Raw genomic sequence first — 279,026 nt, 5'->3', positions numbered from 1 at the left:
TCCTCCTACAGTGTTTATCCGATCATCTTCAAACTTGGTGTGATTCATCTTAAGATGTTGAAGATGAAAAGTTATTGAAAGCTTTGTATTTCGTCGCACACTGTTGTCATGGCATGCACTGTTTTTAAAGGAAAAAAAATATCCTTAAAGAAGCATTCCCATTTGTACGAAGCAGCTAGAGCTACGAAAATTTGTAGACATAATGTAACAGCCCAAGATGAACAAAAAAGTCTCTTGGTGCCCTGTGCTAAACCCAACAGGAAGTCCCCCAGGGGCCGGGCATCACATTTTGAGCTAAAAAACTCCTCTTTAACAAAGCATACCCGGCTGTATGTTTCACATAGAGTTACCAAAATGTGTAGAGGTATATAACAGACCTCGAGGTACAAAAAACTCTTTTTGAACCATATGCTAAACCTAACAGGACGTCCGCCATTTTGATTTACTTTGGAATGTGTTGCCATTTTTTTTGGCCATTTCATAGGGGTCATATTTTAACAAACTCCTCCTACAGAGTTTATCCGATCATCTTCAAACTTGGTGTGATTCATCTTAAGATGTTGAAAATGAAAAGTTATTGAAAGTTTTTTATTTCGTCACACGCTGTTGTCGTGGCATGCACTTTTTGCAAAGGAAAAAAAATCTTATTAATGAAGCATTCCCAGTTGTACGAAGCAGCTAGAGCGACGAAAAATTGTAGACATATGTAACAGTCCAGGATGTACAAAAAAGTCTCTTGGTGCCATGTGCTTAACCTAACAGGAAGTCCCCCAGGGGCCGGGCATCACATTTTGAGCTAAAAAACTCCTCTTTAACGAAGCATTCCCGGTTGTACGTTTCACCTAGCGCTATGATAATTTGCAGGCATACATAAGAGCCCATGATGTACAAAAAAGTCTCTTGGAACCATGTGCTAAACCAAACAGGAAGTCTGCCATTTTGATTTATGATGGGATTTGTTGCCATTTTTTGTGGCCTTTTTCAGGGGTCATATTTTAACGAACCCCTCCTACAAAATTTATCCGACTGTCTTCAAACTTGGTGTGTTTCATCTTAAGATGTTTAAGATGCAAAGTAATCGAAAGTTTTTTATTTTGTAACACGCTGTTGCCATAGCAATGCATTGTTTGTCAAGTGCTGCTTTTTTTTTTTTTTATACACATGAAAACTCATGAAACTTTGCAAACACATCAGACTTGTCATGAACATGAATTTTCAGAGATTTATTGTGCAATTTGCAATAAATAGCGCCCTCTAGACATTTTTATGAAGCATTTCCGATTGTATGATTATGCTAGACCTACAAAAAAGTATTATGTAGCCATTTGCCAAACCAAAGAGGAAGTCCGCTATTTTGATTTTATTTTGGGAATTATACATCATTTTTGGCCTTTTTCATTAAACTTTGCACAGACAAGGCATGGAAAAAACTAACATTTTAAATGGTCCTTGTTCCATGTAACAGTACCCCAACGTGCCAGTACCCTGACGTGCAAGTAACCCAACGTTGTGCTCAATAGCGCCCTCTATGCATTTTTATGGAGCATTTCCAATTGTATGATTCAAGCGATACACAACTAAAGATGACTTGACCTAGATTTGTGAAAACTGGGAGGCATACCTATTAGCTTAAGACCTACAAAAAGTATTCTGTAGCCGTATGCTAAACCTAAAAGGAAGTCCGCCATTTTGAATTTATTTTGGGAATTGCGCACCATATTTTGCGTTTTGATTAAACTTTGCACACACAAGGCTTGTCAAAAACATTTTATTCTTCTTCTTTTTATTTGTTATTATTCTTTTCCGCAAACAATCACATTTTTGAGACACTAAACGTGAACAAAAACTCACCAAACTTTACACACACGTCAGGCCTGGCGAAAAATTTGATATTTTAAAGTCGCCATAGGTGATAACAGAAAAATGGCTCCATAGCGCCACCTACATAGGTTAAACAGATCCCTGGCCCGCTACGATTGTCCGACGGCTATGAAAATTGTGTGGCACCTGTAGCACATCCAGATGAACAAAAACCTCTTTGATGTGTGTACCCTAAAATAGACAGGAAGTGAGATATGAGTATTTAAATGTCCAATTTTGGCCAATTTTTGCACATTTACAGGGGTCATACTTTTGCCTGCTTCTCCTACACGGTTAATCCAATTGACTTCAAACTTGGGATGTACCATCTCAAGACCTGGGACAACACCATGGTAAAAAATCTAAAGTTTTCGACATACTATATGACGGCGGTGGGGCATCAAATTTAGAGTTTCAAAACTCTTACTAAATGTAGTATTGCCCGTTGTATGTTTAACCTAGAGCTACGAAAATTGGTACACATATGTAACAGACTATGACCTACAAAAAAGTCTGTTGGTGCCATATGCTAAACCCAACAGGAAGTCCGCCAGAGGCGGGGCATCAAATTTGGAGTTTCAAAATTCTTACTTAATGAAGCATTCCCGGCTGTACGTTTCACCTAGAGTTACCAAAATTTAAAGACATATGTAACAGCCCTCAAGGTACAAAAAACTCTTTTTGAACCATATGCTAAACCTAACAGAAAGTCCACCATTTTGATTTACTTTGGAACGTGTTCCCATTTTTTTGGCCATTTCATAGGGGTCCTATTTTAACGAACTCCTCTTACAGAGTTTATCCGATCATCTTCAAACTTGGTGTGATTCATCTTAAGATGTTGAAGATGAAAAGTTATTGAAAGCTTTTTATTTCGCTGCACGCTGTTGTCGTGGCATGCACTTGTTTGCAAAGGAAAAAAATTCTTCTTAATGAAGAATTCTCAGTTGTACGAAGCAGCTAGAGCTACGAAAATTTGTAGACATATGTAACAGCCCACGATGTACAAAAAAAGTCTCTTGCTGCTTTGTGCTAAACCCAACAGGAAGTCCCGCAAGGGCCGGGCATCACTTTTTGAGCTAAAAAACTCCTCTTTAACGAAGCATTCCCGGTTGTACCTTTCACCTAGCGCTATGATAATTTGGAGGCATACATAAGAGCCCACGATGTAAAAAAAAGTCTTTTAGAACCATATGCTAAGCCAAACAGGAAGTCCGGCATTTTGATTTACTTTGCTATTTGTAGCCATTTTTTGGGGGCCTTTTATAGGCCTCATATTTTCTACAAAACTTATCAGATTGTCTTCATTCTTTGGCATGTTTCATCTGAAGTATTGCCGGTTATACGTTTAATCTAGAGCTACGAAAATTGGTACACATATGTAACAGACTATGATCTACAAAAAAGCCTGTTGGTGCCATATGCTAAACCTAACAGGAAGTCCGCCAGAGGCAGGGCATCAAATTTTGCATTTCAAAATTTTTACTTAATGAAGCATTTCCGGCTGTACGTTTCACCTAGAGTGACCAAAATTTGAAGACATATGTAACAGCCCTCGAGGTACAAAAAACTCTTTTTGAACCATATGCTAAACCTAACAGGAAGTCTGCCATTTTGATTTACTTTGGAACATGTTGCCATTTTTTTGGCCATTTCATAGGGGTCTTATTTTAACGAACTCCTCCTACAGAGTTTATCCGATCATCTTCAAACTTGGTGTGATTCATCTTAAGATGTTGACGATGAAAAGTTATTGAAAGCTTTTTATTTCGTCGCACGCTGTTGTCGTGGCATGCACTGTTGGCAAAGGGAAAAAAAATCCTTCTTAATGCAGCGTTCCCAGTTGGACGAAGCAGCTCGAGCTACAAAAATTTGTAGACATATGTACACATTTGTCCACATATATATATTTACATATGCATGTAAAAAAATTATGTCAGGCTAAACTAAATGGTTGATTAGGCCCCACACATTCTCACCTTACCATACCCGGCCCTCTTTGCAAAAGGTTTGAACACTCCTGGCCTAAACCTAGGTGTATACTCAAACTATGCACGCACATAAAGCCTGGAACAAAATGTGTAATTTAGAGGGTTCTTGTTTTGTTTTTTGTATTCCTTATATTTCATGTCATTATACTTGACACACTATTTTTACTACTCACTGAATCAGTTATAAGAACATTTAATTGATACAATCCAATCACATCCTAGAGAATTGAAAACACATTCAATCATGAGGTTGTTAAGACACATTTACTTCTGTAGCACTTAACCACAAACAAGTTGCGACATCCCCTGATCTAACCCCTCCAACCGGGCAAGGAAAAACTTTCAGGGGTCATATTTTAACGAACCCCTCCTACAAAATTTATCCGACTGTCTTCAAACTTGGTGTGTTTCATCTTAAGATGTTTAAGATGCAAAGTAATCGAAAGTTTTTTATTTTGTAACACGCTGTTGCCATAGCAATGCATTGTTTGTCAAGTGCTGCTTTTTTTTTTTATACACATGAAAACTCATGGAACTTTGCAAACACATCAGACTTGTCATGAACATGAATTTTCAGAGATTTATTGTGCAATTTGAAATAAATAGCGCCCTCTAGACCTTTTTATGAAGCATTTCCGATTGTATGATTATGCTAGACCTACAAAAAAGTATTATGTAGCCATTTGCCAAACCAAAGAGGAAGTCCGCTATTTTGATTTTATTTTGGGAATTATACATAATTTTTGGCCTTCTTCATTAAACTTTGCACAGACAAGGCATGGAAAAAACTAACATTTTAAATGGTCCTTGTTCCATGTAACAGTACCCCAACGTGCCAGTACCCTGACGTGCAAGTAACCCAACGTTGTGCTCAATAGCGCCCTCTATGCATTTTTATGGAGCATTTCCAATTGTATGATTCAAGCGATACACAACTAAAGATGACTTGACCTAGATTTGTGAAAACTGGGAGGCATACCTATTAGCTTAAGACCTACAAAAAGTATTCTGTAGCCGTATGCTAAACCTAAAAGGAAGTCCGCCATTTTGAATTTATTTTGGGAATTGCGCACCATATTTTGCGTTTTGATTAAACTTTGCACACACAAGGCTTGTCAAAAACATTTTAGATGGTCCTTGTCCTATTTGACAGTACCCCAACGTGCCAGTACCCCGACGTGCAAGTACCCCAACGTGGCACGCCTTTGCTGTAGCGATGCATTGTTTGCAAAGAATTTTTTTTTTTTATATGATTCAGCTAGATGTGTGAATATTGGGAGGCATACCTATCAGCCGAATACCTCGACAAAGCATTCCATAGCAATGTGAACAAACACAAAAAGCATGGCAAAACATTTACAATTTAGACGGTTTCTTATGAAACAGTACCCTAACGTGCCAGTACCCCGACGTGCAAATACCCCAACGTGGCACGGGTTGCGAGGGCCCTTTATAGCTGCTCGCAGCTCTAGTTCTTATTATTCTTCTCCGCAAACAATCGCATTTTTGAGACACTAAACGTGACCGAAAACTCACCAAACTTTACACGCACATCAGCCTGGCGAAAAATTTGATATTTTAAAGTCGCCATACATGATAACAGAAAAATGGCTCCTTAGCGCCCCCTACATAGGTTAAACGGATCCCTGTCCCGCTACGATTGTCCGACGGCTATGAAAATTGTGTGGCACCTGTAGCACATCCCAATGAACAAAAACCTCTTTGAAGTGTGTACCCTAAAATAGACAGAAAGTGAGGTATGAGTATTTAAATGTCCAATTTTTGCCAATTTTTGCACATTTACAGGGGTCATACTTTTGCCCGCTTCTCCTACACGGTTAACCCGATTGACTTCAAACTTGGGATGTACCATCTCAACACCTGGGACAACATCATTGTGAAAAATGAAAAGTTTTTGATATACTATATGACGGCGGCGGCGCATCAAATTTAGAGTTTAAAAATTCTTACTTCACGAAGCATTGCCGGTTGTACGTTTAATCTAGAGCTACGAAAATTGGTACACATATGTAACAGGCTATGACCTACAAAAAACTCTTTTTGAACCATATGCTAAACCTAACAGGAAGTCCACCATTTTGATTTATTTTGGAACGTGTTGCCATTTTTTTGGCCATTTCATTGGGGTCTTATTTTAACGAACTCCTCCTACAGTGTTTATCCGATCATCTTCAAACTTGGTGTGATTCATCTTAAGATGTTGAAGATGAAAAGTTATTGAAAGCTTTGTATTTCGTCGCACGCTGTTGTCATGGCATGCACTGTTTTTAAAGGAAAAAAAATATCCTTAAAGAAGCATTCCCATTTGTACGAAGCAGCTAGAGCTACGAAAATTTGTAGACATATGTAACAGCCCAAGATGTACAAAAAAGTCTCATGGTGCCCTGTGCTAAACCCAACAGGAAGTCCCCCAGGGGCCGGGCATCACATTTTGAGCTAAAAAACTCCTCTTTAACAAAGCATACCCGGCTGTACGTTTCACCTAGAGTTACCAACATTTGTAGAGGTATATAACAGCCCTCGAGGTACAAAAAACTCTTTTTGAACCATATGCTAAACCTAACAGGGCGTCCGCCATTTTGATTTACTTTGGAATGTGTTGCCATTTTTTTTGGCCATTTCATAGGGGTCATATTTTAACAAACTCCTCCTACAGAGTTTATCCGATCATCTTCAAACTTGGTGTGATTCATCTTAAGATGTTGAAAATGAAAAGTTATTGAAAGTTTTTTATTTCATCACACGCTGTTGTCGTGGCATGCACTTTTTGCAAAGGAAAAAAATCCTTCTTAATGAAGCATTCCCAGTTGTACGAAGCAGCTAGAGCGACGAAAAATTGTAGACATATGTAACAGCCCAGGATGTACAAAAAAGTCTCTTGGTGCCATGTGCTAAACCCAACAGGAAGTCCCCCAGGGGCCGGGCATCACATTTTGAGCTAAAAAACTCCTCTTTAACGAAGCATTCCCGGTTGTACGTTTCACCTAGCGCTATGATAATTTGCAGGCATACATAAGAGCCCATGATGTACAAAAAAAAGTCTCTTGGAACCATGTGCTAAACCAAACAGGAAGTCTGCCATTTTGATTTATGATGGGATTTGTTGCCATTTTTTGTGGCCTTTTTCAGGGGTCATATTTTAACGAACCCCTCCTACAAAATTTATCCGACTGTCTTCAAACTTGGTGTGTTTCATCTTAAGATGTTTAAGATGCAAAGTAATCGAAAGTTTTTTATTTTGTAACACGCTGTTGCCATAGCAATGCATTGTTTGTCAAGTGCTGCTTTTTTTTTTTATACACATGAAAACTCATGAAACTTTGCAAACACATCAGACTCGTCATGAACATGAATTTTCAGAGATTTATTGTGCAATTTGCAATAAATAGCGCCCTCTAGACATTTTTATGAAGCCTTTCCGATTGTATGATTATGCTAGACCTACAAAAAAGTATTATGTAGCCATTTGCCAAACCAAAGAGGAAGTCCGCTATTTTGATTTTATTTTGGGAATTATACATCATTTTTGGCCTTTTTCATTAAACTTTGCACAGACAAGGCATGGAAAAAACTAACATTTTAAATGGTCCTTGTTCCATGTAACAGTTGTCAAGTGCTGCTTTTTTTTTTTTTTTTTATACACATGAAAACTCATGAAACTTTGCAAACACATCAGACTTGTCATGAACATGAATTTTTAGAGATTTATTGTGCAATTTGCAATAAATAGCGCCCTCTAGACATTTTTATGAAGCATTTCCGATTGTATGATTATGCTAGACCTACAAAAAAGTATTATGTAGCCATTTGCCAAACCAAAGAGGAAGTCCGCTATTTTGATTTTATTTTGGGAATTATACATCATTTTTGGCCTTTCTCATTAAACTTTGCACAGACAAGCCATGGAAAAAAATAACATTTTAAATGGTCCTTGTTCCATGTAACAGTACCCCAACGTGCCAGTACCCTGACGTGCAAGTAACCCAACGTTGTGCTCAATAGCGCCCTCTATGCATTTTTATGGAGCATTTCCAATTGTATGATTCAAGCGATACACAACTAAAGATGACTTGACCAAGATTTATGAAAACTGGGAGGCATACCTATTAGCTTAAGACCTACAAAAGGTATTCTGTAGCCGTATGCTAAACCTAAAAGGAAGTCCACCATTTTGAATTTATTTTGGGAATTGCACACCATATTTTGCGTTTTGATTATACTTTGCACACACAAGGCTTGTCAAAAACATTTTAGATGGTCTTGTCCTATTTGACAGTACCCCAACGTGCCAGTACCCCGACGTGCAAGTACCCCAACTTGGCCCGGGTTGCGAGGGCCCTTTATAGCTGCTCGCAGCTCTAGTTCTTCTTCTTTTTCTTCTCCGCAAACAATCGCATTTTTGAGACACTAAACGTGAACGAAAACTCACCAAACTTTACACGCACATCAGGCCTGGCGAAAAATTTGATATTTTAAAGTCGCCATACATGATAACAGAAAAATGGCTCTGTAGCGCCACCTACATAGGTTTAACGGATCCCTGTCCCGCTACGATTGTCCTATGGCTACGAAAATTGTGTGGCACCTGTAGCACATCCAGATGAACAAAAACCTCTTTGATATGTGTACCCTAAAATAGACAGGAAGTGAGGTATGAGTATTTGAATGTCCAATTTTGGCCCATTTTTGCACATTTACAGGGGTCATACTTTTGCCCGCTTCTCCTACACGGTTAACCCGATTGACTTCAAACTTGGGCTGTACCATCTCAACACCTGGGACAACATCATGGTAAAAAATCTAAAGTTTTTGACATACTATATGACGGTGGCGGGGCATCAAATTTACAGTTTCAAAATTCTTACTTAACGAAGCATTGCCGGTGGTACGTTTAATCTAGAGCTACGAAAATTGGTCCACATATGTAACAGACTATGATCTACAAAAAAGCCTGTTGGTGCCATATGCTAAACCTAACAGGAAGTCCGCCAGAGGCGAGGCATCAAATTTTGTGTTTCAAAATTCTAACTTAATGAAGCATTCCCGGCTGTACATTTCACCTAGAGTTACCAATATTTGAAGACATATGTAACAGCCCTCAAGGTACAAAAAACTCTTTTTGAACCATATGCTAAACCGAACAGGAAGTCCGCCATTTTGATTTACTTTGGAACGTGTTGCCATTTTTTGGGCCATTTCATAAGGGTCTTATTTTAACGAACTCCTCCTACAGAGTTTATCCGATCATCTCCAAACTTGGTGTGATTCATCTTAAGATGTTGAAGATGAAAAGTTATTGAAAGCTTTTTATTTTGTCGCACGCTGTTGCCGTGGCATGCACAGTTTGCAAAGGAAAAAATTACTTCTTAATGAAGCATTCCCAGTTGTACGAAGCAGCTAGAGCTACGAAAATTTGGAGACAAATGTAACAGCCCACGATGTACAAAAAAGTCTCTTGGTGCCATGTGCTAAACCCAACAGGAAGTCCCGTAGGGGCCGGGCATCACATTTTGAGCTAATTACTCCTCTTTAACGAAGCATTCCCGGTTGTACGTTTCACCTAGCGCTATGATAATTTAGAGGCATACATAAGAGCCCACGATGTACAAAAAAGTCTCTTGGAACCATGTGCTAAACCAAACAGGAAGTCCGCCATTTTGATTTATGATGGGATTTGTAGCCTTTTTTTGTGGCCTTTTTTAGGGGTCATATTTTAACTCCTCCTACAAAATTCATCCGACCGTGTTCAAACTTGGTGTGTTTCATCTTAAGATGTTTAAGATGCAAATTTATCGAAAGTTTTTTATTTTGTCGCACGCTGCTGCTATAGCGATGCATTGGTTGCCAAGTAAAGTGCTGCTTTGTTTTTTTTTATCTATACATGTGTGAAAACTCGTGAAACTTTGCACACACATCAGACTTGTCATTAACATGAATTTTTAGAGATTTCTTGTGCAATTTGCAATAAATCGCACCCTCTATACATTTTTTATGGAGCATTTCCGATTGGATGATTCAAGCGCGAAATAACTAAAGATGACTTGACTTGACCTAGATTTGTGAAAACTCAGAGGCATACCTATTATATTATTATTATTTTTTGTACCTTACAAGATTATCTCTTGTGCCACATTAAACCCCTTTGCAGGCCTGAGCCAAACCATCCATACATTTGATACCACTGCTTTATTTCAATGGTCAAGAACTTCATAACCACACCTACTTATGCTTGTCCTTGCATATATAGTAGACAACAAAGAGCTCTTTCAACAAAAGACATTTCCATCTACAAAGTCATACAAGGTAAGCACTCTATAAATTCTGCAATCACTACACTTCTATTCCTAAATTATCACTTCAAATACCAACAATGGTTAATACAGCTACAAATTTCTTGTATGTTTATGAAGTATGATACTGTATTTATTTCTACTCCTTTGCTTTTCTACAGAACATGAACAAATCACCAAGCAAATTCTCTTTTGATAAAGACCCTCTAATCATCTCCATACGCAAAGATTGCCAACTTTTTTCCGTAAGTATACAATACATAAACTAAACAGGACAACTTTCTCAATCATATACAGTATGCCATACATATATGTATTAAGTTCTCATTTATTAACAGGTTTGTTAAAGGCACCTTTAGTGTGTTTTTCTGTTTGTAATGTTTCTCCACGAGCACGTCTAGCCATTGATATCATGTAGAACACATATGCTAACCTTTTAGAGACAATTGAAGCTTACTTGCACAGTAGCCACTATCTTAACCACTTAATTCACATGTCTACTTGACAACTTATTACATGTAGTGAAATGGTACTTTGTGCGTCTTATGCTTTTTTCTGAATACTGCTTTTCAACTCTTTCCTTAAAACCAATACATGCGGTACTGTTATACTGTATAAATATATATGTCCGTGTGTATATATTTGTATATTCTTTCAAATAAACTCGTTTTGACACACACAGCCATTGAGTAACATGCAACACGACCACAACGTTTTGCACCAACACGTTACCTCTGCTATTTAGAATCATGGAATCTAACATGACTGATTTTCATTGAATGCTTTGTCATTACAGTATGCATGCATTGATCATGCTTCCAGTCGCAATGACTTATACCAGCGCAGCCTTGATCTTCATTCCCAAATGAACCAACTAGTCCATGTGACTCGAGTCAATCGAGCACTTGAAAAACAGATAGACTTCAAAACCAAGCTTGTGAAAGAACTCCAGACTGCATTGGATATAAAGGATGCATGTGATGCATTTGTCCGTGATGGTAAGCTATATGACATGGAAGACACACAAACACTAACACAGCAAGCATCCCCATCCTACACATTGTGTATAATGAATGACATGTTTGACAATGGACATTTTTACATTTTTTTGTTAATGCACGTTCCTTTTTTTCTGTTAGGAATATCTTGAAGGTAACATTGGACTGTTAACTAAAACACTGACTGATTATTGAGCCGCAATTTCTCAATGTATATAATGTGAATACATACTACACTTGATTACTTTCAAATGTGACTGATATCATGTAGCTATGCTGTGATCTTGCCCTCTTTCATCCACTGATAGACACTTCAAAGTTCTTTTTTTTCTGTATCTTCTCAAAATAACTGACATATTCATGGAAAAGATTGTATTTAAATTCTATCATTATTAATTACTATTATTATGTTTATGTCTTTGCCCCTGATTATGATGTTTCTATACCATAGATTTTTTTTAAAACAAATTTTGGACATACTGTGACTTGACCTTTACAATACTAATTTTTACTAAGAAAAAATCAATCACACACCATAATATTTTATACTTATCCTGCATGTATCTGGACACACCATGCCAAATTTTACACTTACATAACCATTTATGTACCTGTCGTATCCTTACTTTTATTCATCATTTCATCACACAATCCTAAAACATTGCTTTTTGACCCAGAGGATTCAACTATACCATTTTTGCGTGTCTTATTACTTACTAGCTATATTATTTATTAACGGGCAAAAACTATGAATATAAGATCACCGTCAAATATTACGTCTGTAATATCCATATACAGTGCATTACATAATATGCATTTGTATTAAGACACTACCATGCTAAAAATATGCACACGACTGTTCTGTAAACTACACCTAAGACAACCAAACTTCACAGATCTAACATGATTCTTCATTCTTTTTTGTTCTACAGATGTATCAAATGCTGCCACACAGACAGAAGAAGCCACTGAGGACATGCACGAAGACGATGATCACAATATAACAGGACAGGTTAACCCCCCTGAAGTTTTAGCCCGCAGGTCAAAGCGTCCTAGGACTAATTCATCCATGGAGGTTACATTATCCTAAGACAGACTATGTGCTAACCCAAACTCTTTGACCCCAAGGGATTCATCTGTCCCAGAAAACTTTTACACTAAAGAGTTTATCTGTCCTAGGGCGCTGTTAACCCCAGGTTAAAGTGTTATTTAATCTGTCCTGTTACAACAGCTATACATAAACAGCTGCATTCCTCTCCTGTTCCATCTCTCGCACTTCTTTCATCTCTTTTTCTCCTCAACTTATACCTATGCTTGCTCATGTGCTTTTTTCCCCTTTAGATGATGTCATTGGTTAGCCTGCTTCAAAGCTACATTTTTTCTTGAATAACTGTCACACATTTACTGTTTGCTGGACCCTACAAAACTGTCACAATACTTCACTATGTCATGAATACATATGTGTTGCACAGCGACACCACATTAAGAGTCATCAAAAAGCTTTTTATTTGATCACACACCATCTCTGTGCCATGCAATGTTTTCAAATAAACAGATGCTGGTTTTGAATATCAAACGAGCGACTTTTCATGAAACTTTGCACACACATCAGAAAGTCCACACTTTTGAATTTATTTTGGGAATTGTGCATCATTTTTGGCCTTTTACTGCACCTTTTTACACACAAGGCACGGCAAATGCATTTCTATTTTCCATGGTCCTTGTCTATTTAACAGTACCCCAACGTGCAAGTCCCCCGACTTGCATATACCCCAACGTGGCCCGGGTTGCGAGGGCCCTTTATAGCTGCTCGCAGCTCTAGTTATTAGGGCCCGAGCAGCGGCGGCGGCGGTGCCGCTGCGAGGCCCTATTGTTTTTGTAGGAATTCTTCTTATTATTAGGGCCCGAGCAGCGACCGCTGCAAGGTCCCTCTTGTTTTTGTAAGAATTATTCTTCTTCTTCTTCTCCGTAAACGATTGCATTTTTGAGGGCCTAAACATTTACGAAAACTCACCAAACTTTGCAGTCTCTTCGGGCCCGGCGAAAAATTTGATATTATGTAGTTGCCATAACAATGCGACTCTATAGCGCCCCCTAGCGTAGAAAAATAAAAACCAATCCCGGCCCGTTTGACCTAGTGCTACGAAAATTGCCAGGCACGTGTAGCACCCCGAGACGCACAAAAAAGTCAGTGGAAGCCATTTCCTAAAATGTACAGGAAGTGAGCTATGAATTTTTGAATGTCCAATTTTGGCCCATTTTGGCACATACACTGTGGTCATACTTTTTCCGCCTTTGCAAATATTTTTCAGCCAGTTGGCTTCAAACTTGCCATGTATCATCTCAAGGCCCAAGACAACAACTGGGCAAAATATCTGAACTTTTTGGAATACTATATGACGGGGGCGGGGCATCAAATATTGCCTTTAAAATTTAATTTGTCCAGAAAGACAAAATGCTGAATAACTCCCATGAACAAGCTCCAAAAAATCTCAAACTTCTCATGCAACTTAATAGTCACGGCCTGAAAACATCTATATGATACAATTCTGTTATATATATAGCGCCACCTAGTGGTGACAATAAATGTCATACTTTACGTTTTTAGCTACTGTGCCAAGCTCTTTGAAGGGATCCAGTTGAAAATTGGTCAGACAAGCCTTAAGATGTTGATCATGCCCCACACTGAATATTGTAACTTTTCGCCAAAGGGCGTGGCCGCTACGGTGCCGCAAAGTCTAAAGATTTTTCGTGACAATAAAAGCTGCATTAACTTGACCGAGATGATCCTATCTTCTCAAAATTTCACACATTTGATGAGAGTCCAGCCCTTAAGACATCTACGAACTTATATTTCATCTTACTGATAGCGCCACCTAGTGGCAAATTTTTTTCTTACGATTTTTCTTCAATGTTTTTCTCCAACCACATTAACTGCACCTACCTCATATTTGCTCAGATGAGGGTTTCGGTCTTCATGATGTCACAATACGAAGTTTGTGAGTTTTCGCGAATCGCTGTGGGCGTGGCTAAGCGCTGTTCGCCAAGAAAACAACACCAATTTTGAGGGCCTAAACCGGCACAGAAACACATGAAACTTTGCACACACATCTGGCCTGGTAAAATGAGCAATATTTTAATGTTGATTGTGCTATTTTTACAAAAATGACTCAATAGCGCCCCCTAGAAAATTTTAATGAAGCAGCCCCGGTTGTACGTTTAAGCAAGATCTACGAAAAATTTTAGGTGTATGAGGGAGCCCAAGACCTACATAAAAGTCTCTTGGACCCATATGCTAAAATGAACAGGAAGTGAACTACGAATTTTTGAATGTCCCATTTTTGATGATTTTTGCACATTTACAGGGGGCATACTTTTGCCCACTTCTTCTCCACGTTTCATCCGACTGAGTTAAGACTTGACCTGGACAATGTCAAGACCTGAGCCAACGACAGGGGGGAAAATCTTGACTTTTCGAAATACTATATGATGAGGGCGTGGCATCAAAATTTGTGTTTCGCAATGAAAAAGGATATGCTTGATAACTCCCCGGTACATGCTCCAAAAAATCCCAAACTTGACATGTATGTTTATCGTCAAGGCCTGAAGTTATCTCTATGACAACATTCAGTTATAAATACAGCGCCACCTAGCCCTTGAGGCATAATGTATATAAAAAAAAATAAAAAAAAACACATACGGTATTTTGTACAAAAAATGTAAACTCATTCTAAGTGTGATAACTAAGTCATTTATGAATATGCTTTTAGTTTCCACCACTCAAAATGTTCACTGGCATCAGACTTATCCAAACATATATATATTTTTATTTATTTTTGATAGCCTCTGTGGACATTAAAAGCAATATCGTGAATGAAGGATATGCTTAATAACTCCACGGTACATGCTCCAAAAAAAATCCCACACTTGACATGTATGCTTATAATCAAGGCCTGAAGGTATCTCGATGACAACATTCAGTTATAAATACAGCGCCACCTAGCCCTTGAGGCTTATATAAAAAAACAAAAAAACACATACGGTATTTTGTACAAAAAATGTAAACTCATTCTAAGTGTGATGACTAAGTCATTTATGAATATTCTTTTAGTTTCCACCACTCAAATTGTTCACTGGCTTCACACCGATCCAAACGTATGTACGTTTCCATTTTGTTTTATTCATTTTTGATTGCCCCTTTGGACAATAAAAGTAACATTGTGCAATGAGTACAACGAGCGATGATGTCTATATACACTTTTACAAAAAATACAAATCAGGGCAACTCATTGCCTAAAAATAAAAAAAGGACGCTGATTTTTGCAGGTCTTAACAATCACCAAAACCCGTTGAGCTTGACACACACTGGCAAAAAAAATATTCTACATGTAAACGTTTATTATGCCATTTTCAAAGAAATTTTGCTTCCAATATGCCAGTACCCCAACGTGCCAGTACCCTAACGTCCAAGTACCCCAACGTGCAAGGACCATAACGTGGCCCGGGCTGCGAGGGCCCTTTATAGCTGCTCGCAGCTCTAGTTATTCTTATTATTATTCTTCTCCGCAAACAATCGCATTTTTGAGACACTAAACGTGACCGAAAACTCACCAAACTTTACACGCACATCAGGCCTGGCGAAAAATTTGATATTTTAAAGTCGCCATACATGATAACAGAAAAATGGCTCCTTAGCGCCCCCTACATAGGTTAAACGGATCCCTGTCCCGCTACGATTGTCCGACGGCTATGAAAATTGTGTGGCACCTGTAGCACATCCCAATGAACAAAAACCTCTTTGAAGTGTGTACCCTAAAATAGACAGAAAGTGAGGTATGAGTATTTAAATGTCCAATTTTTGCCAATTTTTGCACATTTACAGGGGTCATACTTTTGCCCGCTTCTCCTACACGGTTAACCCGATTGACTTCAAACTTGGGATGTACCATCTCAACACCTGGGACAACATCATTGTGAAAAATGAAAAGTTTTTGATATACTATATGACGGCGGCGGCGCATCAAATTTAGAGTTTAAAAATTCTTACTTCACGAGGCATTGCCGGTTGTACGTTTAATCTAGAGCTACGAAAATTGGTACACATATGTAACAGGCTATGACCTACAAAAAACTCTTTTTGAACCATATGCTAAACCTAACAGGAAGTCCACCATTTTGATTTATTTTGGAACGTGTTGCCATTTTTTTGGCCATTTCATTGGAGTCTTATTTTAACGAACTCCTCCTACAGTGTTTATCCGATCATCTTCAAACTTGGTGTGATTCATCTTAAGATGTTGAAGATGAAAAGTTATTGAAAGCTTTGTATTTCGTCGCACGCTGTTGTCATGGCATGCACTGTTTGCAAAGGAAAAAAAATATCCTTAAAGAAGCATTGCCAGTTGTACGAAGCAGCTAGAGCTACGAAAATTTGTAGACATATGTAACAGCCCAAGATGTACAAAAAAAGTCTCCTGGTGCCCTGTGCTAAACCCAACAGGAAGTCCCCCAGGGGCCGGGCATCACATTTTGAGCTAAAAAAAACTCCTCTTTAACAAAGCATACCCGGCTGTACGTTTCACCTAGAGTTACCAAAATTTGTAGAGGTATATAACAGCCCTCGAGGTACAAAAAACTCTTTTTGAACCATATGCTAAACCTAACAGGACGTCCGCCATTTTGATTTACTTTGGAATGTGTTGCCATTTTTTTTGGCTATTTCATAGGGGTCATATTTTAACAAACTCCTCCTACAGAGTTTATCCAATCATCTTCAAACTTGGTGTGATTCATCTTAAGATGTTGAAAATGAAAAGTTATTGAAAGTTTTTTATTTCGTCACACGCTGTTGTCGTGGCATGCACTTTTTGCAAAGGAAAAAAAATCTTATTAATGAAGCATTCCCAGTTGTACGAAGCAGCTAGAGCGACGAAAAATTGTAGACATATGTAACAGTCCAGGATGTACAAAAAAGTCTCTTGGTGCCATGTGCTTAACCTAACAGGAAGTCCCCCAGGGGCCGGGCATCACATTTTGAGCTAAAAAACTCCTCTTTAACGAAGCATTCCCGGTTGTACGTTTCACCTAGCGCTATGATAATTTGCAGGCATACATAAGAGCCCATGATGTACAAAAAAGTCTCTTGGAACCATGTGCTAAACCAAACAGGAAGTCTGCCATTTTGATTTATGATGGGATTTGTTGCCATTTTTTGTGGCCTTTTTCAGGGGTCATATTTTAACGAACCCCTCCTACAAAATTTATCCGACTGTCTTCAAACTTGGTGTGTTTCATCTTAAGATGTTTAAGATGCAAAGTAATCGAAAGTTTTTTATTTTGTAACACGCTGTTGCCATAGCAATGCATTGTTTGTCAAGTGCTGCTTTTTTTTTTTTTTATACACATGAAAACTCATGAAACTTTGCAAACACATCAGACTTGTCATGAACATGAATTTTCAGAGATTTATTGTGCAATTTGCAATAAATAGCACCCCTAGACATTTTTATGAAGCATTTCCGATTGTATGATTATGCTAGACCTACAAAAAAGTATTATGTAGCCATTTGCCAAACCAAAGAGGAAGTCCGCTATTTTGATTTTATTTTGGGAATTATACATCATTTTTGGCCTTTTTCATTAAACTTTGCACAGACAAGGCATGGAAAAAACTAACATTTTAAATGGTCCTTGTTCCATGTAACAGTTGTCAAGTGCTGCTTTTTTTTTTTTTTTTATACACATGAAAACTCATGAAACTTTGCAAACACATCAGACTTGTCATGAACATGAATTTTTAGAGATTTATTGTGCAATTTGCAATAAATAGCGCCCTCTAGACATTTTTATGAAGCATTTCCGATTGTATGATTATGCTAGACCTACAAAAAAGTATTATGTAGCCATTTGCCAAACCAAAGAGGAAGTCCGCTATTTTGATTTTATTTTGGGAATTATACATCATTTTTGGCCTTTTTCATTAAACTTTGCACAGACAAGGCATGGAAAAAACTAACATATTAAATGGTCCTTGTTCCATGTAACAGTACCCCAACGTGCCAGTACCCTGACGTGCAAGTAACCCAACGTTGTGCTCAATAGCGCCTTCTATGCATTTTTATGGAGCATTTCCAATTGTATGATTCAAGCGATACACAACTAAAGATGACTTGACCAAGATTTATGAAAACTGGGAGGCATACCTATTAGCTTAAGACCTACAAAAGGTATTCTGTAGCCGTATGCTAAACCTAAAAGGAAGTCCACCATTTTGAATTTATTTTGGGAATTGCACACCATATTTTGCGTTTTGATTAAACTTTGCACACACAAGGCTTGTCAAAAACATTTTAGATGGTCCTTGTCCTATTTGACAGTACCCCAACGTGCCAGTACCCCGACGTGCAAGTACCCCAACGTGGCCCGGGTTGCGAGGGCCCTTTATAGCTGCTCGCAGCTCTAGTTAGGGCCCGAGCAGCGACCGCTGCGAGGTCCCTATTGTTTTTCAAGGAATTCTTATTATTCTTCTTCTTTTTAGGGCCCGAGCAGCGACCGCTGCGAGGTCCCTATTGTTCCTGAAGGAATTCTTATTATTATTAGGGCCCGAGCAGCGGCGGCGGCGGTGCCGCTGCGAGGCCCTATTGTTTTTGTAGGAATTCTTCTTATTATTATTAGGGCCCGAGCAGCGACCGCTGCGAGGTCCCTATTGTTTTTGTAAAAATTATTATTATTATTATTATTATTATTATTATTATTATTATTATTCTTCTTCTTCTTCTTCTTTATTCTCCGCAAACAATCGCGATTTTGGGTACCTAAATATTCACGAAAACTCACCAAACTTTGCACACTCCTCAGGTCCGGCGAAAAATTTGATATTATGAAGTCGTTATAACAACGCGGCTCTATAGCGCCCCCTAGCGTAGAAAAATAAAAACCAAGCCCGACACGTTTGAGCTAGAGCAACGAAAATTGGCAGGCACGTGGAGCACCCCGAGACGCACAAAAAAGTCTATTGGGACCATGTAGCTAAAATGTACAGGAAGTGAGCTATGAATTTTTTAATGTCCAATTTTGGCCTATTTTGGCACATTCACTGTGGTCATGCTTTTTCCCCCTTTGCAAACATTTTTCATCCAATTGACTTCAAACTTGGCATTTATCATCTCAAGACCTAAGAGAACAGCTGGGCAAAACATCTTGCCTTTTCGAAATACTATACGACGGGGGCGGAGCATCAAATATTGCCTTTAAAATTTCATTTGTCCAGAAAGAGCAAATGCTTAATAACTCCCATGTTGAAGCTCCAAAAAATCTCAAACTTCTCAGGCAACGTAATAGTCACAGCCTGAAAACATCTATATGACAAAATTCAGTTATACATATAGCGCCACCTAGTGGTTACAATAAATGTCATACTTTACGTTTTTAGCTACTGTGCTGAGCTTGTTGAAGGGATCCATTTGAAAATTGGTCAGAAAAGCCTTAAGATGTTGATCATGCCCCACACCGAATATTGTAACTTTTCATCAAAGGGCGTGGCCGCTACGGTGACGCAAAATCTGAAGATTTTTCGTGAAAATAAAAGCTGCATTAACTTGACCGAGATGATCCTATCTTCTCAAAATTTCACACATTTGATGAGAGTCCAGCTCTAAAGACATCTACTAACTTACATTTCATCTAACTGATAGCGCCACCTAGTGGCAATTTTTCTTCTTACGAATTTTCTTCTACGTTTTTCTCCAAACACGTTAACTGGACCTACCTCATATTTGCTCAGAGGAGGGTTTCGGCCTTCATGATGTCACAACACGAAGTTTGTGAGTTTTCGCGAATTGCTGTAGGCGTGGCTAAGCGCTGTTCGCCAAGAAAACAACGCCAGTTTTGAGGGTCTAAACATGCACAGAAACTCCTGAAACTTGGCACACACATCTGGCCTGGTAAAATGAGCAATATTTTATTGTTGATTGTGCTATTTTTACAAAAATGACTCAATAGCGCCCCCTCGAAATTTTTAACGAAGCAGCCCCGGTTGTACGTTTAAGCAAAAACGCCGAATATTTTTAGGTGTATGAGGGAGCCCAAGACCTACAAAAACGTCTCTTGTACCCATATGCTAAAATGAACAGGAAGTGAGCTACGAATTTTTGAATGTCCCATTTTTGACGATTTTTGCACATTCACAGGGGGCAGACTTTTGCCCACTTCTCCTACACGTTTCATCCGACTGAGTTAAGACTTGGCCTGGACCATGTCAAGACCTGAGCCAACGACAGGGGGAAAAATTTTGACTTTTCGAAATACTATATGATGAGGGCGGGGCATCAAAATTTGTGTTTCACAATGAAAAAGGATATGCTTGATAACTCCCCGGTACATGCTCCAAAAAATCCCAAACTTGACATGTATGTTTATCGTCAAGGCCTGAAGTTATCTCTATGACAACATTCAGTTATATATGCAGCGCCACCTAGCCCTTGAGGCATGAAAAAAAAATACCCCACATACGGTATTTTGTACAAAAAATGTACACTCATTCTAAGTGTGATAACTAAGTCATTTATGAATATTTTTTTAGTTTCCACCACTCAAAATGTTCACTGGCATCAGACTTATCCAAACATATATATATTTTTATTTATTTTTGATAGCCTCTATGGACATTAAAAGCAATATCGTGAATGAAGGATATGCTTAATAACTCCACGGTACATGCTCCAAAAAAAAATCCCACACTTGACATGTATGCTTATAATCAAGGCCTGAAGGTATCTCTATGACAACATTCAGTTATAAATACAGCGCCACCTAGCCCTTGAGGCTTATATAAAAAAAAAAAAAAATACCCCACATACGGTATTTTGTACAAAAAATGTACACTCATTCTAAGTGTGATAACTAAGTCATTTATGAATATTCTTTTAGTTTCCACCACTCAAAATGTTCACTGGCATCAGACTTATCCAAACATACATATTTTTGTTATTTAGTTTTATGTATTTTTGATAGCCTCTATGGACATTAAAAGCAATATCGTGAATGAAGGCTATGCTTAATAAATCCACGGTACATGCTCAAAAAAAAAATCCCACACTTGACATGTATGCTTATAATCAAGGCCTGAAGGTATCTCTATGACAACATTCAGTTATAAATACAGCGCCACCTAGCCCTTGAGGCTTATATAAAAAAAAAATAAAAATACCCCACATACGGTATTTTGTACAAAAAATGTACACTCATTCTAAGTGTGATAACTAAGTCATTTATGAATATTCTTTTAGTTTCCACCACTCAAATTGTTCACTGGCTTCACACCGATCCAAACGTATGTACGTTTCCATTTCGTTTTATTCATTTTTGATTGCCCCTTTGGACAATAAAAGTAACATTGTGCAATGAGTACAACGAGCGATGATGTGTATATACACTTTTACAAAAAAATACCAATCAGGGCAACTCATTGCCTAATAATAAAAAAGGACGCTGATTTTTGCAGGTCTTAACAATCACCAAAACCCGTTGAGCTTGATACACACACTGGCAAAAAAATATTCTACATGTAAACGTTTATTATGCCATTTTCAAAGAAATTTTGCTTCCAATATGCCAGTACCCGAATGTGCCAGTACCCCAACGTGCAAGTACCCCAACGTGCAAGGACCCCAACGTGGCCCGGGCTGCGAGGGCCCTTTATAGCTGCTCGCAGCTCTAGTTATTCTTATTATTATTCTTCTCCGCAAACAATCGCATTTTTGAGACGCTAAACGTGAACGAAAACTCACCAAACTTTACACGCACATCAGGCCTGGCGAAAAATTTGATATTTTAAAGTCGCCATACATGATAACAGAAAAATGGCTCCATAGCGCCACCTACATAGGTTAAACGGATCCCTGTCCCGCTACGATTGTCCTATGGCGACGAAAATTGTGTGGCACCCGTAGCACATCCAGATGAACAAAAACCTCTTTGATGTGTGTACCCTAAAATAGACAGAAAGTGAGGTATGATCATCTGACTGTCCAATTTTGGCCCAGTTTTGCACATTTACAGGGGTCATACTTTTGCCCGCTTCTCCTACACGGTTAACCCGATTAACTTCAAACTTGGGATGGACCATCTCAACACCTGGGACAACATCATTGTAAAAAATCTAAAGTTTTTGATATACTATATGACGTCGGCGACGCATCAAATTTAGAGTTTAAAAATTCTTACTTCATGAAGCATTGCCGGTTGTACGTTTAATCTAGAGCTACGAAAATTTGTACACATATGTAACAGGCTATGACCTACAAAAAACTCTTTTTGAACCATATGCTAAACCTCACAGGAAGTCCGCCATTTTGATTTATTTTGGAACGTGTTGCCATTTTTTTGGCCATTTCATTGGGGTCTTATTTTAACGAACTCCTCCTACAGTGTTTATCCGATCATCTTCAAACTTGGTGTGATTCATCTTAAGATGTTGAAGATGAAAAGTTATTGAAAGCTTTGTATTTCGTCGCACGCTGTTGTCATGGCATGCACTGTTTGCAAAGGAAAAAAAATATCCTTAAAGAAGCATTGCCAGTTGTACGAAGCAGCTAGAGCTACGAAAATTTGTAGACATATGTAACAGCCCAAGATGTACAAAAAAGTCTCTTGGTGCCCTGTGCTAAACCCAACAGGAAGTCCCCCAGGGGCCGGGCATCACATTTTAAGCTAAAAAACTCCTCTTTAACAAAGCATACCCGGCTGTACGTTTCACCTAGAGTTACCAAAATTTGTAGAGGTATATAACAGCCCTCGAGGTACAAAAAACTCTTTTTGAACCATATGCTAAACCTAACAGGATGTCCGCCATTTTTATTTACTTTGGAATGTGTTGCCATTTTTTGGGCCATTTCATAGGGGTCATATTTTAACGAACTCCTCCTACAGAGTTTATCCGATCATCTTCAAACTTGGTGTGACTCATCTTAAGATGTTGAGGATGAAAAGTTATTGAAAGCTCTTTATTTCGTCGCACGCTGTTGTCGTGGCATGCACTTTTTGCAAAGGAAAAAAATCCCTCTTAATGAAGCATTCCCAGTTGTACGAAGTAGCTAGAGCTACAAAAAATTGTAGACATATGTAACAGCCCACAGTGTACAAAAAAGTCTCTTGGTGCCATGTGCTAAACCCAACAGGAAGTCCCCCAGGGGCCGGGCATCACATTTTGAGCTAGAAAACTCCTCTTTAACGAAGCATTCCCGGTTGTACGTTTCACCTAGCGCGATGATAATTTGCAGGCATACATAAGAGCCCACGATGTACAAAAAAGTCTCTTGGAACCATGTGATAAACCAAACAGGAAGTCTGCCATTTTGATTTACGATGGGATTTGTTGCCATTTTTTGTGGCCTTTTTCAGTTGTCATATTTTAACGAACTCCTCGTACAAAGTTCATCCAACCGTCTTCAAACTTGGTGTGTTTCATCTTAAGATGTTTAAGATGCAAAGTTATCAAAAGTTTTTTATTTTGTCGCACGCTGCTGCTATAGCGATGCAGTTTGCCAAGTGAAGTGCTGCTTTGTTTTTTTATCTATACATGTGTGAAAACTTATGAAACTTTGCAAACACATCAGACTTGTCATGAACATGAATTTTTAGAGATTTATTGTGCAATGTGTGAAAACTCATGAAACTTTGCAAACACATCAGACTTGTCATGAACATGAATTTTTAGAGATTTATTGTGCAATTTGCAATAAATAGCGCCCTCTAGACATTTTTATGAAGTATTTCCGATTGTATGATTCTGCTAGATTTGTGACAATTAGGACAGACCCCTATCAGCCTAATACCTACAAAAAAGTATTATGTAGCCATTTGCCAAACCAAAGAGGAAGTCCGCTATTTTGATTTTATTTTGGGAATTATACATCATTTTTGGCCTCTTTCATTAAACTTTGCACAGACAAGGCATGGAAAAAACTAACATTTTAAATGGTCCTTGTTCCATGTAACAGTGCCCCAACGTGCCAGTACCCTGACGTGCAAGTAACCCAACGTTGTGCTCAATAGCGCCCTCTATGCATTTTTATGGAGCATTTCCAATTGTATGATTCAAGCGATACACAACTAAAGATGACTTGACCTAGATTTGTGAAAACTGGGAGGCATACCTATTAGCTTAAGACCTACAAAAAGTATTCTGTAGCCGTATGCTAAACCTAAAAGGAAGTCCGCCATTTTGAATTTATTTTGGGAATTGCACACCATCTTTGGACTTTTACACTAACAAAGCTTGTCAAAAACATTTTAGATGGTCCTTGTCCGATTTGACAGTTCCCCAACGTGCCAGTACCCTGACGTGCAAGTACCCCAATGTGGCCCAGGTTGCGAGGGCCCTTTATAGCTGCTCGCAGCTCTAGTTCTTCTTCTTCTTCTTTGTTATTATTCTTTTCCGCAAACAACCACATTTTTGAGGCACTAAACATGAACGAAAACTCACCAAACTTTACACGCAGATCGGGTCTGGCGAAAAATTTGATATTTTAAAGTCGCCATACATGATAACAGAAAAATGGCTCTGTAGCGCCACCTACATAGGTTTAACGGATCCCTGTCCCGCTACGATTGTCCTATGGCTACGAAAATTGTGTGGCACCTGTAGCACATCCAGATGAACAAAAACCTCTTTGATATGTGTACCCTAAAATAGACACGAAGTGAGGTATGAGTATTTGAATGTCCAATTTTGGCCCATTTTTGCACATTTACAGGGGTCATACTTTTGCCCGCTTCTCCTACACGGTTAACCCGATTGACTTCAAACTTGGGCTGTACCATCTCAACACCTGGGACAACATCACGGTAAAAAATCTAAAGTTTTTGACATACTATATGACGGTGGCGGGGCATCAAATTTACAGTTTCAAAATTCTTACTTAACGAAGCATTGCCGGTGGTACGTTTAATCTAGAGCTACGAAAATTGGTACACATATGTAACAGACTATGATCTACAAAAAAGCCTGTTGGTGCCATATGCTAAACCTAACAGGAAGTCCGCCAGAGGCGAGGCATCAAATTTTGTGTTTCAAAATTCTAACTTAATGAAGCATTCCCGGCTGTACATTTCACCTAGAGTTACCAATATTTGAAGACATATGTAACAGCCCTCAAGGTACAAAAAACTCTTTTTGAACCATATGCTAAACCGAACAGGAAGTCCGCCATTTTGATTTACTTTGGAACGTGTTGCCATTTTTTGGGCCATTTCATAGGGGTCTTATTTTAACGAACTCCTCCTACAGAGTTTATCCGATCATCTCCAAACTTGGTGTGATTCATCTTAAGATGTTGAAGATGAAAAGTTATTGAAAGCTTTTTATTTTGTCGCACGCTGTTGCCGTGGCATGCACAGTTTGCAAAGGAAAAAATTACTTCTTAATGAAGCATTCCCAGTTGTACGAAGCAGCTAGAGCTACGAAAATTTGGAGACAAATGTAACAGCCCACGATGTACAAAAAAGTCTCTTGGTGCCATGTGCTAAACCCAACAGGAAGTCCCGTAGGGGCCGGGCATCACATTTTGAGCTAAAAAACTCCTCTTTAACGAAGCATTCCCGGTTGTACGTTTCACCTAGCGCTATGATAATTTAGAGGCATACATAAGAGCCCACGATGTACAAAAAAGTCTCTTGGAACCATGTGCTAAACCAAACAGGAAGTCCGCCATTTTGATTTATGATGGGATTTGTAGACTTTTTTTGTGGCCTTTTTTAGGGGTCATATTTTAACTCCTCCTACAAAATTCATCCGACCGTGTTCAAACTTGGTGTGTTTCATCTTAAGATGTTTAAGATGCAAATTTATCGAAAGTTTTTTATTTTGTCGCACGCTGCTGCTATAGCGATGCATTGGTTGCCAAGTAAAGTGCTGCTTTGTTTTTTTTTATCTATACATGTGTGAAAACTCGTGAAACTTTGCACACACATCAGACTTGTCATTAACATGAATTTTTAGAGATTTCTTGTGCAATTTGCAATAAATCGCACCCTCTATACATTTTTTATGGAGCATTTCCGATTGGATGATTCAAGCGCGAAATAACTAAAGATGACTTGACTTGACCTAGATTTGTGAAAACTCAGAGGCATACCTATTATATTATTATTATTTTTTGTACCTTACAAGATTATCTCTTGTGCCACATTAAACCCCTTTGCAGGCCTGAGCCAAACCACGGTCCATACATTTGATACCACTGCTTTATTTCAATGGTCAAGTACTTCATAACCACACCTACTTATGCTTGTCCTTGCATATATAGTAGACAACAAAGAGCTCTTTCAACAAAAGACATTTCCATCTACAAAGTCATACAAGGTAAGCACTCTATAAATTCTGCAATCACTACACTTCTATTCCTAAATTATCACTTCAAATACCAACAATGGTTAATACAGCTACAAATTTCTTGTATGTTTATGAAGTATGATACTGTATTTATTTCTACTCCTTTGCTTTTCTACAGAACATGAACAAATCAACAAGCAAATTCTCTTTTGATAAAGACCCTCTAATCAACTCCATACGCAAAGATTGCCACCTTTTTTCCGTAAGTATACAATACATAAACTAAACAGGACAACTTTCTCAATCATATACAGTATGCCATACATATATGTATTAAGTTCTCATTTATTAACAGGTTTGTTAAAGGCACCTTTAGTGTGTTTTTCTGTTTGTAATGTTTCTCCACGAGCACATCTAGCCATTGATATCATGTAGAACACATATGCTAACCTTTTAGAGACAATTGAAGCTTACTTGCACAGTAGCCACTATCTTAACCACTTAATTCACATGTCTACTTGACAACTTATTACATGTAGTGAAATGGTACTTTGTGCGTCTTATGCTTTTTTCTGAACACTGCTTTTCAACTCTTTCCTTAAAACCAATACATGCGGCACTGTTATACTGTATAAATATATATGTCCGTGTGTATATATAACCATTTATGTACCTGTCGTATCCTTACTTTTATTCATCATTTCATCACACAATCCTAAAACATTGCTTTTTGACCCAGAGGATTCAACTATACCATTTTTGCGTGTCTTATTACTTACTAGCTATATTATTTATTAACGGGCAAAAACTATGAATATAAGATCACCGTCAAATATTACGTCTGTAATATCCATATACAGTGCATTACATAATATGCATTTGTATTAAGACACTACCATGCTAAAAATATGCACACGACTGTTCTGTAAACTACACCTAAGACAACCAAACTTCACAGATCTAACATGATTCTTCATTCTTTTTTGTTCTACAGATGTATCAAATGCTGCCACACAGACAGAAGAAGCCACTGAGGACATGCACGAAGACGATGATCACAATATAACAGGACAGGTTAACCCCCCTGAAGTTTTAGCCCGCAGGTCAAAGCGTCCTAGGACTAATTCATCCATGGAGGTTACATTATCCTAAGACAGACTATGTGCTAACCCAAACTCTTTGACCCCAAGGGATTCATCTGTCCCAGAAAACTTTTACACTAAAGAGTTTATCTGTCCTAGGGCGCTGTTAACCCCAGGTTAAAGTGTTATTTAATCTGTCCTGTTACAACAGCTATACATAAACAGCTGCATTCCTCTCCTGTTCCATCTCTCGCACTTCTTTCATCTCTTTTTCTCCTCTACTTATACCTATGCTTGCTCATGTGCTTTTTTCCCCTTTAGATGATGTCATTGGTTAGCCTGCTTCAAAGCTACATTTTTTCTTGAATAACTGTCACACATTTACTGTTTGCTGGACCCTACAAAACTGTCACAATACTTCACTATGTCATGAATACATATGTGTTGCACAGCGACACCACATTAAGAGTCATCAAAAAGCTTTTTATTTGATCACACACCATCTCTGTGCCATGCAATGTTTTCAAATAAACAGATGCTGGTTTTGAATATCAAACGAGCGACTTTTCATGAAACTTTGCACACACATCAGAAAGTCCACACTTTTGAATTTATTTTGGGAATTGTGCATCATTTTTGGCCTTTTACTGCACCTTTTTACACACAAGGCACGGCAAATGCATTTCTATTTTCCATGGTCCTTGTCTATTTAACAGTACCCCAACGTGCAAGTCCCCCGACTTGCATATACCCCAACGTGGCCCGGGTTGCGAGGGCCCTTTATAGCTGCTCGCAGCTCTAGTTATTTGTTATTATTCTTTTCCGCAAACAATCACATTTTTGAGACACTAAACGTGAACGAAAACTCACCAAACTTTACACACACGTCAGGCCTGGCGAAAAATTTGATATTTTAAAGTCGCCATAGGTGATAACAGAAAAATGGCTCCATAGCGCCACCTACATAGGTTAAACAGATCCCTGGCCCGCTACGATTGTCCGACGGCTATGAAAATTGTGTGGCACCTGTAGCACATCCAGATGAACAAAAACCTCTTTGATGTGTGTACCCTAAAATAGACAGGAAGTGAGATATGAGTATTTAAATGTCCAATTTTGGCCAATTTTTGCACATTTACAGGGGTCATACTTTTGCCTGCTTCTCCTACACGGGTAATCCAATTGACTTCAAACTTGGGATGTACCATCTCAAGACCTGGGACAACACCATGGTAAAAAATCTAAAGTTTTCGACATACTATATGACGGCGGTGGGGCATCAAATTTAGAGTTTCAAAACTCTTACTAAACGTAGTATTGCCGGTTGTATGTTTAACCTAGAGCTACGAAAATTGGTACACATATGTAACAGACTATGACCTACAAAAAAGTCTGTTGGTGCCATATGCTAAACCCAACAGGAAGTCCGCCAGAGGCGGGGCATCAAATTTTGAGTTTCAAAATTCTTACTTAATGAAGCATTCCCGGCTGTACGTTTCACCTAGAGTTACCAAAATTTAAAGACATATGTAACAGCCCTCAAGGTACAAAAAACTCTTTTTGAACCATATGCTAAACCTAACAGAAAGTCCACCATTTTGATTTACTTTGGAACGTGTTCCCATTTTTTTGGCCATTTCATAGGGGTCCTATTTTAACGAACTCCTCTTACAGAGTTTATCCGATCATCTTCAAACTTGGTGTGATTCATCTTAAGATGTTGAAGATGAAAAGTTATTGAAAGCTTTTTATTTCGCTGCACGCTGTTGTCGTGGCATGCACTTGTTTGCAAAGGAAAAAAATTCTTCTTAATGAAGAATTCTCAGTTGTACGAAGCAGCTAGAGCTACGAAAATTTGTAGACATATGTAACAGCCCACGATGTACAAAAAAGTCTCTTGCTGCTTTGTGCTAAACCCAACAGGAAGTCCCGCAAGGGCCGGGCATCACTTTTTGAGCTAAAAAACTCCTCTTTAACGAAGCATTCCCGGTTGTACCTTTCACCTAGCGCAATGATAATTTGGAGGCATACATAAGAGCCCACGATGTACAAAAAAGTCTTTTAGAACCATATGCTAAGCCAAACAGGAAGTCCGGCATTTTGATTTACTTTGCTATTTGTAGCCATTTTTTGGGGGCCTTTTATAGGCCTCATATTTTCTACAAAACTTATCAGATTGTCTTCATTCTTTGGCATGTTTCATCTGAAGTATTGCCGGTTATACGTTTAATCTAGAGCTACGAAAATTGGTACACATATGTAACAGACTATGATCTACAAAAAAGCCTGTTGGTGCCATATGCTAAACCTAACAGGAAGTCCGCCAGAGGCAGGGCATCAAATTTTGCATTTCAAAATTTTTACTTAATGAAGCATTTCCGGCTGTACGTTTCACCTAGAGTGACCAAAATTTGAAGACATATGTAACAGCCCTCGAGGTACAAAAAACTCTTTTTGAACCATATGCTAAACCTAACAGGAAGTCTGCCATTTTGATTTACTTTGGAACATGTTGCCATTTTTTTGGCCATTTCATAGGGGTCTTATTTTAACGAACTCCTCCTACAGAGTTTATCCGATCATCTTCAAACTTGGTGTGATTCATCTTAAGATGTTGACGATGAAAAGTTATTGAAAGCTTTTTTATTTCGTCGCACGCTGTTGTCATGGCATGCACTGTTGGCAAAGGAAAAAAAAATCCTTCTTAATGCAGCGTTCCCAGTTGGACGAAGCAGCTCGAGCTACAAAAATTTGTAGACATATGTACACATTTGTCCACATATATATATTTACATATGCATGTAAAAAAATTATGTCAGGCTAAACTAAATGGTTGATTAGGCCCCACACATTTTCACCTTACCATACCCGGCCCTCTTTGCAAAAGGTTTGAACACTCCTGGCCTAAACCTAGGTGTATACTCAAACTATGCACGCACATAAAGCCTGGAACAAAATGTGTAATTCTTCCTCTTCTTCTTCTTTATTCTCCGCAAACGATCGCGATTTTGGGTACCTAAACATTCACGAAAACTCACCGAACTTTGCGCACTCTTCGGGCCCGGCGAAAAATTTGATATTATGAAGGCGTCATAACAACGCGACTCTATAGCGCCCCCTAGCGTAGAAAAATAATAACCAAGCCCGGCACGTTTGAGCTAGAGCAACGAAAATTGGCAGGCACGTGTAGCACCCCGAGACGCACAAAAAAATCTATTGGGACCATGTAGCTAAAATGTACAGGAAATGAGCTATGAATTTTTTAATGTCCAATTTTGGCCTATTTTGGCACATTCACTGTGGTCATGCTTTTTCCCCCTTTGCAAACATTTTTCATCCAATTGACTTCAAACTTGGCATTTATCATCTCAAGACCTGAGAGAACAACTGGGCAAAACATCTTGCCTTTTTGAAATACTATATGACGGGGGCGGGGCATCAAATATTGCCTTTAAAATTTCATTTGTCCAGAAAGAGCAAATGCTTAATAACTCCCATGTTCAAGCTCCAAAAAATCTCAAACTTCTCAGGCAACGTAATAGTCACGGCCTGAAAACATCTATATGATAAAATTCAGTTATACATATAGCGCCACCTAGTGGTTACAATAAATGTCATACTTTACGTTTTTAGCTACTGTGCTGAGGTTGTTGAAGGGATCCAGTTGAAAATTGGTCAGAAAAGCCTTAAGATGTTGATCATGCCCCACACCGAATATTGTAACTTTTCGCCAAAGGGCGTGGCCGCTACGGTGACGCAAAGTCTGAAGATTTTTGGTGACAATAAAAGCTGCATTAACTTGACCGAGATGATCCTATCTTCTCAAAATTTCACACATTTGATGAGAGTCCAGCCCTAAAGACATCTACGAACTTATATTTCATCTTACTGATAGCGCCACCTAGTGGCATTTTTTTTTTCTTACGAATTTTCTTCTACGTTTTTGTCCAAACACGTTAACTGGACCTCCCTCAGATTTGCTCAGATGAGGGTTTCGGCCTTCATGATGTCACAACACGAAGTTTGTGAGTTTTCGTGAATTGCTGTGGGCGTGGCTAAGCGCTGTTCGCCAAGAAAACAACGCCGGTTTTGAGGGTCTAAACATGCACAGAAACTCATGAAACTTGGCACACACATCTGGCCTGGTAAAATGAGCAATATTTTAATGTTGATTGTGCTATTTTTACAAAAATGACTCAATAGCGACCCCTAGAAAATTTTAACGAAGCAGCCCCGGTTGTACGTTTAAGCAAGATCTACGAAAAATTTTAGTTGTATGAGGGAGCCCAAGACCTACATAAAAGTCTCTTGGACCCATATGCTAAAATGAACAGGAAGTGAGCTACGCATTTTTGAATGTCCCATTTTTGATGATTTTTGCACATTTACAGGGGGCATACTTTTGCCCACTTCTTCTCCACGTTTCATCCGACTGAGTTAAGACTTGACCTGGACAATGTCAAGACCTGAGCCAACGACAGGGGGGAAAATCTTGACTTTTCGAAATACTATATGATGAGGGCGTGGCATCAAAATTTGTGTTTCGCAATGAAAAAGGATATGCTTGATAACTCCCCGGTACATGCTCCAAAAAATCCCAAACTTGACATGTATGTTTATCGTCAAGGCCTGAAGTTATCTCTATGACAACATTCAGTTATATATGCAGCGCCACCTAGCCCTTGAGGCATGAAAATAAAATACCCCACATACGGTATTTTGTACAAAAAATGTAAACTCATTCTAAGTGTGATAACGAAGTCATTTATGAATATTCTTTTAGTTTCCACCACTCAAAATGTTCACTGGCATCAGACTTATCCAAACATATATATATTTTTATTTATTTTTGATAGCCTCTATGGACATTAAAAGCAATATCGTGAATGAAGGATATGCTTAATAACTCCACGGTACATGCTCCAAAAAAAATCCCACACTTGACATGTATGCTTATAATCAAGGCCTGAAGGTATCTCTATGACAACATTCAGTTATAAATACAGCGCCACCTAGCCCTTGAGGCTTATATAAAAAAAAATAAAAAATACCCCACATACGGTATTTTGTACAAAAAATGTACACTCATTCTAAGTGTGATAACTAAGTCATTTATGAATATTCTTTTAGTTTCCACCACTCAAATTGTTCACTGGCTTCACACCGATCCAAACGTATGTACGTTTCCATTTTGTTTTATTCATTTTTGATTGCCCCTTTGGACAATAAAAGTAACATTGTGCAATGAGTACAACGAGCGATGATGTATATATACACTTTTACAAAAAATACCAATCAGGGCAACTCATTGCCTAAAAATAAATAAGGACGCAGATTTTTGCAGGTCTTAACAATCCCCAAAACCCGTTGAGCTTGATACACACTGGCAAAAAAATATTCTACATGTAAACGTTTATTATGCCATTTTCAAAGAAATTTTGCTTCCAATATGCCAGTACCCCAACGTGCCAGTACCCTAACGTGCAAGTACCCCAACGTGCAAGGACTCCAACGTGGCCCGGGCTGCGAGGGCCCTTTATAGCTGCTCGCAGCTCTAGTTATTATTATTATTCTTATTATTATTCTTCTCCGCAAACGATCACATTTTTGAGACACTAAACGTGACCGAAAACTCACCAAACTTTACACGCACATCAGGCCTGGCGAAAAATTTGATATTTTAAAGTCGCCATACATGATAACAGAAAAATGGCTCCATAGCGCCACCTACATAGGTTAAACGGATCCCTGTCCCGCTACGATTGTCCGACGGCTATGAAAATTGTGTGGCACCTGTAGCACATCCCAATGAACAAAAACCTCTTTGAAGTGTGTACCCTAAAATAGACAGAAAGTGAGGTATGAGTATTTAAATGTCCAATTTTTGCCAATTTTTGCACATTTACAGGGGTCATACTTTTGCCCGCTTCTCCTACACGGTTAACCCGATTGACTTCAAACTTGGGCTGTACCATCTCAACACCTGGGACAACATCATGGTAAAAAATCTAAAGTTTTTGACATACTATATGACGGTGGCGGGGCATCAAATTTACAGTTTCAAAATTCTTACTTAACAAAGCATTGCCGTGGTACGTTTAATTGAGAGCCACGAAAATTGGTACACATATGTAACAGACTATGATCTACAAAAAACTCTTTTTGAACCATATGCTAAACCTAACAGGAAGTCCGCCAGAGGCGAGGCATCAAATTTTGTGTTTCAAAATTCTTATTTAATGAAGCATTCCCGGCTGTACATTTCACCTAGAGTTACCAACATTTGAAGACATATGTAACAGCCCTCAAGGTACAAAAAACTCTTTTTGAACCATATGCTAAACCGAACAGGAAGTCCGCCATTTTGATTTACTTTGGAACGTGTTGCCATTTTTTGGGCCATTTCATAGGGGTCTTATTTTAACGAACTCCTCCTACACAGTTTATCCGATCATCTCCAAACTTGGTGTGATTCATCTTAAAATGTTGAAGATGAAAAGTTATTGAAAGCTTTTTATTTCGTCGCACGCTGTTGCCGTGGCATGCACAGTTTGCAAAGGAAAAAATTCCCTCTTAATGAAGCATTCACAGTTGTACGAAGCAGCTAGAGCTACGAAAATTTGGAGACAAATTTAACAGCCCACAATGTGCAAAAAAGTCTCTTGGTGCCATGTGCTAAACCCAACAGGAAGTCCCGTAAGGGCCGGTCATCACATTTTGAGGTAAAAAACTCCTCTTTAACGAAGCATTCCCGGTTGTACGTTTCACCTAGCGCTATGATAATTTAGAGGCATACATAAGAGCCCACGATGTACAAAATAGTCTCTTGGAACCATCTTCCAAAACAAACAGGAAGTCCGCCATTTTGATTTACGTTGGGATTTGTAGCCATTTTTTGTGGCCTTTTTTAGGGGTCATATTTTAACGAACTCCTCCTACAAAATTTATCCGACTGTCTTCAAACTTGGTGTGCTTCATCTTAAGATGTTTAAGATACAAAGTTATCGAAAGTTATTTATTTTGTCCCACGCCGTTTCATGGCGATGCATTGTTTGCCAAGTAAAATGCTGCTTTTTTTTTTGGTCTAAACATGTGCAAAAACTCATGAAACTTTACACACACATCAGGCTTGTCATAAGCATGAATATTTTAGAGATTTCTTATTAAATTTGCAATAAATGGTTCAATAGCACCCTCTAGACATTTTTATGAAGTCTTTCCGATTATATGATTCAGCTAGATGTGTGAATATTGGCAGGCATGCCTAATATATTCAAAAAGTATTCTATATAGCCATGTGCCAATCCATTTTGATTTTATTTTGTTAATTGTGCATCATTTTTGGCCTTTCCATGAAACTTTACAAACACAAAGCATGGCAAAAATGTTTAAAATTTAGATGGTTTCCTATTTGACAGTACCCCAACATGCCAGTACCCCGACGTGCAAATACCCCAACGTGGCCCGGGTTGCGAGGGCCCTTTATAGCTGCTCGCAGCTCTAGTTAGGGCCCGAGCAGCGACCGCTGCGAGGTCCCTATTGTTTTTCAAGGAATTCTTATTATTCTTCTTCTTTTTATTTGTTATTATTCTTTTCCGCAAACAATCACATTTTTGAGACACTAAACGTGAACGAAAACTCACCAAACTTTACACACACGTCAGGCCTGGCGAAAAATTTGATATTTTAAAGTCGCCATAGGTGATAACAGAAAAATGGCTCCATAGCGCCACCTACATAGGTTAAACAGATCCCTGGCCCGCTACGATTGTCCGACGGCTATGGAAATTGTGTGGCACCTGTAGCACATCCAGATGAACAAAAACCTCTTTGATGTGTGTACCCTAAAATAGACAGGAAGTGAGATATGAGTATTTAAATGTCCAATTTTGGCCAATTTTTGCACATTTACAGGGGTCATACTTTTGCCTGCTTCTCTTACACGGTTAATCCAATTGACTTCAAACTTGGGATGTACCATCTCAAGACCTGGGACAACACCATGGTAAAAAATCTAAAGTTTTCGACATACTATATGACGGCGGTGGGGCATCAAATTTAGAGTTTCAAAACTCTTACTAAACGTAGTATTGCCGGTTGTATGTTTAACCTAGAGCTACGAAAATTGGTACACATATGTAACAGACTATGACCTACAAAAAAGTCTGTTGGTGCCATATGCTAAACCCAACAGGAAGTCAGCCAGAGGCGGGGCATCAAATTTTGAGTTTCAAAATTCTTACTTAATGAAGCATTCCCGGCTGTACGTTTCACCTAGAGTTACCAAAATTTAAAGACATATGTAACAGCCCTCAAGGTACAAAAAACTCTTTTTGAACCATATGCTAAACCTAACAGAAAGTCCACCATTTTGATTTACTTTGGAACGTGTTCCCATTTTTTTGGCCATTTCATAGGGGTCCTATTTTAACGAACTCCTCTTACAGAGTTTATCCGATCATCTTCAAACTTGGTGTGATTCATCTTAAGATGTTGAAGATGAAAAGTTATTGAAAGCTTTTTATTTCGCTGCACGCTGTTGTCGTGGCATGCACTTGTTTGCAAAGGAAAAAAATTCTTCTTAATGAAGAATTCTCAGTTGTACGAAGCAGCTAGAGCTACGAAAATTTGTAGACATATGTAACAGCCCACGATGTACAAAAAAGTCTCTTGCTGCTTTGTGCTAAACCCAACAGGAAGTCCCGCAAGGGCCGGGCATCACTTTTTGAGCTAAAAAACTCCTCTTTAACGAAGCATTCCCGGTTGTACCTTTCACCTAGCGCTATGATAATTTGGAGGCATACATAAGAGCCCACGATGTACAAAAAAGTCTTTTAGAACCATATGCTAAGCCAAACAGGAAGTCCGGCATTTTGATTTACTTTGCTATTTGTAGCCATTTTTTGGGGGCCTTTTATAGGCCTCATATTTTCTACAAAACTTATCAGATTGTCTTCATTCTTTGGCATGTTTCATCTGAAGTATTGCCGGTTATACGTTTAATCTAGAGCTACGAAAATTGGTACACATATGTAACAGACTATGATCTACAAAAAAGCCTGTTGGTGCCATATGCTAAACCTAACAGGAAGTCCGCCAGAGGCAGGGCATCAAATTTTGCATTTCAAAATTTTTACTTAATGAAGCATTTCCGGCTGTACGTTTCACCTAGAGTGACCAAAATTTGAAGACATATGTAACAGCCCTCGAGGTACAAAAAACTCTTTTTGAACCATATGCTAAACCTAACAGGAAGTCTGCCATTTTGATTTACTTTGGAACATGTTGCCATTTTTTTGGCCATTTCATAGGGGTCTTATTTTAACGAACTCCTCCTACAGAGTTTATCCGATCATCTTCAAACTTGGTGTGATTCATCTTAAGATGTTGACGATGAAAAGTTATCGAAAGCTTTTTATTTCGTCGCACGCTGTTGTCGTGGCATGCACTGTTGGCAAAGGGAAAAAAAATCCTTCTTAATGCAGCGTTCCCAGTTGGACGAAGCAGCTCGAGCTACAAAAAATTGTAGACATATGTACACATTTGTCCACATATATATATTTACATATGCATGTAAAAAAATTATGTCAGGCTAAACTAAATGGTTGATTAGGCCCCACACATTTTCACCTTACCACACCCTCTTTGCAAAAGGTTTGAACACTCCTGGCCTAAACCTAGGTGTATACTCAAACTATGCACGCACATAAAGCCTGGAACAAAATGTGTAATTTAGAGGGTTCTTGTTTTGTTTTTTGTATTCCTTATATTTCATGTCATTATACTTGACACACTATTTTTACTACTCATTGAATCAGTTATAAGAACATTTAATTGATACAATCCAATCACATCCTAGAGAATTGAAAACACATTCAATCATGAGGTTGTTAAGACACATTTACTTCTGTAGCACTTAACCACAAACAAGTTGCGACATCCCCTGATCTAACCCTCCAACCGGGCAAGGAAAAACTTTCAGGGGTCATATTTTAACGAACCCCTCCTACAAAATTTATCCGACTGTCTTCAAACTTGGTGTGTTTCATCTTAAGATGTTTAAGATGCAAAGTAATCGAAAGTTTTTTATTTTGTAACACGCTGTTGCCATAGCAATGCATTGTTTGTCAAGTGCTGCTTTTTTTTTTTTATACACATGAAAACTCATGGAACTTTGCAAACACATCAGACTTGTCATGAACATGAATTTTCAGAGATTTATTGTGCAATTTGCAATAAATAGCGCCCTCTAGACCTTTTTATGAAGCATTTCCGATTGTATGATTATGCTAGACCTACAAAAAAGTATTATGTAGCCATTTGCCAAACCAAAGAGGAAGTCCGCTATTTTGATTTTATTTTGGGAATTATACATCATTTTTGGCCTTTTTCATTCAACTTTGCACAGACAAGGCATGGAAAAAACTAACATTTTAAATGGTCCTTGTTCCATGTAACAGTTGTCAAGTGCTGCTTTTTTTTTTTTTTTATACACATGAAAACTCATGAAACTTTGCAAACACATCAGACTTGTCATGAACATGAATTTTCAGAGATTTATTGTGCAATTTGCAATAAATAGCTCCCTCTAGACATTTTTATGAAGCATTTCCGATTGTATGATTATGCTAGACCTACAAAAAAGTATTATGTAGCCATTTGCCAAACCAAAGAGGAAGTCCGCTATTTTGATTTTATTTTGGGAATTATACATCATTTTTGGCCTTCTTCATTAAACTTTGCACAGACAAGGCATGGAAAAAACTAACATTTTAAATGGTCCTTGTTCCATGTAACAGTACCCCAACGTGCCAGTACCCTGACGTGCAAGTAACCCAACGTTGTGCTCAATAGCGCCCTCTATGCATTTTTATGGAGCATTTCCAATTGTATGATTCAAGCGATACACAACTAAAGATGACTTGACCTAGATTTGTGAAAACTGGGAGGCATACCTATTAGCTTAAGACCTACAAAAAGTATTCTGTAGCCGTATGCTAAACCTAAAAGGAAGTCCGCCATTTTGAATTTATTTTGGGAATTGCGCACCATATTTTGCGTTTTGATTAAACTTTGCACACACAAGGCTTGTCAAAAACATTTTAGATGGTCCTTGTCCTATTTGACAGTACCCCAACGTGCCAGTACCCCGACGTGCAAGTACCCCAACGTGGCACGCCTTTGCTGTAGCGATGCATTGTTTGCAAAGAATTATTTTTTTTATATGATTCAGCTAGATGTGTGAATATTGGGAGGCATACCTATCAGCCGAATACCTCGACAAAGCATTCCATAGCAATGTGAACAAACACAAAAAGCATGGCAAAACATTTACAATTTAGACGGTTTCTTATGAAACAGTACCCTAACGTGCCAGTACCCCGACGTGCAAATACCCCAACGTGGCACGGGTTGCGAGGGCCCTTTATAGCTGCTCGCAGCTCTAGTTATTCTTATTATTATTATTCTTATTATTATTCTTCTCCGCAAACAATCGCATTTTTGAGACGCTAAACGTGAACGAAAACTCACCAAACTTTACACGCACATCAGGCCTGGCGAAAAATTTGATATTTTAAAGTCGCCATACATGATAACAGAAAAATGGCTCCATAGCGCCACCTACATAGGTTAAACGGATCCCTGTCCCGCTACGATTGTCCTATGGCGACGAAAATTGTGTGGCACCCGTAGCACATCCAGATGAACAAAAACCTCTTTGATGTGTGTACCCTAAAATAGACAGAAAGTGAGGTATGATCATCTGACTGTCCAATTTTGGCCCAGTTTTGCACATTTACAGGGGTCATACTTTTGCCCGCTTCTCCTACACGGTTAACCCGATTAACTTCAAACTTGGGATGGACCATCTCAACACCTGGGACAACATCATTGTAAAAAATCTAAAGTTTTTGATATACTATATGACGTCGGCGACGCATCAAATTTAGAGTTTAAAAATTCTTACTTCATGAAGCATTGCCGGTTGTACGTTTAATCTAGAGCTACGAAAATTTGTACACATATGTAACAGGCTATGACCTACAAAAAACTCTTTTTGAACCATATGCTAAACCTCACAGGAAGTCCGCCATTTTGATTTATTTTGGAACGTGTTGCCATTTTTTTGGCCATTTCATTGGGGTCTTATTTTAACGAACTCCTCCTACAGTGTTTATCCGATCATCTTCAAACTTGGTGTGATTCATCTTAAGATGTTGAAGATGAAAAGTTATTGAAAGCTTTGTATTTCGTCGCACGCTGTTGTCATGGCATGCACTGTTTGCAAAGGAAAAAAAATATCCTTAAAGAAGCATTGCCAGTTGTACGAAGCAGCTAGAGCTACGAAAATTTGTAGACATATGTAACAGCCCAAGATGTACAAAAAAGTCTCTTGGTGCCCTGTGCTAAACCCAACAGGAAGTCCCCCAGGGGCCGGGCATCACATTTTAAGCTAAAAAACTCCTCTTTAACAAAGCATACCCGGCTGTACGTTTCACGTAGAGTTACCAAAATTTGTAGAGGTATATAACAGCCCTCGAGGTACAAAAAACTCTTTTTGAACCATATGCTAAACCTAACAGGATGTCCGCCATTTTTATTTACTTTGGAATGTGTTGCCATTTTTTGGGCCATTTCATAGGGGTCATATTTTAACGAACTCCTCCTACAGAGTTTATCCGATCATCTTCAAACTTGGTGTGACTCATCTTAAGATGTTGAGGATGAAAAGTTATTGAAAGCTCTTTATTTCGTCGCACGCTGTTGTCGTGGCATGCACTTTTTGCAAAGGAAAAAAATCCCTCTTAATGAAGCATTCCCAGTTGTACGAAGTAGCTAGAGCTACAAAAAATTGTAGACATATGTAACAGCCCACAGTGTACAAAAAAGTCTCTTGGTGCCATGTGCTAAACCCAACAGGAAGTCCCCCAGGGGCCGGGCATCACATTTTGAGCTAGAAAACTCCTCTTTAACGAAGCATTCCCGGTTGTACGTTTCACCTAGCGCGATGATAATTTGCAGGCATACATAAGAGCCCACGATGTACAAAAAAGTCTCTTGGAACCATGTGATAAACCAAACAGGAAGTCTGCCATTTTGATTTACGATGGGATTTGTTGCCATTTTTTGTGGCCTTTTTCAGTTGTCATATTTTAACGAACTCCTCGTACAAAGTTCATCCGACCGTCTTCAAACTTGGTGTGTTTCATCTTAAGATGTTTAAGATGCAAAGTTATCAAAAGTTTTTTATTTTGTCGCACGCTGCTGCTATAGCGATGCAGTTTGCCAAGTGAAGTGCTGCTTTGTTTTTTTATCTATACATGTGTGAAAACTCATGAAACTTTGCAAACACATCAGACTTGTCATGAACATGAATTTTTAGAGATTTATTGTGCAATTTGCAATAAATAGCGCCCTCTAGACATTTTTATGAAGTATTTCCGATTGTATGATTCTGCTAGATTTGTGAAAATTAGGACAGACCCCTATCAGCCTAATACCTACAAAAAAGTATTATGTAGCCATTTGCCAAACCAAAGAGGAAGTCCGCTATTTTGATTTTATTTTGGGAATTATACATCATTTTTGGCCTCTTTCATTAAACTTTGCACAGACAAGGCATGGAAAAAACTAACATTTTAAATGGTCCTTGTTCCATGTAACAGTACCCCAACGTGCCAGTACCCTGACGTGCAAGTAACCCAACGTTGTGCTCAATAGCGCCCTCTATGCATTTTTATGGAGCATTTCCAATTGTATGATTCAAGCGATACACAACTAAAGATGACTTGACCTAGATTTGTGAAAACTGGGAGGCATACCTATTAGCTTAAGACCTACAAAAAGTATTCTGTAGCCGTATGCTAAACCTAAAAGGAAGTCCGCCATTTTGAATTTATTTTGGGAATTGCACACCATATTTTGCGTTTTGATTAAACTTTGCACATACAAGGCTTGTCAAAAACATTTTAGATGGTCCTTGTCCTATTTGACAGTACCCCAACGTGCCAGTACCCCGACGTGCAAGTACCCCAACGTGGTCCGGGTTGCGAGGGCCCTTTATAGCTGCTCGCAGCTCTAGTTATTATTCTTCTTCTTCTTTTTCTTTGTTATTATTCTTTTCCGCAAACAACCACATTTTTGAGGCACTAAACATGAACGAAAACTCACCAAACTTTACACGGAGATCGGGCCTGGCGAAAAATTTGATATTTTAAAGTCGCCATACGTGATAACAGAAAAATGGCTCTGTAGCGCCACCTACATAGGTTTAACGGATCCCTGTCCCGCAACGATTGTCCTATGGCTACGAAAATTGTGTGGCACCTGTAGCACATCCAGATGAACAAAAACCTCTTTGAAATGTGTACCCTAAAATAGACAGGAAGTGAGGTATGAGTATTTGAATGTCCAATTTTGGCCCATTTTTGCACATTTACAGGGGTCATACTTTTGCCCGCTTCTCCTACACGGTTAACCCGATTGACTTCAAACTTGGGCTGTACCATCTCAAGACCTGGGACAACATCATGGTAAAAAATCTAAAGTTTTTGACATACTATATGACGGTGGCGGGGCATCAAATTTACAGTTTCAAAATTCTTACTTAACAAAGCATTGCCGTGGTACGTTTAATTGAGAGCCACGAAAATTGGTACACATATGTAACAGACTATGATCTACAAAAAACTCTTTTTGAACCATATGCTAAACCTAACACGAAGTCCGCCAGAGGCGAGGCATCAAATTTTGTGTTTCAAAATTCTTATTTAATGAAGCATTCCCGGCTGTACATTTCACCTAGAGTTTACCAACATTTGAAGACATATGTAACAGCCCTGAAGGTACAAAAAACTCTTTTTGAACCATATGCTAAACCGAACAGGAAGTCCGCCATTTTGATTTACTTTGGAACGTGTTGCCATTTTTTGGGCCATTTCATAGGGGTCTTATTTTAACGAACTCCTCCTACAGAGTTTATCCGATCATCTCCAAACTTGGTGTGATTCATCTTAAAATGTTGAAGATGAAAAGTTATTGAAAGCTTTTTATTTCGTCGCACGCTGTTGCCGTGGCATGCACAGTTTGCAAAGGAAAAAATTCCCTCTTAATGAAGCATTCACAGTTGTACGAAGCAGCGAGAGCTACGAAAATTTGGAGACAAATTTAACAGCCCACAATGTACAAAAAAGTCTCTTGGTGCCATGTGCTAAACCCAACAGGAAGTCCCGTAAGGGCCGGTCATCACATTTTGAGGTAAAAAACTCCTCTTTAACGAAGCATTCCCGGTTGTACGTTTCACCTAGCGCTATGATAATTTAGAGGCATACATAAGAGCCCACGATGTACAAAATAGTCTCTTGGAACCATCTTCCAAAACAAACAGGAAGTCCGCCATTTTGATTTACGTTGGGATTTGTAGCCATTTTTTGTGGCCTTTTTTAGGGGTCATATTTTAACGAACTCCTCCTACAAAATTTATCCGACTGTCTTCAAACTTGGTGTGCTTCATCTTAAGATGTTTAAGATACAAAGTTATCGAAAGTTATTTATTTTGTCCCACGCCGTTTCATGGCGATGCATTGTTTGCCAAGTAAAATGCTGCTTTTTTTTTTTTTGGTCTAAACATGTGCAAAAACTCATGAAACTTTACACACACATCAGGCTTGTCATAAGCATGAATATTTTAGAGATTTCTTATTAAATTTGCAATAAATGCTTCAATAGCGCCCTCTAGACATTTTTATGAAGTCTTTCCGATTATATGATTCAGCTAGATGTGTGAATATTGGCAGGCATGCCTAATATATTCAAAAAGTATTCTATATAGCCATGTGCCAATCCATTTTGATTTTATTTTGTTAATTGTGCATCATTTTTGGCCTTTCCATGAAACTTTACAAACACAAAGCATGGCAAAAACGTTTAAAATTTAGATGGTTTCCTATTTGACAGTACCCCAACATGCCAGTACCCCGACGTGCAAATACCCCAACGTGGCCCGGGTTGCGAGGGCCCTTTATAGCTGCTCGCAGCTCTAGTTATTATTCTTTTTATTTGTTATTATTCTTTTCCGCAAACAATCACATTTTTGAGACACTAAACGTGAATGAAAACTCACCAAACTTTACACGCAGATCGGGCCTGGCGAAAAATTTGATATTTTAAAGTCGCCATACATGATAACAGAAAAATGGCTCTGTAGCGCCACCTACATAGCTTAAACGGATCCCTGTCCCGCTACGATTGTCCTACAGCTATGAAAATTGTGTGGCACCTGTAGCATATCCAGATGAACAAAAACCTCTTTGATCTGTGTACCCTAAAATAGACAGGAAGTGAGATATGAGTATTTAAATGTCCAATTTTGGCCAATTTTTGCACATTTACAGGGGTCATACTTTTGCCCGCTTCTCCTACACGGTTAACCCGATTGACTTCAAACTTGGGCTGTACCATCTCAACACCTGGGACAACATCATGGTAAAAAATCTAAAGTTTTTGACATACTATATGACGGTGGCGGGGCATCAAATTTACAGTTTCAAAATTCTTACTTAACGAAGCATTGCCGGTTGTACGTTTAACCTAGAGCTACGAAAATTGGTACACATATGTAACAGACTATGATCTACAAAAAAGACTGTTGGTGCCATATGCTAAACCCAACAGGAAGTCCGCCAGAGGCGGGGTATCAAATTTTGAGTTTCAAAATTCTTACTTAATGAGGCATTCCCGGCTGTACGTTTCACCTAGAGTTACCAAAATTTGAAGACATATGTAACAGCCCTCAAGGTACAAAAAACTCTTTTTGAACCATGTGCTAAACCTAACAGGAAGTCCGCCATTTTGATTTACTTTGGAACGTGTTGCCATTTTTTTGGCCATTTCATAGGGGTCCTATTTTAACGAACTCCTCCTACAGAGTTTATCCGATCATCTTCAAACTTGGTGTGATTCATCTTAAGATGTTGAAGATAAAAAGTTATTGAAAGCTTTTTATTTCGCCGCACGCTGTTGTCGTGGCATGCACTTGTTTGCAAAGGAAAAAAATTCTTCTTAATGAAGAATTCTCAGTTGTACGAAGCAGCTAGAGCTACGAAAATTTGTAGACATATGTAACAGCCCACGATGTACAACAAAAATCTCTTGCTGCTTTGTGCTAAACCCAACAGGAAGTCCCGCAGGGGCCGGGCATCACATTTTGAGCTAAAAAACTCCTCTTAACGAAGCATTCCCGGTTGTACGTTTCACCTAGCGCTATGATAATTTGGAGGCATACATAAGAGCCCACGATGTACAAAAAAGTCTCTTAGAACCATATGCTAAACCAAACAGGAAGTCCGGCATTTTGATTTACGCCTTTTTTAGGGGTCACATTTTAACGAACTCCTACGAAATTTATCCGACTGTCTTCCAACTTGGTGTGTTTCATCTTAAGATGTTTAAGATGCAAAGTTATCGAAAGTTTTTTTTATTTTGTCGCAAGCCGTTGCCATAGCGATGCATTATTTTCCAAGTAAAATGCTGCTTTTTTTTTTTTGTCTAAACGAGCGAAAACTCAAAACTTTGCACACAGATCAGACCTCTCAAGAACATGAATATTTTAGAGATTTGTTGTGCAATTTGTAATAAATGGCTCAATAGCGCCCTCTAGACATTTTTATGAAGTATTTCCGATTATATGATTCAGCTAGATGTGTGAATATTTGGAGGCACACCTATCAGTCTAATACCTACAAAAAATATTCTATAGCCATGTGCCAAACCATTTTGATTTTATTTTGTTAATTGTGCATCATTTTTGGCCTTTCCGTGAAACTTTGCAAGCACAAAGCATGGCAAAAACATTTACAATTTAGACGGTTTCCTATGAAACAGTACCCCAACATGTCAGTACCCCGACGTGCAAGTACCCCAACGTGGCCCAGGTTGCGAGGGCCCTTTATAGCTGCTCGCAGCTCTAGTTAGGGCCCGAGCAGCGACCGCTGCGAGGTCCCTATTGTTTTTCAAGGAATTCTTATTATTCTTCTTCTTTTTATTAGGGCCCGAGCAGCGACCGCTGCGAGGTCCCTATTGTTCCTGAAGGAATTCTTATTATTATTCTTCTTCTTCTTCTTTTTCTTTGTTATTATTCTTTTCCGCAAACAACCACATTTTTGAGGCACTAAACATGAACGAAAACTCACCAAACTTTACACGTAGATCGGGTCTGGCGAAAAATTTGATATTTTAAAGTCGCCATACATGATAACAGAAAAATGGCTCTGTAGCGCCACCTACATAGGTTTAACGGATCCCTGTCCCGCTACGATTGTCCTATGGCTACGAAATTTGTGTGGCACCTGTAGCACATCCAGATGAACAAAAACCTCTTTGATATGTGTACCCTAAAATAGACAGGAAGTGAGGTATGAGTATTTGAATGTCCAATTTTGGCCCATTTTTGCACATTTACAGGGGTCATACTTTTGCCCGCTTCTCCTACACGGTTAACCCGATTGACTTCAAACTTGGGCTGTACCATCTCAACACCTGGGACAACATCATGGTAAAAAATCTAAAGTTTTTGACATACTATATGACGGTGGCGGGGCATCAAATTTACAGTTTCAAAATTCTTACTTAACGAAGCATTGCCGGTGGTACGTTTAATCTAGAGCTACGAAAATTGGTACACATATGTAACAGACTATGATCTACAAAAAAGCCTGTTGGTGCCATATGCTAAACCTAACAGGAAGTCCGCCAGAGGCGAGGCATCAAATTTTGTGTTTCAAAATTCTAACTTAATGAAGCATTCCCGGCTGTACATTTCACCTAGAGTTACCAATATTTGAAGACATATGTAACAGCCCTCAAGGTACAAAAAACTCTTTTTGAACCATATGCTAAACCGAACAGGAAGTCCGCCATTTTGATTTACTTTGGAACGTGTTGCCATTTTTTGGGCCATTTCATAGGGGTCTTATTTTAACGAACTCCTCCTACAGAGTTTATCCGATCATCTCCAAACTTGGTGTGATTCATCTTAAGATGTTGAAGATGAAAAGTTATTGAAAGCTTTTTATTTTGTCGCACGCTGTTGCCGTGGCATGCACAGTTTGCAAAGGAAAAAATTCCTTCTTAATGAAGCATTCCCAGTTGTACGAAGCAGCTAGAGCTACGAAAATTTGGAGACAAATGTAACAGCCCACAATGTACAAAAAAGGCTCCTGGTGCCATGTGCTAAACCCAACAGGAAGTCCCGTAGGGGCCGGGCATCACATTTTGAGCTAAAAAACTCCTCTTTAACGAAGCATTCCCGGTTGTACGTTTCACCTAGCGCTATGATAATTTAGAGGCATACATAAGAGCCCACGATGTACAAAAAAGTCTCTTGGAACCATGTGCTAAACCAAACAGGAAGTCCGCCATTTTGATTTATGATGGGATTTGTAGCCTTTTTTTGTGGCCTTTTTTAGGGGTCATATTTTAACTCCTCCTACAAAATTCATCCGACCGTGTTCAAACTTGGTGTGTTTCATCTTAAGATGTTTAAGATGCAAATTTATCGAAAGTTTTTTATTTTGTCGCACGCTGCTGCTATAGCGATGCATTGGTTGCCAAGTAAAGTGCTGCTTTGTTTTTTTTTTTATCTATACATGTGTGAAAACTCGTGAAACTTTGCACACACATCAGACTTGTCATTAACATGAATTTTTAGAGATTTCTTGTGCAATTTGCAATAAATCGCACCCTCTATACATTTTTTATGGAGCATTTCCGATTGGATGATTCAAGCGCGAAATAACTAAAGATGACTTGACTTGACCTAGATTTGTGAAAACTCAGAGGCATACCTATTATATTATTATTATTTTTTGTACCTTACAAGATTATCTCTTGTGCCACATTAAACCCCTTTGCAGGCCTGAGCCAAACCACGGTCCATACATTTGATACCACTGCTTTATTTCAATGGTCAAGTACTTCATAACCACACCTACTTATGCTTGTCCTTGCATATATAGTAGACAACAAAGAGCTCTTTCAACAAAAGACATTTCCATCTACAAAGTCATACAAGGTAAGCACTCTATAAATTCTGCAATCACTACACTTCTATTCCTAAATTATCACTTCAAATACCAACAATGGTTAATACAGCTACAAATTTCTTGTATGTTTATGAAGTATGATACTGTATTTATTTCTACTCCTTTGCTTTTCTACAGAACATGAACAAATCACCAAGCAAATTCTCTTTTGATAAAGACCCTCTAATCATCTCCATACGCAAAGATTGCCAACTTTTTTCCGTAAGTATACAATACATAAACTAAACAGGACAACTTTCTCAATCATATACAGTATGCCATACATATATGTATTAAGTTCTCATTTATTAACAGGTTTGTTAAAGGCACCTTTAGTGTGTTTTTCTGTTTGTAATGTTTCTCCACGAGCACGTCTAGCCATTGATATCATGTAGAACACATATGCTAACCTTTTAGAGACAATTGAAGCTTACTTGCACAGTAGCCACTATCTTAACCACTTAATTCACATGTCTACTTGACAACTTATTACATGTAGTGAAATGGTACTTTGTGCGTCTTATGCTTTTTTCTGAACACTGCTTTTCAACTCTTTCCTTAAAACCAATACATGCGGTACTGTTATACTGTATAAATATATATGTCCGTGTGTATATATTTGTATATTCTTTCAAATAAACTCGTTTTGACACACACAGCCATTGAGTAACATGCAACACGACCACAACGTTTTGCACCAACACGTTACACTTACATAACCATTTATGTACCTGTCGTATCCTTACTTTTATTCATCATTTCATCACACAATCCTAAAACATTGCTTTTTGACCCAGATGATTCAACTATACCATTTTTGCGTGTCTTATTACTTACTAGCTATATTATTTATTAACGGGCAAAAACTATGAATATAAGATCACCGTCAAATATTACGTCTGTAATATCCATATACAGTGCATTACATAATATGCATTTGTATTAAGACACTACCATGCTAAAAATATGCACACGACTGTTCTGTAAACTACACCTAAGACAACCAAACTTCACAGATCTAACATGATTCTTCATTCTTTTTTGTTCTACAGATGTATCAAATGCTGCCACAGAGACAGAAGAAGCCACTGAGGACATGCACGAAGACGATGATCACAATATAACAGGACAGGTTAACCCCCCTGAAGTTTTAGCCCGCAGGTCAAAGCGTCCTAGGACTAATTCATCCATGGAGGTTACATTATCCTAAGACAGACTATGTGCTAACCCAAACTCTTTGACCCCAAGGGATTCATCTGTCCCAGAAAACTTTTACACTAAAGAGTTTATCTGTCCTAGGGCGCTGTTAACCCCAGGTTAAAGTGTTATTTAATCTGTCCTGTTACAACAGCTATACATAAACAGCTGCATTCCTCTCCTGTTCCATCTCTCGCACTTCTTTCATCTCTTTTTCTCCTCTACTTATACCTATGCTTGCTCATGTGCTTTTTTCCCCTTTAGATGATGTCATTGGTTAGCCTGCTTCAAAGCTACATTTTTTCTTGAATAACTGTCACACATTTACTGTTTGCTGGACCCTACAAAACTGTCACAATACTTCACTATGTCATGAATACATATGTGTTGCACAGCGACACCACATTAAGAGTCATCAAAAAGCTTTTTATTTGATCACACACCATCTCTGTGCCATGCAATGTTTTCAAATGCACAGATGCTGGTTTTGAATATCAAACGAGCGACTTTTCATGAAACTTTGCACACACATCAGAAAGTCCACACTTTTGAATTTATTTTGGGAATTGTGCATCATTTTTGGCCTTTTACTGCACCTTTTTACACACAAGGCACGGCAAATGCATTTCTATTTTCCATGGTCCTTGTCTATTTAACAGTACCCCAACGTGCAAGTCCCCCGACTTGCATATACCCCAACGTGGCCCGGGTTGCGAGGGCCCTTTATAGCTGCTCGCAGCTCTAGTTTGTTATTATTCTTTTCCGCAAACAATCACATTTTTGAGACACTAAACGTGAACGAAAACTCACCAAACTTTACACACACGTCAGGCCTGGCGAAAAATTTGATATTTTAAAGTCGCCATAGGTGATAACAGAAAAATGGCTCCATAGCGCCACCTACATAGGTTAAACAGATCCCTGGCCCGCTACGATTGTCCGACGGCTATGAAAATTGTGTGGCACCTGTAGCACATCCAGATGAACAAAAACCTCTTTGATGTGTGTACCCTAAAATAGACAGGAAGTGAGATATGAGTATTTAAATGTCCAATTTTGGCCAATTTTTGCACATTTACAGGGGTCATACTTTTGCCTGCTTCTCCTACACGGGTAATCCAATTGACTTCAAACTTGGGATGTACCATCTCAAGACCTGGGACAACACCATGGTAAAAAATCTAAAGTTTTCGACATACTATATGACGGCGGTGGGGCATCAAATTTAGAGTTTCAAAACTCTTACTAAACGTAGTATTGCCGGTTGTATGTTTAACCTAGAGCTGCGAAAATTGGTACACATATGTAACAGACTATGACCTACAAAAAAGTCTGTTGGTGCCATATGCTAAACCCAACAGGAAGTCCGCCAGAGGCGGGGCATCAAATTTTGAGTTTCAAAATTCTTACTTAATGAAGCATTCCCGGCTGTACGTTTCACCTAGAGTTACCAAAATTTAAAGACATATGTAACAGCCCTCAAGGTACAAAAAACTCTTTTTGAACCATATGCTAAACCTAACAGAAAGTCCACCATTTTGATTTACTTTGGAACGTGTTCCCATTTTTTTGGCCATTTCATAGGGGTCCTATTTTAACGAACTCCTCTTACAGAGTTTATCCGATCATCTTCAAACTTGGTGTGATTCATCTTAAGATGTTGAAGATGAAAAGTTATTGAAAGCTTTTTATTTCGCTGCACGCTGTTGTCGTGGCATGCACTTGTTTGCAAAGGAAAAAAATTCTTCATAATGAAGAATTCTCAGTTGTACGAAGCAGCTAGAGCTACGAAAATTTGTAGACATATGTAACAGCCCACGATGTACAAAAAAGTCTCTTGCTGCTTTGTGCTAAACCCAACAGGAAGTCCCGCAAGGGCCGGGCATCACTTTTTGAGCTAAAAAACTCCTCTTTAACGAAGCATTCCCGGTTGTACCTTTCACCTAGCGCAATGATAATTTGGAGGCATACATAAGAGCCCACGATGTACAAAAAAGTCTTTTAGAACCATATGCTAAGCCAAACAGGAAGTCCGACATTTTGATTTACTTTGCTATTTGTAGCCATTTTTTGGGGGCCTTTTATAGGCCTCATATTTTCTACAAAACTTATCAGATTGTCTTCATTCTTTGGCATGTTTCATCTGAAGTATTGCCGGTTATACGTTTAATCTAGAGCTACGAAAATTGGTACACATATGTAACAGACTATGATCTACAAAAAAGCCTGTTGGTGCCATATGCTAAACCTAACAGGAAGTCCGCCAGAGGCAGGGCATCAAATTTTGCATTTCAAAATTTTTACTTAATGAAGCATTTCCGGCTGTGCGTTTCACCTAGAGTGACCAAAATTTGAAGACATATGTAACAGCCCCCGAGGTACAAAAAACTCTTTTTGAACCATATGCTAAACCTAACAGGAAGTCTGCCATTTTGATTTACTTTGGAACATGTTGCCATTTTTTTGGCCATTTCATAGGGGTCTTATTTTAACGAACTCCTCCTACAGAGTTTATCCGATCATCTTCAAACTTGGTGTGATTCATCTTAAGATGTTGACGATGAAAAGTTATTGAAAGCTTTTTATTTCGTCGCACGCTGTTGTCATGGCATGCACTGTTGGCAAAGGAAAAAAAAATCCTTCTTAATGCAGCGTTCCCAGTTGGACGAAGCAGCTCGAGCTACAAAAATTTGTAGACATATGTACACATTTGTCCACATATATATATTTACATATGCATGTAAAAAAATAATGTCAGGCTAAACTAAATGGTTGATTAGGCCCCACACATTTTCACCTTACCATACCCGGCCCTCTTTGCAAAAGGTTTGAACACTCCTGGCCTAAACCTAGGTGTATACTCAAACTATGCACGCACATAAAGCCTGGAACAAAATGTGTAATTTAGAGGGTTCTTGTTTTGTTTTTTGTATTCCTTATATTTCATGTCATTATACTTGACACACTATTTTTACTACTCACTGAATCAGTTATAAGAACATTTAATTGATACAATCCAATCACATCCTAGAGAATTGAAAACACATTCAATCATGAGGTTGTTAAGACACATTTACTTCTGTAGCACTTAACCACAAACAAGTTGCGACATCCCCTGATCTAACCCTCCAACCGGGCAAGGAAAAACTTTCAGGGGTCATATTTTAACGAACCCCTCCTACAAAATTTATCCGACTGTCTTCAAACTTGGTGTGTTTCATCTTAAGATGTTTAAGATGCAAAGTAATCGAAAGTTTTTTATTTTGTAACACGCTGTTGCCATAGCAATGCATTGTTTGTCAAGTGCTGCTTTTTTTTTTTTTATACACATGAAAACTCATGGAACTTTGCAAACACATCAGACTTGTCATGAACATGAATTTTCAGAGATTTATTGTGCAATTTGCAATAAATAGCGCCCTCTAGACCTTTTTATGAAGCATTTCCGATTGTATGATTATGCTAGACCTACAAAAAAGTATTATGTAGCCATTTGCCAAACCAAAGAGGAAGTCCGCTATTTTGATTTTATTTTGGGAATTATACATCATTTTTGGCCTTTTTCATTCAACTTTGCACAGACAAGGCATGGAAAAAACTAACATTTTAAATGGTCCTTGTTCCATGTAACAGTTGTCAAGTGCTGCTTTTTTTTTTTTTTATACACATGAAAACTCATGAAACTTTGCAAACACATCAGACTTGTCATGAACATGAATTTTCAGAGATTTATTGTGCAATTTGCAATAAATAGCGCCCTCTAGACATTTTTATGAAGCATTTCCGATTGTATGATTATGCTAGACCTACAAAAAAGTATTATGTAGCCATTTGCCAAACCAAAGAGGAAGTCCGCTATTTTGATTTTATTTTGGGAATTATACATCATTTTTGGCCTTTTTCATTCAACTTTGCACAGAAAAGGCATGGAAAAAACTAACATTTTAAATGGTCCTTGTTCCATGTAACAGTTGTCAAGTGCTGCTTTTTTTTTTTTTTATACACATGAAAACTCATGAAACTTTGCAAACACATCAGACTTGTCATGAACATGAATTTTCAGAGATTTATTGTGCAATTTGCAATAAATAGCGCCCTCTAGACATTTTTATGAAGCATTTCCGATTGTATGATTATGCTAGACCTACAAAAAAGTATTATGTAGCCATTTGCCAAACCAAAGAGGAAGTCCGCTATTTTGATTTTATTTTGGGAATTATACATAATTTTTGGCCTTCTTCATTAAACTTTGCACAGACAAGGCATGGAAAAAACTAACATTTTAAATGGTCCTTGTTCCATGAAACAGTACCCCAACGTGCCAGTACCCTGACGTGCAAGTAACCCAACGTTGTGCTCAATAGCGCCCTCTATGCATTTTTATGGAGCATTTCCAATTGTATGATTCAAGCGATACACAACTAAAGATGACTTGACCTAGATTTGTGAAAACTGGGAGGCATACCTATTAGCTTAAGACCTACAAAAAGTATTCTGTAGCCGTATGCTAAACCTAAAAGGAAGTCCGCCATTTTGAATTTATTTTGGGAATTGCGCACCATATTTTGCGTTTTGATTAAACTTTGCACACACAAGGCTTGTCAAAAACATTTTAGATGGTCCTTGTCCTATTTGACAGTACCCCAACGTGCCAGTACCCCGACGTGCAAGTACCCCAACGTGGCACGCCTTTGCTGTAGCGATGCATTGTTTGCAAAGAATTTTTTTTTTTATATGATTCAGCTAGATGTGTGAATATTGGGAGGCATACCTATCAGCCGAATACCTCGATAAAGCATTCCATAGCAATGTGAACAAACACAAAAAGCATGGCAAAACATTTACAATTTAGACGGTTTCTTATGAAACAGTACCCTAACGTGCGAGTACCCCGACGTGCAAATACCCCAACGTGGCACGGGTTGCGAGGGCCCTTTATAGCTGCTCGCAGCTCTAGTTAGGGCCCGAGCAGCGGCGGCGGCGGTGCCGCTGCGAGGCCCTATTGTTTTTGTAGGAATTCTTCTTATTATTATTATTAGGGCCCGAGCAGCGGCGGCGGCGGTGCCGCTGCGAGGCCCTATTGTTTTTGTAGGAATTCTTATTATTATTATTATTATTATTATTATTCTTATTATTATTCTTCTCCGCAAACAATCGCATTTTTGAGACGCTAAACGTGAACGAAAACTCACCAAACTTTACACGCACATCAGGCCTGGCGAAAAATTTGATATTTTAAAGTCGCCATACATGATAACAGAAAAATGGCTCCATAGCGCCACCTACATAGGTTAAACGGATCCCTGTCCCGCTACGATTGTCCTATGGCGACGAAAATTGTGTGGCACCCGTAGCACATCCAGATGAACAAAAACCTCTTTGATGTGTGTACCCTAAAATAGACAGAAAGTGAGGTATGATCATCTGAATGTCCAATTTTGGCCCAGTTTTGCACATTTACAGGGGTCATACTTTTGCCCGCTTCTCCTACACGGTTAACCCGATTGACTTCAAACTTGGGATGGACCATCTCAACACCTGGGACAACATCATTGTAAAAAATCTAAAGTTTTTGATATACTATATGACGGCGGCGACGCATCAAATTTAGAGTTTAAAAATTCTTACTTCACGAAGCATTGCCGGTTGTACGTTTAATGTAGAGCTACGAAAATTTGTACACATATGTAAAAGGCTATGACCTACAAAAAACTCTTTTTGAACCATATGCTAAACCTCACAGGAAGTCCGCCATTTTGATTTATTTTGGAACGTGTTGCCATTTTTTTGGCCATTTCATTGGGGTCTTATTTTAACGAACTCCTCCTACAGTGTTTATCCGATCATCTTCAAACTTGGTGTGATTCATCTTAAGATGTTGAAGATGAAAAGATATTGAAACCTTTGTATTTCGTCGCACGCTGTTGTCATGGCATGCACTGTTTGCAAAGGAAAAAAAATATCCTTAAAGAAGCATTCCCATTTGTACGAAGCAGCGAGAGCTACGAAAATTTGTAGACATATGTAACAGCCCAAGATGTACAAAAAAGTCTCTTGGTGCCCTGTGCTAAACCCAACAGGAAGTCCCCCAGGGGCCGGGCATCACATTTTGAGCTAAAAAACTCCTCTTTAACAAAGCATACCCGGCTGTACGTTTCACCTAGAGTTACCAAAATTTGTAGAGGTATATAACAGCCCTCGAGGTACAAAAAACTCTTTTTGAACCATATGCTAAACCTAACAGGACGTCCGCCATTTTGATTTACTTTGGAATGTGTTGCCATTTTTTGGGCCATTTCGTAGGGGTCTTATTTTAACGAACTCCTCCTACAGAGTTTATCCGATCATCTTCAAACTTGGTGTGACTCATCTTAAGATGTTGAGGATGAAAAGTTATTGAAAGCTCTTTATTTCGTCGCACGCTGTTGTCGTGGCATGCACTTTTTGCAAAGGAAAAAAATCCTTCTTAATGAAGCATTCCCAGTTGTACGAAGTAGCTAGAGCTACAAAAATTTGTAGACATATGTAACAGCCCACAATGTACAAAAAAGTCTCTTGGTGCCATGTGCTAAACCCAACAGGAAGTCCCCCAGGGGCCGGGCATCACATTTTGAGCTAGAAAACTCCTCTTTAACGAAGCATTCCCGGTTGTACGTTTCACCTAGCGCGATGATAATTTGCAGGCATACATAAGAGCCTACGATGTACAAAAAAGTCTCTTGGAACCATGTGCTAAACCAAACAGGAAGTCCGCCATTTTGATTTACGATGGGATTTGTTGCCATTTTTTGTGGCCTTTTTCAGGGGTCATATTTTAACGAACTCCTCGTACAAAGTTCATCCGACCGTCTTCAAACTTGGTGTCTTTCATCGTAAGATGTTTAAGATGCAAAGTTATCGCAAGTTTTATTTTGTCGCACGCTGCTGCTATAGCGATGCATTGTTTGCCAAGTAAAGTGCTGCTTTGTTTTTTTATCTATACATGTGTGAAAACTCATGAAACTTTGCAAACACATCAGACTTGTCATGAACATGAATTTTTAGAGATTTATTGTGCAATTTGCAATAAATAGCGCCCTCTAGACATTTTTATGAAGTATTTCCGATTGTATGATTCTGCTAGATTTGTGAAAATTAGGACAGACCCCTATCAGCAGAATACCTACAAAAAAGTATTATGTAGCCATTTGCCAAACCAAAGAGGAAGTCCGCTATTTTGATTTTATTTTGGGAATTATACATCATTTTTGGCCTCTTTCATTAAACTTTGCACAAACAAGGCATGGAAAAAACTAACATTTTAAATGGTCCTTGTTCCATGTAACAGTACCCCAACGTGCCAGTACCCTGACGTGCAAGTAACCCAACGTTGTGCTCAATAGCGCCCTCTATGCATTTTTATGGAGCATTTCCAATTGTATGATTCAAGCGATACACAACTAAAGATGACTTGACCTAGATTTGTGAAAACTGGGAGGCATACCTATTAGCTTAAGACCTACAAAAAGTATTCTGTAGCCGTATGCTAAACCTAAAAGGAAGTCCGCCATTTTGAATTTATTTTGGGAATTGCACACCATCTTTGGCCTTTTGCACTCACAAAGCTTGTCAAAAACATTTTAGATGGTCCTTGTCCGATTTGACAGTACCCCAACGTGCCAGTACCCCGACGTGCAAGTACCCCAACGTGGCCCAGGTTGCGAGGGCCCTTTATAGCTGCTCGCAGCTCTAGTTATTATTCTTCTTCTTCTTCTTTTTCTTTGTTATTATTCTTTTCCGCAAACAACCACATTTTTGAGGCACTAAACATGAACGAAAACTCACCAAACTTTACACGCAGATCGGGTCTGGCGAAAAATTTGATATTTTAAAGTCGCCATAGGTGATAACAGAAAAATGGCTCCATAGCGCCACCTACATAGGTTAAACAGATCCCTGGCCCGCTACGATTGTCCGACGGCTATGAAAATTGTGTGGCACCTGTAGCACATCCAGATGAACAAAAACCTCTTTGATATGTGTACCCTAAAATAGACAGGAAGTGAGATATGAGTATTTAAATGTCCAATTTTGGCCAATTTTTGCACATTTACAGGGGTCATACTTTTGCCTGCTTCTCCTACACGGTTAATCCAATTGACTTCAAACTTGGGATGTACCATCTCAAGACCTGGGACAACACCATGGTAAAAAATCTAAAGTTTTCGAAATACTATATGACGGCGGTGGGGCATCAAATTTAGAGTTTCAAAACTCTTACTAAACGTAGTATTGCCGGTTGTATGTTTAACCTAGAGCTACGAAAATTGGTACACATATGTAACAGACTATGACCTACAAAAAAGTCTGTTGGTGCCATATGCTAAACCCAACAGGAAGTCCGCCAGAGGCGGGGCATCAAATTTGGAGTTTCAAAATTCTTACTTAATGAAGCATTCCCGGCTGTATGTTTCACCTAGAGTTACCAAAATTTAAAGACATATGTAACAGCCCTCAAGGTACAAAAAACTCTTTTTGAACCATATGCTAAACCTAACAGAAAGTCCACCATTTTGATTTACTTTGGAACGTGTTCCCATTTTTTTGGCCATTTCATAGGGGTCCTATTTTAACGAACTCCTCTTACAGAGTTTATCCGATCATCTTCAAACTTGGTGTGATTCATCTTAAGATGTTGAAGATGAAAAGTTATTGAAAGCTTTTTATTTCGCTGCACGCTGTTGTCGTGGCATGCACTTGTTTGCAAAGGAAAAAAATTCTTCTTAATGAAGAATTCTCAGTTGTACGAAGCAGCTAGAGCTACGAAAATTTGTAGACATATGTAACAGCCCACGATGTACAAAAAAGTCTCTTGCTGCTTTGTGCTAAACCCAACAGGAAGTCCCGCAAGGGCCGGGAATCACTTTTTGAGCTAAAAAACTCCTCTTTAACGAAGCATTCCCGGTTGTACCTTTCACCTAGCGCTATGATAATTTGGAGGCATACATAAGAGCCCACGATGTACAAAAAAGTCTTTTAGAACCATATGCTAAGCCAAACAGGAAGTCCGGCATTTTGATTTACTTTGCTATTTGTAGCCATTTTTTGGGGGCCTTTTATAGGCCTCATATTTTCTACAAAACTTATCAGATTGTCTTCATTCTTTGGCATGTTTCATCTGAAGTATTGCCGGTTATACGTTTAATCTAGAGCTACGAAAATTGGTACACATATGTAACAGACTATGATCTACAAAAAAGCCTGTTGGTGCCATATGCTAAACCTAACAGGAAGTCCGCCAGAGGCAGGGCATCAAATTTTGCATTTCAAAATTTTTACTTAATGAAGCATTTCCGGCTGTACGTTTCACCTAGAGTGACCAAAATTTGAAGACATATGAACAGCCCTCGAGGTACAAAAAACTCTTTTTGAACCATATGCTAAACCTAACAGGAAGTCTGCCATTTTGATTTACTTTGGAACATGTTGCCATTTTTTTGGCCATTTCATAGGGGTCTTATTTTAACGAACTCCTCCTACAGAGTTTATCCGATCATCTTCAAACTTGGTGTGATTCATCTTAAGATGTTGACGATGAAAAGTTATTGAAAGCTTTTTATTTCGTCGCACGCTGTTGTCGTGGCATGCACTGTTGGCAAAGGGAAAAAAAATCCTTCTTAATGCAGCGTTCCCAGTTGGACGAAGCAGCTCGAGCTACAAAAATTTGTAGACATATGTACACATTTGTCCACATATATATATTTACATATGCATGTAAAAAAATTATGTCAGGCTAAACTAAATGGTTGATTAGGCCCCACACATTTTCACCTTACCATACCCGGCCCTCTTTGCAAAAGGTTTGAACACTCCTGGCCTAAACCTAGGTGTATACTCAAACTATGCACGCACATAAAGCCTGGAACAAAATGTGTAATTTAGAGGGTTCTTGTTTTGTTTTTTGTATTCCTTATATTTCATGTCATTATACTTGACACACTATTTTTACTACTCACTGAATCAGTTATAAGAACATTTAATTGATACAATCCAATCACATCCTAGAGAATTGAAAACACATTCAATCATGAGGTTGTTAAGACACATTTACTTCTGTAGCACTTAACCACAAACAAGTTGCGACATCCCCTGATCTAACCCTCCAACCGGGCAAGGAAAAACTTTCAGGGGTCATATTTTAACGAACCCCTCCTACAAAATTTATCCGACTGTCTTCAAACTTGGTGTGTTTCATCTTAAGATGTTTAAGATGCAAAGTAATCGAAAGTTTTTTATTTTGTAACACGCTGTTGCCATAGCAATGCATTGTTTGTCAAATGCTGCTTTTTTTTTTTTATACACATGAAAACTCATGGAACTTTGCAAACACATCAGACTTGTCATGAACATGAATTTTCAGAGATTTATTGTGCAATTTGCAATAAATAGCGCCCTCTAGACCTTTTTATGAAGCATTTCCGATTGTATGATTATGCTAGACCTACAAAAAAGTATTATGTAGCCATTTGCCAAACCAAAGAGGAAGTCCGCTATTTTGATTTTATTTTGGGAATTCTACATCATTTTTGGCCTTTTTCATTCAACTTTGCACAGACAAGGCATGGAAAAAACTAACATTTTAAATGGTCCTTGTTCCATGTAACAGTTGTCAAGTGCTGCTTTTTTTTTTTTTCATACACATGAAAACTCATGAAACTTTGCAAACACATCAGACTTGTCATGAACATGAATTTTCAGAGATTTATTGTGCAATTTGCAATAAATAGCGCCCTCTAGACATTTTTATGAAGCATTTCCGATTGTATGATTATGCTAGACCTACAAAAAAGTATTATGTAGCCATTTGCCAAACCAAAGAGGAAGTCCGCTATTTTGATTTTATTTTGGGAATTATACATAATTTTTGGCCTTCTTCATTAAACTTTGCACAGACAAGGCATGGAAAAAACTAACATTTTAAATGGTCCTTGTTCCATGTAACAGTACCCCAACGTGCCAGTACCCTGACGTGCAAGTAACCCAACGTTGTGCTCAATAGCGCCCTCTATGCATTTTTATGGAGCATTTCCAATTGTATGATTCAAGCGATACACAACTAAAGATGACTTGACTTAGATTTGTGAAAACTGGGAGGCATACCTATTAGCTTAAGACCTACAAAAAGTATTCTGTAGCCGTATGCTAAACCTAAAAGGAAGTCCGCCATTTTGAATTTATTTTGGGAATTGCGCACCATATTTTGCGTTTTGATTAAACTTTGCACACACAAGGCTTGTCAAAAACATTTTAGATGGTCCTTGTCCTATTTGACAGTACCCCAACGTGCCAGTACCCCGACGTGCAAGTACCCCAACGTGGCACGCCTTTGCTGTAGCGATGCATTGTTTGCAAAGAATTTTTTTTTTTATATGATTCAGCTAGATGTGTGAATATTGGGAGGCATACCTATCAGCCGAATACCTCGACAAAGCATTCCATAGCAATGTGAACAAACACAAAAAGCATGGCAAAACATTTACAATTTAGATGGTTTCTTATGAAACAGTACCCTAACGTGCCAGTACCCCGACGTGCAAATACCCCAACGTGGCACGGGTTGCGAGGGCCCTTTATAGCTGCTCGCAGCTCTAGTTCTTATTATTATTCTTCTCCGCAAACAATCGCATTTTTGAGACGCTAAACGTGAACGAAAACTCACCAAACTTTACACGCACATCAGGCCTGGCGAAAAATTTGATATTTTAAAGTCGCCATACATGATAACAGAAAAATGGCTCCATAGCGCCACCTACATAGGTTAAACGGATCCCTGTCCCGCTACGATTGTCCTATGGCGACGAAAATTGTGTGGCACCCGTAGCACATCCAGATGAACAAAAACCTCTTTGATGTGTGTACCCTAAAATAGACAGAAAGTGAGGTATGATCATCTGACTGTCCAATTTTGGCCCAGTTTTGCACATTTACAGGGGTCATACTTTTGCCCGCTTCTCCTACACGGTTAACCCGATTAACTTCAAACTTGGGATGGACCATCTCAACACCTGGGACAACATCATTGTAAAAAATCTAAAGTTTTTGATATACTATATGACGTCGGCGACGCATCAAATTTAGAGTTTAAAAATTCTTACTTCATGAAGCATTGCCGGTTGTACGTTTAATCTAGAGCTACGAAAATTTGTACACATATGTAACAGGCTATGACCTACAAAAAACTCTTTTTGAACCATATGCTAAACCTCACAGGAAGTCCGCCATTTTGATTTATTTTGGAACGTGTTGCCATTTTTTTGGCCATTTCATTGGGGTCTTATTTTAACGAACTCCTCCTACAGTGTTTATCCGATCATCTTCAAACTTGGTGTGATTCATCTTAAGATGTTGAAGATGAAAAGTTATTGAAAGCTTTGTATTTCGTCGCACGCTGTTGTCATGGCATGCACTGTTTGCAAAGGAAAAAAAATATCCTTAAAGAAGCATTGCCAGTTGTACGAAGCAGCTAGAGCTACGAAAATTTGTAGACATATGTAACAGCCCAAGATGTACAAAAAAGTCTCTTGGTGCCCTGTGCTAAACCCAACAGGAAGTCCCCCAGGGGCCGGGCATCACATTTTAAGCTAAAAAACTCCTCTTTAACAAAGCATACCCGGCTGTACGTTTCACCTAGAGTTACCAAAATTTGTAGAGGTATATAACACCCCTCGAGGTACAAAAAACTCTTTTTGAACCATATGCTAAACCTAACAGGATGTCCGCCATTTTTATTTACTTTGGAATGTGTTGCCATGTTTTGGGCCATTTCATAGGGGTCATATTTTAACGAACTCCTCCTACAGAGTTTATCCGATCATCTTCAAACTTGGTGTGACTCATCTTAAGATGTTGAGGATGAAAAGTTATTGAAAGCTCTTTATTTCGTCGCACGCTGTTGTCGTGGCATGCACTTTTTGCAAAGGAAAAAAATCCCTCTTAATGAAGCATTCCCAGTTGTACGAAGTAGCTAGAGCTACAAAAAATTGTAGACATATGTAACAGCCCACAGTGTACAAAAAAGTCTCTTGGTGCCATGTGCTAAACCCAACAGGAAGTCCCCCAGGGGCCGGGCATCACATTTTGAGCTAGAAAACTCCTCTTTAACGAAGCATTCCCGGTTGTACGTTTCACCTAGCGCGATGATAATTTGCAGGCATACATAAGAGCCCACGATGTACAAAAAAGTCTCTTGGAACCATGTGATAAACCAAACAGGAAGTCTGCCATTTTGATTTACGATGGGATTTGTTGCCATTTTTTGTGGCCTTTTTCAGTTGTCATATTTTAACGAACTCCTCGTACAAAGTTCATCCGACCGTCTTCAAACTTGGTGTGTTTCATCTTAAGATGTTTAAGATGCAAAGTTATCAAAAGTTTTTTATTTTGTCGCACGCTGCTGCTATAGCGATGCAGTTTGCCAAGTGAAGTGCTGCTTTGTTTTTTTATCTATACATGTGTGAAAACTTATGAAACTTTGCAAACACATCAGACTTGTCATGAACATGAATTTTTAGAGATTTATTGTGCAATTTGCAATAAATAGCGCCCTCTAGACATTTTTATGAAGTATTTCCGATTGTATGATTCTGCTAGATTTGTGAAAATTAGGACAGACCCCTATCAGCCTAATACCTACAAAAAAGTATTATGTAGCCATTTGCCAAACCAAAGAGGAAGTCCGCTATTTTGATTTTATTTTGGGAATTATACATCATTTTTGGCCTCTTTCATTAAACTTTGCACAGACAAGGCATGGAAAAAAATAACATTTTAAATGGTCCTTGTTCCATGTAACAGTACCCCAACGTGCCAGTACCCTGACGTGCAAGTAACCCAACGTTGTGCTCAATAGCACCCTCTATGCATTTTTATGGAGCATTTCCAATTGTATGATTCAAGCGATACACAACTAAAGATGACTTGACCTAGATTTGTGAAAACTGGGAGGCATACCTATTAGCTTAAGACCTACAAAAAGTATTCTGTAGCCGTATGCTAAACCTAAAAGGAAGTCCGCCATTTTGAATTTATTTTGGGAATTGCACACCATATTTTGCGTTTTGATTAAACTTTGCACATACAAGGCTTGTCAAAAACATTTTAGATGGTCCTTGTCCTATTTGACAGTACCCCAACGTGCCAGTACCCCGACGTGCAAGTACCCCAACGTGGTCCGGGTTGCGAGGGCCCTTTATAGCTGCTCGCAGCTCTAGTTATTCTTATTATTATTATTCTCCGCAAACAATCGCATTTTTGAGACACTAAACGTGACCGAAAACTCACCAAACTTTACACGCACATCAGGCCTGGCGAAAAATTTGATATTTTAAAGTCGCCATACATGATAACAGAAAAATGGCTCCTTAGCGCCCCCTACATAGGTTAAACGGATCCCTGTCCCGCTACGATTGTCCGACGGCTATGAAAATTGTGTGGCACCTGTAGCACATCCCAATGAACAAAAACCTCTTTGAAGTGTGTACCCTAAAATAGACAGAAAGTGAGGTATGAGTATTTAAATGTCCAATTTTTGCCAATTTTTGCACATTTACAGGGGTCATACTTTTGCCCGCTTCTCCTACACGGTTAACCCGATTGACTTCAAACTTGGGATGTACCATCTCAACACCTGGGACAACATCATTGTGAAAAATGAAAAGTTTTTGATATACTATATGACGGCGGCGGCGCATCAAATTTAGAGTTTAAAAATTCTTACTTCACGAGGCATTGCCGGTTGTACGTTTAATCTAGAGCTACGAAAATTGGTACACATATGTAACAGGCTATGATCTACAAAAAACTCTTTTTGAACCATATGCTAAACCTAACAGGAAGTCCACCATTTTGATTTATTTTGGAACGTGTTGCCATTTTTTTGGCCATTTCATTGGAGTCTTATTTTAACGAACTCCTCCTACAGTGTTTATCCGATCATCTTCAAACTTGGTGTGATTCATCTTAAGATGTTGAAGATGAAAAGTTATTGAAAGCTTTGTATTTCGTCGCACGCTGTTGTCATGGCATGCACTGTTTGCAAAGGAAAAAAAATATCCTTAAAGAAGCATTGCCAGTTGTACGAAGCAGCTAGAGCTACGAAAATTTGTAGACATATGTAACAGCCCAAGATGTACAAAAAAGTCTCCTGGTGCCCTGTGCTAAACCCAACAGGAAGTCCCCCAGGGGCCGGGCATCACATTTTGAGCTAAAAAAAACTCCTCTTTAACAAAGCATACCCGGCTGTACGTTTCACCTAGAGTTACCAAAATTTGTAGAGGTATATAACAGCCCTCGATTTACAAAAAACTCTTTTTGAACCATATGCTAAACCTAACAGGACGTCCGCCATTTTGATTTACTTTGGAATGTGTTGCCATTTTTTTTGGCCATTTCATAGGGGTCATATTTTAACAAACTCCTCCTACAGAGTTTATCCGATCATCTTCAAACTTGGTGTGATTCATCTTAAGATGTTGAAAATGAAAAGTTATTGAAAGTTTTTTATTTCGTCACATGCTGTTATCGTGGCATGCACTTTTTGCAAAGGAAAAAAAATCCTTCTTAATGAAGCATTCCCAGTTGTACGAAGCAGCTAGAGTGATGAAAAATTGTAGACATATGTAACAGCCCAGGATCTACAAAAATGTCTCTTGGTGCCATGTGCTAAACGCAACAGGAAGTCCCCCAGGGGCCGGGCATCACATTTTGAGCTAAAAAACTCCTCTTTAACTAAGCATTCCCGGTTGTACGTTTCACCTAGCGCTATGATAATTTGCAGGCATACATAAGAGCCCACGATGTACAAAAAAGTCTCTTGGAACCATGGGCTAAACCAAACAGGAAGTCCGCCATTTTGATTTATGATGGGATTTGTTGCCATTTTTTGTGGCCTTTTTCAGGGGTCATATTTTAACGAACCCCTCCTACAAAATTTATCCGACTGTCTTCAAACTTGGTATGTTTCATCTTAAGATGTTTAAGATGCAAAGTAATCGAAAGTTTTTTATTTTGTCACACGCTGTTGCCATAGCAATGCATGGGAATTGCACACCATATTTTGCGTTTTGATTAAACACCTAAAGCTATGATAATTTGCAGGCAAACATAAGAGCTCAGGATGTACAAAAAAAGTCTCTTGGAGCAATATGCTAAACCAATCAGGAAGTCCACCATTTTGATTTACGTTGGGATTTGTAGCCATTTTTTGTGGCCTTTTTTAGGGGTCATATTTTAACGAACTCCTCCTACAAAATTTATCCGACTGTCTTTAAACTTGGTGTGCTTCATCTTAAGATGTTTAAGATGCAAAGTTATCGAAAGTTATTTATTTTGTCGCACGCCGTTGTCATGGCGATGCATTGTTTGCCAAGTAAAATGTTACTTTTTTTTTTTGGTCTAAACATGTGCAAAAACTCATGAAACTTTACACACACATCAGGCTTGTCATCAGCATGAATATTTTAGAGATTTCTTATTCAATTTGCAATAAATGGTTCAATAGCGCCCTCTAGACATTTTTATGAAGCTTTTGCAAATGTTTTGTGTTTTATGATTCAGCTAGATTTGTAAAAATTGGGATACCTATCAGCCTAAGACTTACAAAAAGGTTTCTAAAGCCATATGCTGAATCAAAAAGGAAGTCTGCCATTTTGATTTACTTTGGTATTTGTAGCCATTTTTTGGGGCCTTTTATAGGGGTCATATTTTCAACAGAACTTATCAGATCGTCTTCATTCTTTGGCGTGTTTCATCTTAAGATATTTAAGATGAAAAGTTATTGAATTTTTTTATTTTGTCACACGCCTTTGCTGTAGCCATGCATTGTTTGTGAAGAAAAATGCTTTTTTGAGAGTCTAAATATGGGTGAAAACTCACAAAACTTTGCACACGCACCAGACCTGTCTAGAACATGAATATTTTATTTAGAGATTTGTTGTGCTATTTGTAATAAATGGCTCAATAGCGCCCTCTAGACATTTTTATGAAGTCTTTCCGATTATATGATTCAGCTAGATGTGTGAATATTGGCAGGCATGCCGAATATATTCAAAAAGTATTCTATATAGCCATGTGCCAATCCATTTTGATTTTATTTTGTTAATTGTGCATCGTTTTTGGCCTTTCCATGAAACTTTAAAAACACAAAGCATGGCAAAAACGTTTACAATTTAGATGGTTTCCTATTTGACAGTACCCCAACATGCCAGTACCCCGACGTGCAAATACCCCAACGTGGCCCGGGTTGCGAGGGCCCTTTATAGCTGCTCGCAGCTCTAGTTCTTCTTCTTCTTCTTCTTCTTCTTCTTTTTCTTTGTTATTATTCTTTTCCGCAAACAACCACATTTTTGAGGCACTAAACATGAACGAAAACTCACCAAACTTTGCACGCAGATCGGGCCTGGCGAAAAATTTGATATTTTAAAGTCGCCATACATGATAACAGAAAAATGGCTCTGTAGCGCCACCTACATAGGTTTAACGGATCCCTGTCCCGCTACGATTGTCCTATGGCTATGAAAATTGTGTGGCACCTGTAGCACATCCAGATGAACAAAAACCTCTTTGATATGTGTCCCCTAAAATAGACAGGAAGTGAGGTATGAGTATTTGAATGTCCAATTTTGGCCCATTTTTGCACATTTACAGGGGTCATACTTTTGCCCGCTTCTCCTACACGGTTAACCCGATTGACTTCAAACTTGGGCTGTACCATCTCAACACCTGGGACAACATCATGGTAAAAAATCTAAAGTTTTTGACATACTATATGACGGTGGCGGGGCATCAAATTTACAGTTTCAAAATTCTTACTTAACTAAGCATTGCCGGTGGTACGTTTAATTGAGAGCCACGAAAATTGGTACACATATGTAACAGACTATGATCTACAAAAAAGCCTGTTGGTGCCATATGCTAAACCTAACAGGAAGTCCGCCAGAGGCGAGGCATCAAATTTTGTGTTTCAAAATTCTTATTTAATGAAGCATTCCCGGCTGTACATTTCACCTAGAGTTACCAACATTTGAAGACATATGTAACAGCCCTCAAGGTACAAAAAACTCTTTTTGAACCATATGCTAAACCGAACAGGAAGTCCGCCATTTTGATTTACTTTGGAACGTGTTGCCATTTTTTGGGCCATTTCATAGGGGTCTTATTTTAACGAACTCCTCCTACAGAGTTTATCCGATCATCTCCAAACTTGGTGTGATTCATCTTAAAGTGTTGAAGATGAAAAGTTATTGAAAGCTTTTTATTTCGTCGCACGCTGTTGCCGTGGCATGCACAGATTGCGAAGGAAAAAATTCCCTCTTAATGAAGCATTCCCAGTTGTACGAAGCAGCTAGAGCTACGAAAATTTGGAGACAAATTTAACAGCCCACGATGTACAAAAAAGTCTCTTGGTGCCATGTGCTAAACCCAACAGGAAGTCCCGTAGGGGCCGGTCATCACATTTTGAGGTAAAAAACTCCTCTTTATCGAAGCATTCCCGGTTGTTCGTTTCACCTAGCGCTATGATAATTTAGAGGCATACATAAGAGCCCACGATGTACAAAAAAGTCTCTTGGAACCATCTGCTAAACCAAACAGGAAGTCCGCCATTTTGATTTACGTTGGGATTTGTAGCCATTTTTTGTGGCCTTTTTTAGGGGTCATATTTTAACGAACTCTTCCTACAAAATTTATCCGACTGTCTTCAAACTTGGTGTGCTTCATCTTAAGATGTTTAAGATACAAAGTTATCGGAAGTTATTTATTTTGTCGCACGCCGTTTCATGGCGATGGATTGTTTGCCAAGTAAAATGCTGCTTTTTTTTTTTTTGTCTAAACATGTGCAAAAACTCATGAAACTTTACACACACATCAGGCTTGTCATAAGCATGAATATTTTAGAGATTTCTTATTAAATTTGCAATAAATGCTTCAATAGCGCCCTCTAGACATTTTTATGAAGTCTTTCCGATTATATGATTCAGCTAGATGTGTGAATATTGGCAGGCATGCCTAATATATTCAAAAAGTATTCTATATAGCCATGTGCCAATCCATTTTGATTTTATTTTGTTAATTGTGCATCATTTTTGGCCTTTCCATGAAACTTTACAAACACAAAGCATGGCAAAAACGTTTAAAATTTAGATGGTTTCCTATTTGACAGTACCCCAACATGCCAGTACCCCGACGTGCAAATACCCCAACGTGGCCCGGGTTGCGAGGGCCCTTTATAGCTGCTCGCAGCTCTAGTTATTAGGGCCCGAGCAGCGACCGCTGCGAGGTCCCTATTGTTCCTGAAGGAATTCTTATTATTATTCTTCTTCTTCTTTTTCTTTGTTATTATTCTTTTCCGCAAACAACCACATTTTTGAGGCACTAAACATGAACGAAAACTCACCAAACTTTACACGCAGATCGGGCCTGGCGAAAAATTTGATATTTTAAAGTCGCCATACATGATAACAGAAAAATGGCTCTGTAGCGCCACCTACATAGGTTAAACGGATCCCTGTCCCGCTACGATTGTCCGACGGCTATGAAAATTGTGTGGCACCTGTAGCACATCCCAATGAACAAAAACCTCTTTGAAGTGTGTACCCTAAAGTAGACAGAAAGTGAGGTATGAGTATTTAAATGTCCAATTTTTGCCAATTTTTGCACATTTACAGGGGTCATACTTTTGCCCGCTTCTCCTACACGGTAAACCCGATTGACTTCAAACTTGGGATGTACCATCTCAACACCTGGGACAACATCATTGTGAAAAATGAAAAGTTTTTGATATACTATATGACGGCGGCGGCGCATCAAATTTAGAGTTTAAAAATTCTTACTTAACGAAGCATTGCCGGTGGTACGTTTAATCTAGAGCTACGAAAATTGGTACACATATGTAACAGGCTATGACCTACAAAAAACTCTTTTTGAACCATATGCTAAACCTAACAGGAAGTCCACCATTTTGATTTATTTTGGAACGTGTTGCCATTTTTTTGGCCATTTCATTGGGGTCTTATTTTAACGAACTCCTCCTACAGTGTTTATCCGATCATCTTCAAACTTGGTGTGATTCATCTTAAGATGTTGAAGATGAAAAGTTATTGAAAGCTTTGTATTTCGTCGCACACTGTTGTCATGGCATGCACTGTTTTTAAAGGAAAAAAAATATCCTTAAAGAAGCATTCCCATTTGTACGAAGCAGCTAGAGCTACGAAAATTTGTAGACATAATGTAACAGCCCAAGATGAACAAAAAAGTCTCTTGGTGCCCTGTGCTAAACCCAACAGGAAGTCCCCCAGGGGCCGGGCATCACATTTTGAGCTAAAAAACTCCTCTTTAACAAAGCATACCCGGCTGTATGTTTCACATAGAGTTACCAAAATGTGTAGAGGTATATAACAGACCTCGAGGTACAAAAAACTCTTTTTGAACCATATGCTAAACCTAACAGGACGTCCGCCATTTTGATTTACTTTGGAATGTGTTGCCATTTTTTTTGGCCATTTCATAGGGGTCATATTTTAACAAACTCCTCCTACAGAGTTTATCCGATCATCTTCAAACTTGGTGTGATTCATCTTAAGATGTTGAAAATGAAAAGTTATTGAAAGTTTTTTATTTCGTCACACGCTGTTGTCGTGGCATGCACTTTTTGCAAAGGAAAAAAAATCTTATTAATGAAGCATTCCCAGTTGTACGAAGCAGCTAGAGCGACGAAAAATTGTAGACATATGTAACAGTCCAGGATGTACAAAAAAGTCTCTTGGTGCCATGTGCTTAACCTAACAGGAAGTCCCCCAGGGGCCGGGCATCACATTTTGAGCTAAAAAACTCCTCTTTAACGAAGCATTCCCGGTTGTACGTTTCACCTAGCGCTATGATAATTTGCAGGCATACATAAGAGCCCATGATGTACAAAAAAGTCTCTTGGAACCATGTGCTAAACCAAACAGGAAGTCTGCCATTTTGATTTATGATGGGATTTGTTGCCATTTTTTGTGGCCTTTTTCAGGGGTCATATTTTAACGAACCCCTCCTACAAAATTTATCCGACTGTCTTCAAACTTGGTGTGTTTCATCTTAAGATGTTTAAGATGCAAAGTAATCGAAAGTTTTTTATTTTGTAACACGCTGTTGCCATAGCAATGCATTGTTTGTCAAGTGCTGCTTTTTTTTTTTTTTATACACATGAAAACTCATGAAACTTTGCAAACACATCAGACTTGTCATGAACATGAATTTTCAGAGATTTATTGTGCAATTTGCAATAAATAGCGCCCTCTAGACATTTTTATGAAGCATTTCCGATTGTATGATTATGCTAGACCTACAAAAAAGTATTATGTAGCCATTTGCCAAACCAAAGAGGAAGTCCGCTATTTTGATTTTATTTTGGGAATTATACATCATTTTTGGCCTTTTTCATTAAACTTTGCACAGACAAGGCATGGAAAAAACTAACATTTTAAATGGTCCTTGTTCCATGTAACAGTACCCCAACGTGCCAGTACCCTGACGTGCAAGTAACCCAACGTTGTGCTCAATAGCGCCCTCTATGCATTTTTATGGAGCATTTCCAATTGTATGATTCAAGCGATACACAACTAAAGATGACTTGACCTAGATTTGTGAAAACTGGGAGGCATACCTATTAGCTTAAGACCTACAAAAAGTATTCTGTAGCCGTATGCTAAACCTAAAAGGAAGTCCGCCATTTTGAATTTATTTTGGGAATTGCGCACCATATTTTGCGTTTTGATTAAACTTTGCACACACAAGGCTTGTCAAAAACATTTTATTCTTCTTCTTTTTATTTGTTATTATTCTTTTCCGCAAACAATCACATTTTTGAGACACTAAACGTGAACAAAAACTCACCAAACTTTACACACACGTCAGGCCTGGCGAAAAATTTGATATTTTAAAGTCGCCATAGGTGATAACAGAAAAATGGCTCCATAGCGCCACCTACATAGGTTAAACAGATCCCTGGCCCGCTACGATTGTCCGACGGCTATGAAAATTGTGTGGCACCTGTAGCACATCCAGATGAACAAAAACCTCTTTGATGTGTGTACCCTAAAATAGACAGGAAGTGAGATATGAGTATTTAAATGTCCAATTTTGGCCAATTTTTGCACATTTACAGGGGTCATACTTTTGCCTGCTTCTCCTACACGGTTAATCCAATTGACTTCAAACTTGGGATGTACCATCTCAAGACCTGGGACAACACCATGGTAAAAAATCTAAAGTTTTCGACATACTATATGACGGCGGTGGGGCATCAAATTTAGAGTTTCAAAACTCTTACTAAATGTAGTATTGCCCGTTGTATGTTTAACCTAGAGCTACGAAAATTGGTACACATATGTAACAGACTATGACCTACAAAAAAGTCTGTTGGTGCCATATGCTAAACCCAACAGGAAGTCCGCCAGAGGCGGGGCATCAAATTTGGAGTTTCAAAATTCTTACTTAATGAAGCATTCCCGGCTGTACGTTTCACCTAGAGTTACCAAAATTTAAAGACATATGTAACAGCCCTCAAGGTACAAAAAACTCTTTTTGAACCATATGCTAAACCTAACAGAAAGTCCACCATTTTGATTTACTTTGGAACGTGTTCCCATTTTTTTGGCCATTTCATAGGGGTCCTATTTTAACGAACTCCTCTTACAGAGTTTATCCGATCATCTTCAAACTTGGTGTGATTCATCTTAAGATGTTGAAGATGAAAAGTTATTGAAAGCTTTTTATTTCGCTGCACGCTGTTGTCGTGGCATGCACTTGTTTGCAAAGGAAAAAAATTCTTCTTAATGAAGAATTCTCAGTTGTACGAAGCAGCTAGAGCTACGAAAATTTGTAGACATATGTAACAGCCCACGATGTACAAAAAAAGTCTCTTGCTGCTTTGTGCTAAACCCAACAGGAAGTCCCGCAAGGGCCGGGCATCACTTTTTGAGCTAAAAAACTCCTCTTTAACGAAGCATTCCCGGTTGTACCTTTCACCTAGCGCTATGATAATTTGGAGGCATACATAAGAGCCCACGATGTAAAAAAAAGTCTTTTAGAACCATATGCTAAGCCAAACAGGAAGTCCGGCATTTTGATTTACTTTGCTATTTGTAGCCATTTTTTGGGGGCCTTTTATAGGCCTCATATTTTCTACAAAACTTATCAGATTGTCTTCATTCTTTGGCATGTTTCATCTGAAGTATTGCCGGTTATACGTTTAATCTAGAGCTACGAAAATTGGTACACATATGTAACAGACTATGATCTACAAAAAAGCCTGTTGGTGCCATATGCTAAACCTAACAGGAAGTCCGCCAGAGGCAGGGCATCAAATTTTGCATTTCAAAATTTTTACTTAATGAAGCATTTCCGGCTGTACGTTTCACCTAGAGTGACCAAAATTTGAAGACATATGTAACAGCCCTCGAGGTACAAAAAACTCTTTTTGAACCATATGCTAAACCTAACAGGAAGTCTGCCATTTTGATTTACTTTGGAACATGTTGCCATTTTTTTGGCCATTTCATAGGGGTCTTATTTTAACGAACTCCTCCTACAGAGTTTATCCGATCATCTTCAAACTTGGTGTGATTCATCTTAAGATGTTGACGATGAAAAGTTATTGAAAGCTTTTTATTTCGTCGCACGCTGTTGTCGTGGCATGCACTGTTGGCAAAGGAAAAAAAAATCCTTCTTAATGCAGCGTTCCCAGTTGGACGAAGCAGCTCGAGCTACAAAAATTTGTAGACATATGTACACATTTGTCCACATATATATATTTACATATGCATGTAAAAAAATTATGTCAGGCTAAACTAAATGGTTGATTAGGCCCCACACATTCTCACCTTACCATACCCGGCCCTCTTTGCAAAAGGTTTGAACACTCCTGGCCTAAACCTAGGTGTATACTCAAACTATGCACGCACATAAAGCCTGGAACAAAATGTGTAATTTAGAGGGTTCTTGTTTTGTTTTTTGTATTCCTTATATTTCATGTCATTATACTTGACACACTATTTTTACTACTCACTGAATCAGTTATAAGAACATTTAATTGATACAATCCAATCACATCCTAGAGAATTGAAAACACATTCAATCATGAGGTTGTTAAGACACATTTACTTCTGTAGCACTTAACCACAAACAAGTTGCGACATCCCCTGATCTAACCCCTCCAACCGGGCAAGGAAAAACTTTCAGGGGTCATATTTTAACGAACCCCTCCTACAAAATTTATCCGACTGTCTTCAAACTTGGTGTGTTTCATCTTAAGATGTTTAAGATGCAAAGTAATCGAAAGTTTTTTATTTTGTAACACGCTGTTGCCATAGCAATGCATTGTTTGTCAAGTGCTGCTTTTTTTTTTTATACACATGAAAACTCATGGAACTTTGCAAACACATCAGACTTGTCATGAACATGAATTTTCAGAGATTTATTGTGCAATTTGAAATAAATAGCGCCCTCTAGACCTTTTTATGAAGCATTTCCGATTGTATGATTATGCTAGACCTACAAAAAAGTATTATGTAGCCATTTGCCAAACCAAAGAGGAAGTCCGCTATTTTGATTTTATTTTGGGAATTATACATAATTTTTGGCCTTCTTCATTAAACTTTGCACAGACAAGGCATGGAAAAAACTAACATTTTAAATGGTCCTTGTTCCATGTAACAGTACCCCAACGTGCCAGTACCCTGACGTGCAAGTAACCCAACGTTGTGCTCAATAGCGCCCTCTATGCATTTTTATGGAGCATTTCCAATTGTATGATTCAAGCGATACACAACTAAAGATGACTTGACCTAGATTTGTGAAAACTGGGAGGCATACCTATTAGCTTAAGACCTACAAAAAGTATTCTGTAGCCGTATGCTAAACCTAAAAGGAAGTCCGCCATTTTGAATTTATTTTGGGAATTGCGCACCATATTTTGCGTTTTGATTAAACTTTGCACACACAAGGCTTGTCAAAAACATTTTAGATGGTCCTTGTCCTATTTGACAGTACCCCAACGTGCCAGTACCCCGACGTGCAAGTACCCCAACGTGGCACGCCTTTGCTGTAGCGATGCATTGTTTGCAAAGAATTTTTTTTTTTTATATGATTCAGCTAGATGTGTGAATATTGGGAGGCATACCTATCAGCCGAATACCTCGACAAAGCATTCCATAGCAATGTGAACAAACACAAAAAGCATGGCAAAACATTTACAATTTAGACGGTTTCTTATGAAACAGTACCCTAACGTGCCAGTACCCCGACGTGCAAATACCCCAACGTGGCACGGGTTGCGAGGGCCCTTTATAGCTGCTCGCAGCTCTAGTTATGCTTAGCTTTGCATGGTCCCAAAGGCCAATTATGCACTGTAAAAAAACAAAAAAAACAAAACAGTTTTTACGGGGAAAAACCGGCAGCTGTGGCTAGCAGGGAAATTCTTTAAAAAAAAATCCAGATGTAAACAACTTGTTTATTTTACTGGTATTGAATGTACAACAAACCGTAACGGCTGCTGAATTTTACTGGGATTCAATATACAATAAACAGAATCTGCGTGTATCTAATCTGTACAGTAAAACCATGTGTATAACGTGTTTACTGTATGGTAAAACCATGTGTAAAAAAAAAAACAAACATGTTTTTTACGGAACAAAACCTAGAAGCTGTGCATGGTTACCAGAATAACTGTAATAAATAAATAAATAAATAAATACTGTGCAAATACAACCTTACGGAACTTGTATTTTTTAAACTTATAGATTCAACAGTCATTTACTGACAGTTTAACAACAAAAGGTCAGCATGGGTTAGTGATAAAGTGGTCGGCTTGCACTCATGAGGGTGTTGGTTGAATCCCAGCGCAGTGTGACAATGTTAAAAATCCATGAGCAAGGTAATATAAGTCCAGTTGTTTCTGATGCTTTGAAATGAGTAGTTAATACGCAAAGCACTTTGAGGGCATTGTAAGGTATTAACCACTTTTCACAAGGGCCGCGGTGGTGCTGGAACCAATGCCAGATTGTGCATTCAATACCAGTAAAAGAAACAAGTTGTTCTGTAAAGTTGTTTACATTCCCCCACTGTATTTTTTTACACAATTTCCCTGGTAACCACAGCTGCTGGTTTTCCCCCGTAAAAACAACAGCATATTTTTAGAGCGTGGCTCTTTACTTGCAAAATGTTCACACAGTGGGCCTTTGTCGTCTGGCAGGGACCATATCTGTATGCTTGGTCTTGCAACATCAGCGTTAACACCACTATCAAATGTAAACATCCATCCATTACCTAAATCTCTCTTTAAAAAAACAAAACAAAAAACAAAACTCTACTCCTGTAGTTGGCTTGTACGCTAGAATGAGCGCAAACAAGGTTCAAGCCGGAAACAAGAGTAGGCCTACTACCTGAATATTTGTCTTTCGGTTCTGATGAACATACAAGACAAGACATGCAATGGAATGCATATTTACTTTACTTAAGGTAAAACCAATCTAAAAAAACACTTTAATGTATAAAGCCGGGTTCACCAATTCCGGTCCTCGTGGTCCGGAATCCTGCAGGTTTTAGATGTTTCCCCCCCTACCAACACAACTTCCGAGCTGTCTTTCTGTCTGTCTGTCTGTCTGTCTGTCTATCGATCTATCGATCCATCCATCCATCCATCCTTATGTTTTGAAAAATCTTGCTACGTACATTAGCAAAGTGGTACACAACTCCCTCTCTGTTTTGAATGTCCAATCCAGTGTCCTCTAGCGCTGCAGCAGCATGACAAGCAGAGCTGTCATCTTGATTCCTGAGGGAAGCCACTTTGAATGTTGACAGCAGTGCATGTGTGTTCTGAACTTCCTGTAGGATCGCTTTCCTCACTATTAGCTGCTCTGACTGGTAGGCAGATTGTTTCATGGCAGGTGTTGGCTGTGCTCTGCAGATCTTTTTTTGTGCTAATAGAGTAGAACCAGCAGCTGACGGCGATTGTCACAACACTTTCTCTGAAGGAGTTAGCTCATGTAAGCACTGTGCTTGTCGGTCTGAGGATGGAAAAAGTGTGTCACTTCATGGCATACATGACTTTATACAGGTGAGATGAATGTATGGGTTGGCTACATGCTACGTTGTAGTCACGGCCATTCCGAGGGCCATTATGTGTTGGATGTTATGCGAAACCAAATAAATAATCATCTAATCGTAATATTACATATACAGTAACAGTACAAATTGATGGATTACTAATTTTGAAATCAAAAGTCAAGCATAATTTGTTCAAGTTACTGTAAAAAGGGGAACAAAATAATTCAAGGAAAATCTCAGTTATAATATTTATTACACATGACAATTAGAAATTTTGGTAAATATTTTAACAAAGATCATGGAAGGTGAAGCACATATTTGGTTTTGCAGGCCACATAAAAGCACGCAGCGGACCCCTGTGGCTTGACTTTAACACCTGTGGTATAGTGGATGAAAAGCAGCGTTGAGAGGAGTCAGGAGAAGTGAAGGTGCCCTGAAACACAAATTGAACTTATTGTTATGTAGGAAAGTGGTATGCACCTCTCTGGCTTTGCTGCTCAGTACAATACAGCAAGACTAAAGTGACAATATGTCAACATAATGAATAAGCAAGCATCAAATGTACACTGCAGTCACCTCAGGATAATGTGAAAGAACTCAACTCTTAGGTTTAAATGAAATGCTACATCATCACTAAAATTGTCAGTATCCATCATACAGCAATCAGTAAAAAAAAAAAAACTCTTAAAAGATTTTACTCAAATAGGCAGTCAAAATAACTTGAAATCAATGGAAGTACAAAACAGTCTGTTATCTAATGCAGTGTTGTACGTAATAAAAGAGTTTATTTTCTCCTGTCACCGATGTACCTGATGCTGTGAAGTAAAAATAACACCACAGAGGAGTGTAGTTAACAAGCCTACCAAATTTTAATGAATAAGAAAAAAATGCCTAATATTTGAAATCAGACTGCAAAATTATTATTATTACATCAAGATGTTCTTTCAGCTCTCAGACACGGTAGAAATGTCCACTGAATGCGCTAAAAACAAGACCTGCTAAACTTTCACTTTTGGGGGGAAGCAATTTTTATTTTTTTTTCTGGCCAAATCATGAAATGTTTACTCATTCTAATTTTATCTATCAAATGGCTTAAGCAAATCTGGTCGACAACTTTCATATTACCTGTTATTTTTATTTATTTAGTTGTTTTATTTTATACTTTAAGACCGCCGGGTGGCACGGTGATTGACTGGTTAGCACGTCCGCTTCCCAGTACTGAGGACTCGGGTTCGAGTCTGGGCTCCGGCCTTCCAGGGTGGAGTTTGCATGTTCTCCTCGTGCCTGCGCGGGTCTTCTCCGGGTTCTCCGGTCTCGTCCCACGTTCCAAAGACATGCATGGCAGGTTAATTGGACGCTCCGAATTGTCCCTAGGTGTGCTTATGAGTGTGGATGGTTCGTTCGTCTCTAAGAAAATGGATGGATGGACTTTGAGAACGCCGATTCACTTATTTCACTGTCAATTCCGCTGGAGACAATTATCCAATCATCATTCAGAAGCAGAGCGTCTGGGCCAGCACACTTTCTCATCGATTCCCAAAGATGCTGAGCGTCCGAGGGATAAAGCCCAGTATCCAATGACCGTTCAGTTACACACAGTGGAACAACACACTCTATGCTTTCTCAGAGAAACAGTTGGAGCTGAGCATCCGACTGTGAAAGTGCCGTGGCGCTGCGGTGATTAACTCATTGGCTCCCAAAAACGTATAAATATGTTCTATTTTAAATATTACCAGTGTCCCAAAGACGTATTTATACGTTTATTTGTTGTTGTTTTTTTTATATGCTAGAGCATACAGAAGGCTTTGATGCAGCCTCTAAACTGAAGAGAACAGTTGAAGCAATGGTAGTTATTACAAAAACAGCCAGCAGGTGGCAGCAGAGTATAAGCGATCAGCCAGGGCAATGTTGCAACAAGCTCTTTTCTTCCAGTGTTTTCACCAGGAATGTGACTATCCATGGCACTTAGCTATATTCGAATGCTAATTGCTGCTAAATGGAAACAGATAGAAATATATTTTTTATTCCTGATGAAAGAAGAGACTAATCTTTCTTTTGGTTGGTTTCATGTTTTTATAGAAATGGAATACAAAATTCTGTGGACCTTGCAAAATCGGTCAAAATGCAGTAAATTATCTGGGAACGAAGGGGGTTGCTTCAGTGAAAATGGCTGGCAGTCAATGAGTTAAGGACGCGTAAGTCTTGTGCCTGTCACTTACCTGTGGTAGCTGATTAGCAACAAAAGATGGTGTTCTAGTGCATATTTAGTCAATGAAATGCATACACAGCAATACATATTTCATCACATTTTTTGGCTGGGGAGAGGTGGGTTGATATTTTAGGCGGGGAAGCTGAGCTTCCCTTGCAGTCTTTGAGAATTGCTACTCTTCATACATCATATGCCTACACATCTCTATATGTTTGTGCAGCAGTGTTAACTAGATCACACAGCGTTGTCGTGGTGCTTTTCCATGGTGTGACAAGAGGCGTTAGCCACAAGATAATGGGCTTTACTTGAGGAATTTGCGGATCGTTGATGGACGCGTCCAAAACGTCACAGCAATGCTTGGTTGTGTGTCGGTGTGAGTCCACGTAACAGAGAGGGGGATTTTAAATATTTATTAAATACAGCAGCTGAAGTTATGTGGCCTGTGGCTCGCAATACATGACAGACATTTGGTCACATTCTTGCTCGTTGTAAACCCCACAATGTCTTGTGTGTCAACACATTGCAGTATGTTGAACAACACAAAACATTTGGGATTTTTGCTGTGGAAGATTTTTTTGTTGTTGTAGGTATAGCTAACTAGCTAGCTAACTAGCTAACTGCATTCTGTAGTTGTAAAAATTGGCCGAATGATTACAACTAAGTAACTTGTACCAGATAACCACTGACTGATGTAGTGCGCTTAATTGTTACGGTATATCAGGAGGCAGGCGACTCAAGGCAGATACACTGTGCACCGTTTTAGCTATGGAAAAAAAAAGTGGGGAAATAGACTAGAAATTGTGAAAATTGCTCTCTCTCTCTCTCTCTCTCTCTCTCTCTCTCTCTCTCTCTCTCTCTCTCTCTCTCTCTCTCTCTCTCTCGACTAAGTGCTATATAGTTATGTCTGACAGCAAACTATATAATAAACATTCTAGGCTCTATTTTCATAGACACAAGGACATGTGCTTCGACTAAAAACCTGCACTTTCTCATTTTCGTGCTTCGGCAAGTCCAGGAAATTTGGCCAACTGTGTTTACTTTTACACATCCCAGAGTACCTGACAATTTGGTGACAGAGAGTAGAATACACTTTTAGACTAGGAAAAAGCAGGTATAAGTTGTGGCGCAGGTGGTGAATTTGATTGAGGCACAGACAGACGGGGGTGGCACGGTGGATGACTGGTTAGCACGTCCTCCCATTTCTGAGGACTTGTGTTCGAGTCCAGGCTCCGGCCTTCCAGGTTGGAGTTTGCATGTTCTCCCCGTGCCCACGTGGATCTGCTCTGGGTTCTCCGGTCTCCTCCCACATTCCAAAGACATGCATGGCAGGTTAATTGGGCGCTCCGAATTGTCCCTAGGTGTGCTTGTGAGCGTGGATGGTTGTTCGTCTCTGTGTGCCCTGCCATTGGCTGGCAACCAGTCCAGGGTGTCCCCTGCCTACTGCCCAGAGCCTGCTGAGATTGGCTGCAGCCCCCCCCCCAAAAAAAAAAAAAAAATGATGGGTTGACGATGACGGACGGTTGCCCAGGGCCCTGACGAATGACGGACCGACAAAATTAATGGAGTCACTTTCATTGGCCAGGAAATAAGTCGACTTTGTTTGCCCCCCCCCAACAAAGGCACAAACTATTCGTTCAAAGATGTAACCACTCTACAATAAAAACCAAATAATGAAAACTAATCACAAGCACACAGTGATGCTGCACTTTGCGCCAGACTTGCGCTGAGCACCAAAATAGGGTCCTTAGATTTCCTTAGAGGTTGGGTGGAGCCCACAAAGCGTTTTAGACATGTCAAACAGGCAAATACATTTCTAATTACATGCTCCATACCATCTTTGTAGGGTGATGTGACACAATGTGGAGACACTGACGTCTTCTGCTGTCATCAACTGGCTGAAAAACTAATCAACACAGCTTTTGCACTTTTTGTTATGTGAAGTCTATTCATCTGTGCAAGAGTTCATAAAAGACCAAAATCATATTCTACGTGCAGACACAGAATTGTATTCATGGTTCTTTTGCATTTTGCCTGCTTCTTTATATTCATAAAACAAGTTAATATATGAAGTGGTCACTGCACATATTTTGTGCACATCAAAGAAAGAAGTTCAGAGTTTATCCAAACTGTTGCAATGCCTTTTAAAAAGAAGGTAGTACTATACAAGTAATGTACAGTACAGACAGTATCTGCTTGGTATATCTTGGTTGTTTGTGCTAATGGCAAGCTGAATTCCTTAAAGATTGATTTTGCATTAAAGAATGATGAAGGATACTTGGATCAATGCTGACTGGTAGTGTTGAATGCAACAAGAGACACAGAAAAGCAGCATGTGAAGCATTACAGTGGTTGAATAATATTTCAAAACACAAAGCATAGTCAGATATAGCACCTTTCTATCCTCACACACACATACGCACACACAAACCAAAACAATCCCACACACAGGCAGATACTCTTAAGGGGGATGAATTACGGAGTGAATGGAATCTGACGTAACCCATAGTGGAAGTGGGACACAAGGGGGAGAGAGGTCATCTGGGAAATAACAGTGCAGTTGCAGCACCTTTTCACCCATCAATAGTTTTTTCTTTCTTACCCGGGTATTCTCTTTTTTATCTTATTTTATACTGCATGTCCTTCCCTTTTGTGTCATATGCACACTTTGTTGCTGCAGCACTAGTCAATCTGCAGTGCCACCCAATACTGAATGGTTAAAGCAACAATAAGTTGAACTGGTGCTCAGGTTGTGGTCCAGAGATAACTCAAGGATACATAAAAAAAAATCGGGGTGACAAAAAACACAAAAATACAGAAATTAAATTTAAATTTGAAAAAAAATAAATAAATAAATAAAATTTATAAATAAATAAATGAAATATATAAAATATCTACTAAATTGTAATACAGAAGTGGATCCACCAACACAGCAAAACAATGTTTGAGAAAATGTTACTGCGTCCATAGCAACAGTCTAGCTCATCAAAGTCCATTGGCCCAGTGAACAGCATTAGAACGAACAAGGTAATTTCAAGTGGAGCATTAAAATCACATGTTAAGTGTACTATAATTACTAATGAGAAGAAAAAAAAACACACCTGAGGACTGTGAAACTAAAACAAAACAGTTGATGTCTCCATTATTGTGTGTGTGAAATGGATTGAGATAAGTGAGTGAGTGAGAAATATTTCTTGTAAATATGACAATTTGATGGCAGAAAGTAGACTAATCTTTAGACGAGCTAATAGCAGGTATAAGTTGTGGCACAGGTGGTGTAACGCTGTTTTGGTGGATTTAATGGGTAGGCAGACTGATGTGTGGTAGATGTGATAATATTTCATTCATAACTGTGAAAACAGCATGCATTGAATTTGCTGAATCATTGTAAAAGTCAATTCATTGAATTTTAATGATTAATATATTTTTAAAATTGACTCATAGCTATACACAGCTATAGGTGTTATAGGTGTTTTTTTGTTTTATTTATTTATTTATTTATTTATTTATACACATAGACACACGATCAGTGATGGAACGCGGTCTCTTAAGTGCTGACTTCACAATGGACAACTTTACACTGACTGCAAGTAGAAATAAACTTGCAGTTCATAACATAATTTGTGAGCGTTGATTTTCTGCATGAACAACAGCTTCCATCATCAAGACCGTGTACCTCTCTTACGCTGAATTTAAAGTGAATTAGAGATGCTTCCGTTGGCTGGGAAGGAAGTTAGCTGAGTTTACTCCCACAACACTGCAAAAAATTTTTTGTGTTTTTGAAAATGCAAAAAAAGAAAGAAAAAAACCTCCACCCATGGACATAGATCATCATGTGTGGAATTGTACTGTGGTTTACTTTAAACAATTACCGGTATGTAGTTCAGGATTTTTTTTATTTTTTTTCCAATTAGTGTTGCATTATGAGATTGTTCAAACACAGTATTTTATAATAATAATAATAATAATAATAATAATAATAATAATAATAGCAATAATAATAATAACAACAACAAAAACAACAACAATAATAATAATAATAATACCAATAATAAATTATTATTATTATTATTATTATTAGTAGTAGTAGTAGTAGTAGTAGTAGTATAAGAGCACATAAGTCATAATGTCCCGTCAAAAAATAAATATAAAAAAGCCCACTTCATTTCACAAAAACATGCACCCTGACATATTTGTGTGACATTGTGTATGCAATAATTAAGCCATCTGGATATCAAACTAGCTCAGCCTCGGGATACAATGACAGCAGTGTGGTTATGGATGTGTGTTCCCCAGTTTCGTGTGCTTGTGTGTGTCACCATCATACGTGTCACGGGGACAAGCAACTGGCTGAGAGAGTGAGATTCTGGCTTTTGTCTCTATCACTCTGAACTAATCCAATTGTCCAAACAGAAAGAGAGGGAGCAGGAGGGAGCCAGAGAGAGAAACACTGAGATGGAGCATCCAGCGATTGGCTGCTATCCAACTCTAAATGGCAAGCTGGATGAGGATAACTGTGAGAGGGTGAGGAAACTGCAAACACGCCCAGATACCCCCTATACACACAGACACGAGCAGAACACGCACACACAAAGGTCTTACCAGCACTCCTAAAAACCTCCCATGGTCACCAAATCATCCACATGCAGTGCATGTTCCACACACACACACCAACAGATATTCTCACTCGATCACAAAGAAAGGCCACGTGCCTTGGCATCTCAAAATAAAACAAAGTGCTGCTGTATGAATTGAACACAATTATGAAGACAGGATTGTTGTGTCCCCTAACTAGCCCCCTCAGCATTGACGAAGCTGAATGCACCGCACGAATTGAAGGCTGAATTACAGGAAAGCAAATTCCCCAACGTGGGAAGGTAAGTCCCACAGTGCCATCTGCTGGCCAAATCCTTTGCATCTTTCCATTTGGCCATTCATCCACCCGTTTTCTGTACCGCTTAACCTCACAATGTAGAATGTAATTTAAAACAGCCGTAGTAGCCATAATTCAAGTTCACGTTCAGGAGCTGCCACATTATGCGCAATTGCACAATCTAATGAGGTCCTGTACGACAGCTGTCTGACTTTGCCTCTTGTATGTAGATAAACAGATGAGGTGGATGTTCCTAATTTGTAATCCTCTTGCTCATCAAGTTACATTAATTTATGTTACTGCAATAGACTTTAAATAAGGTTGGTGGTGGTGTGTGTGTGTGTGTGGGGGGGGGGGGGGGGTGTTTGGGGGGCATGGGGCATTAGAATAAGCTCACTGGCAGTATATATGGTGTAAGTTGTCTAAAAAACTGTGACATGCAGATTCCAATGACTAGTTTGTCACTCTTAAAGGAGGTGAAGGGAATTTGCAGTTACTCCAAGTTTGTGATAGACTATGACATTGAGCATGTACAACAGGGGTTGCTCAAGTTTGCTCACTCTTACTGCACCAGCAGTGCTGCTGTGTGTTCAGAATTAACCAGACGATCCAAATTCATGTTCAGTGGACATCAGCATACACCTGCCAACATTTAGTTCTGATAAATTCCAAATTAGGTTCAGCTGTTCTAGTAGGCTTCCTTTAATGATGGTGGTCTGAAACATATCTGTTGTTGCCGTGAAGAGAGACAGAACAGGCTATTGTCAATATTGTGTATTGTGTGCAATTTTATCAATCGATAGTCCTGTTGCACTTTCCTTTTGTGAGTGATTGTTGAGATGAGGCTGACAGCTTCTTGTTGCCTCACATCCTGTCCTGCCCATGCATTTGAATAGGAAATATGCAAAATTAATCAAATTTAACAATGAAACCATGGATATCATTGGACGCAGGAGGAAAATCGATATTAATCAGTTTAGATAACTAAAATGGAAAATAATTCTATGTGATCATATATTTATTTTACTTTTTTACTACAATTGCAAGTGAGGCTTAGCCTTGTCTGCCTCCCCCGAATGAACATCCCTGACAGAACCATTGTCTGAGAATAGAAAAGCATGCTCCACACTCTTCAACTCTATCACGTACATGTGGGAAAATGCGTTTCATCAGATCACAACCCAAGTTTAACTTTTTGGGCATTGTTCATGAAACATGGTGGTGGCAGCAACATGCTTCCGGGCCGTTTTTATTCAGATGGACGAGAATGAGAGAATTGTTAACAAAGCCAAATATCAGTCAATACAAAGTTCATTAGAACTCTCACCTGACATTTGAAGCGGGTTGTGTAAACCCATGATATATTAGTTTTGACAGGTTTACTATATTTTATTGTTAAAGTTTGCTCAATAACTATGGTAAATTTCAATAGATACATGATAAATAATTTATCTGGCTGGAAAAGCAAACAAACAAGAAAACAGGAGAACATGGATAATTTTGTCCTTGTTTTATTAGTAGCAAAATCCAACGTGACATCTTACCCCATTTAGTGTGACAACTTACCCATTGGTGGGGCAACATGTCACATGTCCACTCCCTATATTTGATGGCTTATAACTCTGCATCCACACACAGTCCGAAAATGTCATGAATACAAAAGATATACCCAAGACTTTGGTCTTTCATCTGGTATACGTTTTGTTTATATATGATGTATTGATTCCAAGAAATATATCAAAGTATAAAAAGTGATACAACTAGCCCTGGTCTCCCCTACTTGTGACCAAAAACAAAATCAACAAAATACTAGAACTTAAGTTAAAGTAACAACCGACAAGGGACACAACGTGGCATGGGCATGATAACGGGACGGCAGGACATGGTAAAGGGGTGACAATGACAGGACGTGTGGCAACGCCAATGGACCGATACAGACACATAACAGGCATAAGTGGTTCAGAGAATGGATGGATGGAAAACTAATTTGCCTCATTTGTAAAACAGAAAAGTCTCTTAAAATTCTGTCAGTTGCAGCTGACTGTAGTGTACACCTTTCCATTTGTCTTCTTTAAACATGAAAATTTAATGTCAGGAAACAGCTTGGAAGGGCTTTACAATCACAGATTTCAGATGCCCCCTTTGTGTGTTGGGGAAACGTCAAACCAGATGCATTAGCCACCGGTAGTGCCATTTCAGGAACTGTGGTTGATTTTACACCAAAGTATGTCAGGGATTGTACAAACGCTGGCATTACATTTGTGAGTCGCTACAGCGAACAATTTGACTTGTGCCGCTCAGCACTGAGAAAGAACTAAGAGGAGGAGGGGGGCAAAGCAAGGGCTTGTCTGCATCATAAATCAGCGATGCACACCATTCTTACAAGAAAATAAATATCAATGTGATATATACTGTATTTTTTTAAAAAGTTGGATTTACGATAACAGAACATTTTTAACATTTTTAATATTGATGAATGAAGAAAGAAAATGACTACTCTAGTAGAAAGGGCACTATTCTCAGAGAGAAAGAAAGAGGGGGAAGAATGGAAAAAGAAAGAAAGAAACAGAGATTGATGGAAGTAAAGATAATTGGTGAAAGAAAGAGAAAGAAAGAAAGAAAGAAAGAAAAAAAGAGAAAGAAAGAAACAGAGATTGATGGAAGTAAAGATAATCGGTGAAAGAAAGAAAGAAAGAAAGAAAGAAAGAAAGAAAGAGATTGATGGAAGGAAAGATAATTGGTGAAAGAAGAAAAGAAAGAAAGAGAGAAAGAAAGAAGGAAAAAGAATGGAGGTGGCAAAAGGAAGAAAGGTAGAAAGAAAGAGAAAGAAAGAAATTGAGAAAGTGACCCTGTTTTGTTTTACCACAGGGCCTACAAGAGTAAACTAATTGCACATCCACTCCAGTAGATGGCAGTGGTGCTCGCTAACTGAAAATAAGTGTCAAGCCCAAAGTCATGTTTACTAATCATATAAACTTGTCATTTTCTGGTATTGCTAAAATGCAAAGCAGAAGAATGGAAATGATCATTTGATGTGCACAATGTATTAAAATGTAAGAAATGTAAACACATATATATAGAGAGAAAAGTTGTATAAGATGAGCAAACCAAAAAAAAAAAAAAAAACGACCCCAGTGGTTTTATCACAGTGATCCACATATCTAGTACTGCTTGTATCACGCTTTCCAATATCCTGTTTGCTCGAGTCTGAGGTCATTGTGCTGTGTTTGACTTCAAAAGAAAACGGCGGTCAAGTTGGGATTTCCAATAAGTCAATATTACACAGACCATCACTGTCTTAATTTCCTGTTTAACAGTGGGACAAGACATTTCAGATGGCTTAGTGTGCTCCATTTTTTTTTTTTTTTTTTTTTTAAACATCACTATTTCACGACTTACCTTACAGTTCCTGGGTAACATCTACAGTAAGTCGTTTAAAAGAAATTAAAATGTAGTAAGTGATGAGATACAAAATGAAGAAAGCACAGGCTGTGCATATAAATATCTGTCTGTCAAAAAATAAAAATAAAATGGAGGGACAGAAAGAGCTGGAAGATGCGAGCGAAAGAAAGCAGGTTTATAAATGAACATGAGTTGAAGACTGACAAATAATGTAACATTTGCACAGACGATGATAAGGTGGAGGTTATATTTCAACATCCTATCAATGCCACTGTCACAGCTATTTGTGTAAAATTAATTATCTCCATAGCAATAAATCAGCACGACCAAATACTTCACCCAATGTTTTTTTTTCTATTACACACTCCATTACCCCATACCAAAGATATTTCTTGTTGCTAAAGATCATCCATCATGCCTTCACAGGCTAATTTTTAGATGTCTTTTGGCTTGTTTTGCAACACTGTTTAAAATGTTAATGTATTTCAACTTATTTACAATAGCCTACTGAATATTTAGACCATCATCAAAGTGGTGAAAATGAATTTTGGACAACAGGATGTTGTTACGTTTACGTGAAAGTCATATATGCCATCATAAACAATCGTCGATTAGAACTAACAGGCATCAAATCCTTTACAAAGCTGAGCTAATTTAGAATCTTGCATGCTTAGGACATTAACAGCCATTGCTGATTATTGAGGCTTGGTCTTTTTAATGATGAAGACAAATGAGCTCATTATTAAGCGTATGGGTGTGTGTGTGTGCGTGTGTATGTGACATGTGTGCGTGTGTTTGTAAGAAAATATGCCTTACTCCATTTGTTTGCTCATTGGTATTTTTTTTTTCAAACACAGACTGACAAATTTGAGAATAAAATATTGAGTTGTTTTTAAAAGAGGCCAAATTCAACAACAAAGGCTAAATGATGCACTTAACCCATGAGACGGATCTTGAATAAAGGTAAAGGTTACAATTTGCATGCACACACAGACATCCCGAAGAGAGCAGACGCACACGCACGCACACACTTTTATTTATAAACTGAATTATACATTCACATGGCTGTTTATCTCATTATGTGCAGCAGCACATTTACATTTGCTGAAGAAAGAATAAAGCCCATCCTTGCAAGGAAACTTAATTAAATAAGCACCCAAAAGTGCATTTGGATGTAATAATAATAATAATAATAATAATAATAATAACAATAATAATAATAATAATAATACACTAATATTAAGTGTCATTAATATTAGTGTAGTCATGCTTGTGGATTGCGGTACAATCTGTTTGTGGGCACTGTTAAGGCTGTGCAGTTCAGATGGTGACCATTAGGAGGTGCTAGGAGACAATAGGGCAAAATGAAGCCATAAGAAGGAAAATAAAAGTAAAAAATCATCACTTGTGGAATTCTAAAGCGAAAGTACTAAAATTAAAACACTGAGTCAATTTTGCATCTTTCAGTCTTCTACTTTATTTGTCTTTGTCATAAGGACACTGTACAAAACCATATTTCAACATGGAACTTCATTGGAATGTGATTTTGTGAAATGGTGCTCACAAACATTCAATACAAAATTAAATACAATTGTTTTATAAAAGTAACAAAGAAGAACAAAGAGAGACACACACGGAATATTTAGACATGCAGTGACAATATAAAAAATAGACATTTGTTTTTCTTTTTCTGTACAAACATACATGGACACATATAAATATATAGAAATACAAAAGAGTGTATTTTTAAAATACAAAGATCAAATTTGTACAGTTACATTCCATGATACGAAAACAAGAGACATAGCACAATATTCAAGTGAAGCAGTCTTTTTCTCACAGACACTGTACATTTGTTGTACACCGCAAAATAAGATCACGTAAGAGTTGGTTTCTCCCGCTGCCATCTGTAAACATTACAAATAATATGAGGGAGATTATTTGTGGATTCTCCATCAAAATCACCCACAAAACACAACAACAATTCTAGAGTCTGCCCTCTAAGTTTTTGTCTTGAGGTCATTGTGCCACTTCCGTTTACAGTGCAGTGTTTTACTCTTCAAGTCTCTCATCTTAAAGTGGTGAGAAGATATTTGGTAAAACAAACAAGACAGCCATTACAATGAGCACAAAGCGTTGATCATGTTGATTATTTATGTCTGCACATTGAATTTTCTTTCAAGGGTGGTCAAATGACTCCGAGCAAAGCTCGCTAGGTCTGCCTGACGTCCTGCAGTAGTTTGTTTATCTCATGGACCAGTTCGCTAGCATCCATGCCAGTCTCCTGGCGGTTCTCTCCACGTTTGCCGCCCTGGTAGAACACGCCGTCAAATTCATCTTCCTCATAGTTCTCTGGGATCTCTTCCATGGCAGGGAGCCATTTGAGATGCGGCGGCTGTGCGTTGGTGGAGGCGGACGATGAGGGAGGGGCTGGGGGAACGTGGCCGTTCCCCACAGAGCCACCTCCTGGATTCAGATAGTGGGTATTGGCAGCCCACGTGGCCACACCTGGTGGGTAAGCGGGACCCTTCCCGCCTGGTAACAAGCCTCTGCGGCTATCCTGAGGAACAGCGTTGTTGCTATGGTTACCAGGAACGTTGCCACCGCGCCCACCTGCTTTCTCGACGGAACTTGACGAAGTCGGGCCGGTTTCAGTGCACTCGCTGTACGAGTCCATATTAGGGGGGAGGAGCCGCTGGAACACGCTGTTCATCTCCGTGAGTAGGGAGCCACCCCCTCCTGCGGGTGCACACGCATCACTTCCTCCCGCAGCGGCGACTCTCGCCGGCCCCGCCTCCTCACTCCCGGGCTCCTTGCCAAAAGTGGAGAAACTCTTGAGCTGGTCGGATTCTTCCGAGGACTGGTCATCATCAATTTGGGGCTGCTGCGAAGACTCTTCCCCTGGGATGTACATGTTGTTGCGGTAGTCTGACGAGGATGTGGGTGAGGAAAGGGGAGGCATCCAGCACTGGTCCGAGTGTCCCAGGACCCGGCATTCATCCGTGCACAGTCGCATTGCTAAAGGAAAACAACAAAAAAGCATCAGGAGCTAGTCCAACAAAAGATAAAAATGTCCTTCGGGATGGGCGAGTACCAATACCCGTATTGGTTGCTCTTTTATGATAAAGAACTAGAAATGAAAAACTATTAGAATGCAAGAATAAAAAATTGCCATTAATTACATGCATAATTTTAAGATCATTTTATTAGTTTTTAAATTACTTTAAGGTCCTGTATCATTTTATTTTTCTAATCTGCGTTTAGTTTTTAGCTCCTTTTATCATATTGTCCTTTAGCCTTTTTTGCCCTTTTAGCTTTTTGCTCTTTTTATTCTATCTTTTAGCTTTTAGCTCGAGTGTTTCCTTGTGGGGGCTTTGCCCAAGAGGCTCCTTAGGCCTGGGAGATTGGGGGTTTGGGGGGGCTCTACACCCTGTGGGGGGGGGGCTACCGCTATCAATCTGGCCCTCTAAGTGTGGATGAGCTCCCCTTGGGTGCTTTTCCTCACATGGTTCCTCTGTGCCCCGCCATGTCTTTTTACATAATGTAGTTGTCAGGTTGTGTGTGTGTGTGTGTGTAGCCCTATTTGTGGGCGTGTGTGGAGGCGTGTGCTCATGGTGATGTTGGGGGGAGGTGGTGTGTTTTCTTTTCATACTATAGTATGGATGTTTTAATTACAAAATACTTTAAGTTGCATTTTTATGTATGGAAAGTGTTATATCAATGAAGTTTGAGTTGATACAATTTTAAGGAAAAATTACCTACTGATAGAGTACTGTGTAGGTCTTTCTTTAAAATTAACTGTCATTCATTGTTTTTTTTTTGGGGGGGGGGAATTTAGGTATCAAAAGTACTAGTGGTATCATTACTTTGTATCTGTTTCGGCGACTACTCAAGAGTTGAGCACTCGTACTGGTATCGGTCTGAAAAATTGTGGTATTGAACATCTCCTCCACACAGAAAAACAAACTATAAACAAGTGCTCAGTGCAAAATAAGTAAAGTCGAATACATCAGAGGCATCACAGTGAGAGTCCGACTTGGCTGTCATCTTTAATACATATCAAAAATTCTGAAGTGGAAAAGGAACATGTGCTATTGAGAATTTAACAATTAAACAGCAGCTCGTCTAGTGTTATTTTTTGCATAAAAAGCGGAAAGAATGTGTTCACTTTTCATTTTGGAATATTAATGTACGATGCCTCTTCAATATTTCACAAGGTGGTTCCGTCTTATTCTGAAACCACAGACAGTTTGTGAATTTGTTTTTGCCCCTTTTTCTCTACAGCCCTTCATACTTCTTATCAGTATGAGCAGATTGGTGCTTTTTTCAGATAAGGAATATTGAGGCAGATAAGAAAACAATCACTAGATTTAGATAACCAAATGATTAATTGCTAGATTCCACCCATGTGGCATCAAAGGTGGCTGATAAATTCATATTTGACTGATCTTCCTATCATATCACATCTTTGACATATGCAGGGATTGACTTGCTTCATCATAGAAAACTTAAACAAATTAAATCCATAGAAGAGAAACCAAGATACAGTAATCCTAACTATGCCTTCACTTTTGTTTTTACATATTACCATAAAAAAAAAAAAAACAGGGGAGGGAGGTGGGGTGCGGAAGCCATTTAAATTGACAGACACTGTCCACCACCCCGCCCTGCCTATACATCACAATTAAGAATACGTTACAAGTACAGCAAAAGACATACGGAGAAGCTGTCCGTGTTGCAGCGAGTGAGTGAGGGACCGAGTGACTGAGCGAGAGAATAACATAATTCTAAAAGCAATTACTGTGAATTCTCCTCAGTTCAGACATGAAAGTGCAACACTGTCACTCAAAAGAGAGGAAAAAAGAGAAAGGAAAGAAAATGGAGGAAAGGGGAAAAAACAGCACCCTGAGACGCATACCGATGAGTGACAGGCGACTCATCTCCGCTCCGGGGAGGATTTTACAGACACGACTCGGGGGGTAGATAACGCACACACGCATACACACACACATAGAGAGTGACACAAACAGCCCGGCGCACTGTAACCTCTCTCGGTGTGATAACAAGCGTGGAAATGGGGTCTGTGTGGAAGAATGGGCAGAGCACAATGGGATTGTGTTTTGGGATTGCTGAATGGCTGTATAGGCAGGTGTATGGACTATTAGTTGGCTCAGGCCTGACCTGTCCATAGTGGTAAAATTTGTCAGGCAGGATGTCCACAAAATTGCTCGGAGCAGTGCAAAGGAAATGGCTCAATTCAGTTCCCTTCCACAATGATATTACCTCTGCCAAGGAGCTTTGTTTGTTTTTATCTGTGGCTTTATTTGTGTATGACTTCCATGGCTGCAGGTATTGGTAAATAAGCCTGTTTCGATGTATCATGGATAGTTATTCTTACAGCTATGTCATTTTTTTTAAATCAAATTTTTCATGGTAGGCAATGCATCTCTGTCACATTTTAAAATATTTGAATGAAGTCAGTTTTGCAGGGTCAAAAGTTGTACATGCAAATCGAGTTTCATCCAGATCTGATGCAGATTGCAAGTGGCAGCAATTCAAATTCAATATGGAAAATCACACCTAACATGTTTAGACGTTCATCTATAGCACGGACGGGCAACTGGCGGGCTGTGGCCACAATGAGTGGCCCCTTGATTAATTCTCTCCAAATCAATCTTTTTTTTTTTTTTTGTTTAATTAATTTATTAGATATATTTTTTTTTGTTTTTTTTAATTCTTCAAAAAAAAAAACATAGATGAACATACAATACACATCCCCCCCCCAAAAAAAAAAAAAAAAAAAACATAGGGAAATGGTGGAAAAAAATCTTGAAAAACTGCAAAAAATCCAAAATGTGAAAAAATATTGGTTGGGAGAGAAAAATCTGCACAAATGTGTATCTGTGGGTGCCAAATTGTGATTATGCAGGGGATTATGCAGTTTTTAAGTTGTATTATTAACAATCGCCACTAGATGGCAGACATGGCTTAATTGCACTTACACTGAGTCTAAAAATGTCCTTTCCTACAACCTGAGTAGGCCTAATATGGTGGGTTTTTTTTAAATTCATTCATTCATTTATTTATTTAATAAATTTATTTATTTATTATTATTTTTAATGCAGGAAATCAAATCAATAATATAAAATTTTTGAGCGAGTTGACTTTTGTGGAACATAAAATAAGTTTAATGTTGGTTTCTTGTTCAACGGTTACACACCATCCTTGAATGGTAATTTTTATGCAAACAGCCCTTAATATCAATGGAAAGAAGAAAATACAGTATGTGGTTATTTTGTTCTTTGCTTCAAACCCTTTGTTGTTGAGTCAGGATAGTGGATCTTTTATTAGCCTGCGTTTAGAAATCTATTTGAAAAAAAGATATAGAAGTATTTTTGCACATATCCTGTATTTTGTCCATATCTAAAATAGCATTTTTGTTGTACATCTAGTTAAGAAGCGCATAGTCCAAAGTGGTCCCCCAGTAGCACTGATGAAAAATTGTGCCCCCCTCCAGCATTTAAGTTGCCCATGATCTATACTATATATCTATATGTTTTTATCTCTCTTTATTTAGATACTGCTTTTAGTCTCCATTCTCCTTCTGTTCTGGTCTCGTATTTGAAAAACAAAATCAAATCAAAAACGTATTCATCCCTTTGCTGCATATGCTATTTTGAGAGGCTAAAACTGTCTTCATCACGTTTGCTTGATGAAATTAATTAGAGGTGTGATTATGTTCTAAGGCGCGATGAGAGTGTGAGGCTGTTGGAGGTGTGTGACTCAGCAGAGCAGAGCCAGTTGAACAGTTGCAACAAGACATGATCAGAATCCATCAAGGGAGCTTACCTGGATGGAGGCGGTGGTGCATTTCGAGATGTATCAGGTCAGAAAAGCCTTCACCCAGCAGCAGCCTGTCCACGGGAGATTCTCTCCCCATTTCACAATCACTGTCCCCCGCCTCGCTGTCCCCACGTCCACTGTCCTTCAGGCTGAACTTGTCCATGTCTTGTAATGCATACCTAGATGAAACCATCACAAAACGGGCATGTTAAACGCATGGACAAAAATTGTAATTCTGACTCATGTGTGTTTTATGAACTATGAGCTAAATAATTTCAGTTAAATCTCCAAATAAGCGTGTCCCATTTTGTACTTCATGACACTATTTTGATAAATAAATATATGTCAAAAGCATTGATAAAACTTATCAAAAGATGTAACAGGCATGACAAGTAATACTTTCATACTCCAAATTTGCTCCAAAAGGAGACGAGAAATAGTTGGAACATTCTGACAAATGAGCTGAATATTTCGGAAAGTGAATGGCACTGGTATGTATGTTGACATTTGGAATATGGAAAAAGAAGACAAACTATACAACAGGTTGTTGAACATGTCGCACAGATGTAAATCATAGACAACAAAGTGGTATTTAAAAGGTGAATAAAATTATTCTGGCAGTGTTGGGGCCGAGGGATTACCTGTAGCTGCGAGAGTATTTGTTGCCACGGAAACTGGGTCTGGGCTGGTACTGGCCCTGATGGAGCATGGACAGAAGCTGTGAGACTTGCTGTATCCAAAAATAATAAAACATAAACAAAAAATAGGGGGGGGAATGAAAAGGGTTGGGGGTGGAAAGGGATTAACAGATGGAAAATAAAGGAGATAAAGAGAGAGGGCGGGAGAGAGACAAGACAAGACAAAAAATGGATGAGTACACAAAATGAATGATGGAGAGGCTGCTCAATATGGATGACACAAAATGGATGGTGTTAAAAACAAAAAGGGGGTCTGCTCATGGGAAAGTAATTCTTGGTGAATTCGGAGACACACGACTGAGGGTTACCATGGGTTTGGACAAACAAAGTCAAGACAAAGACATGGCTGTGTATCTATCAATACACTTGATGAGTTACTTTTTACAACTACAAGCAAATTCTACCACACGTAGGTCAGTGCATGTGTGTGTGTGTGTGTGCGCGTGCACTCACCTCCACCTGTGGAGTTGTATGTGCCAGCTCCAGTGCAAAGCTCTCTGGAATGTGATTGGACGAGATTGTCACCAGGCTGTTGAGGGATTGGCGACTGTGGTGATTCTGCCTGCTCCCCATCTGGGCGCGGTCCAAGGGGGGCGTGGCTGAAGGCGAACGGTGATGCGATCTGATTGGTAGGGTGCCGTTGACGGTGGGGACGAGGGTGATGTCTCCTTTGTGGATCTGCCGTGAGGGCTTCCTGGGGTGGTGCTGGTGGGTGGACTCGGCGACCCGGCAGTTGTAAGATTGCCTCGTCTCCTTCTTCTCTCTGTTGCAGTGAGCGGCAAACACCACCATGATAACCAGCAGCACGGCGCAGATGGCCCCCAGGGAGATGATGATAATCAGTGATGCGTCAAGTGGAGACTCCCCTTGGTCCATCACTTGGACGTGGTTCTCCATATTCTCATAGAGGTTGATCCTGAGAACTGCTTTGGCACTCAGGCTCTCGCTTCCCTGATCTCTCACCACAACAGTTAACTCAGCATGCTCACGAGGGAAGTTCTCCAGACTGGCGTTGGCGTGAATTTCACATGTTCTCGGATCAATAACGAAGAAGCCTTCTTCATTGCCGCTGACGATGGAGCAAACCAGTTCAGAATTGATCCCCGTATCGCGGTCGGTCGCGCTGACCGAGGTCACAAGATGTCCGGCTTCAGTGAACTTTGACACTGGGACATCAGCGCTAAAGTTCCACAGCTGCGGGACCACAATCATTGGAGGGTTGTCGTTCTCATCCAGGATGTTTAGAACAATGGTGGCATTGCTGAGCAGTGGTGGCTTTCCAGCATCTTTGGCCTGCACAATAAAGGAGATGCGACTCACATCCTCCCTGTCAAATGTGCGCAGAGCGTAGATCGCACCATTCGAGGGGTCAATGGTGACGTAAGTGGAAATGGGGCTCCCGTGAACTGAACTCTCCGGGATAGAGTAGATCACCTGACCGTTGACATCCAGATCTGGGTCTGTCGCCAAGATGGAGGTCAAATATGCCCCTGGGGCGTTGTTCTCAGATTTAAAGATTTCAAACTGTCCCTTCTCAAAATGCGGCGGGTTGTCGTTTTCATCAGTGACATGCACAGTGAAGTGTTTGACGGTGGACAGGCTCGGAGTCCCTCGGTCCTCTGCCACCACAGTCAGACTGAACTCTGACCTCTTCTCTCGATCCAGAGACACATTAGTCAGAATCATGTAGTTGTTTTCGTATGTTTTCTGCAGTTTGAAATAACCTTGACCATGAAGCTTACACTCCACTTCTCCATTCAAACCAGAGTCCAAGTCCTCCACCCTCACTAAAGCTACAAACGTGTCCAGTGGAGAAGCCTCTGATATGTAAGCTGCATCCCCATTGCCCTGTGAGGACATGATATTTATGCTAATGTCAGGTTTGTTGTCATTTACATCAACCACCTTGACCAGGATCTTGCAGTGAGCTGGCATGGAGTTTGGACCCATATCCTGAGCTTGCACGTCAATGTCATAGGAATTAGCAGCCTCATAGTCGACACGAGAAATGAGGGTCAGGTGACCGCTGTCTGGGTTAATTTTGAACGTCTCCATGATTTTGGGGGACACGTGACTGCTGAATGAATAGACTATTTTGGCATTGGTTCCATCATCTGCGTCAGTGGCGTTCAAGTCGATTAACAGTGTTCCAACAGGTGCATTTTCAGGAAGATTGATCACATACGAGGACTTGTCAAAAATGGGGCTGTTGTCATTTGAATCTGCGACGTTGATCTTAAGCAGGGTGGTTCCGGTTCGGGAGAGAACGCCTCTATCAAAAGCTGTGTACTGAAGTTCATAACTGGAGCGCACCTCCCGATCCAGCTCTCGCAGAACCACCATCTCAGCATATTTTGCCCCATCGGTTCTGGACTGTATTTCAATGTTAAAGAAATTGTTGGGCTCTAAGGCATAGCTGTACAGGGAGTTCTCGCCCACGTCTGGGTCCGTGGCGCTGTCCAGGGGAATGCGCGCTCCGACAGACGCGCTCTCGGATATTTCAATGGGGATTATGGCACGGGCAAACTGTGGCGCGTTGTCATTGATGTCCAGCACTTCCACCTCGACGTGAAAAAGCTGCAGGTGCTCCGTGGGCAACGTGAGCACGTCGAATTGGATCGAGCAGTTGAGATTCTTTTCACAAAGTTTTTCTCTATCAATTCTGGACTTGATGCTTATTTCTCCGTCCTGCTCGCGCACTGTGAGAAAGGACGAACTCCCTCTTTGCATGGCTCGGAAGCGCAGCGACACCGAGCTTGGAAGTTTAGCCAGAACATCCGCGACATCATCTTTTAAACGAGCAATAACCGTGCCGACCTTCTGTTCCTCGTAAATCTGATATCGCAGTGTCTTACCGGAGGCGTGAAGCGTTGACAGCACGAAAACCATGAAAAAGCACCACATTCTCAGCTGAAAGGGTCCCGTCATTATGTCCTTTTGTGGTCAAAATCAAGCAAAAAGAAGCTCCAAGATGTTGCAGAGGTCACTTCCAGATTTAGGCAACTGGATCGGGTGTTCCCCGTTGCATAATTACTCCTCTTGAGACAAAAATACATTCATATACAATATTGGCAGGATTGTGCCAGTTTTAATTAAAAAATACCAGAATCCCGCTGTCACACAGATCTGTTGCGCACATCGAGTTCGCTTAACAACAGCCTGTATTGAAGTGTGCGCGCTTCTCCCCTCCCTGCGTGCGTCCGTGCGTCTCTCTCTCTCTCCCTCTCTCAGTCTGAGGCGTTTTTGCACTGAGACTCACTCAAAATAACCCGCCTCAACTGGCGATACATTAGCTTCTTCTTCAATCAAATACTGGCTGGGGGCCACGCAAACTTGTGGAGGAGGCGCAAGAAGAGATGGAAATAGGAAAACAAGGGGAGGGGGAGAAACCCCGCCTTGCGGGGGTTCACTTTCCCCACATTTCACACTACCCGCACCATTCCCTCCACCCCCCCCCCCCCCCCAACAAACGCACACACATCCATTTGACAAGCAATAAACTAAACCTGTCGAAGAAAACATTCATTCACAGTTTTGTGACATTTTCACTATAGGCCAACTATAAAACCACAGGAGGACCTCAAAGTCCTGCCTTGGGTCTGTTCCCCTTGTCAGTTTGGATGCAACTCAACCCAATCATTACCAAAACCATTAACTTTCTAGCATAGCTCAGCCATGAGCATGCAGCTGTCACCCAACTCCTGCGTAAGTCATGGAAGTATAGTCTGTGTCTGCACAGTATAGTTATCTCATCTGAAGTTGCAGTCCGCACCCTCTCCCTCCATACTCTTTGTTGAGAGTGTTTAGAGCGCATTGTACTTTTTTTTTTTTTTTTTTCACATCACCTGTGCTTGTGTGAGAAGAGAAGCCTGTTAAGCTGTGTGGCGAATCGTATTAAAGTGGCGTCTAATGGATGCATTTAAATATTGGGTCACGCTGTGGGACACTTCTCGTCTCGTGCTGAAATCTATTCATCGTCACTCCAAACTCTCCTGCTGGATGCATGCATGTGAAAAAAAAATGGTGTTAGGGTTGTTTTACATCCCCATTGTGAAATTAAAAATGCGAATGCATGGTCTTAGACAGAGGGGAAATGAGGTTGGAGAGCTTTAACGAATGTACGCAACGGGCACCGTGCATTCTGGATACCATCTGGCGCGGTTTGTTTGGCACCAGAACCCAGCGATTACAGTCGACTAAACAAGACTTCAGCGGAGCTCTGAACCCAGAACCCGCACACAAATGTGAGGAAATTAGCTTGTCATGGAGGATTGTAAAAATACCAAGCAGTGGTTCCAACCCATTTGCACATTTTGCTCAGACACACATTTGCGGTGCCTCAAAGGCACATTTAGAACAAAACTAGTTTGGACTTCAGTCGACTGTGAGAGTTGACTAAAACTTTAAACAATACCATAAAATAAGAAACTCTAAAGACTGGAAGGAAATACAAAAACGACAGTGACGTAGCAGTAAGCAGTAACTAAGACAAAACCTTTGACTTTGCTAAATAAATGAATAGTTTATCAGCTACATACAGGCAGAAATCCCAACACTTAAACATGGTAAGATCGTCATGTTGCTTTTTAAGTTTGGTAAACATGTTTTAGTGCATTACATAAAAGCACATATGACACTACAAATCTCGAAATAAGTAGCAGTTTGTGGTTCAAAATTTGGATTTTGCACCTCATTAAAATTCTGTGAAAATCAAAACTGACAATCACAGATTTTGAACTTGTTTCCGAAATATGAAAACTCAAAAATCTAAGCTGGTCTGGACGCAGGCACGTTAAGGTTGCCGCAACGTGTTCACATCACCTACTCATAGTCGGTAGGCCGTTGATCGTTGAGGCTCAACCAGCTGGTAGCAGCAAGCTTTGCTGGCTACGACTGTGGCTAAAAATGCTGCGGCCCCGCTCTCGAGTCAGTCATTGTCATCTCAAGGCGGAGAATAAGCTATACATCTGATAAGTATTAGACAGTGTTGCCGGTAACGCGTTACTTAGTAACGCGTTACTCAAAAAAGTTGCTTTCTAAAGTAACTAATAGTCTAACGCGTTACTTTATTCTACAAAGTAGTCTGATTAAAGTTACTGTCCAGAGAATCAATGCGTTACTCCACATTTTCATGAAGAAGGCAAACTATCTCACTGTTGTAACAGTCACAAACAACTACGAAGATGAGGCAGAAGTCATTGATCACCACACTGAATTCAGCCATGGTCTGGTCATGAATGGTTTGCACATTCAAAACAAAAGTGATGATACTTTTACTACTAGTTTTATTAACCAACAGGCACACAACACAACAAAAAAAGTGTGCATTATGGACCATAAAAGTGGTAAAAAAAATACTTTATTTCCATCCTCAACTGGTCCGTGAAGCATTATGGGATGAGGTCGTCTCCGCCCTCTCGCCAGGGGGAGTGACGTCAGACAAGTTACGTTTTCAGTAGGGGTGGAACAAAAAAACGATTCGACCGAACCATCGTTCGTCAAGGGGAGCTAAACGACCGTATCGGTTGCGAGTGAGGCTTTATGGTTTTCATAACAATAGCAAGAGTTCTGCGCCGTGCTCTACTTGTTTTGTTTACATTTCAGTAGCATCACCATTCAAGCTACTTCCGTGTTTCCGTGCTCGCGACACGGCGCGCGCGCGCGCAACGAGTGACAACATACAAATGGAGACAGTTAGCAGAAGCCGGTGCCGTACATCTCGGTATTTCCCATGGCTATCGAGTCCTCTCGGTGCACTTGTATGTCCCGGGCCGGCGTTGGTACTGCGCGCGAGCCAAAAAGAATAATAAAAAAGTAACTTTTAATCTAACTTAGTTACTTTTAAAATCAAGTAATCAGTAACGCAATTTAGTTACTTTTAAAACCAAGTAATCAGTAAAGTAACTAAGTTACTTTTTCAAGGTAACTGTGGCAACACTGGTATTAGAAAATGAAGATGGAGAAGCCATGCAAAGTACCAGCTAGCATATTCAAGACCAAAATGAAGTGCTTGCGGTTCAAGTCCACTTTTCACAGACATCTGGCTGGAACTGTGTTAAAGTGGAGAACATCCAACTTTGAAGAACAAAATCAACTTAAGTGTTTGGACTCTGGAGAGAAAGTCTACTCGCTTAACAGAACTGGAAACGGATATGAATAACACGCTACGCTATACGTTAGCCAGGAAGAATAGCCAGTAAGTCTAAAAATAAATTAATAAGCGGTTCAGAATGAATATACAAGTAGTATAAAATATTTATAATATGAGTACTATTATTTCTTTGTTTTTGCAATAGAGCTCTGAGTTTTAATTTTGACTTTTGAGATCAGCACTTTTTTTTTTTAACCAATTTTGATTTTATAAAAATATACAGCATTGTCATATTTTTATTGGAAACCCTTGCTTCAGGTCTCTAAGAATTAATGTGCAAAAAAACAATATTTTGCCCCACAAAATTAGAAACTTGCTCCTCAAATGAAGTCATTGATTCGCAAAACTGCTCCGATATGTCAAACCTTGCACATACAAACTAGTTACCAAAAATGCCTTCAATTTGCACAAAAATAAAATTAAAAAAAACTTTGGTTCAACACTGAATGTCTATTCATCACGAGAGTCTACGTCTGTCTGCATAACATTAACATTCATTCTCCTTTATGCACATTATTCAGCATAGTACGCTCGGTATTTAAACAGGTTTGATGCGAGCGCCTAACATTTCCATGGCTCCAAATGCTCACAATGCAGTAATGCAATTACTACGTGCGTCCCAGAGAAACTAATCACATTTGGGGAACAAAGTCAGCTCCTGGGTTGATATGAAAGAAGAAGGGGGCAAAAGAAAGAGACAGAGTTAGAGGGGGAAGGGGTCTTAAACAGTGTGCAGAAGAAAACAATTAATGTATAGAGGGGCGCATCATCTAAATAAAAAGCAGATGGAGGCTTAATACGTTTAGGCACGCTGCATAACCAGACGAGCCAAACAAACATAACCCATTTGATGCTTTGCAACAGCAATAATTGGGTTAAACATATTCATCTTCTGCAGCAGGTGCAGTGATTTCATACCAAGTGCGATTTTGGAACTTAAATTCAATTTAGGAGGACAATTACACGGGGCTCGAATATATGCACAAATACAAAATACTCTGTTCATTGGCAAGTGTGGTCAAATCCCTCCGTATTCCCCACATTGTAGTCTTAAAATGATAACTGTCACTAACATGATAGTGATCTTAAAGTTTGAACACCCCCTTATCTTCCCCCCCAAACAGACCCTGCACCCCAGCCCAGATTTGAGTCAAGTGGAATGCTCGCGTCCGCGCATGTGTGCGTGATGCCGGTGCTTTCCTTGTAAAGGCACGCGAGCATCTGTCGCCTCGTCTGCCCACTCATTGTCACATATTCAATTAGCAGCCATTTTGTGGATTCCTTTTCTGAAGGGGCGGAGTAGCCACCGAGACATTGTGAGTTTGCTTTCACTTGCGTGGAAGACAGAAGTTGGCAGCCCCGTCCCCAACCCCCTCCCCCTCCCCACCCACTGCAGTGATTGTTATTCATCAGAGCATGGTGCCGCTCCCCCACATCTTCACTTTCATTGGAGGTCCATAGAGCTTTATTACTTTATGACTCGTTGGCCACCATTGTGAATGTATGTGCTTCCAGACGTGACAGAGTGCACAACCTTGTTCTTGTTCACAGTGCGCACTGTGAGCGCAACATATTGCAAGCGATGTCAACAGTTGGGTGACAAATTTATAGCCCAGGCAGAACTACGAGGCGAAGAAAGAATGTGTCTGGTCACCTTTGAAGTGGGCCACATTACTGTATGTGCTCTGCTTGTCCCTCAGCGCCGCACTCAATGAATAGAACAGCCTTATTGCTTTTTCACAGACTTTACTGACTATGCTAGTTTGAGAGTCATATAAAATATTCATATCTTTTCTCTGCAACATCAGAGCAAAATGTACTATTACTTCTGGAATGGAAATACCATAAACCACTTCAATTATTTGATTGTATTGAATTGCATTCTATGCTGTTGTATCATATTTTATTATACCGGACTTGTTTTGGCTAAAAAAAAATAAAAATAAAAAATAAATAAAAATAAATAAAAAAACTGGATGAATCTTTTGAATTGCTCCTTTTAATGAACTGGTTCTAATGATTCAGTTTACTTAAAAGAACTGTCATGTCCATCACTACTACTATGTAAAATAACTGGTCGGTTCCTCTCTTCAGACTTTTTTTTTGTAAGTCTGGGTTAAGGTTTTCTTGCCCTTTGTTTATGTTTCAAATAGGGACGAGTACTGATATCAGGTATCGGTATCGGGCCGATACCCGGCCTAATTTCAAGGTATCGGTACTTGCAACGTTGGCCGATACCAGTATCAGCCGCCCTCTTGTGGGTGTTTTATGATCAGGAATTAAATAAATACATGTCTGACAGATGTCTATTAAGATGTACAACCGCATATTTGCATTGGCACTTTTTCTGCAGGCTATTGGATTATTAGTTTTTACTTATTTATTTGTTTATTTATTTCTAAAAATTCATTTTGTCGTGTGTTTTATAGAAAATATGGAATTTTATGAACAACAAATTGAAAAAAAAAACAATAGAAAATTATCAATACATGTTTAAGAAAAATGCTATTGGTAAATGGTCTTTCAATTGTTTAGCACTTTTCCATCAGTATTTATCAATATCAAGTGCAATACTACAAAATATTTATACAGTTCATTTTTTTCTGAGTTAGAGTTTCTTCATGATATTATGATATAAATTAAAAATGCATATTAATTAGCACTTCAGTGAGCTCAATATTTTTCCTCTAGTGCTTTGCAGGAGTCACCGTGACTGAACGGAGAAAACAGTGGTTAGTCACTTGAAAGCAGGAAAGACTGCCACATCACAGGTTGTTGTGCTTTGCGTGTGTCTGCCTTCTCCTGTTCAACTCATCTCGTCAATGGCGGCGAGCTTGTGTTTGTGCATGATTGACATGTTGTTAGTTTGTTGCGAATGGCGTCTTCCCTGATACGATGCCTGTTGACTGACAGCTAATTTTTGACCCAGAGATTTGTATTTTCGAAAAGCGAGTCACTTAGTGATGCGCTTCATCCAAACAGATTTGGGTCCATCGGGTGTGATTTCTTTGATGTAGCTCGTGTCAAGCTGGTAATGAACAGGGCCCAAGATTCTAAAGCCATCATCTGAAAGATATTTGTTTTGCACCCCGAAAGACAGTGTGTCATTTCATGTGAATGGCATAAGCTCTTTTGTGAGATTTAAGATGACATGCAAATCACTTTTGACTAATGCAGTCACACAGCTGCATATTTTCTTCAGCGTGGTTTTGATGACAAACTTGTGATGCAGTTGTTTATGTGCTTCCACAGACCCAAAGGGGGAAAAAAATTAAACACTTTTATGGGTTAGTTCTACTTTTTGTTTGAAGTTGGAAATGTTAACAGTGCATTACAGAAGTCTAACAAATGGTGGCATAAGTCACACACAATGTAGCTTAATTTAAACCAGAAATTGTTGGCACACTCACCACACATACACACATACACGCACACGCGCACACACAGGCATAACAAGCTCCAGAGATTTGCTGGCAGGCATCAGACTGATGGGTGTGGGTTCATGGAGAAAAAAAACAGGGCAAAGCAGAAGTACTGTTTTGTCTTAGTGACAGAAAGGCCTCGTTGTTTCCTCTGAGCTCAAATCCAACAACCTGGATTGATTAGAGGCAAGAACATGAGCTGTAATAACGCAGGCTTAGACTTAGACCCCTCTGTTTCCAGCCCACACAGCCACTACGTGTGCTGGGGTGTGCACAGCAGTGTTTGGGAATGTCTTCGAGGATGAAGCAACACTCTAGAAGACCCTCACTGAAACGTTACATCTTGGGGGTGCTCGAGATTTATGATTCTTGGGCAGATGTGGAATGGGGGACTAGATTTGGGTGCAAGGAAAAGCTAAAGAAGAATGGCGAGGTGAGCAGAGCATGTAAAGATAGAAGAAAGAGGGTTGAACTTAGATGAAGTGACTAAAGCCTGAATGAAACGAGTGAGGAAGTAGAAAGGAGGAGAAACGAGGGGCCAAGTAGTTTAGAGGTTATAGGAGGGTTAGTAAAAGTGAGGAAATAAATGAGGCCTGGGGGCCTGATGGGGCAACAATGAAGTGTGTGGAAAAGAGGGATTTTGGTATGTGTTTGACAGAGGTGACGGAGTGAAGCAAATAATACAGAATGGGAACATGGACTTTGATAGTGCACCCTCTGCTCACGATAAAAACCACTTCGACTCCTATTCACACACTCAACTTATCACCATTGTTTATTAAAAACACCTCCAGATGTGATTTATGACGACCTTGAGATTGCCTTAATGCTTCCAGTATCCATCAATTGAGGAAAAAAAAACAAGTCCAACTGTGGAATAGTTGAGCGGAAAATGTCATCTGCAAAGGATTTAGAGAAGTTGGCAGACCAAGTGGATATAGACAATCGTTTGTTTACTGAAGCTTTAGCAAATGTGGCGTTGCAGCAACATTAACAAATTGACCGTGGCGCTTTTGAGTTGGTTGTACTCTGATGAGGATTCTTCTGCTGAGGAATGCTTAGCATGGTGCTTCAAGTTTAAGCAGGGGATTTGGGACTGAATCCAAACAGTGAACAGCAAATGTTCTGTCGGCTCAGCATGCAGGAAGCTAGGGAAGAGGAGCGCTTGCAAATCATGACTGATAACACAGGGTAGACAACACATGTGAGTGTGAAGTGTGGCAATTTCGATGATTTCAGTTTTGGACATGCTCCTGACAATTGATTACAACAGGTGGCTTTTGATTGGTTTCATTGGATGGTTGCATTTCACGCCCTGCATTATGTTCTCATTGCTGTCAGTAATGCCAGCTGCAGTATGTCACACACAGAAATATGCGAGACTGCAGAATTTATCTCGTCATAGCTGCCATCATATTGTTTTGCAAAGTCAAATGTAAACAATGTGAATATGTTTCATGCTCAGCAATGTGGGCGTAGCAAACAATTATGATAAATTAAGTATTTAAAAAAATATTTGCGAAAATGCAGTTTGAACTCCCAAAATGAAGGCCTCCATTTACATAGAACGGTCCATGTGTGTGCTTGGCATATAAATGGCCACATCTCAATTTTCTTATGGGGGCAAGTCGAGCCTACTGAGTTTGCAGTAGATTCAGTAAAACCAGGTCTAACTAGTGGCGCAAGTGGTGTATCACGATTTTGAAGATTTGATCAAGGTGCATATTCTCCGCTCTGTGGATGTGTGGTGGATGTCATCTAGTTAATTCCTAACTATGACAACAATGTGGGATAATCCCACTAAATCATTGTGGAAATCAATTCATTGTGACAAATTATACTCATTATCATAGTAATAGCACTGCAAGTAATGGTTGACACATAGACGTACGGTCGTTTGTGCTAGGCGGTCTCCAATCGCCCACGACACGTGCGGTCGACTACGTCATCCGCAAGTGGATCTTGCACTTTACCGACCAATGTCCTGCATGGACCCCAGCTAATCTATTTTCTGTTTCCGCAATATCAAGCCTGGCATGCTTTCCAACCGCCCTGATTTCAATGCAAATGAAGGATGCCGGGAAAAGGCTATGTTGCATCCCACAACAGTGCAAATACCCTGTTACACCCAACCGAAAATACCCAAAAAAAAAAAAAAAAAAAAAACTCCACCCACTTCGGTTTCCGCTAGACTTGGGCTGGGAAAGACAACCGGGCCTAAAATGGTTCTTGCATTTTGTCAAAGCTGAATACAAATGTGAGTTCTTCCAGCACATGAGTGACCATAAATGTAATGTGCATTGCTGTTGTAAATCATCTGATGAGACCTGACAAGTCGGCATCACTCTTTCTCTTTTATTGAAGCCTCTTCTCACCTAACAAGCAATAAATCACCGCAAAGATTTTGCTGTACCCAAGAAAAAGCAAATGTAAGAAGGTGCTCATTGTTTTAATTCTGGCAAACTCCAATAATTACCCACAAAATGAAAAAAAGTCTCCCAGTGGCCTCATTTGTGGCAGCAGAGAGGAGCTAGCAAAACCTAACTATATAAAACAAATAAACAAACATTGAGGGTTTATTGCATCTAACTCCATGTATACTGTAGTGTGATTAAAGAAAAATACACAGACAACCACATTTGGTTGATGATCATGCCCTGTGTGGCTTCTTCCTGCCTTTTTAATGCTGTTAAACAGGCATCCATCATAATTAGCCAAATTAATTCCTGCATGCAACACATCACCATCATCATCAGCAACACCAGCATTCATGCTTGATTGCTTTAATATACAGCAACAGCTACCCCACATTCCACATCTCTCTCCCACACATTCAGTCACTCTTCAGTAAGCACATGACGCAGTCAGTCACTGAGAGATGGTGGCTTCTATTTGGATTCAAAACAAGACAGGACATGCTAATCAAATATCATTATGACAACTTCTCACCTGCGTGCAAAAGTGGCTAATATGGGTTAAGGATTTAGACTTAATGAGATGTGGCATATTTACTTCAAACATTGAAAAACGACAAACATGCATCAGGGATCATCACTTGAGGGTAGTGTGGCCTATACAATACCTGTGCTTTTCTTTTCTTTTTTTGATTGAGTTGTATGGAGCATTAATCCTGGCAGGTGACACAGGAGTGAAAAGACTGGGTCTTTTTTTCTTCTTCTAACATTCTTGACATTTTCTTCATGACAAGAACAATACATTATGTCCTTTGTTTTCATAGACAGCGCACGCACACTCTGGCATATCTTTATTTTTGTGCAGGTGCAAGCCTCCTTCACCGTGTTTGCAAATTTGCCACAGTGTGTTGCGCCATGCTGTGTTTTAGTGTACCAAGGGCAATTTCTCTTACACGCCCCCGCGGATTTGACAATTAGGTGACAGAAAATAGATGAATCTTTAGACCAGCTAAAAGCTGGTCTAAATTCCGGCGCAGGTGGTGTGACAGGTTTTCGGTGGATTTTTGCAGTTCCTTATAAACGTGCTTGTACCCGTCAATCTCCTGCAAGGATTCCAGTATATTTGTTTATGCTTCCGCCATGTAGACGGTGCGCCTCTCCTGAGCTGAATTTAAAGGGAATAAGAGGAGCCTCACACATGCACAGTTCCGCACAGATAGACCCCACTTTGCTCTGGGCACCAAAACCTGGCCCTATAAGTGCAGTGTTGGGGAGTACTGCGCCGTCCAAGCCACACCTAGTCATGTTTTGAACCCCTGCCACCACGGGATCACCAGCTTGAGAGCTGAGAGCCAAAACCTGGGGCTGCTAACCCACTGGCCAGGACCCCCATTTAAAGTTGTGAGAAGTGAATTTCAGCCAGTGCTATGATGTGGCAACAGACAGTGTGAAAGGGTCTACAGAATGAACTGGTCATAGCACCTTCAAAATTTACATAGAGTCCAGTTCTGCACCCACAATCAAAATTCACAAAAATCCCATTAGGCCAGCTGTGCTAGATGTGGTCTGAACACCCAACTTGAAAAAAAAAATAAAAAAAATTAAAAAAATGAACACCCAACTTGGAGGAGACCGGTCTGCTAAATTGGCAAACACCCACAGCGAGCTTGTACCAAATGCGCTGTAAACGAGTAGAGAACCCGAAGTGCTCAGATACTTTAGTCTGCAATGCATACAGTGGCGGTGGAGCAATACAAATACCGTTAAGCCATTTTTGTGGCAGGCCACATTGAAGTTACGGCTTCCCTTAAAGGAAACTGTTATGTCACAATGTAGTCAAATATTTGTTTTCAAAACTTTACACTTTTGGTCAGTCCACATGTGTGGGTTGTATTTATTTTTTTTCAATAGGTTATTGACCAAATGGCTTTCTCTCTCTGATAATGCAAAAATAAAGGTTAAGCAAATATGCAGTATTTGGAGTCTCCTGAAAAGTGACATACACAAATTCAAGGATTGCTAGTTTTGAAATCAAAATTCAACAGTTTGTTCAAGTGACTGTAAAAAGGGTAACGAAAAATCCATCCATACAAAATGACATTAATGATATTAATTTCGAGTTTTTGGCAATCATGGAAGTTGACATGCATGATTTGCTTTCGGGGGTCACATAAAAAGATGTGGCGGCCCGGCAACTCCCCTTGGTCTTAGGTTGTGCAGTATGCTATTTAGATAAAACTTTTTATTGGTATATTTGTGGCAGAAAAAATAAATAAATAATCGTCATGATGGGACAACAAAGATGTGCAACAAGAACAAATGTTAGATTAAACAGAAAATATGATCATAACTATACTGTATTGCACCATATCCTCTGTGCTGTGCAGTTATTGACAGAATAGACCGAACACTTGTGGTATTTAGGAAGGAAACTGTGCCTTTCTTACAGCTTGTCTTGCTGATAAATGTGAGCTATATTGCCTTCCATACGGTTTTGCTGATTGCAGTCTTTTTCTTGTGTTTGTAGCACCTAAAAAAGTAACCTTTTTGTCTCATTTTATCATTTCATTTTGGTCCTCCTCTTTTCCCCCTGTCTCCCCACTCTTGCGCTCCATCTCCCTTGCTGCCAATTCTCTCATGTGTTCCACATGCTGGAGAGGTGAGCGTGGGTTTCACAAGTCTACTGTGTGTGTGTGTGTGTGTGCGCGTGTCTATCACTTTCCAATTAGCTTGTGTACCTGCTTCTGGCTGTGCAGCAGATAAGATGGCGCAGATACCGCCAAGCAACTGTTATCTCTGTTTCCTGCTGTCACACATGAACCAACATACACCTTCATAAGATGCAGGCATGTGAGCACACAGTTAGTACCGGGGTACTAGCTTCTAGCACAGATGCATTGGAGAGATAGCTGCAGTAGCTAAGAAGGGGTGGACAAGTGTTATAATGAATGCATAAGGGACTGTCACACATTGTCAACTTGGCGTGCCTTAAGTTAGCATGGCTCGGAGTGCTTGCCAGCCTCTATTTTGCAATTTTGCATGCTTCCACAAACAACTCTCTTTTGTGCGAGAATGCGCTTTGAGGGTGTTTGTACGTGCATGTTTGACTGTTTGCTGGTGGCAGCGTGGTGGGCAATGGGTTGACCCTGTGACCTACGCAGACTGTTGAATAATAAAAGGCTATTCAGACACTCGCAGGGTGACAGCGTGAAAGGAGCAGCCATGGAGTGGGGTGTGAAGGAAATAGGGCGAGGGGGGAGTTGTATCTGAGGGGGAAGAGTGTGTGCGTGCGTGTCTGGGGGGTGTCTTTGTGGGAGGTAAGAAACTCATTATTTCTCTTGAGCCGTTCCCTCATTACTCCAGCTCTTTTTGGCTTTGTCTGATTTCTGTTTTCCATTCCTCCGAACCCGTCTCGTGACTTGATCCATTTCTTTGTGGGGTCTTTTTTTTTTTTTTCATCATCCGACCCCTTTGTTTCATCTGTTTCCTATTTCCTTCTATATAATCGACTCAGCCCTAACAGCCTCATCCCCTGTCACTTTGTCTTCCACTATCCTTATTTTTGACTCATCTCTGCCGTGCGTCCCCCTCCTGCCTCCCACCTTCCTCCCCTCTCAACTCCTCCCTCTCTGTCTCATTAGTGATGCTGTCTACTTAGGAGATGATTAGTCCATTTCAGCCCTAATTGCAACACAGAATGTTAGCTAAATGGGACCTGTGATCCGTGGCTATGTGTGCATCTGTGCGCCATCATACAGTACGTAATGTACACTGTATGTGCGTTCAAAGATATGACCATGGTTAATAGCTAAACAGCCAGCAGCTGTGTTTCAATATAAAGTGCTTGCAACCATCTGCTGCTTCTGATAGATGTCATTTCACAAAATGAAAATGGATTTCTATGAAGAAAATGATTGTTTGAACTAAGCTGGAGGAGGGGACCAAAGCAAAACCACATGAGGAAGGGGAATATTAATAGCCTAATTTTGTGTTTGTATTTTTTGCAATGTGTGATTCATCTTTCTTAATTTTTCAAGTAGCAATTCATGTCCTGCCTTTGTGTTATTCAAAATTTCACAGAAAATATGAGGAGATAGTTGTGGAAATATTCTTCAGGGTAAAAAAGGACAGTCGTGGGCGTTGAAAGGAATTGAGTTGATCTGCCATTCCTCTTGAATAATATAATCTTTTTCTTTTCCCTTTCCCCAAGTGATTATATCACTGGTGCCGGGAATACTCATTTCTTCATAGTTATTCACTCGTTCTAATAAATACTCAAGATGAACTGCTATCAAAATGCATTCTACCATCACAATGTTTGATTTCTGATTTTGGGCAGTAACAATAAGACCTGTTCTGACCACAAGTGTGTGACAGAGTGGGATCCATGTTGCAGCACATACACTTCATATGTGTTTAACCACCCTTCCGGCCTATAAGGGGCCATGCCTACCCACCAAGATAATTTCGCCCCCAACTTGAGGGACGGATCAAGTTTAAACATTAAATCAATTTAAAAAAATATATATATTTTTAAATATCATTTTAATTTTATTTGATCATCATTTTGTGTTAAAATAAAGTTGAGAGTTAAGTCATCTTAAATCCAGTTTAAAAACTATGCTTCAGTGCCAGTACCAATTTTTTATCATAGTTGGTTTTTATTTTGGCTTTAGTTTTTTTTAAATTTGGTTAGTTTTAAATAGCTGTCAGTGTTTTGTTTTGTTTTTTCCCTTTTTTAAATTATTATTTAAAAGATGGTCTCACTTTTCGTCCCTTGTTTGCCACGTTGCCAACCCCTTAACCCGTAGGCAGTATCTTCTTTTGAAATGACTTGGTCAGAACCACCAAAAAGACAAAAACGGGTCACAATACTTGCCTACAGATTAAATGGATTTATGTCTTGTATTCCTGTTGAGAAGTACTTCACATACAGCACTACAAGACACTTGCCCACTTGGTTTTATCTGTGAGTCATAGTCAAATTGGATGAATGACGGACGGATGGACAGACACACAGCTATGGGTCGTGACCGAAGGAACAAGATCCCGGATACAAGTTGCCGATATGCTCTGCAGAGACTCCCGGCTCTCCTTTAGAGCTAGGGGTGAGGAGCTCGGTCATCTGAGAGGGTCTCTGAACTGAGCCACTGTTCCTCCGCATTGAGAGGAGTTAGATGAGGTGGCTAAGGCATCTAATCAGGATCCTTCCTGGGTGCCTCCCTGCCTGGTTAGGTGTTCTGGCCATGTCTCACTGGGAACAACCAGGAAACACAGACGATGTCTCCTGGATGGCCTGGGAATACCTCGAGATCCCCCACTGGAGCTGGATGAAGTGGCTTGGGAGAGATGAACATTTTATAACATAGCGCTGTTTCTTAATTACTAATGGGCTCCCTGACAGCTTTTCCAAATCATTAATATTTAAGTGTGATTCGTATTGTAGTTTCACATACCATCACAAACCACTTCACAGAATATTTTAGTTTTGGTGCATAGCCCTCTTTCCAGGTTTGTTGTGGTACCCTACACTCGGTTATGATGGATTTGGTGGTGCTCCTGAAGATCATCAAAGCATTTTTTTAAAACACAACCCTTACATGTATTTCTCTAAAAAAAAAAAAAAAAAAAAAAAAAAAAAAAAAGGTGTCACAGACTTTCATTGGAAAGTTCCGTGGTCGGCTTGGCTTGTTCAGTCATCAGTGCCTCTTGCTTTGGTCTTGCAGCCTCAGGTCCTTTTCAGAAATAATGTTGAAAAGATCAAGTAATATTTAGACTGCACACAGGTGAACCTCCTTTCACTACTTATGTGAATTGGAAGGGAAGGAGTGAGGACCTTTTTGGTTGTTTCATAACAAAATGGGCATGTACATGTCAAATTTCTTCTCTTATTAGGAATAAAAACATTACACATATGTATTTTTTATTTCACTTGTAATCTTGGACTATTTTGTGCAGTTAAATCAAGTGAAATTAGTCAAAAAAATAATTTAAATGAGAGAGTTTAATGTAACAAATTAGAGTGAATGTAGTAACTTATTGTCTGACACAAATGACAGAAATTCTTCTTCGACCAGGCTCTCCAACACATTCCCATCCAGACACATTTCACATTAAAAACACAATAAAAAGAAAAACTAGATTGCGAATTTAAAAGGTTAAGAATTTAAAGCCGAGGGGTGAACATTTTCAAGGCACTGTACATCGGGCTTTGTGGAACAGCCTGTTCAAATAAATTATACATAAAATAGTCCACCACAGAAAAGAACCTTTGTATTTGTGAAATTTTAAATTGTACAAGTCCAAGTGTCTCATTATTGAACTTCAACGCTTGAGCAGTTGCATTTGTTACTTTGCTTCAACTGTTCATATAGCTCGATGTCTATATGATTTTGCCGCTTGTTTTCATCGGCTCTGTGTCTTTGTAGGGCTGGACACTCTTAGACAATCTTACACTATGTCAGCAATTAGGCCTACTCTCACCTCCAGGTTGAAAAGCCAAAGGCCAGTGAGAGACGAACAGCTCATGTTCTGGCATCTGATGATATCGGGCCTGACTGAAATAGGGCATGAGACTCACGCCGCTGTGTACTCATACACATCAGGAGACACACATACGTACACATTCTTTCTTGTAAGTATAGGGTGAAGCCTGCTTTGCTTGGATGACTCAGACACTTATTCACTGTTAAGAACAGAGGAAAGTGAATTTCAACAATCAGTGGTGCCACTTTCAGGTTATTTCATTTTATTTTTTATTTTTACAAACAATAGTGAAAACATCCATATCAAGCTGTAGTACCGTATTTTCCGCACTATAAGGCGCACCTAAAAGCCTTCCATTTTTTGAAAAGCTGACCATGCGCCTTATAATCCAGTGTGCCTTATATATGGATCAATATTGAGCCGCAACAGGTCTCGCTGTCAAGACGCTATCAGTGACCCTGCACGATCTGTGATGCGCATGCGCAGAAGATCTCGCCATTTTGGATCGCTAGCTAATACTAATACTTTACCTCAGAGAAAATAATAAAACAGCTGTTTATTCATTTTGGGAGTGAATGGAGTTGTCAGAAAGCTGGTTTGTAATATATTAACGTTTGACTGACCTATCTGACTGTTTTGTTGACATTCCCTTTAGTGCAGCACCATCTAATGGATGCATAACGTAACCCCACACACCTCTACTTTAGCGACTTTATATGGAAAAAGTTTTAAAATATGGCATTCATTGAAGGTAGGGGTGTAAAAAAAAAATCGATTCGGCGATATATCGCGGTACTACATCGCGCGATTCTCGAATCGATTCAATAATCGGCAGAATCGATTTTTTTATTTTATTTTTTTATTTTATTTTTTATTTTTTTAGGATTCACACCTTGAGCATGGAAGAATGTTATATGAACGGAACATTAAGCCTTAATATTTTATTTTAATGCTGTTCAAACATGAAACAGATTACAACCTCTATAAGACTGAAATTTCAGATAAATAAATAATACATTTTCATATAAATCTTACACTCTACAAGCTTACTGATTAGTATTTTCTAAATTTGAATGAAAAAAATTGCAACAATCGACTTATAAATTTGTATCGGGATTAATCGGTATCGAATCGAATCGTGACCTGTGAATCGTGATACGAATCGAATCGTCAGGTACTAGGCAATTCACACCCCTAATTGAAGGTGCGCCTTATAATGCCTTATAGTGCGGAAAATATGGTACTTAGAGTTAGCAGGATCTCTGCATAATTTATAAAATGTAATGCTTCTCAAATTCAAGATTATTCCAATGAGTTCTTTTGTATTTGTTTATATTCACTTGTTGTGTTGCGCCTTCGCAGGCTGTATGTTTGCAAAAGCCATGATGATGTTGAGTGGAGTGTGTCAATACTGTTAAATTGTCTGCGATGTTGCAATTGCGAGGAGCTTTGCCCCAACATTGAACTGAGTGCATCCCAAAGGAGATGCGAAGAGGGATAAGAACTGGCACTAAAAGTAAAGTGAATGGAGAGACAATTTAACCAGTCTTCCTCTGTGTATGTTACTCACCAATGGACAAACTATTGGCTGTTAGAAACTACAGTTGCGTGTTTACTTTCAAACTCAGCTTGTAGCAAATGTGAGTGATGTCCTGCACGCTGTGATCTTGACAGCTTGATCCCGACGGCCTCATACTGGTTCCTTTTGCTCTTCTCTCGTCTACTCACAGCTTCAAACATGTGCAATAGCTGCACCTCCTGCAATGTGAAGGAAGTTATGAGGCAGAACAGAGGAAGGTTTTATATAGTTATTTATGATAGCATTATTTTTAATATTTTAGATTTTGTGAACAGCACTTTGTTGCAGCTGCAGCTGTTATGAAAGCGGTGGCACTATGTAAATAAAGTTGAGTTCAGATTTGTGGACGTTATTGTATTATACATAACAGAATCTATTCATGTCGTATTGTTGTGGTATGAGAGCAATACCAGGTTGCACTTTCGCTAAATCTATTTCGTGAGCAAACTAAGGGTTTGCAAATATTGGCCAATGTAAGCCCAATTATAGCATAGTTGCTTGCCTAAGTCATATTTGAAAGTTTTCAGAAAATAAGAAAAAAATATTTTTAATATTTGTATTGCTGTATTGTATCGTATGTTAAAATTTACCTGTGCAATTATGCTGTGAGGCTAACTATGCTGCACAATGCTTTCGAAGCCGACTAGGACTCAACCATTGCAAACTAACTAAATATTTCCCCTTCGCTCTCCTTTTCTCTCTCTCTTTCTCTCCTCTCTGCGTGATCAGCCGTGCATATTGTGCAGGAAATGGCATGCACTGCCGGAGATCGAGGAGCGTCAGGTTAATACATGCTTTCCAAAAACGTTATTTGCGTAACAATAACGAGGTGTTGCTATTTGCGCTGGCGTTAGTGAATTAGACGCTGCATATCAATGAGTCTCATCTGCATTGGGGTGGGCATATTTTGCGTCAAATGTATGCAAATTACCTAATTTACATACGTGCAAATAACACCGCCGCACCGTGACGCAATCTGTTCGGCAGAGCACTTAGTGACGGATTTCCCCATCTGCGCGTGTTTAGTGAATTAGGCGCTCCCTAAATGCTCCATTTTTGCCGGTTAGCGCGGTGCAAAGGCGACGCAAACCTTTAGTGAATAGGCCCCCATATGTTGTACTGTATCACTAATTTTATTCCATGAAAACTGACAACAAAGGCCCTAACAACAAAGACAAAAAAAAAAAAAAAAAAAGGGGGCTACTTTGAAAGGTGGGGCTTGGTCCCTTTCACTTAAATGTAACCAGTCCTGTATTTACACCGTATGTGCACATTTTTACCAGTTTTGCTATTTCATCCACAGGTACTGTAAGCTACATATGAAACAAAAAACACAACTCTCTTACCTGACAAATTAATAATGATATAATGTTATAAGCCAAACCTTTTTTTGCTCCTACGATTGACTTTTTATTTTTGTGTCGCCATGACGTCTGTGGTTTGCGAGCACAGAGTTCTACCAGTGACACAGCTTCAAACCAAAAGCTGACCTACGTTTTTCTTTTAAGAGAAAGTAATTTTTGGATATAAAACTGACACACAAAACCATCCCTGGTCTACCAGTCGCGGTAACAAAAACAAAAATTCCCTCAATGAAAACCAGACATTTTCATGAATTTATATATATTTAAAAAAATAATAAGTAAAAAAAATAAAATAAAAAAAAATAAAAATTAAATTAAAAAACAACAAAAAAAACAACAACAACAACACCTGGACAGTGATGTAAAAAAGTGGACATGTTTGGCCAACATAGGACTTTTGGCAGCGCAGTGAACAACTGCATCTCCTACGCTTAAAACCCGGAAAGTGTTTTCTTTGTGTGAAAGCTTGTATGGATTGATTGGCTGCTATAATTTGCGATGATAACTGCGATTAAAATTCTGAATCACTGTGAAACCAGTTGCCATGACTCACGAGACCCGCACACTGTGCGAGTGTTCAGTAGAGTTCCGCCACATTGCTCACTATACCACGGCCCTGAGAAACACCGTGCCATTTTTGTTCTTGATGGACTGTTAAGAAATAAATGAATAAAAACAGTGGATTCATGCTCTAATGGGGACTGATTATTATCACTTGGTCTAGCATAACATTCTTAAAAAAGTAAATATTTCTTGTGTCAGACTCTAAGCTATCTTAAAAAAAATCATCTTGATTTCAGGCCTTGAGCTGTGCGATTTCATAAAGTATTTGTAAATTCAGTCGTGTGTGAGAAAAAAGAAAGTAGATGTCATTTCGTGTTTTTATTCCGGGTTGCTCCTTTTGAAGTTTAGAAGTTTCTTTCATGTTGAAGTATGTTTGGCATATTTTTGTCTCTCCATATACCGTAATATAAAGTGCCAGTCTTGGTGTATTAAGCGTGACCTTAACTGACGGTGAAATATAATAAGTGTTGAATTTTATGAAAGATGTGACTGCCATTTAAACCCTTTCTATTTTTCTACACTATTATTTACAAAGAAAGACCGAAGAGGAGAATGTTGATAATGACGTCAATGACACTGTAACTTTTGAAATTGTATGGACGATGATGACTGAATGATACCTGTGTTGTCATAACAACACATTTGCTGTAGGAGAATGACTGATGAAGATAAAGCTGCTTTGCGCAACACTCCATCAAGTGTGCTCCCATTGTGTTCCAATCACCAACTCTTCTCATTACTCTTCATTCAGCCAATGAGTTTGATGGTCGGAGGCGGAAAGACCCCTCCTTCTGCTATCCCGTGTTTTCAATGCCTTCCAAAACAGCAATCAATTTCATCAACTGGACCCTGCCCAATGACTGGATGTTGACAGTCTTTGATGCAACACACCCACAAAAAACTTTGTCAGTGACACCTCTTTAGCTATCTTTTGTCAGTCCTTCATTACCCATGCCATATGGCAAGTGAGAGGGATCCAGTGTGAGGGGGTAAGCTGTGGGTCAGAGGGGGGTTATAGGAGGCTGACCCACTGACAAAGACTCCCCACTCCATCAGTGAGGTCCATGAATACATGGGGACAAGCCGGCTCTATGGGAGAGCAGAATCTATGGAGAAGTCGTCTCCAAAGGGATGAACGAGGGAAAGAAGAGGGGTCGGTGGGGGGTTGTCTGAATGAAGGAGCATTAGTGATATGAATGTTGGTATAGGGCTTAAGGGAGATGACAGAAAATAGTAGTCGGTAGAGAGAAAGAGGTGGTATATCTGTGATTAAGACTAAGCAAAAAATGGTGCTTACAAGCTTAAATCCAAGTGAGGACATCTTGTGTACGTTTGGAGCTTTGAGCTACAGCATAAGAGGTGATCCCAGTCACACGCAGACCTACAATAGGCCAGCAGGTTCCTCTGTGTGATGACAAGCCTCTCAGGGTCCACTATGTGTGTACATACGAGTATGTGTATGTCCCAGTGGGACTCTTCTCTATAGGAACACCAGGCCATGGGAGTCGAGAGTTTCCCATTAAGCACATCTGACAGCCCAAGTGGGGTGCACACAGTGAGGGGACAAATCAGGGACTGTTTTGAACGCTGCATGTGGCTCCTGAAACTTTCAGAATAAATGTTTACATAACTTGTGCTGACATTAAAAAATAAAAATGTCTGGACCAACATGTTTAAAAAAAACAAATAAATCCCTGATTAGTCCCACACAACAATAAATTTGATTATTAGCTGTTGTATGTGACATTTTTATCCTTTTTAGTTTAGTATTTATATATAATTTTTAGTAGGGGTGGGTGAGTATACCGATACCAGGTATCGGTATCGGGCCGATATCAGCCTTTTTTCAAGTACTCGAGTACTCGTGACACAGACGACAAGTGACCGATGGCAGAGGGTGAAGACGTTAAGTGAGTCCTCCTTGCCTGTAACTGGCGCTAGCTTGCAGCAGTTTTTCACCAAAACTTCACCGGTTTGAAAATACTTCCAAATTGTGAATCTTAAACTAAAAGAGCATTTTTGCTTTTTTTTTTTTTTTTAGCATTAAGTCTATTGAAGAGTGACTGTGCTGTTTTTTGTCAAAATTAAAGGAAATATATTTGTTTAAAAATATATTTTAGTCTTTTTTTTTTTTTTTTCGGCAGTTGGTATCGGTATCGGTGAGTACTGAGGGTCTGAGTAGTGGTATTGGTCTGAAAAAAAAAGTGATATCGAACATCCGTAATTTTTAGTATACATGTATACCAATTGTGAACATGAATGATTTTGAGAATGTGATGCTGAACTTTCAAAAAAAGGAGAAGAAAATACTGTATTTTTTACTTGCTCATTTTCATGCGAGTTTGCACTAAATGCTTCTGACTTGATTCAAGCAGGCAGAAAAAGCACCGTGAGACGGCACGGAGCACAAAGTTGAGAAAATAGGGCAAACTAACGCAATGAAAACATTGGGGATTGCTGCCAGTTTTCGCACCTACTAACCCAATGCGGCCGTCGCCAAGGTTGCTCCAGAATGGTCACACTATTACATAGTGTTGCATAAGGCTGATAAGGCTACAACGAGGCAAATTCACCACACACACGAAGAGTGCTGCTCAGTATGTGCGTAGAGTGTTGGCAGTAGCTCGGGGAGAGTGCGTGAAAAGTGCTACAAGATGTTCTGTGTGATGAGAACGGAAGAAAGGTGCCATTGTGCTTTGTCGTGTGCGTGTTAAGAAGTGTATATAATGTCTTTACACAGATTTTTTTGGAATAGAGTGTTTGAAATGAAAAAAAAAAAAAAAGAGAGGAAGGAGCCAAAACAAAGACCCCTTTCAGTTCTCAACCTTGGCTCTTTGGTTACCTCCTTCTCATATACAGTTTCCTCTTTCCATCCTCTCCAAGGCACCGTTATTTTCCTACAATACAAATATATTGGCGGCAATCTTTTTTTTAAATTTAGAAACTGGCAGTATGTTTTTTTGTGTTCTCGCCCCATTTTTATTTATTCAGCACCACATTACTTTACCATAGGGCTGCTTGACTATCATCAACACCCCCCACACCCACACGCACACTTCTTCCCTCCCTCACATCTGTTTCTGTGGCCCTGTTCCATGAGTGGGAATGCCAGTGCCCTCCTCCCCATTATTAGCACAACAGTTCTCTGACTGCCCACCTCTCGATTGCTTGAGCCTTTTGTCCTGCAAACTGGCCCGAGTCGTGACTTGCTTTACTGTGGACAAAGCCCGACACCGCTCAAAAGAGATCTGGACAGCTGCTCGCAATATTGTTTGCCCTGCATGCTTCGATCGAGTGTTTGCACATACAGGTGCGGTTGTTCTGGTCATTTGTATACAAATTGGGGGTTGCGGTTTGTCGATTGAGCAAAGGATGTTGTATGTGCTTTCATCACAGTGGTAAAGTGTTCTAAGCAGTGATTTATTAAAGCAGAATATTGTGTCTTACAATCTTGGTTCTAACTCATTCTATTTGATGGGGTTGAGGTCAGTGGTCCCAAGTTCTTCCATCAAACTCAGCCAGTCATGCTTTTGTGTGTGAGTGGATTTATTTTTTTTAATATTTTTTGGCCACTGGTCCATTTCTAAATTGTTCTAATGTAGTTGGAAGCATAGAATTGCACAAAATGCATCGGTACGATGAATAATTGATAAACTAAAATCCACTACTTCAGACTATTAATTATTAATTCATTGATCACTTGACACTTGTTTGTGTGGGTTTTTTCTCTGTACTCCGGTTTCCTCCAGCATGCACGTTGGTTAATTCAAGACCCCAAATTGCATAGACGTGTGAACTAAAGAATGCATTGTTGTATACCAGCATCACGTCCAAGGTCACTGGTAGGAAATGGATGGTTGATTGAGCAAGACATTTCCATATGCTTTCCAAACAGTCTATGTAACAAGATGCTCAACAAACATCGGATGACTGAGCTTACCATTAGGCAAAAAGGTCTAGTTAAAGGGATAGTTGACTCTTTGAGCCATTTCCAGCAGTAAAAAGTTAATATTTTGTCCAGACTGAATTGGATAATTATTTTTCATTAAGAATGAATACCTTTAAAAACTAATGTTTCCACTTGCTGTCGACTGCAAATGACGTCACCTGTGATGAGGAAATAGGTAACGACCTATCATGGCTGAGTATTCTGAATAAACCCAGAAAAGAGGCGGGAATGCTCTGAACCAATGGCAGGGCAGCTTTTTCATGTTGAAAATCAAAAACCTCGGTATCCGTACGGCATTGGCCGATCCTGCAATACTGGGTATTGGAATCGGTATCGGAACAACCTTAGTATCGGTATTCGCCATGGTGACTGATAGTATGTCTTGTCTTTTGGCCGTTTTATGATCCGGAAATAGAATTAGAAGGAAAAAAAACAAAATTGACATGAATTTCATGCAATTTTAAGGAAAAATAATATATACGGATGTATACGTGTATGACTTTAAAATGTTCTGTCATTGTTTTTTTTTCAAAAGTACAAGTGGTATTGGTGATTATGCAAGAGTTGAGTACTTGTACTCTGAAAAAAAAAAGTGGTATTGAGCATCCCTATTTATAATTATATAGCTGTAATTTTTCAGCACTGTACATTGTTAATTATTAATACAGGTTCATAATTATTTGTGTAGCATAATTGAAAACCCCAAAACATTTTATACTGAAAATTGACAATTTATGAATGTGAGTTGGACTGCGAAGTTTAACTCAGCTCAGCAAAGTCGGGCATGGTTTGTGTTTCATCATAGTTAATGCACAAAGGACATAATGTGTTATTGTACCATTAACATAAAGCCAGTAAACAAAGGATGACAGATGTGAATGTGGCATTTTGTGTTCTTTCTTCTTGACTTGCAGACGGCAAGTCGAAGATTGGCTTTATTGAGACGCTTACCTTCTTTCAATTCAATTTCAGTCATCTGACGAAAGTCAGGATTCTTTTTCAACCGACAGAATGTAATGCTTAGCTCCATTAGTCAGGCACTGACGACCCTGTCTGCTGGCAATCACAAATGTTGACAATGTAAATGCCCCAAATGTCTTTTCACACAGGTAAACACACCCAGGAGATCAAGTAGGAAGGTAAAATTGTGATGCATGGCACCCAATCACTTTGCATTCCTGCTGGTTCTGCTGTTTCTTGGTTGTGTTGTTATTGCTCTCAGTGGGTTGTTTCAGCAAGTTAATGTTGGACTCCAAATCCTTGAAGCTCTTTGAGACACTCAGGATGAATACACATTGCAGACATTTTCTGTCAGTTAATTAGTGAAACAGAAAATTTGTCTCTTTTGTCATTGCATCAGTGTTTATTTCTTGGATCTTACAAGGTCTTTGTTCAGTTGGAGAGCCAAATTGGCACACGAACCGGGAGTGAGCGAAGGAGGGAGGGAGAAGACCAGAACTGTGAATCTTGTCGTGATTGTTTATTTTCGTTGGACCAAGACATACCATTTAAATCATCTTTTGATTGGAATATTTTGTTTTGGGGTAAAAGGGAGCGCGATGACCTAGTGGAGTGGTTAGGATGTCTGCCTCACAGCTGAGATATTCTGGATTTGAATCTCATGTTGCTCCAACATGCATGCTCGGTTAATTAAAAACTCTGAATTGCCCACAGGTGTGAATGAGTGACAGTGGTTGTTTGTCTTTGTGCTCCCTGCTATTGACTGGTGACTGGTTCAGGCAGCATAGTCTCCAACAAGCAACGCTAATAAGGACAAGCAGTGTACAGTAGAAAATGGATGGATTTTTCTGCAAAATGAGCATTCTAATAACACAAGAAACTGTGCCAAATGTAAGTCTGCCTCAGTCGTATTTATCAAAATGAATGAACACAGTGGTACACAAACTACTTTTAGAGCACTTCACATCAACAGCCACTAAAGCTGCTTCAGTCATACTTGAAATTATTTTCTCAGAACTGGGTACACCAAGCAATTGAGATACAGTTTGACAGAATGGTATTTTAGGGCACTTTCTAACCTGCAAATAACAACATCATTCCAGATATCTTTGATGAGCTAAAAGAACATGAATGATTACCACCCCCTATATATATATATATATATATATATATATATATATATTTGTATATACACAGTGGAACCTCTCCTTATGAACGTCTCTTCATACGAAATTTTCGAGTTACGAAACTCCTCAACGGGAAAATATTGCCTCTTGTTACGAAATAAATTTCTAGATACGAAAGGTAAAAATACATTACCGAACGCAGCATACTTTCGGCTATGGCTATTTCCTACCATAGGCAGCTATGAGCGTAAATACTAGATCGGTGTTTGTGCATCGTTCTGGCATCCCATGGCTAAGAGGAACCTCTACCATAGATATGAGCGTATACTAGATCGGTGTTTATACAGCGTCCTCATCATTCATCCCGCAGCTCATGAGGTGTTCCGATTTTCGTAAGGTGATCTGTTTTTCGTAAATGTATGAACTAACGGCCAACGAATTTGTGCAAAAATTCAAACAATTGGTGATTGATGAAGACACAGTAAGTTTTTAATTGCGACGAGGCGGACCTTTTTTTGAAAAAGATGCCTCACCATACCGGAAGTTTGATGAAAAAACAAAGAAAAAAAACAAAACATCCACGGATCAGTTCTTTACAAAACACCAGGCAAAAAAACCCCAAAACACTTCTGAACATGAACCAAAGAGGGCAAAAAACGATGAGGACAGCAGTTAAAAAGATAAATGACCATCATTTTGATTCTTTATTCTTTGTTTTTTACATTATGCACAACTCATTTATTGAGCAATAATCTAATTGTAACATGTATTTGTTACATGTTTTGATGCAGTTTTATGCTTTATAAAACATATATATCTGAATTTTTGGAGGCTTGGAAGGGATTAGGGCATTTACATGGAAAATGCGTCTCTACTTACAAAATTTTCTGCTGAAGAACTTTCTTCCAGAACCAATTAATTTCGTAAGTAGAGGTACCACATATGTATGTGTGTGTGTATAATACCGTGGGACTGTTTTTTTTTTCTTTTTGTTTTTTTTTGGGGGGGGGGGTGGGGGGTGGGGGGTGTTATTCACGGGATTTAAGGGTAATTCTCACATCTATTGAAAATTAGCCAATTTAATCTCTTTTGAAATCGACTATTTCTGCTGCGGCACCACCTAATATTCACTGATTGTTCTTTAACATAAGTTGATTTATTCTTTTATTTTAATTTCCTCCCATGCTCTCCGTTGTGCATTAAGATTCTACTCCAATCTTCAGCACCCACCCCCACTCGCATCCACCCCTCCATTTTCTGGAAGCCGGAACGACTCACCAGGTTTTAACTAAATTCCTTGTCTGTCTCGCTAATTGCTCTCTAAATGCATGATGGAGAAAATTATTTTCATCCAGTACTGGAGTGAAAGAGCCTTTCAGCATTGTTCTGGTTGTCAAGGAAACATGCACAGCACACACACACACACACAACACCACAAGCACGCATGATTGGAAGACGTGCATCTCTCTCTCTCTCTCTCTCTCTCTCTCTCTCTCTCTCTCTCTCTCTCTGTCTCTCTCTCTCTCTCTCTCTGTCTCCATTCGAAAATCTCATCCACTACTTTTCAACGGTTGACATTTTGTCCATTAGGAAAAATTAAAGGACCTATTATCTATTGCTAATTTAAAAAACCTTATATATAACCTTATATTTGTACACTCCTGCAGAAGATATGCAAATGCTCTCTTGGCCCTTTTATAACATGGTGGGTATATGCTTGCACATTTTTGCCCTTATGGCGAATCGCCAAATTGGATAATTGAGTGTAGTACACACCTTTACACACACAAATTAACTCCAACTGGACCTCCAAGCATACACATGTGCAATATAACATTTTCTCCAACCCGACTCATTCACCTTTCACTTTCGGTGACTGTTTTTCTTAGTCCTGATGTATTTTGAATGTTTTTATTTACAGGTTCAGGCTTGAATGACGCCTGACGTGACTGAAAGACATTCTATTTCCCTCTCATAATAAACCAATAAATATGATTATTAACATCTTACTTGCTTTCATTCAGCACAGTCAAATGGGTGGAGGACATTTCTTTCATGAACTGAACTATATTTCTTACTTGTCAGGAAGTGTACAATGTCAGCCAGAGCAAATGATTCAAAACATTATCCATTTTTTTGAAGACAAAAATGAATCTTGTGTCACAATTGTGTCGCTGGACCTATACGAAGTTCTTGTTCTATTTTCCTTTGTCTGCAAATACATCTCAGAATACTCAATGACATAGTGTGAGCACGCACAGAAACACAACTTTGGCTTGTTTTATGACAGTCAAGCATGCAGCAGAATGTGCTTGACTTGTCAGAAATAGGGCAGTTTTTATTTATTTATTAATTTTGAATAAAATGTGCTCCCACAGTCTTTACAAATGGTGGAAAAATGTGTTATAATTGAATGTGAATATATACAAGGAGTACTTTCAAACTATCCCTGCTTCAAATATGTTAAAAGTGTGACATCAATACTGACATAAATACATCTAAACCGCCTGTGGCTGCTGATTAAAAGGTCAACTGAGGTTTGGAAGTTTTTTTTTTTAATTAATTAATTTATTTTTTTAATCTCAGAGCCCACTACAGTAAAAGCCTCAAATGAAAAAACAAACAAACAAAAATCTTGTGAACTTGATGTGAAGATGTGTGTGTAATGAATGACAAATGACAATGCACGAGGAATGCAAATTTGAATTATGTGTTGTTGTCATATAATAAACAGTCAAGAAATTATTATTATTTTTTTTTAATTCAATTTAAATACCGGTAGTACCATCATTTCCCAAGAAAAACACAATCAGCAGCTCCCCAAAATCGGCCTTCACAAGCTGATTTTCCCTTTGATACTTGTATTATATGCTCCCCAAATTTCATTGCATCCATTATTAAAAACTTTGTAATCATACTAATTTGAAAGATTGTGATTTGTTCATACACGTACATTTTGTGTAAAGAGAAGTTCTCTTACACAGTTCGCTAACAGTTTTGGCTAAGAGCATTCGATCAGTCCTTGGAGCTGCCATCGCTTCATGAATGGGATGAAGCCCTCTTGCATGACAGCACAAAAACGGAAAAAAAAAGAAAAAAAAAAAAAAAGTCCTGGATATATACCCAGTGTTTACAAAGTTGACCGAGTGTTGTAAAAATAGCAATACAGTGAAAATGACTCAGTTTGGAAAATATTTCTTGCCTTCTGGGGAACCCGCTTATATACAAAACATAACATTGCATAAGACATGCTTTTTTTTTTATTTACGGTTGTTTCTTTTGATCCTCGCCCCGTTTTGGGGCAACTAACGACGAATTCCAACGAGGCCGTCATGATTCTTGGTTTATATTAATACAACAGCAAAGTTGTAACAACAGACATTAAATATCATAATAGAATGCAAGTGCTTCTTCTAATCTGCTGATCTTTTTCACCACTCCTAAGTACCGGTAAGCATATATATACAATGTTTGTATAGATGCTTGCACTGTACTTATGTATTTTATTTCCTCATTGGATGATATTATTTTTAACAATGAAATATGCATTTGAAAAATTATGGTAATTTTCATACAGAAATTCAACTGACAGATTTTTTGTTGTTGTTTTTTATCAATCTGTGTACAAATCCTTTAGAGACTTGCTTTTAAAGGATGAAGTCATTGTAGCAACTTTTTTTTATATGAACTATAGGCCTGACATGTTGTAGCTCTGTTAACGTTTTACATTGTGAAAAAGGATTCGACTAAAACGGAGTTGTCCAAACTATGGCCTGGGTGTCATTTGTGGCACGCCATACATTTTTTTTGGCAGCTAACTTTAACGGCTTTAACTTCTGACATGGCCCACAACGTTTTTATATATACTGTAAAGAAAAAAAAAAAAAGTGGCAGGGGATGTGACTGTCTGTAATCGGTATTACCATCCACTAGATATGCAAATAGCCTAATAAATGTTAAAAGTACGATTAGAATCATTCTTCATAACACTGTCGAGAACATAATCAACAACAAAATATGCAGTCCACTTTCTCTTTAGTGTCAAAGTCCAATTTGGCTCGACTCTAAAGGGATGTAGTCCACGAGAATATGTGGTAATATGTGAACTCGTTATTAATTTTATTTTTAAATCCATCCATCCACCCACTCACCCATCCATCCATCCATCCATCCATCCATCCATCCATCCATCCATCCATCCATCCACCCACTCACCCATCCATCCATCCATCCATCCATCCAATTCCATCCATCCACCCATCCATCCATCCATCCATCATCCCATCCATCCATCCATCCATCCATCCATCCATCCATCCATCCATCCATCCATTCATCCAACCCCACCCATCCATCGACCTACCCATCCATCCATCCATCATCCATCCATCCACCCACCCAACTGACCCATCCATCCACCCAACCAACCACCCAACCATCCCATCCATCCATCCATCCATCCATCCATCCATCCATCCATCCATCCATCCATCCATCCATCAACCCATCCATCCATCCATCCATCCATCCATCCACCCAACCAAACCCATCCATCCAACCCCACCCACCCATCCATCCAACCCCACCCACCCATCCATCCATCCATCCATCCATCCATCCATCCATCCATCCACCCAACCAAACCCATCCATCCAACCCCACCCACCCATCTATCCAACCCCACCCACCCATCCATCCACCCACCCGTCCGTCCATCCATCCATCCATCCATCCATCCACCCAACCAAACCCATCCACCCAACCAAACCCATCCATCCAACCCCACCCACCCATCCATCCAACCCCACCCATCCATCCATCCATCCATCCATCCATCCATCCATCCATCCACCCAACCAAACCCATCCATCCAACCCCACCCACCCATCCATCCATCCATCCATCCATCCATCCATCCATCCATCCATTTTCTTCACTGCTTATTCCTCAAAAGCGTCGCAGGGTGCTGGAGCCCATCCCAGCCGGCTTCGGGCAGTAGGCAGGATACACCCTGAACTGGTTGCCAGACAATCTGAGCATTCATTTTAAACATTCAGATTATCAACAAAATAGTTGCTACGATGTCATTGTTATTTTTCAGGTTGTTGTGTGGCGGCAAGGTGAACCAGTTGGTAGCTCATCTACCTCAGAGTTCTGAGATTGGGGGGTTCAAATGCGGACCTCGGCTTTCCTTTGTGAAATTTATATGTTCTCCTGGTGCTTGCTCCCACATTCCAACGACATGTATCTTAGGTCAATTTAAAGAATATAAAATTCCCCATAAATTAGAATGACTGTTGGTCTGTCTATCTATGTCCTGTGATTCGCTGTTGAGCAGTTCAGGATATTCTGCATCTCAGCCAGTCTCAGCTTGAATACACTCCAGCTCACCCGCTGACCTAGTGAAGATAAATGGCACAGACACGGATGGAAGGTTGTCTTACAACGGTATTTTGGATTACATGTGTATATTACAGCAGCTGCCAAATACAAAGAAATAAAAATTCTCATATCGTTTTATGTTGTAACAGGCAGTTATGTCAAGATCACTATTGCATCAAATCACCCCATTGGATCATGTCATTAGCCTGAAAACATCGCTTGTCTTCTGTGCTCACACATGTTGAGTGTGTGTGTGTGTTTACTGTACAAAACAAGAGCTTAGGTGTGAATCCTCGACAGCGGCATGATGGATGGAGCAAGGTGTCTCTCCAGCTGGTGATCGTAATGAAGCTTTAGCCCCAGTGTGTGTGAGGCTGACAGAACTGGATTATCTTTTACAAAGTTGTCCTCCAGTAGGATCAAATCTGCTGGAGGGATGAAAACGCACATACCCGTACGCACTCAAGCACACACAGTCGGACCTCTGCCTCGGAGATGATAGATGCAGGTGTCCGTGAAGCTCAGAGCTCAAGGGATATAACTGAAACAATGAGACCTAATTTCTCATTTTTAACTGTGGACAAGGTGTCCAGGGATGCAGCTTCGCTGATAAGTGCAGACAAAGATGGCTGATAAGTGCAGATGGTGGGCAAACCAGCAGATTTTCTATGGGGGAAAAAAGGTGCATCATTCTATTTTAAGCAAATTAAGAGAAGCAATTGATTTTCCAGTGAATGGAGACGTTTCAATGAATTAATTATTGGATGCACCGACTTAACACAACATCACTTTAAATTGCGGCATAAAGGAATATCTATTGAATTACATTTGATTTTCATTCATGGACATTTGAAAAGTGCACTTGGAAGCAGTTTAATTCATTATAAAAACATTATTCAGCCAGGATGTGTTGGGTAAGATTGGACCTCAATTTAGATTTTATTCATACAAATTGATATTGAACAGGAAAGTAAACATATTACATATTTATATAGAAAATGCATTTGTGTCATTAATTTGTAGCCAAATGGCTTTTTCTTTCTTTCTTTCTTTCTTTCTTTCTTTCTTTCTTTCTTTCTTTCTTTCTTTCTTTCTTTCTTTCTTTCTTAATCCATCCATCCATCTGCAATCTAATTGTGTTTAGGGGCTACATTGGATTATTTCTAGGTTAGATTAAAAGAAATGAGCAGACAATGTTTATTCTATAATACAGTAATAGGTTTCTTTTAAAGTGTTGTTTTTTATTTTAAATTATCCCAATTATTTAATTTGCTAAATTATCCATCCATCCATCCATCCATCCATCCATCCATCCATCTGGAGCCTATCCCAGCCGGCTTAGGGCAGTAGGCGGGGGACACCCTGAACTGGTTGCCAGCCAATCGCAGGGCACACAGAGACGAAAAACCATTCACGCTCACACGCACACCTAGGGACAATTCAGAGCACCCAATTAACCTGCCATGCATGTCTTTGGAATGTGGGAGGAGACCGGAGTACCCGGAGAAGACCCACGCAGGCACGGGGAGAACATGCAAACTCCACCCAGGAAGGCTGGAGCCTGGACTCGAACCCGAGTCCTCAGAACTGGGACAACCATTTGCTAAATTACTAAAAACTTAATTAAAAATCAACTCATTGAAAAAAATTAATTACCTATAAAATAATGAATTTCACATTTTAAAAATTTTATTATTGTAATTAATTCCATTTAATTGCAATTATTTAAATTTAAAAATGTGTATACACAAGAATATTTTAGTATTTTTTTAATTGCCAATCCAATTAATTAACTAAATATTTATTTAGATATAATAATAACAAGTAGAATTAAAGCAGAAATAACAAAATTCATTCATTTATTTTATTAATAACCAAACAACCATTTATTTCTTGAGAGAATTGACTTTTCTCACCGGTGGACATGGTGGTACATGGCAGAGTTTGATGAAAAGCAATTTTGTTCAATCAGCAGTTCATCGGGGATTGCCATACAGCATCATTGCTTTGTTGACTGCATTTGAAACGTAACATTCTGAATTGCAAAATGTGTGGAAGGCAGAAAATGTGTTTTGGACTTTTGGAGACTTGAGAAGAGGTTTTGCTCTTTGTGTGTCAGTTTAAATGTGAGCATTTGGAAAAAGCTGAAGCGTGAGTTTAAAGTGATTGGAATTGATTAGAATTTCAGAGGTGGGAGTCAGTCACAGTGTGAGAGTTGCAAGGTCTGTACGTCAAACAAGTTTCAAACAAGACCCAATTACTGAAAAAATCAAGACTATGTGATTTCCAAGTAAATGTAAAGCATGTTGTTAAAAGTAATTACTTGGTTTAAGCCAGATGTAAGTCAAGTCGTACAAACAAAAGTCATAGTTACAACATACATTGGAGTGGTGTGAATGTGTTATCACTGATGATAACACAATGTTAATGTTAGTGGTTGAACAAACATGCCGTTGTTGGGGTTTCCTGAAAAGATGCAAGCGACATGGACGTAAACATCACTTCAGGATGTTTAAAAGTGGACATGTCCGTACAAAAGTGGACGTTTGGTGTCCCTATGTCATTTACAATTGAGAATAATGGTCATTAAAACTTCAGTTTACATCATAACATAACCATGCATATTACACAGTAATATTGACATGGCTAAGGAATTTTCTTATTTATACACAGTGACACAAGTACTTGTCATGGTAATCATTGTCATTCATTGATAGATATTTATTTCCGAGAGATAAACTAAAGAGAAAGACTGCTATAAAGATTGCTATTTGTATGATTTTTTTTTTTTTTTTTTTAGAAATGCACTTACTGTTTGACTTTTGATCTTGATGACGTGATTTTGAATATTGCTTTCATTTGATTAATTTTACAGCATATTTGAAGGCCAAAGCCAGCATAAAAAGCTCAACATGTTTCGATCAATATGAGCACCCACTGTGTCCTTCAACCACTTTTGCAGCTGCACTTTGCAATACGACCAACATTTTAATGACCAAGCTCAAAAGGAAACTGTTCATTTTTACTGAATTTTCACAAGTTCCCAAACTATATCTTTCTATTTGTGCCATTCATTGTGTCATTAATTTCTATATCGCCATGCTTTTGCAAAGTGAATACACGCTTATTACTGGATTATTGTCAAATCTCACTTGGGTGCTGCAATTAGTACTGTTCCTTTTTGATCTTGAAAAATCAAAGCAATTCAATCATCTCCCTGGTATTTAATGACAAAAGTGCCGTTCAGCATGGGGGTTATGTGGCGCCCAGCAAGAAATAACCACATTTGTGACTTAAGTCGATGCTTTTAGACTTGCTTCAATATTTTATGTGCCCACACATTTAAAAAAAAAAAAAAAAAAAGTCCTTTGAGTTTCATCTCTTTACGTCCTGGAGGTAATTCATCAATAATTAGGGTTATTAAATTGAAATATACTTTAAACGAGTTGCTTGCTTCTTTAAATTACCAAATACGTTGAATACATTTTCACTGTGTATTACACTCCATTATTGGCATTATTTGACAGTTACATGCTTCTGCAGATTTAACAGGCTGACCAAAAGGCATCAAAGAGGACAGCTATAAAACATGTCCGTCCATCCATTCATTCTGAACTGGATAAGGTCTTGAAATATATCAAACCAACATAGTAAGAGGACTAAAACAGTTTAAGCCATATACACTTATACCGTGCTTAACACATTTATTAGACACCCCACATGTAAGTATGCCAAAGCTGTTCAAAATTAGGCCTAACACGGTCAGGATTTTTTTGGCCTGATTAAATCAATGGCAACCAGTCCAGGGTGTACCCCGCCTACTGCCCAAAGCCAGCTGAGATAGGCTCCAGCACACCCGCAACCCTTGTGAGGAATAAGCGGTCAAGGAAATGGATGGATGGATGGATGGATGGATGGATGGATGGATGGATGGATGGATGGATGGATCAAATCAGCGATCAGCAAGTTTGTTGGGAAAAAAATGCTAACCAGTCACCAATTAGATCAGAAGATGGAGCAATATATCTACTTAAACAATTTTTATATGCACTCTGCAGTTGATTGCAGGGCGTATAGGCTCATGAAAAGTGAAAAACCCACATATACATTAACTGACACCATGGGAGGGAGAAAAATAAAAATAAAAAGTTAAACCAAAGAAAAATAACATCTAATGTCTTATTTCGTGGAGCCGACCTATGACGTAATTTATTGATCGGGCAAATAAAGTCATTACAGTTGATCAACAATGTTGCATAAAAATGCAAAATATCGGCTGGTCACAATCCAGCTGATTAGATCGGTTTAAAGTCTACTTAACAGCATTGCAAAACAAAAAACATTATGATTATGTAATGGTGAATAAATCAGTACAGTGGAACCTCTACTTACGAACGTCTCTTCATACGAAATTTTCGAGTTACGAAACTCCTCAACGGGAAAATATTGCCTTTTGTTACGAAAGAAATTTCTAGATACAAAGGTAAAAATACATTACCGAACGCTACATACTTTCAGCTATGGCTATTTCCTACCATAGGTACCTATGAGCGTAAATACTAGATCGGCGTTTGTGCATCGTTCTGGCATCCCATTGGCTAAGAGGAACCTCTACCATAGGTATCTATGAGCGTATACTAGATCGGTGTTTGTGCATGTTTCTGGCAACCTATTGGCTAAGAGGAACCTCTACCTTAGGTATGAGCTTATACTAGATCGGTGTCTATACAGCGTCCTCATCATTCATCCCGTGGCCCATGAGGTGTTCCGATAGTTTTTCGTAAATGTATGAACTAACGGCCAACAAATTTGTGCAAACATTCAAACAATTGGTGATTGATGAAGACACAGTAAGTTTTTAATTACGACGAGACGGGCCTTTTTTTTAAAAAAAAAAAAAGATGCCTCGCCATACCGGAAGTTTCCATGAAGTTTCAGAATTTGTTCAAAAGAATCGCCCAGAAAAAGTGTTCACCAGTCGGGCGTTTGCTCACTCATTTACAAAACACCAGGCAAAAAAAAAAAAAAAAACACTTCTGAGGGAGGAGAACATGAACCAGAGGGCAAAAAAACGATGAGGACAGCAGTTAAAAAGGTAAATGACCATCATTTTTATTCTTTACTCTATTCTTTGTTATTTACATTATGCACAACTCTCATTTATTGTGCAATAATCTAATTGTAACATGTATTTGTTACATGTTTTGGTGCATTTTTATGCTTTATAAAACATTTATGTCTGAAATTTGGGAGGCTTGGAACGGATTAGGGCATTTACATGGAAAATGCGTCTCTACTTTCAAATTTTTCTACTTAAGAACATTCTTCCAGAACCAATTAATTTCGTAAGTAGAGGTACTACTGTATGTATACATTACTTTGAAATTGTTTCACAAAAAGACTAACATTAATTGATTATTTGATTGTGTTTTTGTAAATGTTTAATTTGAAAAATGAGTATATTTCTAGCCAGGAGACTGTATATTGAACAGTGCGCTGTTTACAAACCACAAATTCATCAATCCAGTGTTAAAAAGTCATTGATATGCAAAATACATGTGTTGAATGAGTCAGTATGGATCACTTCAAATAATTTGTTGTGCTTTTCTGACAAAAGCCCTATTACCAGTTATTCAATTCAGTCAGATCGGGGCTTGGGGATGTATTCCATTTGATAGTGCATGCTTACAGTTGCTATTGAATACCAAATTAACTCCAAACCAAACAATATGCGGGCACTCACCAACACACCGAAGACAAAATACCTCAGCGCGCTCAGATATTCAAAATGCTAACATATTCCTAAATACCACCGTGCCAGGCTACGTCGCTGCCAGCCTTGTAATTTTCACATGAATATTGCATCTGCACTTTTTTAACATCTCACTCCGTCTGATTATGTCAAACACAGGGTTGGATCTGTCTCCCCGTAGTAACACGGGACGGCTTCCAGTGCCTGCAGCCTGGTTCTCGGGGCTGCCTTGTGAGATTGAAGCTTTCTTTCTTTTTTTTTTTTTTGTGCTGCTTGGTGGGTGCGCACAAAGAATGAACGGACAAGGAGTAAGCGGGAGAATATGATGGAGGAGGAGGGGTGCGAGGACGGCTGCTTCAAAGAGAGACCTCCAGCGATGTGCCTGAGGTTCCCATCTGTCAGCAAGTGCGCTACGACATATACTGCGCTTGCGAATAAGTGCACACGCAGGCTCCTCATGCATAAAATCATACACACACTTTTTTGTGTGGCTAAGAGGCAATGATGATAATGACAGAGGAGGGTGACACACGGGATGACAGACAGCCAGATCTCCACAAGCTTTGCCTGATAGGAAAGAGGGGGAGCTTCATGCATTTCAAGGTTTCTGTGTCTTTAAAACCACCGTGGGCGCTGTCCTAAATCCAGAGGGCGAATGCAGATGATCACAAGAATGAGGAAATGGCCACAGCAATGTGATGCTGAGAGTGCATGGTATAAATCAATTAGGGATGAATGCAAAGTGTAACGGGGGAAAGCGGCCCGTGGTTTAAGAACATGGTGTTGAAATATTGCACACATCCAGATCATAAAACCGACCGAAGTATGCTTCTCTAGATATGAATTGATCTCATGCAATAATAATGTAGCACATAAAAATGTTGAGAATATGCTCATTGTGTGATATAGTGAAGTGCACAAAACCAAAAGAAGGCAATTGTAGTAACATTGTTAAGGATAATAGCAGCAGAAAGGTTTAATATATTCATGTAGGCAGTGAGTGATCCCTTTCAGCTAAACACACCCTGTCACAGCCCTTCGGCTGTATCAGTCCTCAGTTCAACAGGCTAACTGAGAGCCAGTTGACTGGCGTGGAGGAGGTAAAACCTGCAAGACTACCCGTGTCGTCAAGTTCCAAAGACTTTGGAATGTGAATTCAGAGGTATTTTTCTCAATACATACATTTGCAAAGACTGAGAACAATGCCATACTGAATTGTGGAGATATAGCGATTTTTTTTGGGCATGACTAAAACGACATATGATGGCACATTGGCATCTGGCATGAGTGACCCTTCCCCACTGTTTAAGAACTGATGCTGCATTCGAGGATGGTCGGAAGTCTGACTTTTCCGAGTTCAAACCAGGAAGTGTGTACGGGAACGCCCCCTTGAACTTGGAAATTCCACTTGCGAAATCGGAAGAAAAAAAGGACCCCGACTTGACCGGCGGACTACAATGTGACGTCACTCGGAATGGCAAAACACAATTTACTCGAATATAAAACTAGATAGCTTTCTTCATTCATAAATATTCGACATAACATGTAACGCAACATACATGACAGTATTGCCGCTATCTCCCAGCATGAAATTATGTGGTCAACTACTTAACTGTATGGAATGCTTATGAAATAAGATTAAAACTATAAATGAAGCAAAATTGCAAAAAGGTAAGTTTTCTAGAGGTCAAAATGAGTTTTGAGGACCAAAATAAAAAAACAATTTATCACTATCCGCCATTTTGGTTGTTTACGTTCGCCTCGAACGCTTTCAGGTCGGAACTGGGAAAAACTCGGATATATCCGACTTCCGACCATCCTCGAATGCAGCATGAGTACCCAAGTGTTCGCATCAGCGGCTATCTGACACTTACGTTGTCCATTAACATTGCTACAGTGTGCTACTAGCTATATGTCTACACCCTGAAAAAATGCATCTTCCTTGGATGCCACAATATACAGAACAGCTCAGTCATTTAAATTTCCATGTATTATGTATTTTGTCCTGTTCAGGCTACTGTAATATGTTGAAAAATAAAACAGCATAGTTTAACAGGCAGGAAGCATGTGCGCAAATGTCTGTTTTGTTAGCCATTAGCTAAATGTCCGTGTTGCTTTGTTAATAAAAGGTTTTAGTTGTTTCCAATTTTCTGGGTCGTAGTAGACAATTGAGCAGGCAGTGAGTGTGTAATGTTCTTGGAGCAATTACAGTAAACTCCAAGTGTGACTACTAAAGCAGCAATACGCCACATCACGGGGATGAAAAGTGGGTGGCTAGTTAGCATGGCCACCTCATAGTGCAGAGGTCGTGAGTTCAAATCTAGGCTCCGACATCCCTGCATGTATTCCTCCTATGAATTAAAATACACAAGTTCTGTTGTATGTCACCAAGGTAGAAACAGTGTTATGACTGCTTTGGGTTAGGTCATTGGGGGTCATTGTGTTATGATGTTGATGTTGTCAGTTGTGATATCCCTCATGATGAGTCACTCTTATTTTATCATATATGGTTTTATTTTGTCATATAGAATAGTGCATTGCCCATGCAAGAGTTACTGAATGCCACTTTTGTCAGTACATCGAGTTTTCTTCGCCGAGGTTCTCTCAGCATGTTGAGGTTTCCATCCCGATTTTTTCATGCAAGCTATGTTCCAAGTGTTCTGCATCCATATCTGCTCAGTGTGGTTTCTTTTGAGTTCTGCATCCAGCCCGTTCTAGGTATAGTCAAGGTTTCTCCGTCAAGTGTTTTCTTCGTGGCCATCGGAATCTATCCCTGTTCTCTGCTGTCTTGTATATATTTTGTATATAATGACTGCATTCTAACATACGCATCATGTCTGCATTGGGATCCAAATTCCAAATCATGGCTTTGAAGCTTGTTTTATATACTTGTCTTTCCTGAACCCACCAAATTTGGAAAGGTTGTCAGCAACACTCTTCCATGTGATGTGTCAAATTGACAATACAATGCTATTTTCACTTTGCAGTGACTTTGAAAATTATAAACAATGGTGCCATCTGACAGAGATCAGAAACCAAACGGCTTGCTTCACTTTTGCTTCTTTAAAGCTGAAAAACTGTTCACATCACATGCTTTAACTATGAAATATTTGCTTTACTGCAGCTTTGCAGCAACTTAATGGTTGTTACAGTCGCTAATTAGAGAGGTTTGAGGTGCTGGGAGCAGTATTTTGCAAGGTTTATTTATTATTCGCTAAGGAAAATGAGGATGCTGCTTTTAAACCATCAGTGAACACAAACACACTCCAGTAATAGTACGCACACACATGCATACAGTGTACATAAAAGCTTTCATTTTCCTTGAGGCTTGCATTTTAGTAAGAACATCTCCCAACTAATCATAGTTATTTATTTCCGTAAACAGGGAATTTGGTGTGAACATAAAACAGGTTTCACTTCAGTCGCGTTTGTGCGTTGTAGTAATGGGGTGAAATTAGTGGATCATCATCATCATCATCATCATTATGATGCTCAACAAAGAACTGGAGAGACTGCATGTCACCACCCCCAGACACCTCAGGTCCCATACTTGTGTCCTTTCTGTAGAAAAGGCACTTTTATTCTTTTATCTATGGCTTCAGTTAAAATTGTCTGCCTAAGGATTGGTGAGCTCAGACAGTCGCATCTTTTATTCTGTCACTGTAATTTCTGGCCACACTTTGGTGTAGCCTTTTCCTTCCAGCACAGGTGTAATGCATTCTGTTTTAGCTCGTGGAGCAAAATTGATCTTTGGTGGTAACGTCAATAATTGTCTGGACAATCTTACCAGATTAGAGTACTCCTTGAGGGCACAATGCCAGAAAATGATCATTATCGCTCATTAATTAAAAGGGCAAAATAGGCCTAATTTAAAGTATTTTTATATAAATTGACTAATTCACAGATTAGTATAAAATTAAACTGTAAAATATAGACACAAAGGACCATCACAAAACTGTAAAATGTTATTTTGTATTAGGAGCAGCAACTGTTGCAAGAGACACACTCGCACATTTATTAAAAGTACCGTATTTTCACGACTATAAGGCGCACCTAAAAGCCTTCAATTTTTTCAAAAGCTGACCAGTGCGCCTTAAATATGGATCAATATTGAGCCGCAACAGGTCTCGCTGTCAAGACGCTATCGGTGACCCTGCACGATCGGTGACGCGCATGCGCAGAAGATCCCGCCATCTTGGATCGCTAGCTAATAGTAATACTTTACCTCAGAGAAAATAATAAAACAGCTGTTTATTCATTTTGGGAGTGAATGGAGTTGTCAGAAAGCTGGTTTGTAATCTATTAATAAAGTTTGACGGACCTATCTGACTGTTTTGTTGACATTCCCTTTAGCGCAGCACCATCTAATGGATGCATAACGTAACCCCAGCCTCTACTGTAGGGCCTTACATCTGGAAAAAGTTTTAAAATATGTCATTCATTGAAGGTGCGCCTTATAGTGCGGAAAATACGGTAGGCTCTCTTGCGTGTCTTTTCTCCTTACAAGATGAATTCATACTTTCTGCATCCACATGTCCATGTAACATAAATATGGTCATTCACCCCTGTGAGAAACCCTTCTGTGGTTGACCGCGTGCAACCCAATTTTTGTGGCCGAGCTGACTGAACGTTTTTAAAGTCCAAAGCAGTCTGTGGACGGCCAATGCGGAAACGATGACTATTGACACACAGACGCCGGCAGACACACTGACCACGATGTGCAGCTGTAACAGAAAAAGGACAAGAAAAAGACAACTCTAAGAAAAGGATAGTTAGCTACACCAAACTATAATCACAATGTGGAATCCTGTCTGGTAAGACACATGGCAAACAACAACAGTGTATTTATAGCTATTGTAGTATTCTGTTATTCTCTCTAGTAGACAGTATTTTTAAGCAGAAGTCAAGTAAAAAAAACAAAAAAACCTTTCTCTACATTATATTGCCCCCACTAGTTTTTACATGGTATTCTGATTAATATTACATTAGCAGAATAATAATTAGGAAGATTAATCCACCCAACCTTGTGAACGTGACGGCTCACCTGATTTCTGGGTTTGGTCATGTGACATTCACAACGCAAGCCCATGGGCACTTCGATGTCAATTTCAGTCGGAGGCATCGCTTTATAAATGTCAAACCTCCTTGAATAGCCGAACGTGGGCAGATTAGTTTTCTTAATTCATATTCCACAAATACAATATTAAAGGGGAAGTCAACCTTAAACATTTTTTTCCAAAAATTTTATGTGACCTCACTAGTGTAAACATGACATTCTGATTAATATTCCATTTGGGGAATATGAGTTAAGCAGCAAAATCCAGCCATCCAGCCTGTCGACTGAAGATGACATCATAACAATTTCACACGACAGCAAGTGGCAAAATGGCTTGCTCTTGCAAGATGAATTCTCACGGTATTTGTGAGTTCACAAACTTCGTGGAATGCATCTTGTACCGCTCCATCAATGGTTCGGATCAATCACAGAGCGACATTGTATTTGGGGCGGGACATGCAACTGTAAAACCAGGAAGCCAGCGCCGACGCTGGGCTAACAAACAAACCTAACATGGACGAATGGACGCTACAATTAATTCTGTTCTTGCAGAATTACTCACCGTTAACTTGTTGAATGTTGAACAGCGAGAGACGCTTCGTGCATTAAGTTCTTTTCCCCCCTTCAACATGAACAAAGACGAAATTTTCGCCCGTGGCCTGATTGGTTAAAACAAACGTGTACAATGTCGCATTGTCCAATCAGCTCGAATTATTGTACAGAAAGTCCCACCTTTCCCAAGCAAATTACCGTGGAGAGGTACCAGTTGGATATTGCGGAGAACTCACTTGAGTTAAGCGCAATATCTATCTGGCTAGTGCCAGGTTAAAAATGGCCCTGCTTGATTTTGCTACTTAACTCACATTTGACTAACACAATATTAACCAAAATAACTTATTTAGACTAGTGGGGCTACATAGAACATATTGTTGTCAAGAGTTTTTTTTTGACGATAGGGGCATATAGAAAAGAAAGAATAGTACAAAGAAATGCTTGACTTGACTTCCACTTTCAAACAGCATGTCACCTTAATATTTAACCATCTGATGTGGAACCTTTTAAAATGTTTATCTGTTTATGACTCTGAAAGAAAAAGCGTATGACTACCAATAATGATCAGAGAGGCTCATAACAAAACATTTTTAAAAGTAAGGATTGGCATTAAAGAGAAAACAAGCAAAGAGAGTCTCCAATAGCAGAGAAAAAAACATTTTGGAGCTTTCTGAAGCTATCAAAAGCACCCCGACTTTGAAGCTAATCAAAACTGATATGTAGGAAAGCGGATGGTGTGTGATGTGTATTGTTGTTCTGCTAAAGTGGCACACACTTCTGACACACAGCATTCTTAGTTAGCATCTTCAACTGAGGTGAGAGACTAAAGTGTGTGCGTGGCGTCTGTGCTACATTTACAGGCCTGACGTTTGCGTTCCGAGGTGCTACAGCAAACAAGCATGCTCTGTTTGATTTGTGCATGCAAATATACGGCCCATACACAGGTTTGTGTGCAGATGGTGAGACCTAAACACCAAAGGAGACTGCCATTTCGAAAGGTTGCATCACTCTTGCGCCGCGCTATCAAGCCCGCTGTGCTTTCCTGGGAAAACAATAGCTAATCAAATCCCCATTCTCTGTCCACATCTGACAACTTCAGCATGCAAGCCCTCTTTCGTACCCAGACGGCGATGAGCTACTAAGCAGTGCAAGCCTATAGGATTAGCTGTTGGTCTACTTATGGACTTTAAGCACTGCAAACAGCAGATTTGATGATAACAAAGGTTTAAAAGTTGGAGGTGATGCACTTGCACCACGTGAACAGCTTCATGTCTTATCACTCACTTTGTAAAGTTTCACTGCAGCGACGGTCATAGAGAGGGAAAAGAAATATATAGGGCAGATCGGCTATGGGATGTCTCTGGTGGCTTTTCGGTGGCCATTGAGGAAATGTTCAGAACGAGTTCAAACATCCATAGTGAAAGGCCTTCAACTGAAAATAAGCATCTTTTGTTTTCCAGGGCGCCTTAGGGCAGAAAGTCTGGTTACCGTATGGGGTGGCGCTGTGAGGACATTGAGGTGCAGTGAAGCGTTTTATTGATAGAAAGAGCTGGAGAAAGGTTTCATTTTGATGTATTCTGGGGTAAATGAGAGGGAATTATTCAGAGGTGTATGAGCCTATATAACCTTCAATGGATGTATTGCTTTTATTGCTTAGTTTATTATTATTGCTTGACATTCATTGAGTTTAGGGCCCTGATTTACTTCTGCCACATGGACTAGACCTAACCTCTTCAGTTGTTTGATTACAACAGATTTCTATCTGGATGGTTGCCTTTCTATACTTGTCACATAGATTAATGTATGTTTTGTATGGTGGTCAAGTAAATGATGCTGTACACATCCCCATAGGGTGACCAAATGTCCTGTTTTGCTCATCCACTCTTTTACATCCTGTCCAGTTGTCCCTTTTTTGTTTTTGTTTTTTAATATAAATTAACGAACATGTCCGTTTTTCATTGAGCGACAAATAGGAGTGCACTATGTCATCGAGACTGGTAGACCATGAACTTCTCCCAAGTTGATCGCGAGGGGCGTAGGGGAAAAAAGAAAGGCGGGTTTTGTGTGTATGTCTTATATACAAGTAGGTCAGCTTTTTCCATATCTCACCTCTGAATTTTAGCTTACTGGTAGTGATGTGTGCTGCCGAAATGGACCGCGCAAATTCTATCTCACCTTGCCCCATTAAATAAAAAAAAGAAAAGATTGATCACGGGAGCAAAAAAGGTTGGGCTTGCCGTATTATTCATTATCATCCATTCATCATCATTATTTATTCATTTGTCAAGTAAGACTAATAAAGTTTTTTTTTTCTATCCATGCAGAGGATGCATACAGTAAAATTGTTAGAATATATGGCATCTTACTCACTTTACTCACCATTTTCAGCATTAAGTTGTTTATTTATCATCTTTATTTTATATATTATTTTAAAGTAATAGTTAATTTTGCACAGAATTAACACTTTTTTGTTTTTGGCACTCACTCACACAAACTTACGTGGTCTCCCAGGCGGGGAAGCGAACCCACGCCAACTGGCACAGAAGGCAAGTGATGGTTCCACTACACCACCTGGAGCCATAATTAACACATTTTTCCACTTGCTGTTGACTAAAGATGACATCACCTGTTCTAAAGAAATAGGTAACCAATCAAGGTTCACCTGTTTTCTGGGTTTGGTCAGCAAACTGAGCCATGACTGGTCGTTACCTATTTCCTCCGCACAGGTGATGTCATCTTCAGTCAACAGCAAGTGGAAAATGTTTTTAAATGTATTAATTGTTCATGAAAATTAATGAAGTTATCAAATTAATTCTCGACAAAATATTCACTTTTTGCTGCTGAAAATAGCAGTATCACAAGGCTGGGACGAGTGTTCTCGTTTGGAAATCAAAATATGGTCAACCTATCATCGCCTAATACCCCCACCCACACTCCTCCCCCCGCCGCGTTCGCCGATCAACTCGGGGATCATGATTTGCACGTGATGCATTAACACTCCATTATGAAAATCCATGTGCACATCTCTACACATGTCCACAACAACCTCTCGCACCAATAATTTGTATTTTATGGACATGAAATGAATGAATGACGGTGTCGTATTCCTGTCACTCGCAGCTTAATGGCGCTTAATGAGGAAACCGCTTATGTGCATAAACTGTTTTCTGACAGTCGTGCTTTGGCACTTCCTCGGCCCAAGCTCACTTTCAGATCATTTCATGTTTCTCTGCTATCATCCTGCCATGATATTCTTGGCGCAAATCCTGCATTGCCACATGTGGTAAATCAGGTGCAAACTGCAATCAACTGTCAAACTTTGTGGGCGTGTTTGCGCCAGTATACGAGTCGAAAGAATATCCTTGCGAAGAGCAATTTATGGCGCTATCAGCGGATGCTGTGCATTCTTAGTGGATTTGGCTCCAAGTATTCACATTGAGAAATGTACTCAAACACAATGGCAATTATTTTTTCCATTCTTGCTAATAGTTTAACATTCGCACATTATCAAGCTGATTCATTTCCAACATTCAGTTTTCCATAGCATGTGAAATATACCCCCTCCCTTTTAAATTCTATAGTGTTTTCTTCCATGTGATACAAGGCAGCCAGGAAGTCCCATGACCCTTTTTTCTTCTAACACACATTTGCCAAAGCATTTTTTTCTCCCTCTCACCCCCACCCACTCAACTGCAAATACACAAACACTCCAAACCATCAGCTTCTCTCCTCCCAGTATGTCCTTGGGAGAAATAAACACACTCCTTTCTTAGTCCGCCAAAAATCCATTGATGCTATATTGGGAAACTGGATAAGTATGTATAAGTAACACACTCAAGTCCAATCCACATCTAAGGAGAAACGCTAAATTCATTTTTATTGTATTATTGAATACAATCTTTTCTCAAGAAGTTCCCAGGGTTAGGAAAACAATTAAGATCACTTTAGAGGTGTCTGACAACACAAAATGTGAATTCAGCAAAGCTTTGTCTCAAAGTTTTTAGGGAGATATGCAGCTTAGTGTTTTACAGTATACTTTTACAATAAGTGTCTCTAAGCCGATTAAGATGAAATATTTAGAAGAGAACACTCCCAATGACAGTTTGCACTAATTAGCAGTAGCCAAATGGCAACCTCTCTCGTATTCTTGTTTTTGCTGAGCGGTTCATTGCATTAATCGAACTGTTCCTGCAGTGGTGTGTTTGTGGTTAAGGAACACTTCCCTCAGTGGAACAAATTAGCTCCATTAGCTGTATGATAAAAGGGAAAATCTTCATTTCCCAATGTAGCTAAACACAGCTTCTTGTGATGCTAGTGAAGGGAGGACTCTTGACCACTTTGCATCTGCTGGTGTATTTAACTTGTCTTTCTACATGGGAGTTTCCATCTGTGTCTATTTAAAGATTTACAGGAAGTAGTGCACTCTACAGTTCACCCCTGTGGTAAGGTCTCATGGGACTCAGAGTTCATGGGAACTCGGAGCAGTTTCTCAGATTTTTGCACATCTTCACATCCCCTTGGAGCCCTCTTTCTCTCAACTAATCATTTTCTTCCCAATCATCCCCGTGAATCCGTCATTGCCACATTCTTCTCCTCCAACCACTTTCACGGCACTCGACACCGCTCAGTTCTGCCATTTAACCCTCTTCTGTCTCCTTCTGATCATCACACTGCTCCCAGGCTAGGCAACCTCCCTATGCTCGTTTTAGCCTTACCCCGCTTTCAGTCAGCCACCTCCATTTTCCTGAATCAGCTTAATTGCTATATGCTGCTCCATTTAAGTGTTTGCGGCTTTATCTATCATCTCAATCATGCTTCTGAGCACGGCTCTGCAATGATCACTCCCTGTCTGAATTGACTATCACACACGCATACACACTACTACATATCGCTGACATCGGCCGGAATCCTCGTACCTCAAAAATAGGCACTTTCAGACAACCTCAAAAACGGAACGTTTAGTCATTAATTAGCATTGATCATCAAAGAGATCAATTTATCAATTTAAGTTGGTGCATAACTTGTAAAAATGACATCCACATGTGGACTGATCAATAGTATAAATTTGTGGGAAAAAAATAAATGTACTAAATTGTGACATAGGAGGTTTGCTGTATAACAGTGATGGGCAACTGGTGAACGGCGTGCCTCATTGGGCCCCTTGATTAATTGAAAACAAAAAACAAAAAGAGCAATTAATGTGAATGTCTTTGTTACAATGTGCAGTGGGTTGAGGACCCAAATGCAGGAAGCAGAGAGGTGAGGCAGGTTTGCAGGATGTTAACAAAAAGAGGTTATTTATTTCCATAAATAAAAACAAAAGGCAAACAAGGCACCAGGAATTCAAAATTTCAAAACTAACAAGAAGCAGGTACAAAGTTCAAAGAAAAGACACTATAGTCACGAGGGCAAAATACAGGCCAACTGAGAGTCTTGTGGGCAGGCACAAATGATCCAAAAAAGACTGAACAGAAACAAGGAACTAAATACAAGCAGACAAACAGGATAATTAGAAACACCTGGACATGACACAAGTGGCTGAGGTAGACATGAGGGAATGGTAGACAAGCACAGGTGCAAACAGACTCACATGGACAAGACAGAATCCACGAGAACACGAGACATAACGCAAAACAAAACTAAATAAAAATCCAAACGGACATTAAAGTCATTAACGTGGATACAACATGGATAACATTTGTGAATTAACTTAAAATAACTTCCCGCGGGACTACATCATGAGTTGGCATCCATAATGCCTGTGTCACCATGACTGATTGACAGCTGCTTGTCCCACCACCCCGAAAACTAGCGGCAATGCCGTGCTCGTGTCAATGCAGCACATGATGATCAGGTGGGGTCTTGTCGGTTTCAGAATTGTAGTGTGGCTACATGTCCAGTCCAAGACACAGAGCAAATTTATATGGTAATCTGACTATTGTGAAGTTTGACCTCAGCATTATACTGCCTTTTGCTACACGAATAGGCGGCATAAATATTTTTGTACCGAATGTGCAGGACACACAGAGTACATCAATGATATTTAAAAATTTGAGTGAGTTGATTTTTGTGAAAAATGCACAAAATGAGATTTTGCCTTTAACGTTGGTTTCTTATTCAACAGTTATGTGCCATCCTTGAATGGTAATTTTCATTCAAGCGAGTTCCTTTGCACTGGAACATCTTTTGTTGTTGGGTTAGGATAGTGGATCTTTTATACATTGAGGAATTTATTTTCAAAAATGGAATATAATAAAATATATATAATATGCACTTAACATACAACATGAAAGTAATGTTGTAATAGAGTGCATAGATTACAAAATCTTCAATTTAATCAAATTGACGCATGCTAAAAAAAATCAATGAACTACATGTAGTATTTTCTATGACCTCCATGACTGTTATGGATAGCAACAAATCGTGTTTGCATTCAATGGCCCACTGCTGAGGGAGCATTTTGTACTATAGTATCCCATAGAAAATCTTAATTCTGAAAGGAAACTAAATGTGTTCTTCGAAACCTCTTGGGGTGTATTCATTTATGCTGTTTGTACAAGTATGTGGCATCCCCAGCAGTATTGATGGAAAAATTGTGGCCCCCTTAAGACACGCACACTACAAAACAAAACAAAATGTGACTGTATGCTTGCTTGATTTACTGTTCACCCTCCCAACATAGGGGTCAGGTGGAGTGAAAATCACTCCGAAGAAAATGTGACTTTGTTTCACAAATGCACACAATAGTTTTTATGCGAATTTCCGCAGATAAAGCATAAGCAGAGACCACTAATTGTGTCCAGCCACTTTGTCGATTCTATTTAAAATGCCGTGAAAAGCGGCCAAATGAGCCCTTAAATCTTCTCGTAATCACAACCAATTCATTCCGGTTTACAAGCTGCCCACAAACAAAGGGCAGGTTTGCTTTAATTGCCGCTTCCGCAGAATATGCATGCTTCATCCTTTTAAAACTTTCTAACTAATGTACATGCACACGATGGACTGTATAAGATTATTTCATTCAAGGAACGGCTGTGGTTCAGGTTAGCCACAGGCCATGTCAATTTATACTTGAGGACATTAAACGCCTGACCTCGCTTGAAACTTGATTCATTGCCGAAAGAACGTCTGTGTTTATGTGGATGTGTCATAAAGCTTTTAGCGGTCAGTAGAAGGTTAGAAAACGTAGCTATAAATGAAATCCATAATGGCTGAACTAATGTACAGACAAATAGCTGACCCAGTAAATGCGGGCTCCCTCCAAATAACCTCTGACACGTGCTTCCTGCTCACCTGGACCCCATTAAAATAAAAGGTAATTGAATGATCACCCTGTAATGAAAAAGTTGCGCTATCTCTACTTCTTTCCCACATCCTCTCTCGCTCTGTGAGTGAAAATAAATAACCAGGACAATTGAGTGACTGATTTTAGTGTAGGATATTGGAAATTTAACAAATTACTGACACAGGAGTGAATGCACTCTTGTTTTGTGGGTCAGTTGCAGCGGAAGCATCAATAACATTGAACATGTCTTGGATTTACAATGTTGTTTTTTATTTTTTTTCTTTAGCAGTTTTCTGCCAGCTGAATGCTAAGCAAATTGGTTCAGGGAGCTGTTTCACCACAACGATGATAACACTTTTATTGTTCTAGTATTGGGCTCTCCTTTTCTCAGCCGGTTTTGTGCCAGCACAGCTGCTATCCAGTTGTCCACTGCTGTTGTAGCTGGCAAGCATACCTTCCTTCCTTCATTCATTCATTCATTCACTCACGTGATTCGCACCCCATACTGGCCCGGCAGCCAAGTGGGGTCAGCATATGTGAGGTTTGGACCCCGCAGTTTGTTTTACTTCACTCGCACGATCACTTACTGGCATAAAACACAAATGTTCCCCTATGTAAGCATGTCTTAACTAAACATGCAATAACACCGGACCTTAGGAAGAAACAAAGCTTTGTGCAGAAAAGCCTGACAGCTGCATTCAATTACATTAACTACCACGAGGAGAAAGCACACACTCGGCAGTCACCGGCTCCAGCTATAATCAACAACTTATTCAATATGCTCAAAAAAAAGGAGCTCCATGGTTTCTCAGCTGCACTATGGCACTCTTTCTTCTCATATAATAAACGCTCACGCACACACATACCTTTGTTGATTGAGGGCTTTGGTTTCTGGTTGAGCTTCCTGGTGAGGTCAAAGATGACCTTTTAGGAGATAATTCTTTACCTGAGCTGTAAAGAGAGTTAACTGCAGGAAGTGAAAGAGGAAGCCGGGCACTTGGAAATTAGCACAAGCACGTGTAAACATTCTGCTTCATAATAATACTGACGGAAAGTCATAAATGTCTTCCAGTTAACGAGTAATCCACTGGGAAGGGAATAAAACAAACGAAAGAATGGGAGTTCAGGGAGAGGTCTGAAACTCGTATTCATCGCACATTTCAGGATGGGTAGGAGTGTTTCGACATTTTACAAAGTACGCCCTGAAGGAATTCATTGCGTTGGCAAGATAGGTTTCTGTTCATCGTGACATGTTACTCAAGAAATGATGATGGTGGGAGAATTCTGAAAATTGATGGGGGGTAAAATATATATATATATATATATATATATATATATATATATATATATATATATATATATATATATATATATTCATAAAATGTGTTTGCTGTTATACACAAGTACAGTAGATCTAACAAGATATTATAGACAACATTGTACAATATTTCATGTTACTGATTCCATTTCTATCTCACAGAGAATGGGACATTTAAGACTGCTGAATCAATGTTTAAACATGTCTAATTTAATTCTGAATCAATTAAATTAGCCCACATTCAATAGATAATGAATGGAATAAGATGGGTAAGCTCATGCTCATTCATGTGACTTGATATAACTGGATTTCCTTTTTTATTGTGTTCAGAGTTTGCAGTTTAGAACTCAACTGCATCATACTTATGGATAATCATATCTGATGTTTCTTATGATTAGCTAATAAGACAAAATATTGGAAGAACATTGTGAGCGTTCACAATCATAAACATATTGTCATTCAAAACTTATACACAGTTAGTTTAATTAAATTGATATATTTTTTATGCTTTGTTTTCTGTCTCTTATATTGCACAGTATTGTCAAAATGGCAGCCAAAATATTTTATACACAGCATGAAGAGTTCATGTCATTTGAAAGTGATTTGAGATAATTCAATAATGCTTTTTCTGAATTGTAATATGTAAGAGGTTTTCGACTTGGATGTTAATTTTCAGTTGAATTCCAAAGTAATATATGCATCTTTTATATACCAATAGCTTTTCATGGAAATACACACACATTGGCTTTAATTTGGCAGCCTTTAACATGACAGCTATATAAAAACAGATGACAAACAATATTTTGTCACCAAAATAATTGAACTACATTATTTGGATTCTGTAGCTTTATGGATTAAAATCAAAAGTTCCTCAAGCTATTCAGTCATCTTGAATTGTTTTGCCATTCTTGCATAAGATGCATTTGAGTGAAATATTCTTAACGCTGTCAATTCAGCATCACATCATTTAAAAATCATATAAAACAAATTTCCATGCGATACCCGCCTAACACAGCTCAGTGGTATCCCAATCCACCGGTGCTTTTGCTATAATGATGACATCCAAGGATGTACAGTGTACTGACAGTGATTGAAACATCAACCAATGACAGCACAGTCACAACAGGGGCTCAGGTGTGATTGAGTGTGTTGTTTGTCTATACTGCATGTGCCCTGTGATTGACTGGCCACCCGTTGAGGGTGGAAGCTGCCGCTCCCCCAAAGTCAGCTGGGATAGGCTTCAGTTACCTGTGACCTTAATGAGGACAAGCTGTGTCGAACACGGGATGATGGATTTTAAAAGACAGATAAAAAAAAAATAATAATAATATTTGGTCACCACAATGTTTTAATGCATTGTAACTTTGCTTACGTTTTTCTACAGTTGGACAAGATGAATGCAATTATGAAAAGGCTTCTGCAAAAAAAGAAAAGAAAAAAATAAATGTCAGAAAAAGACCAACACATCAAAACTTTATTTGTGGTTAATCAGAGACAGTTATTTATATTCTTATCTTCTATCTGTATCCATCAATCCATCCACCGCTTACTCCTTACAAGGGTCGCGGGGGTGCTGGAGCCTATCCCAGCCAGCTTCAGCAGTACACCCGGAACTGGTTGCCAGCCAGTTGCAGTTCAATCTGTATCATATTTTTATAGAACAAAAACCTGGCATTTGAACATGGGTGTGTAAACTTTTTATATCCACTGTACATAGAGTATATTGCCTCTGCTCTGACCAACATCTCTTATAATTGCCTAATTCAGAAGCTTGTTCCACATTGTTGGAATAATATGACACGTATTCATGTTTGTTGCTGGACATGTTCAATTACTTTTGTTATGAAGTTGCACAGCTTAACTCTATGGAGAGAGATTTTAGAGAATTTTATATATAGAAAATTATTCACAGAAATAAATTCTTGATTTTCAAGTATTTTTCAGATCCACAAACATATTCGTGATTTTCACTTTTTTTTTTTTTTTAAATGTTGTTTGTGCATTTTTCATGACTTTTCATTTGTAAATATTCAATTTTACTTAGTTCTCAAATGTGTGTTTGTGGATCATTGCACGTGACTTTATTTTTTTAGACAAAGCTCACACTGTCTAAGGCCCGTTCCTCCTCCGTCCACCATTGAATGGGAACGAGCCGTTTCCCATTTCTCATTTAAAATTGGCAATTGATAAACGGAAAAGGATCCTTTGTCTGATCCTTTATTATGTGTTTATTTTACACAAGTCGGGAAACAAAATACGACCCCAGTTTGTTTCCCAAATCTCTATCCATATAACTCACTGTTTGACTCATCACTCTAATATCTGATTTGAGAAAATGGAGTACCCACATCACACCCGTCGCCATGAGAAGGCCATAGGGGTCCATCTTTAAATGTGAATGCTGTCTATGAAAATACTGGTCAGCTGGCGCCATTCAATGGATGGATGCACGGCAGTGCAATGTGAATTTATCCAATTATATGGGGCAAGTTAATGTTGTCTATAGGGTACTCATAATAATTCCCCCCCGATGTATTTCATGTGCCCCCCTTACATCTGGGCTCTGGCGACGGGTCTGAAGACAAAATCAAAAATCCGATCTCAAACTTTTTTTTTTTTTTTAATTTTTTTTTTTTTTTTGCTGTTCAGACTGCATGAAGTTTCAAAATTTTGATTTGGGGTGTATGTCGGATGTTTTCGATAATATAACCATGTCCGTGAATTCTGTGAGAGAGAAAATAAATAAATAAATAAATATATTCATTCGGTGCTGAACTGCAAAAGAAATCTGAGGTTGTCAAGACGTGCAAGTATGCAATTAGCAGTAAATCAATTAAGTCCTACTGTAGGCTATATACTGCACAGTTAATTAATACAGGAATATACTCAGCATATCAATGTTAGTATACACAAACTGTTAAAACTGCAGGGCACACATGCTGGTTTGATTGTTTTCACTATCAATCTTCTCTTCACTCTGGAGGTCTGAAAGATTTATGGATTGAAAAATAGACCTTGGCTACCAGAGAGAGCAAATAAAACGGACTTCATTTGAATTCACGCTATTCTCTTTTTGACAAATATTTATTGAAGTATGGCCGACCATAAACTGGAAAACTGCTATTTGCTATCTTAGAATGCTTTTCTACAAACACCGCATGACAAGAAAGGAGTTTATCTTGGGAAACATTTGGAAAGTATTATAGTTCTATATAGTTCATTTATTTGCGCTGCTGCTTCAGCTTAGTACCAATTCCAATTTCAGTTCAATCACTGTTCACTGTACTCTCTATCATTCCAATCAGCTGCAGCAGTAGTGCGCTGCCACCATCTCTGAAGATGGATGGCAAAGTCATCTTCCTTACCACATGCACTATTAAACTTTTTTGCTGACAGTAAAAGCATAGGTAGTGTAAATCTAAGCGGCAATCAACCACAAAACAGTTTATGGTTCTGTAGGGTGCTGTGAAAAATGTACGGATGTAACCTTCGACCTCAGCCGCCACATATGTTCTTTAAGGAATTACATGCAACTTCCAATAATGTTAGAGTGACAAAAAACATATCACAGCATTCCATAGAAATCCGTAAATGTCATGCAAATATATCACATGGGCTGACTTTATACTGCAGGTCACAATGCCAAATTCCCATTCACAGGCTACACTCTAGCCAATTCATTTTTGGAATATTTACATGAAAGACACTTAAGTAAACAAACAAATTCAACCTACATAGCCACAATTATTCTAACACATTTCCTCATAGTTGCTCCGAGATGCACAGGAGGGAATGTGAAGACGTGTTTGATGATAAAGTGCAAACACTTTGTTTGAAATATCATTTATCCATCAAAGTAAGTGTCCCCGCGTGTGCATTGAGTGTTGCAACTAGGATCAGAGTTATTCTTCTCTGTTATCATCAAAAGGAGTGGCTAGAGTCGAGTGTCCTTGGGAGTAACCCAAACTCACAATGTAGTCACTTTTGAAATCTTTGTTCATTTTAGGAATATTCCCTCCTACTTCCACAGCACTCACAGATTTTCAGCAAACGGGAATTTAAATAGGGATCTTACTGCCCAGATAAGACTTTAATTTGCTACTGTGAATTGCAGCTGTTTTTTTCCCCTCAAATCCCAACTTCTGTTTCAAGTTTTCAATTCACCCATATCTGGAAAAGTATCTTGTGAATTAACACAAGTGTGGAAGGCTTATTTTTCTGAGCTTCAGAAGGCATTAAAGTGCATTTTCCCAAATCAAATTCAGACTGCAGTACTCGGAGGAAAATAAATGCTGAGAGATGTTTGACATCTCAAACATGTCTACATGTTTACTTCATAGACAACTATGAGACCAAACGGACTAAGGTGTTATATAGACTTTTGTGGATTTTCTTTCCTGCTTTGACTCCCACATGAAGGACCCCCCGCAACAAATAAAAAATAATAATCAGTCGTTCCTCTATAATTACAGTACCTGTAATTATCACTTTCTGATTTTGATTCTGCCACAGTACTTCATATCTATCACCATAATTACTTTTTTATTCTTATTCAGAGAAGGTCTTTGTCACAGTTTCCATTAAGCTTTTCACACTTTGCCTCAACAACTCTAATATATGCACTTAGCATCCATCCCTTAAAGTGCTGAATCTTAAAAGATTTTAGTCTAGCAGCCTACTAATGGAAAATGGTGGGAAAGTATGGTGGATAAAATCAAATAATTCGAAGAACAGTGTCCTTATTCAACAAAACTGGCAACCCCTGGTATCTGGACGTCATAATGATCTCCATATGTGTCGCGACGGCCTCACACAGTCACGCCGACGCGCACACAAGTGCACTAATTCACCAAAAACCTTGAAAATCCTCAAGGGGGATGAAAAACAAACACAAGTTAAACATTCCCCCTTTTTACTTCCCTCCATCTTTATTTTCTCACATCGCATGATCTTAAAGAGCGGACAAGAGCGCTGGCTCCCACAAGAATTAGAGAAAGTGTTTGAATAAGGCAATTTACGGCGTCACACAGGCTGCTGTGTCATTTCATCGAGGGGTAGTAGTTTCAATATAGTGCGCCTCTATGAATGGCTCATTGATCAGGCTGTTACGAATGACAGAGTGAATCCAGGCGGTATGAACAGCCAAATGTGTGTGTGGGTGGCGTGCTGGGGTGCGTAATTGTATCCAATTATGTCAGTGCAGCATGGCTCAGGCGGTAGCAATCGGAAGACGGCTGAGTTGATCTCTAGCTTGTCCAGAGACATCCTGTATGTGAATGAGCTGGTTAACTAGCTTCCGAGAAGCATGAACCGGCGCGCGAGGCAAAAATCTGAAGGAATGAATGGGCATCATACCTTTTCCCATTTTTAATTTGATGCCTGCGACACAAAAAAAAATAAAAATAAATAAATAAATTTAAAAAAAAAATGGGGAAGTATAGTAATACCAGACTGGGAAAGTTGAATAATGTTTAAACAAAACAAAATAAAATAAAATAAAATAATGTCTGGAATTTAGTGGTCCCTCATTTATCGGGCAAAAATTACCCACAAAAGGTGAAATCCGCAAAGTAGATTACAAAGCCACACACACACACACACAATTCCCACCCTTCTAAACACTTGTTGCACTTAAAAATGTAACTTTTAAAATGCAAAATGAATAATAAATACCAAGCTACTGCTTATAGGCTGCATACAAAAATTTATGTGAGTAAAGTGTGCTCTGCCTCCAACAGCAAAAGCGGATGATGGGATGTCCGTTCAATTACGTTGATGTTTTTCTTTTCATCATAAAATTGTTTACCTTAACCAGAATCCCGCATAGCATTGTAACCAAAAGGTACAGGTGGATTTATGCACCTTGTAAATCCTTGTGGAAACCAGACTTCTTCTTCTTCTTTGTCGTTTTCTTGTAAAGCAGACGAAGAAGGAGCAACTTCCACCGGAAGTACCGAAGTGGATAACTGTAGTCATGGCAACCTAGGCTAGGTTCATACTGCAGGTCTTAATGCTCAATTTTGTTTTTGTTTTTTTGTGAAATCCATTTTTTTTGTGTGTGTAATTGTTCACATTACTTACTAATTGTGACCTCTGTCTGTCTTGAAACAAAATGCATCCCCAGAGTGACCTGCTTGCACAGAAGAGATGATGTCACAACACAGTAAAGAAGTAAATATGTTCAAAGTGTATAAATGGTAAATGCCACTTCATTTATATTTCGCTTTTCCACCTTACAAGGCCCTCAAAGCACTTCACATTTTGACTACCCATTCACCTACTGATGATGCAGCATCAGGAGCAATTAGTGGTTCAGTATCTTGCTCAAGGATACTTGGACATGGTCACAATGACATGGGATCGAACCGACAACCTCTGAGTTGGAAGACGACCACTGAGCCACACCGCCCCATATAAGAACCTATTATCTCAGATTTACAGTGGAGCGATGAGGGAGGAGGTAGAAATATCTTAGGGACATGAAGCAGTATTTCAATCTTGTTGCATAGAAGCGTCTAATAAAAATGGCGTCATGTCATGGCCGCGCACAATAAATCTAGCGTCTGTGACGAACTATGATCACACCACAAATGTATAGTGCATACCTTCATGTTACAAATCAAATATAAAGTTATTCGACACTCGAGACAATTTCACACCAGGTTTGGACCTTTGGCTACAATGTGATGTGGCATTCTGGCACCCAATGTTGATTTTTCACCTTGCCGCTTATGTGCAGAAATTGATCCAGAATCTCTGAATCTTGATTGAGATTATGGACCATTCATGATTAAATCTGATATTTCTTGCAGTTATACATTGAGAAATGTTTTTTTACTGTTGGACAATTTGCTCTTGCAGTTGTTAACCACAAAGTGGTGATCATCGCCCCAATCTTTGTTATTAACTCATTCACTCCCAGCCATTTTCACAGAAGCAATCCCCTTCACTCTGTTTTACTGGATTTTGACTGATTTTGCAAGGCCCACAGAATATTGTGTTCTATTGCTATAAAAACATGGAAACTACTAAAAGAAAGATTAGAGTCTCTTTCATCAGGAAAAAAAAGTACATTTCTATCTTTCTTATTTTGCAGCAATTAGCATTATAATGTAGCAGTTTCATCATTATTCACAAATCTAATTAGAATTGTGAGTACAGTGTTCCCTCGTTTTCCGCTGGGGTTAGGTTCCAAAAAATACCCGCAATAAATAAAATGCGCAAAGTAGTTAACTTTATGTTTTACATTTATTATAAATGTTTGAAAGCTCTAAAACCCCTCACCTCACAGTTTATACACTTTTCTCATTGAGGCATTTACATTTTCTCACATTTCACTCTTGGTTAAACATTCTCAATATTCAAACCTTCATGAATTTTATAAAATAGGTACATTACTGTAAAAAAAAAAAAAAATGCGTGCAAAATGGCACAAAAAAAATCTGCGATACAGCGAGGCCGACAAAAGTGAAGTGAGCTTTTATTCAACACGGCTCTGGTTGATCTGCTTTGCTCTGCTGCCACCTGCTGGTCATTTGAGTAATAATAATTTATTCAACCGTTCTTTGCAATTGAGAGGCTGGATCAAAGCCTTCTGTATGCTCCAGCATGAAAAATAAATAAATAAAAACGTATAAATATGTCTTTGGGACACTTAAAACATTTAAAATAGAACATATTTATATGTATTTAGGAGCTAATAAGTTAACAACTGGGCAGTTTAGGAATACTGTACTCCTTTTATACCCACTCATGATACCTATTTCCAATTAACCTACTCACCTGTAGGATGTTCAAAACAGGTGTTTATTATTATCATTATCATTATTTTTATCCATCCATCAATTTTCTGAACCGCTTGCTCCTCACTAGGGTCGCGGGGGGTGCTGGAGCCTATCCCAGCTGGCTATAGGCAGCAGGTGGGGGACACCCTGGACTGGTCGCAGCCAATCGAAGTATTATTATTATTATTAGTAGTAGTAGTAGTAGTAGTAGTAGTAGTACAAGTAGTAGTAATGTATTTATTTATTTTAGCATTCCTCCAGCTTTCTTGCAACGTCTTGCAGGCATCAAAATTGAAAATGAAATATTTGTAAAAAAAAAAAAAAATGTTAACATATATAATGTATCAGTGTGTATATATTTTCCCCTCAATGCACTCGTTATACATACTTTTCACACAACACAAAGTCAATCTCCCTCAACTGACAAGTTATTCACCGCGGAAAACATAACATTGATGGGCTGTGACCAGCGGTGTTCCGTAGCCTGTCTGTCTTTCTTCAGACCTTTGCTCTTTCAGGCTGCCGTCAAGACTTTGTGATGGAAATCTGTGACGGGCAAAACAGCACAAAACACTGATCTCTGCCTTCATCTGTCGCAATGATTTTACGCTGTAAGAGTGAAGACAGGGAGAGTGAGAGTGTGTGCGAGTGAGAAAGAGATTTATGACTGGCGTTGCTCCACGGGCCTGTGGCTCGGAGTTCCGTTTGACCAAACAGCCCATGAATTCCTCTTGCAGTAGGCTGGTTAGCTCCACCATTGGCAGCCAGTGCAATTCATTTTGCGCCTGAGGGGGGTGGGGGGTGGGGGGGGGAGAGAGAGAGAGAGAGAGAGAGAGAGAGAGAGAGAGAGAGAGAGAGAGAGAGAGAGAGAGAGAGAGAGAGAGAGAGAGAGAGAGAGAGAGAGAGAGAGAGAGAGAATGTTTGTGCCCTTTTTGGTTTTGAGAGTGTGAAAACGAAACACACTCAAGCAGTCCACCGAGATGACATTTGGGAGATGCTGCCATTGATTTGAATTGGAGTAGTTGCATGTGTGCCTCCCTTAGAAGCTTAAAGGATCTAAAAGGATTAATATAGCAGCAATGACTTGTCCAGTGTCATTTCTCGTATGCCTCTCAGATGAACTGGGAGGAGGGAGGAAGCAAACCAGACGGATGGATGACGGGAAGAAAACTGTTATGAGAGTCTTTGAGAAAAGAAAATACAAGAAAAGCAGGCATTCTTATAGTATAGGCTTGGGTGCTTTCGGATATAATTAGAATGGATGGGAATGCCAGTTTCCAAGTTCCATTAAACAAAGTCAAAGTAGAACCCATTGTTGTTTCACTTTCATTGCTTACACATCATTATCATTCACAGGAATTGAGTTAAACACAGTTGACTGCAATTTTTAATTTATGCAATTTTTAGAATTCAGTTGCCGGATTTTGCAGAGAATCATTCAAACAGCAACACATGACAATTTCATAAAATTCACCTCACGTGCATAACTACTGTCTGAATGCAGACCATTCACTTGCTTTGCGGCTAGATGTGAGATGATAAATTTGCAGGATGAGAGAAGAGGTGAAAAGAAAGAACAGAAGCAGCGTTGGCGGGAAACAGAAATATCACTATTGAACATTGCGCTACTTGAAGTTCCATACGAGAAAATGCATAGTGCAAAGTCATTCTCCTGTTTTAGTGGGAAATGAAATTGAAAAGGGCAAACTTGCATCCATGCACCCTGGTAGGACTAGCCAGTGGGGACAGTCTATCTCAGACTCGCTGCTTCTTAAAAGGGCACCATGAAAATATTCCACTTCTCAGCATAAATTGAGCTGACACACATTACAATACGTTGTAATAGGCTGCATGCGAAAATAAATAAGTAGTCCAGCGAGAAGGGCTTTCTTGAAACTTGAGTGTCTGAAGATCAACAGTTGTGTATACACAGACATTAAAAGATGAAACAATGCAACGAGTATAACATTGTCTGGGTTTGCTATAATAGTGATTATTTTTTAGTCAATAAATTTCATTCAACCAATTTTATATCATATTGAGTTCAATAAATACTTCTTTTAGAGTGACTACCTGTTTGAAACCACAAACATCAAGACTGTGTTAAATTATCCAGTATTGATGAAAGAAAAAAAGAATTCCAAGAACATAAAGCACAACAAAGCGCCATTAATAACAAAAGATGCATTGTGCAGTACAAAAGCCTTTTGCTCATTTTCTGAGCACTGCGTTGCACTCCCACTGACCCGTTAATGTAGTGGCAAACATAATGGCTTGAATGAATGACTTTAATACATTATTGATGCTGGGCTAGTTTATTGGTTTTTATATGACGTGCCTTGGAGAGCATAGCAGCATTTCAAAGATACCAGTGTCCTGGTTTTTTATCTTCTGTTGATTTTGGTTGTGGCACACACAAACGCACGCACACACATGCACACAAACAGAATCATGCAAGTGCTATTGTGCCATACTGGTTTTATTATTCATGCTCTACAACAGGGATGGGCAACCAACCATCGATTAAGTTGCCCATCCCTGCTCCTGAGGATTCTCTGTAATGTCGATTTAAAAAGCACACGCACACGCACGCACACATGGTGAGGTGCCAGCATGCTGTTTGATCTTCAGTTTCCCCCCCCTGAGGGCATGATGTTTGTTTGGTTAGCTCAAGGTTTTGTCACAGTCTGTATTCAACATTATTCATGAAAGAGTACTTTTTCTGAGCAAATGCTGGATGGCCAGAGGCTCAACAAGAACCCTGACAGAGCTGTCCTTAATGCACAACTAATTCACACACACTCACAGAAAAATATGCTCATACACTTTAACTACATCTTGGCAAAATTAAATGGATGCTGGCAGTCTTGCACCTATAAACACAAATGAATGCCAACAATTACTTGGGACGATGTACCAAGGTTTAGAACATGTAAATCGATGGGTTACTTCAGATGAGGGCAATCGATTCAAAATTTTAATCATAGCTAATCTTTTGATTCATGTATTTAATCACAAATTAACTGCACATTTTAGAACTGTTCTAAATGTATAACCAATATCCATCCATGCATTTTCAAGTTTTTAATACACTTGCTAAGTGATCCCTAACCTTTTCGTTTTCTGCTTGACTAGTTCATTGCGGTCTGTCTCTCTGTGTGGCCTAGTACCAAATGGCCGACAAAAATGTGAAATTGGGTGAATAAGTTCACTTTATGCAAACATTGGTGTATCTTTTAGTTCATTGATACAGTCATTTTACAGTAATTCATAGTTATTTGGAGATATTTTACAGTTAAAAAGGTTGCTCAAAAAAAAAAAAAAAGTCCATTGATTAGATTTTATTTTATTTTATTTTTTTTATTTTTTTTGGCATTTGTTTTAAAAAGGTACTACATTTGTAATATGACTGGTCGCGGGAACAGTATCATCAAGGGCACAGGTATTAGAAGGTGAAGGATGGAGCGTGTATGTACCAAGATGTGCACAATCACATCTATAGGTGTAGTACTAGCTGTTGAGCACTTTATCTTCCACTGTTCACACTAGCAGGGATTTTAATGTTTTACACAAGTCACAATTTCATGTAAACAATGTGCAACTTCGTTTTAACACACTTCCTTTTCAACCAAGTTTTGCAGCAAAATAACAAAATCTGTTTCATCTGGTAATGATAATGAAAGTTCAATTTAGGCAAATTGTATCATTTCTGTTAAACCGAAAGAAAATCGACAAATCCAATTCCCTATACAGTGGTTCCACCGATATACTTTTCATCTGCCATGACTCGGGTCATGCAGGGTTAATGTTTGGGTCTTGACTCATGTCTGGGGGTCACGCCAGGATTAAGTGATCTTTTATGTTTGGGGTCATGACCGCGGAGTCAAGTGTCTGTTTTGTACGGATGTAACCATCATCTAGTTTCAACTAGTTTTAGGCTATGTGATGTTATGTGATGTTAGGACCTATGTGATGTCAATCTTTAATCCTTTAATTTGTCGCAACCAATCAGATCGATTTACTGTCTGTAGTAGCGTTCTGAGAAGTGTTTTCTGTTTGTCGGATTATTACCTGCTGTCTCTCTGTGCAACTCTCTTTGTTTCTCCTCTAGTCAAGTTTGTTCCACGCCTCTCGATGTGAATAAATAGATAAAATCTTATTTGTGTCGGTGCTTTGGGATCCAACCTCAGCACGTGACACCATCACCAAAAAATACATACTATATAAGTACTTGCATGCTTGTATGTTGGGCAGAAGGCAAAAGTAAAAGAAAAAAACTGGCTGCATTCCTTTTCAAATATGTCACTTGTACAAATGAAGGTACAGCTTTCGCCACAAATTGCAAGTCACTACTGCAGGAATGACAATTCCAAAACTGTACATAAAACTGTTGGCCTGCAATTGACTGGCAACCAGTCCAGGGTTGCCCAAAGTCAGTGAGGATTGGATCCAGATCACGCATAACCAATAATGAGGGAGTATAAGCAAATCAGAAAGAGGATGCATGGTGAAAGCTGTTATTTTATTATTATAATTCATGTCCTCGTGATGCTGTTTCAAATGAGTTAACAAGACTGACATCCTGCCAAAAGTATATCCAATCGCTGCTACACAATAGTCTTTTGTCTTATGCCCTTGTCTTTCTCCTTTTGCATATTACAACCAGCCTCCTATTCTCAGACAGAAGACTTAAATGATGCAAGAGAGTCTTCTTATTAGCAATAACGCTGGCTGGACTCTATATAACATTTATTAATTCTGTGGTAATGTGTGGCAACCGTGCAAGGCAATACATTCTGTTTGAAAACATGCAAGTCCACCATACCAAAAACAACTGAATTGTAATAATGCACCCTCCATTTTTCTACACTCCCCCGTTTTTACTGCCTTAACATTGGGTTTTGTGGTGTGCTCTGAATGTTTTTGCTTCACGGGTTTAAAACTCAACTAAACATTATTTTTTTTAGAGCACTTAAAAAAGAAACAAACGGTTGTACGTAATAAACAATAGTAAAAAGGCCTTCTGTGCTGGCACAAACATTTACAGATATTAATTTATTTCCAATGCTCCATTATCTTCAATTTACTTCAGCTTCTGTTTTTTGGGAGTTATGATTTAGTCCAGTCAGGTATGATTTTTATGTGTATGGGAGATGTGACACTTTAGTATGAACTCTTTATTTCAATTGTGTAAAAATAATAGCATGGATTTGTGAATAAAAAACATGAATTTGACCATATTTCGACATATGAGGCTTCTGCCAGACTACAGCTATGATATATATCTATATAATGTCTGATATTTGTCCATCTCACCATTCCACCCCTGCCGTTTTTACCATGTAGCAAAAATAATTCAACCCACAGCAACAAATAATATTCATGAATAAAATATAAATGTCTCACATGTTACAGTCATGATGCAATTGTTGTGTCAGTCTTCTCTCATCTTGTCCTGACACACACATAGAGTGCTTACTATTTACAAGACATTTCAGTGCGAGTAAAGATTCTGTTTTCTTTCATTCCATATCGGGTTCTTTCATCATAAGCCTCTTTTATTGAATGTCATGAGCATGCATACATGTAATAGGCAGGGCTTGACAATGAAGAGTCCTTCCATCATAATCATTTTTTTCCACTCTTTTACGTGTAACATATGACAAAACGAGTCTGTGGCACGGTTTAAAGTTCACATCTATGTGTTTTGTCATTTACATAGACTTAGACAGGCATAAGCATGCAGAAACGCTTGGATTTGAAATTGGCACTGTAGTGACGTAGGATTGTGACTCACTACTAATTTATAAGGATGTGCCCACTTTGTGGTTGCGACAAACTGTCATGACTCGGGTCATGCAGGAGGAAATGTTTGGGTCTTGTCTCATGTCTGGGGTCGCTTGGGGTTGAGTTTGAGTTCATGACCTGTTAATCTAGTTTCAACTAGTTTTAGGCTGTGTAATGTTATATGAAGTTTGGAACGCTCTGTAAGAACAATGTTATGTCAGGAATCTTTTAATCGCGTTACTGAAGAATATTTTATGCTCTATGATGTTTGTTGATGTCAGGAACGATCTGTAATTACTGGGTTAACAGCCAATCAGAGAATTCCATGTCAGTACTGGTACTCACATGTCTAGCCACAACCAATTAGATCGATTCACTGTCTATATAAGCTGTCGGAGAAATGTGTGTGTAGCCAGATTATTGCTCACTGTCCTCTGTGCTTCTCCGCAGCCCAAGGGGGCTGGGCGTGTCGTGATTCTCGATGCATTCTCGTTGTTTTTCGTTTAGTCAAGTTATGTGAATAAATACCTTATTTGTGTCTGCGCTTTGGGAGCCAACCCTTCAGCACACAACACAAACCCATCAACGCATCCATCCATTTTCTTGACCGCTTATTCCTCACAAGGGTCGCGGGAGGTGCTGGAGCCTATCTCAGCTGGCTTTGGGCAGTAGGCGGGGTAATTGTTTTGTGCAGTGTAAGGGCTTTGCTATGTACTGCAAAAAAAAAAAAAAATCAAAACAATGATCACGTTGTTCTTTTATTTAATTTTTTCTAGAAGTGTACATTTTCGGGTTTTAAGCAACACAGCCACACACACTGGTTTCAGTCCCCTCAGTGAGGTTGTGTGGCATCACCATCGGAGCGGGTGGGGTGGTGTTTTACAGTATTTATTTATTTATTTATTTATTTATTTATTTATTTATTTAAATTTGTTTTTAACCTGAGAACAACTCTTTTTGCACTGCAGTGCTCATTCTCAGAGAAATGTTTCCTCCAGGGGGGCCAACTTGTAAAAACAATGTAAAGGTTTAATATTTCTACAATTGCTTTTTCCTGGTCTCTTGCCATGGGCAGTCGCCGGACGGAAGTACTTGCTTCGTCAGTGGCTATTAACGCGGGGAAACCACTAACCACAGTGGCTAGTGAGCAAAAAAGTTAATGGCATGCCCTGGTAATAGGGAAATGTGATGTAAAGAGGGAAGAGGAAAAAGGAGTTTAAAAAAAAAATTTGTCTCTCATCTTAATGTTGTCCTGATTCCTGAGACACATACGTTCATTAGTGTGTGTGTACGTGTTGATTTCATGTTAAAATCATCATAAGCCTGTGTCATTTTATTGTATTATTAGAACAAATATAATGGGTGAAAATGGATATTTCTGTACTAAGGAAGGAAAAGAAAAGTCTAGTGTTACTTTTCTTTTTTTTTCTTTTTTCCAATGCAATATGAATCTCTGGGGTAAAGAGATGTTATTAAACTATTTCCTCTGTTTATAGCATTGCTGACTTTTATACAAGGCCCGTCCCTGTATATTGCAGCAACAATTTCCAGTCAGCTCTGGCAGTATTGTAAACAAACACAGAGTTGAGTTGAAATAAAGATCAACCAAAGGCGGAGGCCTTGTCATAGAGGTTTAGTGTTTTTCATTTACTGTATATTCTACCTGCATTATTAAAGGCTTAAGCCAAGTGACAGTAAACAGTGGATTTCTCTATTTCTGCTTTATGGAAATGCTGACCTTTACAAAAGGAGTATTTATTCAGCATAAAAAGTTGCTAGTTCTCTATTATGCCTCGCCTGTTTTGTGCATCATGAATGTACAGTGTCTTTATTATGATAAACAACAACAAAAAAAGAAACAAAGCAAACAAAACAAACAAAAAGAAACAGTCAGAGTACCACTAACAACAAAATATGTCAGGACCAGATGATGATTGCACTCCTAGCCCTCCACCCCTCACCGTAACAGACACACACCTCTATCACTGCTCTACTTTGCAAGTGGGTTAGTTGGGCTATGTCTGGGCTGTGGGCACTGTATCTGCTGCTCCTTTATAGAATCTCTCTGTTCTGATCTTCTGTCATGTCCCTGGGGCCAAACTGACATGACGGACAAAAATCCAGCTGACAGCTTTGGAATCACATTCCCGAAAGCCTTCCCAAATCAATTCCCGAAGGTTTTCCATGGGACAGCCTGAAGCTCTTCACGGGGCAGCATGATGCAAATGGGCATGTGGCAACACAGACGCGCTGTAGTCAAGCGGCAGGGACGATAACAGGAGCGCACAAACACAGTTTTCGAGGCTTGGAAATGTCTAACAGCTGACTGGCTGTGGAGACAATGCCCAAAGCCCTAAAGATACCCTGACCCACACACGGAGCTTGTAGGCAGCTGACAGATGGTTGGTTTGGGTGTGAGAGTCCCCAGTGTTTCTGCTCAGTACCTGCTTTGTGAGATGGAACCTGGGGCAAGAAGAGATGGGTGCGCAGGAGGGCTTTCGAAACCCAGATGAACAACATAATACACAGGAACAGATGATTTTATTTTCTTGGGATGATAATATGAATATTTGATGACTAAAGTCATTTTGATATACTGTAGTTTCAAACTTGATTGTGAAAGTTTCTGAGGATGTTCAGTGTCAGATGAAAGTGCACGAAATCATTGGGAACAATTTAATGTACAGTATTTGTTCTATGCTGAAGAACGCATTGCGTTCCCAGTGTTCGAAGTGAAGTGGGAAAGAAGGCTTTTCGGTACGCTACTCCTTTTGCATGGAGCAAGCTGCAGATTTATTTTAAATTGCAGATCCATGTGTGGTCAAGTGGTGCAGCTAAGTGGGTATATGTTCTCCTTGGTCTTATTCACATTGATGCTAAGGTTGTTGTCTTTGCGCCAGCCCTCCAGATGTTCTACCACCTAACTGAGGGATAATTCCTTGAGTTGTTTCTGTGACAACTCACAGAGCAGTCATCGGAGTCAGGGATACTGGTTGATAGTCATTCAGACCCATCACTGCTGAGGTTCTGGGTTCGAGGATGAGGGAGACGGTCTTGAGGTAGGCTGTGACAGACACTAGTAGGAGCTTAGCATTGAAATTGTCTATTAGCATCTCGGTCAGCGAGTGGGCACAGTCCCTGAGTAAGCGCTCTGGGATACTGTCAACTTTGAGAGAGTTGATCCTTTGCAGGATTTTCCTCACGTCTGCTGGGTATAAGATGAGGGGTGTGTCATTGGGTGGTGGTGTCAGTCTGATGACGGAGATGATGTTGTGTTCCTCAAAGCGGGCGAAGAACTGGTTGAAGCCATCTGGTAAGGAGGGATCTTTTGAGAATTGTGCATCCTTGGTGTTTTTGTTTCTGATGCAATTAATACCACATGCTCCGAAAGTCATTTAAGGTTAAGTGGCTCTGGATTTACTGAGCATAGGAGTACTTAGCCCGCCTGATGCCCACTACCAGCTCTCTTCTCTGCATGCTGGGGCTTTGTGTGCCTGTGTAGCCTTCAGCAGTGTTCTCATGTCTGCATTCAGCCAAGACCTCATCAGCACATTAAGGCTAGCTTCACACTGCAGGCAAATGCAACCCAAATCGACCTGCGACCTGTCCCTGATTATTATTTTTTTTTTTATGACACTCTAAAAAGCTCAATTCCGATTGCATGTTCACTTCTTCTTCCTGAGGAGCTGCTTCCCTGAACATTTGTCAATTTGTGCATGGAAAACAGTCTTGAAGCACAGGGTCACCGTCACTGGGCCACACCTTGGCGTTCCTGACTTTGGGCTTGTACCTTTATCCCATTGGTTTATAGGTTGAGATCAGGAATATGGACATGTTGTTAGAGAAGCCAAGGTTGGGGTTGGCTCTGAATGTCCCGTGTATGGTTGTGTACACACAGTCCAGCGTGTTATCAATCCTGCATTGGTATGGTGACATGCCGGTGGAAACTTGGTAGAGTCTCCTTCAATTTGACATGGTTAAAATCAGGGCCACACAACTGCACTAGCATAGAATTATGCAAAAAGGCATATAAAGTGGCAGTCATCTAACAGTCAAATGATCTAGTTTCTCAGATCAATGGGATCCCTATAAATCCATTGTATGTGCACAAGCATTTGTTGAAATAAACACTGTCCACCCCCACCTTTCTTCCCGGAGCGGGCGTCATTGTTGGCTCGAAACAGCTGTAGTCCATTGATTTCTAAGGCTGAGTCCGGCATGTTGTTGTTTAGCCAAGTTTCCATCAAGCAAAATATGAAACAATTTCTCATCTCACTGGAATAACCCAACCTCAGGCGAAGTAAGTCAATTTTATTGACTAGTGAGCGAACATTGCCAAGGAACACTATGGCATTGGTGGCTTGCTAGCCCTTAGCTTCGCTAGCCATCCGGCACATTTACCCTGCTTTTACCCTGGGCTGAATCCTGGGAGCTCGAGAAGCCGTTGCACTGCGGGGAGACCACTATCTTGGCAGTAGTGCATAATAGAATATAGCATTTAAAAAAAATAAAATAAATAAATACCCTGAGAAAATTGAAATGGTCTAAAAATATGAATAAGTCATTTCAAATTCATAGTGATCTTTTTTCTCTATTCTCAGCATTTATTCAGAGGGAACTAATCTTAAAATGTTGTTTTACTTCTCACACAGACGATTAAAAGATTGTAAATGGCGGAAGCGCACATTTCCTTCTATCTATTCAACCTTTGTTTAACCTACCTGTCTGAAGAGTTTGTAGAACAAAACAAGACATTCATTATTTTTAGTCATTCAATGTAGCTACTCCTTAAAAAAACAACAACAAAATACAGTATAGCTGTTTAGAATGACATTTTAACCATGGGAGAAGTGTCCAAGTAATTTTGTACAAGGCACATTGTTTGTATGCATGTGTATATCTGTCTCTACACATGTGAGTGAACACAAGCTAAACAAAAGGTCCATGGAGTGTTTGAGATTTCGCTACACACTGGGCAAACAAACGAGTTTGACACATAAAGCACAGTTCTCTCATGCAGAATGCATAAGCCCTCCAGGCAAGCTTAAAACAAACAGTAGACGTGACCATAGACAGGACTAATACATTTTGGAACATGACACACACATCCATACACGCATGCGTGAACACGCACACAAGTAAAAAGTTTGACAGGTTTAATTCATCCTTTTGGATGGGTAAGGCCAAAATAAATAAAATAATAAGACGTGCAACACACACACACACATGCACGCGCACACGCACGCAGACAAACAAAAGCAAGAGCACTTAACACGTCCTCTATAAAGCAGTGTTTCTGCTGACAAAAAAAAAAAAACATTCTTGTTTTGTACCTCCTTCTCTCCCTCCTACCATTTCTCTTTTCTTTCTTGCTGTTCAGCCTGCAGCACTTCCCTCACACGTCTACATAGTGAGAAGAGTCACAAATAAGACGCATGCAGGAGGTCACTCTGGGACAGCAATATTTTGCATGTGGGGATATGAACATGTGCTGTACAGTATTGTCAATTCTAACTTGCAATATTCATTATTTGGTAGCCAAACTATAAGCGCTTTCAACAGCCAAAATCCTGCAAAAGACATCATGATGCCATCTTTTACTACGCTACTTTAACTAGTGTGGCAGAAGAAGAAGAAACGGTAGAAGACTTCATTGACCCTATAGTGGGGAAATTCACTGGTTACAACAGCTTTATAACAATATAAAACATTATTAAATGAACGAGTATTATTAAATTAAACCAAGAGGGAGGGGGAAAAAAGCAAGATATGTTGCACAATGTGATTGTACTTTGTACACTGAATAGCATTTTTTTTTTTTTTAAGTATGTTTTTTGTGTGTGTATGCAATATAATCAACAACGTCATTGTTGTGAGCATGAATGACCAGCGGTAACATTTCTTCTTTCACCTAGGGTGTAATATTGTGGCACTGAGGGACTCCAAAGTATCACACACTAAATACAGGTGATGGGAAGTGTTGTCCATGATGGATGTCAGCTTGGCTTACATCCTTGAGTCCAGTTGGCAGCCCAGCACAGAGCTTGTTTTTCAATATCGTAGTTTGTCAGAACTGAAAGAAAGAAAGAAAGAAAGAAAGAAAGAAAGAAAGAAAGCAAAAGGCCTAGACAAAATTGATAGTACCTTTAAAGGCACGGTCTTCCGTTGTCACTCAGGAAAATGTACTATATAAATACTGGATTTTTACCCATGAACTCCTACTCAATCTACACCTCTGGGCTTCTGTTAATGTGTGGTGGTGATTTTTTCTTAAACCCCCACCCCCTCATCCTGTATTTTGCCATTTTGTGTTTGTTTTGTCAACAGTGGGACATTTCTGTGGACAGACATTTGTTTACCCCTCCAGCTAATCGCAGAGCGGGGGGTGGCGGGTCTCAGACGGGGGGCCGGGTGAATTTGTCTGCCACATGACGTCACTTCCGCGGCAACTTGACAGCACGCACAGATTATTTTTTTCACTCTCACTCACACATGTAAGCTTGTGTGAGTGAGTGAGTGAGTGAGTGAGTGAGTGAGTGAGTGAGTGAGTGAGTGAGTGAGTGAGTGAGTGAGTGAGTGAGTGAGTGAGTGAGTGAGTGAAAAAAAAAAAATCTGCGCGTGCTGTCAACTTGCCGACAAATTTGCCCGACCCCGTCTGTGACATGCCACCCCCCTCTCTGCGATTGGCTGGAGGGGTAAACAACTGTCTGGAAACAGAAAATGGCAACATACAGGCTGGAGGGGGGGGGTTAGGAAAAAATCACCACCACACATTAACAGAAGCCCAGAGGTGTAGATTGAGAAAGAGTTCATGGGTAAAAATCCTGTATTTATATAGTGCATTTTCCTGAGTGAAAACGGAAGACCGTGCCTTTAAACTAATATATTGTTGAACAATATATATAGTATGGGATGGATAACGATAAAAATTAATGACTATTCTAAATAATGTATATGATTGATGCGTTATAGTAATGGGTCGATGGGGACGGGTCTCGAATAAGCTTCGGCTTCTACCCGTCAGCCCTTCTTTCGGATGTCAATGTTGCAAATGATGTGATGTGATTGATGTAAGCTGTAATGTGTCCAAAAGGAAAAAATGAATAAACTAAACGAAACTAAACAACCTTTTGAGGAAATTACTGCAATCAAATGATTTTTGGGCAATCACAGCCAGACCACGCTCAACTATCTCACACATTCGCAACCCAACTGTCCTCCAGACAACACCCCCTTTGATCGCCAATTTCAAATCTTAGTGAGGGGTGGAGCAAGAGTCTGATATCCTGTTGAATTAGACTTTAAAGGGTGCTTTCTCCAGATTGCATGTTTAGCTCCTTCCACAGATGTTCTATTGGATTTTGAACAGTGTTGATAGAAGCCCACTTTGGAATAGTCCAATATTTAGCTCTGAGACATTCTTGGGTGCTTTTAGCTGCTATTGGGTCATAACCATGATGCAAGACTGAAGATCTGTGAAAGAGACCAAGTTTTGTGACACTGGGCAGCACGTTTCTCGCTAGAATACCTTGATAGTTATGAGATTTCATTATACCTTGCACAGACTCAAGCCCAGAGGTGATTCTTGTTTCTAGGCAAGCCAGGCAGCTGCTTGGGGCCCCAAGTTTGTGTGGCTTGATAATGTATAGTGGTTATCACATTTTGAAAGTGCATTCTATTTAATTGGCAAATCATACAAAACTAATGAAGAGGGGCTATTCATCCAGGTGTGAGAAAAGAAAGAAAAAAAAGGAAGAAGGGAGAATACTTACCAACAATGAATGTGGGAGTGTATTAATATGAAATAAAACATAATTTACTCTTAAAAAAAAAACTTTCAAATAAACCGCTCCAAAACCTGCTATAATAAATGGCTCACTGCTTCTTCCGGTGCCGCAGAGGAATTCAGGCGTAAGAGCCCTTCAGGAGTAAGATGGATACAGACAACAAAGGGGTAGTTGTCGAAGAACTTGTGCAGGTGACAGAGGGTAGCATAACTGAAGTCAGAGGTATAGAAAGTGAATTGGATCTTGGTTCCCAGAGCCACTTGTCCTCCAATATGCCATTTTCCATTAGCTGCAAACAACATTTCACGAGTGCCGATTATCGGCCACTGCTTTTCAAAATATGAATTGCCGTTGCATGATCTGGCGACATCGCAAAGTGCTGCTCATCAAATGCAAAGAAGCTTTCACATATAGAGGAAAAATCAAGTAGTATTTCCATGAACTGACGGCTCGAAGCTCAATTTATGTGTTGCAGCGTTGCTGTTTAACAGAGATATGACCACAGTTACACTACCTGTTGTTAAAGAAACATCCAGTCTCTCACTTTTCTTTTTGCTACTCTCCAGATTGTCGTCCACACTGACAAGTGTGAGACCCTCCATAGTGACAGTGGTATTTTCCAAAGAAACAGTATGAAGAATATGGCAAGCAGTGTTGGGAATGTTACTTTATTATACTAATTAGTTATTACTTGCTCAAAAAAAAGGTAACTGAGTTAGTAATTAAATTACTTCACAATATAAGTAACTTATTAGCAGGCAAATCGATTATTTTCACGACTTAAAAAAAACATTTTCTATCAAATAATTTGTATTTTTTTTTAAATAATAATAATAATAATAATAATAATAATAATAATAATAATAATAATAATAATAATAATGTGACTATATTTTTTATATAAGGAATTCAAATTCTGTTCAGGCTACAAAGGGTGTTTTATTTATTTATTTATTTTTTATTTTTTGGTGAATATTTATGTCACACAAATGTCTCACTACATAATGACAGATACTGTTCTACCACTGCCAATTACTATAGCAATCACAATAAAATAATACAAATAATACAAATAATAAAAATAATAATAAAATAATAATAATAATAATAATAATAATAATAATAATAAAATACTGCATATATGGTCATTTGTGGCACATGTCACCCTAATAGCGAGTGTTTCACGAATGTGTCGCTATGAGTTATCTTTTCTTTGGAGTTGTCATGGTGCTTGTAGAGCTGCAAAGTCTCGTCATGTTTCTTGGTGGAACAGAATTGTCTGTAAATCGCTCCTCGTGGCGGCCATTTTTCAGCAGATCTCTAACAATGTTATTTTGACCAACGTCAGTCCTGTCAATCCCGAATCAGTTTCAGGCCAGGGACGTGACTCTTGCTAATAATGCTAACACGTTCATAATGAAGGAAGACACGTGGCGACACGCTGTGAAAATGTTTTTGCCCCTTTCTTCACTTTCATGTTTCAGTTCATCAAACCAATGTGAACATCAGACAAAGATAAGCCAAGTAAACACAAAACACATTTTTTAAAATGGTGATTTTATTTATAAGATAAAAAGAATATCAAAAACTATCTGGCCCTGTGTGGAAAAAGTATTACTTTCTCCCTGAACCTGATTGGGCCACCCTCTGCAGTAACAACTGAAATTAAGTGTTTTTCTATAATTGGCAATGAGTCTTCCGCATCTCGGCAAAGATATTTTGGGCCTCTCTTCCTTGCAGATTTGGTTTAATTCGGCAACACTGCAGGATATTCGAGCAAGAACGGCCACTTTAAAGTCATGTCACAGCATTTCAATCAGATTCAAGTCCATACTTTGACTTGGCCACTCCAAAACCATTTTGTTGTTTTAAACCATTCAGAAGTTGACTTGCTGGAGAGGCTGATCGTCTTGCTGCAGAAGCCAATCTTGATCCTGGAGTCATAAACTGATGGTCAAACATTGTCCCTGTGAATTTTCAGGTAAAGAGCAGAATTCATTGGCGCCAGATTGATCCATGCTCAGGTTGAACTAATAAATTAGACTCGTATGAGAAAAAGACTGTTTTCTGCTATGTAGATAACAATTAACCACAAGAGAGATAGATAGACCAATTGCAAACAAACTGCTTGTCTAACAACAGGTAACTACAAGATCAAACGCTTTTGTCAGGTCAACAAAATTGACCCAGTAAGTAAACTCTGATCAGATGTTGAAAATACATTTTTTTGTATATATGAAAAGAGCTGTTTGGCCTTGGGATAGTCGGATCTAAAGCCAAACTGATATTGAGAGAATATTACTGGAAAATAGAGTGTTGTGATATAAATTTACTTGGTTCATTTTTTTCCCCCCAAAATAGATTTTTTTTTTTTTTATTAGAACCTAATTAGTTTTATAGTAATAAGTAGAATTCACAGTACCACCGTTTAGCACCAAACTTATTGTGAGAAGTAATGCATACACGTGTGACTAATATGACTAATACATTAATGGTTCATCTATTACATTTATTTTCATTTCATTTTCAGTACAATATGAGTGATGAACATGATTGTGTGTTTGTCTAAGTGTGGCAAGACAATGACTCTTCACATTTATTTATGGTTTAGGAAAGGAGGTCTAAGTTTAGCTGTGGTCAAACATTGCTGGGAGATTTCTTGGCTTTGTGAAGAACTTTACTTGGCTCGTCCTTTGTGTGTCTGGCAGAGATTTCACCACATGCCAATTTTGTTCAAAGAATTTATAGTGCTAGCGGCGAATATAGTATTATGCTTGGCATCTGCCCCTACTGACCTCTCACTGGATATACTCAAATTTAGCCCTAAAAAAAAAAAAAAAAAAAAACAATGACTTGATTTTATGTATTTCTGTATAGTTTACTGTTAATCCAAGGGCTGGACTTAATTATCTAGTTTTAGAACGGTTCCTGTTTTAGATCTGCATACATGCAGTGCAAACCAATTTAAGCTAATTGGACCAAACTCTGCTTCAGTCGCTGCCTTCTGTTTCTGTTCAAATGAGCAGAGCCAGAACGAACGTTCTAAACAAAATCACAAAGCGAGAAAAATTGAGCGGCGGGGGACAAGGATGGGAAAAAGAAGCAACAGCATGAAGAGGTGGTAAACAATTTCATGCAAATTGAGGGTGAACAATAGGTGAGCTTTTTAGTCTCTCTCCTTCCCTCTGTTGCTCTCCCTCTCTCCTTCACAGCCAGGGCACAGCTTTTTGACAGGGATAAAGCAGGGAGAGGGCTGTTTTTCCCCGACTACTGAATGCTCTTTGAAGCATTCCCAAAAGGTTGATCCTATTCAGAGAAAGGTTTCCTATTTCTCTGATGCTCTTCAATAATTCATCGTCCTTTTTATGGTTTGGTCTCACTGTTGGAAGGATTATCTAAACCTGGCTGCATATGAATAATATCATTGTGATAGTCTCCCGCCAACGCCATACAGTTCAGAGGGTGTTGGCTGCAGATTAAAAAGAAAATAAAGAGTTAGAAATGCAAGGCATCAACATTTGGAAAAATGGACTGGTTTGCAGTGGACTTTATGTTCCCGATAGGCTGAAGTACATTTCTTTATATCATTACACAAATGCATTTCATGCATCAAATTTTACATTCAGACACGCCAAACTGTCCAGAAACCTCCATAACAAGTAATATAAATATTTGGCCTAAACAGAGGAGATGGAGATGTAGGGATGAAGGCATAATTAATCACCCCCCTCTCTGTAAACTGAGGCTAAAATTCACACCATTCAAACTTTTGATCTCATATCCTGCATTTTTTATTTTTTATTTTTATTTTTATTTTTTTTAAGTGAGACAACCATCAGATATTATTTGGGCTGAAGATCACATGAAAGGACGCCGTTCAAATTCAAAAATATGCAAAAAAATGTGTAAAGATTGAGTTTCTTAATTGAGTTTCTCAATAATTGTATGCATACATTAATAAGTAAGAACTAAGCTTGTTGGTTTGAAAAGAACACAATTTCAATCGAGGATTAAATACGAGTGCAACATTTACATTTATGTTTGTAATAGCTCTTTATTTGCTTTTGATCTCCTGCATTAGATATTGTGCTACCTTCAGGGGTGCAAATAAACAAGATATTCAAGATTATTGCTTTACAAGAAATGTTCACTTTAATTAAAAAACTGGGCAACATATAATATACAACATTTAAAAGCAATTATTTTTCAAGAACAGTGTGCGTGCAGGGAATCCAATACAAAGGAATAAATAAATAAATTCTCCCTTTCAGTGCACTTCTTTTCTCTTAAAAAAAAAATCAAATATACAACTGATGAAACTCTAATAAAGTGTAAACAACTATACACAAAAGAATATAATGTATTAATAATGAATTCAGAAACTGAACTGAAATGATAGTCCTTGGTTGCATAACTTTAAAGTTGAGGCCTGTAATTACCTGGCAACTCTCCACTGCTTTGTGGTCACCTCCAACAGCAAAGACAGAAAGGTTGACCACTTTTGATCAAAAGACCATGATGTCACCTTTGATCATGATCATTCAACTTTCAATGTGGATACGTATCTACGGTACATTTTTAGTATTAGAAATGTGAAATCATCACTTCCCAAAAAAACTACATTAATATTTACTGTGTAAGTTTAATAACATTGTAAGGCAAACCTGTCTGGATAGTGAGTCTGGTCCGAATAGAGGCCGAGTCTTAGTATATTTTATGGTGCATTTGTGGTATTAATTCTCTCCTTTTCACAAAATGAAAAAGCACCTTCCTGAAAACAACTGCAACAACACACACAAAATAAATACAATCTTGTGAATTTTAATTTTGCTAATTCACTTGATTTGGGACTTTCTATGACATGTGACACATTTGATAAACAGACTCGGAGGTGAGGAGGCATGACTTTCAATGGATGAGGACTCCAGAAGTAATTGGATTGCCAATCACCGCGAGGAAGAGAAAAGCAAGGGTTATGCTGCAGTGAGTCATTTGAAGAAGTATGTCTTTGTTATATAAACCTGCCTTTTCCTATGAAGAAACAGTTCAGTATGGCAAAAATTAAAAAAAATGTTTCACAGTTTGAAGCAAGACATATTGCTTTACTTTATTATTTATGTTTAATGATCTGAAAATAATTTAAAAGTAATTCCAGCATATTTCATGCAGTTTAAGCGTATCATTTTGTCTCTTAATAACAGAGACAGTCCTAGCAAGGATGAATCTCTGTTTCCACTAAGGCGTTACCTTACTACTGACTAAGTTCAGCATACTCAGGCAACTTGAGAGTGAGCTGACTTGAAAAATATGAAATTCGCAATCAGAGATAATTTCCGTCTGCCTTATTTATTAACCCTGACTTGTTCTTTCATCTCTGTAAGTGCTCCTATAAAAGAGGCCATTTTCCTTTTCTTGCCAACAAAAAGGGATTAATTGTGGTCTGTCTTTTGTCAGGAGGAACAAGAGATTATTATAAATACAGAGTATTCACAATTTAAAACTAATTACGATGACAAAAAGCAGCACAGATGACAGAATCAACGGAGAGAAATGCTGAAAGAAAATTTCAGCAGTTTTAAAAGTTAGTTAAAATTAATCAGGGCTGCAAAGTGCTGTGCAGTAGTTGGTGACTGCTGCCTCACATTGAAAGATTGCCTAGTTAATTGCACATGCTCTGAACAGGTTTTCACTAATGACCTCCACTTTCTGGCACAGTCCAAAACATGTACTGTTCTGTATGCTATGTTCATTGAAGACACTGAATTGCCTATGAGTTTTAATTAATCATTTAACCATTTGTTATTTCTCCACTGGTAAGTCGGCCACAAAAGTCGCCCCCCCCCCCAAAAAACAAAAAAAAAGTTGTACCAAGTTCCCACATACAACATACAATATTGGGTAAGCATCAGGAAATGTTACTCAGTTGTGCTCTCGTCGCCATCGCGGCTCTGTGCAGTGCAGCTCTGCCCTTGGCTAGCGGACATCATTGCTACCAATGTGCTTTTGGTGGGATACCAAACTCATTTGACACTGTGTTGTAAAAGGTAACATGCTGTGCATGTATTTTTATAAGCTAGTTTTAGACAAAATAAATGCTTTATTATTAACTTTATAAAATGGGTCATAACTTTGAAAAAGAGGAAGATGCGGGTCCCAGGCTGACAAAAGTTAAGAACCACTGACTTTGACGAAAGCAATGATAAGATTATAAACCAAACTGTCGTGGATGTGAATAGTTGTCTGATGGTCTGTACTTGACAGGTGACCAGGCCACTATGTATTCCACCTTTTTCCATGTACTGAGATGTATGTACCTATAAGTTGCTTTTTAGTTTAAAGCTGCATGATTGACTACAAATGAAGAAAATAAAATATTTAGTGGGAAAGCATTCCTTTTAACCACTGCACATGCCATTCTAAAAGCATATTACTACTTTTTACATTGAAAAAATCTGATTTGAGGTTAGGTTTCCATTTTGATCATAGCTATTCATCTCATAAGTGACACGGGTATAATTATTTAGCATTTCGTGTCGGCTCTTTTTCATACGTGAATTGTGATTCATACTGGTTGACTCAAATTTCAACAACATATTAATGTCTATCCTAAGCACTTAATATTCTCTGTGGGAATAGTCTGAGTTTTGATCGATAGTGTTCCACGAGTTTGCCTTTACTGGGAGTAGTCGGGATTTTGACCAACAGAGCAATGTGAAAATGAGGATGAAAACTGAAGTGGCTCTAGAACATAAATAAGACGAAAGAGTAGATTGATTTTTTTGTTCTGACACAGGAGTGGAGATACCATTAATAATAGGTCTTTGACATATTGCCATAGCCAGTGGTTCGATTAACATTGAGAATAGCAACAGTGAGTGTGGGCATTCTTGTGTAGTTCCAAAGTTAAACTTTGTAAGTTGATTCCATTAGTGGACTGTTGCTTTGGGACAGTTGTATAACACTGTAATCCAATGAACAAATGAGTCTCCAAAGCCACATTTGTGAAGTAATGCAAAACGGGAAAAAACGGTCAGACAGATTCAGATACATACTTTATTCATCCCATGAGGGGAATTAGATTGGTACAGCAGCAAGATTCACAATTGCAAATGAAAAGCAAGGAGCAACCATCAAAGAAAAAAGGAAAATACAAAATAAGCATTTGATGGGGCCGAGGGAAAAAAAAAAAAAGCATTTGATGGGCCCGAGGGAAAAAAAAAATTACATCAACCAGAGCCAAAACAAAAGTGGACAGTTTGAAAATGTTACCTATAGAGCATTAGTAAATAATAAAGGTATAGATATTATGTTATTATATTTATTAAAAAGCTCATATTGGGGGGAAAATCACAATATTGTGTTTTTGTACATAACAGCAGTGAAATAGAAATAGGCTTGACCTTGTCATTGTCGTGTGCTCTATATCTATGTAGTTCACAATGTTGTGTTAAGCTGTAGGGGGCCAAAAGTTAATCTTTTTTTGCTGGTATGACTGATTTATAGGAGTGATAACTGCTGCAGTGGCCAAAACATTCCTAATTAAAATTAAACTGCACTAATAAACTAGCCACCAGAGGCTGCTTGAACTGCACAAATGGAATATAACCTCAACTCTTTAACAGATGTCCTGCTTTTAATATCGTGACATGACAATATTGTGGCAATTGTAATATTGCACTGACCATATTGCTGCTATTGTTACAAACGTGGTGCTAAACTCTTAAACTCTCAAAATATGAACCTGTCATCCCCGACAGGAAAATACGCATGTTTTTCAAATCACCGTAACTCCTGAACTGTTAGCGCTAGCTAGCAACATAATTCCAACGGCTTCTGAAAGCAGAGAAGTGGGAGCTTTCCGTCGATACCAGACACTTTACTGTAGCTGACAGATTGTCACATGTGGAGGAGGAAGTTGTGCGTCATAGAGGAGAGAGACTTCAAATCACCGTAATTCAGGAACCGTTTGTGCTCACAACGTATTCTGAAAGAGGAGGAGCGGAGCTTTACGTGGCGAGAGAAAAACAATAAGAACTGCTGTGATAATAATATTTAAAGAGGTTTTAAACGATCAGCCGATAGGCCTACACTCTGCACATTGAACAGGATGTAGCTAAAGTATTAAGTTAATGTTTAAGATATTGTGTCAAACCAGAAAGGACAATATTAGTAATTTCATACACCCAATCAGATTAACATCTGTGGCAGACACAATCCTGATTCAAAACAATTTGGAATTGCTGTGTGACTAAATGCACAATTAAACAGCGAAGAAATAGTAGACCTGTAATGTGTACTCTGCAACTATATTTACGTATATATCCAGTAACAGCTGGTGGTATGTCTTGAAAACAGCTGCTTAATGGAAAAGCAGCAGGCATAATTAAACAGGCTACTTTCATCAAGAACACAGCAGAGTAGATTAAACCGTCTAAGTACTACAATATGAAGCCTCTAAAGTAAAGCCTCATTTGGGATTTAGGTAGGCATGAAAGCCAACCTCTATGCTTGAAATATTCTGAAAGTCCTTGCCCATATATTTCTAGGTTTGCATTGGAATGACCATATTTTCACAAGTGGTGGCTTTCAGTCACTCTCTTTCCTGTCTCTGAAATGATAAGCACAAAAGCTTTAGTAGCAAGCTATAAGTCAGTAACTGTTTAAACTGAGAGGTGTGCCTCATTATATGGACTGGACTCTGTGATAAATTATTGGCATTTCCACAGGATGAACAGTGGTAGAGTATCACAAATAACCCCTGGAAGATGTTGTACATGTGTCAGATACTGTATGTTGACTGAGCAAAGTTAAAGCACCAGATAGTGGATTGCAAAATAATTGAAATGTTGCACCTGTCCGCCACGAGGGCTGTGGACAGCATATGTTATCAATTAAATACAAATGAGTTATTACTGTTTCCCAGGAGATGCTCAGTTGCACTTTACGATATGACATCAGACTGTTATTAATATGTACACAGAAGTACTGTAGAATTAGCAGTAGAAGACAAAACCGTGAAAGCAGCCATGGGAAATTGTCCAATTCCACCTAATTGGTAACCGTGTTGGGAATAAATCCGTTCTTTGTTCATAAATGGACTAATCTAACAAATTATTCTCCCCATATTTGAAACGCTAATATCGTTATTGTATGTGAAATGCGTCGTGTTACAATTTATGAGTTTTAAGGCTCGAAGTAAGCAAGACATGCGGTGACAAGCGCTGAAAATGTCATTCGCGCACAGTTAGAGGCACTTTGTTGTTGTTGGATCTTGTCACAATAAAACTATCTCGGCAGCTGAACTGTGTAGGGACTTTTATTTTGGAGGTTCCACGGGAAGTTTGTCACAACGTGTCTTCCTACCTTAGCATTTTAGCAAAGAGTCCACGTCCCTCGCCTTCAATTGCAGGTTTGACAACTTTGACAAGTTACATTAATCAAAATAACAGTAGAGATTTGCCGAAAAAAAATGTGGAGCGATTTGTTGTCAATTCTGTTCCACCAAGAACCATTAACATTGTGGCTCCACAAGCACTATAACAGCAATAAAGAAAAGATACCGGTAAATAAGTCTTTGCACCAGACTCGCCTAATACGCCTAGTGTAATTAATATCGCCAACAATTGTATTTCTCTTATTTCACAAGTGCTAAACACGTGAAAAGTGTTGGAAGAAATATCCAGTCTCTGCAAATCATACTGGTAGTGGAGTCGAGGTCTGTCGGGGTCACCAAATGAATTAAAGTGAGAAACGGTGTGCAGTTGTATAACATTTGTATGTGAATGATGCAAGCATGGAGTTGGACAGTTTTCTGACATGAATCAATCATTAGACATGTCTTTAAATGTGTAGAACTGTAAACTGAACATATAGCACCATACTCTCTTAATTGAAAGTGTACAAAAGTATGTTTTACAGAGAGATCAAGTGGAAGCTCATGATTTTGAGTAGGAAATGGAGTCGTAGTTACAGCAGTGTTGGTCATGATAGAATTAAGCATTGCATATTTCTTAGCATTGGCAATATCTTTATATAGTTTGATTATAATGTCCATAATACACCTGTAAGAATATTTGCACTTTTCCATGTTTTGTGAACTTGTTGCTCAATACTTTACAATAGATATAAGTATTAAAAAATGAAACGCTATAGCCATTTTAGTTTAGTAAGGGTTTGTTATTCTATGGGTGGTGTGCCTCGAGATTTTGTCAATGGAAAAAAATGGAAAAAAAAAAAAAGTCTGCCATGGCTCAAAAAAGGTTGAGAAACGCTGATTTAGAAAACAAATATCCAGCACTCGACCACGACCTGAGACGATCAGAGAGACTTGCTGCAAAGAAGCTGCTGAATGACCATCCCGCTGTCAAATGAGTCACCAAGATGTCCGACATAATGCTTCTAGAGCAGGGGTGTCAAACTCATATTAGCTCAGGGGCCGCATGGAAAAAAATATATTACCAAGTGGGCCACATCGGTAAAATAACGGTATATAACTTATATACGATTACCGTCATTTATACGCAGATTTTCGTGGACCAGCCCTAAATTACAGAACTCAAGTGTAATTATGTTGTTCCGAAGAATAACACAAATGCTAATGGAACGCGGCAACACTTTCGCGGTATACCTTCCGGACGTGTTAAATCGACCTGTTTTGCATATATATTGTATGCATTCCCAGAATGCATTGCCTGGCGTATTTAATGACGTTATAAGGACGCTAATCCTTGTCATATCGATTTGTGTTAACAGTAATTGAATTTGTGTCGTATTTAACACATTTATGTTGGTCTATGATTTAAAATAATAATAATAACAATTAAACAAACCATAACTTTAAGTTGTGTGAAAAAAAATGACATCCAGGACATTTCCCCCGTACGTTGCATTGCTCGTCTGAGGACTGCTTGTGAAATTACAAATTTTATATATTTTGATTGTGGCCGGCTGATTAATTAGTCCGACATTACAATGTTATTTATTTAACTCGACGACTCCACCGCCATTATAAATGTCACTCTGCTGTTTTTGTTTTTGATTGTAAGCAGATCATGTCTGTCAAAGAGAGTAGCTTGCTGCGTGAATAGACAATTTTTCATGTTAACCACTAGTCGGGCATTTTTCACAGCTATTTTCTAATTTTTTTTTAAATTTAAAAGCAGCCAAAACTAATGGGTCATATCTGACCGGAAAAACGTAGGCGAATGGGAGAGGGGAGGGTTGAAAAAAATAAAAATAAATCAACCAGCAGGCACATTTCTTGATCAAAGCACACCTCACAGTGAAACAGCACATTTACAACTACATAATGTACCAGCATTCACGGGGCTAATGAGTTGTGGAGAACACTTTTGGCATTGAGAGTGTTTTCAGTGAAAGCATCAGAGGACCCCACAAAGGCATGATTCGTTTTCCTTCACGTCCTCTGTGATACAGACCAATCGGAAGGTACTTCAATGGTAATGCACAGAGAGAGAGCACCAGGGACTTGGAGGCAGCAGGCATAGTTTTGTGTGAACACTTGAGCGTGGCACATCACATTAAATATGTTTTCTTTGTCTGACTATGAATGTTTAATTTGCAACTCAATAATTTGGCTGAATATTATATTCTTTAGGCATACTCTTTAGGCAAATAGGGTCAAATGGCCATTTATCGAGGTCGGTCACATTTGATGATGCTGTAATATTCGAAATAATGTGGTTTTCATTTGAAACAGCAAAAATCTGCACTAAATAAAACACTATTTAAATTTTTGTCCATGTAAATTAAAATATATTTAAAAAAAATTACACCTGTCATGAATCCAAGATAATCACCGTATCCACGTCACATGCACAACTCAGCATTCAATCTGATAATATGTAGTTTATAGGGTATCGGCGCAAAAGTTTAGCGTGTCTGTATTTATGTGTTCGTTCATACAACACGCCTTCCTGCTAGTTGGATCTGTGATTGTATATTGTGACTGATGTGTGTGTCTGGAAGTTAACGTTACGCTGATTGATGAAAGCTGCGATTGGCTGGCAACCAGTTCAGGGTGTACCCCGCCTACTGCCCAAAGCCAGCTGAGATAGGCTCCAGCACCTCCCGAAGACCCTTGTGAGGAATAAGCGGTCAAGAAAATGGATGGATGGATGATTGATGAAAGATCTTAAATAAATAACACACATCCTGTAGTTAGTTATTTGACATAAATAAAATGGGCTTTAGACTTTTAACAGTCAAATAAATAAATAAATAAATAAATAAATAAATAAATAAATACACAAATTATATTATTTCGTGATTGGATGGTCGAAGGCGTGAAGGCAGAGCTTCCGACTCCCAGTGTAAAGCCTTTCCGAATCCGCTCCCACCCCATGCAATGATGCTAAAAATAGATTAGCTCACTTATAAATAGCACAGAACAACTTCGGAGTGAACAAGGCAGTTTTTGCTGTAATGTACCATTTTGCGGATTTGACCAATGAAGTCATTGATCGGGCAAATTATGACTAGGGGTGCAGCAATTAACCGCTGTGACAATTAACCGTGATTTTTAAACATCAGGATTAAATAACCGTTCAACAACACTGGTTATTTCCTCTCACGTGCGGCGCAAAATGTACCATGCGGCATAGTTCATAGGTCTTCTGGCCGAGGAGAGCTACGTACCCGACGGCTATGGCCCGGGAATCGCCGGCACACCACTCGCCGTGCCGCCACCCCCGTCACCACGGCCACCTCCCCGACCCCGGGTCTCTGGGCTGCGGGCGGGCGGGGAGCTCCTGTGAGCCCCCCATCCACGGCTGTCCACTTGAGAGGCCATAGACCGAAACTTTTGAAGACGCAGGGCGTATCTCAGCATATATTTCACTGCAAAATGCCTACATGTGTAGCGGTAAACTGCACAAATCGCCAGTGTAAAGGCTGTGGACGAACATGTCATCTGTAAATATGGTTGAATTGGAAAGAAATTGAACGAAAAAAATTTAGATTTTTTTTTTTTAATTAAAGAAAAAGAGGGTACATATACCTTCCACTTATACATAGTGCCTAGGCCCTATTTTAAGAGTTTACTGTCTAATCTGCTGTAATTGTTTTAAAAGGTAGTGACTTGTTTTTATGTATTTTCAGTTATTTATTGTTGTTAAAAAGAAACATTGTCAAAGAATGCTGATGCAATTTTTTTATTTTTTTTTTATGTCTGCAACAATAACTGTAGAAACCGTAAAACTACGTTTTTTTTATCCCCCCTCAGACTATAATTGTACACCAAAATCTGAAACTGTTGCACCCCTAATTATAACATTACAGGTGATCACCGATCATGCAAAAAATGCCACTTATCGGCTCATAACAATAAAGCCGATCAGATCGGCGTAAGGTCTATCACACACACGAGTCAAATGCTTTAACACACACTAGTCAAACTGTCAACCAGTCCAGGGTGTCCCCCGCCTACTGCCCAGAGCCAGCTGAGATAGGCGCCAGCACCACCCGCGACCCTTGTGTGGAATAAGCGGTCAAGAAAATGGATGGATGGATGGTCAAACTGTGATGGCCCTGTGTATATGTCTAATACAGGAACTAATGACATGTTCTCTCTGAGGTGCTGGCATTGGCCAGGTAAACTCTCTGAGATGTGGAGCACATGACTATTCATTTATTTTATTTAGTTTTCTTTGTTAATGCAGCTTTCACCACCTAGCACCACCATCCTTGCCAAGTCTACCAATTCTGGTAGGAGACTCACAAATCAGTCATTTCTCTCACTCATCTCCCAATTTTACAGCAAAGTAAACAGTTTACATTTGTGGGGATTATTTGACACAGTATCTGGCAACCCTGGCCTGTTACGACAGCAGCCGGTTACAAAACTCCCACTGGAATCTGTGATAATCAAAAAGCTTTGATTCTACCCACTGGGAAAGCAGTTGGAGGCTGGAGGGGAGAGGACTCAAGGACTGCCTCACTCAGTGTTGCACCGGACGGATAGTGAATGAGACGACCAGACATCATCAGGAATTTCATGAGTTTCGTGAACGGCCGACTTTCAGACCGGTGGACGGTGACCCCTCCACCACCGTCGATAAATATTAATGGCCGCATGTCGTCGACTGGCGTGCACAGTTCCCACAGCGACAAACGAGAATAGCAATCATCACACTCTTGGGGGCATGCTGGCTACATATTGATCTCCCTATATACAGTTTGTAAAGAAAATCTTAAACATCAGATATTGGCATCTGTCTTAAAAACAACTTGTTTAAATCAAAAGACATTATAGACAATTGAAGTTCCTACATGTGTATTTCCCTGGTCTCCACCATCTACCCGAGCAGGAAGGAAGTGCTTGGCCATCCACTTGCTGAAATTGGTTGCCCATAACCCCCATTAATATCATGTAAATCACTCTAATAATGCATTCTGGTGCAAGAACTAATGACTATTGCAAACAAAGCACTCCCAGAATACATGTCATTGCTCAATTTGTCACACGAAATTTATATTCCAGTACACACAACCTCCCAAATTAATTGCATGCCCTGCTTCAGGCCGCCCCAAAGCCACTGCCCATGCACAAGCCACATTAATTGCTCCACTCGAATAAAACATGAACACAAAGTAATTAATACGTAAGGCAACTACATTATAGCGACGGACATATTTTCACTGACAATTAATGACTTTGGAACTGTTTCAAAATGCTGCTTGTATATTTTTGGCATGGAGACAAGTGGTGACCCAACCAAAGCATTTTCGGAAACATGGTAGCCAGTGAGTGACCGCGTGTGCGCAAGCCTCATGGGCATGAATATGAATTATTTAACACAGAATGTGATGTGGCCATACTTGGGGAATTTGGGGGCCCTAAGCAAAATAATGCCACGGGGCCCATATTTTTGGCGCACCATTTATACAAAGTGTACCGTGCAACCCATACATCCATATTTCATATATTGGTCAGAATTTGTTTCACTGCAGAAGGTAATTCAAACTTCTCATCCCAACTGTCAGTATTTATAGTATGTGGTGCCAAACCTCATTCAAAATATGAAAAGAAAGAAGTTGAGTTATACTTCTTTCTTTTTTTTTCTTCTTTTTTCAAGATTGTAATCAAGTATCAAAACTCGCAGAAAATATATTTTTTTAAGTCACGGAAGCTATAATGAACAGTTTTAAAATTAACTTTTTGATCGCCAACAAATGTGGCTGGTCAATCTCTAGTTACCAGCTAATCAAAATTTATATCTGCTATTTATTTATTCATTTATTTACTTACTTACTTTCGCTCTCTTGTTTGAATCTACTTCCCTTACATTCTTTCTCTTCGTTTTCTCACACCGGTTGCACTTTAGACTATAATATGAAATCTACTGAATTATCAATATTAACTTAATTTACTGTAAAGCTGTACTGTCCTACCTTGTTCAATATTGTTTTTTTTAACTAAGTTAATTAAAAAAAAAATCTGGCATTTTGCTGGTGTTTAAATGTTGGCAAATCAGCTTTTTTTTTTGACAACTCATACATTAGGAATGCGCCTGTGTATGTTCAACACAAACATTTACGAACAGAATTGATCCACTAGAGAGACAGAGATCACTTGGGGTCATTTCCTTTTACCAGAAGTCTTTGGGAAAGGTTGCAATGTCAAATAATAATACATTTAAGCGGGTCTCAGAGGAAGGAGCTTTTTGGGAAATCGCTTAATTTCAGAAGGTCAAACACTTTGGATGGGAATGACAGTGCAAGAGGTCAACAAATATGATACTCCTTGCTCAACAATCCTAATGTTTCACTTTCAATGACGCAAGAAGAAACATCAAGAAAGAAAACTTTACTTAAAGATGTTTATTTTTCTTGCCAATGGCTCTTTAACAAAAGAAATGATGGATTGAGAGATTTGCTTTTGATATTTTTTTTTCCTGCTCTCAATCATTGCCTGAAGCTCATCACATAAAGAGAAAATGATATTTCAATAAGCTTGCCGCAATTGACAAGACATGGAAAGAGAGCACACAAGCACTCAGAAAATCTAACCCGAGTCTATTTACTTTTAGATTTGTCTTCAACCGAAACAGCACTCGGGTTGATTTGGTTTTGGTTTAGCATGAATTACCACAGCTTAGATCCTGTTAGTGCTGATAAAGCTTGAAAATGTCCCAGTTGTATCCTTATCCTTCCTATGAATATTCAACATCTTGCTCTCTTCTCCCAATTGTTTTCTCAAACGCACTGCTATCTGACTGTGCCGCTGATAATATGATGGAGGAAGATGTGGCAAAGGGAACTGATATATGATCTGCTGTGGAGTTTGGTGAAATCCTTCAATGGACTCAAAGGAGCCTCATTTCCTAGCTTATCAGAACACGTTTGAAATTAATTTAAGACTTTCACTTATCTTGGAAAAGATTTTGTCAGTTTGTTTTTGCAATTAAAATCCAGCAGAACACGTATTTAAGTGCTACTTTTTATACAAGCCATTCAAGTTGGCAACTGCTCTAAATCAGCCATTTTGAACTGAAAAATATGTACATTTTTTTAAAGGCTGTGTTTGTAGTCATTAATCTTGTGAGGGATGTCGTTAGTCGAGTGAGCTGGTATTATGAGTGTGGTCACAGGCTTTGACTACAGCAACAGTTCTTAAGTGCATGCGTATGTGCGTGTGATCAGCGATGCAGTCGGTAGACAAATAACCATGTTAGTGTAAGGAAGCAGAAAGGCTACAGCTGTCACTTTGCATTTCTCACTCCTTTTTTGACAAGGCCCACAAGCTTGAAAACCCAGCAAGCTCTCCTTCTAGTCCAATATACAACACACTTGTATACACATAATCACATTGAGCAGGGTTCAGCCAGTGTTCAAGGATGCAACTGCAATTGTAGAAAGTGTGAATTTGTACATGTGAAAATAATATTAGGAGTAAATTATGAAAGGCAACTAAATAAATATTATTGTGCTACTCAATTTGCCATTCAGTATCAGTTTTTCTTGTGTTTTCTTTTTCTTTCAAATATTAAGTGCCATCGGAAACAAACAAAAACACTAATGTTACTCGATGTAGTTCATTATTCAGGGTTCAAGTCACATTGGAGGAAATGGGAGCCAAGCACCCTTAAAGTGCTCCTGAGTGTCCCTCTAGTAGTGGTGCAATGGATCATCTTTGACCCGTTAGCTGCTAGCAATGAGTGCCCAGCTGGCAATATGGTCTGACGGCTTTTATTATTTTTAAATGATGTGTACATAGGCTGGTTTATAATTCACTCTCAATTTTTAAAGTAAGAAGATGTGCCTTAAATTGCATTTTGAGGTCTTTTCATTCACCGGCCTATGTATAAATTAAGTAGGTATACTGCCTTATACTGTACTTAAAGCAACACTTGGGAACTTTTCAACCTTACTAAAATATTTTCAAAGCTCTTCTGATGAAACATCGACTTACGACTAGTTGAATGGTACCTGTATCGCTTTTACTCGCACTGTTTAGCACTTTGAGGAGGGTGGCAGGAATCCTGCCACACAAAAAAATACAAATGTGGACTGCTTTACGACATACTGTACATCACTTCCCCCTTTCCCCATTCATTACAAAGACTAAGTCGAAGTGAGTGTCTACGCACGATTTCTGCTGTCATAGCAGAAGCTGCAAAACAATCAGTCATGTCTGTATAGACAAAAAAAAAAGAAAAAGGGAGGATACAAGACAGTCAAGGAAGTCAGTTTTCACTAGCTGGCATGAGCTCAAAGATGACGTTATGCGCTGGTCCTCAAATGTGGTCTTCCTACAAGTAAAACATTACCGCTTTTGTCCATATGGTGCTGTTTTGAGTTGATTTTTTTTTTTTTTTTTTTTTTAATGAGCAAAAATGTTTTGTAGAGTGAATGAATAAAAATTTCTACTTTAATAGCCTATAGTTCAATTGTTTTTTTTTTCTTTTGTTTTTAATATAATTCACAAAACAATCCAATCTGTGACCCAATGCGAACCATGAGTATGTTTTGACCTCTTGTACCACTAGACAATAAGTCATGATTTCTTGATCTTTTCAAGATCAAGGTCAATATTGATTTTGTTAGAGACAAACACCAGTATTATTCATGTTAACTCATTCACTCCCAGGCGTTTTCACTGTTTTATTGTTTTTTTTGACTGATTTTGCAATGCCCACAGGATATTGTGTTCTATTGCTATAAAAACATGGAACCTACCAAAAGAAAGATTAGTCTCTTCTTTCATCAGGACAAAAAAGGTATATTTTTATCTGTTTCTATTTTGCAGCAATTAGCATTAGAATATAGCAAAGTTTCATCAATATTCACAAACCTGTTGAGAACACTAGGGAAAAGAGCTCGTTGCAACATGGCCCGTGCTGCTCTCTTATACTCTGTTGCCACCTGCTGGCCGTTTTTTTGCAATAACTACCATTGCTTTAATAGAACTTTTCAGGTCTGAAGCTGCATCAAAGCCTTCTTTATGCTCTAGCATAAAAAAAAAACAAAAAAAAACAAAAAAAAACGTATAAATACGTTTTTGGGAGTGAATGAGTTAATAAGATATATGATATAAGAAATAATGTAACGGCGGTGTACCGTCCAAGCCACGCCTACTTGGGCATCACATTAGAAGCCTGGGGTTCTTACTCAACAGCCAGTGTCTTCTTTTGAAGACTCACATGAGTGAGGTTTTAACATACATGTTGTGACAGTTTAGATTGCAACTCAATAATGTGTACTGAGTAGTTAACCTGTTCCAGGATGGCAAAACATGATTGGTGGTGAGATCTGAAGTAAAATGAAAGTATTGGCTTTTTAAATACTCCTGTAGGTTTTGCATGGTGTCTTATTTTTGTCTACCAAATCAGTTTGACCAGCAAAACAGAACTGGATTGTGGCCGAACCTTGAAGCAGAACTGCATTTTAATAGTCAGCTTGATTGGAGACATGTTAAACATTTATCCTCAACTCCAGTCCTTCAGTTTCATGTTCTCTGTAACTAGGCCTCCAGATTGATTGTGATCTCTCGAAGAAGTGCAGCACAGTCACTTTTCCCAACTGCTCCTGTGCTTTATCAGCCAAATGGAACAGCAGACTGATGATATTCCTTCATGTTTTCACAGTTCCTAACATATGCCTCTCCTCCAATGCAGGAGGAGTACACACAATGTGGCAACGTGGCTGCTGCTCTCAGGAAGAACACAGCTCTGATGGAGGAACCACTTGTCCCCTCAAGTCGCTTTTCCGAGTGGCAAATTACTCACATAAAGACGCAATGACATGCCGCAGAAATCTACAAGGAGAAACCGAGGTGGGTGTTGTCACACTCGGGAGAAGCAGAAAACATCTCGTAATACTTTAACTTGCCAATTAAATTGGAAACTGCCGAGTGTCAGTGAAAACACCATGACAATAATGATGATGATGAATATCACAGAGAAGAGGTTGAAACATTTTGTATGTGAAAAATCCGAGCAACATCCTGCATATGATTTGCCAACGAGTGAGAATGAGTACGGAACAAAAAGCAAGGTTGTCTTCAGAGCGACAGAGAAAGTAGAGCAAGACATATTTGATCTTTTTCAACCTGCATCCGACTCAACAGATTTTTTTTTCCCCTTTTAAGCGATTCCCACCTCTTAACCACTCCTGTCACTGGCAATAATGTTCAACTCCTTTTAACCAGGCACGATAAAAAGATTGAAGTTAGAGATCACTGTCACGGTGGGTTATTTTTCTTTCTCTTTATACTCCCACATGTATCTTACCTTAGTTTTTTACCTACCTACCTACCTACCTACCTACCCACCCACCCATCTATTGTCATTACAGAGTCACATAGCATCCACTAAACTGTTTTCTTTCAAATAAGAACATACAAAAAAAAAAGTATTGGTATGCATACAAGGTGGTAATTTTCATTTGTCACCTATAAATTGATGGGAAAATAGACTTGAAAGTGTAATTTCTGCTCTCATCTAGGTGCAGATACAGATTTGTTCAATTTGTAAATGGTCATCTAGGTGCAGATACAGATTTGTTCAATTTGTAAATGGTCTTCTTAAGACACTTTGACATGGTCACAACAAGGGCTAAGGATTGAACCCACAACCTCGCGGTTGGAAGACGACTGCTTTACCACTGAGCCATGCCTCTCACCCTTGAAAGACTGTTTTGAATGAATGTATCTTAAATGTGAAGCTAGGTTACTGATAAAAACTAAAAGTTTTTTTTTTTTTTTTTTTTTTTTTTTTTAACAACTCAAACATCATCTTACGTATGACCTTTGTTTTCTTTTTGTCAATGAATATCACATGAACTTTTGAGATTCATTTTAAATGACATTTCTGTATTGCTGTGAGGTGAATGTGCTAACCAGTCTTGCACCATGCTGACAAGTAGATTTGTTCCTTATATATTTGGGCAAGTCCCTTGAGTGAGACACCAAAACATGGGCTGCTTAAGTATCCCACTGCTCCAGTGTGTTTGCTGCGTTCATGACTGTTGTGGGTCAAATTCAGAAGGTCAAATTTGTGTATGTACAGCATGTGTACATGAAAAAAAAATCCTTAAGGATTCCTTAAATTCCTTAAATCTGATTTTCTTTATACAACCAATTAAACATGATTTATTTTGGTACTAGTTTGCAGCTCTATTGACTTCTGTTTATACAATTGAGAAGATGAATTTGAATGGTTGACAAATCAGAGCCCAGACAAAAAAAACAGGTTTTGTTATTTTTTTTCTGCATTTTCTTTGGCTTGTGTGTGTATAATTTTTCAATTCTATTGATGATTGTTTGAGCCAAAGTGGGGGAAAGAGTGGTTAAAATGAAAATATAATTGTGTGAAGGCTGGAGGCCAATTCCCGATTTCGTACCCGAATATTTCCCACATTCTATATTTCACATTTACTTCCACATTATTCATCCGATTGACTTCGTTCCAACTTCAATATATTCCAGCAATTCAAGCCATGAGCTCTTCCAGCTTTTCAGTTCCAAAATTTACGCCTTACCCACAATTCACGATTTCGTACCCGAATATTTCCCACATTCTACATTTTTCATTTACTTCCACATTATTCATCCGATTGACTTCGTTCCAACTTCAATATATTCCAGCAATTCAAGCCATGAGCTCTTCCAGCTTTTCAGTTCCAAAATTCACGCCTTACCCACAATTCCCGATTTCGTACCCGCACATTACCCACATTCTACAGTTTCCATTTACTTCCCCATTATTCATCCAATTGACGTCGTTCCAGCTTCAATATATTCCAGCATTTCAAGCCATTAGCTCTTCCAGCTTTTCAATTCCAAAATTCACGCCTTGCCCACAATTCCCGATTTCGTACCCGAATATTTCCCGCATTCTACATTTTCCATTTACTTACACATTATTCATCCGATTGACGTCGTTCCAGCTTCAATATATTCCAGCAATTCAAGCCATGAGCTCTTCCAGCTTTTCAGTTCCAAAATTCATGCCTTACCCACAATTCCCGATTTCGTACCCGAATATTTCCCACATTCTACATTTCACATTTACTTCGACATTTTTCATCTGATTGACGTCGTTTCAACTTCAATATATTCCACCAATTCAAGCCATGAGCTCTTCCAGCTTTTCAGTTCCAAAATTCACGCCTTACCCACAATTCCCAATTTCGTACCCAAATATTTCCCACATTCTACATTTTCCATTTACTTCCACATTATTTATCCGATTGACTTCGTTCCAACTTCAATATATTCCACCATTTCACGTCATGAGCTCTTCCATCTCTTACCACCTAACTTACCACGCATGGCGGCCATTTTCCAACTTACCATGCACGGCGGCCATTTTAGACAAATGATATGCCCAGGTTTCTCGCCAACCTGGCCTCCCAAGGCGGTGGCCATTTTGGCCAATTGATTAGGTATGCCTGTGATTCTTGCCAGGATATTCCCCGACCTGAACAGGAAGTGACCAATATCAACAGCAAGTGACCTCATATCAACAGGAAGTGACTTCATTTCAACAGGAAGTGACATAATTTCAACAGGAAGTGACCTAAAATCAACAGGAAGTGACCTGATTTTAACAGGAAGTGACCCGATTTCAACAGGAAGTGACCTGATTTTAACAGGAAGTTACCTGCTTTTAACAGGAAGTGACCTCATATCAACAGGAAGTGACCTAAAATCAACAGGAAGTGACCTGATTTCAACAGGAAGTGGCCTGAAATCAACAGGAAGTGAGCATGCTAGTGCTAAGTTAGCATGCTAATGCTAGCTAATGCTAACACTAGCTGAACATGCTAGTGCTATTGCTAGCTTAGCATGCTAATGCTAATGTTAGCTCAGCATGCTAATGCTAAGTTAGCATGCTAATGCTAATGTTAGCTTAGCATGTGGATGCTAATGTTAGCTTAGCATGCTAATGCTAATGTTAGCTTAGCACGCTAATGTTAGCTTAGTATACTAATGCAAATGTTACCTGATTTCAACAGAGTGACAATTACTCCATTGCTTAAGTTTGCCACTCCTTACACCATTGCGACTCGATTCTACCCTCCTTACTTCATTGCTTACTTAATTCTTCTCACTTTACTCCATTGCTTACCCGATTACTTGCTACTTCCTCCATTTCTTACTTGATTTCTTCCTTGTTTTCTTGTTTCTTGCTGATTTATTTTTACTTTTGTGCTATTTGTCTTCCTTCAACTGCTTCTAGATTTCTGGATAAAATTCAAAGCATTCCAACTTCAGCATGTTAAGCTCATTCCATGTCATTCAGTATCATTCAACATCATTCAACAATATTCAACACCATTCAATATCATTCAAAATCTTTCAATATCATTCATCATCATTCAACATTATTCCAAATCATTCCACAGGTATTCATTCAGCTCTCCAGCCTTCACACGCCATTTCCCCAGAAATGGCATTTCTAGTTTAAAGAAGGAATTAATCACAGAGCCCATTCTAATCAAATCCAAGAAGTGCACTACAGTCACTTTTCCCAAACACTCCAGTGCTTTATCAGCTAGATTAAACAGCTCATACTCATCAACTGTAAGGTCAGTGCTTGTATAGTACTATTTATATACACAGTATATTAGGGCTTTGATCAATGGCATTTCAAGAGCCGCAGCCCATTTCAGGCCTCGAACTAAATTTTCCAGGCATTTAAAAAATAACCCATGGGTCAAATTGCTCAAACAGGTTGAAATTGAGCAAAAATAGTTGCTGGATAGTAGCGATAAGTCTACTTGATGTGTTTGACAACATGTCAGCCGCAGGCACGGGGGTTGCTGTGCACACGACGTTCTCTCACAGTTAATTTGCGTTCATAGAGTTGTCCCGCTATCCCTCTGTTTCAAAATGTAAAATGCTGAATTGTGCTTTCAGCGGCGAAAGGGAAGCGCTGCTAGGCAGACAGGCGTGGGAGAGCGAGGGGAAGGAGAAGCCCAGCTCGAGTGCCTTATAATTGATCGAGGAAGATGATGCAGTGTGTTTCTTGTTATGGAGAGAGTCACATGATCAGTAAACATTGAACAAACATCAGCTAATAAGTTACAATAGCTTTTCCAATAGAAATAGCTAAGCTTCTTTTCATATACCTGTTATGAAACGTGTTAAATGTTAGAATCTTCTTACATCAGAAACAAATAAAGGCATGCGATGCCAATGTGTCAGAAGCTAATTTACCTTTACACCTTGAGAGACATGTTAAAAAAGGCTGGGACAAAGATGAGGTACTGCAACAACAGAAAAAGTGTTAATCCACAATGTTGTGCTGATACAAGCACTTGCCGAGTTGTCAACACAGTTCAAAAGTGACATCTCACTCCTTACATCACCAGCATCAGACCCCATCCCATCTTCACTGTCTCTGCTGACTTCACTCCCTCAAATGGCACTCAAGCGTGTGTACCGTTTGCATGAAGATCTGCAAATATAATACAAAGTGCTTTTAAGCATTTTTATTTGACAACCTGTGACACCTAAATCTGACCCATTCTTCCAGAACCGCATATGTGAGGTCACACACTGATGGACAAGAAGTCCAGCAGCCAGTTAGTTATAAAGAGTTATGGTGAAGCCCATGCATGGCTCCCAGGCTGTCTACCTGTCACAGTTGTTCAATTGTCAGTTATTTTAACCAATGGATAACCATTAACCTAAATTCTTAACCTGCCCTTAGCTAACCAACCATTGTTTAAAACATGGTTAGTCAATGGCACCATCAAAGTTAATGTCACTGGTTAGCACCAACATATCAATTCCTCAATTTGTTGACTTTAGATTTTGTGAAGAAAAAAAAATGGATCGCCAAAGCCAATGAATAGGTCAAGAGGCAGAAAAATAGAATTTGAGCCGAGATAAGTAAAATAGGTAAACATCAAGGCAGTGCCATCAAGAAGATTGGTGGAAATAGAGAAATGGACCAACATGAGTTTTGAAGCAGGCCACAACCTTGTAGTTGTTGTCATGGAGATTTCTGCCCCCACCACCTGGGCCTGGTTTGGATGAGGACCCATTTCGCTGACAGCGTCTTGCAGTGTTTCCACTTATTAAATGGACTCTTGCAATATTCTAGTTAACATTATTTAGCACCACATACTGTGTAAATTGTTTCCCGTGGTGTTCTTTTTATTTCTTTACTTTGTTTTTAAATGTCTTTAATCTTGTTATAAAGGCTTTTAAATGTTGTAGTCTTAATTATGTGAAGCATATGAAATGCACTACGGTATATAAAAAAAGTTGCCTTGTCTGTCCAGTAGGTAAATTGGAAAGGGTCCAGCGTGGGAGGAAGATAGGAGGTGATGTGCTCCCTCACGACCCTCTCAAAACACTTCATAGTGTGACTGGCTGGTAAATCATTTAGTGATGTTATTCTAGTTTTTTTTTTTTTTTTTTTTTTTGCACTGGGATGACGGTGTTACTCTTGAAACAGGATGACAGTATGTCTTGGTCTAGCAAGGTGTTAAAAATGTTGAAACACAACTCTGCACATTCCCTTGCCCACATTTCACTGTTGGTTTGTATATATATATATATATATATATTGGGGTTTTTTTTGATTGGCTGGCAACCAGTTCAGGGTGTTCCCTGCCTACTGCCCCCAGCCAGCTGGGATGCTCCAGCACCCCCGCGACCCTTGTGAGGAGCAAGTGGTTCAGAAAATGGATGGATGGATGGATGGATGGATGGATGGATAATTGCACAAAGTGATCATAGGAAAACAAATGTAAACAAATTCTTTACCATGTAAAGTTCAGAAACTAAAAAATACAAAAAATAAGAAATTCTGCCTTCATTGCACTTTTGTGGATTTTTTTTTTTTTCAAGTTACAAAAACAAGATGTTAAAGATTATCATGCAGTAAATATAAAACATAAAAAACAAACAAAACCAATTCATTTTCAAGGACAATGCTGCAAGTGTTCAGGTAATCTACTACAAAGATGAGATGCTAAGTCGTGTGACGGCACACGATCGAAACACAGCAGGGGAGGAGGGAGAGCGGGAGCGAGTTTGCCCGTGCCTGCTCTGCTCTGGCTTGCCTGTTGTCTGTTTGACCAAATCGCAGCGGTGTATAAAAGAGCCAAACTAAAACTCAACTACAAGATTGAGATTATAGTGCCAGAATCAATCCCATATAGATACTGACTTGATATTGATAATATCGATATTTGGATCGATCACCCTCACCACGCAGCAATTAAAAATACATATATTTTTTTTTGTCATGGAAACCATGTTCTTAGTGTACTCTTAATACATTTGGAAATGAGCAAACGAGGTACAGTTTGTGTACAATGCTTCTAGAAGTGCAATGCATTGAATGCTCGGAAATTGTACAAAAGAGCAAAGCATCACTGGACCACATCTGAACCCCCTGCACTTTGCCTATCGAGCAAACCACATCCTCATTTCCGGTGATCTTTCCAATTTTCCAGCATGCTATCGACATTTCAACAGTGATGCATCCAGTTGCTGTTGTCGGGGTGGCATGGATCAGTGGTAGAGTGGTTGTATTGCAACCCTGAGACCGTGGGTTTGATCCCATGCCAGCGTGACTATATCAATGTAACCTTGAGCAAGATACTGAACCCCCATTGCTCATGATGTGTCATCAGTTGTCAAAACGTGAATCACTTTGAGGACGTTGTAATGAGGGCAAAATGCTATTAAATGAAGTAGCAGAGTTAAATCTAGTGTACTTTCAACACTACTCATTGTTTGCCGGTGTAGATTTTTAACACTATACAGTGTTGGAGTAACACTGGTTAAGTGTCAAAAGAGTAACACTTTGAAAAGTGTCAGCTGTACACTCAATGGTGTGGACACATATAAACATTTTTTTTAGTCTTAGATTTAACGGCGTTCATCTAACACTGGTGATTTTGCTGTGTACAATCCATATTTTTGTGCTGCTACCCCAAGATTTGCAGAAAGGCTGAAATAAATGTCCTCATAAACAATACGGACACTCATACTACTGTGTTGCTACTCTGCTCATACTGTATATGTTCATTTTTTTATGTTTTTGTGACATGATTAAGTATAACATACAATCAAGTTTAATTAACATGGGATGTCACAATAATGATAAAGGACAGCAAAGAAATATTGTATTTGTTGGTGGTTTTAAAAGAGGGAGGTTGAATCATTAAACCAGCCCAGCAACCCACATCCTTTGTCGCTCATCTGCGACCACCAATAGCTTTTGTACAATCCCCTTAGAAAACAGTTTAGTCATGAATTGTTGCTGACCAATGAGAGCAGTGAAAGCTGTGAGTCACGCTTGTCACGATAAAGCAAGTGACAGCTGAGATTGGGGCAAGGTTATCATTACAACACAATGCACACATTATCACTGGCTGTGTGCTTATTTTCTGTCCAGATAGACACTGGAAATTCATATGCAGATTCTGTTTTAAGAACACAGGCCATCCTCTTTCAAAAGGTTATCTTTGTGTGTTTGCAGGACAAGTAAACTCACATTTACCAGTGAAATTGAATAATTTACAGTCTGCAGTGACGCATTAAAGCTTTTAACAGTTTCTGTTTAATCGAGCATAATGAAATTATATTGATGTAAACATTGTTCATCCCATCGCCAAAACAAAACTATAGTGCAGCTTGCTGTCAAAAGACAAATGAGGCAACACGATGTGAGAGCTAATTATTGCGAAAGAAATACCCCAGTTAATGGATGTATTGGCATGCTTCCCTGTTAGAAATAAATGTGTAAAAAGTGTTTACCTCCGTGCAAAAGCCAACTTCAATTCAGTTCAAATGTCAGACTGCAAAACTGGTCTTGCTGTGCTTATAGAATATTCCAAGAAAGAAAAATCGCAAATTTGCCACTTCATGTTTATAAAGTGTGTTTGTTTACATATGTCAGTAATATTCACTTGTGCTGCTTTTTGCCTCAGCTGTCTATTTTGAATCTGTAATCACAAGTGCAGCGCACGCACACACAGACTAGGAGTGGACTCAGTGGAGATAGTGGGCTAGCCTGATAGCTATCTCTACAGTGCTCTTTTTGTCCTATTTCATTGCTTTTGGAATGAATGGATGGATGTTATTGTGCTATCAGTATCACCAGGAACGAAAGAGACTGGCTATCGGCATGATATGGGTATCATGCAGGTAGCCAGTCTCTTGAAGCTATTAGAGCGAGATCAGCGTACGGAGTCTCTCAAGCTCTCCAGGACCTATTTTATATTAGAAAACCAAAATAATAATAATAATAATAATAATAATAATAATAATGAAGTATGAAAAGATATACAAATACGAAAACAATCATATCTTAACAATAAAGACAAGCTTTTTCTCTTTTTTTTTTAAAGAAAAATGTGAAAACAAAGCTTGAGTAATTTTATGTGCATCTGCATCTTATGCCAAATTATCTTTGGTAGTTCTAAAAGTTCTGAATGGCACTAAATTGGACAAACTGTTACCTTCAGTACTGTCTGTTGAAAAAACAAAATAATGAAAAATTTTGGGAAGGATTGTTTATTTTTTTTCCTATTGTTCTGAACTCATACCGAACCATGAAGTTGTGCACCCTATCTGACTTTGGGTGAGAAACGGGTTTCACACTGAATTAGTTGTGAGGAGGGCTGGACTGGCACAAAAAATAAATAAATAAATAAATAAATAAATAAATACAATAAAAAATAAAAAATCAGCCCTGGCATTTTGACTTTTACCCATTGGCCCAGTCGGACTCCTGCCTAACATATAGTTTTGCCACTGATGTTTATTGATGATGTTTTAGTTTGCTATCTATATTCTAACTGGATTAACATACTGGTCCCTCTAAATTGTGGGTCAATCTCTTGGGGTAAAATGTAGAGAAATAATAATAAAAAAGCACTGCATCGGCCCTAAAGTAGGATGGTCCACTGGGCATCTGCCCTGTATGCCAGATGGCCAGTCCAGCCCTGGTTGTGAGCTAACCAATCACAGGGCATAAATAGTCAAATATAATGAGACTTAATGGAACATGAGAAACGGGAAGGACACCGACGGGCCGGGACCATAGTTCAAACCCACTTAAACCAAATCCCACTGCCGTGGCCATCAGGATACAGTGTAGTTGCGGTTTTGGACTAACGTCATGAATGTTGAGTGTTTTTGACAGTTTAGCTCCATGCACATGAACATACAGTACATGTCTACTACCAAAATGCATGTTGAAGTGCTCATAAATGGATTATGGCTAACTTCCTCAAAAGCGTGTTTTTCAAAGTTGGTTAGACAACAGTACAAAGGAGCACCACTGCAAACCCCTGGCCTGTCTGATGTGCTTACAGACTATGGACTTAATCCAACCACGGACATGACTAATTAACACTGGAGGGAAGCCACAAGCACTGCATGTGAAGGACGACCTCACCAAGGAAGCAAGGCATAACAAAACCAAAAGAACTGGAACATAGAATGGTTAACTATTTATTAAAGTGAATAGTTTAAGATTTACTTCTTTTTCAAAGCATAGTCCTGAATGTGGGAGCCACATGGGGAGAAGTGGTGTTGGTTAGAATTATAGCTGTGCTGCCAGAAAATGACAAATGCCAATGCAATAATGTATTATTGACTCGAATCAAAGCTTTGTCTTTACTCGTCTAGAGGATTAAGTAAAGATAAAAAAATGGGATATTAAATGATCACCATTTTAGCTTTCAATTCCAGTTATTTGCATCTGCATTGGTTACACAACTTAGAATGCATGTTTCGTGTGAATCAACCAGATATTCTTCTGGGGGAAAAATGTAAAACTATACATCGCTAGTATTTTGTTGCACCACCTATGGCTTTTCTGGCAGCTTGCGGTCGCTGAGGCACAGACAACCAGTGGAAAAACAGCATCAATCGTGGGCCAACCTCCTCTGATTGCTGTTTCCAGCTCAGCTTTGCAAGCTGGGGCCTTGGCAGTGTCCATTTTATTTCATTTCCACCACAGATTGTCAATTGGATAAGGATCCGGGCTATTTGCAGGTCGTGTCATAGCGTTGACATTGAGGGCCTTGTTTTTAAGACAAATCTAAACAACTGGTGTAAAAATGGGCGCAACTTCATTTTTGTGCCAGGACAAGTCTAGTTTCCTGTGTTGTAGTGACACTGTGGTGGATTTGATCGAGGCGCAAGCCCATAGATTCTGAGCTCCGTGGACACGTATGGTTGATGTCATCGTATTTCATTCTTAACTCTTTGACCGCCAAAAACACTTAATAACGATTAGTAAAATCAATATGTATGCCACCATAAACGTTAAATGACGTCAACTAAGTTTATTTTATTTTTATTTTTTTTAATCAATGGGCAGTGCAACGTCAAAGTGCAGCCCTGCCTGGTCAATGGGTTGTGGAATCAAAAACGCTCACTAACTATGGCCAGCAGATGGCAGCATTGTCTTTTCAATGGGCTGCCTGTGTAATAGAACGTTTTCAAGGATGACGTGAATGAGTTAAATATGATATCAGCATGGGACAATATAGGAATAATTGAAGAATTTTACATGGATGCCATTTTTGGCCAGTGTCTTTCTTATTGTGGAGTCGTGAACACTGAATTTAATTAAGTGAGGCCAGCGGGGCTTGCAGTTCTTAGGATGTTTTCTAGGTTCTTTTGTGACCGCCTGGATGAGTCGTCATCGCACATGTGGAGTAATCTCTGTTGGTCGACCACTCGTGGGAAGGTTTGCCACTGTTCACAGTTTTCTCAATTTGTGGATAATGGCTCAGACTGTCGATTGCTGGAGACCCTCAGCCTTGGAAATTGCTTTGTAACCCTTTCCAGACTGAGAGATTTCAATCACTTTTGTTTTTTCCTCATTTCTTCTCAAATTTCTTTGGATCAGGGGGCGGTAATCAGGTTTTCGGTGTGGCCTATGAAATTTAACTCAGGGTTGGGGGTCTAATGGGGGACAATTTCTTTTACACATAGGATTTTTTCTCTCCATTGGTAAATAAAATCATCATAAAGGAACTGCATTTTATCCTTGGTTTGTCTATGTGGGATATTAAAATTAGTTTGATAAAATTAAACTTTCGAGTGATAAATGTGCAAAAAAAATAAAAAATGGAAATCAGGTGTGCATGTGCGCGTGTGTGTATTTATATATATAAATTTGAGAAATATAAGTACATTTTTCATCCACTTGCACTTGTGCGACCTGTTAATTAGCCTTTTTTTCCCCAACTATTGAGCTACCTGCTCATTAAAGACCAACCAAATATGTTAAACACATTTTAATGAAAAGCTTTTCAATTTGCAGGCTTTACTATGTCTTATTTTTCACTTTCAAATATTTTCCAGTAAATGCCATGTATTACATGCCATTGCAGTAGGCAACGTGCCCAACATATACATCCAAGAATCATTCAGTAATATGTCTTATTTTGTCATTTTCTGAGAAAGCAGCATTTTTAATGGGCTCTTCTAAATAGGCTACACAGATAACAATCCGTCGGACCTTCTCCCTCTCAGTGGGAACAGAATCCCACATTTACTGCTCGTGTGGGAGTCTGCTGAGTGGGCAGGTTTTCTCTTACTCTCGCTCTCGTGGATCTTTGGCCCTCGTGTGTGCTGTGGGAATTTAGCACAGGGGATAAACAATGCCTGACCTGCATTAAATTGGGAGCACAGAAATTGGTGCAAAGGCAAGAAATGCAGGGAGAATAGTTGTGTTTTTTTTTCCTCTAATTGTGCATGAACTGTAACTAAACAAGCTTTAGCAGTTGACATCTGTTCCGTATGTTGTTAAATAATGTTTCTAATGTAGAACATGGCTAAAATTATTCTGAACAAAAATTAAACTTGCCTTGTCTGAAAACGCAAATTAATTACTTAATGTAATAAAAATAGATTGTTTCTGTTCATTAAGATAACTGCAGTGAGAGATCGCATTTATGTTAACATCTTCAGTGGGACCATTACACACAGAACTAATAGCCTCTTTCAATGGAAGGTGATTGGAGGTCTGTCGGCTGTCACTGCTGGAGCAGACATACAAGCTCAACAGACAAGATCTTATTTAGACGAAATTAATTGGTGAAAATGTACAGACAACTCCCACAGATCCAAGCGGGGAGTTTATTTCTTCCAGGGGACATGGATATATGGCAGTGGAGGCCCATTAGCTGTAAACATGTAGAATCTGTCTGGTTGAACAGGAGGCATCTCAGTGGGGGAGACAACTGTACAGGGCAATGACGAACGTGAAGAATGTGTATACATTTGTTTGGATGTGTGGGTGTGTAAAAGCTAGCATGTGCAATGTTCCTTCTTTGCTAAGTTTAATATTATTGCAGGACTCGTTGGGGGCCCCAAAATCTGTGGTACTTTTGTGGGGGCGAAAACTGCAAAGGTCTGATGAAGTGTGCTGAATAGCACAGTAGGCATCTGACCATGCATGACCTTTGTGTATCAAACAAGGAGAGCTTCTGGATAAAGAATACACAGTCTAATCATTGCCAAGGCAGAGGTGAATAGTGCTAGAAAATACATGGACAAGAGGAGATAGTCGGGTCATAGTGAGCAGGATTTTTCTGTCAAACTGCTACATTCAAAATACAACTTATTCCAAACTATATTTGTTGCAGTGCCTGAAAAGTTCATTTTCCTTCAACATGAGATTGTGAGTTTATTTTATTTTTGTCAGTATGATACTGATACACGTGAAATGTCACAATGATGCCACAGTATTAGAAAAAGAAAGACAAGGATAAAGGATATTTGTTTATTCAAACAGTTCATTTTATATTGAGTGATAGTGATTGAGTGACAACCCAATGTTAAGTTGGGAGATTGTCTGAAACAGGGGTGGGCGTTGAGGGCCGAAGTCCTGCTGGTTTTGGAGGTTTCCCACTTCCAACACAAGCTGATTCCAATCAACAGAATCGTTATCAAGCTTATGCAGAGCTTGCTGATGAGCTGATCATATATCAGCTGTGTTGGAGAAGGGAAACCTCCAAAACCTGCAGGACTCCAGCCCTCGAGGACTGAGATTGCCCAGCCCCGGATATAAATTAAAAACTGAATCTAATGACTTGAAAATTATTTTCGACTTATATTCATTTGAATACAATACGCAGACAATACAGGTATATTTTTCAAAGTCAAATAGATGAGCTTTTTTTTTTTTTTTTTTTTTTTTTTTTTTGCAAATGTTCTCTCATTTGGAACGGCTTTGAGTCATCATTCAAAATGAGGGAATATTTGCATATAAATAAATAAGAAAACAATTATATTTATCAGTTTTAACATTAATTATCTTGTCTTTGTACTGTATTCAATTAGATATTGTTTGTAAATGATCGACAAATCAACACTATTCTGTTCTTATTTAAGTTTTACACAACATCCTAACTTCATTGGAATCGGGGTTTGTAGATTCTATGTACATAATTATGGTAGGATTTTGTCAAAATGACAGGATTTTGACTTTTTACGAATATTGGACCATAAATGAGAGCAAAAAGATGGTGAATGGTAACTACAATTTGACAACAGCTTCCACACATCAACATTGTCAAAGTAGTTCGTTCCTGTTTTTACACATGCAGTATAATTCTGCATGCATTGTCATCATTGTGGTGTGTGGAATGATTAAAAAAAAAGAAGTTACAAGTAGGACAACAACTTGCCTTGGGCCTCAAATTCACTAAGTCCCCCAGGCAGGCCAGTTTTGCTCTCGTGCGTTTTTACAGCAAAGCTGTGCTAAACACGACAAAGTCATTGTTTTGCTTCAGTAAACTGAGGTGGTATTGAAAAAGAGGGCTGCATACGTTCTTCCAGATCCGATATGCGCTTCTCATTAGACCCACATTCATGTGTGCATGCATGGTACCAAAAACATTTGCCTATTTTTCTACTCCATGCACCCCACAGACCCCACACTGATTGGCAAGTGTAAATGCTTTTCGGTGAAATGTGGTCAAATATGAGGTGTGGTGATTTTTGTGACCGTGCACCATAAGAGTCGATCAAACAAGCTTTCTGAGCTTGAAACCGATCACTTTTGAAACCGGGTGACAGAGTGGAAAGATTTCAAAACGTGCCCCATATCTTCCAATATGGACACTATAGCAGGAGAGCTGCTTCTCCCGTGACCTGGCACGAACTGCCAGTCTGTACACAACAATGGCGGACAGCCGTCATTTTGCGCAACCTCCTTAGCTTGTTTATACTTTTACAGCAAAATGTTTTGCATGATGTCACTGTCACTTCACCTGTGTTGTGTTCCGATACACTGAAACGGGCTTTCGTGTGAACGGGGCCTAAATAGAAGCAAACAAACGAGACAATGACACCTGAACATGAGACAAGTGGCTGAGAGGGCTGATTGGAAGACACAAAGGACTGTGATGAAGAGCACAATGACAACAGGGACACATGACAACTATCCATCCATCCATCCATCCATCCATCCATCCATCCATCCATCCATTTTCTTGACTGCTTACTCCTCACAAGAGTCGTGGGGGTGCTGCAGCCTATCCCAGCTGGCTTCAGGCAGTACACCCAGAACTGGTTGCCAGCCAATCGCAGGGCACACAGACGAACAAGCATCCACAGTACACGCACACAATTCAAAGCGTTCAATTAACATGCCATGCATATCTTTGGAATGTGGGAGGAGACCGGCGTACCCGGAGAAGTCCCATATGACAACTAAATCTAACCAAAACTAAACCAAACACAGATCATGACACGTTCGACTTAGCTTAGTCAAAAGGGGTTACTCCACATTGGCAGTTCTATGCTTCCGTAATATAGACACTATAAACCCCTTTTCACACAGCACTTTCTCAGTGTGAAAGAGTTGCGCGGCAACGCAAAATCTACTGGTTGCCAGCGTGCCCATATTTGGAATTACTGACATAGCAGCCTAACCTTGATTTGCAAGCTGAATTCTCGTAGTATTTGCGAGTTTGCAAACTCCCGATAATACATCTTGTACCGAGTCTGTTGATTTCCACCGATCCAAACCCAATCACAGAGCAACATTGTGTTTGGGGGCAGAATATGCCGCTGTGACGAAACCAGGAAGCGCCAACAACGTGTGAAACAAACTAACCGAGTAACATGGACGAATGGATGCTGCAATTAATCCTGTTCTTACAGAATTGCTCACCATTTCCTTTTTGAATGTTGAACAGTGAGAGGCATGTCGTGCATTTTTAGCTGGTAAAGATGTTTGTGCTTTTTTTCCTCCCGTATGACAAGAATGAAGACATTTTTTATCCGTGGCCGTGACTGGTTAAAGCAAACGTGCACAAGAAACCACATCGTCCAATCAGCTTGCAGTATTGTACAGAATGTCCCGCCTTTCCCGCCTTTCACCATGGAGAAGTCCCAGATTGATATTGTGGAAAAATCCCTAGAGTGAATCACAATTATCAATCTGGCTATTGCCAGATTAATAGCAGCCTATCAGGAAGTACAAACTATGATGTTGCCACTAGATAAACTGCACTGGTTAGACAATATTTATCTTTCATTGATGTAATAAATAAATAAATAAATAAATAACAGCGTTGAGATTGATCATTTTAAAGAGGAGGACAGAAGCAGCAGAGAAAAACTAATGGCTAGGTCGGAATTTAGATAATTTAATCAAGCTGTCACTTGTTAATAAGTCCATCTTCCTCCGCCAGCTTCTTGCCAATTGGGCGATTGTCTGACCTCCACAGACGCAGCTCTCAAGTAGAACATTTTCCAATTCGAGTCCTCCAGCCGCACCGCTCCATACCGGCCAGCAACGATCCAGTCCATGGACCCCGCCCCTCACAATATACACAATCAATTGGTCTTGACGACGTTTCACTGTGCTCTGCTAAATGCAGTGTGACAAGGGCTTTACAGTACATTTCCTACACAAATGAGTGGGCGGTCACATTTAGAGTTAGTGTATGCACAAACGCATACACTTGCATTGCCAGAAAATGAGAATGCACATTCTCTCTCTCACACACAACACAGACGCGCATATGCACACGCACACACGTAGAAAAAAAGATATAATTAAATAAAATGCATAAAGAAATATCAACTACTTTCATAGTTATGTTTATGAACAGAAATACCCGAAATAAAGTAGAAAATAATGTTGCATAAATAATATATTTGAATAAAAAATAATTGTCAGAAATTATGCAAGAGAAACTATGTATGACGAATATATAATGTCGAATTATATTTTTGTCAGGCCCGATATGTGAACAAAGTTTGGTCAGTTTTCATGCATGTTTAAGCTGTCAAAGATGTGATTCATTCAGCAAAAGAATAATAATTGGTGAAAAAAATATCTTTAAGTACAATAGAGAACTCATAGCGGGCGCTAATAGGACTCTAACAATAATACAATAATAGTAATCGTAATTAAAAATAAAACATTGAACATATTCTTGCACTTTTAACCTAATTTTATAAGCAACGTGCATTAAATAAAAAGTGAAGACCCAAGTCCGAAATGCTCCTCCCGCCACTGCATTGATTAAGTTTACATTTGCATGCGTTATATTGGACTAACCCCACTCGTTTTCCATTTGTTTCATCATAGTTCGAGGAGTCTCGAAATGAGGAAATGGCTGGACATGATGCCTGATTATATGTAAGACTGGTGAACATGGGTCTAATTAGTTGTAAGTTGAAAAGTTCATTGTAGACCACATGAATTGTAACTATTCAGGAGGAAAGCGGAAATTACATAATTCTATTATACATATAAGAGATTTGCTTGGCAGCTGACTGAAGGAAAGTACTGAAGAGAGTAAACAGTCCTGAAGACCACGGGTTTCTCTCTGCCCAGCATAGAGGACATTGCCAGCTCTCACTACCTCAGCAGAGCAACAAAAATTATTAAGGACAACTTCCACCCAGGCAATCATTGGTTTGAATTGCTGCCCTCTAGTCGATGATATGGACCACACAAAAGCCTAAAAATCAGACAAAGGCCTACTAGTACACACATAAAGATTTTTCAAATGTTAAAAGATTATTATTTTTTTTTATCTTTGCTAGGACCCGCACATAAAGATAGAAAATCAGGCTTTTAACAGTTTTAGTCATGTTGTGGGTCGTCTCTTCGAATAATCTCAACGAGGAACACCACACGTAAAGATTCTATTCCACCAATGGTCCCGATTGCTGTTGATGTTTTTGATACACTCTCTAAAGCGTCTGGTTTCCGTCTACATGTCAAGAAGTGTGAACAATGAGCCATCAAGAATTATGAAGTGAATTTCCAATATTCCTGTTCAACAATCTCTTACTTACCTAAGGGACTGCAATGATAAATAACATCAACATTGCTCTATTTTCAAATCGCTTATTGAAAATGCAAAAAACAAATTCAATATGTGGCTTAGGCGGCATAGTGAAGGACTGGTTAGCACGTCCACCTCTCAGTACTGAGAACGCAGGTTCGAGTCCAGGCTTTGGCTGTCCTGGGTGGAGTATTGATGTTCTCCCCATGCCTGTGTGGGTCTTCTCCGTAATCCACATTCCAAAGACATGTTTGGCAGGTTAATTTTGAACTCTGAATTGTGGGACAAATCTCCTCTTTAACACACAGACCAAAAGATAATTTATAGGATAATCTTATTAGATATAAAATAGTCAGGCATTTGACATTTCTAGTAAGGTAAAGCAAATTCTGAACAAAAACAGCCCAATTGTCTGTTTTTGTATATCCAGCTTCTGGAACTACTTTCCCCCAGAAGCATTAATAAACTCACCAGCTATTAATAAACCCTGCATAATTGAAAAGTACACACCTCTGGACTCTTTCTACCTACATTACTCAAGTGCAATAACTCCCAACTGCATTACTCACATTAAAATGCCATCTATTATTCTTATTTTTCTATCCATCCACTATCAAAATATGTTACAAATGCAATAAATTGCCTCAAGTGCTATTTTACATGTATAGATATATAAGTGGAATTCTTCAATTATGTTTTTAATTTCAATATATCCTGGCATTGCTCACAAGAGCACCACCTTTCTCCGGTCTCTACCATCTCGCCTATTTACATTTCATTTTATCATTATTTTTACTTTATTTACTCAAATTGTTTCTACTGCTCTTTGCACATCATTTCACTGTATCTGCATGCTGTCTACCGCAGGCTTTCTCATTCCCTGTCCTTCAGGGCCATAGTCCAAAGACGCACCTAATTCTACAAATCAGGATCGTTATCAGGTTCCTACGGAGTTTGCTAATGAGCTGATTATAGGAATCAGGTGTGTCGGACTGAGTATGGAAACATCTGAAACCTGCAGGACTCCGGCCCTCAAGGACCAGGATTGAGGAAGCCTGGTCTACCATTTCATCTCCATTATTTGGTATTACACCAAGAGTACATTCCAATTTTAGTGTCTACAACAATAAAAATCAATTCTATTGCTATTTCATTCAAAATATCGTTGGATCGATTGTAGATGTATTGGGATAAGATCATGTGGGCAAACTCTCGCTAGCACGCTTCCCACCACTAAGCTAAGCAAGCCTCCAGGATAGAGAAGACAAGAATGACCAGGAATCACCCCATTTGATTGAGTCAAAACGCTCACTCACACCGCTATGACCAGGGTGGGTCGAACCCCAGGAACTAGCAGCAGTCCCAGGGATCAGCATCACAAACTATCATCACAAACAGCCACCGGCACCACACGCACGTCTAAGTTACTGACGTCAACATGCATGTGAACATTGGGGCAGTAAATGCATTTTCACATTTTCCACATTGGTTAAAATAATGTAAGATCAAGAGCAGCCTTCAGGGTCAGGAAACTGCACCCAGGCATGTCCAGATCCAGCTGCACTGTACTTTTGCATTTTTGTTTTTACACCTTCCCACTTTGGGAACTATTTAATTTCAATGTAATTACTTTTTGGGGCCACTTCAACATTTGTATTTAATATTTGAAATATGTTAGATTGTGACTGGTGATGATGCACTACACTTAATTAAAACCAAAGTAAATAGCTACTTACATAAATTAGTGTCTTAATTAATAGTCAAATCATGTCATGCTCCCATATGTATTTAGGCAGTCACTGAATTTAAAGTGGGGAAATTGTGTTTACTGATTGCCTGTGTGTAGCAGGATATGTCTGAATATAAATAAATGCATTTGCATGTAGGGATGTCGCCAGCTGTATGACTATACACATGGTTGGAAAGAGGATCTAATTTTATGGACCACTTGCTTACCAGCTTCCTTCAATTAAGGAATGGGTCAGTGTGAGGCCTCCACCATGAAATCAATTGTGACTCAACCGGCTGCAGGCCAATACCACAGAAGGAAGAAATTTATTTGTCTGAACTTGTGTGAGTGCTCAGTTTCGGGTTCTATGTTTGTGCTATTGACATCTTTTGTTTTCAGAGACTGTGATTTCTATTGTATGCACTATTCTCAATTCAAGTCTCTGTAAAAGGAATTCAGAAATTTGTTACATTACATAGGTTTGAATTTCTGGAAATGTGTGCAAAAACTGACAATTAACCACCCACAAAGCGGGATTGTTTTGTTTTGTACATTTTATTTCATTATTAACTTGATTTTTGGGTGCTCATTGTTCATGTATTTCTTGCGTATATTGGTTATTTATCCTAAGTAGCATTGTTTTTCGCTGAAAATGTTTCTTTTTGTTGAGTGTTCAAATGTCACCTTTATTGGCTGAAGTCCTCTCAGCATTAATCTAGACATAGTGGAATGTTGCATTATTAAATGTTAGGGAGGGGAGTTTCAGATAAGTTTGTACCAAGTGCTTGATTTTGAACTCTCGGTTGTTGGGATTGTGTCTGGTAATGCCAGTGCAAATGAAGGAGCATGATTGATATGTAGAGTGTTTATTTTTTTATTTTTATAGTTTCATTTTCTTTTAATATCGTGATTATTTTGTCGTTTAACTCTGAAATTGTGAGTTTGAGCTGACAGTTGTAGCTTGTTGCAGTATGACAATGTTTTGAAGCGCTAACACCAACCAGTTTTTTTAAGCCAGCAACTTCTTTGACGAGCTTTACGAGATCTCATTCAAGGTCGAGTTTTTGTGTTTTGGACACCATGCTCATATGACATTAAGCTGGTACAAATGGTAGTTGACAACGTTGTTTTTCATCTGTTAATACCGCTACCATTGGTTAACAATGATTCGCCTTGTATCTGGAAGAGGTAAAGATGTGCAGGTTTGAGGCCATAGGTTTATAAGAACTTTAGAATTAGTTGTAAATCTCAGCTCTCTGTGATTTCTGTCTTTGCCATGCTCGATCTCACCTGAAGCAAGTGATCCTTGCCAGTACTCACACCAGCATCACTGCACTCCTTGTCATGACTCGGGTCATGCAGCAGTAATGTTTGGGGCTTGTCTCATGTCTGGGGTCACGCCTGGGTTAAGTTCGAGTAGAGTTCATCACCGTGTGCCAGAGTTCATGACCCGTTATGTGTCTGTTTTGGTATTGATGTAACAGCATCCAGTTTCAACTAGTTTTAGGCTTGATGATGTCTGGACTATGTGATGTCAGGAATCTTTAATGCTATGTGATGTTTAGGACGATCTGTAGTACTATGTGATGTATATGATGTCAAGAATTTGTAATCGTGTTACGGGCTCAACATCCAATTAGAGAATTCCATGTCAGTACTGGTACTCACATGTCTAGCCACAACCAATGAGATTGATTGACTGTCTATATAAGGGTCTGAGAAATGTGTGTGGTCGGCTGATTATTTCTCATCGTTTTGCTGTGCTTCTCCGCTGCCCAAAGGGGGCTTGGCGAGATTCTCGATGCATTCTTCTTGTTTTTAGTTTAGTCAAGTTATGTGAATAAATAGTTAAAACCTTATTTGTGTCTGGGATCCAAGCCTTCAACACATAACACTCCTACACTGTACCACAACATTTTTTTGGCATCTTGTTGCAGAGTTTCCATGCTCCAGCCTTTCGGATCTCAATATCTTTTTGTGTGCTGCCCATTCAAGCTCCCACATATATGAAATTGTCTACCTGTTGAAGCAATGCACCATTTTTTAGTTTTTTTAAATAACACCACTCTAATAGTTGAAAGACATGAACTTTCATTTTGATTCCCAGTTGGTCAGTCAAGACCACTGGTCCAGCTCATCGTCTTTTCCTCTTTTCAAGGTGGAAGTCCAATTCCTTGTTTTCTCCTCCATCAATAGCTTCTCTGAGTGAATAGAGAGGAATGATGATAAACCGTAAACGTACCAGTATCTCAAATAGATCAATTTCCCATCTGCTGGTCTCACTTTTGCCACGCTTGTTTCAAACATCCTTCCTACAGCATCAACTATTGTTGTGAGGAATCCATTGGCTCTCAAGATTTTAAGCAATTTTACTCAATGTATGGTTGTCAAATGTGTTTCTGAAATCAATGTAGGTGATGATTGCGGGGAGGTTGTTGCTCTTTATGTCTTGGATATTCAGTCTGAAAAGAAATATGTGTCCTGCTGTTGTTCTTCCAACTTTAAATGCATTTTGATTTTACTTTAGGTGCGCTCAAGCTTAGTTCTTCTTCTGTTAAGGATAAGCTGTTTTTTTCTATTATTGAACCTTTGAGGCAAATATCTCTGTACTTACCACCCTGACTCAGATCTCCTAACTTTGCAATCGGCACTAGGTATGATAAGTATCAACCACTTTAAAGGCTCATCTTCATCAAGTAATACTGTTTTATAAAAGAAAAATTATGTTATCAAGGTTGCAGTGCTTCAGGACTTAAAGGCTATGCACAGGATTTCATAACACCTGGTGCTCAACAAGTTTTTTTTTTTTCCTTTTTAAATGTCAAGATTTTCCAAGACCTTTGACCTTCCTCTACCTCACCATCCACTGTACAGTATATCTGGAGGCCTGCTCAATAATTCTTTGACGTGATTGTCACAGTTCTCTTCATGCCTATTCTGTGTATTGCTTCTCACTTGAACTTGTTTGTTGCAAAAGTCAACCTGTTATTTATTTCACACATGCACGGAATTGTTATTCACTCAGTGTGTATATTCAATTTGTTTAGATTTAATTATGGTGACCATTTTAATGCATTGAGGTGATAAATTATATCACAAGGTCCATATATGATTATAAAGTTACAATAAATTAAGTTATAGAATTATCTGAACCCTTTGGAATTACCTGGATTTCATCACAAGTCAGGTCATAATATTAGTTGTATTTTCAAACTAGTACCACACAAAGAATTTGTGAAAAATTTCAGGGGTATTTTTGTACAAAATGTAAACATTGTGTGCTGTATTTTCATAAAAACGCACCAATACGCTCCGGGAAAAAAACAAGCGCATTTTCATTTCTGTGCCGGGGCAATCTTGTCTTTCATGTTTGGAACTGCATTGCACCTTGTTGGGCTTTCCTGCAGATGCGGCTGCCTGTACACCTGGCAGATCTTGCAATTTGCTGACAGAAAGTATAGACTGCACTCGGTGTAAAAACAGGCGCATGTACAATTTTGTGCAAGGGCAAGTCTAGTTTTACGTGTGTGTGAACTTGGTGGATGTGCCTCACCTTACTAGGCATTCTGGCAGACATGGTTACCACTCCCCCGGTACATCTCGTAATTTGGTAACAAAAAGTAGACTACATTTCAGACTCGCAAAAAGTGGTGGTGCGGGTGGGATAACGTGAATTTGGTTTATTTGATCGAGGCTCAGGCAAAGAGATTTGTGTGGTGATATCAGATTTCATTCATAAATTGGATCACAAATGTGTGGAACAGTCTTTCTCAATTGATGCAGTTTATTTCATTGTTATTATATTATTAACAACAATTGTTTTCACGCATAGGTGTGCACAGGATCGCGTCAAATGTGCGGCCGAGGACATCATCCACAAGGTAAGAGCTTGCAGTTTACCTGTATAAACGCACTTTGCATATGCCAATCTTGTGCACACACTATATGCTCCACCAACCTGATTTTAAAGGGAATGAGGAGAGCCACTTTGATTGGCCAGGAGCTGGCTGCATTCCATCCCACAATGGTGCAAACCTATTCTATCTACATTAGTCTAGCAATATACCAAGGGAAATCAAATTCAACCCATGCACATAGCTTGTTTTGTGCTACGCATGAAAATGGGGACCTCAAAGTACAATGAGCTCAACCAAATGTTTCCTTTGGTTGCAGATGGACCTTCACAGTGGTCATAAAGAATTTTGAACCATTTCTTTTTACACTATTCCAGTTGAGCAATGTTCTTTGGATCTCTGCGTGGTGTGAATCACTCACTTGAATTCATGCTACGACATCCCATTTGAACTGAGAGACTCTGACTGGGCCACTCAAGAGGGTTTATATTCCTCTGGTCCCAAACCATGAGACACCTCTAGACCTGTTGGCACCAGGTGTAAAAGAGGTTTTTGCACTTGGCTGACAGTTATCAGCATGGAACATTTGGAAGAGCTCCGTAACCACACGATCAAACTTCAACTGATGATTACGTCACAGAAAATAAATCTATTGCACCAATCATTCTGGTGAAGCCAGCAACCACATCAACCATGTTTTTTTTAACTGTAAACTTGTGATTGTACACCCAAGAAACTACTCTGGAGAAGTTGATAAAAAAACAATTGTCATAATGTGCTGAAATGACCCAAACGCAAGGGAATGCAGAATTGGAAGAGTTTTGCCAGAGATGACTGGCTCTTAGATCATGCAGAAGCTCCAAAGTTGCATTCCTGAATAGACGATATGTCATGATCATTTTTGTTTCTGGCATTTCGAAAATGTTTACACGAGCGGAAAAGATCAGTTCTCACCATTGCCTTTCATTTTGCATATGTCGTCTTGTCATAGTTACACACAGAACTGCTGTTTGCACCTGCCTTAAGATGTGGTATTTAAAAACAGAAAATGAGCCAATGTAATTCGTCTCAGGTTTGATGAATCACATTGTGTGTGCTAAATAAACCTAGATGCATGCAGTCCTTCCAGAAAGCAAAACAAGCAACACGCCAATTTAGAACGTTGAGTAGACACATGGATGCACACGGTTAGTAGATTGGCTTCCAAATCTCACCTGGACGCCTGCCACTTCACCTTCCTTCTGGAGGCAGACTCATCTCTGTCTGAGGCACGTTACATGAGGGTTTGTTAACCAAATATAAATCATGTGATTTTGACACTAATGTTGGCCCAGACTCCTAATTATAAATGTAACTCTCAATAGTAATGAAAATAAATGTAATAAATGAATTTGATTTTCACTGATACATTTTAATAGCAGACTTTGTACAAACTTTGTACAAATCAGACTTTTGAATAATTGAAACAAGTTTCATGTTGTTGCCATTAGTGAGACTTGGTTAAGAAATGACAAGGGTTTAGATTGTAAATTAAAGTGATATACTGTAACCTTAACATAGTGAACAGGAACAAAAAGGCTGAGCAATTTTATGTAAAGAAAGATTTTCACAGTAAAGTTGTTGATAGTAGAGTTGTTGATATTATTATAGTTTGACTATTACAATTCACTACAATATGTTTGTGTTGTTTATATAGTACACTTATTCTTGTATTGATGCATTCCTAAATATTAATTCCAATGTTTGCAATGTATGTGACAAGAATGTTATTTATGGCAACTTTAATATTGAGTTGATAAACTGGAATGAACATACCGGTACTCTAACATCTGACATCCTCAATGTAATGTTTAGTTTGGGTCTTTAGCCCAAGCAAATAATCCTTGGCGAATAACTAAAGGAAGCGCCACACATATTGTTAATAATTTTACAAATGCTCAACAATACTTATCAGTGATGTGAGTGAGCATCTTCCAGTTTTTGTAAATATACAGTACAAAGTTTCATGTGATGCAAATGTAAATTTCCAAAAAATGTAATTCACTTTTATTTTTCTAAGTACTGATTAGCAAAGCTGATCCCCCCCCCCCCCCCCCCCCACCACGCTTTTTACGGTTGTAACGAACAATTTGTGTATGCTTCCCCCCCTTACATTTTGGAAGCTGATATCTTACGTAAACCAGCTTTTGCTTACGTGACTGTTGATTTATATAGAGTGTGTAATATTACGGAATATAATATTGTAATGGTGACTCAATAAAAAGCTTCTACTACCACTACTACTACAATGCTTTAAAAAAAAAAAAAAAAAGTGGAACACTTTTTTTTTTTTTTTTTTTTTTGATTGGGCCTGGCACGACATCAATTAAACCTCTCTGATAATTATTTGGTCGGTTATGTGGCAGAGGGCATTGTTAATCACTTTCAGCTGTATTGATGGTGATGAAATTAACAACAAGTGCATTAGAGTCGCAACAATGAGAAACCCGGCAGAACAGGACTAGTTTTTATATGTGGAGGTCAATTCCAAGTTTCTCCCTCTTAATGTGATATTAAGATATTGAGAAGCATTTTGAGTTGCAGAAATGAATTTTTGGAAAAATGGACTAGCTCAGTGTTTCACTTTGATTTTGAGGTTTCTTTATAATTAAGACCTCTGTAGGTTGAGAACCTTTACGTCCATTAAAATATTTGGTATCCTTTTGTTCCTAAGTGTCTAGATTATCTGTGTAGATATCAAATATATTTTTTGCCACATTGTGATTAGATGTGTTCCTTTAATTTTTTTGAGCAGTGTATTTTCGAAGGCTCCTGTAAGTCTTGGGCCCTTGCAATCATCCGCACATTTCTCCCCCTCGCATATCTTGAGAATAGCACAGAGCATCAAATGCTTTGTGCCACCAATATATTACACTTCCACCATCTATACAATATACAGTATGATCATCCGTACACGCTCTATTTCAACCCCTTGTCAATTTCTTTTTTTTTTAATTATTATTATTATTTTTTTTGTTTATGTGCCTGCCCACACTATTGCATCATTCAAAATTGGCAGCAAAGGTTTACTGGTCGACCTAATTACATCTGCATTTCTCTTCTGTTGAATGTAGGGGCATTGTGGTGACACAGCCATATTCCCACACAAACATGCACCCACGTGTAAGGATTTCATAGCTCCTATTATAACATGTGGTATGCATGCCAAAAATTAGGCGGTTGTGGAGCTGTGATTTCAAATAAGCACAATTAAAGCACATAAGCTGTGAAATGAGATTTAGATATGTGGAAAATATAAGGGAATACAAACAGGTCTATGTGCATATAACTGGATTTATATGTGGGCATTTGAATCCATGTCCTCAGGTCATAGCATCAGATGTATGGTCATGTCCTCAAGGTGTAGTATGTGGCTCTCAGTGCTGGGATGATCAGAAGGATATTTCATCTCAACACTTCAGAGCCGCTGCATGCTCCTTCCTGTTCATTCTTCCTGTCCATGTGTGTGAATGTTTATAGAAAAGTGTGAGCTGGTGTTTTAAACTTGATGAGCATTTGGTGAATAGGGCCTTTAAAAAAAGTATTTCTTTTTCTTTTTAGGTTTTGTTGTCTACTGCAGGTGTAAGCTAATTATTCACATCGGCCTGTTGCCTATGTTGTTCTTTGTTAATTAACATAGGACTATTTCTCATGTTTATTATATTCCCTTGGTTTACTGAATTCTGAATTTTAGGGTCAAAGACTGACAATAGGACTACACCAGTTTAAGATGACTACTTGATGTTGGACTAGTCAGTTATTATCATTTCCTGGTTTCGAACTAGGGGTGGGATGATATGGGTAAACCACGATTTGATACTGTGACGATATTTGGCTCACGATATTGCTAATATCACGATACACGATATCTACGATTTTTGATATATCGTCAAAAGAAATTAGCAATATATCACGATATGTGACTGAAAAAGACAACAAATGCCCATAAAAAGGAAAATGTCTAATTATGCATTTATTCAATGCCAAAACTTTGTACAATGTACAAAGAAACATGTAGTGCCTCACTGCCTCTTAGCCTTATTACTGTAAACATTGTAACGTGAGACAAACTAACGTGCATAAACATTTGTAACATAACACTGCACAAATGGAGACATGACAACGATATCTACCGTCAGTGTATCGATAATTTATTGCAACAGAGAGCGCAAAAATATATTATATCGATTTTTTTCTCCCACCCCTATTTAGAACAGTTGTGATTAATTTGTTTAATCAAAGCTGTTTTAATCAAAATTTACTTCAACCTTTTTTTTTTTTAGATAAACATTTGTTTAAATAAGCTACCAGTAAAACTACATAAAAGACTTCCTCTAATCAGTCAGACAGATGGTAAATTGTTTCAGTAGGCAATGTCTTTGAATTATGCTCATTTAGCTTTGTGTTAATTGTGCTTGTTTTAGCTCTTGCTTTTAAAGACTTTATCCAACCAGTCAAGGACTTGGATTTGACTTGGACTCGGGGTTAGGGACTTGGACTTGGCTTGGACTCATGTGAGGGACTTGTGACTTGACTTGGAACCTAGACTTTGACTTGTGGGTCAAAGACTTCAGTACTTGTTCCCATCTCATTCAGAAATAATCCACATTCAAACTCATGTTAAATGGGAGTCAAACATTTAGAGTGTCAATTATTAATGTCAAATAAAGATCATCTGTTCTGGTAACCTTTTCCTGCTACAACAGGGCTCAACACTAACTTTTACCATGGCATCACACAGGATTTGGTTGCACCATTTTTTGGGGGTGGTACAACATGAACATATTTGCCATTGTATAGTTGTCTCAATTTGCATACCGTAGTTTCATATGGTGTACAGAGTGACAATGACTAAATTTTACTAAGACCTGTCTGCAACAAGCAGCAGCTGGCAAGACGAGTTAATTATTTTATATAACTTTAAACAAACAAAAAATAACAACATTTCTTTTATGTGAAGATCTTGTTCAACATGGAGGGTACAGCTCTTATAGTGAGGCGTTCCGCTTGGGAAATCCAAAGCTTCACTGGCTGCCTAGCATCAATTAAATCAGGGTTTCCCAACCAGGAGTATGTGAGCACATTGGCTGTTCACGAAGTTCCTGACTCGCCTTTATGGCAAGCCCTTTGAGCATTTATTCCATATCCTTGATATCAGACAGTAGTGTTTCTCAACTAGTTCAGTCTTTGTCAGCACGAGTTGGACAATTAGCCACACGAGCTGTGCACTTTGTCATACTAGTTGCATAGAAACTCTGACTAGCCACTTCACCACTGATGCCCCAAATATCCACTAGTTACACTAGTGAGACATTTTCACTGAACTAGTTCAACTTGTGAGGTCCAAAATGTTCACTAGTAGAACTAGTGTATGCCAACATGTTCACTCGTCAACTAGTTACACCAAAAAAATAATGAGGAGGTGGGCCAGATGTGCATCCAGGATTCCTATTGGCTCTGCAGTTAAAATACACCAATCAAGATTCGGAATTTGTCATTATCGCACCCCCTTTAATTACATGTTGCACACTAGTTTACAAGTTGTCCTGAGGAATTGGAGATTGTTAACAAGTGGATCCCTATTACGGTTACATGTTAACTAGTGAATGCAGAAACCCATACCACACAACTACTTGCATATATTTGGACCTTACAAGCTAACTAGTGAGGCTCAAAATGTTCACTAGTTAACTAGTAAATGCAGATCCACTAGTTACACAAGTTGGACTCATTATTATGGAACTTGTTAACTAGTGAAACACATGTTTTCTTACAAGTATACTATCTGGCTACAGAGTGTGTAACTAGTAAACTAGTGGCACGGATTTTCTTATCACTAGTTTACTAGTAGAAGGTATTTTGTCTCACGTGTCGGCCTCAAGACTGAACTTGTACAGACTTTGACTGTGCAAGTTTCACACAATTGCTCACTAGGTGGCATGTGCACACAACTAGTTAACCTGTGAAAATAATTGACATGTTTGCCAGTTACAACACTTTGCAAGTTCACTAGTTGTGGCGCACATCTCAACAAGTAAGCATTTTTGTTAAACTAGTATGATGTAAATGACACCTATTATACTAGGATAGTATAGTATAGTATAGTATAGTATAGTATAGTATAGTATATTAGTAATACCGCACTAGTTGAGAAACATTACTGTCTGATATCAAGGATATGGAATAAATACTCAAAGGCCTTGCCTTGCCTTGCCTTGCCTTTCCTTGCCTTGCCTTGCCTGAAAGGGGATATAACTAAATGTAATGCTCGAGTGTGGTGCAATGATGGATAGCAGTACTTCAGGATAAACATGGAATAGAACAATACTAGAAATAGCAGAAGCATTTACAGTACAAACTGAAGTGTCCACAACACAAACCTACTAACAATCACAATGAGCAGGAAAAAAAAAAACAAGCAAACAGACATCAAATCAAAAGCAGCAAGCAAAATAATAATGCAGTGACTTTTTCTCCACCACCGCTGAGCCTTTAACTCCCTTTGATTGAAATTACCAGCAGGTGCGTGACAGAAGGATCCACCCTCCAGCGATCCCCAAGGCAACTGAAAATACAAAACAGCACTGAACAGGAACATTAGACTAAATATACTGTGGAACACAATGAAGAAAATATGGCACAATAGTGACATCTCCAAAAGACAAAAAGAAAACTGGTCAGGGGGGCTGCCAAGAGGCTGACAGAAACAATCAAGGAGGAATTTCCTCCAAGTAGGCTCCTGGCTGTTTTGTACAAAGCGAGTTAAGGAGAAAAAAAAATCACCTAAAAATGTTAGAACACTAAGACTATTGAAGCAATGTCCGAAAAATACTAAATGTGTACATTTTAAATGGCTTGTCACTGGGGCAGTACCCTCAAGAGTACACCTGTTGTTAGTTTATCGTTCTTGATCGGTGGGGCGAAGGACCTGGGGTTGTTAAGTGATATATAATGTGAGCCTTTTTCCTCAAATCATAACAAGGTCTCATGAAAGACGGAGCAATGATGGTAAATAACCTTTCGCTTGTATCGTATCTCCTGGTTCACCTTTTGATGACACAGTATCAAGAGCACCTGGGGGTTCAGTTTCTTGCTTTCAAGGACACTTCAATATGGTCACAACTCACAAGAGCTGAGGCTCTCACACCACCATTGGGTTGGGAGACGAGCATTCTATCACGTGAACCAAGCCACCCCAATGAATGGAGACAGTTAGATAACATCCTATATTGACTTCATCAGGAAGAATCTAGTTGGGCCTGAAAGAACAACGCGTATGAAATCAGAAACACTGACTACTCAAATGTAATAAATTATACTTCCTTTACACATCAGTAAAGTTTTACTTGACTCTGCTTTCTAACAGCAGGAACTAGAGGACATACAGGTGTCGCAGCATTGATTCCAGCTGGTCTCATTTGTGAATCAAATGCAATCACGTAGCTAACAAACCTGATTTTCAAACTGTAATCTTTCCCTGAGCAATGTGACGTCAATCAAATTATGTTTTAATCCTCAAAGCTGGTGTGTTACATGACTCCCATTATATTTTAAGATGTGCTCACAAGGTCTGTCTCTCAGTGCAGTCTGCACCATATCCATGTGTCACTGAATGTTTTCTTGTGTATCAATGTGGGTGTGTTGTCTGAGGGCCGAGTAAGTCATGTCAAGCGTCTTCTGCTCTGTTGATCCCTGAGTGACTGCAAGTACAGCTCTTTTTGATGAATTCAAGTTGGAACGTATGGAGGCTTTGGGAGAGTGCTACTTGAGAACAATTTCTCCCCCCCAAGGGTGAGAGAATCTTGAGGAGTGTAAATGTGTGTTTGTTCCAGCATGTGTGTGAGTGTGTGTGTTTTTCTTGTATTTGTTGCTCGCCGAGCCCAGGGACATCAGCAATGTCACCACTGCCCTGGTTTCTCACATCCTTTTCAAAAACATGTTGATTCACACAAACTACCCTTCTCCTACACAGCCCTTTCTCCTCTAGGGATGGACTGAAGGAGATATGGATCGTAGCAAGAGTGTTTTTTTACTTCCATTCTTGAACTCACTGTATTTTGTTCTTGCAAAACATCTCTTTCCCCAATGACTCATGTGAGACATGATGAGGAAGAGTGAAACTATATAATGCAGGTTGAGCAAGCTACTTGTTATCCCAACCATAACTTTATGTCTGCACTTAAATTGTCACCATCACGACTTTTAGACTCCCAAGAGATATTGTGGGTGTATCAGCAAAAAAGTCCCCCACAGTGCTTCTATTCAGTGTGAAATATCTTTCAGTTACTTCTGCAGCTGACTTCCTCCGTTGTGCGCTGTGGAGGTATGCTATCAAAAAAATACTGTCTCTCGAAATGCAACCCATGAAAACTCATAATTCATAACGGCATCTGAGTGTGATGAAGAGTAACAAGACTAACAAGGACTCCTATGAAAAGGTGCAATATTAACTCATTCACTCCCAGTGACAAATATACTTGTCAATTATAATTTTTCAGAGTGGGGATAGATGGGAAGAATCTGATTATGCTCCACTGTAAATGTCAAACTTAGAAACAACTTTACTGATGCCCAACCACCGGTAGATGACATCATTGCCCCATTTTATACGAAATTAACACAGTTTCAGAGTCCATGGGAGAAAATGGCTGTATTTTGGCAAACCTACATTTTTCTACTGTCAATTATAAAAGAATGGGACGGGGCAAAAAGTAGGGAGTCTATTCTGTCATTTTGTAGATTCGTTTTATATACTGTATAATTATTGAACATGATATAGCGTGGGCATTGAAAATTTTGAAATTTTCTAAAACGGCTGGCAGTGAAAGAGTTCATATTTGCAATAGCGATTGATGATATTGTTATTGCTTGTTGGAGAGATGCTGGTTTGCTTCCCAAACATTTTTAGAAACTCAGCTCAGGGACAGTAAAGTTTCACTTCTCGTGATCGGTAAAGTAATTTCTATTCATGGAGGAAGACTGGTAGAATTAAAACAAAAATGAAAGAATAATAAGAAGAAAAACCCTTCAAAAATCATTTGGTTTGCGTTCAACATACCATTCATTAATCAAGGTTTATTAGCCCTGCTTTAAAACAGAATAACAGATGAGTGACTCATCTCTATTGTGTGTCTTCACTTGTCTAAATGAATGGGGGATGGAGAGTTTGAAGTATATGTTTGAAGGATAATTTTTAGTGGTGAATAGTCATTAGTATATATAAATTCTGAAACTAAATACATGGTGAGTAGAATGTTAAAATTACACATTTAGAGGAAGCAGTAGGTGCGTGTGCCCAGTATACAAATTAATCCAATATCAGATGTGAAAGAGGATTGGTTTGAAAAGGTTGTACACAAGAAAAACAACAACATTGTAAATATTTCATTCTTAGCTACTGATAAGGATAGTAGTAAACAAGTTGTAATTTTTCCTACTCCCTTGCGAATATATCTAATTTAGTGTCATTTTTAAATATTTATTTTAATTCACTTATTCAATTATCTTTCACATATACAAAAGCAATTCAATTCATGTAAATATGCCCTAAATAGGCTGTAGTTGTGACTGCAAGGTTGTTTCTGTATCAGCCCTGAGAGTGACTGGTGGCCTGCCTTAACTACTGCAGTTCAAGGATTCAGAGAATTTTACTGTCATACCAACACAAATTTTCATGTGACTATGACACTGAATACAATGCCCAAAAGTCCCAAGAGTTTAAAGAGTTAAAATTCTATTTAAAAATGATGCTTATTCACGGTTTTGGACGTGTGCAAAGGTGGAAATGCAACGTCGATCCAGCAGAAATAAAAATGCAAGAGGCTTCAATTGCATGATACTTACAAGATCTTTGTACTGGTAAAAAAAAAAAAGAAAAAAAAAAAAAGAATAAAGTGTTCAATGTGCAGGGATGAATAGGCATGGGGCCTTTGGGGTGGTGTACTGATGTACTGATGCCAGGGCTAGAGAACACTTTTGGCGTTTAAGTATAACAGCTTCCGGAAAGAAGCTCTGTAGCCTCCTGCCTGAGGGGAGAGATTGAAAAAGGGTATGCATGGGGTGGGGGTGGTCGTAGATGATGCAAGGAACCCTCTTTCGACATCTTCTGGTAAAGATGGCTTTGTTTGTTGGGAGGCTGTTCTGAGCAGCCCTTACTGTCCTTTGAAAAACCTCTTTTTCTGCAGCCGTGTAAATACTTTGTCATACCGTGATGCTGTTGCTAAGGACGCTCGCCGCAACATGTGTAGAAGTTCCCCAAGACACAAAACCCCCAGTCTGACATGATGTAGCTTCCGGCGGAAGTAAAGACGTTGGTGAGCCTTCTTCTGCAGACAGAAAGTGTTTCAGCTCCAGGTGAAGCCCTTGCAGAGATGGTCCCCAAGTTACTTGTATCTGGAGACCACTTCCACTGCTGCTCCTCCAATGCCCAGGGGGTAAGTGGCATCTGTTTCTCCTTAAGTCCACCACCTTCTCTTTGGTATTAACATTGATGCAAATATATTTTTTTTCCCCCAGTCCAACACACATTCTAACTCCACTGTGTCTCCTCATTGCTTAAGATGTGCTCCACTACCTCTATTTCAACCACAAAGTTACGACAGCTTGGAATTTCACAGAGCATTCATAGGTCAGTAGTGTGAACAGGCAGGGACTCAGCACTGGAAATGTTTTGGTCTCCTCTTGGAGATAAACAAACAATAGGAGGAGCATAGCTCAGGGGGTAGCATGGCAGTCTCCCACACTAAAAGTTGTGTTTGTTCCTCAACCCTTGAGTGACATTTATTTATTGATTTATTTTTTCAACTCTTTATTTTACTCCCTTCCAAGTGTAAATATTAGTCAGTAGAGTCAAATTTACTCTAAATCACAGGTCTCAAACTCCAGTCCTCGAGGGCCGCAGTCCTGCATGTTTTAGAGGTTTCTCTCCTCAAACACACCTGATTCATCACCAAGCTCTGCAAGAACCTGATAAGCGCATGAATGTTTAGTTTTTGTGCCAGGTTCGGCGGGATGATGGTGTTGAAGGTGGAGGAGAAATTCAGGAAGTGCAGGCAAACATAGTAATTGCTTTCAGGGGTAGATGAGGGCTGTGCAGACCACTGAGTTGGTCAAAGCACTTAATGACTATCGGAGTGAGGGCTTCTGACCCAATAATCATTCGGACTGTGGAGGTCTTGGGTACAGAAGGATGGAGTCAGCTTTTAGGTAGGTTGCGACAGATGCCAGCTGGAGTGAGTTGTTGAAAATATCTGTTAGCACCTCGGTCAGTTGGTGGTACAGACCCTTGGTACCGTCATCTGTAGTTTTCCTTTGCAGGGTGTTTTTAATCGGGTGATCGTGTGCATCCAACTTTGGAGGTGGTGTTTTGGGGGTCTTCAAAATGGGTAAAGAATGTTGAGGGAATCTGCCAGTGAGGGTTCTTTGAGCATTGTGCATCCTTGGTGTTGTAGTTCAGATGCATTTAACAGCTTTCGGCATGCACCAACGGTCACAGGAGGTGAAGTGGCCCTGAATTTTCTGAGCATAAGAGAATTAGCAGCCCTGATGGCTGCAGCCAGCCCCCATCAGCAGTGCTGCATTCAGCCAGGGCTTTTGGCTCAGGTTCAGATGGTAATGGTCTTGGTGGTAGAGATGTCATCAGCATATTTCTGACCGATTTGAATATGAGCAGTGACAAATAAATTGCAATTTAATCTACTACAATTTGAATTATGGGCTAAAGTAGTTCTACAATGCTATATATTATGAATATACCTAAGATTTTATTTTATTTTTTTTCAGATGAGTAGATACGTTTATTCATTATCTTTTATGCTTCTAAATAATACTGTGTCTACAAACCATTTATCCATACTCGGATCGGGAGTGTATAATAATTATACCTATTACATTTTAATGTCATTATGTGAGTCGCCCTAATGGTGTTGAAAGTCATTTAAATTGTTTCTGATTTCAGACAGGAGCTGCAACACAATTTCAATATGTGTTGATCAATAGTGTATGTGTGGGTGTTTACACAGTGGTGTGCTTGTGTGTGGCAACTCTAAATAGGTGTCTCATACATGTGTGTAATTGTATGAATCACAATTTGGAGAGCAAAAGTAGGTTACCTCAAGCATTAGTTACGGCGGATTTTGTGTGCGTATGTATGTGCATGTCTAAATGCTTATGTCTGCATAGTTGGGGTGCGTGTGCCTGTGTGTGTGTGTGTTCATTCCTTCTGGCACTGAAGCAGATTGCTGAGCAGACAAATGTGTCTATCAGCCAAGACTCCAGGCCTTGTACTCTGACTAATCGACACAACAGAGAGAAATGCATGTGGAGTGGGAGAGGGCACTGGACAAGGATATGAATCAAGTTCAAAGAAACTAATTAGCATTCTGGAAGCTTTTTCGGTGAAAAGTGAAAGAGTCCCTCATAAGAAAGAAGATGATATGCAAGCAAGAAGCAGAGTGTTGTGGTGGTCATGATTCTTTGGTGATGCAAAGCCATTTCATATCTATTCAAAATGAAGGAGAAAATGGTCTGATGAGATAGAGAGGAAATAAAGAGTTGAATGACCCTGTGAAGAAGCCAAGAGTTGAAATAAATAATGAAAGAAAAGGCAGACCGACTCAGCCTGAGGCCTTGACTAATATACAAAGATGGAAGGGGATGACAAGATGAGGGGAAATAAAAAATACATAATATGCAAGGAAAGAACCTTGACTAAGGAGGTGTAATGAAGGGAAAGGTGATTGTAAGATGTTTTTTTACCAAGTCTATTTCACTTTTGAAATAAATTACATGATGGATAATTTCTTTCACTGCCTGTGCAATTTGAAAGACATTTGTGGTGCTACTTCCTCCATATTGTCTTGGTAAATGCCAAAGCAAGACCCCTGTTGATATTGTGTTTCATTTGAACATTGGAAAGGACAGCATGTTTCAAATTCATTCAACCTCACTTTTCCTTTCCTTCCTGGCAGAGATGGGAAGTAACGTAACGAAGTACAAATACTTCATTACTTTACTTGAGTATTTTTTTTTTACCAGTACTTTCTACGTACCCGAGTATTTATTTTTTGACTACTTTTTACTTTTACGTTGCATTTTAACATGAGTATCTCTACTTTTTACTTGATACATTTTCAAAACAAGATCGTTTTTTGTTTTTTTTTAATGCACAAAAACAAAATACTTTGACTAAAGAGCAGCGTCAACATCTCCTGGCTTCACCAATCATATGAAGCGTTACACAGGGTCCCCTACATCCCAGCTTGTGATTGGCTCTACGACACACGATCACATGACGTGCAATTGGCGAGATTAGAACAACCCATGAATATGAGGGGAATGCGCCGCCACCACAGAGGATAATTTGAATTTGATACGAACGCTGCAGACTGCTAGTCAACAAAATGAACAATCATGTCATCGAGGAGTGGACCAGAAACATGAGCGAGTGATACTCAACATTGTCGACTCAACACAGGGCAAGTCAGAGAGTCAACTGGCTGATGTATATCTATTTTTGCTCCATTAGCTAATATCTTTCAAATTTACGTAGGAGAAAACATCCGTTAAAAATACTTTTTACTTCTACTCGTCAAATACATTTCAGAGCCTGGACTTTTTTATTTATTTTTTTACTCTTACCTGAGTAATTATTTGAGTGAGTAATTGTACTTTTACTCAAGTAGAGAATGTTTGTACTTTTACCATCCCTGCTTCCTAGGAAGCAACCAGATCTTAGCTTTGTCATCACCGTTTGTGTGCTGCCATTCTGAACACTGTTTCCTAGTTGGATGTTTTTATACTCATATTTCTCCCTGTAAATTTGTTGTTTTCCTGGTATTCGTCTTTCTTGCTACTCCTTAATCACAGATAACATATTGTTATTCTCCTTTCTTAGCAGCACTTTAATATTGTTTTCTTATGCTTTTTATTTTTCCTACTTTCCAGGGTTGGTGTTTTTTTTGTGCTTTGTTTTACCAACTCCTTAGTAGGCCTTTAGGTTACCAGTTTTCTTATTTTGCACTTTGCCTGAACTTACTATACTATACCTCCTCATCAGTTACACCTTAGTATGAACTTTATTAGACTTTGAGTTAGACTTTCTGTGCATTGTGTCTTCTCAAAAGGCCATGTTGAATCTATTGTTCATGTATTGTTCATGTTCATAAGTATATGCTAGCAGTGAGTTCAGCAGCAATGAATGTTTGAGAGCAAGCGAGTGGGTAGTTAGAAGGACATGGAGCCTTTATGCCTTTATTCAAAATGTAATTTTGAGGTCTTTCGGGAAAAAAAAAAAAAAACTCTTTGTGCACACAAAATATTCTTGTAGGATTCTAATGTAGGAGGAAGTTGACACTCAAATTCTCAGTATGACGAGCGGCATTGTGTAGTTGCTTCAAATTACATGTTATTGTTAACTGTTAATTATTCCCTACTAGTATTAGACTTATGTTTATCCCCCGTTTTGATTCAGTAATTATTCTCTCACCGTTGATGTATTTAAATGGGCACCTTAAGTATTTAGAAAATTACTAGTTAAGTTGTTAAATATTGTGTTTTATACATTTCTGGTCAGAGAGCATTGGCCACTTTAATCAAAACTTTAAGTGATCCTTGGGATTCCCCCCGAAGGAGCTAGATGAAGTGGCTGGGGAGAGGGAGGTTTGGGGTTCCCTGCTAAAGCTGCTTCACTCTTGACCCAACCCCATTTAACCAGTAGAGGATGGATGGATGGATGGGTTGGGTGGAGTAAGGCACCTTTTCACCTAAAATGCTTTTGAGCTCAAAACTCGCACTTGTGGCTACCACTGCATATTTAACTAAAAATATGTCTCTCACCCGTCTCCTCTGCCATCTGCGCCGATGCACATATTGTTCTAAATGTATTTAACTGTGTATTTTTGATGAAGAGAAGGCGTCAGAAATATACTGGCCTTAGAGAAAAGTATTGAACACTGGCACGGGGCAGAATATATCACTTAAAATGGTCTGCAAATGGACAGACAGACTTGGCAACTTTCTGAGAAAGTGAGAAAGAGAAAAAATGAGGACAGAGGGTATTGGCTGTATGATGTGTACTGGAGTGTAAAGATAACTGTCGCTCGAAGCACAGCTTCTGACAGTAACATGCAGAATGAAGACACTCATTAAAAAGCTGGAAGTGAGGGAGGAAAAAAATAATGGACCATGTGAAAAGTAATCAAATCAGAGCCCAGAAGTGTTGGCGTATTCATCTCTTTCTTTTGTGTATAACTTTTCATCAGCCTGTCTATCTGCTGACTCTGACTTCATGATGAAACCACTTGGCTCATTTTGCGGGATCAATGTAGTTTTAGTGCCTGGGGTCATAAAGTCCAGTAATAAATTGTATAATAACATTATGGGTATATCTTATATAGTGTGGTCATCAGTATGTGATCTGTATATGCAAGGCCTCTTGGTTACGTGACATAAATTCATAGAGCTGTCTGCTGAATAGAAGAGATGCCATTATAATCCTGCAGTCACAGGTAATTTAATTGTAAAATACTTGGAATACGAATGGCCCTCACAAAGGGAGGGGAGACATGCAGTGAGCACAAGCAGAGGGGCTGCTGATTCAGCAAAATGGCAATGGGTAGATGTAGTTGAAATACTTTATTTTAGTATACACACATTTGTGTGTCAAAGGAACGCTCACTGCTTTTAGTTCAGATCTGTGTGTATGTGCGAGTGGTACATATGCATGCGTCTCACGAATCCCTGCATCAGCATGCGAGTTCAAAGACAATGGTCCACTGAGGCTGTTCTGGCACATTCAGGTGTTAGTGCTCACTCATACACAGATGCCCGCATACACACGAATGCAGCAACAACACTTTCGCAAAGCAGCTCAGTCCTGAATCAGCAAGAAGAGACTTACAGACAATCCCACAGAGGTTAAATGTTCTATTTACTATTTCAGACACACACATACATAGAAAAACAAACTAAATTGAATGGCTGCTTACCATGTCAACCGCAATTCCTATAAAATCGGTGCAGACGGGCCCCTCCACACAGAAAACACACATTCTCTACTCTGCTGCAAGGATATAATTTAACATTTTATTTTGGGAATATTACACTTTTTTCCCTAACATTGTCAACTGCATTTCCTGTAATCCTACTCCAAATATAGTTTACTAAATGACAAAAGATCTATGAGGAAAAAAAAGAAAGAAAAATCCTCAACTGACAATTATTTCAACCAAAGAAGTTGTGATTTTACCCACATATCTAGGTTGCACTGTCTACACAAAACCCACAGCACCAATTTTCATGAAAGACAGGACAGTTGTTTGTTAGCTGCCACAATTGGCAGCTTAAAAAGCCATTGTATTTAAGTACTTACGGAGAGGTTGGACAGCTATAAATTTGACGCCTCAATCTCATGTTCACACTTCTGTCAGTTCACATTTTTGTCTGGTGAATGGCATACAATTCCATTCACAATGGATGATGCCCATGAAAAGATGGCACAAGGTAGTTAAAATCAGGTGAGGGAGAAACGTCACGCTGTACTGCCAACTGAAAAGGTTCATAATGTCAATCATGAACAAATCTGCACAAGAATGTATCCTGTCAGGGGAGAAATAACACTGTGGCTATCTTCAAAGCCTTGTTATACGTGTATTTTATTAGCTTCAAGGTTTAACCTGGTTAGACCTGCTTTGTGATACGGCTATTGCAAAAATAGTTTCAGGTTACTTTCTTATAGCTGATTAGAGATTGGTTAGTAGTGTAAAGTAATCCCCACGCAAACTAATGAAACCTGATCCATCATGTGTGAATATATATATATATATATATATATATATATATATATATATATATATATATATAGATAGATAGATAGATAGATAGATAGATAGAGAGAGAGATTGGTGGATGAATAAGACAACATTGCTTAAGTAGCACAATACAAATACACCCGATAAACAAAAATATTGAGTAATTGTTATTATCATTTGTCATGTTTAGAGGGTTATTAATGCACTAAACATTGTTTTGAGAAAGAGTTAACCAGTTGAAGAAATCCCACGACTAAGCCATGCTGACGAATGCTTCGTCACATTCTGAACTGAAGCGCAATTTGCATGCACACATCCAAGAAGCAGTGGCACTTCGAAAATCGGCTCATGGGTGCTTTCAGTGAATTTCCATTACGCAAGACACGGACATTCACGCAAACATAAACACGCATTCAAACAACTCATCCCTTGCTAATTCAGGTCTTCTCCTCCTCCTTTCGTCTTCTCTCCTCCCTCATCCTCCCCCCTTGGGCTGCCAAGCTTAGCCCAGAGCAGTTAAATAATCACTAAGGCTTCCAGCTGGCACAATGTGCTGCAGTTTCTCGGAGAGGAGGGACTACAGCAGGCATGGCAGGACACAACAGCTTTGCCAATATGTATTGATATCATGCTGAAAAATTGGGTCTGTGCATATTTGTCTGTGTGGGCACTCAAGGGAGAGTCGAGTAGGGAATTGGTAATATGACATGCATACATTTGAATAGCCCCATTTTTATTGGCAGTGCACTCAAAGTTTTCAAAAGGTTTTTGAGTTGTTAAAGTGATAATTGTAACAGAGCTAACTCTACGGCGCAAAAAAGGAATTAAATGTATGTATGTCCAAATACATAATCGATGTATTAGGCCACTTAAAGGGATCGTTCGGCTTATTTAACATGAATCTCAATTTGATCCTCACCTCCCGTGTGTGCGATCAGCACTGACTTAGAGGTTGCTGATGAGCTTAAATATGAGCTGACTCATATTTAAGCTCATCAGCAACCTCTGCAGTAGCCTGATAATTATCCTGATCATTGAATCAGGTGCGTTGGAGTAGAGATACCTCAAAAACATGCAGGACTATGGCCCTCGAGGACTGGATCTCGACACGTGGTTTAGGCGTTTTTAGTAAAATTGCCCAAATAAGTGGTTAAACAAAAAAAAATATATAATATATATAGAGTCCAATATACACACAAGAGCTTATTGCAGTCTTTTTGAAAATAGTTATGAAAAATAAATTATAAATTTTGGTGATGATTGATCAGTTTTTGGACACAAGGCAACTTTTAAGACTGTCATTGACACAATCACATTACGGCAAGTGAGGAGGGACATATTACATTGGTGTCAGCCATTAAAGAGCCATTCCTATTTATTAAGAAACCACAGGAGCCACAAACCCTTTGGAAATCTAAAATGAAGATACATTTTGTCCCTTTGTTTTGTTTTTGTTTTCTGCACTTGTTGAACCGGGTGGCACAGTCGACTTGATGCGCCGGTGCGTACGCAATACTGCATGTGGTCATCGTATTAGCTATAAAAATTAGCAAAATTTGTAAGATTGCGCTAGAATGGTTCCGTATTGAATCGTCTGAGTTCTGGATTGATACAGCTCCAGGAAGGTGTTTTTTTTTTCTCTCTCAGTAGTTGAAAATCAAACAAAATTCAAACCAGGTATGAGTTATTGGAGAAAAAAATGAATAAAACCAACAAAAGTGCACCTGGACAAGACCACGTGGCTGAGGGAGCTGAATGGATGACAAACAGGTGGACATGATCAAACATTGTGAGACAGATAAACAAATAATGATTTCCAGGAGTGCCGGAAGTGGATCCCACAAACGCAGAGACACAAAGGGTGGGATACAAATCATTTAATTTTCACAGCGAGGGAAAATACAACAAAGCGCTGGACGAAAAATGATTAACAAAAGTCGCTTACAAACGCAAAGCACAACAAAATAAACACAACAAATATTTTTAAATGCTGCTATGCTGATTTATGATGACCTCTAACAGGAGGCAGGACATCATATCATACAATTAGTTTTGGCCATTTAACATGTTAATCAATCATTCTTTCATTCAATCTATTCTATCTTTCTGACTGCCTCGCGACACCATCTACTTCACCCACAAACACACACAGGGTGGGAACAGGCAGCAGGATTTTTGACATCAGCTATTTTTAGCCGTTTTGTATCTCGGTGGGTTTGGTAATGTTTTTGCTTCAGTAATGGTTACCATGCAAGTGGTTACCATGTGATAAGGAGCAGTCGGAGCGAGCCAATCACGTTCCTCTCTGCTTGATGGTTGGGCCGACAAAGCATTTGGCATGTCTGTGAGAGAAGGAGCCTGGTTGAGATAACTATAATGACTAAAGTAAAGGCTGCTGTGTTTGAATTGCCATGGAACATCTGCGGCCATTGTACATAGATGCACGTATAAATATACAGTTTATCATTACAGCACAGATACATAATACACATCAGACGTAGAGAGGAAACCAGGAAGTCAAAAAATCAGGTGTAAGAATTTTTTTCCCTTTTTGAGAACTTGTACATCGAATCCATCAAAAGTTTGCTTTTGTAGAACTTTACCATACTGTACAGGCAGTTTTGAGAGGAAAAAAAAAGCATAATAATTTTTACAAGTATATATATATGTCGTAATATATGTGGACAATCTTAAATTTTATGAGGATCATTTTGCTTGTATTACTTTGTACTTTGTTCACTTTGGTTTGTATTATGTATCATACATTATCTGACAACCGCAGTAAATGCAAAAACACAGTTTTGAAATGATTTTATACTATTGATGGAAAATAGCTATCAGGTTTCTATGTTAACAATCGCCTAGAGACTCGAGGTCATTACGTGACTGTTGGGCCACCAAAAGTTCATTGGCACTGATCTGAAATTTCATAAATACCATGAAATCCACATATTCTTCCTTCTCTCTTTTCATAGCGACCATCATTAGGACAAGCGGTACGAATCATGGATGGATGGAATATTGATTTTTATCCACTTCAATTCAACTACCATCATGGATCTATTTCATTTCTTTGCCGTTCAGGTTAAATCTTACCAGTCCAGGGTGTCCCCCGCCTACTGCCCAAAGCCAGCTGAGATAGGCTCCAGCACCCCCCGCGTCTCTTGTGAGGAATAAGCGGTCAAGAAAATGGATGGATGGATGATTCTGTTTACAACTATAGTAAAGGAAGTACGTCTTTGAACCCTGATAAATCAGATCTCAAAAGTCAAAATTAAAACTCAGCAGTCAGCACTCTATTTCATAAATAATTCAAATTATTGCAATGCACTGTACAAATGCATTGTCTTGCATGCATTTTTCTATTTCCTAACCATAAATATTTATTGTATTAATATAATTTAAACCTGCCTGACTTCTCGGCTAACGTATGTGGTGACGTACAAATTCATTTCCTGTGTATTTCGCATTATTTTAGCGTTATTTTCGCTCTACTTATTAATTTGCCTGTTAATGCAGTTCCAGCCAGACCTATGTGACAAGTCACCCAATCACTTATTTGGGTTTTTAACGTTTACATGTCTGTCATGATAGCTTTCTCCTGGTGCTTGGTTCGTAACAAAGCTATTAGTCAGCAGTGTAGCTTATTCACTGCCATGGACTTGTGAATTTGCATCATATTTAGCTACGTCAGCTTGAGAGCCGTTGCTCACAGGGACCTGGGCAGCATACATCAAGCACGATACAAAAACAGTGGAAAGCAGGGAGGTAGCATGACTGTCCAATGTGGAATTGCAGCTTTTTGGGAGAAAAAGAAAGAATGTTTATAGCGTAATGTAGTGTTAATTTCATTGTATTCATTGATGAAATGCGTGACATTGTCTTTGTGGTCAAACACTACCAGCTCTACTGGTGCTTGCTTATGTAGCATGCAATTGCATCATTGCGCTCCTGCAGCACATACACAATAAATGTGTTTGGTCGACAACACACTAAGTGCTGTGTGAAAATGCCTTAAGATTATACAGGGATGTGATTTGAAAGTAATAGTATTTAGACTAAATGGAGAAAGGAGACCCCGGCTATCATCTCTTAATGCACATCCAATTGACTAAGTTCGCAACAGAAAACATTGACCTAAGGCAAGGTTGAGCTGCGAATGCGCGCAGCTAATTGCAGTTTGACCAGGGGCTAAAAGAGTTGTCAAATGAAATTCAATATTGAGTAGTCAAGTTTGTGACAGTGTAGATAAGCCAAAATTGAGTGTTTAAAGAGCAGTTGTTTGTCCATTTAGTTGTCATCAGAGTACTTTAAGAGCAGTCAATTAGATTAGACTTTTGAAAGTAATATCTTGTAAATTTCATCTACCCAAGGGGCCTAAACAACAATGTGCCTTAAAAAATTTGTTTTCCTTTTTTTTTTCTTTTTTTTTTTTTTTTTGAGAGCTCAGTATTATTCATTCGGCAGCCTTCCCGAGTCAGAATCATCGCTCTGTGTGCGTGTGCGTGTGTGTATGCGTGTGTCCATGCGTAGGGTTGTGTGCGTGCTTGTGCTCTTTAATTCACCTGAAACCTGTTAAAAAAACAAAAAAACAAACTAAACCTTCACCTTAACCGGATACTTCAGAGTCCCGCCAGAGTCGTGACGTTGTCAGGAGACCAGAGGAAGGATCAAACGAAAGAAAGATGAAACAAAGTGAAATCCAACACCAACCAGACACCACCTATCACTCACAGAGATACAAAACCAGAATCTTTCACCAACCCCAGAAACCTGTAAATTCCAACAGATTAGGGAGATCTCAAGAGACCAGAGGAAAAACTAAAGAATGGAAGGAAGGATAGATGAGATCCACAAACACCAACCCCCACTGATTCAGCAACCAGTGGGAGTAGCAAATTGTTTAAATTTCAATAGATGCTGGTGTGGTGGAGCTGGCATACATGAAAACCTCCACCAAAAAGGGGAGCTCGGCCTGACAATGCAATCACAGCCCCCTAATGCCCCCCAAGCCACGGCAGCACTAGGGCACAACCCCCCGGGCCTCGCAGGGGCTATCGTACGGAGAGCCAACCCAGAATCCCGGAGCACCCATCCACTCTTCCCCACCGGCCCACAGCACCCACTCCCCCCCACGATTCCCCGACACCCACCACAACCAAGCCCCCATTACTTTTACTTTTCAGAAATTAGTTTTCAATTTACTTCTTCCAATCAAATCTGCCCAATTGGATCGGTATTCTGGTATGCTTTGCTGGAGCTAACAGTTCTTTTAATAAAATGTAATGTGTTTTTGCTTCAAGCTGTTCTTTTAGTCAACAAAAATGTTATAAAACTAGTTTCAAGACTAGGGTGACCAGATACTCATAATTAAAAAGCAGCACACTATATAATATACAGTCTAGTCAATTTTCGTCAACGAGTGTGGGGGTGGGGAACGGGAGTAGGAAACACAGTGCAATAAATGCTCAGTTCACGCTCGATCTGACTACATTTCCTGTTATTCTTATGGTCATGAAAGCAGAAAGTAGTTCGAGGTCTGATATGACGCAATGGCAATAGTGTGATTGACACCCACATGGCCCATACAATTGGCTTGCTGACTGGATTAAAACAACAACAACAACAACAACAACAACAAAAACAACAACAAAAAGACGGGATGCCAGAATGGGACATGTTTAAAAGTTAAAACAATGGGGCTGGCAAAATCTGCCAGGACTAGGGACACAAGGTTCAAAATCACGACTGCTCTGGTTAAACCGGGACGTCGGGTTACGCTATCAATGCCATTATCATTAACATAACATATGTCTGATAGTTTAGTGAAAACATACGATGGGTAATACCATCGACGAGCAAACCAAAATTAGCAGCGTTGTAGCATTTGGGATTCTGACTGCCCTTGGCATGTACCATTGGCATGGTAAATACATACATAGGCCACACGACTTGGCACCTGTAGTCCCGGCATGGGCCTGGGAATTGCTTTACTCAAACACTCGTCCATGCTATTGCCCTCTTTTGATTGATGTTCCTATTTAATAGGCAAATTTACAGACAAAACAAGACTTCAAAGACACAAGCAAGTACTTTAACTGCGATGCTGACAGATTACGTTGTTTTGGAGTCTGTCAGTGTACCGAGTGGTAAAAAAAAAAAAGCATGACCTTCCACTCCTCTGCGTCCTAATTACCCCCACCTGTGCTTATGTACATTAGGGGAACACTTGCACTGCCACCGAGAGGCACCTGCCACAAAAACCATGTAGCTGCTACACACGATTAGAAGCTGTGCAGCATTGAAAGCCCTCTCTGCATGCCGTTGTTGAGACAAAAGTCAGAAATGAGGGGGAAAACGTATCATGGAGTTTTTGCTCCTTTTCCCCACTTATCCTCCTCGCTGCACAGACAATCACAAAGCCTGTATACATAATTGACTCTGACATTATTGTAGGTGTTGGGAAGGAAGCAGCTCCTTTGAGACAGCAAGGTTTTATTGTAGCTTAATGGCTTTTAATTATTTATGGTTCTTTCTTTATTATTATTATTTTTTGCCCAATGTATACCGTCGAGTAAGCTGAAACATTACTGACAGGATGGCTGGGGAACATCTGCCCATGACTCCTCTGGCCCGCTTGTGTTTCTTGTCTTCCTAATGGTCTCCTAGTGTTAGTCATCACACCTCAGGCTGCACCGTGTAGTTATGGGTTCCTGGCCTCAGATATTACACCTAGAGGCTGTCTCTACTCACATATGAGATGGCTCTGTTATATTTTACAAGACAAAGGGTCATGTCAGCACAACTCTGTTGGCAGAGCAGATACGGGTCATTTTATTTTTCTCCTATTTGATTTTTAAATGTCAGCAATTCTGCCATTTTCACAAAGGACAACAGCTGCATTCAATATTTGTTTTCCAGAGACAAATGACATTTCAAACTTGTGACATAACTTCATATAATGTAGATTTCGAGGGATACACACTTTTAGTGAGAAAATCAAGGACAGAAAGGCCTTTGATGTAAACATTACAAAAACAACAAAGAAAAATAAATCTCAAATATGGTATACTCAAAGAAATCACAATGAGTATTAGGGGTATTACAAACATCTTTTTAAAAATCTATTATCCTATCAATTATTAGGGATCGGCCGGGCTGATTATCCTTGCCGATATTTGGCATTTTGAAAAATATCGGCATCGGTTATCTTTTGAATCCGAAAGCCAATTAAAGCTGGTATCTCACTGAGCGGTGAACACTTGCAAACGTAGCGAATTTGGGGTTTTCATCAGGAAAAGTTAACTCATTGACTGACAGCCATTTTCACTGAAGCAACCCACTTCGCTCCTGGCTGTTTTACTAGATTTTGACCGATTTTGCAAGGCCCACAGAATATTGTGAATATGAGTTTCATCATTATTCACAAATCTGTTTAAAACACTGGGGAAAAGAGTTTTGTTTTTTTGTTTTTTTAACATGGCCCTGGTTGATCTCTTATACTCTGTCACCTGCTAGTCATTATTTGTAATAACTACCATTGCATTAAAGCATCCTCTTCAGGTCAGAGGCTGCATCAAAGCCTTTTGTATGCGCTAGCATTAAAATAAATAAATAAATATATAAATAAATAAATAAATAAATAACATAAGTACGGATAAATAAGTTTTTTGGACCAAAGCGATATTTAAAATAGAACGTTTTTATACGTGTTGGGGTTTTGGGAGCAAATGAGTTCAGATGTTCACAGTCACTTTTTAGTTGTCGTGAACACATTTGGAACATATTTAGACAATTTTTTCACTGCAAAGATTTTTGGAAACATTTTACGAACCCTAACAAAAACCCCACATTTGCATGCATTTGTCACTCAGTGAGATACAGGGAACTTTTCATGTATGGATCTATTTAAATTTCCACTTTATAAGAAAAAAATAGGAACTCCCTACACTTTTCATTTAAAAAATAAAATAAAATCAAGAAATTACATTGAAATTTTCAAATTTTATATTTACAGATCTATTTACTTACTTTTTATTTATGTTTTTTTTAATTTAGCTTAACACATGCTAATGACTCTGGAAGCTCTGCAATTTTTGTTATAATTTTTTAAACAAATTGTCAATATACTTTAAAAGATTTTTTTTTTCTTCTATTTTACTGCAAATAAATATCGGCTTGAAATATCGGTTAGCGGCGTCCTTGACCACTAATAATCTGTATCGGTATCGGCCTTGAAAAATCCATATCGGTCTATCACTCTATCAATTATTCCAGCGATTACTCATTGCAATTTGGCAGTGGACTCATCTCATTTATCTAATTACACATAGGCCGACACTAACATCTGTGCAAGAGGGAATAATGTATGGATCGCTTTTAGTCTTTGAGGAGCGAGGAGCTGGGAATGTCGCATTTCAGACTTGAGATTTGTCAAATGTTGCAAAACTGCACCCTGCAGGAGAACATACAGTAGATCCAGAAAGGGAATTGATGAACTGCATCCTGTTAAGCTCCCCTGGTTGGTATTTAGTCACAGATGGGAATTCAGTACAAAGCACTATTTCAAAAAGAATTACAGCTATCTAAAACGAGTACATTCTCAACATTTTAACTACTCTCCTACTACTCTATTCAGGCTACAACAATTAAAAACAAACCAATTTAAAAAAATAAAAAATAAACCTGCACATTGTTTTGTGGTTGGTTGGATGGTTTAGCTCACAGATCAATGAGTTTCACTCTTTGTTTTATCTTTCTCCATGAAAGGTTTTCCCTAATCTTTTTTTTCCCTCCCCTGAAGATTGCACAGATGAGTTTCTCTAGCTTGGAGATGAAATAAAGTACATTCAGCACAGTGTCATATATATCAAATAAAATATTTATTGTTTCACGTGTGTCATGGAGGTGGTAATGACATTCTATTTTGTTTTTCTCTTTTAATAAAGTAATTAGTTTCTTGAGGTTGTTGCATCAAAATTAAAATGTCCCTGATATGCGACTACCTAGAACAGTCACTTGCTTATGAAATTATAACCATTATGCTTTTATGTGTGTTCTGTGGGCCAACAGTTGTCTAAAAATCACTTATATTCAGATTAAAAACATCAGGTAAACAAGACTACTCCAATAACGGCTACACAATGAAATGTACTCATGCTTAGTACGACGTTCAATTTTGAGGCATTTCATGAGAGATTTTTTGGTTACTGTGAAATTTTGATATGTTCCAGAGTACCGGTAGGTTGGATCCCACAAGCGTAGACCAGGAGAAGGTACAAAGAAGGTGTTTGTTACAATAAAAACACGATAAATGATTAACAACAAAAGGCCGGGAAGGAAAATAAAACCAACCAAAAACACTTGCAAACGGCAAGGGAAAACCGCGGTAACAGAAAATCAGTTGTTATAATAAAACAACCAAAGGTACTTCTAGACGAGCCCCCAAACAAAACAAGATACTCGAAACTGCAACAAAAAACAACGCGGAGTACAAAACTATTTCCACGCGTGGCGTGAAGACTGCAAGAACTATGGAAGGCAAAGAGAAATACTTGGCAGAATAACAGCGAGGAAGATAAATCTTCTGGCACCCGTTTGCTTTGGCTCAGTCCCTTTAAAAGTCCTTGATACTGATGTGCCTCAGGTGCGGTGCTAATGTGACACGCCCCCTCACTCGCTCACACACAACAGGACTGAGAGGACGAGCATGACAGATTTTAGCAGAGATGGGAGTGTCAATGAATTTTGAGCATAATTATTTTTGGCATAAACAGTGGGCTAACAACTTCCCATGGTAAATGTAAAAGCTCCTCAAAATGTCCCTGCCGTGCAAAAGCCACTAAAGATGTGGATTTCTCCAACAGCCATTTGTAAAATCAGGTGAAAAAGGACATTCTAAAGGAGATAAGACACCTAATTTTCTTTACTTATTTATTTTGCCACTACTGGTAGTATGTGGTTGCAGTGAGTAAATATGTGTTGAAGTACATTTTTTTAAAGAGCCTGAGTCATTTTATTCAGATTTTTCATCAAATATATTTTATTATTCTGCATTTAAATGGAAATGTTTAATATCCTTGAGGAAAAAAAAATATGTCAAAAGATTTTTTTTTTTTTTTCTGTATTCGGTGAGGTCCGTTGGGACTGACCCAGTTATTGATGATTACGTTGACGGATGAAAACCCACTTCCGGCGATCCTTACAGTAGTCAGTCAATAGTTTCCCATCAGTCGTCAATCATCAAAAAAACGGGCATCTGCCAATATTGACGAAATACCTACCTCTGTATTTTAAAGACGATTGAATTTGTAACTGAATGTCCATTGGAATAGGCCAAAGGCCCATTTTGACTGATATCACAAAACAAACAAAAAGGGTTTGGCTTTTAATTAGCTGTTCCTTGTTTTTCCAACCATGTAAGCAACAACTAGTTTTAATTCTTTAACATTTGGATGACTAATTGCTCAGTGGTGGCAGTGTTCCTTTCAAATTGTATAAATCAATGTCAAGGATGTTCCTTTCATGAGAGACAAAAGAGATTGCTTTGAAAACTGAATGCTGTTGAGATTGTTGAAGCAACATTTTAACATGAACATTTAACATTGTGCGAGACCTCAGTTCAGTTGTTATTTTTACAAATGTATCAAATTCAGTATAATGTATATTTATACAGTATATCATTTTGCTCATTTATTCATTTAAAAAAAAAACTTTTGCTGTCAAGTAGAACTGGATGAAATACATTTTTGATGAGAGAACAGCATGTTTTACGCCTCGCCATGAGCCTAAACTTTGAAAATAATTTCAAACATAGCAGGGAAGCAGCAGCAGCAGTCACTTAAGTGCATTGCTCTGTCCACACCGTTAATTGGCTTGCTGTTCAAAGTCAAAGGAACATATTTCATCTTTTGTACAGGGAGCACATACGCACAATATAGACATAATCCAAGGTGGGTATTGGATGAATTGGAAGGTGTTTATTTTCTTTGTTTTTTTGTAAAATATAACTTTACACACAGTGAATACCTCAAAAACAATGTCTTCCCCTACTCAACCGCTTTAGAGACCTATAATTTTGAAAAATAACTCTATAATCCAGATTATTTTGCTGTGATTGTAAGCGTTCCACACTATCGTGGAAAGCATGTACCAGAAAATAAATAATACAACTTAGGAAATGCTAATCAATTCATATGTGGTCTCCCGCCAGTGAAATGAGAAATAAAGACTTGGGATAGCTACATAATTAAATACCCAGTAGGACCACCACCACCAAACAAGGCAAAAGCATTGAACACAACACTTATGAATTTTATAGTGAAGATGTATGTGATTTAGATATTGCATTGGATAACAGAGTGACTACAGACAAAAAAATATAATAAAACAGTATATAATACGGCAGAGTAATAAGCTCCACTGGAAAAAAATGTTTAAAAAGAAAAGAGTGAATATAAGATTCACTGTTTCCATTGCAACCATATACAAACAATATTTCAAGTTTCTTCTTATTAGCTTCGTTCACAGAAAACGTCTTCCATTTATTTCTTCAGTAAAGACCTGCAATACAGGGTGAACAAAAAAAATGATTTATTTTTTTTTAAAAATCCAATAAAACCAAAAGTGTTGGAAGAAAAATAGTTTATTAATAGTAATTGAAACTTTAAAACATTGAATAAACAATGTTGGAATTTATTTATTTTTTTAATTACGTCCTAAGATGCACGAATCAATTGAAATCTGCTGTTGAGATTCCTCATTGACCGCTGCAACATCTCAGCTGGGATTCCATCAGTGTTTGATTGGAAATGGCATCTTGTAAGGTGTCAATTACGATGGATAAAATATTTTTCTGCCATCACTCTTGTGGAAAACAGTCGGAATAGGGATAATGTCGTGGTAATAATTAAACTCTTCTCAATAAGCAGTTACAATTATGATTTGATCTAAGCGCAGCACCTAGAAAAAGCTTCACAATTGGATACAGCAGTGGTTAATTTCACAAAGCAGGTTTAGTGAGAACCCTGGGTCAAGAAACTCAAAAATGTGGGAAACTGTGCGTCTTCCGTTTCAGAAAGGGAGGTAATTGAAACCAGAGGAAAAGAGGCAACTCTAGCCTGTTTGATAAAACAGCGATTTCCAGTTGAGGGGGTGAAAAAACGCAGAAGAAGAGAGCGGCGCCGCGCTCTGCTTCCCCATTGCCATGGTGACTCGGCGAATCGGGGCTCCACTGATGTGGTCTTTTTAGTGGACTGGTGACTCCAGGTGAAATAACTGCGTTGATAAATCTACCTCAAATCAGCTGTCCTGGAATCTAAAACGCAGAGTTCCCTTTCACAGTGTACGTCAACTCGCTGTTCAGGGTTAGTGTCGGTGTTTGTTGAACATGCTTTGTGAAATGGACTCCAGATAAGGATGGGGCAAAGTGCAAAGCACCACCAATCACTCTCCTCTCGCCACTCCTCTTCGCACTGCACACCAGCGACTACACATCCAGCTGTCAAATTCAAGTTTACATGTAAAATCTTTGTATAGAAGAGTGCAATACTACTTTATTACTCAAAATTGTAGAAACGCTTCACCAGACACATAATCAGGCACCTCCCATGGCCGTCTCAGTCCCCAGACCTCAACCCCATTGAAAGTCTGTGGAGTGAACTGTAGAGAAGAGGACACGAGTGGCTGGATGATTTAGAGCAGTGGTGTCCAAACTCGGTCCTCGAGGGCCGGAGTCCTGAAGGTTTTGGTTGTTTTGGGGTGTTTTTCTTCTCCAACACAGCTGAAGCTCATCAGCGATCTCTGCTAAACCTTGAAAATGATCCTGTTCATTGGAACAGGTGCGTTGGAGCAGGGAAACATCCAAAACCTGCAGGACTCAGGCCCTCGAGGACCGAGTTTGGACACCACTGATTTAGCAAGATTGTACAAGGATGAACGCTTCTGTATTTTCCCATCTTGTGACACATTATAAGAGAAGATTAGGTGCGGTTTTGTTGGCAAAAGGGGCTTGTACAAAGTATTACCATCAGGGGTGCTAATAATTGTGGCACACATGATTTGATGTAAAATGGGGGGCTTTTTCCCCCCCGGGATAAATGCGCTTGAATTAAAGGTTGGATTTTTCTGTTTTTTTATTGGTCCTACAATATTTTAATTTATTTTTTTAGAGCGGGGGTAGAATTCATTCGAAGCTAAAGAATGTTTGGAATGAGGTTCTAACATTAAAAAAAAAAAAAGAAGTACTAAATAGATGGGTTTGTATGACACTTTTTGTCATTCCGACTGAAATTATTGCAGATGAAGATCACTGGTCACCTGTTTACATGCAACATGATTTTTCTGATTTTCCATTTACATGCACAAGTTAATCAGATAAGCCTTGTGACGTGGAGGTCGATTGAAACAACATGTTATCTATTAAGATGAGTCTTATTTGAATATTTAGCACAGTAGATATGATTGTTAACACTTTTATGACAACATCTTGGTAAAGACAAGTTACAAGTACTTTAAGAGAAGTTCTCCCGTCACTGCCATTTTAAACTGCGTATGCGAGATGTCACTCCGCACTTACGTCAAGACAGAGCATGCGTAGGCCAGATGCAGCCTGGCTATGTGTTGGAAAAATTGTATAATAAGTTATCACATGAATAAGCACTTTACTATTTGCTGCAATTGAAATGACATGTACACACTCACCAGATGTATGTTTTATGATTATAAGTATAGGACCGCTTTTTGTACCGTTGTGAATAAAGACGCAGAACGAGGAAGTGGGAGCCAGAAAGTCCTTTGGTGCTGAGAGCAAACACTTCCTCTCTTTCTGCAGAAAGACAAACTTGGGTGTGGTCCTTGATTCCTGTCTCATGGAGTTGCATGCTTTGAGGATTATTTGAGAATAACCTTGACACCATGCCGACTGAACTGTGGATTATAAAAAGGAATATTTCACCACAGAGAATCTGAAATTGGATTTGACATTTTTATTCCATTTATAGTGTTTTTCTTCAGCATTTTCATTCCATTTGGTCATTCTGCTAATCTGATTCAGTCTATTCTGAATGCACGACTCCATACAAGCTCAGCGACTGAAGTGCTGTGAATTTTTGGGACGTGCTGTTAATATGCATTGTGACTGCCCTCTAAAGATAAAAATCTACCATCTGCAATTGGATTGAGAATCCAGAAAGGACTGATGACAGTCAGATTTGGTCACCAGCCAATTGTGCAATTATATTCCAGTTTACACTTACTGGTCCACTTTCCATCATATTTTCATTATCTAGCATCCAGTTCTAGGTGTGTGCGTCTGTGTGTACCAATAATTGACCACCAAATATTAATGAATCTTTGATTGACTGATTTATGTCTGTAAAGTACTTTTTTTTCATTGCTCTGTGACTGCTTCCTACTTTTTAACCATTTATAAGGACACTTAATTCCATAAGCATGTCCGCCTCCCAGTTCTGAGGACTCAGGTTCGAGTCCAGGCTCCGGCCTTCCTGGATGTCGTTTGCATGTTCTCCCCATGCCCGCGTGGGTCTTCTCCGGGTACTCCGGTCTCCTCCCACATTCCAAAGACATGCATGGCAGGTTAATTGGGCGCTCCGAATTGTCCCTAGGTGTGCGTGTGAGCGTGGATGGTTGTCCGTCTCTGTGTGCCCTGCGATTGGCTGGCGACCAGTCCAGGGTGTCCCCCACCTACTGCCCAGAGCCAGCTGAGATAGGCGCCAGCAACCCCTGCGACCCTTGTGAGGAATAAGCGGTCAAGAAAATGGATGGATGGACTTAATTCCATAACTGAAATATGTTATAGAAATAGTTAATTCTGTTCTATTATTGAAACGGACTACAAAGTAGAACATAAATAACAGTGGCTACGTTTCCATGCACACATTTATTCTGATTAAAAGCCTGATCATAATGAAAATTCTTAATGTACACACCCCATTTGGAATATTCAGCCCATTCTGATCAAGATCTTATTCCAAACAAGAGGAGTGATTTATGTCGATTGATAATCCAATCAACGCACATGAAACAGTTTAATTGGAATGATGAGGCTGCGTCCAGTATGCACATGTGCCGTCTTGACATAAATGTGTTGTGATGCTATCGTTTCCTACCAATAAAATGGCCGCATCTTGACAAGAGTTCATCTGTGAGGGCCAAATTTGCTTTTAAGTACTTGGAACTTGTTTTTAACAAGATGATGTGTTAAAGTGAAGTGTTAAAACTATCACAACTTCTGTACTAAATGAGGAATGAACTCATCGCGATAAATCACGTGATCTATGTCAGCACGTTTCGCTGCTGCCACGGGACTGATCTGATTAACGGAGTTGAACATGTCAACGGCAGATCAAAATGGATCACGTCACATGTACACAGGTGACCACAGATCTTCAATCGGAATGACAAAAAGTCTCCATGTTAACATGGCCGCTGCGCTGTTTTCATTCAGTTTGTGTTTATGACAGCAGTGTTTGTATTTAAGATTTTAGTGATGAATGCTTGTGTTTAGGTCAACGAAGTTTTACCACAGACAACTCATTTTACACATCACAGACATTATAACAACAACAAAGGAACCACAGTCAGTCTTCTTCCATGATTTATGAGCATGATGTATGATGTTAGATACATAATTCAGGATTACCTCTCACTACTGAACGTCTCATTCATTTCAGTTGTGTGAATGAGTGCATTTAAATTGAGTGTCAATGAATTTCAGTTGTGTGTATCAGCACATTTCAATTATGTGAGCGCAAAAAAATTGTGTGAATGAAAGCATTTCTGTAGAAAGTGTGCGAGGTAATCCTGAATTACGTCCCTAACAGCCCCTCATAATTATGTGACATCCTCAGTGCCAAATTCACAAACAAACTTGGGATAAATGCTGCCATATTGTCTGCAGTAGCAGTGGTTGACTGAATGATATCATGCACTCATTGTGCTTAGGAGAAGAGCTTAAAACAGGAGCTGATGTTCCTGGCAGCCATGGTAATTACGTTTCGGTCCACCGTGGACAAAACGCAATGGATTTAACGTTGCATTGGAGGAATGGGATGGGCAAACTTGATAGGATGTGCTGGCTGTGGATGCTGGGACAGATTTTTAAACGGTGAAAACATTTTCAGCAACAGTCACAATGCAAATGACAAACCTACTGTATAATGAGATGGAGTAAAATGGCCTGTTTATCTACCGGCCCCAGAAATGGAAGACATTTAAAAAAAAAAAAAAAAAATCAACTGCTGTTTGGTATTTTTGGCCATTATTGTTGTTTTTGGCAAGCTTTGGAGGTGTTGCTACAAAACATGAAAACAGACGGAAAAAAGGAGTCAAACCTGTTGTGGAATTTTCCCCATGTTTGCTATGTTTCAAATAGTGTGACCATGCGGAATTGTATTTATTGATGTGTTTTATCATTATTTACATGGCTGGTCTAGGAAATGTCAAGGTTTTTAGAGAGAGAGAGAGATGCATTCATGTTCAGTGTAGTTTATGATACTTTCCCGGCATTCCATATTTCATTGCTATCATTTTTGGCCATTAGGAAGACATAAAGCTCTTAAGGCTCAGCAATCCATATTTGATATCAAAGTGCTGTGTGAGTTCCAGCTTTCTGGTAAAGGTCTTTTTTTCTGACAGGAAACAGTTTACATTTTGTATCTGTCTTCCTCTCTTGTCAAAAAGACTGCCAGAAGTCAAAGAATATGATTGAGGGGAATGGGAAGTTGGGAAACAAGTGCTGAAAATCATAAACATCTCTGGTTGTCAAATACTTTTGGTGCATTAGTGCCTCCTTCTTTAGCATAGATCTATGGCTATGAAGACCACCGGCAGTAAAGCATGACTTCCTTCTTTTCGCGGTTGCTTTTGGTTCATTGCGACCACCTTATTAAACGGAGTGCTTGCAAGCGACAGTAAATGAAATGTACATTAACTGAAAGACAAAAGAAATAAGGTAAGAATTGGCCATAAAAACACACAATGTGAATGCATAATTATCTACATTCTTTCATCTAGAGGAAGAGCTGTAATTGTAATATATAAGGGGGAAAAAAGTAAAAGTAAGTCTAAAAAAATGTCACACCTAAATATAAGACGCAGGACCAGCCAAACTATATAGCCTAGTCTGCCGCTTCTCCGAAAACACAAGCAAAAAATAAATAAATCAAATAAAAAGTATGACACTCAGCGCTTTGGCCAACTCATCCATTGACCATTGCCTGGCTTGCCGCTTCTACAAAAACACAAGCAAAGAATAAATAAATAAATAAAAAAAAGATGAACATTTTGAAAGAGAATTGCAGAGAATAGGTGTGAAAATGTCATTCTGCATGCTGCGGGGCTTTTTTTTTTTTTTTGGTGTGGAAGTCTAAAGTTTTACCAACTGTTGAAATGTAGCCTAAAGTCCATAAAGAACACTCTTTGTAATTTGTAAACTCTTTATAATCACATGCAACACATGAACACATACATATTTGTAGCTATCTTATACTTGGATGCACATAATTTTTATCTCGTTTTCAATGGGGCACTATTGCTTGGTGCTTTTTTTTTTTTTTTTTTTTTTTAAACCAACCCACCGACCTCACTGCATTAAAACAATGATCTTCACTCTTTTTTTTCCACCAGAGCCAAATTGGCAGTGCAAAATCAAATTGGGAGGTACTTTAATGACAGACTACTAAATCACCTTTGCAAGTGTTCATTTCTACATATCAATTTATCATCCCACAAATAGAGAAACACACAGAATTTAGGCAAATTTTACCTTAATGCGGAGTTGAGCGGAAGGTGTCATTCGTGCCCTTGACCTTCTGTTTGTGTTTTCTTTGCCACAATGAGGCATTCAAGATGAGCAAGTCTATGGCAAGCTCAAGTTCGCGGTTTCCTTTTGATATTGCTCATGTGCTGAATCACACAACATAAATAAGTATATTTGTTTAAGGGTTGCTATTTCCGCTGAAGCCAGAATGCAACCTTTTACTATTTATGAGTCGGAGAACGTTTTTCTGGCCCGCACCAAAATCCACGCTATCTCAAACGATAACTCGGTTAAATGCTCAGCGGTGGAAGTTGTCCTGTGGATAAGATTTTGCGGTTCCCAAAGTGAAGCAGTGAGCTGTGATATTTTCCTCTTTCTGAGTTCACTGCCAGGTGGTTAACTTTCATTGAATTTTGGATGTGCTGTTTTGAAACGGTGCTTTAAATTGCTCCATTTGAAAAAGGTTTGCAGGTTTGATTTGCAAATAAGCATAAAGGTTCAAGCCATGAAAATGAAATAGGACATCTTCTTCTCTTGAAACTTTGTGTTCCCATCGTGCATGCCTCATGCCTGTCATTTTTTTTCACTTGATGTTTGTCAGCTTGTCCCATCTTCTGCGTCTTCATGCTGATTTTCGTTTGCTTCTTCAAACTCGTTTTTTTTTCTCACTACCTGTTAAAATGTTATGCGTCTGTGTCATTCCATCTACTGTTGGGTTTTGCTCCTTTACACTCAGAAATTGATCCATTTTGTGCCTGCTTCGCATGCTAACTAACTTGTGAAGCTAATGAAATATAGCTATAGTGCTACGGAGGGTGTTGTAAATGTAAATAATGCGGGCTCCGTTGCCAAGTTTGACAGTTTCCCCTCGGATAATACACCATTAATACAGGTGAAAAGCAAAGTAGTCTATAGAACCTAGCAACTTTTAATATTTTAAGCGAGCATGTGCATCTGGGTCACCACTTGATAAACCAGAACGTGCTGAATTTAGAGATTAAAGCATGAATATGAGGAGGCAATTTGAAGCCAATAAATAAGAATAAATAATCAGTGCCTTTAATGTATTATAAATTCAGATGAAAATTATTCTTATGACACTTTTTTATACAACAACATTGTCCCGTCAAATAGTAGTATTTGTAGGCTAGTATGGCCCCGCTCGGCCCCAGATGACCAATGCTGCAGAACCACCTCCGAGATGGTTCTAAAAGGTGGTTCCATCGTAACCGCTCGGTCCCAAAAAAGTCACATGGAACCACCAACATCCAAGGTCAAAAAGAACCGAAAAGCGGCATATGTGCTAGCTGTATGTGATATATATAATGCTAAAAATGCAACCTCATTCTTAGAGATATTTACTTTTAGCTAGTAAGTTATCATATTTCATCACTTTCACAAAGCGAGGACTGTTCTTGTGCTGTCTGACCCTCCCATCAGCAACGATAATGATGATGAGGAAGTTGATGATGAAGTGGCCAACCCAGAATGTGTCCCACCTAGGGGTGCAGCAATTAACTGGTGTTTATGATTAACCGTGGTTTTTAAACCTCAGAATTATCTAACCACAGCCGTTCAACAACACCAGTAATTTCCGTTCACAACATCTCTTCTTTTTCCGCACAGGCCTCAGCTTTGAACGCGCCGGGAGAGTTGCGTACCCAATGTTTTCATTATTTTTTAGAGCAAGCAAATGTTTGTTTTTCTTCATAAAGGTAGCAATCTACGCTCCCCCACTGCCTTCTGCAGCGCCGCGTAACGCAGACGATTACTAATTTGCATAATTTGTATCCTCTTTTCATTGGAAAGTGAGTTCACGTGACATAACTTACCCTCGTGCTCGTGCGTGTGGCCGTTGAAACAGAATCAGTCTTCGCCAGCAGCGACAATAGGAAGTCTGGCGCTAGCGTGTGCACCGTGTTGTCCAGCAATGTGTGTCGATGACAAGTGCTATTGTACTTATTTCCTTGTTTGTAGGCATCTTGATAGAAGAAGCCATGACTTGTTCCCCGTAAATGTTTGTCCAGCATAGTAACGGAACTCATCCATAACTCGAGGACCCCCATATTGTATTTTATTATTTATAAGGATATAATTGAACTAACTGAACTAATTTAATGTCACTAGGGACTTGTGTTATAAAATGTGTTAAAATACATTCATTATCAGATCTCTTATTAGTACGCCACATTATTTTGGACTTTGTGTTAAAATGAATTCACCAAAACTATTACAGTATATCTTCCTTTCTACATATTCCCTCTTGGTCTCAATTGGGTTGTCCGATTCCTGTGTTGCCTCAGGCTTGTCCTTCATTTTTGTTACGACTGTTATTGTTGTTGATGTTTATGTGATTCGGCTGTTTTTATTTTATGGTGTGTTCTAAAAGGTGCTACAAATGAAAAAAAAAAAATCTCTGCTACATACATCTACTACTACTAACATAGTCAAAGCAGATCCTAGCAAACTGACTTCTGTCAATTTTGTTGTCACTCATTGTCCCTCAGGAATTCAGGTATAACAACTGATATAAATAATTGACATTTATTCCAAACAAATATATAACCATAGAGATTTCTCCATCCATCAATAATTTTAACCAGCCTTCTCTCTCAGAGACTGTCTGGGGGAAATACGCTTATTTGTGATTTTATTGGAAAAATTGGAGTTCATCATTTCCATTATTGGCACCATCTCACAGTGCCCAAGTAAAACAGGGATGCACCTGCTTGAATTTAATGGGAATTAAGGAATGAGATATTGTCAGGTAGCTACAGCTTTTCACATCACTCCTGCCTTAATGAAATCTAATTTTGCAGATAAGTTGGCGTGCTTTTTCACATTCATGTGAATATTTGACCAGGATTCATGCCAGCGTGTCTGTTTGTGAGTGTGGACATTGAAAAATGAATGAGTGACAAAGAAGAGGAAAAGAAAGAGGGTGAGAGAGAGAGAGAGAGAGAGAGTCAAAGCTTTAAAAAGAGGCAAGTTTTATGACAAGCTAAGCCAACTTAAAATGCTTACCAGGGGCGATATTGAATAAAGATGATGGTTTTAGCTAGGTGGTGGTTGGGGGGTGATTTTTGAAGTGGGTGTGGAGACAGTAGGCTGAACTAGAGGCTGTGAGGATAAGGTTACGTTGGGGACATGCTGAGTATTTGAGTGTATACAAATTTGTGGCTATAGGGATTCTTTCAGGTAGTCAGGGCGACATAATTACAAGTAGATAAACATAAAAATGTAAAGCATTTATTTAATTCATTTCAATTTAATTTACAACTGATTATTACTTCTTTTGCCATTTAGTATCATCAAACATTAAATATGATATAATCCCTATAACAAGGATGAAGTTGGGGCATTGCTATATGGCAAGGGTAGTATATAGCAGCCCCTCACTTTTAGTCAACGGAAACTCAAACAGGTTCTATGAGTTAAAAAAAAAAAAAAAAAAAAGTATTAGCTTTTTTTCTTTTTTCTTTTTTCAAAAACACGTTTCACATAATTTTGACAAAATACTAACATTTAAAGGAAACAGAATGACCTTAAATACCAAACGAGCAAAGAAAAAAAAAGAAACATTGTAATAGCATTTTAACTTTATGATTGGCACTCAATTTAGGCTACATAAAGAGCCACTGTTACCAAGATGGTCCATTTTTCACGAGCAAACTAATTTTTTGTTTTCTCTGGGAAATGGAATCATGACTATGTGTTTTGCCATATCAGGCTTGCCTGATCCTGTGATTGTTCGCTCAGCATTCTGCTTCCACCTTAACATGTTTGTGTGCCGGTCCCCATGGCTGGTGGGGATTCTGCTAAAAAAAAAATAAAAAAAAAATGTGTGAGTTCCCAGTCATGTTCTCTGTGAATTGTGGTTTAAGAAGACAACAATGGATTGTGTGCCACTTGTGAGAGCATACCTGTCTTGTACACTTGACTAACCGAGTACATAGAAAAAACTGCACTGATAAAAAGTCAAGGGAGGAGTCACCTGTTGGATCAACAAACCAAAGAGGCTCCACTCTGTAGCAAATTACTTCAGATTTTATTTCCAGCTGTCTAAATCTGCATCTGATATGATAGACTACTTCAAACATGTTTTTAACATGTAGCCTTGATTCATCAGAATGTTGCATTCCTCTCCTTTTTTTGTCTCTTCCTCCAAATTTGACAATAACAGAGGTGTTTAAAATAATGCTGTTGCACAAACGGAAATAAGAGAGAATACTGTGTTTTGATTTGTTTTTTTTCCTGGAATGTAGCCTACCACCCCCACCCCAAACGCCATTACTGACCTCAATCCCATCAAACACTCTTGGGTGAACTAGAAGGGAAATTGTGCGCTCAGACACTCTTGTCCAACATCAGTGAACTGTGACCTCAAAATGGTCTCCTGGATGAACTGGCAAAAATGTCCATGGAAGTACTCCAAAGTGTTTTCTACAAGAGGGTCTCTTCAGGCTGCAACAGCAAAACCAACTTCATATTTGCTGCCTATTTCAGTGTAACTGTAATAGCCACAGCATTTATTTGTTCCAAAGGCGAAATTCCAGAGATATTAATTCACTATTACCTCATTTGCTCCAAAAAACGTATAAATACGTTCTATTTTAAATATTTTAAGTGTCCCAAAGACATATTTATGTTTCTTTCTTTCTTTATTTTTGTTATGCTAGAGCCTACAGATGCAGCCTCAGAACTGCAGAGAACAGTTGAAGAATGGTAGTTATAAAAACGGCCAGCAGGCGGCAGCAGAGTATAAGAGATCAACCAGGGCCATGTTGCAAACAAGCTGATTACCCCACAGTTCTAAACAGTTAGTGAGTAATGATGAAACTTAGCTATATTCTAATGGTAATTGATGCAAAACAGAAACAGAAAGAAATATACTTTTTTTTTTTCCTGATGAAGCAATAGAACACAATATTCTGTGGGCCTTGCAAAATCAGTCAAAATCCAGTAAAACAGCCGGGAGTGAAGTTTTTTTTTGTTTTTGTTTTTTAAACGTTCTTCCTTCTTTCCAACTTGCATCTCATTTCGCTTTTGCTCTCCTCTCAACTGTCTTGGCATCCCACCACCATCACCTCCCCCTACACCCCAGGGCTTTAGATGCCAAGGGAGATGAGAGACCACAGCAATGTCCATCACCATCATTCTCCCGCCTTCCAGACATCACCGCACCTCTCCCTTTCCCTCCCCTACCTCTCCATCAGTATTCTCTTTGTTCCCTGTGTGTCCAGTGGGTGTCAGCCGCCAGCAGTCCTCCCTTTCCTCCTGGTGACCACCAGGCTATGCTGCTGTGCAGACGCTGATGTGATGTGACAGCTCTCTCATTATTTAAAGTCAGAGCCTTCTATGTGTTTGTTGGTCTGCAATTTAGGGTGTGTGTGTGTGTGTGTGTGTGAGGAGGTTAGCTTGGCAATGGGGTGTGAGTTGGCCTGTTTCAATTTGACTTGCCAGCGTGTGTTTCTGGCTGTCTTTGCCAGAGGCCAATGAGGAGAGAAGAGAGGAGGGCTAATGAAGTAAGATTTTGATTGAGAGCCAGAGAAACATATACAAACACATACAGTAAAAGCAAAAAATAAAAATAAAAAATATATATATTTTTTTTTAAAACAAAGAATTTGATACTCTGGTTTGGGCAGGGTATTCTTGCCTTTGTGCATTATTAAGAATAAGAAGTCCGGGAGATGATCTTGAACCAGGGTCCCCACAGTGGTAGGTATCATAACCAATTTGGCCAAAGGCCCACAACCAGCCACTGCAAGTTGTATCAACTTTGATTAATCACCCGTGCATGCTAAATTATTTGCATCCACTCCTCTCAGTATTTTGCACATTCAGGTAGACATAAAATTAATTACGCAGCAATTTTGTCCATTTGGCATTCAGGGTGCGCCAGTTTAGTATATCGGTTGGCGCCTGTTTATGCATACGCAAACTTTAAGTAAATCAAACACTTAATGGGCATAAACATCCCAGTCCAGTCTTGTCTGGTTGTTTCTAGGGGTGGGTGGGGGGACTCAGCAACAATAGCAAGTTGCCTACAAGCGTACTTATTGCCAATCGCCATAATGCATAAACGCTATAGTTATTTCAGCAGCAACATCTTTGAAAGGATGCCAGCATGGTGATTTAAGACCACTTTGTCTTGTTTCAATCCTTATGGATAGCAAACCACAACAGCAGACGATGTGTTCAGTTTTTAAAGTAAGAGCTAAGTGGGCCAATTAATCATGTGTCAAGAGTGTGAGCCAATCTCAGATTGGACCACATACAAACACACACACGCGCACGCATCCTGCCTTTCAACAACTTCAACAAAGAGCATTTAACTTCTGACTTGCTATTTGATCAACAAAACACAAAGTTTACTCGTAGGATAAAATAAAACTTTACAAGTGTTGATAAACAATAACTAATCAAGAGTATTAGTACTTAATACTTTCACAGGTTGGCAACTCAACTGGCTTACAGACCTGATTGAATTTTCATTGTCGATGATAATTATTTATTTATTTTTTTTGTGCCTTCCTGGCATTGAGTTCCAGACATGGCTTTCCTGATGACTTGTTCAGCTGTGTAGAAAAGCTCATACTGTCATTGGAATAACAGTAACATACAAAAACACAATATAACTAATCTTGAGCAGTTCATAATCAATCAAAAAGCACGAGAAACACTTACATGATATATACTAGTACTTACCAGACATGCAGACAATTAAATATGTTTGTGCAGGAAATCTCTACAGGTGTGTTTTGGTAGTCAAACTTGGCTTGCTCTGACCAACCAGAGTGCGGAAAAATGCTACCGTTATTGTCGGCCAGCTAGCTGGCCATCTGAGGCAAACTCGAAATGTGATTGGTTAAAGAAAAGGTCCCATTTCCAATAAAGTTTAAGCTACATCAGATCATAATACTGATGCTCAAGTCCCTGGTTAGATTTTATACTGACTTTGCAACACAAGTTGGTTGAAGTCTGAATGGATTGTCACTATGTCTGATAGTGTTTAGGTCAGCAGAAAAATCATTTCTGTCCATGACAGCTTACCATGGAATTAAATACTTTTTTTGGTCCATGGTTAATTTATTCTGATTTTGACTTGGACTCCACTACCAGCTATTACAGTCTATAAAAAACTCACACAGTTACTTGGGATTTCAGTAATTTGTCCTATGGGGAACATTGCCATTGTGTCTATAAGACCAGGAATGGACTGTCACTGTACCCATATTCCTGACATTTTATTATCTCATAAATACATGCATATATAAAAACACATACACAGTATAGTATGCATGAAGGCAGCAACATTGACTTACTCGGGTGACGGAATCTTAGCGCAGTAGTCATCGTTCATCCAAGGCCAGAGAGGCAAATTGAAGTGACCCTGAGTCAGCTTAAGCAAACTTAAGTGGAAAGAGTAAAGTGAGTAGGTGAGGAAGAAATGAAAATAAATCGCTGAGGCCAGCATATAGCTGTCAGACACAAAATGTCAACAAGGTGGTAAAATGGGTCAGCTACATGCCGGCTGAAGAACTTTTGAGTTTATAAATGATGTTAAACATATGCATATGGTGGGGGTTGAGCTCTACCAAGAGGTCATGTATAGATGTGCTCAGCCGTATCGGGCATCTTACTGCCCGTTTGACCCTGTAGATGTAATATCCTGCTTTAAATGCAGTGGAGGGGAAAAAATAAAAAATAAAAACTCTCAGGGCTCCATTGTCTGTCAATCACCGTTAGCGTCTGTTTGTGCATGTTACTTGTGACTACTATACACAGTGTACTATTTCAGACCATGCCCCTGTGTATGTCTCCATTCATATTTGCTGCTGGCTATCTGGAGGCAGCCATGGCCCTTTGACAGATATTAAAGGAAGGAGTCAGCTAGCAGCATTTCTATATGAAGAAACACAGTTGAGAGTTTGACTTTATTGTCTTCAAAGATGCAGTTCAGCCAAAGTAAACAAACTACGTCAGGCTAGAAACAAAAAATATGAGGTGGATTGATTGCTTATCTTATTTCTCTTTGTTCAGGGTTGAATTGCAGCACATTAGGATGATGAGAGAAAAAAAAACTGCAACAATCATTTACAATTTTAGTAGTTGGAGAAATCCACAAGCAATGTAAAGATGTGGAAGAGACTTTGATTGCAAAAATTGATGACCAGATGTAAGATAAAGACATTAACAAAGATATTACTTTGACATTGGCATAATGGTCAAAGAATAAAGGTGAAACCCAGAATGCTACATTTACAAAACATCAGCAGTTTTCCAAAAAAGAGCCAATATTGATTCCAAGCTGCTACAAGAGAATTTACTTTTTTCCCAATGCAGCTACGTGAATAAAATATTTGACCTCATTCTGACGACTTTAATGCATGTCACATCTCAGTGTTGCACCATCTGAATAAACCATGGAATTGTAGTGACCATGTAAGCATTAAAGATTTTTAAAAGTGACTCAAAGGCGGTGATTGTTTTGTATGCTATTCACTGGAGGACTCATTCATTGTAAATAATATTTACAAAGAAACGTGTGAGTAGTCAAATTCATCCGGGCTGCTTGTTACCATGGAGGAACGCTAAGATCTAGCAGGCTAGCCCAACGCGTGAACTCGTAATTAAATACTTCACATGATTCATGTCATGAATAACCCTCAGCTTTACGATTCAAACATCATGTTATCAGTATCACCTGCTAAACCTGTCCCCAGAAATTAAAATAAAAAAGTCAAATGTACTTTCTTCTTTTGTTTGTTTTTGCACACATTGTCTATGCGTTATGCGTGCCCTGCGATTGGCTGACAATCAATTCAGGGCGGAACCCCCCCCCCCCAAAAAAAAAGAAAAAAAAAAGATGAGGGCAACAGCAGGGATTGTCTCACTTAGTCACATTCAAACATGCACATTGAAGACGCATACACGGACACAGTTTTTATTATTATTATTATTATTATTATTATTATTATTATTATTATTATTATTATTATTATTATTATTATTATTATTATTATAGGCAACAGTCCTCAAACATTTTAATGCCACTAGCCACTTTCATGTGAAGGCAAAATTTGAAGGACAAAAATAAAAACAAATGATGAGAAACATTACTCACCTAGGCTTCCATGAGCTGTGGCTGTTTGCTATATTCCAACAAGTTTTATGACAGTGCAGTGCAGTGTTTGTTTTTCTATAATGAATAAATGTGTCATTAGCATACAGTTGTTGTCTTTGGACATAATAATCTGGTGCTGAAGCTTCACTTTGTGTCACTGACCATATTCCTCGCCACTGATATGATTAGCGGCAATGGGGGTGAGCCTGAAGACGCGAGCTTACAGCAAACGTCAGACCATCTGCTAGCTTCCGATGCATTACAACGGAGCCACTGGGAGAAGAACGCCACACTTGCGCAATTGTCAGTCAAGTATTTTTGCTCGTTTCAAACCTGCATGGGCAATGTGAACCATCATTTTTGTGTTTAGAATTTCCGTAACGAGCTTTCTGTGATTTCCGCAACAAAATAGGTCAATCCATAACAGTGGGCAGCTCTGTATTTATTTTTGAGCGCACACTGGTTAAAAATAAATAAATAAATAAATAAATAAATAGGACTTAGTTTTGTGGCTCTAACATTAATTGTGTTTCTGTTCATTTCAAAGAAGAACAGTTAAATTTGAGCGTTTCACTGCAAACAAACGGGGTTATGAAACCAATTAACACATTCACTGCCAGCCCAGCAAAAATGCATTATTTGACGTCTTTTTCCGTCAATGGCAGTCAATGACTTAAGATGAGATGTAACCAAAATTGATGGATTTTTAAGCAACATTTGCCTTTAAAAAAAAAAAAATGAATAAAGGAGGCTGCAATATAATCACAAAATATATTGGCACATTGTGTTTAACACATTCACTGCCAGCCCAGCAAAAATGCATTATTTGATGTCTTTTTCCGTCAATGGCAGTCAATGAGCTAAGTGTGTAACTCTTCACTCTATTGTGTTTGTCTTAACTGGACACTTAATGCCAGATGTGAGAACTGAGGGGCATCGGATAATAAAAAAACAAACATACCCAGCAAGCAGTCGAACAGACATGCATACACAGTGCGGTGCTAAGAAATGGGAAGTGGCACAAACATCACTTACTGTACACAAAAATCATTTTGTTGATAAACGGTGGAACTGTGAAAATTACCTGTGAGGTCCATCCTGAGCCCTGGCGCCAACACAAGGGATCAATAATAATTTATTGGTAAAGTTGTTTGTTCTTCTTGTGTGTTTGAGGGAGAAGACTGGATGAAGAGAGTGCGTTTGGCCTTGAAAGTTGATTAAAAACAGGTGCAGTGACAATTGTATCAACGTGATGGAAGTCTTGGGCACGTGTTGGCTCCACTGAGTGTGTGAGTGTATTTGTGAAGCGTGCACATCAATGACTATCGATTGTTGATCATAACTCTCTCCAAGCAGCCTGGGCCTCTCCATCATGATAAATCACAAGGGTCCGTGTATGGGTTGCAAACTTATTTTGGCTCTAATCAACCACAGAGAAAGAAAAGATGAATATTGGAGTTGATCGGGAAGCGCAAGGTGAAAGAGGAAATCCATTCCACACGAGTCTATTTCAATCCCAGCAGAATCCAGCAACAGCCCATGTGAAAAGTGTAACGCTTCTGCAGCCGTTGCTGCTGCCTCCTTCTTTTCCCTTGCATTGCAGCGCCCTCCATTGACTGCTTTTAGAACTCCACCAAAATTCAATTTAGAGACACCCCGTCGGCAGCTGTGGTTTCTCCCCCACCTCCAAATCACAAAAGAAATAAACACTAAAAGCTTCTCCACGGTGTTACTAAGGAAACACAAAGGAATAATGGCACACGTTATTAACTGGGAGAAGGACCCCTGAGGTGGTTTAAAACATTTTTGGGAGCAATTTTCCATCTAAGAGTAAGAAGAAAGAGAAAAATATAAGTCTTATGATGACAAATCAGGACAAAGTTTATTCGGCATGAGCACAAAAGTCATAGCTGAAAAATCAAACAACCCACCTGTTTTTTTGTTGTTGTTTTTTTGTTTTGTTTTGTTTTAACCAACCTCCTATTAATGCATCAATTTTGTCATGCATTATTGAGTGAGAAATAAACAAAAAATGACAATAGTATATATAAAAAACAACAATCAGACGTATCTTTTAGCCTATGTGTTTTCCTTGGTTCATGTTGCACTTTTATAAAGAGGGGACGTAGTTCTGTTCACTGTTACGCAACAATCAAATGGTGGCCGTAATACAATTTGACAGCTGATTGACTGATGAGGAGGAGTTATAAAAGCATCTGAACAGTGTCAGACATAAATCGTTCTATAAAGTAAGAATCGGAAAAATGCGAGAAAGGGAAATGTGACAGCTTGAGGATTGTCAGTTTAGTACATGGATGAACAGCAGAAGAAGAAAAACGAATGGATCAACAGGCAGGCTGACAAATAGGCAATATTTAGAGAGGACAAAATGAAGCCGTAATCCATAAAGCGTTCCTCCACAGTCAACATACACACAATCTTCAAGCCACCTGGTTGGATTAAACACAAGCACACACACACACAAACTTGCTGTTTGTGTGGCCCAAACTGTGACTTTATTGTGGGTGATGAATACAGTATTTAGACCCATGTGATTGGTAGAATTTATAACTAAAGGTCAGGCTGTCAGAAAACCTTCCAATCTCAGCATGCACCCAACAGTACTGAATACAAAATATCATCCATGATGATGATGAGTCTGTTCTCTCACTCTTGTGTCGGGGAGACCGGGACTAGTTGTCTCACGGGCAGTGTTGCCACAGTTACCTTGAAAAAGTAACTTAGTTACTTTACTGATTACTTGGTTTTAAAAGTAACTAAATTGCGTTACTGATTACTTGATTTTAAAAGTAACTAAGTTAGATTAAAAGTTACTTTTTTAGTTACTTTCAGCAGCTGCCGATAACACCATCTCAACATAAAAATAATGCAGTAGAAACGGAGTTCCAAATACTTTATTGAAAGTGCATTTTTAACATGAAAATAAAGTTTTTTTTTATGAAAAACAAAATAGGCAGTCTCTCTTGACTTCTTGTAACGTAAATACTTTTTATAAAACAAAAAATAAAAATCTATCCAGGTTGAAAATGAAAATCCCCTAAATTCCTCTATTGTTTGTTTGTTCCGCTATTCCAATGTGTACACATGTATCAGTTTAAATATTTATTAGTAGTTATTGACAGTTATAATTGTTTTTTGGTTTGTTTGTTTTTTCTCTTCAAAATAATGATCAGGAAAACAAAAGGTTGATAATTTAATGTTAAATATAAATATTTAACCTTTAGACAGACACCAACACAATTAAACAGAATATTTGCACATTGTGAAGTATTTCAGAAACATAAATTTAAGACATGAAATAAACCTGCCGTCCAGCCAAAAGAAACATGAAGCCACCTTATGGAACAATAAATCTATCAAACACATTTTAACCACTTAATATATGCAAAAATATTTCCAAAAGTTCATTTCCCTTTTTAATCAACAATTTTTGTATTTAACAATTGTTTTTTCTTTTGTCATCACTTTCATTTTTGGTTAATGTATGACATCTTTTTTTGTTTTTTTAATCTGAGACACGATGATGACCACAGAATCACTACTGTTTATATTTTGTTTTTTGGGCTGTCGTAATCGCGGGCACGTCTCAGTTCTCCTGTCTGCTGCTCATGCTAGTTGTAGACATTGACAGGGAGCCACAAACTGAGAAATGAGATACTTGCAGTGTGCTTTTAGCATAGCTGGTGTGTTGGCTGTGGGACATACCTGTGTCGTTTGAATCCATGCATTGGATCGTCACGGGAGTTCTTCTTTTTGGCTCGCGCGCAGTACCAACGCCGGCCCGAGACATACAAGTGCACCGAGAGGACTCGATAGCCATGGGAAATACCGAGATGTACGGCACCGGCTTCTGCTAACTGTCTCCATTTGTATGTTGTCACTCGTTGCGCGCGCGCGCGCCGTGTCGCGAGCACGGAAACACGGAAGTAGCTTGAATGGTGATGCTACTGAAATGTAAACAAAACAAGTAGAGCACGGCGCAGAACTCTTGCTATTGTTATGAAAACCATAAAGCCTCACTCGCAACCGATACGGTCGTTTAGCTCCCCTTGACGAACGATGGTTCGGTCGAATCGTTTTTTTGTTCCACCCCTACTGAAAACGTAACTTGTCTGACGTCACTCCCCCTGGCGAGAGGGCGGAGACGACCTCATCCCATAATGCTTCACGGACCAGTTGAGGATGGAAATAAATTATTTTTTTTACCACTTTTATGGTCCATAATGCACACTTTTTTTGTTGTGTTGTGTGCCTGTTGGTTAATAAAACTAGTAGTAAAAGTATCATCACTTTTGTTTTGAATGTGCAAACCATTCATGACCAGACCATGGCTGAATTCAGTGTGGTGATCAATGACTTCTGCCTCATCTTCGTAGTTAGCAGTAGTTGTTTGTGACTGTTACAACAGTGAGATAGTTTGCCTTCTTCATGAAAATGTGGAGTAACGCATTGATTCTCTGGACAGTAACTTTAATCAGACTACTTTGTAGAATAAAGTAACGCGTTAGACTATTAGTTACTTTAGAAAGCAACTTTTGTGAGTAACGCGTTACTAAGTAACGCGTTACCGGCAACACTGCTCACGGGTAAGTTGTCACATTGCAATTTTCTTCTCCACCAGAGGGCGGAACAAAAAAGTGGAATACTAGTTTTCTTCGAAAAATGATAAGAGAATAGCACATTGTGAGCTGACATGAGTGCCAGTTATCTGTTTTGCACAACCCAAATTAAAAATTTTCAAAATTCATATTTTTTTTAAACAGTCGTCGTACATAGACAAATTCTAGCAGCAAATTATGTGGACTCGTTAGAGGAACGATTCAGGCATCTTGTCATGCCTCAGTCACTGCTCTGTTTTAAGCTCACTTTAAACGAGAGCAAGTATTAGCCAACATGGTCGTTTGGGGCAACCTGTCTCAGTCATTTTGGGGTTTGTTGTCACATATGCAAAGAATGGGCCAATGAAAAATCCATGTATGGCAACTATTTTTACTTATGCCAGAATTGTTCTTCCGATGATGAGTGTGAATAGTGAGGAATTTAGTTTGTTAGGTTTTGTTTCATTGTTTAAAAATGGATTTTCCAGTTGTTGGAACTACAGTATGCTCATGTGTCAGGACTGGTTTAAATTTCATAATGAACCATCCATCCATCCATTACTTTATTTTTTGAAATTCAATTTAATCTAAAATTTCCAGTATAAAGGAAGCCGATCAGGCATTTGAGGCTGAAGAGCTATGACCTTTAAGCCAGCAGTTCTTAAGGACTTTAATGTATTTCATAATATTTGATGTTAAAGTTTGCTCAATGACTAATTGTCAAGATCAATGATAAACAAATTCTCTGGCTGTAAAAACAAACAAACAAAACACAACAGGAGAACAATGATAATTTTGTCCTTGTTTTATTAGTTGCAAAATCCAATGTGACATCTTACCCCATAACGTGTGACAACTTAACCATTGGTGGGGCAACATATCACATGTTCACTCCCTCTATTAGATGGTTTATAACTCTGCACTGACACAAAGTACGAGAATGACATGAATACAAAAAATGTACCCAAGACTTTGGTCTTTCCTCTGGTATACATTTTGTTTATACATGATGTATTGATTCCAAGAAATATAGAAAAGTATAAAAGGTGATGCAACTAGCCCCGGTCTCCCCTACATTTGTGACACTGAATTGGGGTTACTTGGATAATAATCATTAAATAATTATTTCAAGGTTTATTATATGTAATGTATGTACTAATAAAATAATCTGCCTCAAGTGCATTAAGATTAAAGCAGACAGTTTTTGTTTTTTTTAAATTGCAAAATGTTAAGGCAGGATTGCACACTAAAATGTTTTGCTTCAGGCCCATATAGCACACGAACACATTTTGATGGGCAAGCATACAAAATATAACACCATTCATTGAAAAGCCGACTAATTGCTCGTGAGATTACATTGCTGTGTGAGTCTGCACCTGAGGGAAGCGGGGGAGGGGCGCACTGGGTCGGGGTTGGCGTGTTTTCGGCACGCTTTTATACATGCAGGCAAAACACTGACTCACTCCATGTTTCACTCGCCATCCATTTGAAATGTGATTTTTCTCCCGTAGTTAACAAACAGATTGTCGTGCTGTGCATCTACAATGCAAGTTGGGTGATGGACGAAGTTGACCAAAGCAGAGAGGAACACATCCGTGAATTAATTGTTTTTTTGGGGTGAAATACTCCCCCTCCCTTAAAAAAAAAAAAAAAAAAAAAAAAAAGTCATTTCCACTGACCTTGCTCGCCTCACCACTTCCTTCCTGGCCTTATAAATGTTTGAGCCCTTCTTCTTTTATTGCTTTCAACAACTCCAGTGTACCCCAGCCTTAATTTTCCCATATTCTACTTTCTCCCTCACCTTTCATGTTTGTATTTACCTTTCCTCATGCTCATATTCTCATTTGTCGATTCTCCTTCTTCCGTATCATATTTGCATTACCTTGAATGCCTTTCATCTGTTTTCCTTCTTCTTCTCTGCCTTCACTCCTCCATTTCACAACATATAATGGCTGTAGGAGCCAATTGTGCATTGGTTAATTTGTAGTATGTTCTATATATTGTATATCGTCACAATGGCTAATAAGCCATTAGTGACTTGGGAATCTCATTAGCGTTTCAACAGGATTGAGGGATGGTTATGTTCCTATTCTGCCAGTGTAGTTACTCAATCCTAAACACACGTACACGCACGCCCACACACACACACACACACCCTCACACGACTGTCCACTGTATATGCTGCCTAGTTCTCTTTCACTTTTCCTCAATATGTGCTGTCCGTTGTCTCTCTGAAGACAAACCAATCCTTGTAGGTTGTCCTGCACTATAATTACAGAAGTGTTTGCCGAAACCTGTGTTGACTCAGTGACACTTAGAGGGGGACCGTTCCACGGGGATTCCGAAGCATTCATACAAGCTATGGCCTAAATATATATATATATATATATATATATATATATATATATATATATATATATATATATATATATATATGTATGAGGCGAATTTGTCTGCTGCAAGACGTCACTCTCGCGGAAATTTGACAGCACGCACGGATTGTTTTTTTTTCACTCACTCACTCACTCACTCACTCATGGAAGCTTAAGTGAGTGAGTGAGTGAGTGAGTGAGTGAGTGAGTGAGTGAGTGAGTGAGTGAGTGAGTGAGTGAGTGAAAAAAAAACAAAAAAAAACAACCCGTGCGTGCTGTCAAATTTCCGCAAGAGTGACGTCATGCAGCCGACAAATTTGCCCAGCCCCGTTTGCGACACGCCACCCCCCGCTCTGCGATTGGCTGGAGGGGTGTAAACACTGTCTTTCCACAGAAACGTCCCGCTGTTTACAAAACAAACACAAAATGGCAAAATACAGGCTGGGGGGTGGGGGTTTAGGACAAAATCACCACCAAACATTAACATAAGCCCAGATGTGTAGACTGAGAAGAAGTGAAAGTGTGTACATCCTGTATTTAAAAAGTGCATTTTCCTGAGTGAAACCGGCAGACTGGGCCTTTAAAGCTACATTGAAATATAGACTAAGTTGAGTCTGGAGTGGTCGCTGGATGGCTCGGCAAATTCAGATGGCGAGTCTGAACAAAGCCACCCCACACTGGCTAAAAAGGAGCCGTGTTACCCGCTCCACTGCATTAAAAACCAGCGTCACTGTGTAAAATATATTCCTATGTGGGCTCAGGAACACTTAAAAAAAAATAAAAAAATAAAAAACATGCAAAGTGAAAGCCATCAACAGCAGCAAGATACGTCACCAGCTTCTCTGGGCCTGAGTTCATCTGAGATGGACTAAGTTAGAGTGGAATATTGTGCAGTGGTCTAGACAAGTCCTTATTCCAAATTGATTTGGGAAATCATGGACTTCGTGTCTTCTGGGCCGAAGTGTGTATTGGTTATCAGCGCAAAGCCAACATCTGTGATAAAATGGAGTTGTGTTCGTGCTTGTACATTGATCGAATAGGATTTTAAGCTCGTCTCTTTTTATTCAACTCTTTTTCTCGAACAAGGCTCAATGTCACCTCTCTCTCTTTTGCGCTCATGACATGTGCAATACACAAACAACACTTCAGCATGTAAAACTAAAATATAATACCAAAAGTGATAACTGTGCATTTCGGCTAGGCTAATGTTATGAAATGTAATGCTAACCTAATGTTAGCAATTTAGACCTAAACTAGCTGGATTAGGATAATGTAGGGAAACCGCGTAATTGTTTCAGTAATTGTATAATTAACCCAGTTTGCAAAGACTTTCATACTAGACTGTAATGATAGATGAATGAAACTGTAATAAATGCCCAGACCAGAGTTTATCTCAGTCTATGAACCGCCCCCCTTATTTTTGCAACTAAACGTTACCCAAGTTATTGTATCCTTGCAGTAACTTAAAGTATTATAGTACTTAGCTCCAACTTATATGCAGTAGTTTAATTTTATATCGATAACATTCATGTTTGCCCAATAATGAATATATTTTACATTACAAACTGGCCCTAATTCATTTATGATCACTTTATTATTGTGCGTAATTACAAATAACGACATTTTCTTATATGTCACCATTTTTAAAATAGGGTGTATTCCTAGAAGTAAAAAACAAACAAACAAACAAAAAGTACCGGTAAGTACAATTTTGAGTATGCCCACTTCTCCAGGGACCAATAAACCACTGGTGCGCTCCTGCCCTCTACAGGCAGGTGCAGGCATCACTAACAGTTATTACTGTCTTTAGACTCGTTTTTTTTTCTCCTATCAACTGATAATTGCTTTCTGAATATGTTTGACGTATCTTACTTAGAACAGTAATGCATTCCACATGATTGTATTCACCATCCCCAATGGCTCTGATTGATTTTCTGTCTTCTCTGAGCTTCTCATTTGCTCATTTTCACCCAAAGGCATCTTTCGCCAAATCTGAAACTGAGCGTTGACGTTCAGCACTATTTATTGACTGCTAATCATTGTTTGTGCAATCAAAGTAAACCGTTGTGGAATGCTAAACACATCTGTCAATCCCAGGTTCCAATACACCTCACATGAAAAAAATTGTGGTCTTCTATGGTGTGCACGGAAAATGTTTATCTCGTTAAATTACAGTGGGATGGAATTGCATATGCAACAGGTATGTAGGCAAGGGGTTAACAAATGTATCGAGTACAGAATCATTTCTCCAACAACTAGATAGAATTTGGTTTACAACAGGATTTCAATTTTTCATTCTTACCGCTAAGCCTTTTCCGTACAACTGAGATCCTGACACCCAAATATTTTCATCTCCAAGATAGTATCGACAAATCCCCAACAATGATATTGCCTTCTTAAAGGGACAGTAACTTGAAAAATCAACTTTTTGGAGCTTTTGGCCATGTTAAAATGCTCATCCCATTTTACATGAGTTTGAATGTGATTACCGGTAGTTAATTGTGAACACAGCCACATCCCTATTTATAAGACACAAAGCACACTTGCGCAACCTATATCTTATTTTTACTTGCCGATTCAAAAATATGTTATTTTTAATTGATTGTGTTTGTTTGTTTAAGGATCCCCATTCGTCACTTCCAGTGCAGTGACTATTCTTCCTGTGTTCCACTCACAAGTAATAAACTAACAATGACAATCGGTACATTTCCAAAGAACATGAAGTGATACTTTTAGGCTCAAGTCAAATTATGTTCAATTCAACAAATGTCCAGATACAAGAATGAAGCAAAAACAAGTGAATAACAATTAGAGTTACCTAAATTTAGCATAATGTCAACACTGATCCCATTTTTTTTTAAAGTTGTAAAGGTCACATAAATGGTGTAAAATGTTTTGAAATTATTTATGAAGGTCACACATTCTTCTATCAGAAACAACTATCATTTGAACAGTGGGAGTGTAGATTTTTTTTTTGTTTTGTTTTGTTTTGTTTTACTGTACAGCAAAAGTTGGTCTTATCAAAACTATCCATCAAATTGTTGCACAAAGAACTTCCTTGACTATTTCAGGCGGGTTTACAGCAGAGATTAAAAGGAGCAAGGAAAATGGGAGGAAAACAAATTGTCTGGCATCTGTCCATGCATTTTTATGCTAATGTCGAAGTGCATTGCAATAAAAGCTTGCTGGTGACTGTATTAAATAAATTGACTTGAATGGAAGACTTTGTGATTCCTTGTGATCTTCTAATGATGTTTTCGTTATAAATTATGCTAATCATAAAAAGTCTTCCATTTAAAGTACAATGTGACTGTCATGTCCAAAGGAAGTTGTGCAGCCTTATAAAAATTAAGAAGAGACCAAGAGCACACGCTGTTGAATTGCAATCTTAACGATCAAATACAATACCCACACTTCATGTATTTAATGTTAGTGTCACTACAAAAACCATTTGAAATGCACGAGTCTTGAAACATCAGAAGTTGAATCTTCAAGCCACAGTTGGAAGCCTTCCTGATCTCCCAGGGTATGACTTTAATCTTTACCACGGCTGATTTTAGCCTCTGGGGGAAAAAATAAATAAATAAAAAAAATCTTACAAACTTGTAAGCTATTTTGAGCTCTGGTTTATTAAATATGCACATTGTTTTACAGGTTACTACCCTCACATTAAAAAAATATATAAAATAAATAAGGCTTTATCTTTCCACAAGTCCAACAAAATACATGGAGAGGGACAGTTGTGAGCTCAAACCTAATATTTGTAGTAATATGCACGTTGGGAAATGGTCACATACAACCATGAGCTGCAGACAGATTGGCAATGAAAACAAATAATTTTCAAAGTGGACAAGATCTTTGACATGTAGCTGAAATAAGCTGTGAATCACATACCTTTCCAGGAACTGTGAGAGCCTCAATCAATCAAACAAACTTTTATTTACAAAGCACCGTTCATACTTTAAAAAGAAACACGAAGTGCTTTAGAAAACGGATGAAAAACACACAAACAAATATCTCTCACTCACCTGTGGTCTATTACCCTTAGGGCACCCTGAACATCGTTGTGGAAAAGTAGTTACTGTAAAATTTCAAGTAGTGTTACAAGGCAGGCACAGAAAAAAAAATGGTTAAGAAAAACAATTTGGAGCTAAGAAACTTTTTTTTTCATTTTTTTTTTTTTTATTCCGTAGTCTGCTTTGTAAAAGAATTCATCAAACATATATGGTACTGGTCCCTCACTAATTCCGGCAGAACTTCACCCACTTCGCAGAGGAGACAGGGGACATTGAATCTGAGTGGACCAGGTTCCACATCTCAATTGTCGTGGTGGTAATCCCCAAAACAGTTGGTGGACACCAGTGGTAAGAGATGACATCAAGACACCTTTTTGGCCTGTGGAACTCTGGTGGCTACCGGCTGGCCAAGCGAAATGCAGGTTTGACGGTCACCGAGGTAAAAATAATAATAATAAATTGGTCATGGGAGAAGTATAACTAGAAGTATAATCTTTAAAAAAATGCTATTTGTATGGCCTCTCTAGTCTACACCAAAGATTTTCACCTATTATGGGAGGGTCTAGATTCTAGAACTTAACTTCTGCAATAAACGTGCATTCATTGTATGTAGTGTATGCATGTGTAGAAATATGTAATATGTAGAAATCAAACAGAAATATGCAAATGATTGACTCCCAAAATGCTACCCTGTTTTATAACTTTTCCCTCCACTTTATACAATTAACAAATGTATGGTTCATGATGAATCTTTCTTTGGACACCCCTCCCATGACATTCATGTCTCTATCAGTCCACTATAATAGCAATACAGTATTCCATTCCAGGTGTGCTTGCTGCTCTGTGAATGCAAAATGTTTTTATTTGTGTAATTCAATATTCAACATGATGACATATTTCAACCCTCACACGAATACGGGACTTAAAAGAAAAGAAAATGCATTCGGCCAAACTTATAAATAATAAAATCAGTCAGAGGCAAAAAAAAAAACAAAAAAAAATCCACAGCCCATCTTTCTCTCAACTAGCATTATGAAGTAATGAGAGAATATGGAAGTCACGACCCGCATCCATCTACAAATCACACCTCACAGCACAGTCAACACTTAGGTTCTCACCTGGGGATGTTTCTTAAGTGCTTTTCCATCTCCAAATCACTCTCTCATACACTTATACATATTGAGTATATCACACATTATTTACAAAACTGTGCATGGAGACATCCAGTATGGTGTTTTTATTCACTCAAATTGATTTCCCAGGACACCAGAGAGTGTGCTAAGTTAATTGGATCTGGGGTCAAGCCGGGCATCCACCATACATCCCCTTCGCCCCACACGGGCACTTTTGCATTCCCACCATTCCCGCACTCTCCAGACAATTCCGTGCTGAGGCCCAGTAGGGAGTTTTAAGTTTAAGTGGTGTTAAATATTTACAAATTCACAATTTGCCCAAAATATCGTGTTACTCATCTCTGCACCCAGTCAGTCACCGGAACACACATCAACTGGTGCCATCTGCTTCCCAATTAATCTTGCACATTTCAACCATCAAGACTCCTCAGACCGGATTTTGTGACACAACTAAAACCCACAACCTGCTACTGGATATTTTTCCAATTTGATGGTGATAATGCATGTGAAATATGCAGGACTGTCTCAGAAAATTTGAATATTGTGATATTTTTATCGTTTTAATGTTGTTGATTAGGGCTTACATCTTAAGAAAACTCAAATATCCTATCTCTGCAAGTCCAGAGTGTCCCCCGCCTACTGCCCAGAGCCAGCTGAGAATGGCTCCAGCGACCCTTGTGAGGAATAAGCGGTCAAGAAAATGGATGGATGGATGACATATCCTGTCTCGAAATATTAGAATATTTCCTCAGACCAAGTAAAAAAAAAAAAAAAAAAAAGCCAGAATCAGCAATATTAAAACAATAAAAGGCTTGCAATATTTCAGTTGATTTGTAATGAATCCAGAATGTATGGCATTTTTGCTTATTTAATTGCATTACAGAAAATAATGCACAATATTCACAATATTCGAATTTTCTGAGACAGACTTGTAGCTCGGACAAACTATATATACCAATTTGGAGAGAGTTCATCCATCAGATTCCATCAATCCATTTTGTTCTGCTGGGCTTTACTAGAGAAGCCTAGACTTCTTTCTCCCCAGCTACTTTGTCCAGCTCCCAGGCCCGCCAGGAGACATAGTCTGTCCAGCGTGTCCTGGGTCATCCCCAGAGCCTCCTCCCGGTGGGAGTGCCCCGGAACACCTTACTAGGGTGGCGTCCAGAAAGTATTCTGACCAGATTTCTGAGCCACCTCATCCGGTTCCTCTCAATGTGGAGGAGTAGTGGCTCTACTCTGAACCTCTCCAGTCTGACTGAGCTTCTCGATCGCTAAAGGAGAGCCCGGACAGTCGGACACCCTTCGGAGGAAACTCATTTTGGCCGCTTGTATCTGGGATCTTGTTCTTCAGGTCACGGCCCACAACTCGTGAGGGTAGGAACATAGATCTCGGCAATAAAGGCAGGGAAAATGGTCCACTCAGACTTTGTCTCCGCCGTGACATGGGTGAAGTGCTGCTAGAGAAGGCAATTAAGGAAAAGCAATCTTTGTTTGTATTGCACATTTCATACACTAGTCAACTCAGTATGCTTCACACAAGGACAAACAATACCTGTAAGTGTCAACAAACAGTAGCTAACAGCATTCAGAAGTAAAGAAGAGAAATCAAAAAGTAGGTTACAAAATTTACGAAACGAACATACAGTGACAATGTTAAAACAGACAGCGAACTTTAAAAGCATTTAGCTTTAAGTTGGTTTTTTTTTTAAGTTAAAATAATTCAAACAATACTTTAATGTGTTCTTAAGAGTCTAATAGAAAATATGCTAACAACATTTAAAGCCTAAATTTGTTCAATAAAATGTGTTAGCACTTACTTTTCCTCTTCTCTAAAAAGTGCTTGCACTGAGGGAAGCCATTTTCTTTTATGATGCAATCAAAGGTAGCAAAACCCCACCCTAACACATTTGGTTCCATTGTAAAGCTCTGGATGTCCTCTATAGAGCACAAAAAAATCATATGCACTGGGTGGGAGATATTCAGGTTTAAAAATATCCACTACAGAGGACAAATTTGAATTCCTGGTAGTCCGGAGAATATGCAGTAAATGTGTGATAAAACATGTATATTGACTGTCAAGCTTTTGTGGTGTGGATGTGGACGCAAAAGCAGAGAAGTGGGACGAGGAGGCAGAGGTGAAGGGAATTTAATTAAACCAAAACAGAAACGAAGTCCAAAACGTAACCAAAGCAAGACATTGGGGAAACAACAAGGCTAAAAACCGGCAGCAAGACGGGATGAAAACAATGAACCGACACAGACCGACAGAAGACAAGAGACTAAATACACACTCTAATTGTCACAACGAGACACAGCTGGGCAAGACACAAGTGGCAGAGGATGCTGATTGGTTGACACATGAGGAAGGGCAGGCAAACACAGGTGGACAAGACAAGGCTTGACAAGACTAGAGGATACACAAGGAAAGCAGAACATAATAAATCATAACAGAAACGTAAAGGAACATGATGACAAACTGAATAGAACTCCGTCAAAAGCAAAAAAAAAACAAAAAAACAAAAAACAAAACCCAAACCATGACATTGACGATATAAAGAGAGACAGATAAGACATTACGTCCTAAACGTAAAAAAGTCAGTGATTATCATGAACTAATCAATTCATCAGTGCAAAGGTATCAAATAAGCACATTCTAGCATTACACTAATCATACATTTACAGTATTGCATACAATACTTCCACCAGCAATAGCATGTTGGGATCAAGGGTGGAGTCCCGTGGTGATGCGGAGGGTAGGTTTTTGAGGTCTCCTTGTGGCCTCAGGGCCTGGAATTTTTGCTCCCAGGGGTGATGGATGTTCACAGTACCTGTGAAGAATTCTTGAATCAACGGTGAGGAGGGAGTCTTATCTCACGGTACATCTATCGTATTTATATGTAACTGACCTGAGCAGTGCAGAGGAAGATATGTCAGGACTGTTCCTCTGCTTTGAAGAGTTAGTTGTCTGAGTAAATATGAATTGGAGGTCTTTGGAATGAGGATTGCGTGGCTGTCTGTGTATTCATTACGGAAGTCCGCCGATGTGATGACATCATGGTCAAAGCAAAATAACCCATCTGCTGAGTCAATGCCAGATATAACCCATAATGGTAAAACATGTAACTCAGCAGATGAGTAGATAAAACAATATGTATCTTGGATTGCGGTATTTTGACCCAACAGAAAAATAAACCAAATTGGGTAAAACATTTTATAATCCAACATTTGGGTAGATGAAACAAAAAATAATCACCAACTGCAACTTCACAGGAGGGCCTGGGCAGAGATTCAATCCTGAGACCTCTCGACTGTGAGGTAGATGTGCTTACCACCAGAACACCATGTTTGGAGCAAATTGGCAGGAAATTGGTACCATTTCTATTCTAACAGGTTTCATTAGCCAGATGACTGTTTCATATTTTATCAAACTATTCCTCTTCAAATAAACATATGCGGTGCATGAGAGAGAGAGAGAGAGAGAGAGAGAGAGAGAGAGAATATGAATGTGTGTGATTTTACTGTAGCTGTAAATGCACTGCAATCTGGCTCCTCGCCCTGGCATATGTTCACAACGGCAGATCTTGGCAGGAGGCATGAAATCAACACTCAGCAAATTCTCACACATCTGAAAGAGCCTGTTTTAGACCAGCATTGTGTGTTATGGCTGTTCTACACTGCCAACTGGATGCCACTGTGACAAAGATCTAGTGATGAAATACATTCAGGCTGTGCACATAGAGACTCGTAGGGGTGCCCCAACACTTGCTCTTTCCCAACATTTCTCTTCATTTCCTCAGTATTTTAAAAATTACATTACCTACTCTTCCCCCTTTTTGTGGTTTGACACTGTAAATGACAGCAATTTGTTTCAATCCAGCTTCCTACTAATGCAGCAGGGTAGGATGTGTGTGTATTTTATAGATTTGGCCTAACCATTATAACTGAAGAAGCCTCCAAACGATGGTGATTTTAGGTTTAAAGTTGCATACAAACTTTACGGTTGAATAAATAGTCCCCCAGACTGCTATCTCATTATGCCCCACCAAAAAAAATAAATAAATGAATACAAATAAATAACAGTTTAATTTTTGTTTTAAATGTAATTAAAATGCCGTGTTTTTCCAAAAGAACTAAACGAACAAACGGTAAACTTTGAATAGAAACTTGTAAATTATTCGAATATATTATAACCTTGGGTCACACAAAGTTGAATTGAACTCTGTCCACCAGCCGTACTTTTCTAACCTTGCTCTGCAACATGAATTGTCACAGTACCTGTGAAACTCCGGAGAACACCACTACCGAGCCCGTTGATTTTCACCGATCCGAACCACTTGATGTCTTGAGCATAAAGGGTGGCTGGATGTTCGAACTCGTAAGAGCGTCGTGACAATCTGGCTGTGTGGTGGAGTTTGAGGCTGGCTTAATAACTAGAGTGCACTACACCGTGGGGCCGAGGGGTCGAGGAAAAGTCCATTTATTTCAAAATTTGTTTCTAAAAGTGAAACTTGTTACATTAGTTCACAACACACAAATGGAAAATACATTTCTTTCAATTTTAATGATTGGAGCAGAAAAAAAAATGGTGTTTCACAAAATTTGAATTATTTCTTATGAACAACACTAAAAGGCTCTTATACACAAAAATATTGGCTTATATTCTGAAAAGTGCATTCAGGTAATATACCCTCAGTATGGAAACGTCAATGTAGATGTACCAAGTCATATTATGAAAGGAGCACCTTATCTTATTTATTGTTTGGTATCTGAAGCTGAGCCAACAAAAATGCAACCACCTTGGCTACATATTGTCATCTATTACTGCATCTTTTCATTTAAGTAGAGACAGATGTGTGTTAATGGTCTTTTGAGCATGTGCATGTGTTACTGTCAGATGGTACTTCACAGTCTGCTACTGGCATTTTGCCATATGTCTCCTGTCTGCCTTGCCACATTCTGCTGACACAGTCAGTTTTGTGCTTTGTTTATGTTGTATACTAAATCCAACTTTTTTGGTGCAGTTTTAACCGCCGAGCACAGTTTCAATTCTATACATTTTAAAATGAGCTTTGAGGTTATTTTGAAGTTTGCCTTCAAGAATACTGCAGGCTTTAATAGGATCAAAATTGTTTCAAAATAGGATCAAAAGCAGTAATGCTCATTGTTGATGTAGAAGTAGGATCAAAATACCATAGTTTGATTAATGGTACAGATACATTTTTCATGGAAAATATATTTACAAAATTGCATATAAATAAAATGAAAAGGAAATAGTATTATTTTATTGAGGATCACTGCTGTACTGTACATACTGTAGAACAGGGGTGTCAAACATAAGGCCCGGAGGCCGGATTAGGCCCGCAAAGGGGTTTAATCTGGTCCGCGAGATGATTTTGTAAAGTTAAAAAAAAAGAAAAAAATTGTATTATCGGACCAATTAATCAGCCGGCCACAATCAAAATATATAAAATCAGATGAGCAATGCAACTTGTACGGGGGAATCGTCCTGGATGTCATGATTTTACACACCACTTAAAAGTTGCGGTTTGTTTAATTATTATTATTATTGTTATTATTATTATTATTATTATTATTATTATTATTATTTATTTTAATCATAGACCGACAAACGTGTTAAATATGACACAAATTCAATTACTGGTAACACAGATATGACAAGGATTAGCGTCCTTATAACGTAATTAACTGCGCCACGCAATGCATTCTGGGAACAATATATATGCAAAACAGGTAGATTTAACACATCCAGGACTCAGTGTTGCTAGGCTCCATTTGCATTTGTATTATTTTTTGGAACAATATGATTACAGTTGAGCTCCGAAATTTAGGGCTGGCACACAAATAGCGAAAATCTGCGTCTAATTGACAGCATCCGTTTTTAAGTTTATATACCGTTATTTTACTGATGTGGCCCACTTGGTAATATATTTTCCTTCATGCGGCCCCTGGGCTAACATGAGTTTGACACCCCTGTTGTAGAGGCATTGCCAGCACAAGCATACTGAAGCTGAAAAGCCAAGAAGTCTCTTTTTCCTGGCTACAATGCGTTTTGCACTGGCACCTTTTTGAATCCCCACATAGAAGAACATGAAATCTTAAAATTGTGACAATAGTTGGCCATGAAATACAGCATTTTCATAGTGCATTAGATCAGGAAACATACATCTAAAAAGAACTACAACCACCATGTTAGCCCACTAGCGAGGTCATAGAAATCACTATTGGTCGAAAATGGTGTCAATCATATCATGTCATTATTTGATACTTAATTGGCTTTTGTAGGTTTTGGTTTGTAGGCCATATCCAATTTCTCCAAATTCTAAATGGCCAGTTTTTGTTAGTTTTGTGAGCATAGCATGATTATTGCTGAAGCTATAGTGTTTTGACGTTATATGAACATGAACATTGGCTGAATGGCGATAGAAATGCACGGCAAGTCAAGGCATGTGAATGACCACTTTTGACAAAATTGTGTTCATATTTCTAAACTTTCATTTGAAGCATATGTGTGCAATATACTTGAACATACATAGAGATGTGCGCATTGGGGGTGTACTTGTACAATTTGTTGGGTCATCTATGTTACTGTTGGGATTCAATACAGCATGGTACCAGCAACAACAACTTGACACAGAGGCAAGGTAGGGAGAGATTCAAGCCCAAGTAGAATTTCCCACAAACACACCTACACATGCATAAGCAACACAAAATTACAATTAGCCCCTCAGGCACACACATGTAGACATACACACCACTTTCATTAGCCATATCAATTGGTCAGTGACAAGATAAGTGATAGCCTCTCCCTGCCTACTGCCAATTAAAGCGTAATGTGAGGCTGATTCAGTATTGTTCTTGCAATGCTGGGAGGGTGGAGAGAGAAGAGTGAGCGAGTCTGTGTCACTTGCAGAGTCTGTTCTCTATTTGCACTCTTTTTCCTGTTGAAAACATCTGCGGCCAGCACCAGACAGATTCCAGCCACTTTCAACAAACGTTTGTATGTTGGCTGCAGACAAGCTCACTGGCTGTGCATGTCCCACTATCCATCTCTTGCCCTCAAATACCCCCAGTAACATTTGCAATCAATATGTAGTAGTATGCCCTATGCTGACAGACAGAGTGAACATTAGGAAAAGGACAAATCAAATGAATCCAGATTGTTCCATGGCAGAACAAGTCAAAATTTGAACATAAAATGTCTGCCTGGACAGAAGACCGGGAAGATGACTTTGTCTCTCTGTGACAGTATGTGGCAAATTTAGGGCGTAGGTGCAAAGAGAAGTTGGACGCCAAGGCAGATGTTTATTAAACAAAAACTCCTCGCTCTGAGGGAAAAAAGAAACAAAGGCTATGAAGAGTTAAACTAAAAGCGCTCCAAAAGGGAAGATATCGAAGCTAAAAACAAACCAATCAGAAGGGCACTCCTAAACTAAAGACTAAACTGTGCCTATGTAAAGTTACAACAAAAAGACTCCCATGAGACAAAGGACAACAAGACAATGGACCGAGACTGTGGATGGGCTTCGGCGATTGTGATAAAACACTTTGGCACAAGACAGTGGAGACACGACTATTTAACACATGAGGGCAACGGGAAACAGGTGGACACAATCAGGAATCAGGGTTGACACTGATGGCACACGAGGAAGTGCAAGTGACCTGAAATGAAAGGAGAGTCAAGATTTTCAAAATAAAACAAGAAGTGAAAGACAGTAAAACCCCTGCACGACCCAACCTCACCGCGGTGTGACACTGGTTCAAGAGAGTCCGACATTATTTGATATTACCGTTAAAAGGTTTGTATGAAAGCCAAACTATGGCATGACATGGGGACGCGACTGGATATGCCAGGTAGGATTTACTTTTATATACAATACTGTGCAAAAAGCCACAGGGTTTCATTCACGTGGGATGACATCGTGAGAGAAAAAGTGAACTGCATGCATTGTTTACGTTTTTATATCCCGCCCCTGTAAAGAGGTTTCCTGTTGCCATTAGGAATAATGTCTACCGCCACCGATGGTATGGAGGGGAATTACTTCTTGTGCATGCGCTGAAGGTACGAGGTCGGTATGTGTATTTATGTCAATTTTCCACGTGACGTGCCGACGTCTGGGCCGACACCTCGGGCATCGGTCACAAATGGCCGACGTCGGATTGGTGTATCTAGGCCTTAAATCGCAGGACTAGCCAAAACTATGAAAACAAATATGGCTTATTATAAATATGGTAATTCGTTTCTGACATGTTTTATATTTGATTTTATTCATTTTTCTGCTCTGTGTATCCATGATAAGGTGAATGTCCGAGTCCTTTGTTATATCTTCCTGGAGAATTGGTTAAGTTTTGGCTTGAACATGCAGCAACAAAGTCATCATTTGAGTATGGGTCAAGTTCAGTTTCTTGGAGAAATGTACATGCCTTGACTAAAAATGTACATGCCTTTTGTTTGAGAAAAAAAAACATGAAAAGCCAACTAATCAGTCATTAAGGCAGTATAACACCATACAAACAATGTTCATACAATGTATACACACATAATATATGAGATCTACAGCTGCATCCTTATTTTAACCAATTACTATTTCCACATTGTGACTTTGTAACATTCAGATAATAATAAGCTCTGTGCCTTTGTCGGAAGCTGTATTTCAGAACATACAATGTATTTACTTTAAGCATGCTTTTGTCCAACTGTTTCAATTAAATCACTTTTTATTTATTTATTTATTTATTTATTGTGTCCAAAGAAACAAATGCACAGGTATGTTTTTCCGCCGCAGGCTCCATAGGAACTTAAAAGTTGCTTTAAAAGTTTGTTTTGTCAAGGTCAACTGCTGACATCTTTAATTCAAGTATGTTGAGATGCGTGTGCAGCAGACTCGTGACATGTTGAGACAACACAGCACATGACGCCAAACGTGAATAATTAAAGCACTTGAAGATTAATTGGTAATGTTTTGTCTCTGTAGTATTTAGTGGATTTTGAGGGGGTAGATGGAGAGGGACAAGTGAAAGGAATGTGTAATGTATTTTCCGCATACGGTTCCCTTCATCTGATAAAGGTCACTGAAGGCCATTTGTGTGTGAATACAACCGTGTGCATCTCTCCAACCATTTGCCAAATATAATATTAGTTCATCTGTGTCGCATGAATGTGTTTGGGCTCATTTGTTTACAGCTGTGGAACTTTGTGTTGCTGTAGCACGGTAGTCTTCATCAAACAATCATAGCACACCTTCAACAAGAAACATCCTTGTCATTTTCAATTCAGACCATTTCCTCAGGGATAATACCCTACAGTGAAAACATGTGCATTGGATTTAAATTAGCATAGCAAATTTAGTGCCAACCATGCATTGGTAAAAGCCTTGTTCTCTGCAGGGACTGATGTTTGCCACGCTTTGAGTTGTATTACTGTATATGTTGTTTACTGTATATAGACAGTACTCAATTCATCTATGCTTCTTCACTCCATAGTATTTTCTGAACAGGTTCTCACATAGGTTACATTGTTGCGTTTTGCAACACCGATATCACAACTTCTACCGTTCCTATTTGTGACATTAACCTATTTCATTTTTTAAATGTGTGTTATTTAATTAAAATAATATGCAACCGAAATCTCTTCAACAATTTAATTATACAATTGCACAATGTGCCATGTTCTAGGACTCTTTACTGTCGTTTTGATTGGACAAACAATTGTTCCTACACCATCACAGTTCCATGTTATTTTGTAAAAAAAAAAAAAAAAAAAAAACGAAAGGGAGTGGTGAAGCAGTTCATGAAAGATACATTTGAAGAAAAGTGCAGGGCTGCACCAACCTGTAAATATTTATTTATTTATTATTTTTTTTGGTGTTACATTTTATAATTTACACATATCCATCTTTGAGGATGGACAGCAAGAAAACTAAATGCTGGCAATGATTCGGGCACCATTTCATTGGGTTGGGTTCATAGACTTGCTCAGGAAATGCTCTCAAAGGTTCCCAAATAGTGTCAAAGGAATGGTAAATAGTTGTTGAACTCTGTAATATGGTCCCAAATAGCCGCTGATAGTCACCATTTGTCTTTCACAAACACATACCCCAAACATTAGCATATTGACTCTTAGCATTGGTAAATGTTGCTGCTTGTTGTTAATGGCAGAGGTGACCCCTGATTTTTGCCAAAATTTGGCATAAAGACGCCGAATCCAACGTTCACTAACTTCGTAAGAGTTCACAGCTCTTTGAGATACGGTCTTAAGCCGGAAGTGTCTTCCTGTGAGGACAACAGTGCCAACAAGTGTCGCTTTTGTTGCCTGATCTGAACATCATAAAGCTAATTTTAATTTGTATTTATTGGCACTTTGCAAGGAAAATTTGCAAGGAAACTACAGTAGAATATTGTAACTGTTTTGTCTAATACAACATAACAACATGTATTTTAAACTTATATCAACTGCTACCAAGCATGTGTGTAATGCAGTGTGAACGTAGCCTAACATGAGACATGATAAAATGGTTTACGGCACAATAAACTCTTTAACCATTGAAGTGGATGCTATTATGGCACTATTGTGTCGTCCCTTTAGCAGCACCGATAGTTCTCTCCTTGCCCAGAGCACCTGAGATATGACAGAAGTGTGTTTGTACAGCGGCCATAAAGGAACATTTGAGCCTTCTCCACACTATATAAGCTCAATGTAATGATGAACAAATGCGGAGGCAAACGGTCTGGACAAATCCATTTCAACCTGCTTGTACCACACGCTATATCTAAATATTAATACCGAAATAATGATGATCTCATCTTAATTTACTCACAAATTGACTTACTCGGTGTGAAATGTGGCCCAGCTGAACTGAACACCAAGTACCAATGTGATTTTTTTTGGGGTTTTTTTTCTCATGAATGGCAACAGGTTTATTGCAGTTTGGGGTAACTACAGCATTTAATTTTTCTGCCTTTCACTGGGAGGCTTTGGCATAGATAGATGAACATAAATATATTCTCAACTAATAATTTTCAGACAAATCAAGTGAAACTGGATAATTTCTCACTTATGTGCATCGTTTGGGAATCACTGGTTTACGCAATGCCAGGTTTGTATAAAAAAAAAAAAAAAAAAAAAAAAATCACGCAAAGGGAGAACAGTTGATTCCTAAATAGATACCATTTACAAAAGTGTTTCTGTTTGTGTGAATATCTTGATTAGTTTATTTATCACAAAATGCACATGAATACATTTGGAAAGACAGTAAAAGATGAGATCCACAGTGGTGAAGTTCCCTTGTGACCAATTAAACATAACAAACTTTGCAAGTGGCATTTGAGGAGAAATTGGCTCCCCAAAGAGTGTTGCTCAATATCAACAAATGATTTTGAAAATAATACAAGAATATACTGTAAACCAGTGGGGATTTAATGACATTGAGACCATTTTTCAAGCAGCTACCCACCTCATACATACTATCTGATGTGGCATCATTGCAATCAAATGCTTCAAACAATTGTGGTGTTTAAAATATTAACATTGTTGCTAATATAACTGCAAATATCCCATTATATACCAAAGCAATTCGAACAATATATACAATATTTTTAAGTTTAATTATGGATTGATCTTTAATTAAAATGGACAAAGTGTACATATATATATATATATATATATATACATATATATATATATATATATATATATATATATATATATATATATATATATATATATATATATCCATCCATCCATTTTCTTGACCGCTTATTCCTCACAAGGGTCGCGGGGGCTGCTGGCGCCTATCTCAGCTGGCTCTGGGCAGTAGGCGGGGGACACCCTGGACTGGTTGCCAGCCAATCGCAGGGCAATATATATATATATATATATATATATATATATATATATATATAATAGTCAAACACAATCAATTTTATGATTCTTGTCAGCCTCCTTCAAAACATTTTTGGTAACATTTGGAACTGTCCTAGAATTCTGGAAAATAAAACTAGTTGTTTTTCCCTTTCATTTAGTTAGATTTCTACTTCCTATTTCATGCTA

At 38.9% G+C, this 279,026-nt stretch overlaps 2 protein-coding genes and 3 long non-coding RNA genes across 8 annotated transcripts; 4 read left to right on the top strand and 1 right to left on the bottom strand.

Annotated features, from left to right (window-relative positions):
- Positions 1-8,590: 8,590 nt before the first annotated feature.
- On the top strand, positions 8,591-12,838 carry LOC144021306 (uncharacterized). Of its 3 annotated transcripts, none has more exons than XR_013284101.1 (4): positions 8,591-8,663; positions 10,120-10,175; positions 10,324-10,407; positions 12,093-12,838. XR_013284101.1 is itself a non-coding variant. In XM_077525475.1 (4 exons), the coding sequence occupies exons 1-4, from the start codon at positions 10,098-10,100 to the stop codon at positions 12,248-12,250; spliced, it is 522 nt and encodes a 173-aa protein (XP_077381601.1). In that variant the 5' UTR covers positions 10,078-10,097; the 3' UTR covers positions 12,251-12,838. The 3 variants fall into 3 exon arrangements, 1 of the variants encoding a protein (XP_077381601.1); XM_077525475.1 differs by lacking the exon at positions 8,591-8,663 and adding an exon at positions 10,959-11,160 and having other exon boundaries at positions 10,078-10,175; XR_013284100.1 differs by lacking the exon at positions 8,591-8,663 and having other exon boundaries at positions 10,078-10,175; positions 12,093-12,837.
- A 13,226-nt stretch (positions 12,839-26,064) lies between these two features.
- Positions 26,065-28,321, top strand: LOC144021194 (uncharacterized). Its single transcript, XR_013284074.1, has 3 exons — positions 26,065-26,521; positions 26,670-26,753; positions 27,486-28,321. It is a non-coding gene; the product is annotated as an uncharacterized LOC144021194 (long non-coding RNA).
- Positions 28,322-47,071: 18,750 nt separating this feature from the next.
- On the top strand, positions 47,072-49,623 carry LOC144021142 (uncharacterized). Its single transcript, XR_013284056.1, has 3 exons — positions 47,072-47,644; positions 47,793-47,876; positions 48,707-49,623. It is a non-coding gene; the product is annotated as an uncharacterized LOC144021142 (long non-coding RNA).
- Positions 49,624-80,693: 31,070 nt separating this feature from the next.
- On the top strand, positions 80,694-211,090 carry LOC144021029 (uncharacterized). Its single transcript, XR_013284031.1, has 4 exons — positions 80,694-82,701; positions 82,973-83,054; positions 187,849-188,006; positions 211,042-211,090. It is a non-coding gene; the product is annotated as an uncharacterized LOC144021029 (long non-coding RNA).
- Positions 87,905-97,252, bottom strand: pcdh18a (protocadherin 18a). 2 transcript variants are annotated; one of them, XM_077525012.1, is made up of 4 exons: positions 94,447-97,252; positions 93,937-94,025; positions 93,302-93,474; positions 87,905-89,470 (listed from the first exon to the last, which is right to left on the bottom strand). In XM_077525012.1, the coding sequence occupies exons 1-4, from the start codon at positions 96,919-96,921 to the stop codon at positions 88,665-88,667; spliced, it is 3,543 nt and encodes a 1,180-aa protein (XP_077381138.1). In that variant the 5' UTR covers positions 96,922-97,252; the 3' UTR covers positions 87,905-88,664. The 2 variants fall into 2 exon arrangements, with proteins under 2 accessions (XP_077381138.1, XP_077381140.1); XM_077525014.1 differs by having other exon boundaries at positions 93,937-93,992.
- Positions 211,091-279,026: the final 67,936 nt, after the last annotated feature.

Source organism: Festucalex cinctus, chromosome 6 (assembly GCF_051991245.1).
Source record: "Festucalex cinctus isolate MCC-2025b chromosome 6, RoL_Fcin_1.0, whole genome shotgun sequence".
NCBI classification, from domain to species: Eukaryota; Metazoa; Chordata; class Actinopteri; order Syngnathiformes; family Syngnathidae; genus Festucalex; species Festucalex cinctus.
This window is presented reverse-complemented; position numbering and strand designations above follow the sequence as displayed.

Coding starts and splice junctions, on each gene's coding strand:
- pcdh18a (XM_077525012.1), bottom strand. CDS start 96,921: ATGACGGGACCCTTTCAGCTGAGAATGTGGTGCTTTTTCATGGTTTTC. Junction 94,026..94,446: donor ATACAACTCCACAGGTGGAG/GTGAGTGCACGC, acceptor TTTTGGATACAG/CAAGTCTCACAGCTTCTGTC. Junction 93,475..93,936: donor AAATACTCTCGCAGCTACAG/GTAATCCCTCGG, acceptor GGTTTCATCTAG/GTATGCATTACAAGACATGG.
- LOC144021306 (XM_077525475.1), top strand. CDS start 10,098: ATGCTTGTCCTTGCATATATAGTAGACAACAAAGAGCTCTTTCAACAA. Junction 10,176..10,323: donor CATCTACAAAGTCATACAAG/GTAAGCACTCTA, acceptor GCTTTTCTACAG/AACATGAACAAATCACCAAG. Junction 10,408..10,958: donor AAGATTGCCAACTTTTTTCC/GTAAGTATACAA, acceptor TTGTCATTACAG/TATGCATGCATTGATCATGC.